The sequence below is a fragment of the Acipenser ruthenus genome, chromosome 14 (genome assembly GCF_902713425.1).
Source record: "Acipenser ruthenus chromosome 14, fAciRut3.2 maternal haplotype, whole genome shotgun sequence".
Taxonomy (NCBI): domain Eukaryota; kingdom Metazoa; phylum Chordata; class Actinopteri; order Acipenseriformes; family Acipenseridae; genus Acipenser; species Acipenser ruthenus.
In genome coordinates this window covers 30,675,273-30,949,140 of record NC_081202.1, presented here as the reverse complement: position 1 = coordinate 30,949,140, position 273,868 = coordinate 30,675,273, and the positions used below count along the sequence as shown (strand labels likewise).

Sequence of the window (273,868 nt, the reverse complement as noted above, 5' to 3'; positions counted from 1 at the left end):
TTGGGATTTAGCCCAGACGCTAGACAGAGCTGCGAGAGGTTGGAAGCACATCAACAATTTTAATAAATAGAGCGTGACGCAGTGAGTAAAATAAATAATGAAAGAAAAATGCCACAACGTAATGTATTTTTTAATAATGTATTATTATTATTATTATTATTATTATTATTATTATTATTATTATCATTATTATTATTATTATTATTATTGTAATGAACCGCTGCATTGGAAGTGAAACAAGACTCAGGGAGACCAGATGGGATTCCAAATGTGCTGCTTTTAATTACTGCACTAAATAAAATAAAATAATAGCGAATCCCTGTTTGGGCTGAGGTTCACGCCAAATCAATAAATAAAAATAACACCCTCGCTCTCTTTGCTCTTCCTTTCACTTTCCTCTTCTCTTTCTTTCCTCCAACACTCTCACTCACTCTCGTTCTCTGTTCTTAAGACTCACTCTGGGCTCTTTCACCGCTTGACAGATAGGCACTCTCTTTCAGCCTTTAGCTCTGTCCCTCACAATCTCACTCCAGTTGAGTCTACATGCATTCTTCCACTCACAGCTTTCCAACCCCCCCCCCCCCCTCCAAGGCTATAAGTAGACGGGGGCAGGGCGTCTGCGTTGGCATGCCTTTCTCCTGCCCAGTGTTGTATTTTCTATTGAAAGGCCTGCAGCTGTCCCTCAGGCTCTCGAAACAGCCATTGTCCACAGAGGTAGTGGCGAAAATGGCAGGCCGACTCAACCACCGCCAGAAGCTCTCTTTGTGTGACACAGTAGCAGCGTTCTGCCTTGCTGAGCGACTGGCTGTAGTACTCCCTTCAGGCCCCAGTTGGGACAAGACAGCTCCAATCCCCTCGTCACTCGTGTCGGTGTCCAGCAGGAAGGGAGAGTTGGGGTCCGGTGGAGCTAGCACTGGAGACTGGCACAGGGCGCTCTTCAGTCGAGCAAAAAGCCTCCTGGTTCCCGGGGGTCCACACAAAGGGCTCTTCTTTCCGCAGGAGGCTGTACAGGGGGGCAGCGATGGTAGCAAAGAACTGCACAAACCTCCTATAAGAAGAGGCAAGCCCTAGGAAGCCCCTGAGTTGGCGTGGGTTAATAGGTGTGAGCCAGTCCCTGGCCTCCATGCTGATGCCCCCCTCTCCGACCCAGTGCCCCAGGAAGGTGACCTCGCTACGCATCAGTTGGCATTTCTCAGGGTGCAGCTTGAGCCCTCCGCCGTCACTCGCCGGAGCACCTCTCGCAGGGAAGCCAGGGCCGCCTGGAAGGTCCTCCCATGGACCAGCAGTTCGTCCAGGTAAACCAGGCATTCTGTGGGGGGCACCCCGGCCAACACCTTCTCCATCAGCCACTCGAATGTTGCAGGGGCGTTGCAAAGCACAAATGGCATTACTGTGAACTGCCATAGCCCTCGGCCGGTGGAGAAGGCAGTCTTGGGTCGTGCAGAGGGGGCCAAAGCTACCTGCCAGTAGCCGCTCCATAGGTCGAGAGAGGAGAACCACCGGGACCCGGACACCGGATCCAAGGACTTATTGAGTCCTTCTCCACCACGTCGTTCAAGCGCCGGTAGTTGATACAGCGTCACTTGCCGTCCTTCTTGGGGACAATGACCACCGGGGACGTCTAGGGGCTGTCCGAGGGCTCACTTATGCCAGCCTCTCTCATCTCCTGAAGGACCTGTTCTGTGGCCTTCTGCCGTGTCAGTGGTTTTCGGCGAGGGCACAGCTTATTGGGACGAGCCTCCCCTGTCTCGATCTGGTGTTGGACCAGGTGTGTCTGGCCCACATCCTCCGAAGTTGTGGCAAAGCTGGAACAGTACTCAAATAACAGCTCCCACAGCTGGGCCTGCTGCTCAGGGCAAAGCCCCTCGCAGTTCTGACTCCAGACTGTGTTCACTGTGGCAACAGTGGGTTCCTCTTCTGGGGTTGGCAAGGCCCGGTTGATGCTATAGGAGCTGGAAGAAGGCAAGAGGGGGAGGGGGGTTGATTCCTCTGAGCTCGCCTGGGCCGAGGAAGGGCTGAGTTCCCCCATTCCAGCGGTTCTTGTTGTTCCAGGGCAGGCACAATGTCCCTCAGGCAAGTGGACCGGAGGTCACAGGCTGTAAGCCTCGGCGGCGGTGGGCTGCTGCCTTTTTCAGCAGTGGCTGGGCCGAGGTTTCCGACTCCGATTGTTGAGCAGTCCGGGGAGGGCTGAGGTCCCCCGGGGGTGTGCTGAGGTTTGCAGTGGTGCAGGCTGAAGTCCCTTGCGACGCTGGGCCCGTCGAGAGGCTGTGTTGTCCTTAGCGACGCTGGCGCATGACAGGGCTGGTGGCCCGGTGCATGGCGATGCCCGAGGGAGGGATGTGGTCCCTCGGGGGTGGGCAGGGGATTGTGGTGGCACAGTGCGTAATAAAGTGCTTGTGGTGCAAATACAGTTATTCGTGAAACAAAGTGCAGTGTAGACCGGGTTTGTGCTGGCCTCTGGCGACAGCTCGGATCATGTTAGCCGTCTAAATAACAACAAACAGTATATTTAATAACGACAAAACAAACAAACACTCACGATAATCACACACGTCTTTCCTTCCGGTTCAGCTTAACCATAACAAGGAACAGATCACTTTGCTACTGCCCCTTTTGTACCGTCAATCATGTCCCCTTGGTTAACTAGTGCAACCGCTCCTCCAATCCGCAGCTGCCATGTTGTTTCCTTTCCGGGTCGATGATTTAGTGTATCGTAGCTCTGCCCCCTTTCTAGATGACCGACTTCCTTCTAACCCTGGGAATGACTTGTCTGGCCATCCAGTCTAGGGCACTCTGTTCCCTTTACACAGTGCCCTCACAGGTCGGGAGAGAGATTTATTACCAAGGATCATTCTGTCTCTGTCACAGTCTCATATATTTGACTTCTTTCACCAGGAACTGTATTTTTTCTTTATTGAATGTGACATTGGTGGCTTTTGCTCTTTCCATTGCCATGTGGAGTATTTCGTCATGTTCCACCTTTGTTGCTCCTGCAATTATCATATCATCAGTGATAATGTGGACACCTTTGATGTTTTCAAAGATTTCATTGTTCTTTTGCTAGAAAACTTTGCTGGCAGACTTAACACCAAATGGTAAACTTTTGAAGCGATATCTTCTCCAAGGCGTGTTGAACGTGCAGAGCTCTGATGATTCTCTGTGAAATTTAATTTGCCAGTAGATCTTTTTCATTTAAGATGGAAAATATATTTTATCCATCCAGCTTGCATTGCACGTCTTCAGTTGTGGGAATAGAGAACTGTTGTCTTTATATGGCTTTGTTCGGGTTTCGTGGATCTAAGCATTTCTGTAGCAAACCATTTTTCTTTTCAGTGATGACTAAGCTGTTCAGCCATGCAGTAGAAGGGTACACTGGTGCTATTAGCTTTGCGGCTTCCAACTGCTCAAGCATTGTTTTTAGTCAGTCCATTACAGATGTGATGCTCCCCTACACTGTTTCACTGTTGAGTATTGACTTACTAGCTCGTCTTTTGTCACTGGTGCTTGTACTTTGAGGTGACATAGCTTCTTCACCAGGTTCAGGTTTTCGCAAGCCTGTCTTCCTAGCAGAGGTATGGTTGACGCTGTTGAGATAAAGAACCGACCACTGACTCTTTCTTCCATTACATCACAAGGGAGATTCACGTGACCACCTGGTTTTATCCTGGCACCTCCATACGCTGTTTCTTCATCTGGCTACATGTGACTATGCACAGCATTGAGGATGTGAATGTTTTCCCCAGATAAGAGCCATCAACCAAAATGATTTTTTTCCCCCCGAATATCTTATAAGAAAAAACAGCACTGAAATGTTTTTAGAAAACCAAAGAGTTCCCCTTGGAGTGTTGCTTTGCTCTTGAAGCAATGTACTGTGCTGTTCACACACAAACACAACTGGTTGTTACAGACAGAGGCACAACCTATAAGTAAACTGCAGTATACAGGCTTTGACTATGCCACTTGTTCATAAAGCCTTATGTACATTTTAACTTTAATGTTAGGTTGTACGTTTTCAGATCTTTTCAAAAAGACTTACGGTGTGTGTCACTGGCAACACAAAAGTTATGTAAAGGTCTATAGGATCAGTCAAATGTTTCCAAATATGGAAGAAGAGGAGGTGGTTTAAACGCTGTGCCGTTATGGATAGGGCGGTATTTTTTTCACAGTAAAAATGGCTTACGTAACGATCTAAAAACAGGTATTTCAAGATATTTCACAATTAAACACATGCCTACTATGTATTAAAGCACACACATATATATATATATATATATATATATATATATATATATATATATATACAGTGCTGTGAAAAAGCATTTGCCCCCTGTCTGATTTTCTGCATTTTTGCATATTTTTGACACTGAATGTTATCAGATCTTCAACCAAAACCTAATATTTGATAAAAGGGACCCTGAGTGAACAAATAATACAAAAATTTGCTACATATTTCATTTATTTATTAAAGAAAGTTATGCAGCACCCAATGCCCCCGTGTGAAAAAGTAATCGCCCCCTTAGACTCAATAACTGGTTACGCCACCTTTAGCAGCAATAACTGCAACCAAACACTTCCTGTAGTTATTGATTAGTCTCTCACAGCGCCGTGGAGGAATTTTGGCCCACTCCTCCATGAAGAACTGCTTCAATTCAGTGACATTTGTGGGTTTTCGAGCATGAACTGCTCGTTTCAGGTCCTGTCACAACATCTCAATGGGGTTTAGGTCTGGACTGACTAGGCCATTCCAAAACTTTAAATTTCTTCTTCTGCAACCATTCTGATGTAGACTTGTTTGTGTGTTTCGGATCTTGCTGCATGACCCAGCTGCGCTTCAGCTTCAGCTCACGGACGGATGGCCTGACATTCTCCTGTAGAATTCTCTGATACAGAGCAGAATTCATGGTTCCTTCAATGATGGCAATGCGTCCAGGTCCTGATGCAGCAAAGCATCCCCAAACCATGACACTACCACCACCATGCTTGACCGTTGGTATGAGGTTCTTACTGTGGAATGCAATGTTTGGTTTTCGCCAGACATAACGGGGCCCATGTTCCAGAACTCTTGAGGATCCTCCAGGTGCTTTTTGGCAAACATGTTCTTCTTAGTGAGCAATGGTTTCCGCCTTCCTACTCTGCCATGAATCCCATTTTTGTTTTTTGTCTTTCTGATGGTGGAGTCATGAACACTGACCTTAGCCGAGGCGAGAGAGGCCTGCAGATCCCTGGATTATTATTATTATTATTTATTTCTTAGCAGACGCCCTTATCCAGGGCGACTTACAATTGTTACAAGATATCACATTATTTTTACTACAATTACCCATTTTTACAGTTGGGTTTTTACTGGAGCAATGTAGGTAAAGTACCTTGCTCAAGGGTACAGCAGCAGTGTCTCCCACCGGGGATTGAACCCACAACCCTCCGGTCAAGAGTACAGAGCCCTAACCACTACTCCACACTGCTGCCCTGGATGTTGTTCTAGGGTTCTTTGTGACTTCTTGGACGATTTTACGCCTTGCTCTTGGAGATATTTTGGCAGGACGGCCACTCCTATTACAAGGCAATGGGTACATTTCACAGAAATTGATTAGGATTAACTTTGTCAACTCTTTTAAAGCATGATCGGCACCAGACAGTGTGTTACTGTATCAGGACCACATATTGTGCCATTGTATTCACATTGTATTCTTCTGACTTTAAAACATTATCTACTACCACCCCCCCACCCCCCCCCCCAAGCCCCCCCAAGCCCCCCCGCCCTTCTCTTATTTCCCTTCCTGCCTCACATCATATACTTCTAGCACACATCAAAAGGAGGATGTTGAAGCATTCACTTTTATCAATACTGACCTGACCTGACCATCTGCTGCAGCACTAACACTTTGATATAGTGCTTGATCTAGCAAGCAGCAGACTGTTCTATCCCTTACAGACATTTCTGAATACCATACAATTGGGATACCATTATAAAACCAATGTATTACCCTAATGAAACACTAGCGAAAATAAGCAGACCACAGTCTTACAGATGGTAGGAGACACTTCTTTACACAGAGAACAGTGAGAATATGATATGGTTTACCTAGTCGTGTTGTTGATGCTGAATCACTGGGATCCTTTAAAGCTGACTGTGGCAGGGCAGAAGCCCTGCAGGTGTAAAGAAGTATATTTAGAATGTAAGTTTGGCGGTGAGTGTTTGACCTATGGTTTGGTAAATGTGTAGTGAAGGTTTAAGTGTTTATTCTTTTGTTTGAACCTTTGTTAGAAGAGTGTGAAGAGCGCCAAAGCACTAGTATTTAAGATCATTTGGTAAGGGATGAGCCAGATTCTCTAAGCAAGAGAAAATGTTGCACCAGTTTTATGTTTTTTTTTCAAGATGAATGGTGGCCTTATTGAGCATGCGGCAGGACTGAGGCCCTGCACAGGTAAAGAATATGTTTTGGTGTGTTTGGAATAAAATTGGGATAATTTGAAAATAAAGTTTGTGGTGCATGTGACCAGGTGTTGATTGACTAATTAGTTATCAATTAGCCCTGGCCACATGCCTTTAAAAAGCCAGTCCTTTGTTCTGTGCTTTGTCTACCAGCTGGAAGCCTCGTGACTGTGTGTAGATCCAGGGTGAGCAAACCAGATATGCGACTGTTTAACCTGGGTCGTAAGCGCAACCAAGAATCACTGTGTTTAACTGGGATCCTTGGTATTTAGCAAAGGGAATACATTTAGGGGATTTTAATCCCATAAGAGTTTATTTAGTGTGTTCCTGGAGCGGACCCTGCTTTAGCACAGGTAGCGCTCGCTTGTAGGCCAAATTTTATTTTATTTTGTTTTGGCAAGTGTTTTGTATTGCATTTTGGTTTTGTATTTTCATGTACACTGTGTTTCTGTATGTCCTCCTGCACTAGGAGAACCGTTGCTGGTACCCTAGTGGTGGTCACCTACAACTGCAACAGTTTGTAAATACTGCAATAAAACCTGGACGTTTCAAATTCAGCCTCTGTGCCTCTCCTGTCAATCAGCAGATACTCACACAGTAACAGAACACCCCTCTTACAGAGCAGGTAATGTAAGTTCTTGGCTATAGCACTGGTTGGTGCCTCAACCTGCCAGCTTTCATTCTAGCTTTCCATGCCTCCAAGTGGCCATGTAATTTTGAATCCAATATGACCCTTTAATATCTGTTAGTGCCACACTATAGAGAAGCCACATGTGTAACTATGTCATTCACCTTTCCTACAGTAAAGCAGGATAAATTGTGTCAAATGGAAAGTAGATAGAGAATAAGCATGAAGAACCAAAATAGGTGCAGACCAACAAGGAGGAGACAGCTGCTCTACGGTACCTCCAGAGGCTTTCTTTACAAAAGTTTACCCTAGTAAAAGCATGGCACACTGAAAGCATGTAAAAGCAAAAGGTAAGCATTTTTGAGCCCAGAGAGGTATGGTAAAGCATATTAAAAACAACAGTGGTAAACTATGGTAAATACATAGGGGTGCAACATTTCTGTGTGTATTTACCATGATAAAAGGTTTTCAAAGAAAATTCATAAAGGAAATTGTAAAGTGATTAGGGAATGAGTATAAATTCAGGTTATGGGTGAGGTCCAGTGGTTTCTAAACCGTAACTGAATTTCTGCATACCCTGGATCCAAAACACATCATCCTGTTTTGCAAAAATAAATGTGTATAACGTGATCTAGTTCACCTTCTGACAGTTTGCCAAAGGGGGTTGAATTGATAACACTTCTAGTGAGGAACTCCCAAGAGCTGGCTTTTTTGTAGACCTCCAGGAAGTAATTGGTCCCTCTTTTGTATGGTTGGAGGTTAGTGTTTGACTCAGTCCTTTGAAGTAACTGTACTTCAGTTTATTCTGGTTCAGAAACAAAACTGCATCCTGGCTTCATGCTCCAAACAAAACACATTCTTCTAGTGGAAATGTATGACTGCCAAAGCAAATGAGACCACGTGTGCGGCTACATCCTGGCATTGAAATTTAAATGACTGTGCTGCAGAAAACATCTGGGGATGCTGAGATGGTAAATGTATGTTTATACATTACATTAATTTACACTGGTGTGCACTAGTGGTTTGCTGGGTGCAAACCATCTACGAAATAGTCACATGGTTTGATTGGAATGAGGAATGTTCAATCCCAGCACTTAAGATTCTCAAGCAACTTTAAAGCAGATTTAGAGAAAATTGATCATTGGAGTAACATAACCCATAACCACTCAGAGTGAAGGCCTGTAATAGTAAGGCAAATGTAAAAAGAAAATACGTTTGAAGTAAATTACTGTGACAGGATAGCATCACGACCCAGGCTGGCTACCAGCAGGAAAGAGACCCAGAGACAGAAAGCTGCCGTTAAAGTGCTGGTGCACACATTTATTAAACAAACAAACAAAACACTGGAACAAATAAATAGACAGAAGGGCCAAAAAAAATGTTAAACAAAACTGATAATAAACACTAATGTCAGGTTGGACATTCTCCTTCACTGACAAACACACCATACAGCACACACAGTGAAACACTCACCTATGCCCTCTCCCAGACAAAGGATTTCTCCTTCCTGTTATACATGTGGCCACTCCCCAATTAGCACCATTGCCCTGCCACATACCTCCCCCCCTGTGCAACGCACACATGGTTGCAATCAGCCATCTCCCCCCTTGGCGGTTGGGGTTGTGGTGGAGGTGGTCCCTATGTCTTCGGCTGGGGGTGTCCTGGGCCTTGAAATAGGAGCACCCGTCTAACCCCTCTTGTAAACTCTGGGCTTTTATAAGGGGGTGCTAGTTTAACCCCTACAGTATGACTACCCCTGTAGAGGGTGGCCTTACGGCAGTGGCAATGCTGGCAGGTGCAATGCTGGGCACTCTAGCAGTGGCACTGGCAGGATTCGGGGGTGCTGAGCCCTCTGGACGTGGACATGCGGTTGGCTTTTGCTGTGCTCCCATCAGCAGCAGGTGTTGTGGCTGCTGAGGTTGGCCAGTGGTTGCCCTGCTGATTCTGGAGCCTGTGGAAGCTCCTCCCCTTCCAGCTCTGGCGGTGACATCGGCCCACTCACCTTTGGCACTGGAGACAGCAGAAGCTCCTCCCCCTTTGGCACTGGAGACGGCAGAGGCTCCTCCCCCTTTGGCACTGGAGACGATGGAGGCTCCTCCCCTTCTGGCTCTGGAGACGGCAGCAGCCGCTCCCCCTTTTGCACTGTAGATGGCAGGGGCTCCTCCCCCTTTGGTACTGGAAACAGCAGCAGCTTTTCCTTCTCTGTCACTCGGGCAGGCACCACCTCCCTCTCTGGCGCTGGAGATGGCACCAGCTTCTTTTTTCACCTCTGGGAATGGCTGCTCCTCCCCTTATTCTGTTTTGGGGCAGGCAGTTCTTTTCCAGCCTTCAGGCAGGCAGCTCCTCTTCCTCTTGGAGGGGACAGCATACCACCTTGTGCCTCAACCTTGTTTCTTGAGGCCACCGAGGAGGTCCTCCAGGCCCCCATCCCACTGGCTTTCAGATGCGTCGGGGTTCCAGCAGACCCAATTATCCTTTTGTTTTTAAAACTGCAGTCCTGCTCTGAGTTTCTAGGGGGAACTATCCCACCCTCACACCAACTGTGACAGGATAGCATCACGGCTCAGGCTGGTTATTGGCCAAATAAACAGGCACAAGGGCCAAAATAAAAGGTTAAACAAAACAATACTGATAACAGTGTTTACCCCATTACCATTAAAGAATGTACAGTATTTATCGAGATTACTCGTGACTTCAAGGTAATGTTGCATTTTACCTCCTGAAAATACATTTTACTCTCTTAGTGTTAAAATTAGAGGGTAAGTTACTCCCTGACCCAAAACCTTATCTGGAGTGCTGAATATAACCATTGGAAAAGCATGGGAAAACTGCAAAATAATTGTGCAAATTTATTGTGGTAAACTTTTATAATGGATGTATCACATATCACATTGATAACCCTTGTTATTGCAATATCCCAGTGCTTGAAAAACTGGGCTATGAAGATAAGCTTAAAGAAATTAATCTATTTAGCCCGGAACAAAGAGAAGAATTAGGAGGCACATGATTGAAGTTAATATAATCAACTCTAACCAATACTTTAAGTGCAGTACAGAAAACAAGACCAGAGGATACAGCTGGAAATTAAGTGGAGATAGATTTAAGACAGAGGGAAGGAGACACTTCTTCATAGAGAGTGCTGAGGGTAAGGCAGAATCATTTGGATCCTTAAAGGCACAGCTTGACAAAGTTCTGAGAATAATGAACTACGAGGAACAAGCTTAGATAGGCCAAATGGTCTCTTCCCATATATTATTTTTTATTATATAAAAAAGTGAAATACATCATATAATACAGCTAGGCGCAAGTACATTTGTTTCCCCAATATAAATTACTGTAGCACTAGAAACAAGGAAACAGTCTGCTTACATGTTTAACATCAATGTCTTTAGATGTGCAGTAGTACTGTACTCACTGCCAGGGAACACTCCTCAAGGCTGCCATTTGTTACAACAGGGAAGTAAACATCCTTTCATCTCTATGCATTTATGAGTCAGTGGTGAAAGTCAATATTGGAAATGCTTTTAAACAACATTGACCATGAGTCATTGGTAGAATATTACCATAGTTGTAAAGCCCAGAGGTATGGTAAAGCATATTTAAAAACATAGCAAACCATGACAAACTATGGTAAACTATGGCATGCATAGTATAACCAAAGAAATTCACCAATTCACACTGATAATAAACTGCAGTACCAGATCAGTACCTGTGCATAACTGTATCAGGACCACTGTGTAGCAATGCTTCTGCCGCTGGTATAATAATCTTATCCTTATGGTATTTTTGAGGAGGGATACCCTGACTCATATTTCAGGGAGGAAGAAAGACTGCACTTTGTGTGAAGCTGAAGTCATCTTTGAGGAACACAGAGGTGGGGATTGAGAATAAACATGAGGAACAACCACCACAATAACAACTGTAACGGAAACCTATTATCAAGTTAGCTAGGCGGCACAATGCACTATGTCATTCGCTTTTGTAATGGACAGTGTTGTGTCCTGTCAGTGGTTAGGGCTCTGGACTCTTGACCGGAGGGCCGTGGGTTCAATCCCAGGTGGGGGACACTGCCGCTGTACCCTTGAGCAAGGTACTTTACCTAGATTGCTCCAGTAAAAACCCAACTGTATAAATGCATTATCACCATGGCAATCCAATCATAAAAGTTAAAGGTAATCTCTGCCTCGGCTGACGGTCTTGACTACGTTTAACCAATGGGAGAGTGTGACAGAGATCGAATGATTCTTGGTGTTAGATCTACCTCCCGACCTGCGAGGGTGCTGTGTAAAGGGAACAGAGTACCATGGACTGGATGGCCCGACAGTTCATTCCCAGGGTTAGGCAGAATTCAGCCATCTAGAAAGGGGGCGGAACTACGGTACACTAAATCATCGACCCGGAAGGGAAACGATGTGGCATCCGCGGACTGGAGGCGCGGCTGCACTGTTGATCAAGGGGTCATGGTTGACGGTATTTAAGGGGATGTAGTGATGTGATCTGTTCCTTAGTGAATGGTTAAAAACTGGTAACTAAAAAAGGAGAACTGTGCTGTGATAATCATGAGTGTTTGTTTTGTTTTGTCATTATTAAATACTGTTTGTTGTTATTTAGACGGCTAATACTATCCGGAGTTGTCGCCAAAGGCCAGCAATAAAATTAAACTAGCACTAGAACACGTACTGTGGACTGGTGTTTGTGTTTGACTATGTGTTACGTGTGGGTGAATTGAAACAGGACTGTTATTATTTCAGGGCCAACCCGCGGATTACAAATAAGCAATGCACGCCGCTGTATTGCTTCATTAACATTGTTATTATTTACTGTTGTCTGCCATCAAGCCATTAGATTTAAAAACCATTAAACAACATTGCACCTGGATTATTGTTGTCTGTCTGTTTCTTGATCATTGCTGCATTACCTTCACCTGCACACAGTTACCCACTTTGCCACAGGAGGCTAAACAACAAAACCTGCTTTAATTGCTTCTATCTATCTATCTATCTATCTATCTATCTATCTATCTATCTATCTATCTATCTATCTATCTATATATACAGTATATATATATATATATATATATATATATATATATATATATATATATATATATATATAGATAGATAGAGAGAGAGAGAGAGAGAGAGAGAGAGAGATGTGAAAAGACAATGTAAACAAACTGACTGGTAAATCAAGTGTTAAATAATGTAAAGTGTTTGGGATTAAAACCGAGGAGAGTTAGGAAATTAAAATGTAAATAATAGTCATATGTTAATTAAGAAAGGTTAAAAACAAATAAGTCTGGTTTAAAAGTACTAAAAATAATAAATGTATTTACATGGAGATGACACTGGGAGGCATTAGGACCATGTGGAAGCTACTGGAGTCAGGGTTGGCTCCAGTTCGAATTAATTGTTCAATTTAATGATTTGACAGTTGTTTAACAATGTAATTGGTTATCATTTAAAATGTCTGTGTTTGTGAGTGTTTGTTTGAGGGGAATGTAAGGAGTTTGGTTGGCGAGTGGGAGAGCGAGCAAACGAATATTATTTGTTATTGAATTGCTGGTAAACGAACACATTGGAAAAGGTACTTGGACTACAACTTTGGATTTTGATTTGGTTTTGCTGACAACGGAACAAGCTTAGCCTACCTCGTAGTTAGATATTAACAACTGCTTAACTGTTTAGTGCATAATAAACACATGCTACAGTGTTTCCTGGCATCCAGGTTTCATTTGGTTTATTTGAAAGAATAAAAACTTGTGACAAAGAGACAATCCACCACAACTTGGTACCAGAAGTGGGGTTCTGTCTGATCACCAATTCAGACTCTTACCCTGTGAAGTACTTTGGGATAAAGCACCAAGATGGAGGAAGCAGTAAAGGCATGTCCAGCAGGAAGCTAATTGTCTTCTATAGCAGCAGTTTACTCTAGTCCAAGAGCAACTAATTAAAGTCATGGAAGAACGGGTTGTACCAGTGACCCAGGTAACCGAACTGGACAATGTGGAGGTGTTTCTCCTAACCATCAAACGAACCGTGGAACGGGAGAACTGGCCTCGAAAGTGATGGGCAGGGATGCTCACACCACTTTTAATCAGCGATGCCCAAAAAGCCTACTTTGACTTGGAATCTGATATGGCAATTAACTATGGTCAGTTGAAGAAGGAGATCTTGGCCCAGGCGAGAGTCACCGAAGAGGTAAGAGCTCAGCGGTTCCACAACTGGCTGTTCCAGAAGGATAAAGTACCACGTTCAGAGATGTGCAAAAGTCTTAGACATATTGCATTGTTCTACTCTGATGCATTATGAGCATCAACAATTTACTCAAAGCCTCCACTAGTGTTTTCTGCTATTATACAACCTTGACTTGCATAAAGAAGGAAAAACATTGAGTGAAATAGCTTGCATCACTTGATTTTCAAGGTGTGGTATCTGAAGCATAATCAACAAGTACAGAGAAACATCATCTTTAATTGACAAACCCAGGACTGGAAGACCCAAAAAGCTGTCTAACAAGGATGAGCAATATTTGAAGATAATATCCTTAAGGAATGGAAAGAAGACAAGCGTTGAATTGACAACAGAACTTGCAGAAGGCACAGGTGTCGTTGTCAATCAAATCAACAGTATGAAGGTCACTCTTGAAATCAGGACTTAAAGGATGTGTTGCAGTAAGGATACCTCTGTTAAGAAAGGGGAACAAGACTGAAAGGTTAAAATATGCATAAGAACACAGAAATTGGACTATGTAACAATGGTTAATGGTGCTTTGGACTGTTGATGGGCTGTTGATTCCCACCCATTTTGAGGCTACATGTTAAAGTAAGCTTTTTTTTACTTTTACAAAATTTGCACGTAGCCTCTTATGACGAGCCGCCCCTGGTTCAAACACCCCACACAAGCTGTAAGGGGAAGCTTGCTGGCACCTTGCTAGACTGTATCCAGTTCTACTGAGCACAACATTTTCAACATAAATAAAAATAAAAAGAGAACAACATTATATTAATTGCCAATGCCCCTTAATATTTTTATAATCTCTTTTAGTCCCAAAGATTTTGTCTAAATCAGGAAAATATAATGCTGTGGTTTGCCTTTTCACTATAATTAAGCCAGGAAGGCTACTGCCCAAGCCAAAAAACCCGATCCACTAAGGACTCCAGACAAGTCAATTATTATTATTTATTTCTTAGCAGACGCCCTTATCCAGGGCGACTTACAATTGTTACAAGATATCACATTATTTTTATATACAATTAACCATTTATACAGTTTTTTTTTTTTCTGGAGCAATCTAGGTAAAGTACCTTGCTCAAGGGTACAGCAGCAGTGTCCCCCACCTGGGATTAAACCCACGACCCTCTGGTCAAGAGTCCAAAGCCCTAACCACTACTCCACACTGCTGTCAATCTCACTCATTTGCTGTGAAACTCACTCCTTTTAGACATTTTTTTGGTGTTCATTTTAGCCGTCTCACTCCTAAAAGAACGTATTTTAGTGTACTATTCCCTATCTCACTAATTTTGTTGACCATGCAATCTCTGGGAAACTGTATTGTGGGAATAACCAACCAATAATAATGGGATATTTGGCCTAGAGGAAATATCTGTAATTTCAACTACAAACAAAAAAAATAAACAAATGGCATTGATTTTCTTATCAAACACAAAATGCTGACTTGAAATCTGGAAAAGAGTGACAAAGAGGGTGTTATCGATGTTCATTTGATAAACAAGCGCATGTGAAATCTATTAATGGGGAAATAAAACTCGTAAATTATGTCCAGCTGATTTTCCATTTCCATTTGCTGATAAACTCATCCGGTTCCTAGTAGCTGAATGATCTCAAAACTTTGTCAAGCTGAGTCTTACAGGATCCAATGATTCGGCATCAACAACATGAATAGGTAACCCATTCCTGACACTCACCACTCTCTGTGTAAAGAAGTGTTTCCTACCCTCTGTACTAAGTGTATCTCCACTTAATGTCCAGCTGTGTCCACTGGTCCTGGTTTCTGTACTGCGCTTATAGTATTGGTTAGGGTTAACTATATCACTATGTTCTAGGACCCAAACCTTTGATTGTCACATACCCCCTTCCAGACCTATCACTACCACTACCCCTGCACAGCACTCAGCACTTGGACCACTTTCAATCAATCTTTATTTTATATTGCGCCTTTCATAGTGGACGACAATCACAAAGCACTTTATTGTGCACTACCAGTGATGTGTACGTTATTATTATTTGTTGCTATTTGTGTTTGGGACTGTAACCTGCCGTTTTACCTTCATACCATTGATGGTATTGAGGGTGAATTATTATTATTATTATTAAAAACGGACCATCTGTGATCAATTGAACTGCTGTTTGAACATTCCCACTACCACGCACATCCTGACAAATACATACAATATAAATGACTATAATAATATAATTAGGGCTTCTGATCTTCGGTTTTAACCGATAAAAAACAATAAAACACCCCTGATAAAAAAAATTAATAAATAATGAAATTGGTTAGTTACTCAATTCACGTTGACTTCATCACATTCCCATTAATAATAATAATAATAATAATAATAAAGGGCAGCAGTGTGGAGTAGTGGTCAGGGCTCTGGACTCTTGACCGGAGGGTTGTGGGTTCGATCCCCAGTGGGGGACACTGCTGTTGTACCCTTGAGCAAGGTACTTTACCTAGACTGCTCCAGTAAAAACCCAACTGTATAAATGGGTAATTGTATGTAAAATAATGTAATAGCTGTATAATGTGAAATAAAGTATAATGTGATATCTTGTAACAATTGTAAGTCGACCTGGATAAGGGCGTCTGCTAAGAAATAAATAAGAAATAAAAAAAAACCTACTTAAAAAAAAAACCACAAAAAAACCTACCTCTCCCAGTGCAGTGTCCCGCCTTCCTGACTTGTATCTATCATTGATTCGTTCTGAATACTTTAAATCCACCCCAACTACTGAATGGCAGCATCTCCTACATTTCTATTGGAGACTCCGCTTGCGAGATTTAAAACGAGATTACAATCAGGAATGGAGGCTTGTTCACAGGATTTAAAGCTGTATTACAATTAAGATAGATAGGATTTAAAAAAAAAAAAGTTTGGTACCTGAACGCCAATCAATAGAATAAAATGGTTAATAACATTTAACATCATCCAAAGCTACACATATAAAAAGTATCTTGTCCTCTGTGAAGTTACTGTGCCTCGGTACCTCACACACTGAGCCTCATCTGGCTGTATTTAATACATACGCTTGATCTGAAAATGAATCGTAACAATACTACTACAAATAATAATACATTCATAACTAAAAAACACAACGCTAAAAATTTGAAAAAAGTTATTTTCAGTATCTTACGTATTAATACATACCATGAAGTAGAACCAATTCTTCGTCTGTGACAAACAAAGTGTATTTGCCAATTCCGTCGTTCACCTCGACGTGTGTCCTGCATGTGGCCATCTCCGTGTGCTCAGTCTGATCACCGATAAAAAATGCTCCGAAGCGCTCTGAGCGGCTCAGGTGGAGTGGTTAGGGTTAGGGTTAGGGTTAGGGTTAGGGTTAGGAGCGGAACTGAACTTGCCATTAAATTGGCTCTTTCACTGAGCCGCTCTGAGACGCTCACTTACATAACACACCCCTTATCTTTACAAGTCGCTTTGAATTCCTTTTGTTCTCAATTCTCAATTCCTGCATTTAAACAAGGCTGTATGTTTAAACATGTATCAAATTACATGGTGCAATTGAATTGCATGGTGCAATAGTCTGTAATGTGATATTTTGTAACAACTGTAAGTTGCCCTGGATAAGCTTTAGAGCTTTAGTAGCAAGTGATTTTCAAACGAAATGTGTTAATAAAATCAATCCATTAATGCTTTGAAATTGAGTTGATGAGGTCCTTAATTAACGCATTTCTCACTAAAATGCGTAATTGTCGCAGGTCATGTACATCACTTCCTGTCTACGACTAGATAAGGGGAACTCGTTAATCAAAATACATGTTAACGAGATCAAGAATAATGAATGGAAGCATAATTCACTGTTATGGAAACTACTAGCGTACAGGGAGACAGCTCTCCCACCAGCAAGCAGCAGCCAAATGGAAATGAAAAATAATGGAATATCTATTTTGGGTATAATTTGTAAACTTCAATTAAAAGTGTGCATTTTGTCATCCAGAATGTACATTTATTTAGAATACTGATTTACGATTATCTGGCGTGTGGGTAAAAATCGGATGACAGGGATATAAATAAATACATTTCCTCTCATTCAGGGGGATATTTTGTCAAAGTTTACTATATACAACTATTTTAATGTGCATGTTGCAATCTTTTTTTGGTTAAAAAGACAAAAATACCTTTTTTTGGATGGGGCAGGCGGTAATCCATCTGTGTAGGCTTGGTTGTAATTTATTTTCTTATGTTGACATCCTCTTTTGTATGTATTTTAGTATGGTCGACTGTAGGCTATAAATGAATATGTTTGAAGTGCCATTGGTGTTTGTAGGTGTTAGTTATTATACATGTATACCATGTATGTAACACTTCATTATATATTTATTAAGCTTTTAAAATTATGATAGAACTCCCTAACCCAATACACCATTTGCTTATAATTCATTGTTCAATGAATTCCTCTAATCATGCATTTTCTCTGGCACTCTTTGCTTGCCTCCATGATAAATAAACTCAACATGATTAGAAGTAGCCACTGAAGACAGTATTATAAGAACATTTTATATGCATACAAACATGGGAAGGTGAAAGTGTACATAAAGTGTGGAGGGAGTCTGACAACATTACAAATACCTTTAGGTAAAATCCATGTCAATGATCTGTTGCCTGACAACCCTGGCCCTGGTGGCTTCTCTGGGAGGAATATTCTGAAGAGGCTGCAATGGTTCAAGATGAGGCACTTCTTCCTCCTGGATTCAACACGCTACGAAGTCCACGGTTTGGGGGTCGCACTGAACCACACCATCATGTTTGTCGAGGCACTGAAACAACATTTATAGTAAACCAAAGGTCCGCTTGATCATGTTCCTCGTGGATCTGTGTGGCCTTGTACGCCTGTTCTTCGTTCTTGTGTGGATTAGACACAGGTGTTAAAAGCTAAGGATGCATTGCAAATCTGCAATCACCTGTAAGGAAACTTTATTGTAATATATAATATGTCGTTTTCTATACCAAGATTTAATTATTTACTCTTAGGTTTTTATTTGTATAATTCTAATAAAATCTACAGTAGAGACCAGCTGTCATATAATGTATGTATCCAGAGTTCAGTTGCATTGACCATTTCTTGGTAGTAACATTACACTTCGTGCAAAAAACGGCATATCATTTTAGCAATACAACAAACATTCTGTAAGGTTACAAATGATTAAAACAAGTGAATAAATGTCATTCATAACCACAAGTATAGAAAAGGCTAAAATATTTTCATAAATAATTTTCATAACCTTTAAGCACCCTTTTTAATGTAATGCACGTTTAATTATTCTTATGATGTATTGGCATAGCCTCGGACCGCTTTCAAAGCTTATATTACATTGCCAGAGTGTTTCAGGGTATTAACCCTTTAGCCTACCACCCCAGGAACAGCACTGTTCCAGTTACATACTGTAGTTCTTACTTGTCAACGAGGTCAACAACGCTTCTCGCTTTGATCTTCAGAGATGATTAACCCCTAGCCATATATTAAGACAATTCTTACTCCACGGTCATGTGATCTTGTTCAACTAACCAAGCCATTTTATAATGATTGATATCCCACATGTAGGTATGCAGCTTTACCACCAAATAATGTGTACTAGGTATTGTAGCACAGATTTTATTTTATGCCACTGATTACTATATGGCAAATTTTATTTTGCTATATAGTGTCTGCATTTTATCCATTTCATTTGTTGCTGATGGGTTTGTAAAGAAGCTCAATTATGTATGTAGTTCTGTGTGAAGAGAGCACACAAAGATTTAAATAATCAAATCAATTGGACATGGCGCGGGCGGGTGTTCAAAGAGGATCTTGGTATGCATCCCAAATGCACTCTCAAATGTCTGTGTTATATATCTTGCCTAATTGTGTGTGTGAAGCTAACCTTGTTTTTGCTAGGTTACTTTCTCTTTGTGCCAGCATTTTTTCAGACAGATAACATCCATCCCTGCTGCACAAAGTCACGTTACCCTACTTTATCAGTTCATTGTTCGTTATCCTGAGGAGTAAACATCCTCCCTCAACTGCTTACCTTGCAGCTGTGCTGAGTACAGTGTACTCATAATATTCTATTCTTATATCCTTGTTTGTTTTCATTAGCCTGCCATGCATGTTTGTATTTTGAAAGCACTGTTTTTCTGTACAGTTGTACAGTGTATTTGTCATTGTTGTGTGTGTATATTACACTGGATGAAATTAAAATTGTTGAGTAGAGCTTTTTTATCACTGTACTCTATACATTTTAATATTTTAAAAAATACAACAATTAGATATTAGTACTACAGAATATGCAATATATTATTATTATTATTATTATTATTATTATTATTATTATTATTATTTATTTCTTAGCAGACGCCCTTATCCAGGGCGACTTACCAATGTATTTCATATTTATCTTAAATATATGGCTAGAAAGCATTTTACAATATATTATCTCACAGTATTTGTTTACAGTATATTTTAAGATATATGGCACTATTTTATCCAATATATCAAATATTTTATTTTCTTGTTGAGACCCTTGTTTTATATTAAAAAGCTGTATGCAGTTACCTGTTGTGACAGAGCAGAGGCTCTACACACTGAGAAATGTGTGTTTTGTTAACTAATTATTTAATTGTTTTGTTTAATTAATGAGAGGTATGGAATGTGACAAGGTGGAAATTGAATTATTGCTGTCAATTAAACCCTGGCCACACTCTATAAAAGAACAAATGAATGGTTGTTTTGGGAGGATGATTCAGTGACGGTGCATGCCAAGCCTGAACAGTGGAAACAAAGTGTTTGAGCCTGTGTTTGTTTTGTTTTTAATAAAAGTGGGCAAGGAAGCGCTAAACTGAAATATCTGAGTCTGGGAGTACTATTCAAGGGCGCAAACCAGCCTTGATCTGGGGGCTTTACCACTGACTTATATGACCTTCAAAAAGACTGTCTCACACAGTAACATCAGCCCTCCTTTGATCTAAACATATTCCCCAGATATCAGTTCTCTGCATGTGTCCACTTAGAGGCTTCAGAAGGTATGCAGAAGGCATAGTTGCAGGCGTAGGCTCGCGAGCAAAAGTATGTGAGCAGGATCATGTTTGAAACAAAACATAAGACTGAGCCCAACCCTTTGAAGAGTGAAAGAACGCATTACATCACAAGACTGTTCATTAAAGAATAAAAAAGAAAATCTTACTAGGACTCTCACATTTAGTGAATTTAGTGAATCATGAATTTCACATGATCCTCCCACTGCTTCCCTACCTCTTGCTCCTATGCTGTGCAGATAACAATAAGAGACTGTTGTTCGGGTGCCAGATGCTTGATTCAAGATACCCATGACATTTATCAATGCCCCTCTTTGTGCTGTTGTGTCTTGTTTACTAGCTCAGACATGCTTATGTGACCCTTCCTGGAATCTGGCTCTGTTAGATTTTTTTTTTCACAGTGGAAACTTGAAGTCCACTTTATGCTTCCACTAATTCATCAGTCATTTCTATTCATACATTGGGCAAGTAATGTCATTTATATTGGCTTGAAGAAGTGTGGTGATATGCTTATCTATCAGTTTTCTGTGAGTTGTCATATTACATAAAGACCTGTATTTCATAACAGGGTCGGCGCCGGCAGGGGGGGGAGGGGGGGGGGGGGCAGTGGTGCCTGGCCCCCTCTGAAATGTTGTTGGTCCCCCACACTATCGTTTAATCAGATTTGAACATGAAATGTGAGGCGCACCTGTGACAAAGAATTCGTCAGTTTCTGTGTTGAGATATCGTAAATGATGGCAGTGAACTCCTACAGAAATTAAATAGAAAATGTTCTTGAATATGAACTGGGAGTTCTGTGTCTGTTCCGGTTGCCTTGGCAGACGCAAAGCTCTCGGGTCGTGTTAAAGAAAAAAAGCTTGGCGGGTTTCAGTACACGGCTTTGCCTTTAACTCAGCAGACACTGAAATGGTAAGAAAAAATTTCATACATATGTTATAAGAAAAACGCAGACATATCTCTTCATACAATATCCTCCTCCAATGAAAGTGTATCTCATGTAAAGAAAATAGAACTATCCAAAAATCCATAGCTAGTGCAAGCTTCCATGTTGCCGTTGCTAATGAAGGCCTCAATAAAGACCCACCAAAGAAATCACTTCAACACTAAACATTGAGGACTACAGTATGTCAGTGAGTTTTCTAAATCCAGCCGAAGACTGTTGCTGTGAACTATAAAAAGGATTATTAAAGACTTTGGATTTGGTAAGTCTTGCTGTTTTTACTTCTGCTTATCGTAGCATTTTAGACTTTATACATAGTGACATGTATTTAATATTTAGGTTAATTTAATTGTAAGTCGCCCTGGATAAGGGCGTCTGCTAAGAAATAAATAATAATAATAATAATAATAATAATTCTACTTATGAAGTGCTGTGTATTCCAATGTGTGTTGCTTTAAATATTGTGGTTAAGTTTATTTTGTTCTGTCAAATGGTGTTATGTATTCTAAGGCATGTGGCTTTAAATATATTTATGAAATGGTGTATATTATAGAGTGTGTAACTTAAAATATTAACATTTTCATTCTGCTTTTAAACTGGTGTTGCCTTTAGTGGCTTGAGCTCCTATACATTTTTTTGACAATTTCATTTCATATTATTTAAAGGATGCATTATTTTGAAATTCAAAAATAAATAAAAAGGCTATACAAAAGCACTGCTCACAGAGCAAAAATAAAAGACAAAACAAGTCTCGAACACAATATCCCTCCACCCAAACAAGTACCGTGCTGGTGCTTCCAGCATGTGTAGCAATTGTATTTTTACTTTTGTTTTCTCTTTCTTTTCCTTGATTCAATCTTTCTCCTCCGCTATCATTCCTCCATCCAAACACCCACCTCAAACAAAGGATTTTCTCCCATTATATCCCATGTGACTGGAGTCTAATTAGTCATCAATTATTCAACAAAGGCTCCAGCCACATTCTCACATGTTTTTGGCAGGGATTGGAATTAACCCCATCCCTGCCAACAACCACCACCAACACATAAACCAAACATTATTTACAAGCAGGGCTTTCTTCTGCCCTGCCACATACCCCCCCCCCCCTTGTGCACAGCACACATGGCCCCAACAGCCACCCCCCACCCCTCCCCTAAAACACAACCACCCTCCCTCAAGTCCCCTATTGTCCTTCTCCCATCCTTAAGGGAGGGTTGGTCCGCAGTCCGGTGCCTTCATGGCGGGACCGAGACCCAGTGACAGGTGACCCGGGTGCAGTGGATGGGGCATCGGGAGCGCAGGCAGGCGATCAGTCGGTTGCAGCCCCAGGCAGAGGTGTGAGCCCAGGCAACCGTATAGTGACATCAGGGCTACCAGGGGGAGCAGAGCAGGAGACCAGGCGACCACTTATGTCTGGTGGTGCACCGAGCAGGGAGTCAGGCCCAGCGACCATAGGTCCAGACATGCAAGTCGGGCGTCTGGGAGCCTAGGCCTAGAGATCCAACCCCCAGGCGCCGGGCTGAGGGGTGGTGGTCGGGGCTATGTTGAAACTGCAGCTGGTGAACATAACAAATCCCTGGACGATGGTGAACTGGCATCCCCAGGTGATGGCGAACTAGCATCCCCAGGCAGTGTTTGCGGGAGCCAAACAGTGTTACATTTACTATAATGAATGGAGTTTACTACAATACTAAATAAAAGTTGAAAAAGTTGTAAAATAGTTAAATACTGCTTAAAATTTAGTTTTCATATACTGTAAACAATTTTTAGATATGTGAAATATCAAACATACCTACAGTGGTTTTCCACATTAAGCCAATACATATCTTTTTTAACTTTAAAATGACTAGAGCAATAGTTTATGGCACAAAGATCTACAATAAACAACAAAAAACATATATAGCTTATAATAGTGCATCTAAAATTTAATGTTGATATTTCTTTGGTAAATATTTCCAGTACTGCTGTACATTATTTTATTCTAAATTCTGTTCAAGCTCACCGGTAAATCCCACTTCACTGGGGAAATGTGCCTCTCTTTCATGCAGTAAGTAAGAGGTAAATCTTGTGCTCCTTTGAGTTTTTGAGCGCAAAGAAAATAGTGTCGCAGGCAAATAAATATCCCAGTCATTCTGCCTGTCATTGGCCAGTTTGGTTAGAGCCCTAAAGAAGGTAAGATCAACATTTTTATTTGGGGTACACTTTATAATTAATGAGATTGATTGGATGTCATATTTTTATGGCTATTTATAACTTAGTCTTCGTGGCTTCTTTGAAAACATCATTAAATGTCATCTGAAACAGACAAGTGACATTACTTTTTTTTTTTTTTTTTACCACAGTGAAACATAATCTGTGAATGATTATAAAAACATACTTTTATGTTAACCAAACTGATCTATTTCTAATTATATTGTAAGAAGAACAACATAACCAAAACAAAATACAAAGAACATATTTATTCTAGAATTTGGTTAAAATGTGTATTGCCTGCACAATAAAATAAATGGCTTTACCTTTTAATATTGTGCTGCTTGTCATTTCCAGTCGTGATTACTCACACCTGTTTTTCTCCCAATTTGTGAACTGTGGTATTGCTTGGCATGTTGTAAAATCTGATCAGCATTTTCGATCTGTCCAAGCTGGTACAGTTTCTTAGAAACGCTGAAATTGTAAAAGCGTCTTTTCCTCAGGAAGCTAATGAAGCTTCTTTGAAAATGGCTGCCTGCATGTCATGGATGATTCGAGATCGGGCAGTAATGTTTTGGTTTGTCTTTTCTCGGCAGTAAGTCACATTGCTGTTTGTATACTCAGGTAGTCTTTTGTTGTCCATTTTAATACACACATCACTATTGTACCCGAATTTAAGATGCAGTCCATTTTTTGAGAAGCAAAAAATGGTTTAAAAAGTGCGTCTTAAATTCGAAGGAATACGGTAGTCTTCTAAAATAAAGAACCTTTGTCTTCAATCATCTTTACTTAAACATATATAGATAATCACAATATGTGTTTATGCGTATTTATGCGTGCATGTTTGTGTGTATTTTGTGTGTGTGTGTGTGAGTGTACTTTTTATCTGTATATACACGTGTGTAAACAGTCAATAATATTACTAGACCACAGTTTTACAGCAACTGATTATGCAGATCTGACTGGTACATCTTTAGCTCATATACTGATATTTTTTGTTTAATAACCTGTTCACTCCTACACGACTATGAAAACTAGAAAATATAATCCTTGATTTTATATCTAGGCTCGAACCTTCAAAAACAACACCTGACTCCCCTCACGTGAGATTATGTCATAAACGTGACTGAAGTGAGTCATCGAAATTTGACACCAAATCAAATTGCCCTCCTTTTTGACCTTTTCAGGATCCTTCACTTTATAAAGCTAATCAACCATACGAAAACACCTATACAAAACATTACACACATTCATAATACACCATAAAGCCAAAGACAGTATCAGTTGTGAGAATTATTGTTATTGTTCAATAGTATAGTGCCAATATTAATGCATAAAATGTGTAACAAAAAAGGAAAAATATGCAGAATATTAAAATGTTTGCACAACTAAACATATACTGTATTGCATCCTATGATAATAAATAAATAGGCTTAGGAAGTTCCTCATTGGAATAAAAACAGAGTGCCATGAATAGATAAAAGGTAATTACCATTATTTCAAATGAAAAAAAATACAAAAAAGTAGGGCTGTCAATTAATCGCAGTTAACATTGACTCCTCTGTCTTAGCATACCGTAATTAATTTCCTGCGGCACTATTTTAATACACTCGAGTGCAAGCCAGGCTTGAATGAGTGTAGTAATCATTTGAATATAAATTAGTCACAGAACGGCATTGTCGCAAAGCACTCATACTGAAGGACTTGTGAAAAGGAAGTTTGTTTTTTAAAAACTTTCAACCACTGAAGAGGACACGGTGGCAATGGTGGGCCATATCGGGCACGACAGCAGCCTGCATGCACCCTGCCTAGTCAGCGGGGTCTAGTGCAAAGCCTTGGTGGATACTGGCTCCAACATCTCTATCGTGTGGCCCGTCACAGTGGACGGCAATTGGAGTGGACGCCCACCAGAGTCCATCTCCGTACCGTCACTGGCCAGGTCACCCCCATGCTCGGACGCCACCGCTTGGAGGTCCAGCTCTTGAGTCACAGGGTACAGCATGAATTCTCACTGGCCGATCCAAGACTGCTGTATCCTGGGGCTGGATCTTCTGGCTGAGGTGGGGGCCTCCCTCAACCTGGCCAAGAAGACCCTGTAAATCGGTCAGAGCTGCCTGCGACTGACCACGGGCCAGGAGGCGGAAGGGGAGACCTGCCACACCAACGTGTCGGTCGAAGAGGAGCAGGGCCCGCCGGATGCAGAGGGGCAGAACCCGGTCCCTCCCAGAAGCAGCTGACAGCGTCGTGTTTTCACCCAGGGTGTCCCATCCACCACCAGAAGAGCCAGTGAGGGCCATAACCTCCCTCGACCCGCATCCCACAACACCCACACCACAAGAGGGGTAATGGGTTGTCAGCATACATGAGTGAGTGAGAGTATTGTACTGCTTGTGTCTGGCAGTGCTTGCATTATTAAACCCTTTAAAGGAGCTTCAGTTTCGGCCTCTCTTGCTTCGGGTAAAGAACCCATAATGGTGCTTAAAAGTGCCAGCACCGTTACAGTATTATTCATTTTTCAAAAACTAATACATTTCCTTTTGGCACTGGTTATTTATTAATATTAACAGACTTGTATTTTTTGTAATATTTTTAATTAATTTAGTAATTTCTAATACAGTATTAAAATGTATTTTTAATGACTTGTTTAATTATGTAACTATTTTACAATTGATATATTAAAAAACATATATATTATACATATTTAAAAATGAATATATTCCCTTTCATTCAGAAGCAACGACATTTCACTCTTTTTTAAATCGTTTTTTCAGCCTTTCAATATTTCCCATCAGTTTGCAAGAGAACTACAAACTCCATCTTCCGCACAGCGCACCCATGAAGGACATGAAGGGCGTTTTTTCTTTTCAGGGATGTCTGGGGGATGCAGTTTTTCAGTGACGTTTTAAACAGGAAAACACATTTGGAACGTAAATGGAAGAACTACAAATCCCAGCGTCTCAAACGTAGATCGTCTGCCTTAGAGGAATCATAACAGGAAGCAGGTGAAGAGAGGTAAACAATGAAGGATTGTTGTTTTTCTGTAAGAATATTCAACCTTTTTACGTTCTGTGGATCTCTGATATAATCACATTCTACACATACTACATTGCTAGTCTCTGTGTGGTCAGCTTTTTTTGTTACTATTAAAAAAAATATTTAATATTTCTGCTGTTGACTAAATTAGAATTCGCTGTCTGGCCTGGTTTAGATAAGAATTGATACTGGTCTCCAAAATGGATGACAACAAGGTAAGAAGAATGTATTTATTTTAGAACTTATAACATTGATATTCCACGTAGACTGCTGCTATTAGTGTAGTGCTGTACACTAACGCTATTATTATACAAGTTACGGGTATATTACAGTACAATTGAATATGGTATAGCAAGGCGATCTTATGCAAAGTACGCATATAGTGTCCGCTACTTGAGTTCTTATTTTTTAGGTGTCCTGGCGATAAACGATACATTTCTGGTTCCAAGTGACCTTTAATATTTTAAATATAATTGTAAGTATATGTACTTGTGCATTAAATGCAATGCTAGCGGTGATATAACTTATTTGTAGGGTTAGTGTATAGTCCGCAGTGGAACCTGCTTGCCAAAATAACTTCTCGTTAAGGTCAAAAGTGCAACTATTGGGGAATCACTTGGCTAAATGCATTATAAAAAAAAATATTAATATTTATTGTAAGTGAGGTTAAAAAAAAAAACGCGTAAGTTTAACATTAATCAAAGAATATACAGTACGTGCTGTCCACATTGTAAAATTGACACAACACATTGTCAGTTACATTAGACTTGGAATATTATAACATGAGCCAAATATGTACACAAAAAAGTTACGTTTTAACAAACAAATGCAGATTAAAAAAAAAAAAAATCAACAAAAAACCAAAAGAACGCAAAAACGGCTTATTTTGTGTTTACTGAGTAATTAATTATGGTGTTGAGCTGTGCACAGGCACTCTGCTTCAAAAAATTAAAATTCCAGTAGAGTACATGTGTTTTTCTTTCAAAATAGTCTGACAAAATTTAAATTGATATTCAAATCTTTTTTATTATTATTTTGAATTGGATGGAAAACAAAAGTATAATTTGTACTGTATTGCCGTAAAATAAACTTGGTATCCCATCAAAACCTATTGAAGAATATATATATATATATATATATATATATATATACACACACACACACACACACACACACACACACACACAAAGTTAGTATCGGGTATGACCTCCCTGAGTATTAACACAGTCCTCGCAGCGTTGACACATAGACCTGATCAGCTTCTGGATAGACTGCTGTGGGATGTTCGCCACTCTTCCGGTGCAGCTGCAGCCAGCTGGCGAAGGTTTGCTGGTCGCGGTTGTCTCCTATGGATGGCACTGGCAATTTGGTCCCACAGATGTTCTATTGGGCTTAGGTCAGGAGAAAAAGCTGGCCACGGCAATACCTTGACGTTGTTTTCTTGAAGTCGTGCAGTTGTAATCCTAGCACTTTTGTGGTCTTGCGTTGTCCTGCTGGGAAATCGACGCTTCTGATTGTCTTGCAGGAACAGAAAAACTGTTCCCTCAAGGACTTCATCAGTGTATCGCAGAGCAGTAAGGTTGCCCTCAATATGCACCAAAGGTGTTCTTGTGTTAAAGGAGATTCCTCCCCACATCATCACACTCCCACCGGTTGGCTTGAACAATGCAACAGTAAGCATAATGCTCACCACGATGTGGCGGGCCGGTGTGGTGACCCTCTGCCTTCCAGGACATGGCCTGTCCCTGACAGAGCCGGTTTCCTGGTTTCTCTGGACTAGTCTGCTGATTGTTGAAGCAGAACATCTCATCCTCCGGGCAACTTCTCTCACAGACAGGCCACCTTCAGTCATGCTGATAGCAACCAGGCGATCTTCAATACTCAAGCGGGGCATGGTCGTATCTTTTGCTGTTCTTGCGTTAATTAAAATCATGTCTTTTCAAATGGCTATTTATACAGATTCTTAATCAATTTTAACTCAACTCAATTACCAAACACTGAGCACCTGGTGTTTTTATGAAATCACATGACTTGAGCTCAGTATTTTGTTATCCCAAGGAACAATACTACTCAAACAATCAACAAACCTGCTCACTATTTAAAAATGTAAATAACATTATGTATGTGACCAATGAGCTGTTGATGTAAAACTTAGACTGTTACGTTTTCATTGTGCATTAGTGTATATATATATATATATATATATATATATATATATATATATATATATATATATATACGCTTTCATTTTTCATCATATCTGTCAACATTATTTTCATCACATCAACCAGAAGTATACAAGACAACAATATTGTTTGTGACTACTTTCTTTCAGATGGTGGGAGGCAAAGTGAAGAAGCCAGGAAAGCGAGGTCGTAAACCAGCCAAAATTGACCTGAAGGCGAAATTAGAGAGGAGTCGTCAGAGTGCACGGGAATGCAGGGCAAGGAAGAAGCTACGCTACCAGTACCTAGAGGAACTGGTCTCCAGCAGAGAGAGAGCTATCTGTGCACTTCGAGAAGAGCTGGAAATGGTAAGTTCCTTTTACAGAAAAATATATATGTTTGGATACTACTACCAGTATGACTGCTTTACCAGAATGAATTTGGACAGAATGCATTTGGAACACATATTACACAGTGGTACTTGTATAGTTCCATGGTACTGCAGGGTATTAGCAGTGTGTATTGGTTTAAACTCTACCCGTGTTGTCCAATTGAAATCACTGACTAGCCACAGGTGTGGCTACGACGACACTGTTTTAGCCACATGCACTAATTTTAGTAGAAAACGCCGTACTTACACAATACAGCTAAATGCACTTTAACATTGTAAAAAAAAATATGATGTATATAACGCAAACCTGGGACCCAATTTTGATAACACAGGGGCAAACGCAAGTGCAATGTCATTGCAGTAGTGTTGCAGGGAGTGGTCTGTTATAAAAAAAATTAAAACATTTTAACTAACATTGAGCGTCTTTTTTTTTGTTGGTGTCTTATGCAAATCATTGTGATAATACTAGGTACTATGGGGATCCCCACTATTAGCAACATCTCATTATATCAACTGAATTACCTTATTATATAAAACTAGACAAAGAGCAATACAAATATATTTAGATAATTGTAAAATATAAAAATGAACTTCTATTTAATGTTGAAAGCTGTCTGTTATTGATTCAGTATAAAGCGATTTTTGCTAGTAGTAGGGACCCCTAAACTACATTGTAGTCAGTAGTACATACTTTATATGCCATTTCCATCAATGGATGGTTTTAGAGTGAACTCAGACATTTACAAAGATATGTCCTTTTTCTGCAAAAACAAATTGTTTTAAAATTAGAAAACAAAAATACTTGGATAGCCTACAAAACAAATGTGTATACGTAATACAATGTCTATTGTAGTACACAATTTATATCAATACATATAAAAAAAGGCGCTCCCTGATCTGTCTCGTAGTAGTGGCATTTGGAGCGCCTCCTAGTCTTCCCTAAAAGCTTGTGTCCTCTGGAAAGTCAATACGACATCCATTTCGTATTGTAATATTGTGAAAAAACACAACATGCCACGAAATAATCACTGACCTGAGGACTGTATTGTAGTCCTACCATCTGAAACATTTTTATCATTCCAAATGTACGATCAGTACCGAATCGAGCAGAGGTGATGGCTTGATTTATATCTGTGTTTAGTAGGAGTACTTGGAAGCAAGCGGCTTGAGTTGCTCCTTCCCAGGTATCAAGCAACATAAGTCGGCTGACTTGTCCTCTCCTCTCAGGCTGCTTAGCTCCAGCTGGAGTTAAATTAAAATTCTCATTTTAAGTTACCAGGCGTTTATTTTCTGAACTGTTATTGTGTTATTACTGTTTTCTATTTTCTCAAGCGACCACCCCCAGTGCGCAAACCAACAGCAAACTGGTGCCCTAGGCCCCAGCAGACTCAAAGACCCGCTGTGCCTGATGCCAGAGGTGGTGTTCATAACCGGCCCGCGGCTACTCACCGCGGAGGCTTTAATATAGAAGCCATAGGAGATTTCGGACAACAGGCCCAGGGCCACTTTTCAGGGAGCCATCCGGAGTATTGGCATCAGTGCACCTCGGACATCTGGGTGCTTACTACCATTCAAGCATTGTCTCCCTCCCTTTCGGGGCGTGACTGCAATCAGTCACAGACCCGCAGGATGCCACTGTGGTGTCACAGGAGGTAGCAGCTCTGCTGCAAAAACAGGCAGTTGGGGACAGGGTTCTACTCCACATGCTTCTTAGTGCCCAAGCGGGATCAAGGCCTCAGACCGATCCTCGACCTCAGACAGGTCAACCTCTATCTGGGCCGAAGGAGGCTGAAAATGTTGACGATGCAACAGGTGTTGCAGTCAATCAGGCTAGGCGACTGGTTCATCATGGTGGATTTCAAAGACGCCTATTTCCACATCCCCATAAAACCAGCGCACAAGAAGTACCTTTGGTTTGTCTTTCAAGGAACAGCGTACAAGTTCTGTGTCTTGCCATTTGGCCTCTCTCTAGCTGCCCATGCCGTCTCGAAGAGCATTGAAGCTTTCCTGGCCCCATTGAGACTCAGTTATCTGGACGACAGGCTCATTTCTGCCCAGTCTCCAGCACAGGCAGAGGCCCATACAGAACTGGTCACCTGCCACCTCCAGCAGTTGGGCTTACGGTGAATCATGCAGAGAGCCACCTCACGCCTTCATAGACAGCCTCCTATCTAGGCGTGTGCTTGGACTCCAGGTCCATGCTGTCCCCTCTGTCGGACGGCAGAGTGCAGAGAATAACCGCCTGTTTGGAGCTTTTTCAGCTCAACAGTCGCTCACTGTAGTAACTTTCCAGAAACTTATGAGCTTGATGGCAGCAGCTTCCCAGACTCTTCCATTGGGCCTCCTGCGAATGCGCCCTCTGCAGGCCTGCTTCAACAGCAGGGTTTTTCAGTCCGCGTTTAACCGCGATTGATGGTTGACAATGTCACATCACTGTCTAAAGTGTAAGAACGATTGCCTTGAGTTAATAACTATTTTTGATATAAAGATATATCTGGACTATTCTGTTGGATTAATTTTTGAGCACCCAGCACACAAGAAATAGTGCCTAACCTTTGACTGAAGCAATTTTCGTGCACACAGCACAAAGGAGAGAGTATTAAGCTCTTGCCTAGTGAACTTTAACTGAACCCAGCACAAAGGGGCCTCTACATTATCGCAAATGAATCAAAGCAATCCGACCAGGATTCATGGAGAAAGAGGAAGCTGGGGACAGCAGAAAGATGGATAATTTAGACAATTTATTCATCCCCTGCAGGATGAGGAAATCCATTGTCCAACGCATGAAAGACAGTTATAGGAAATTCCAATATAAACTGGTAACTGGCAATCAGAATTTGAATTGGTTCAAGCCTACTTAGCTTAATAAGAGTTGGCTTGAAGCTTTATATCTCTGGATGGCAAGAAGATTCTGTACCCTGCAGTAAACAAAGTCAAAGAAAGTTCCATGTTAAGGACACCTGCTTATAGAAAAAGAGACGTCTGCGAGTCAGTTTATCTATGCGTCAAAAGAAGAACCATTCCTGACTTTGAAACAAGCATCCGTTTCCAGTCATGAAACAACAGCATATTGAGAGACAGCATAGTGTCGGCCTTCGGGTGAAGCATTCAACTAAGAAGAAACACACGGGAAGTGTGCGAAACCCCAACTTGAGTTTGAAGCTCTCTTGCAACAAAGTGAATAACTGCACGACAACAGAAGATTTCTTCTGCAGACTTTTGGGTCTCCACTTCTTCAAGGAACCATTGAGTATATTTTCAATACATTTCCCTTGTGGAACTAAAGTAATTAATTGCAAACACATAAAGTTGCTAAAATAGGTATGGTAATTTGCGCTTTTAATGCACGTATAAAAAACCTTATTTGAACCTTGTTAAAAGTAACTATAAGTTGCTTAACTCATATTATTATATAAGTGCTTGTTTTGAAAGTATACTTGTGAATTGTTATTGAACACTTATAGTCCAGCATTATCTGTGACCTATTACTAAAGAGATTGTATTTGAACATGGATCATTTTGCCTGTAATTGATAGATGCATTGTATTTGAACAAGGGTTAGTTTGCATGTAAGTGATAGATGCCAAGAAGCTGTCTGTGTAGCTAAGCTAGGGAACTCCTAGCAGAGTGCTGTTATTACATTGCTATGAAGTCTGCACAGCCCAGACTGAGATTTATACAGAAGAGTTGATGTGTACTATGTTGATTGTAGAAAAATAGTATTTTATTTGTACTGTATTTGAATGCATTGTTGGGAACTACATATATCCAGTGAAGTAGTATTTAATAGTGATGTATTGGAGTGTATGTTGAACTGCTACCTCGGATGATTTGCTATGTTTTTCTTTTCTGTATCATCATATTATAAACTGTAACTATATTTTAAATCTACCTTGTTGTGGTTGAGGGGCTTTTCTGTGTTCATTGTAATTCCTCGATCTTATACACGTCATTAAATAAAAATTATTATGATGAGGTTTTAATTAACGTGAATGAATATTCAGATTATTTAATGGGTCTATTTAACTAATAGATTGTCTTTATTTAGTCAGTGATCTAATATGGTAATGTTCATATAGTATTCATTCAGGTAAAGTAACACACTGACACTATTAACCTTAAAGGTCACTGCATCCATGATTGCAGCAGGCCTGATGGAAAATGACGTTGAGATCTGTGTGCGCAGTCCTTTAGTACCCTTGGGGGCGGGCATGACTGCTTCACAGGCTTGGCGGAGCAGCTTTGGTGTATAATATTCAGGTTTCAGGGTCTTTAGGAGGTAAACACCCATTAGGTAATGGTTACATTTCTGTTTCCGTGAACCAGGGTTATGATAATAACCTAACATTTTATAATATATATATATATATATACTGTATATAATGACACATATATACACATACTTACTTTCCTCTTCTCATGTTTCTCCGCGACTCACTTCCTTCTACTCCCACTGCCGATGATTGTGCTCAGAAAAAGCCTGGCTGAGATGTCTCTTTCAAAACGCAAACACAGCACCTAGCGCTGGCTTTGTGCCGCATCAGAATCACTTCATAACAAAATATTAATGACATCACGCCTCAAAAGTTATGCCAACCGTTAGCACTAGCCCTAAAAGGTGGCACAAAGCATGGCTCCAAAATCACAATCCAGCGCAAAAAAGTTTGCGCCGACTTTGAGATCCAAAAATTGTGCCCAAACGACCTTTGCGCTGACGCCACTACTTTGCAACGTCATGAAAATCAGGCCCTGGTATTCAAACAGGGACAACATCAGTTAGTGGTAAAATCAACAAACAACAACAGAATAATGTGTTATTTTAATACGTCTACGTTTACATGTATATTTACTTAACAAACATCTACTTAACAAATATCTACCACCATGCAGTGTGAAACTTTACAGTCTTTCGCAGTCCCCAAAGTTTTTAATTCTAGCATGAATTTATCAGACCGAACACATCTTAGTGCAGCGTCTAGGTTTGTGTCCAGCAGATGCGAGCGGTACTTTGACTTCATCAGAGTGATTGCTGAGAATGCTGACTCGCACAACCTGGTGTTTTCACCCATATTAAGGAGGATTTTTACACACGACTTGAGTGAGGTGAGGTGAGCAGCACAAAAAGCAAAAAACCTTGCCTGGGATTATAATCCCACAATTCACTGCAGTGATGACGCATTTCTAAGGAAACTAAGGAAAGGGAAATATACAGTATATATATTAAGTGGGGTGTACCGATACTCATCATAATTATCCTGTACATCAGACCGCACAGGGAATAATATGTGTTATCACTGCAGAAAAAGATGAGCCAAATTACTTGTATGTTCCGAGTATAACAAAACTTTTTTCTTCTTCTCATATGTGGTATGGTTTTGGGGCAAACCATTTCAGCCTGAAATAGCTAGTTGGCAATCATCGGTTTTAGATATGGATGTTAACTACATAAAAGCAATTTCTGCACTCCATGGAACATTAATAATTTAATCTCTGGTTTTATTTCAGTACAAGCAGTGGTGCTCTGCAATGGATCAGGGTAAGATACCATCAGAAATCAAGGCATTGCTGACAGGGGACGAGCATAACAAAGCACCACAAAGCACAAGCAAGCCACCCAAAAATGGAAAGAATAATGGAAACAACAATGGTCCATGTAAGTATTTATTCTGCTTGAGTAAATCCACCTCACTTGCTACACAGTTGAATATGTGTTTAAATGCACATCGCCATATGCATAAAAATTACCGTCTGCTTCATTCTGGCAGTAATTGCGATTTAACAAGAATATGTTTTCTGATGATTCATAAATTGAATTTACTGTCATAAAAATGTCAGGATCGTGACCTTAGGATAACTTGCCATTGGTGACTGATTTTCTCATTAGGATATTTTTCGTCTGATTCGTAACTCTGTATAATGCCGTTATTTGACATTTTTCAGCATCATAATTATCATGTACATCAGACCACACAGGGAATAACATGTGTTACCATTGCAGAAAAAGATGAGCCATCTTACACCCTGTTCACACTTGCATTTTTATACTGGTATCCATTGGTCCAGATAAGCTGCGTACCTGCTGTTTTTACGTATTAAAAATCCGAAATACTAAATTTAAATTTAATGCTTAAAAATACACATAGCAATTTTGCTGGACAGCTTGTCTGCCTCCCCTCCCACCTCCCCTAACTTCCACCAACAACTACATCTCCTAGAATACATCTTCAGTTACTAGGAAACTGAACACAAGAAAAATCAGCCCAACAAACATTATGCAATCTCTGGCTAGCCCTGTTCAAAAAAAAAATTCAAAGCAACACAGGTTGAAGCATAAATACCCCAGTCCAGCTACAAATCTAACTGGAACCGTCGTTGGAGGCAACCACTAAAAAAAGGCACCTATAATATTAAACAACCTGTTTTACAACTTATTAATGCATTTCATTATTGTATTTATATGTGTGGCTTTATATTGAAGTTTTAACATGTTCACTGAGTTTAAGAATTTAATGTTAAAATATAAGTAACATAATTAATTTGCAGAGTCGTTTCATGAAAAAAGAGCCGATGAAGAACTTTGTAGAACACACACGTGGTTGTACAGTAGTTCAAAATAATATTACAGTTAAAATGGAAGGCTCTTTTTTAATGCCTAAACCATTACCATTGAAGATTATACAGTATTTATGGAGATTACTCATAACTTCAAGGTAATGTTGCATTTTACCCTCTGAAAATACATTTTACTCTCTCAGTGTTAGAATTAGAGAGTAAGTTACTCCCAGACCCAAAACCTTATCTGGAGCGCTGCTGGTCTGTTCACACTGGAGTTGTTACCATCGTTGTACCAGTATAATTGGAACAGGTCAAGTGTGGACAGGTGGATCACTACGACAACGGAATGGACGAGTCTGAGGCACGCGCACACTTACTGACCTCTTCCGTCATACTTGTTTAATTAATATATTGTTTTTTAGTTACACTAGTAAAAACATATGCAAACTGACGGCTAATACCAATAAATCCAAGTTTAATAATTGCACCCGTCTACTCTAGCACTGTGTGAAACGCTCATCTCTGTTTTCTGTGCATGCGCTGTGTCTGGTACTGCATTCAGAAAGGTGAATGGTGTAGATCACGGTATGTCATCATTACCATGGGTAATGTATTTCGTCCTGGGAAAGAGTAAAATGGACTTCACAAGTTTTTTATATTTTTAAAGAGTGATGAAATAAGCTCAAAGCAGCTCAATCCGACACTGCTCCATTGAGGCTTTGCAGTCACGTGACCCCAGCAGGCTACGCCGACATACTGGCGGTCAAAACAACCCTGGCAGCTAATGCAAAAACGCTATCTTCCACACCAAAATGTAATGTATTTGCAACCACAGAACACACTTCTCACCTTCAGTCACAAGAATTAGAAAGATTTACTTGGAATTCTGTGACCCCTACTGTGCACCCCTGGTGCTTTTTACAATCCTGAAAAAAAGATACATTTTCAATAGGTTGTTTAAAAATCCTGTACTAACATGAATACAGTATATTTCTATGTTGTTTGTATGTAATCGTTTAACATCTTTCGTGAAATAGGCTTGCAATTAAAACAATGTATTTGACATTTTTGGTATAGTCTAAAGTGTGATAACTTTGTATGTGGATTTAAAAACAACTTTTGTTCTGCGAAGTGTCAGTAACTGGAATCATCTGTAGAGTTTTTGTTCCTGTAAAAGCAACTTCAGCGAGTGACAGCTAAACGGTAAAGCTAAGAGACTGTACTAAAGGACTATGCTGTCCAAAGATGAGCACAGCAAATATGTTAAGATATGTACATAACAATTTCTATTCAATTTTCAAGTATCTTAAAATGACATGTAGATGAATGCAGTTTTTACTATTGTACAGTTGAATGTGAGGGTTCTCCTCAGGAATTCAATACAGCCGGGCGGCAGATCATTATAGCCGGGAGCACTTTTAACAGAAAAATGTGTTGTCTTTCGTTGACTATACCTGGTTGCTCTTTTTTATGTTCTACATTTTCTTTTTTATTATGGTAAATTACTGTAATTGACTGGTGAAAGATAACCTAGGTTTATTGAAGTTCACAAACAAAAAGGTAACCTTTTTACTTCCTTTTTAGCTTAATTATTGAGCTTATTGCTTCATTTAAATTGTTTTCTTTATGTTAAGCTCTCAGGGCATTTTGTTTATGCATGTCTATTTTCGTTTTTTGCCGTTCTACATTTTTTGAATGCAACTGTTCATTTTAACCATTTTCTATACACAACAGTACTCACACACGTTTGGTCACCAACATAACTGTTGCATGAAACCGCAGTGTAATAATCCAGCACCTCTGGATTTAAGCATTTGTATATCAGCTGACAAGTGTTCAACTGATATCCCATCACGTCTTTCTTCTTAAAGGTGTACAGCCTCTATACATGAAACCCCAATATCTCTCACAGGCACCTGGGTACATATTTATACGATATCACAACAAAAGGAATACGCTTGTTTTTTTGTTTTTTTTGGTGCATATGTATAGCTATTATGCACTAATATATCACCTTACAGTACAATAATATGACCAAAAATGGACAATGATAATAATCGAAAATAATCATCATCATATTATTATTATTATTATTATTATTATTATTATTATTATTATTATTATTATTATTATTATTATTAATAACATAAGACCAGAACTAACTACCAATCTATTGCTGATACTAACCTTTTATTAAGTGCTCACTACACAAACGTGTGAGTTGGAGTTGCAGAGACACTTACAATAGGACATTGATTTAACATCTCATCCGCAGGATGGAGCACAAGGAGGTTAAGTGACTTGCTCAGGGTCACACAGTGAGTCAGTCAGTGGCAGAGGTGGAATTTGAATCGGTGACCTTTTGGTTACAAGCCTGGACTTCAACCACTGGACCACACTGCCTCCCTTACTGGATCCGTATTTGCTGCCCTGCTAATGGCTGAAATCCACTTTGCCCTCCTGTCTGGCTCAGCAGACAGGAGAGCAAAGTTGTTCTCCTCCTCTGTTGGTGCACCCAACAGCACAACACACATCTGGCATTGCAAAATTGAAATTTGAACGACCGCGCTTAGTTAAGTTGTCTTTACGCCGTGCTGTGATGGCGTTGCATGAAAAACCTCAATAGACTGTCAATAGAAAATCTTCTCCCGAGCTCTCACTATATCCCACAACCCTTTGCGCGCAGCGTGACAGAGGTCCCCATAGATATCAGTGGAGTTGAGTATTGGTGTAATATACAGAATTTCCCTGATGTAAGTGTATCAGTATAAACCAGCTTAAATATGGACAGCTATATCGCAACAGTATTGCAACTTGTACTGGTGTTGAAAAGTTAGGACAGAAAGTGTTATCATATCGGTATATTCTAAACTGAAACTCAAGTCATTTTATCAGTATCGTTCCGATACAAATGCGAACTGCATCGTTGCATCATTGCTATTGGCAGATGTAGCAACGTGATTAATTGCTGTAGCAATATTATCAGCAGTATTTGAAAATGTATAGAGAGACAGTCACAGGGGTGGGAGTTTTCCTTCTATAGACGGTTTTCTGTCTTTTTGGGGAACTGTGAAAAATTATGAGGGACATTTCTTGAAGTTACTAAACGTATTGGGGCTTGTTAAACCAGTGTATTTGTACTTTTGTAATGCACCACTAGGCGGTGAACGTAATTTTCATTACTATTCAGTCTCATTCAATACCTGCATGTTCGTTGACTGCATTGCTGTTTATGTGGGACTCTACTTGTAATTTTGCTGAATAGAAGTGTCGACATGCCGTTATTTTTTAATAACAGAGATAACACACACACCTAATAGATAGAGATGTGAAACACAAATGGCGTTGGCAGTGGTGCAAAGAGATTTGTTAAATAGGCCGCATGGACAGTAGGTATGGAAACTGACATTCCTGGACAGAGTTTTTGCATTATTTTGTGTAACAGCTCCTTGAAGTATGGAAGCAATGGCAAAAAGGTACTTCTTAATCACCATACTAAATACACACGACATGTGAAATTATTCACAACACAACTAAATGATCAAATCCTTCCAGCTGCTGAGCCAACCACAGGGAGGATAAGCACAGCAGATTGAGTTATTAACCTCAAGTGCGTTTGTTAGTGAACACTGCCGTTTGCCATTATTCCAGATCTAATTGATTTCCACAAGTGAGTTGCAGAGGACAAAGAGCTCAGTAAACATCATATGTCAAGGAAGTGTGGAACATACACAAACACACATGGGTTGGCAAAGACTTAACAGAATTATGCAGCACTTTAAAGAAGACTTATTTTTTGTTTAATATTGATGAAGCACAAGCCTTTCCATGAACAAGATCATACATATTGAAGTTCAATTAAACTTTGGCACGGAGGAGCAATCAACATCACCTTGATATGGCTGGGAAATGTTTTTCCAATTAAAATAGAAATCGTACAAGTGTATATTATTAACAACAATAATAATACACATCCATGTATTTGTACTATCATTATGAATCAATTATTATTATTATTAGTGAAACATGCCTTCCTGTATACTCTGGGATATGTAAAAGAAAATCTAAAGAAAATTCAGCCTTCAGACTGATGAGAATATTCTGCTGCAAAGCACTGCTCTGTGCTGCTGCTTTTTTTCTCTTTAACGTAAAAAATAAGTAAAAAGATACCTATTAGTCTAATTTAAAAACATCACTGTTATTCCTGTAGATAATATGTGGCAACCTACTAAGTGCCGCATTATTACTGTACACTGATTCGATGCTTCTAGAATTAGAACCAGTGTTATTTATTTTTGTATTCCTGTGAATTTATTAAAACAATCTATTTTAGGTTAAATAGGCCTACTTGCTCTGATCAAATTGTTTTATTGCAACAATAATATTATATAGTGTATTGTAACCCTGTACTGCCCTGTAACACATGTAAGTCACCTTGGATAAAGGTGTCTGCCAAGTAAATGCATAATAATATGTTAAATGAAATAATGTCGCATTTGATTTAACTGTCTGACAGTCTCGTTACACAAAACTACTTATGGTAATGCAGTATGTGTTACACATAATAATCAGATTCTTATGTATAGTGATCCAGTAGCCTCTAATGCAAAACCTAGCATAGCCACTCAAAAAGTGAATACTGTAGTTTATGCATTTTACGTTCTGTAAATATATGGATTGTCTTAATGTAAATGCACCTTTATAATACTGTGTGTGTCTATATATATATATATATATATATATATATATATAATTTTTTTTTTATATGACGCCTTTCATAGTGGACCACCATCACAAAGCACTTTAATAAGATAGTGAGGAACAATGCATAATACATTACAGTACAGTGAAATACAGGGCATAGTACATTAAGTACAAACAGTACAAAACAATGCAAATACATTAAATATATATAAACGCATGTTTTATAAAAGATGTATGTAGTAAATCATTTACTATATTCAAATTCAAAGTAGAGCAAGTGTACAGAGTTGAGGGAGAGTTACATTGAAAAGCAGTGAAGGAATCTCTCCTCAGCTCTTCTCCTTACTCCTTGTCCTTTTTTATTTGTTTTTGTTTTGTATTTGTAATGTAGAAATGCCAACCACTAAAATGTAGAGAGAACAGTTTGAATAGTAAAAATGTCAAACCTAAAAAAGCCCCAAATACCTTTTGATAAAGGTTTTGTGCAAGAGGTACTGTTTTGTGTATTGAGTTTATTTTGTAAAAAATCTTGAGATTTCTGGAACCTACATATTCTGATATCTGTTAAATGCTTATGTTCCCAATGTAATTGTTTCTGACATTATTGTGCACTGTGTGTATTTGTTTCTGTAGGTTTTATAATCAAATGCATACTCGTTATGTATTTTATGTAGAACTGCAAACGGTAATCATAGCAGTTTAAATAGTAAAAATAAGACCAAAGCAAATGAACCAGAAACCCATCAAATAAATAATTTAGTATTATTTATACACAGCACAGCTAATGTTTCTCCTAGAAACAGCCATATTTTTATCATGTTATGTTTAATTTCTGTTCATTTCTCAAACCTGAACCAAAACTTAATTGAGTTGTATACCAATATATAATTGAATTTTATACCAATATATCATTGAATTGTATACCGATATATAATTGTTTATACTATGTGTTTTATTTTTCAGAAGGAAGACGTTTTTCATCAAAGGAATTGTGAAGAAAGATTCTTCTTGCATATACAGTATCTGGGTAAAAAAAAAATATAAAAAGGCAAAATGCTTCCATATTTTATATTAGAAAGAAATATATATATATATATATATATATATATATATATATATATATATATATATATATATATATATATATATATATGGATATGGGATAATGCAATGTCTGCTATCTTTAGTAGATTGCATGGTAATGAGTTTAATGCTGCTGAAATTTGAAATTGTGTCATTTATTGTGTCCTGCTATAATGAATGTGATTTAAAAGGAGTATTTGTTACTGTTTTAAGAGCCTGTTTTTGGTCTTTCATAGGTACCATTTTCACATCTTCCTCCAGCTGTCTAAATACAGACACCCCTGTATTACTAGCTGGAGTTTCTTTCATTTTCACTAAATACAGTAACAAGGTGGAAAGAGGTGTTAATATCAGCTGCTCTTTACATTGTTAAAATAGACCCTTGCAGTGAGTATAAAGCTGCTCTTCCAAATGTACCAGATTGCTTACAAGTCCATTAGCTTTTCCCCATGTATCTGTAAAGTTTTCCTGTCGAGATCATTTGATCAACTTTTGACCAAATCCACAATTACAAGATTGCTTGATCAAATATAAGTGGTAAACAGCTAGTTTCGTGTTATTGAATAAAATACATCTCCACATTGCTCTCAGCTCTTTAACGGGGATAGGTGGTGCTGTGCCTTTGAGAATATAAGTAAGGTAACACTTACAATGATATTATTTTGTTCAAAAGTTTGAAGCATTCCAAAACAATGTTACTCTCTTGTGTGGTCTGTTTGGGGCTGTAGTTAAGTTTTAAAATAAACCCACAAATGAATGTATATTTATGTAGAGGGCGGGATTTGACAACAATTTCTGGTACCTATTGTTATACAAGTTTCCTTGCAAACTAACGTATCTGAATGCATTGACATCACCAATAACTGATCAGTAGCACCTTGGTACTGATATGATATCAGTGAGATACCATTGGTATGCTAAAATACGATAGCAATGTCATTGTTCTACCCTTGAATGATAGCACACAAAGAAAGTGTTTTGATAGTAAGATAGTAACTATTGTCAGACAATGACCATTCAAGATAATTTGATAAGTCATGGCTAAAATAAGCCATGTTGTTTTGGAGTGCTTTAACAGGTGGGATTCTCTGTATTTACAGGTATTTTAACCCAGCCTTGCTGTTTGATCCAGTACATGCATTTGTATTGTGGCTTTAGAATACTTTGATTTTGATGTCAGAGTGTGCAACATTTTTTGTTTTTGTGTTAATGTTAAAATGTTAATGCACTTTTCAGTGTTTTGAGTACTGTATTTATGTTAACATAAATGTATTTTTATATTGATTGTACTTTATATCAAAGAGAGGACTGTTGTTTTATGCTTTGTAGTATTTCCTGATGCCTTGATCCTTTACAGTAGAGCTGTGGTCTGCGTCTGAGTAAAAGAAGACCCTTTCTGTGTAGAGAATAGCCTCATTGCTTCCTCTTGGGGGTTGTGTATAAAGGGAGTGGTGCTTGTTCCATTGCTCTTTAGTCTTGCAGTTTTGTTATAAGATCAACTGATCCAGTATTTTTTGGGAGATTAACTTTACATACCATTTGCACATGAGTATAAAATTACTTAAAACAATCCCGAATATCTGGTCAGATTACTTTATTGGGTGCCCCAAAATTCCTGAAATTGAACCACTGCTAAACTGATTTATCCACATAAAAAAGAATGGTGAATATTTTATTTGAAGTGATGTGCCCAGTTCACAGAATATCATACATCTATTTAATTATACTAGTTTTTCTAAAAACTCTTTAACCATAAATATTTTAAATAAAGCAGTGAAGTGGGGGGTAGTGTTGGTTTTAAGTTTCCCCCCCAGAAGATAATTCACTTGCCTTTCATGCCTTTAACCTCAGCAAGTCTGTGTAGAAATGGTCTCATTTCACAAGTGAAATGGTTGATGGTCTCAGGTTTGTCCCTACTTGAGAAACTGAAGAGCTGAGATGAGGTTCCAGAGCTGTGAGTGTGCTCTGCATGGAGTGCAGGATGCGCCCTTATCCTGGAGATCACAGGTTTGAGTCCAGGCTATGTAAAAACCATTGGTGATGACTAAATTAAAAAAAAAAAAGTATATGTTGTTTGTGAATAGAGAATCAATCCATAGTATGTATTCATTTAAAAGTTGATTTTGTTGTACACAGACTATGCTGGATAATCAAGAAGTCTTAATGCCAGTCTGGGCAAAGGAACAAATCACCTTCTTCTTTTGGATTTTTTTTTTAATAAGTAAATGAATAAGTTGTCCCTTAAATGATATTTTTTACAATGGAATGTAAATGTATTTAAGAGTATATTGTAAGTGGCAAATGTTATATTTTTACAAGCATTTAAAAATGTTATGAAAATATATATTTTTTGCTGTTTAGAGGAAAGAGAAACTGTAGGATTATATATTACAGTTTATATCATTAAACTTTGTTTGACATTAACACTTTTGTCTGATTGCTTGTCTACCACCTAGTCTTAGACCAAAGATCTTTCTTTGATAGGAAAGACAAAAATAAAAAACATAAAGAAAAAAATAACCCTGTTTACATCTGAAGAACAAAACAACATTCTTATGAGACTTGTTCTTTTAATCTTCTGGTTTTCTAGACCTTGTTTTCACTTTGACTCCATTGAAGCCCGTTTATCCTTTTAGTGTTATAAGCCCAGTGGTGCAGGTAACAGGCTGCTCTGACTCCACATAATTTCCTGTGCACAGCAGGTGGGTTCCTATTGCATCTAAAGCAATACAATTCATACAGTAGGACTTATTGGCTTCACCGGAATGAAATGCCGATAGAAGAATGTTTTGAGTCATTCTATGTCAAATCAACTAGTACTGAAACATGTTCCAGCTTCACCATCTTGGATTTAGTTTAAGTTACAACATTTAATTTTGTAGGGTATTTGATGGGACTATACAACATGATATGTAGATCATTTTGGAGAACAAAATTTGCTGAAGATCTCCAACTCAGCATCTGTATAGTGGCTAACTGTTTGTAGCCACAGCGCTCTCTCTCTCTCTCTCTCTCTCTCTCTCTCTCTCTCTCTCTCTCTCTCTCTCTCTCTCTCTCTCTCTCTCTCTCTCTCTCTCTCTCTCTCTCTCTCTCTCTCTCTCTCTCTCTCTCTCTCTCTCTCTCTCTCTCTCTCTCTGTGACCAGTTTCCTTTCACTTTGCCTTCGCTGACACATTCTGCGACTGATCTCTTGGAGCAACCTACCAACATGACTACTAGCTGCTGTGGCACCTGCTTGATCGTGCCTCTTGAATGCTGGTAGATCTTTGTCTTTCCTCATTTCTGGAAAACTGTTTGCACTTGTGCTGCGCCCACAGCTTGAGCCCTGCTGTATCACTGGTATTCTTTAAGACCCAACTTGAGAACGTTTTGAGATCAATAAGCTACTAAGAATCGTATGTGCACAGATTTGCCTCCTCTCGTTCATACATTTTCTTATGTTCTTATGGTCACCTAATCAACGTAATTTTCATCAATTTCAGGTTGGAGCCAAATCCAATCATGTAGACAAGTCCTAATAAAGTGGCCAGACAGTTGATGGAACTGTTTGCTTTGTGTTCACTATATGGCCCTGAAAAGTGATTTTGCTGGTCATATACTGTAAATGCACACACATACACATCGGCTATATATTACATACCTGTAGCTAAGTGGCTTGATGTGGTAACCCTTGGTGACAAATGCATCATTCATAAATGTAGATTTCAATAGCCTGAGTGACAGAATTGATTTGTGTTTACTTGTGTTAAAGGATTTTGCTGCTGTCTCTAATAAGAATGATACAGGAAACATAATAAATGTCAGGCCTGCTGCTGCTCTGCAGATTCTGTTTTGATTGAACCCAGTCGGGCCACATTCTCAATCTTTCAGCACTCCCCTGCCTATTTTTAAAGACTAGCTATTGTTGGTCTGTTGCTAAGGCAATTGCATTTGTTAATTGTCATCAAACATTCAACAGCCGTACTGAGGATCAACACAGTAGTGTACAAGTTCAAGTGTTCAGTGGAATAGGATTTTTTATTCCATTATCACTTTCTGTTTATAGTTCTGTAAAACTGAGGCTATTGCAAGTAGGTAAGCAGGATCTGCTGTCTAAGCTGTAGCCAACAAATTTCCCACTTCATTTCCAACTGTGTTCCCTGGTCTGTGATTATTGTATTGTCTAGGGTTAAGTTTGTCTCCTTTTAAGAATCCCTTAAGAACAAACTGACATATGAGAGGAGGCCATTCAGGGCTGCCTGTTTTTTTTACTCTCAAAGCAATTAATTTGAACCTCAGGAGGAAGGATTAGGTAATTCATTCTTCTAGTGCGAAGTCAAACAGAAGTTATGGACGAGACTCTTCAAACATCCCTTTTGGAGGTATTGTGACCGCCTAATTGTATTAACAGTGGCCATCCATTTGTTTCAATATACAGTAAAACCTGTAATCCGGCATCAGTTGGGACCAGAAAATCAAGCCGGATTATACAGTGTACTGTATAAAAGAGGTACTCTAAAATCTAATACTGTACCTAAAAAAAACAGTAGGTATAAACTAAACTATCTGAACACTAAAAAACGCTATTAAAGTACATACTGTACAGTAGGAGTACAGTCCAGGTATACCCTGTAATTAATGATTGTATCAATTTCTATTTTACTTTCTCCGTAATGTAAAAAAGATTTTACTGCAGATGTATCATACCCGCTTGACATGTGTCTGTTTATGCAACATACTTGATTATGAATTTAGAGGGTGGGCAGGGAATCACATGAATCTGATTGTGCCGGACTGCACAATCAGATTTACATTGATTTTAGACAGACAAGACAAATATTATGCCAATTCCATGTTGTAGAGCCGATCATGCCATTAATTCTAAGAGAGATCGGGTTGGGAACCAAAAATGATGCAGAATTACACAAAATGCAGGGTTGTACAGGGGCTGGATTAGACAGGTTTTACTGTATAGAATAATGATGAGCTGCAGGGATTGACAAGAAAATAATCCCATTGTTGGGTGAAGCTCACAGAACCACAGGGATATATTTTTCTTATATTCTTTCTGACCATGGTAATAGAACGCTTTATTGCAAAACATATATCCTTGTATTCTTCATGTTCATTGGTAAGTACATGCAAAAATATATTCCTCTAATATACACTTTCCTGATGCTTTAATAAAAACACACAGGTGGTTCCCTCTTGGTGCAAACAGTACTGTAAAATAAAATACACTAGAAATAAAGTCATGGAAAATCAAATAAGGCTACTCCAGTCATGCATTACTGTCCAAAAGCAACTCAGGACAGAAAATACTGTGTGATAATATATTCTATTTAAATTATTCTATTCGTAATTCTGCCGTGCATAGTTTATTTTCCACAATACTTTATTGAAATGTTTAAAATAAATATAAAAACCAAAGAGGTGACCATTCTGCCCATCAATGCTCGTCTGATTTTAGTAGCTAAAACCATATTTAGCCTGCACTTAAAGGGTGAATATTCCCACATGAATTGTAAGCTTCAGCGAAGTCTGAGCTACTACCATATATTCTTCATCTTCGGAACTTCTTAGAGTAATTGTAGCTAACAAAATAGTTCTATAAATTGTATTTGCAATAAACTTCTTTCCTGTCAATAACCAATCAGCTGCTTCCACTACTGACTGGCATACTTTCAGCCAGTAACATGTCTTGCTGGAAGGACAGTGGGTACTTTCTTTAACCTAGTGTAGTACCATGTATCTGTTTAAAAAAAAAAAAAAGAGTTTTCTATAGCGTGTTTCTTCAAAAACTGGACATTTGAGACCTATGTAGTTAATGTAAATGCAACATTTGTAACAGTCATAGAACCATTTGTTAGCTATAATTACTTTATTGCAGAGCTATACAATGATATAGAACAGTATCACTTGGACTGAAGGTGGGCATCTTTCTGGCCAAAAAGCACACCTGCAAAAATGTGTTTTCTGGGAAGAAATGCTTTAAATATGGGCCATTTAAAACACACAAAAATACAATGTTTTGTTACGGTGCAATTAGAGGAAATCAGCAGTGACCTGCACAATGGGAGTTTGCAGTTTGTTTTTCCATCATTAGTGGTGTGTTTACACCGGCCGTTTTTAGGACGGCTTTGGGCCGGATCAGGTCTTTTTTCTTTTTTTCTGCAGTGCAAAAGCACACAGCCTACTCTCAGCTATACTAAAAACAGCCAACTAAAGACGTGGCTCAGTGCCAGCTTAGGTCCGTCTGACAGACAGTGTAAACTCACCCGACTTCAGGACGGCTCACGCATGACTTCAGGACGGCTCACGCTCCTCCCCCACGGAATCTAAACAGGAAGAAGCTGCAGTGCCGTTGCAGTGTCACAAAAAGAGAAGAACGACTTGATACACAAGCGTCCTGAATATTTGAATTTATATTGGGGAGTATTTGTAAATATCTACACCTTATTATTAAGTTGTTGTCAAAAGTGTACATACCCCAAAAATCCATACATTGGGCTAAACTTTTGACGGTGACTTTTTTGCAGACGCCGGTGGACGTCATATTTGAGTATATCGGTGAGAATTATTTAAAAAAATGCTATCAAAAATAATTTTATACAAAAAACTGTCCTGGATTGTGTTTCTCCCAGTTATTTTATTGTAAACCACATAGTTATTGGTTTAGTTTCAAACACACCATCTTTTTGTTGTTTGTTTTTATTGTTATTTAAATAAATATTTTGATTGTACCAATGATTAGCTCAAAAACACAGAATAGTTTTGGGGTTTTTTTTCTTTTACAAATATTTATTTTTTGTTTGTTTGTTTCTGACAATCGCGGCGTGAACTGGGAAGATTAAGAAAGCAAAGCTGTCAAAGCGTTGTGGGGCGAAACTCAAATCCAGAGTCCACTCTAACAGAAACACAAAATAAATACATCTACCGAGAAATAGCAGCAGGTCTGGCGAAAGATCTGTGCAACCCCCTCGCTGCACTTTTTGATTATAGTTGATCTGTTACACAATTGCTTTTTACATGTTATGTTCTAAGTTTTAAATAAAGATTGTTTTAATAACTTGTGATACAAAGAAAGGACTACAGGACTATCCTTAGAAAAGTTTACCACGGTATTTTTGTAAGAAACACATTTTTAGAAATTGTATTTACTGATTTTACAATCAAACTTTTAGAAATACTAAAATTAATATTTTGAAGAAAAATACTTTTGCCATTGAATTTATCAAGTTTAGTATTCTAAATTCAGCACTATTGAGTGTTCTATAGTTACAAACTTGAAATATTTCAAACATTTTTTTTGTTAGCTCAATTATTGTACCCCTCTTTTTCTCCCCAATTTAGAATGTCCAGTTATAACCACAGCAATCCCCACAATAGCTCAGAAAAACTGAAGGTCAGTGGGCACCCTGGTCCCCCGGCCAAGCTAATGGCCTCTAAACCTAGGAGCTTTACAGTGGATATCAGGGGCCTAACGGCCCTTGGAGGACAAAGGCCTGCCTTTTGAGTGCATCAGACACCTGGCCAGCACAGTGATGAGAAACAGTCCCAGATCATTTTGCCTCCCTAACCTGCGGGAGTGCCAAAGTCAATGCATTGCTCCCTGTGGAATCCCAAGTGAAGACAGGCAACTTCACACAGCCAGGAACTACGCGGGGGCCATCTCAGGGACCCTACAACATAATGGTATTATATTGTGAAATGCTCATTTTAATAGAATATGCATGTATGTACAGTCTACAACGAGGCAGCAAAAATAATTTGTCTTATGGGTAAGCCGTAGTGTAAGACAGAGAAATAGGACATTTTGTAGGAGCATAAAATGCTAGTGAATCTCAAGATGAACTTTAATTGTATATAAAACAGGAGATATATTCCTCTATTTACATGCAGTTCTTTACATTTGGGATGAGTACTCGTTTTAGCAGCATTAAATGGCGTCACAAAAACATTTAACATTTAAAAATGAAAATTACAAAAACAAGCTAGTGAATCATAAATACATTTAAAAACAGTGTAGCATCTGATTTATGTTGAAGGGTACAATTTTAAAGTGAGTGCAATGTTTTCCCCCTATTCTAAAACATCAATTATTTAAACTAAAACTTTAAACTTAGTTGCAGGTAGGAGTAGTTGGCGGCTTCTTATAGTTCAGGAGTGTGGCTACAGCTTCCCTCTTTCCAACTGAATCCAACTTCTTCAAGACAGAGGTTGTCTTTCATAAAATGTTCTCTTCTTCCATTATGTGGTCTTGGTTGCTCCTCAGTAGAAGAAGGATCAAGACAGACTGGAAGAAAAACCCTTTGGCTAAACTGTCTTTACATTCCAATAACTATTCTTTCTGAAACCTATTATACCAGCCAGAGACTCTTAGAATTGTTGTTTTGTGGCTCTGCACTTCCTAAACAAGGCCAAAAAATGGTAAAAGATCAGATCTTTTTTACTGTTGTTGTTATTCATATTGTGCATATCATTTGTCAATAGCTGTCACTACCTTCTAGTTTTCACACAAATGTATTAGGAGGGTTTGAATTGATAGGCCAAGCCAGTTTTTTCTCTTTCGCTTCTCTATCAAAGGTGTCATATATGCAGTCTTTGGTAATAGTCTTTGCAGCTGCTGGAATCTCTACTATTCCCACGTAGTTCTTTTTTGCCATCCTTGAGCTTGTGGTGATGGTGTAGGCATTGCTCCGATAGCATTTCATAGAGGACGTGCAAAAGGTCTCTTTCATGCCTCGCCGGAAATTAGCATTGTAGATGGAGTAGAGAGTGGGTTTGGAGGCTGAAGAGCTGAAAGATATCCAGGTGACGGCCATGAAAACCAGAGAGTTCTGTCTCAAATTCATCTCTTTCGGGTGCCAGAGCTGAGCTATGTAAAAAGGCATCCAGGAAATCAAAAACACTAAATTGAGCATCAAGAACATTTTGATTGTTTTGACTTTAGTCCTTGGGACTATATTCATGGTTCTCCTTACTGTCCTGCCATCAGTGCCTATTCTCCAGATGTACTTGACAACCTTCTGATAAAACAAGATGATCAGTGTGGAAGGGACCAGAAATCCCACCAGCAGATGGACCATGCCATAGAAGATCCCTTCCCAGGTGCCCGGGAGGAAGAAGTTGCAATGATTATCCCACTCAGAGCCATAGAAAAAAAAGCTGGGGGCCACGAAGGCAGCAGCGAAGATCCAGGAAGCTAGGATCATCTTCTTGGCTTTCTCCCGGGACACTTTGAAGCTTAAGGGGTAGACGATGGTGTAGAACCTGTCCATGCAGATCGAGAGCAGGACGTAGATCTGGACGCCAGGGGAAAGATACTGGACGTAGCGCACCAGCTTGCACATTGCACTGCTCAGCATCCAGCGGCCAGACGTCACTTGGAGAAGCACAAACGGGGTGCTCCCCAGACTGATGAGCAGATCTGCACAGGCCATGGAAACCACAAAGTAGTTAGTGGTGGATTGAGTCCTACGACTGCGATGGATCACCAAGCAAACAAGTGCGTTCCCAAAAACAGACAACAGCCATAATATTCCAAAGACCAGGCTGGTTGCTGCCACCTCTCCTGCCGTGAGCTCGTAAGTGGGAACATACGAGGTGTTCCTTCTGTTGTTATCTACATAGTAATCCATAGGGCTGGTGATAGCTGGGGGTGTGGAATTCTCTCTTTGGCTGGAATTCCGGAACAAGAGGAATGTTAGGAGGGTTGAATCCAGGGAGGGTTTGATGTTATCCATTTCCTGGGCATAAACCATTGTTGGCTTTGTTTTTTCTTTTTAAAAATAGGATCTAGGGGGGAAAAGAGAAGAAGAAAATGAAACATCAATATTGACACACACTCTGAGGATGCAAAAACAAGTCCAATATCCCAACCTGTCACCTACAGTGCCTTGCGAAAGTATTCGGCCCCCTTGAACTTTGTGACCTTTTGCCACATTTCAGGCTTCAAACATAAAGATATGAAACTGTAATTTTTTGTGAAGAATCAACAACAAGTGGGACACAATCATGAAGTGGAACGAAATTTAGTGGCGGAGGCAGAGGCAGCTCCTGCTCCTCTGCTCCTGGTGGAGGCGGAGGCAGAGGCAGCTCCTGCTCCTCTGCTCCTGGAGGTGGTGGAGGCAGAGGCAGCTCCTGCTGCTCTGCTCCTAGTGGTGGAAGCGGTGGAGGTGGCGGAGGCAAAGGCAGCTCCTGCTGCTCTGCTCCTGCCGGTGAAGGTGGCGGAGGCAGAGGCAGCTCCTGCTGCTCTGCTCCTGCCGGTGAAGGTGGCGGAGGTAGAGACAGCTCCTGCTGCTCTGCTCCTGCCGGTGAAGGTGGCGGAGGCAAAGGCAGCTCCGGTTGCTCTGCTCCTGCTGGTGAAGGTGGGAGCAGCGTGTAGTCTCCTGGCGACGAAGGTGCGAGCAGCGTGTAGTCTCTTGGCGACGGAGGTGGGAGCAGCGTGTAGTCTCCCCCTTTTGCAGGGCACTGGTGCTGCTCTGCCTCTCTTGCAGGGGACTGGTGCGGCTCTGCCTTTCTTGCAGGGGACTGGTGCGGCTCTGCCTCGGAAGGGGAAACCAGCAGGCATTCTTCCTCTGCTGGTGGAGATGGGGACAGCAGGCATTTTCCCTCTGCTGGTGGAGATGGGGACAGCAGGCATTCTCCCTCTGCTGGTGGACATGAGGACAGCAGGCATTCTTCCTCTGCTGGTGGAGGTGGGACCAGCAGGCATTCTCCCTCTGCTGGTAGCTTGAGTCCTAGGGCTATGGAAGCCCCGACTTCCCTCTCTTTGGGCTGTGGACGCACCGACTCCTCCCTTTTGGGCTGTGGACGCACCGACTCCTCCCTTTTGGGCTGTTAGGCGTAGGACGTTCGGGCTCCTCCCACTCAGGCGTAGGGCATTTGGGCTCCTCCCCCATCTCTAGGAAGGTGCAGCTGGCCATGAATCCTCCTGCTGGAGACCCTGCTACCTGGGCTGCTGTTCCACTTATAGCTGCCTCCAGGTAGCTGAGGACCAACTCCACACCTTCCTCCCAGGTGCTTAGGGTGTGTTCCCTCCCATAGGCCTCCCATCGCTTCCTGTCTATCAGCCACAGGATCCGGGTGGCTATGGGCATAGACTGGGCCTCCAGCCCAGCATTGTCCAGGATCCAGTCCCGTAGTTTCCTGGCGTCTTCTGCCATTGTCATTTTTTTTTCCAAAAGAAACTGCGGTACTCTTTCCGGCCTGAGTCTGGGGGGCGCTGTTATCCCACTTCTAACACCATATGTGGCATACAACACAGAAACGCACACAAGGGCAGGGCACATTGCCACAATACCATAGCAGAGATTGATTGTAATCAAGTGGGGATAAGATATTTCTTTCACTTGGAGACTTGGTCCAGGGCCAGCCCACAGGTTAGGCTTGACTGGCTAAAGTATATACCATTGCAGCTGTGGTTCAAGTCTCTGCATAATAAAGTTTCAGTTTTTCAGATATCAGCTACTGTATGGATACCCTAGAGGGATAATTATATTTGGTGGCTACAGTCAGGAATGGTGCTAGCAAGCACCTCAAGAAGAAACTGACTATTGTAAAAAAAAAATTTGAATGGTCTGTTTTTTGGTGTTGTGAGCTAATATTCACTGCATTAAGCTGACCAACCAAACCCATTTAATTTATGAATGAACCATTGATAGACCTCTACCTTATAAAGAGCTTTGTAGTTACTCAGCAGTGGTTTACAGCTCTGTCTGTGAAGCTTCACCAATTAATGAAAACTGAGCAAGGAGCATTTGAATGTTAAATAAACAGCCCTCTGAAGCTATTCAAAAGGATTCATTTTACCTTCAAAGTTAGAGTAAAGTGCATGGTTATATTAGACAAAGTCTGCCGAATGAATTGGTGGATGAGAATTTGAATAAGCTTTGCTAAAAAAAAAAAAAAAGGGTTGAGTAGCAACCATGTTCTAGAGCATGTGTTTATTAATTGGCTTTGGCAGGGTAGCGCGAGCGGAGAGGCTGTCATGTGGCAATGCAGAGATTCAGAGGCAGAAGTAGCAGGTTGAAAGAGCTAATGAGCATATTTATTAATCAACAATGAACCCAAACAAACAACAAAAATAACCAAAACAATTCTCTAGCATTTACTTTCCAAAACAAAAGGAAAATCACCACACCCAAATACCTGCAGACAAACTCTCCAGGGCTGCTATCCCAAATGGCCCCTCTAGCTCCCTTTTATACACCTGTGTGAATATCTATTTGCATCAATTAACTAATTATCCCACCACCACATTCTCACATGTGTTTCAGGGAAGGGGGATTAACCATTTCCCTGCCCCACACCAGCACAAACACACCAAAACACACACTATTTACATAGGCAGTGCATATACAGACAATCAGGCTTGCTGACTGCAAAAACCTTTAAAAACAGAAAAAAGCTAATACTACTACAGTAAGAAAAACAGTGCTACATGATCACCACAGCTGTAATAGAGCTAGTAATGTAATCTACAGCTAAAGTTTTGCATAACCCAATAGAATTAAGGGCAGCAGTGTGGAGTAGTGGTTAGGGGCTCTGGACTCTTGACCGGAGGGTCGTGGGTTCAGTCCCAGGTGGGGGACACTGCTGCTGTACCCTTGAGCAAGGTACTTTACCTAGATTGCTCCAGTAAAAACCCAACTGTATAAATGGGTAATTGTATGTAAAAATAATGTGATATCTTGTAACAATTGTAAGTCGCCCTGGATAAGGGCGTCTGCTAAGAAATAAATAAATAATAGAATTAACCAAAACCATGGTAACCAAACCGCCAGCAATTCCAGAAAGACACAAAAACTGAATGCCCTATAATGGACTCATTTAAAAGAAACCCCTCTATTGAACTCCACTGTCTGATACAACAAACTACTTTATCATTTAATAAAACATATACCTAATTACAGTGATATAATTAACTTACTGTTAAATACTCACACTCTACAGTTCCTTGTAAAGTAAGTCATAGAAGCCAAACAGGCACAAAAAAAGATAATGTGTAAATAATGTACAATACTTAAACTGCATTCATTCCAACGACCCACATGATAATGTCATGTAGTGATCAACGTGTGTACAGTTTGTGGCAACGTGCAAGGTTATTTTACAAACATACTACAGCTATGGCCAAAAGTTGTGTATCACCTTGTAGAATTAACACATTTTGCTTCATAAAGTCGAATTAAACCTGCTGAATAATGTTACGTTAACATATTGAATTACATACTGCTTTGTAGTTTTCCATATACTTAATGAAAAATTGACTAAAATTGAAAAATGTGACATTTCGAAATCTAACATGAAATACTGTACTACTGTAGGCTTCCGGTAGATTTTGTGATTTCTTTGATTACATGACGTTAAATAAAATATCTAAATTATATGAATGTATTTTTTTTTAAATTATGTCTCAATCCTAAAATTCTAGGTGATGCAAAACTTTTGGTCATAGATGTAGAAGGTTTTATTTACATCTGGTTTTACAGACCCAGATTAGTATCGATTATAGACCACTTTATCCAGAGTAACATTAGGGAGTCCAAGATTAGTGCTAATCAGGGTCTGTGGAGCCAGCTGATGAAGTTAAAGAGCAAAGCTATTAAAATCTGCCACTGTAGAGATCAAAGAGAAAACAGAAAGGTTCTGATAGAAAGCTGAGATAAACCAAAAGTCTAAAAACACCAGGTGCACCTATAATAACTGCTACACAAAAAAATGAACAAAACACAATGGTTAGATTTTTGCTATCCAAATTAATACATAAACACATATAATTGGAAACATTGATCAGACTTCATAAGTATGCATCTGTTTAATGTTGCCCTACTTTTCCATATCAATTGATTTATAACAATTTGAATTCTTGAAGTTTAGGGTTTCTTGATTAATATATGTCAATGACTATTTTCCAGGATTATTTCAGTTAGACAACAAGAAACACTTTTCTTCTAAAACAACTAACATTAAAAAGAATATATCTGTGATATATCAATTGTGTATCAAAATTCTACTGAATTATAATGAAATATATTATATCAATTGTGTATCAAAATTCTACTGAATTATAATGAAATATGTATTATATTTTGGGCACAGAAACACACAAAAGGCATGTCTTATTAGGCTTTTCATTTTATAAATATCAACGGTGTGTGATTTGTAATATTATTACTATGAAACGTTTTCAGATTTTTTTTTTCAGTTTTGTTTTTTAAATGAACCAAATTATGAGAAATTACTACCTACAGTATACCATTCATATATCTCTAATAATTAATACATTATTTTGGTCACGTTTTATATTAGTATAGCAATAAGAAGTAATGGAGAAAGTAAATATCAGTCTTATTATCTGAGTTACCAGTAAAAGTGATAATAATGGTTAGGTTATAGCTGAGCCTTGGTGAAGGGTAATACAATTAAATAATACTAATTTACTTGGTAACATAACAATCGTAACTCATTTCTGAGAATATATATTTTTTAAAAATACTATAGCAGAATTTAAGCAACAGAATCATTAACCTTTTTGACAGTATAAAATAACCCCGAGAATTGACACATGCATTTCTGATAGGATTTTCTTTTATATCTGAAGCAAATTCTAGAAGCCCAATAGTAAAATAACCGTTGTTAAATATGTTAACTGCCATTGTTTAGGGAAAACAAATTGAATAAAATACTGCAGGACCTTTCTGATACTAAAACCGTTTCCAATTCTTATGTTGTGGCTTAGGAATGATGGAACCTCAAGACTATACGACCTTTGGGATTTAAGTGGAAAATGTTACAGCCAATATAACGCTTTTCAATTGATTATTTTAACATTTGCTTTTAGGACGTAGGCTGTAGACAACAGTCACGTACCGGTACATATTGTATATTGTAAAAATGATTTACTTAATTAAAGTATGCAGTTATAAATCCCCATTATCTGTTTGGCCACCACGAATGTATGATGTGATTGTCTGCAGACGCTACAGGGGGGCGCTGATTTCTTGTACAGTTCCATTAAATGTCTTAATACAATTAAACATGACAAAGCACCTGTCTTCCCTGGAATATACCCAATTATCAAAACAATGTCATTCATTTATAATTTCAAAATGCGTGCAATGTCCCTTTTAACGACCAAGTTGTGAACATGTTTAATTATTTTATTGACATGTTTTTTTTTTCCTTTTCGATTTTATAACATTGTATATTAAGTTCCTTTGTTAAAACTAGCTACATTTGGGAATTCACACCGCAGGAATAACAAAGGCCCCCTCCCTCCCCAACAAACAAGCGTTTTTAACAAATTACAATATATCAATGGACTCGTTTTTTGATCTCTGACCTATTCAATGCAATAAGAAGATAATCAAAAATAGCATAAAATATACATACCCCCTCATTCTACAACAAACGGGAGCACATTATTTGGAATCCTGTTGGTAAGAACCCAATTTTGTTCAGACGTAAGAAATCAATGATTCAGGTCATGCTTGAGACTGTCACCACCGTTCGCCTGCTGTATCATTGGTAATGCTTGACTGAAACAAGATGTCGTGGTGCTTGACGATGATGAACAATCTGTGTTTTCTCTCTCTCTCTCGGCAATGGAAACAGTCACGTGAGACAGAATATCATGTGGCTTCTTTATTTGTTATACAAATCTCATTAAAAGGACAAGACTAAAGATTAGATGTATTTAATTGGTTTTAAGATAAATTAAACCATTTAAAGTTATTACCAGTATTACAGTTATGTATTCAAAAACCAAATACACATAGTGCATGGTCAGAACAGGAGAAAGTGAAGTCTTAATTCTTCGGCAACATTATTATTATTATTATTATTATTATTATTATTATTATTATTATTATTATTATTATTATTATGTTTTGTAAAGATATATTAAGAAATACATATAAATGCTAAAATTAAATTACACGAAGCATTTGCTTTGTAATGCATGTCCTTTAGTGTATCCAATGGGGGTCTTGTTTAAATGCTTTTTTTTTTTTTTTTTTTTTTTTAGTTTCAGGACCACGGATAGCGCTGTCATTTAGCAAAAAACAAAAAAATACAAAGGGGTTTGTCAAAAAAAAAAAATCTATCATCAAGATTTGCACTTATTTTAACCTCTCTAACAGATACATTTAAATAAAGTATGTTGTTTTACAGTGCATATAGATCGGAATAATACATTAACTATTACGTATGTGATATATCACTGCATTGCATCGAGACTGTGAGCAACACGATAGACATTGTTATTATTTCTCAGCAGTGGGTTGACTGTACATATTATTAGCGAATGTTAAAATATCAGAGGGAAATCCTATATATTTGCCCAGGAACAAGACCGTTGCCTTGATAATGCATAACACCTACTGTAGAAGTAGACTAAACAGTACTGTGTTCTTTTTATATTGGTTTTTTTTGTCCAGAGAAAATGTGTCGATTTAAAGAATTGCAATTTCTACATGTTACACGTCATATCATATCTGAAATAATCAATTCGAAATAAATGGCGAGTGGTTACATGTAAAGGGAGTTTTCGATAGGATCTGTATAATTACAGTTAATTTAACTAATTAGTTCCCATAACTTGTACTTGTATTGTAACGCTTGAAATGTTTTTGCTTACGATTGTAAGTCGCCCTGGATAAGGGCGTCTGCTAAGAAATAAATAATAATAAATAATAATAACTTGGGCCGCCGTGTATGCACCCCAATTAAACAGTAATTCGATGTAATGTGACTGCAAGACGTTTTTTGAAGCTGGTGTTGAAAATGTGCTTGTGGTGAGAGGATTGTTGCTGAACAGTTACATCAGTACTTTTCTATAAACCAGCTTCTTGAGAAATTTCAATCTGTTTTTTGTCCACAGCAGAGCACAGTGAGACATGATTTGAATTGTAAATGATCTTTTGCTTAATGCTGATGGCCTGTCTTCTGCTCTTGTCATGTTGGATGTTGCTGTTGCCTTTGACACCACCTTGTTTTGGCTTGCCTCTTATTTGTCCTTTTTAATTGTTTTCAGCTCTTAACAGTTGCATATTTCAAGTTAGCTATAACATTTTATTAGTACCTTGAACTCTGCAACTGTTTAATAGATGAAAACAATTAAAAAGCTCTAATTAAGCAAATTATCAGTTCAGTTAAGGGTCTAGTTAAGTAATTGAGAGCTCAGTTGGAATGAAAACCTGCAGACACAGTGGGTCCCCAGGACCAGGGCTGGGATCCACTGCTTTTGGTTATCCGCTTGGATGATATTGCAGGCTGGAATGTCCAAAAATGTCCTACAATTAAATGCAACTAAAAATGAGTTATTACTGGTATGTACTAGGAAGCAACTTAGAACAACCTCTCTTTCTTTGACCTTTGACAGATGCCCTGTTTATACATCTACTATGATTAGGAGTCTGGGAGTAGTGTTTGGAATATGCTTTGCCAGGGATCATCAGAAATGCTGATTCCTTGGCAAAGTCTAAGTCTCAAGTCTTTTGAGTGTGATTACATTTTGTTTTCATTTTGTATTTTTTTACATTACTTCTATTCTTTCATTACTTGTCTTGTTTTCATAGACCTTTTTATTTATTTGATTGTGAAGCACTTTGGGATGGCTGTCATGAAAAGTGCAATATAAGAATGATTTGATTGATTGATTGATTGAACAAAGTTTGAACAGCCACATAATCTGAGTGAGACCAAGGCCAGAATAACCATGTAGAGGTCAGGATTGAGGTGTACCTGCAGAGCGGTGTCCCACATCCTTTAATGAGTACATCATTTATACACATTTATACATTATCAGTGTAAACAAGGCAATCTGTTCATTTCTCTTTTTACACATAATATTGAAATATTTATAAAGCAAGTATAACCAAGTATCCCCACATACAAATCTATCTGTTAACTTCCCACTTTATGTGAGTGCTATTTTGTGGATTGACCCAAAAGTATTAACAACACAACAAGTTTAAAGTTTAACCAACGTTATTAATAAAACAGCAAACAATACAGAAAAGGCATATTTACCAATTCCAGAGACCTGAGGGTACAGCAGTTTCTTTTTCTCTCTGATCTAACAGACTAGCTATGCTCCAGTTATACCCAAGTTGTTTACAATTTAATTGTCATAAAAGGCCAGCAATGATGTTATCACTGAAACTTATCTGGCTTGTGGATTTCAACCACAAACTAATATTTAACAAACCTTATTTTGAGTGATTTTATGGTATCCATAACCATAATCATTGTGTAAGCATAATTCTGCAGACTTATTTTTACATTGTCTTTACCACATTTTCATACAACCTTAAGTTCAAACAAAGTACACAGACAAATTATGCCAGCATAGCAACACAGAAAAATGTCAGTCAACTTTCCATATTATAACATGTATCAAGGGCAGCATGGCTGGCAGGTTACCCTGACAGACACAAACAGCTGCAGGCTTTATTGAGGCTAGCCTGTGAGTCTTACATTTCACACAGAGAATTACAGGGTGTGGGTGATTGATTGCGGAGCGTACCATTCCTCCAAAGAAATGTTCTCTTCAGTGTCCTCTCAAGGACCCTGCATTAGTTCAGAACAACCCTGTCCTCTGCATTAGACACAGCAGGCTTTGTGATCGTGAATAGAAAAGAGTTAAAGTAAATGTAGCTGACAAAATAGTTCCATAAATGTTCTATGCCATGCACGCACATTCATTGTATAGGTCTCAAATGTGCAGTTTTGACTGCAATAGGTGCAGACCAACATGGAGGAGAGGTGTGGCAGATTCCGAGAATTTTCAAAGAAATGTATCAGACTGCACAGTAACGAGGGAAGCAATGAAAAGTTTTGATAAGTCTTTGAAGGTGTCACACTGTAAAGCAGCCCTCTTCTCCATTCTGGTGTGCACCTATTGGACCTATCTGTTCTGGACAGAAACGGTCCCTTTCCAGTTAGAACGACACTTAACACCTGCCATGCCATTCTGCTTTACTGAAACAGTGGGTTCAGAAAACGTATTAGATATGACATGGTGAACTGTGATACTGAGAGGATATTTATAAAGGCAGGGTTACAGTACAGTTAAATAGCAATGCATTTGTCATATGATATGATGATGTAATTTAAGAAACTTGTGCTGGATTATACTAATTACATTTAAGTAAGTGATTAGAAACCAATTATTTTTCTCAGAGATCATATTCTTGCTAACTATCAATGTATTGATTATATTGTATTTAGGTGATTAGAATATTTTGTTGGAACACAGATATGTTAAGAATAGAGGAGAAATGTGATGTGATCTATTGTGTATCTGCTGTATCCAACAAATTGATAAATTAGAGAGATATTTTTAAGCTTTTTTGATCTAAAAAGAAGATACACCTAAATAACAGAAATTGAATAATAATTAAGGACTTTTGAGGTGTAATTTTGTAATAGTTTGTTTTAAAAAAGGATTTTAAAAATGTAATCATATAATTACTACATCACACACAAATTGGTAAAAAGAAAAGACAGCTTTCTGACTAAATATCTTTGTATATCTGAACAGTAAATTGTTTGCTATTTCAATATAATAATTTTAATGAGCAATCAATGGTACAGTGGTATCCCATAATGTATCAGTTTTGTATAAATGATGAATGACTGGAGGTGGGCATGTTCTTTCCCATCAAATCCTTTTCTACAAAGTATCTTGGTATCCCTGAATAAAAAAATCTTCCCCTATTTTGAATATATGTTATTATTATTATTATTTATTTCTTAGCAGACGCCTTTATCCAGGGCGACTTACAATTGTTACAAGATATCACATTATTTCACATTATACAGATATCACATTATTTTACCTACAATTACCCATTTATACAGTTGGGTTTTTACTGGAGCAATCTAGGTAAAGTACCTTGCTCAAGGGTACAACAGCAGTGTCCCCCACTGGGGATTGAACCCACAACCCTCTGGTCAAGAGTCCAGAGCCCAGAGCCCAAACCACTACTCCACAAGTGCAGTTGTACCACCAAATACACACACATTCACTGCCAATGGTGAGGTATCTGTTCTTCATTCACACCACAAAAGTGTTTACAGGCTGTTCTACAATTGCAATGCAAAAATGGGCAGAACATGCACTATAATAACCCATCCGGCCCCAAGTGTTCCGAAATAACAAGTAGCTCAAAATGTAATTGGGCTCTTAGTTTATTATCAATGGATAGTGTTGAGTCAGAATAGAGGCCATGTGGACAATATGGAAAACTACAACACGGTATGTAATTCAATAAGTTTCCATAACATTATTCAGCAGGTTTCATTCGACTTTATGAAGCAAAATGAGTTAATTCTACAGGGTGATGCAAAACCTTTGGCCATAGCTGTAGTTTGTTTGTAAAATAGCCTTGCACAGAGCCACAAACTGTATACACGTTGATCACTACATGGGTTGCTTCAATGAATGCAGTTTAAATTTTGTAAATTATTCACACAATATCTTTTTTTGTGCCGGTCTGGCTTTTATGAGGAACTGTAGAGTATAAACATTTAACAGTAATGTAATTATATCACATATTTTTTTCAAATGTTTCATTCCAATGTGTTTTGTTGTATCAGACAGTGGAGTTAAACTAATAGAATTGATATCTGTATATTCATTCAAATGGGTCATTCAGTTTTTTTTTTCTTTGTCTGGGTACATGGTGTTATTCACAGAGGTTTATTTTAAATTCGTCCATTCTGTTTTTGTGCCTCTGGAATGGCTGACGTTCTGGTTGCCATGGTGACGTGAGACTGTTGAAGGGGAGGATTTTCCTCATTGATGGTCACCATGGGAGCCTGGCAGTTGAAGAGTCAGGCAGGGAGAGACAGCAGCTGCTACTACAAAAACATGCTGGAAACACAAACAAGGCATGGCAGTAGCATGCATAGCCCATGTCAGGAATATAAATAAGGCATTACAGGTGTAAGTAATTCATGACCATGACAATGTAGGTTAAGTCTAAAACATTCATTAAAATACCAGGCCAGACACAGTAAACGTATTCATATTCCCATTTAGGAGTTCAATGGAAGACTTTTGTGCATTCAGTGTTTGTTTTTTACATATTCAGTTTAACTCTGGCAGATTTATTACAAATAATTAACCAGAAATGATATGCAGTATGTAAGGTAAGTTGTTCACCATAAACAAGATTCTGAGAACCTCAGAATTTGTGTCAAAGCAATTAAGTGTTTCTAAAGATATACAGGTAGGACCAACATAAGGATGGACATACCATGCTCTACATTAACAATATGTTCACGTTTCTTATAACAAATGTAAAGTTTTCTGAAAATGCAGTTTTGAAATAAACACACAATAAAGTAAATGTGGTTAAAGAAATCTATGTTTGCAAGCTATGCTTTCAGTTAGTGATGAAATTGTCTCCACACCTTCAACGTCATTAACCAACCAGCTGATTCAGCTGCTTTGACGCAGAAGACACTGCTGGGATGAAATGATGCAATAAGCAGAAGTGCAAAAGGATGGCATGGAAACAGAGCTTTCTTTAACCTAATGTAGTCCCATGTTTTAAAATGAAAATACATGTGTGCTCTTACATGTGTTTGCTAAACTGCAATGTTTACCATGCTGTAATATAATTAGGGCTTCTGTTTTTCATTTTTTATTAATAATTTTTTTTTTGTTTATATTTTAGCTATTCTCGAGTTTTATGTAGATATCCTTATGGTGTGTCTAATTGTAATATTTTCAATCTTGCAAGCGGAGTCTCCAATAGAAATGTAGGAATTTGTTGCCACTGAGTGGTTGGGGTTGGTTTAAAGTATTCAGAACGAATCAATGCGAGATACAAGTCAGGAAGGAGGGACACTGCCTAACTGCACTGGGAAAGGTGGTAGTTATGGAAAACAGGTGGAAGTCAACGTGAATTGAGTAATCATTTCCAGTGTTTTTCCGGTGTTTGTTGGATATACACCGATTTCATTGGTGTTAAATTGGTTAAAACCAAAAATCTGAACCCTAAATATAATCAAGTAAAGAACCAAGAAATGGTCAGCACAAGTAAAGGAGGGTCAGTGATAATGTTGCTAATGCTAAAAAGAAAAGGTGAAAAACACTCAAAATAAGAAAACAGGAAAATTTAACTACTTTTAAATCGTGAGTTTAGCAAGCCTTATAAAAGTTTACCACTGATTTTTTTCCCCCAGTATGTTTGCACTTTTACTATGCTTTTCTCATGGTTATAAAATACATAGTTTACCATGTTTATTAATATGATTACCATTACCAAACCTTGCTGATCTTTGCCATTCTTACCTATGTTTTACCATGCTTTCACTATGCTTTATTACACTTTGCTATGCTTTGACTCTGGGAAACTTTGCCATGCTTTTATAAGGGAAACCTGTAATCAAGAAGTAAGACAGATTTTATATTTTTAAAATATATATATATATATAAAAAAAAAAAAACAGGAGGGTATATTTAATTAATAGGTACTTTAATTAGAACAGTCTGCTTCTGAAATGACACCTACAAACAGAATTTCTAAAGCAAGGTGCTTTCAAAATGGACCACTCAGGATGTGCAGCTGTATATTCAGTCCCATTTGGATGTGGTTTTGTACAGATTTGTCATTAACTGTACTATGGGACAAGTCATTACCATTGAAGACCATTATATTAAGAGAATGCCCATTTTAAACTTTAAATTGTAACCAATGTTGTTGTTATAAAAACTCTGTCTATGCAAGATGGTTATTAATAGACACATACTTTGAAGAATGTAATTAGGAGTTTAAGTTTTGAATGCCAGATTCACATTGCTCTGCTTGAGTTTCGTGGTCCACTTGCCCACAGAAAACATACCACGAGAACACAAATACAACCCATCTTAATGACCTGTTCTCTATGTACAGTGTTATATACATACGTGAATATATCATATAAAAACATACATTAGACATGTGGTAAAATATGAACCCTGCTGTCTTGATCTGTCATTTTTCATGGCATGTCATTATATCCGATCTACATTCCTCAGCCCACCATCCATAGTCAAAGATCCAAATCTGTAAATAAAATAATAAAAAAAGGTCAGTTATTTCAGAAATATATTCTTTTTTGTGTGCCATTTTAGCTATATTTGCAATACTTGTGTTTCTGTGTATTTCTACAATCAACTGCTAAAAAAGACCAACTTTCAGCAGTGCTGAATTTACCTTTCTAGAAAATGATTGTTTTCTGCTAGCTCTTTCACAACCCCTTCCATTTCCTCCTTTAGCTTCTTCATTCTGTACAGCAAGGGAACAAAAACATGAACAACTGCCTGTTACTGACAATGTTGTATCATGTTCTAATACACATGTGTATTGTGATCCATGACTAAATATTATTTCATGTGATACGTATCATGACTGACTGTGCGAAAGCCCTGCACTTAAAAAAACAAAAACAAAAAAACATAGGAACCTGGGCAAGAGGAAGCCTGTTAAGAGACAGGTGGCTGAATGATTGTTTCACTGATGAGCATTTAACTCAGCCACATGCTATAAAAGTACCTGGCTAGAGTAGCCAGTCAGTTATGGACTCAGGATAGAGAGGGTGCGCCTGCAAGGATAGAGAGGGTGCGCCTGCAAGGAACTGCTACTAAGCTCCTGTTATTATGCCTATCCCACTATATGTTTCTTTTCAGTGCTCCAGTGGAAGTTAAGCTTTTGTTTTCTGTTTTAGTTTTGTTAAAAGTGCTCTGTTTTTCTTTATATTTGTTAACAAAATATTTTTGTGGTGTGCTTCCTGCCACAGAGCCTGTATTGCTACACCCAAAAAAGAAAATGACAGGTTGTGTACTCTAATAAATAAATAAACTGAGGAGACAAGATAAACACACCCAGGTTATTTGACATTGTGCACATGGGAAAGTGTTATATTAAAAATGTGATGTCACCGTTACAGCAGAACATCCTTTCTTGGTGGATGAATCTTGGTAAGCAGTGGTATTTAAAGTGCTACAGAAGCCCTGCAGTGTTTACAAGGAAGACATTGCTTTTCCTTTGTTGTATCTTGTGTTGTCCATTTTTTTAACATATTCTCAGCAGTTTTTATATTTTTACTCACACATCTTGGGTAAATCAACTAGGGAAGACTTTTACTCTGGAACGTTAGCCAGGAAAGAGAAATTTTCTTCGAAACATTGGTCGTGTATCCAGTTCATGCTCCTCCTGAAACAATGCTGGTGCTCTGACGGATATGAGTGGCATGCTAGGGGAACACATTGTTGTAGGAGGGATCCACGACAATCCTAAGAACAGATTTTTTTTGTTGTTCTCCTGGTAAATGCTCCCAAGTAAAAGTATTACACAGTTATGAGCCATGATTTGTGATTACATGTTTTCAAAAATGATTAAGTAATATGTATAATAAAAAATATAACATTGTGATATGGCCTACATGGGTAATGCGCTTCTTGTAAACTCTACAAGGTGTTCTGTATTAACACTTAAAACACAAAATGTCATTAACCTTAAATTGCATACATCAAAATCAAAACCTGAACAAAAATTGGTCAAACCCCAGATAAATCCTTTTTAAGGTCATTTCTTTTGTCAAAAAATAATTCTGTATTTATTACTGAAGAGACCACTGATTTGAACAACACAGCATTCTCATTCCTCCTGTCAGTCGAGAAGCTATAGGAACACTTACCCTAGTGTCATTTCCACCAAGGTGTTCTGACTCAAATACACTTGTGGTTTCATCCCACTGGATGTCATTGGAAGGATTTTCTGTGGCAACAACTCCAGTAACTGAAATAATTAATTCAACACATTTTATTTCAATGGAACCATTCACATGTTGGCACCAAGCAAATTGTTCCCATCACTATGATAATTGTTCTCTGCTTTGCAAGTAACAGAACCCTACCCAAGCCTTACATTCTCATTCTATGTTGATTCTAGCAAACATGTTTCTTAAGATTCTGGAAGTCAGTTAAGTTAGTAAATTAACAACATGATATCTGGTACTACACTAGGTTGAAATCTCTGTTTGCATGCATGCTTTCAGATTGTGTTGCACTTCCTTGGTCATTTTACCTGGAGGGTCAAATTGTCTCCACCTTTCATTAAGCAGTCAGTTGCTTCCATTTTGACTGACATGCTTTCAGCCACAACATGCTTTGACTCAGAAGACTGTGGAAGTGCAAGTGGAGAATAGGATTTCTGGAGAACAAAGCATAGTAACAGAGCTTCCTTTAACCTAGTGTCCCCCTATAATATGCAAATTGTGAAGGATGAGTCCCCAAGTTGAAATAATGGTCTGGATCCTGTTGAGTATAATATTGATCAAGTTTCCTGAGATTAATACCTGGAAAACCCGATCCATGAACACAGAGACCTCTTGCTCAATGTTAATGAACTGGTTGGTGACATTGAGGAGCTGTTTCCTTACATGATGCACTTTCCTAGGAAGAAAAGAAAAGTAACTTTGCTTTTACACATTTAACTATAATATATACAGGTATGTTGCGTAGTGTCCCAAGCATGGTAGATCTGCGTATCTTTGAGACCTAGACACTGAACTGCAGTTTAAGAGCTTTGTGTACTTTTAATAAAACACAAATAACAAAACACAGGAACAAACTAAAGGTTTAAACAAAACTTTACTCAAACACTTTTAAACGCTTCAAAATAAAACTTCAAAACGCCCAAGCTTTGCTATCCCGGTGCTCACTTTCCTTGACTTTTTCTCTCTTCTGCTCCACACTTTCACTTCTCTGCTCCGCTCCGCTCTGCTCCACTCCACTCCACTCCACTATCCTCACCCCTACAGGCTCTCCACAAACAAACCTCTTTTGTTCCCTTATATACCATGTGGCCGGGGTCTTGACTGATTCAATCAACCAGCCAATCACCACCTGGCCACATTCCACACTTTCCATTCACTCTCAAATCAAACAATCATTCAATCTAACAATCAAACCATCAAACCATGTGGCTGTGCAAATGGTGGCCATCTTAGTTACAGACCAAGATGACTACCAGCCACCAAACCCTCACTCACATACACCCACACACAACCCCATGTGCGGTGTCTATGCTCAGTCACAAGGTATAGCTACGGATACTGAAACTTAGAGAGACTGCCTGAATAATGTTTGGTGCCACTGTGAACACAGTAGTATTAAAATATTCCCAGTCCAGGTGAATAATCAATAGACTTTGTAAGGACAGTAACATACCTCATCCATTCTTCAGTCTGGGTAAGAAATTTCTGATACTTTACGACACATTCATCATTGAACAAGGTTCTTGCTTTTGTTGCATGAAGTAAAAGCTTCTGCCTAAAGAAAAAATAATTAGACACCCTCCTCCTTATCATTACAGTCCAAAGCGATAGTCAACTTTTGTCAAATGTTAAAGCAGGAACCTACTTGTCAAACTTATGGATCTGCTCTTCATTATAAGGCAGACCTAGAAAAACAAACACAATGTTTTAATGCCTTTGAAACACAACATTTCTTTCCCAGTAGCTTATTGATCTCACAACTTTGTCAAGTTGGGTCTTAATGGATCCAAGTGATTCAGCATAAACAACAGGTAGGTAACCAGTTTCATATAGTACCTTCACCAGTCTCTGCATGGCAAGGTAACCCGTTTCATATAGCACCTTCACCACTCTCTGCATGGCAAGATAACCTGTTTCATACAGTACCTTCACCTCTCTGCATGGCAAGATAACCTGTTTCATATAGTACCTTCACCTCTCTGCATGGCAAGATAACCTGTTTCATACAGTACCTTCATCACTCTCTGCATGGCAAGGTAACCCTTTTCATATCGTACCCTCACCACTCTCTGTGTTAACCCCTTTGTAGCCTCCATTCGCTATGTTTGATTCCCCTAGTGGTCTTTGGGCAGCCGCCATGTTCGATTTCATGCGATGCGTCTCTTCTTAGGTGTGTAACTACGGCATTATGTCATTAAACTGCACCAAACTTCCAATAAGACAGTCAAGCCCTTTGCGAACCTGCCAGACTAGTCTCTTAACACTAGAACCGCCATGCAGGTCAGTTTGACCCATTTATTATTATTATTATTATTATTATTATTATTATTATTATTATTATTATTTATTTATTTCTTAGCAGACGCCCTTATCCAGGGCTACCTACAATAGTTACAATATATCACATTATTTTTACACACAATTACCCATTTATACAGTTGGGTTTTTACTGGAGCAATTTAGGTAAAGTACCTTGCTCAAGGGTACAGCAGCAGTGTCCCCTACCAGGGATTGAACCCACAACCCTCTGGTCAAGAGTCCAGAGCCCTAACCACTACCCATATATGGGTTACTAAATGAGTTGTGTATTTAAAATGTTAATTACTCTTCTGTTGTAAATCGTATGTGTGTGTCCGTTTTTGACTTTTCCTGAATATATGAATTAAATAACCTGACGCCGTTTGATAGCCAGAATCGTAAAAATGATAAAGTTATAAACAGTTCTACCTAGAACCGCATTATGCATTACAATCTTTTTTTTTTTTTAATATAACGCAAGATATTCTATTATTTTTTTTAATGCAGCAAACGAGACACCCCTCCTCCTCCTTCTAGCACACGTGTTTTAAAAAAATAATTAATTTCAAGCCTTTGTTTGTAGACAGACTACGAGACAGAGATTGCTATGATTGTGGATTTGTCAGGATGCCAACTCAGTGAAAGCCTAGTTGCTTATTTTTCAATGTACCTGGGAGACAACAATCCTTACACAATAGTGTTCAATGGAACTGCGTCTGTGTTTACAACACAGCTCCTGGGTGCAGGCACAGTCAGCTGGCAGACGCGTACGCTCCTCCATAGAGTACAATGCAGCCGTCATACCGGAAGTAGTGTTATATTTTCTTTTTATGTAGTATTAGAAACAATGATTTTGGTTTTATAGTTTTGTGTGTGTACATATACCTGTCTACACCTCTACACGGGTATATGTACATTCCCGTTTCTTTTGAAAAGTATATTTTATTATATTTTTTCACTTTGTAGTCGTGCTGTATATGCGCTCATTTTAAAAATAAAGTCATGTTTAATTTTCCATTAAAATACGGTGTTTCTACAATGCAAATGTTAGATATGATGTTCATGAATAAAACTTTTCAGTTGTATCTGATAGTCTGTCTTTCATTTTCATAACGAAGCAGTTTAAAAATGTATGGGTCAAAGTGACCCATGTGGCTGTTTTAGGTAGTTTGAAAATCCAGCGGTTCTAGTGTTAATTTACACAGCTTGATTGACAGGCTGTTTGCTTTGAATATAGTAGCTTTGATTAATGTTGCAGCTGTCACTCTCACACACCCACAGTCCCAGATTACCTGGACATTTTTTTTTTTTTAACAGATGAAAGTAATTAATTGTGATATTCTAAACTTTAGAAATGTTTATTTGGAAGTACAAGCATGTATAAACTTTAACATCAAACTAACTTTCACCACACCAATGACAGTGTCACACAAAAGTGAGGTTGGGGCTGAAAATCAGCAACAAAAATAATGAAAACCAGTAGGAATAGCACTTACGGCGTTCAGCTTTGTCCTTTTTAAACTGAAGGTAAATTGCCGTGATCAAGTTGAGTAGCACTTTGATTCTTTCAACACTGCAAATAGAAATGACATTAAAACAGACAGTTGCCAGGTTTCTTAGCTAAGAGACTGTAAATGATTGATCAGCTCCTCTTTATTTTTGCTTCTGATATGTAGTCCAGCATGGGGAGTTTCTGGTAATGTGTTACCTTAATATATATATTTTTTTATTTTCAAGTAGATTAAAATCTAAATATGGAAAGAACTAATGATAATATCACAACTAGATAGAAATGTTTTTCATATAATTGTATACATTTCTTTTAGTATTACTACATATACCACATAGGCGCAGAATGGGTTAGTGGGGGGGGGGGGGGGGGGTTGTCATTCATTTTTTTAAAGTTTTATTTCAGTGCAACGTTTTTCAACGTGATCATTAATCACTTTTACCGAGCACCCCCATTGGTGCTTGTGCCCCGGATTGCCCATGGAGTCGCCTCCTATAATATACCGCCATTGAGCATTCAAATTATGGATAAAATAAATAAAATAATAATCTTTGTCACTGTCTTTTGTGCTGTCTGGCCAAAAAAAAAGGAATGTTCTAATGCAGAGGTGGCCAAACCACGGCTCCCAGTCAGTTTAAGTGTAGCTCCCAGTGAAATGTGTGTGATGCACACTTGAAAAGAAAACAGAAAAAGTAAAAATAAACAAATGTATTATTTTTGTTCTCTGTATTCATTCGTGCTTAATATTCTTTCTTCTCTCCCTTAAGTTTCTTTGAGCCTGCATGTTCACTGCAAAGACATTTCGTCACTTGTTGACTTTCGACTCCGCTCGCTGGCGCATGCGTATTTCCATCACCTTGCGTGAAAGACGGATGTGCAGTTGAAAGTGAATTTCTTAATTTTGAATTAAGTGCTTGTTCGTTTGGTGGAGACAATGGCGTTGAGCAAACCCTCCACAAGTAATAAATGAAAGTATGAGGCTTAAGCCAGAAATGGGAGGAAGTTTGCTTTCACTCAAAACAGTGGTAAACCTCTGTGTCTCATCTGCAACAAATTGCTTACACACTGTAGTCTGTACAAAGCGAGCAACCTCAAACATCATTATGAAACAAATCACCATACATTTTCACCTGAACATCCTCCTAGATCAGACTTGGAGAAACAAGCTGGCCTCTTTAAAAGCACGCCGCAGCAGTCAGCAGATTCTCCTTTCAGCGTTCAGTAAAGAAGCTGATTTAACGACTCAAGCGAGTTTTGTATAGCGTGGAATATCGCTTGCGCCAAACGATGAATGAATCTTTTTATAAAATTGGACTGTTGGCGCTATACTAGAGAATGCATGTTTAAATGTTATATTGCAGGTCTAAAATTGATATTATATTTACATATCTTACATCTCGTCATGAGCAGGTACTGTAATCCATTTAAAAATAAATACAGTGCATTTATTAACACAGTATTTGAAAACCGAGCATTCAGATCTTTAAGGGAAGAGTTTGTCAAAAAGACTTACTAAAATGTGTCTTTATGTGGTGAAATCATTGCAGTTAAAAGTATTTTGCTTCACAGTAACTGAATATATTTTATTTAAAGTGCATAACACACATAGTATAAACATAAATCATGGAAAAACACCAGTGTTACATTTAAAGTGTAATACATTGTACAGCACACTGTACAGTACAATAAAAATTACACAGAAACTGTAAGGCTCTACAATGTTCTCCCTTATTCTTATGTATGTTGCTGCCATCAAGAGATACTAACTACTGTACTAAAATGTTCGAGAGAATTAAAAAAAATATTTAAAAACAATGCTAGTATTCTTGCTCGTCAACATTTCATGTTTTGCAGTATGTGTCTTGCAGCTCTCAGCCATATGAAAATTTTGCTATGCAGCTCACTGGGTCAGGAAGTTTGGCCACCCCTGTTCTAATGAATTAAATAAGGTTACATTGTATTAATGAACCTGTTCAACATTGTTGTTGGTTTCCTAGGTCCAGACCAGTTATGTGATTAAAAAACTGTTACCACAGGAAAAATGTTGAAAAGAAATGCTAGGTCTGTTGCAAGTGATGGCTATGGCTATGGATGGCAATGTACAGTAGACGTTATTTGCTATTTACATATGTCGAACATTGTGTTTTCCAAATATTGGTGGAATATCAGTGGCCATGAGAATGTGTTGACTGTAAGTAGTTTGGATTATAGATGTGACCTGTAATGCGTAATTGCAGCTTACTTTCTATCTTCAGGGTGGGTACCCTCTTGTTGTACCCAGGTGTCCATAAGTAAACCTCCTGGCAAAAATGTGTTCTTCACATCCTGCAGCGTGTTCTCCATGGACCCCAATGAACTAGAAAGCTAGGATGGAAAATTCATCAGGGAAATACAAATCTAGGCAACTGTTTTACAATTTTTATTTAACCCCATGCAAAATAATTTTTTAAAAATGTGTGTACTATATAAAATGAAAATACTTGGGACAATTACTTTAGTGGACTGGGGTAAAATGCACCAAATGTCCAACCCCAATATGCAACTTCTTTGAGTAACATATTATAGTAAGAATGTAATAGTGACAAGTAATGTTTCAGGGCCAAACGTAATAAAGATTACTTCATTTACATATATATTTTTAACATTAATTGGAAATCTTGCAGCATTTGCAGTTGGCAGAATTCCCTGTGTGCAATTAACTTATCTGACTTTCTAGCACTTAAACTAAAATACTGGCCAGTTAAACTAAAGTTTAAAAAGTTCTATTACTTTGATATATATTATACCAAAGTAATATTAACATCCCTGGATATATTGTATACTCGTTACTAGTACAACAAACATATACATAGCTATCCAAACTGTACAGCAACAACAATGTGTTTATTATAAAAAATAAAAGTTCCCATTATTTTAAATAATGACATACATATACTTACACGTATGATTTTTTTGCGAATCTCAGAAACTTCATTCATTTCTGATGACATTAAGTTTGCTTGCATCAAAACATCACACCTGTAAATGAAACCAGGAACAAATTATAGAACTACAGTGCTCCCTCTTTATTTCACTGCCTGGGAAATACTGAAAATATTGAAAACTGTGAGCTAGTGAAGGGCCTTTATACAGGGAGATATATACAATTTAGTGTCAACTTGGTCTAACAGTGAATTAACTAACTGAATGAATTTTCATAAAGTAATAGTTAGAAGGGCTGTATTTCATGTGATCCTTCGGGGACAGAAGTGCTATTACATGTGTAAGCAAAAAGTTAAAACCTAAAGGGATATTTTTAATACCAGCAGTGTTGCTGTGTTGTTTGTTTGTTTCGTTTGTTTGCTACTGGGCCTGCATAGTTTGTAAGCTAAACCCAGCATAATTAATGCTCATTTTATACCACTGTGAAGGCCACAACACACAGGATGCGATGTGACAAGCGAAAATGTGCAGCGATGCGACAAAATAAATAGAACCTATACTTTTGATAAGTATCTTTCATACCACAGGTCGACACGATAGACGACGCAGGAGCAGCACCAGAGCGAGGCGAAATAAATAGGATTGAATCCTCCTTTTTTTGCGATTTCTTCACGCGACAACTAGAGAATTGAGCAATTACAGAACAGCTTCAATGCACTGTGTCCACTAGGGTGAAGCAATATCCAAAATGACAGAGGAAAAAAATAATACTTACCGTTGAAAAAAAATACCCAGAACTTTATGACAAAGATCACCGCAATTATAAAGATATAGAAATTAAAAGATAATATATGGCATAGATCTGGTTTTCACTAATGAATTGACTGGGTGTAGCTAACATACAGTACATGTAGATCTGGTTTTCATTAATGAATTGACTAGGTGTAGCTAACATACAGTACATGTAGATCTGGTTTTCACTAATGAATTGACTGGGTGTAGCTAACATACAGTACATGTAGATCTGGTTTTCATTAATGAATTGACTGGGTGTAGCTAACATACAGTACATGTAGATCTGGTTTTCATTAATGAATTGACTGGGTGTAGCTAACATACAGTACATGTAGATCTGGTTTTCATTAATGAATTGACTGGGTGTAGCTAACATACAGTACATGTAGATCTGGTTTTCATTAATGAATTGACTGGGTGTAGCTAACATACAGTACATGTAGATCTGGTTTTCATTAATGAATTGACTAGGTGTAGCTAACATACAGTACATGTAGATCTGGTTTTCATTAATGAATTGACTGGGTGTAGCTAACATACAGTACATGTAGATCTGGTTTTCATTAATGAATTGACTAGGTGTAGCTAACATACAGTACATGTAGATCTGGTTTTCATTAATGAATTGACTGGGTGTAGCTAACATACAGTACATGTAGATCTGGTTTTCATTAATGAATTGACTAGGTGTAGCTAACATACAGTACATGTAGATCTGGTTTTCATTAATGAATTGACTGGGTGTAGCTAACATACAGTACATGTAGATCTGGTTTTCATTAATGAATTGACTGGGTGTAGCTAACATACAGTACATGTAGATCTGGTTTTCATTAATGAATTGACTGGGTGTAGCTAACATACAGTACATGTAGATCTGGTTTTCATTAATGAATTGACTAGGTGTAGCTAACATACAGTACATGTAGATCTGGTTTTCATTAATGAATTGACTGGGTGTAGCTAACATACAGTACATGTAGATCTGGTTTTCATTAATGAATTGACTAGGTGTAGCTAACATACAGTACATGTAGATCTGGTTTTCATTAATGAATTGACTGGGTGTAGCTAACATACAGTACATGTAGATCTGGTTTTCATTAATGAATTGACTGGGTGTAGCTAACATAGATCAGGTTTTCACTAATGAACTGACAGCAGTACAGCACCTTGGTGTGACTGTAAAGTCAGTACCATTTGCCTTTCACTACTTTATTTCAGATGTGACTAAAATGTATAACTGATGTGAGCCGGAGGGGCCAAAGGGATTTTTGGTGGGGCCCGGCTCAGCCGGTCCCCCCCGCTGGCTCTGGGCCTGTTGATATGCCAACATATTTCAAAACTCCCAATGATGAAATAAATGTTTAGAAATAGTCTACTCACAGCTTCTCAATTTTTTCCAGTGTCTGGCTGCAGAAGTTGCACATTTGAATAACTTCAGCCTTTTTATGCACAGTTTCATTATAATCTTCCTTCATGATTTCACTGGAAAATACAAAGGTGCAGAACACATTGTTAATTGGGTAAGACTGTTTTTCTATGGCAGAGATTGGAATATGTCCAGAATTGAGAATTAAATAAAATTTTGTTTTGAAGTGTCAGCATCTGAAAAGTACGATCTTACAAAGTCTTCAAATCTCATGTGGCTGATGCCATAGAACCAATGTTAATGCTTGTCTAGCCATGTTTCATAGTGCTACAGAGAGGACAAGTATAAAATGGAATAAAGGAAACATGTTAATTACTTACAATTGTCAAACCAAAAACAAAAAAGTCAAACCAAGCCATACTGTTAAAATATTTATTTATTTATATTTGTCCCTTATTATTTTACAGTGTTTGCTGTAGTTCTGGGTTAAATTGCTCCAATAGTGAGTTTCTATATTTTTTCTTCGAAATCTGCCTTTACCTGGCTTTGGGCTATTTTTATCTTGCACTATAGATCCTAAAATCGCCCTTCTCATTCCATTCAAACCATGTGACCATCCAACCCTGCCTTATATCAACAGAGGTAGGATTTCAATGAGATGAGGTTAGAATGAGGAAAGTTCAGCATATAGACGCTTATTAGCTTCAGCTGTCACATGAAGGCAGATTTAGAGAAAATGATAACAACGGAACCCAGAACCACTCTAAATGATGGCAAATAACATCTAATACAGGTGCACTCCACTTATAACGGATCCTGTTAGAACGGAGTTACGTTTACAGCGTATTGGTGAGGCATGTCCCTGCCCAGTTTTAATGGGGAATTACTCTGGTTAAAAGAGACTCGTTTATAACGTATACATTGTTTAATACGTAGTTTTCCTGTTCCACAGGAAGGTCTTTTACGTTTAATACATATAGTTTAATACATACAGTACCGTTTAATCCGTACAGTTTTCCTGTTCCACAGGTAGATATTTTGTGCAAATAAGGTACATCCGGGACAGTAAACGACAGTCAAGGTGGCATTTGTGACGTCAGGCAGGAGAAATAGTTAAATGGTACTACTTATTACATTGTACAGCCTACAAGGGCGTGTTTTGTACATATAAGCAGCTTCCGTTCTGTGACAGTTAAGCTTTCTTGTATTGTTTATATTTAAGGTACTTCTGTTCAGTTACATTCAGCATTTTGAACTGTGTTTACTACGTTGGAAGCCATGCCAAGATTTCTTCTTGTTTTTATAATTCATCAGAAAAAAAAAAAAAATCTTAGATTTTTGATGTCTTTCAACTGTTGCTAAATGTTATGTTCATGAAATAAAACATCATAAACTCTACCATAAACTGTAACAAAGAAGACATACATTTATTTAATCGCAAGCACACTGCAAGAATCCTTTACTTACATTAGACCACTCACTCCTTTTCGCACAGATTCTTGATCAAGCAGAAGCAGACTGGAAACTGTACACAGGTAACAGGCATCCCCCGCTAAACTCTGCAAAGAAAACATACATGTTGGTGCAGTAAAGTCATTTTGCCACAGACCAGAGTAAGGAATAGTATTGAACAATGCTTCGTACTGTACCTTCGCATTGCTGGCATCCAAGTCCAAATCATAGCGAGGCTGCAGCTTGGGAGATGGCACTGAAAAAATAAATAAATTTAAAAAAAAACAGTATTACAGTATTCACTGATTGAACTTAAAGTACGTGGTGCTAACAAAACAACTCCAGTAAATCCTATCTAATATATATTACCATATATATATATATATATATATATATATATATATATATATATATATATATATATATATATATATATATATATATATTTTTAATCTGGAATTGCCAATTATTTTCTCATTTTCTCCCCAATTTGGAAAGTCCAATTATTTTTTATTTCAACCCAGTTCACCTCAGAGGTATAGCGTCGGAGGACCACGCAGCTCCGATCCCTTGATCGTTGCAACATTTTATCCCCTATTTGTAACAACAATGTTGCAACCGGGTTCCACTAGCACGGCAAGCCAAGCTTCTAATTGGTGGCCATTCTCCCGTCTCTGACACCTGCTGCAACTGAACCTTTGATGCAGAACCTTCCCGAACGGAGTTACAGCAGACCCGGGGTCATTACAGTATATTGTGTGGTTATTGTATTCTTGAAAAATTGTTAAAAAATATGTTTATTTTACAAATTAATAAAGAACATAACCGAACATATGAACATAGTATTTTTGATATACTGTAGCTTCAAAAGTCTCCTCAGCTTTACCCTTCCAAATGTGCTGTTACTCTGTATTTCTGTGCATGCGTCACGGGACTGTGCTCAGAAAATTGCATTTTTTCATAATAATTACGTACTGTCATAATTTGTCAATGTTGCTGTTTTCTTCAAGAGACCTTGGGCAAAAGTGAAATGTACTTCAAAAGTTTGATGCATTTTTTTTTTACTAGCGAAAATCAGCAAAATATGACACGACTCCATTAACTCAATAGAAAAAAAATTCCGAGCTCAATGTATCCCATAATCCTTTGTGTAAAACCTGATTCCTTGCATGTCGAAACATGCTCAAGTAACATGACCCTTTACTCGCCGTATTCCACACGCACTTGTCTGAAACCGCGCCTCACAGATGTCGACGTTTAGAGTGAAAGGAAAGCTTACCTCTAAAAACGTTTTAAACCTGATTCCGTTTAGAAAAACTTCCTCCATCACAAATTTGCCAGCGGAGGAAGTTGACGTCATCACAAGTGATCATAAAGACAGTAGTACATCAGTCTGACACTATGCATCTATGATGATCAGCCTGCTATAGCAGGTACTAGGAGTAGTGGACGTAGGATTGTGGAGCTCAGATACCTCACAGAACAATTGAACCACTGCCAAAGCTGCGGTGATGTGTTACATCTGAGCTGCTGTGAAGAAGAGAGACAGATGGGACCGGCTAGTATTCTATATATCAGTGTAAGTTGTGTGAAAAAAAAAATCAATTAATGTAATTTAACTTTTAAAAACTAGCAGTAGCATACTTGCCTTACTTATCAGTAATGCAATACAACACATATTAATTGTAGACCTACTTACTGATGACATGACATATGTTCTTATGCAGGTGTACAAATGTTTTATGTCAGTTCCTGAACTCTATACAAACTGGAAAAAACACCAGGCAGAAAAAGGGCTGAACATGATGAAAACCACAACAGATGAAGAATCCACCACCATCGCAAGAATCAGAGAGGAGGTAGATCCTTCAATACAAAAAAATTCTGATAAAAATCATGTCACAAAAAATATTTCATAATAATCTATATGAGCTTGTCAAAAAACATAAAAATAAACTTAACAAAAACTGTCAACTACTTTAAAAAGATGCCAAGGATCAACTGTATTGTTCCCCATGCTTTTGGTGACCATCAACATTGTTAAGACTCCTGGTGTTTATATAGAAAAGACCCTGCTAATTATAAGCACAAGAACTTGCCATATGGAAAAGACTTAAGTGGAGAAGACCTCAAATCTCATTTGTTGAATCTGTATAATACCCTCATCGGAGAGCAATCTGAAAAAGCTGTTAAACCTGGGAAGCAGCAATGTCAATGGGAATCTGAATTTTATAATGAACCAAGAATGTCCCAAGAATACTTTCTTTTTCTGTAGTGGGAGAATGGATCATAGCATGGCAGCTATTGTAAGCCAAAACAATGAAGGACATCAGTACATCCATCAGGTATTTTGGGTAACAAGTAATCAACCCTTGGGTGCTAATGGCACACTATATTCTTTATGTGCCTTGAATCCTCCATAAGGTCTTCAAGTTTCGCCTATCTTCAGCTTGACATATCTGAGTTATTAATGTTAGATTTTTCATAAATTTTACAGTCTCCTTTGATTATATCTATGCATGCCCCAATAACCATATTTTTACTAACAGGTGTAACAATATCTAACATTGTTCTTTTTTTTGTTTTGTTGAAGTTCTAACCAACCATTTGTTCAAGTTTCTGTTTCTACCAGTAATAGGTAAGCAAAGCTGTTTGCTTTTTTTTAATCTTTCATTTCCTATACTATTTTGAAAACACCAGCTGATTTCATTTTGTTATACCTAGGTGCACTCTAAACTCAACCTGCTCTCACCTGGATGCCATGCAAAATTGTTCACACAAAAAATAGATAGAAGAAAACTTCGTGCAGAAAGAAGTGCACGGAAAGCAACTAAGCCACGGCTTGAAGTTAACAGTCAGCATTTTGCTACCCAAAAACTCTTAATTTGCTACTAGTTTTTTTATGCAGTAGCATTTTTCTGATACCTTACGCTGCAGTTTATATGACTGACCCTGAGTGAACACGTACATAATTACCGGTATTGTTTTTTTAAAACACGTACATTATTAGTATCTTTCATAATGCGGGAAACCATTGCTAATAGAGCTTCCTGATAGATGAGTGAGGTTTGTACAGGCCCATGTAGATACGCGTGAGGCACACAATGCAAATCGTATTGGACAGTGGAGTACAAATACCTCCAGTACCAGAACAACATGGATACAATTTCACGGTATGAAGTTTATTTTATAGACCAAAAGTAAAATTAAATAACTGTTAAAAACATTACAATTTTATAAGAAAACAGGCAATGACCTAACAGGATATTAAGTTTATTCAGTGTCTCTAAAATTATAATTTAATCTGTCATGGAGAATGGCGGCTCCAGTTGTTATAATGTTATTCCTGGTTTCATCCACGCTAAACATGAACACACATTAGGTAGACAATTATTACTTTATCAAAATTCTGACTATGAAAAAAAACAAACAAAAAAAAAAACAGAAGCAAATGGCTAGCTGTAACGTTACCATGATCCAAGTATTCCTTGTTTTATCAGTACGAATAATAGACAAAATACAATTTTGAGGTGCATTAATCTATCTATCTATCTATCTATCTATCTATCTATCTATCTATCTATCTATCTATCTGTTTTTATGATAGATTATCACTACCTTGCGTACTTCTGTTTAACTAGTGAAATGTGTGCTTTAACACAAAATGTTATATATAATACATATTAGATAAGATTTACTGGAATTCAAGTAATATGGAACCCTGATGCTTCAAGCTTCCATTTGAGTCATTGATAGACAACAATACCCACCAACAACCCAACCCAGAAATAAACTGTAGATAAGTGATTACATTACCTTCCTTGTATAATAGCCCCATGGTGCTGACTTGTTCGCGGCTCACCAAGATGATGGGGTTTTCCAGGGAGGTTTTGGGGAAGTGCTGTATCTGTCTATTGGGATCTAGCACCAGACGCCGGCCCTCGTAGATTAGCTCCTGATTTTGGGGGGCAATGTTCGTCCCCCTGAAGAGAAGGTCTTGAAACAATGTAGCCCTGAATAAAAAAAAGAAACACACACGACTGTCAATAGCATACATCCTCCACCATGACTGTAAAAAGTAGACCACCATTACTTACATCCAGTGTGAAAGTAAAAAATGTATGGACAGACGCCTTCTATACCATTACCACACTTTATCACAATTGGATAACCTAGACATATGCAGAACTCCAAAAATCTATGTACATACAGGCCCCTACTCTAGCGTTAAATAAAAACAGTGTGCCAGCGTTTTGAGAAAAAAAAGTAACGCAATGTAAATGTAAATCCAAAATACTGTCTCAAAATACAAAGTTATGCAAGAAATATGTTCACTCAGGGGTGTGCAATTCATATCACCCAGCAGCCGGGACTACAATATTTGTGTGAGGGACAACAAGTTTTACTGTTATACTTTGCTTGTCAGACAAATGCTTTTTTCCTTCTTTGTCACAACGTTCTGTTGCTTGGAAAACTCCCACAGATTTCTAGGAAGTCACGCAAAGTCATGACAATTCTAGACTGCAGAAGTCTCACACATACAAATGAAAAAAAAAACAACCTCTAAACCTCAAAGTAAAAATATATCAGAGTACATAAATACACATATTTTAATTCACAAACCCTCAGTCACACACAGTAACAAACATATTTAAATTAAGCAACAATACTATTACATTGCCTTTTGTCTACAGTAGGACCCCAGTAAAGTTTGACCACCAGCTCTAAGAAGAATATTTAGCATAATACAATTACAAAAATCTATTAACTATTTTATATATAACTGTTTAGCAATTTATTTATTTTTTAAAAAGCTACTTAATATCAGGTGGTTGGCAATAGGTTTGTAAAGCTATAGATTAACTTAATTACTTTGAATACAACTTTACGCTGTGAGACCGACAGCACAACGCCCACAAAACAAAACAATTTATCTTTATCTAATGGATATATAGGAAACCGAAATATATTAAACAAGCGTCATCATCGTTCTTCTGGGTGATGTAGTTTAGAAAGCAATCCTTTAACTTTACGCTCCGGTGAACATTCGACCTGTTTGAGGTCTGACTGACATAACGTGACTTTCATCTTGTGTATCAGGACAAATATCCACCGGAAGTGTACTGTAGTATACCTTCCTAAAAGGCTGAGAATCTGAAGATTATTAAGAGAATAACGTTTTCACTCTATGATGAAATACACCCTATGATTACCTAGTTTGGATGTAAAAAATAAGTTTTAATATGTACTCAAATTCATTTTTCTTTAGAAATGTCTCCATAAGTGTAATTTAGTGATCTCATACCTAAAAACTGTAAAAGTATCAATGGTAGCCACAAAACTCAGGAAGTATGATCAGAAAGAATGTGAAAGAATGTACCGTGTTTGGTTTACATTTTACACTAAATTGTTTGATGGGTGCATAATGTAAAGAAGTTCGCCATCAGATAGATCTGTCAACTCATCAACGTCTTCTGCAAAAAAATATATTTTTTCTTTCGGGTCGGTAAGCATTCTTGGTTATGTAAAACAATTTAGTCTGCTCTCCGGTAATGCTGTGCTTTAAAATCATGGCATACACGGTAATTGAAACCGAAACCTAAGATACTGAAATGCTGCACCTGCCATTAAAAGCTATCTCTATCGGCCTGGTGCGTGAAGTCAGACTTGCCATGTAAAATGCACAAGCTTTAGATGGGCTCAGTTTTGGCAAGTATGTTCTGAATTACGTTTTCTTTATTTGATTTCATGAAGCAAAAATTATTATTAACCACTAATTGATTGTTTATTGTTTAATAAAAGCAAAATTCTAAAAGTTATATATTCTATTTTTGTGTGTGTTTTGTGGGACGGTGAGGGGGCAAGTCTATTTTTAAGAAGGACAAGTAGATTTTTCTAGCATTTTGTCCCATGGACAAAAATTGCATATCCCTGCCACTAAACAGTATTTCAAATTGAACAGTAATATACGCATAGGAAGTTAAGGATGGTACTGCACTGATGGTTCTGTACAACACTGGGAACGATTAACAAAGCATTTTGCTCCAGTGTAATTTACTCCCCCACACCCCCCCCCCCCCCTCCAAAAATCTTTATTTTTAGTTTAACTTAAAAGCAATAAGAATCGCCCCCATTGTTTTGGCAAGACTTGCAGAAAATGAAGGTTTAAAATTACAAAGTAGGAGACAAGCTCCTGGAACCGGTCTATTCTGTTCGAACTTAAACCACAAAGACTTACGTGTTGTAATTGTGTATATATAGTTGGTGCATGGTGACTTGCTGTAAAGAGAAGACATGGACCACCATTCTGTGAAGGATATCATTGGTTTCAGCAAAAAACTGATCGAACCCCCAGCACTTCTCCGGGTCAGCTTCCAGGATGTTTGCCAGAACTGGTGTCAAAAGGCTTTGCAAACACCTGTAAAGATAGACAGAGGTCGAATCAGAACCAAGGACTACGATTAGTCTAACTACAAAACTAATTTCTTTTTTTTTTTTTTTTGAACCCAGAGAGAAGAGAGATTTGAACCTAGGTTTTCAAAAAGTATAATTTAGTGCCACAAAGAAATTGTAGCTAACAATATAGGTCCATAAAATGTCTCCATCATGCACATCTATTTATCTTATAGATCTCAAATGTGAAGTTTTGGAAGAAACACATAGTAAAGGAAACATGTATTTTCATTTTAAAACGTGGCATCTGGTATTGCACTAGGTTAAAGAAAACTGTTCACAAACCATGCTTTCAGACTGTTTTGTACTTCTAGGTCATTTCACCTGGAGAATGAAACTGCCCCCACCCCTTCATTGGCTTTTTTCCCTATTGACTGCCATGCTTTCAGACAGGAACATGCTTTGACCCACAAGACACTGCTGAATAAGGCATAGAAACAGATAGCTTTCTTTAACCTAAATTGGTACACAGCGCTGCTTTATCGGGCCGCCTCGAGAGATGTATAAATACCCTGAATAAGCGGCTGTCCCAATTAAACGAGAGGCATTTGAGAGGACCTTAGGTCGCACATAAATGCATAATTTACGACATGAACAAGATGAAAAGAAAAATTAAATCCAATCACATTATGAATAAATGTTAAATGCTTCATTTAAAATAAGAGTCAATAGTTTTTTTTATTCCTAAACAAAATTATTCATTGTTTTTTATTTCTAAATTAAATGAAAAAGAACAAAATCACATCTTATTACAAGTCGAAGACACCTGCCATGTTAACATGCCAAATTTATTTGCCACAGCAGCCTGAGAAACCATAGGAGACCCCAGCAGCTCCTTCAAGAGTTCAACCTGGTTTACGCAAGTCACAGTGTAATCACTGCATTCCGTAGCGACCTCCTTCCATCATCTGAAAATGCTGTATCCCAATTCAATAAAGTGATGTTCCAATTAAACTACATAAATAGCACTGGGAAGAACCGCCTCCCGATTCTCAGTGTGCCGATTAAGTGGTGTCGACTGTACCACAAATCATGAATATGTGCTACAACATGTGTTTATTTTAAAACTGCACATGCAGACCTATGTAGCCAATGGAAGTGCAAAATGGCTAAGATTTATGGAAATATTTTGTTAGCTACAATTACTTTAACAAACTGCGCTATCTAGTCAAATCACAGCTGCAGATTTCAGGGCAGTAGTTGGTAGAGATAGGTGACCAATCTCTTCCTGACATACATATAGATATAGCTTATTAAGTATTTATGCCCACAACACATTTATCAAACCAAAAGTTCCAGAAGTGATATTGATAAAGCTTGATTCTTAGAATAGGTGGCTCTCAGGTTAATTGTTGTTGAAATACTACTTTAATAAGAGATTGTGGCAAAACGCTGTTTGTGTTAAAGAAACACTATCCTTTCCATTTGCCTAATATTTAATTTCTTTATTATTTGTTTATTTAGCAGACTAGGGTGTGTGAACTATGCATCAGCTGCAGAGTCACTTACAACTACGTCTCACCCGAAAGACGGAGCACAAGGAGGTTAAGCGACTTGCTCAGGGTCACACAGTGAGTCAGTGGCTGAGGGGGGATTTGAACCGGGGACCTCCTGGTTACAAGCCCTTTTCATTAACCACTGGACCACACAGCCTCCTTGTTGTTGTTTCTGCTTGTTTGTTATTTTTGAAAAGTCTCTTCAAGACTGAGTGCACAGTGCATCACTTATGAACTTCAGAGCACACATTGCAATGCTAATATGTTTCCCCACCATAAGCCTTGAAGAGAATAGTCCACTTAGCAAATAATGATTTATGCAAAAACAATAGAGAATCATACACCACACACGTCATAGGATATTAAACAGGTAGAAAGTCAAATATTTGAAAAATGTGGGTTATATGTAGAATGTATGAATACCCCTTTAAGGCTATAATACTTGTCTGATTCATCTATACTGCCTCATAGTGATGTTGTTGCCAAGGAACGCATGATGTACTGTAGTAATGTTTACAAAATGTGGTCCATAAATTACACATGCAAACACAGACAACACATACAGTGTGTTCTACAAAGCACATACTTCGAGAGACTACATGAAACCGGCATCTCTGCGCTCCATTCTATATTCCCATTTTCAGACTTCTGGACTCCAGATATTGCCCCAGATGGCTTCTCTGTGATGATTTTATACCTGTCAATAAAAAGCAAAGCAACAGTTTTGACATTGTCACTTTACTGTACAACCACCAATGAAGGCATTGGCCAAAATGTTTGTTGTTTAACATCATACTGAATTTGTAAATTTAGCAATTTAAAATTAAAAACAAAGGCATAATAATTGACATAAAAAATAGCTTGGAGTATGAAACAAATCGCATATATTTCTCAAATGATGGGGTCAGCTTTACTTTTTTCTAACTGGAGGCGCTAAACAAATTACATAGACCAATCCTTAGATACTGATTTACTCTTAACAAAATGTTTTAGTTTAAATCTTTTTTATATCAGACTGAATTTTTTCTTACTTAAATTTAATGACATATTTTCTTCTATGGCTGTATCGGGCTGGGGAGCAGGAATTTTCTTATCTGTATTAACGTGAATATTTGTAGGTGTGGAAGTTTAACAAAACAGAGCTTACCATCGTTTTGTTTAACATTCCTGTCACTTTGATTCATTTCTTTAGGCTCGTAAATGCATGAAAATTACATTATTTTAAGCATCTCTCCTCAGAAACAAAATTTCTCCATCAAACATGGCTGTGTTATATCTCTTACTCTGATATAATGTTTTCCTGACCCCAAGCAAAGCCTCATGGTCACGTGTCATAGTATTCTGTTCATTTGTCATCCAGCCCTTATCATTCTGGTATTAAGGTAGACTTATGCAAATACAAATAATTAGATATAATAGGTTATAATTTTGTATTCATAAATTAACTTTTTTTTCTATAAACTAAACTAAATATATTCAATTTGTAAGCTAGAGACAAAGTTCAGCACAAAATTACATACTCTTATAACTACTACATGTAATTCAAATAAGTAACTAGAGATGGTAGTTGTTGTGATAAAAAAATCTCAGTTGTTTTCTGAGAATGAAGGCAATATTTCGCATGACCCCAATATAGTGGATATCTGACATCACAAAGGCAGTTTGAGTTCCGGCAGGTCTCACCGTCAAATTAATTATTTGCGCATCCCATGGCTGTTTTAGACACGCGCGCTGCACAAGGCCTTTATGTGACTAAAGGGGTATTTAGCCCATCATCTCTGGCAATAATCTCCATGGTACCTGGGTTTTGTGCACACTCACCTGATCGCTAAGGGGTCAATTTGCACGTGACCAATGTGGCACTGCTTGGAGTCAGGAAAACATTACATCAGAGTAAGAAACACTGCACAGCCATGTTTGATGGGGAGATTTTGTTTACAATTTGTGAGGAGAGATGCTTAAAATAATTTTCATGCTAAAAGTTATTATACGAGCCTAAAGAAATGAATCAAAGTAACGGGAATATTAAACAAAACGATGGTAAGCTCTGTTTGATTAAACTTCCACACCTATGACTATTCATTTTAAAATATATATTCAGTCTTGTTGTTAGTTGTTTCATATTGAATGTAATGTTGTTTTCATTGATTTTCAATAAACAAAAATGTTAAGCACAAAAAAATATTGAATATTTGACATTCTGGATGATTTAAAAACAAAACTCCACCAATGAACAAAGAAGAAGAAGGAGGCAGCCACATGAGGAAACAGTGACATAAAACGAACACTGAACTCTGAGATGACCTAAACACTTTCTTGGCTTACATGACTTCCTTATTCCTGCGTGGCCCTTCGAACGGTCTGAATGGCAAACTGCCGGTAGCAGCGTGGTAGAATGTGACTCCAATGCTCCACAAATCAACAGTTGCACCATACTTCTTTTGATGGTCTTTTCGCAGGACTGCACGTTCATACATATCTGGATGCTTTGGATATGAGAGGGAAGAAGAAGATCTCACATTAGCAATGATTAGGAATGCCCAACTACAGAGAGCATTGAACGGATGGGCCCTGTCCACAACAAATGGTTTTAAATCAATTTTCTATTCACTAGCAATATTAGCACTGGTCCCCCTTTTTCTGTTGAGATCACATAGTTACTTGCTATTTTTATACCTCAGTTTGAAACAGGCCCTGTACAAACCAGCATTCTGTATACACTAGATCTTGCCATATCCAATTTAATTGGTTCCAGGGGTCCATTGGGTATGTGAAAATATTGTATCTGTTATACTATATTGTCGGTTCTTTATTAACTTTGGGGCATTACTAATTAACTAATTCAGGTTCTGCAGTGTACTGCACATATACTATAGAAAGAAATTCAGTAAAAAAATGACTGCAAAAAAAAGTACATTATTAAAAACAAAAGCACTGTAATATAGTATTTGGCAATATACAAAGCAGCATTCCAAAAACAGTTCTTGCCATACTTCAGTCCATGCCAAAGTAATCTGACCGTTTCATCTTTTTAACAGTACAGTAATTATATTAATTCCTTATTTCTTGTTCTGTTTTACATGTGCTTAGTGACAGCTAGCATGTAAAAGGTCTTTTCGACTGCCTCCGGGTCCGCAGCAATACCCTGCTCGTCTTTTCTAATGCCTGGTTTTTATATGCAACTGAATCTATTCTGTTGCATTTTTCGCACTACAGATCCACAGCGAAGCCACCAGAGCCATAGTGCCAGAGGACAACACAGATCTGAATGGCTCCACTGCAGACCCGCAGGCGCCCTATCAGCCACGGCACTCGGCCAATTCTATGCCACTCCCTAGGAACCCCAGATCATGGTCAGCAGTGACATAGCCTGGATTCGAACCTGCGATCTCCAGGGGCCGTTTTTTCAAAACTTTGGTAATTGGTGTTCCGCGTGCGTTTGATCTGGATTATATTGTGCAATTGGGTTTTTCAAAACGTCAAAATGTGATCGGGATTACTGTGATCCAGATTTTGTTTTGGTAATCCGATCACACTTTTAATCACAATTAAATGTTGCAGTTGGTTTTTTCAGAATTTAAAGAGGAGGTCACGATTACTTTGCTCCAAAATACCAGGATAATTCTGATCCTACTGTTTTTTTTTTTCTTTTTTTAAGAGGCCATTACTTATGATATAACCTAATTTAACAAAATAAATAAGTTTGTTGTAATAATGAGTCATACACAACTTTATTTATGTTGTATAGGTGGATTTAGCTTTTAAATGATCATAGAACAGCAATATTTTATTTGAATTGTCATAGCAACACACACTATATGCCAAAATCGAATGTTATAATATCATATTTACATATTTATTTAAGTTTTGTATCCATGCAAGCAAAAAGGAAAACACGTATTTAGTTATATAGCTTTAATTTAAAAAAAAAAAGCATACGCATACGCATACACCTTCACGCACACCTCCTTAAAGCTCGTCTGAGATACTGGACTCCCGAACGTCAAAGAAAACGATGAAGATGTCTAAAAACACATATACTTTTTTCAAAAGTTTTAATTTTATTCATTTAGATTTAGTTACTTAATTTCTGTTAAGTAGGCATAAATAAAATAACAATTGTTTGCATGTGTTATATGTGCACCAACATTAAAAGTGATTTGTGTGATTTTTGTTAAAAAAATAATATAAAACAACAAATAAAGTTGTGTATTACTCATTATTACCACAATCTTATTTATTTTGTTAAATTAGGCTATATCATAAATAATGGCCTCTTAAAAAAAATATATACATATCATCAAAATGATCCAGACAAAAGTAATCTCGATCATAAAATCCAGATCACTGTTACCCAGATTAAAAGTTTTGAAAAACCGGCCCCAGGCTACAGAGCACATCCTGCACTCCACGCGGAGTGCCTTTACTGGATGCGCCACTCGGGAGCCATGTAAAATCCATGTTTAAATTAATACAATCGAATTGCAGGGTATACCTGGACAGTACTTCTACTGTATGTATTTTAATCTTTTTTCTTTTTTTTGTTTTTTTTGTTTTAAGTGTTCAAAGGCTTTTTTGCACAGTATTAGATTTAACATTACTGCTATAAACCAACCCACAGCATAATGCAGCACAATTTTCGGGTCCCAAGCAATGCTGGATTGTATTTTCATTTATTGAAATTATAACATTCATATGCAAGTTAATGTAAATGTTTGAATAAAAATAAATAATCTTCCCAGTCAGGCAAACATTCAGTGTGGGTGTAATGTCACTGTGTGCAGGGCTATTCATATTAGCCAGTCAGGCTTACCAAGTACTCCTCGGTCCCATAAAGAGAAACAAACTGCTCGTCATCTTCAAGCTCCCTGGCTGCTCCAAAGTCAGTCAGCTTGTAAACAGAGTGTCCGTCGTCTCCGATCATCCGCATGATGTTTCCTGGCTTGATATCCCGGTGGACAATGCCATGCTCCCGCAGGTGATTCATTCCAGCCACTGGAGAAAAAATATGGGGGAAGCCCTTACATTTCAGAACCAGTGAGCTTAAAAGATATGGTTTGTTCTAGTTTCTGATTTGCAGTTCAAATGTGCTGGACATGTAATTCATATAAGTAATTCATATAAGTTTTTGTGATAATCAAAGGGACATCCAAATCCAAGAATGCAACTGTGCAACAAACATTAATTAGCCGGGAGAGATACTGGGTCTTCTGTTTTTCGTTTGAACCAAGCTCTCAGTCACTGAATTCCTCCAATTATTAGCTTAATTACTCAAGATTAACAGGTGTTCCAGATCTTTAGCCATTGATGACATAGACACCTATCTGAGGATTTGGGGCTCTCCGGAGAATGAAGGCAATATCTCACATGACCCCAATATAGCGGATATCTGACATCAAAGTGAAAGACCTCAACAGATTTTGCCCATAGAGTATTCATAATATGAAAATACGTTTTCTTAAGCATGGTGAGTAGGATCCTACTAACCAACATCTTGCAGCACAATCAGGAACTCTGCTTCTGGAAGTCCATAAGCATTTGAAGATTCTTCTAACACAGTGTACAAGCTCCCACAGGGGCAAAACTCCATCACCAGCACTTTGTGTCTTGTGTTGGACTAAAAACAAGAAGACAAGAGAACAGTTTGATTTCATAAATATGTGGAAATGCAAGACTGATTTTAGGGTACCCTGGAATGGAATTTTCAAAATGTATGTACCATGATTTCAGCTTTTTTTTGTTTTTTCTTCATAATTTGCCCAATTATTTTACCCCCATTTTTATACACAATTTAGACCCCAATTTGCTTCACTAACCCATGGAAGCACTGGAGTCACTCTCTGTGAAATTCCCAGCAAAGACAGTGAACTTTGCACAGCCAGGATGCAAACCTGCTTCTCTCATGACTGTATAACTCACTGGGGACACCATGCAACTCTGCCTTTAACAGGTAAGCCACATAGAGAGCACCCGATTTGAGCTTTTGATGTTTTATTTGAGAAGTACCTAACCAGTCACATATTATACAGGCCTATAGGCTTGGCATTGCTACCTCTAGCCCGCACCATACACAGGGGAAACTCACCCCATCACAGTATTTCTTTATTTATTTATTTAAATCGAGCAAATGTTTCTTAATATAGTACTGATCCACGTGAACGACTTAAGTTCGATCAAGACCCTCCGATTGGCAACTTCCAATGCCAAACGTTAAAACAAACACACTTATTATTCATCCTATAAATACACATGCCACTATGTTACCTCCTCTTCCACTGCAAAGAGCTTGACAATGTTCTTGTGATTCAGCTTCTTCAGGACCTCAAACTCTCTCATTTGAACATCCAAAGGACGAAGGAAGCTGAGATTGTTGAACACTTTCACAGCATAAAGGTCCCCTGTTTTCTGTAAACAACAAAAAATAAAATTGACTTAAAGGACTACATTTACTAAACTTTTACATCTTACCAGTAAGTTTCTTATGAGTATCTCACATTTTTGGTCAAATAGAACCACACATCTTAAAAACAGTATTAATAATATACAATTCTTTATCAGCATTATATGGGGAACTGTTTAGATTGCCCTGAGCTTTGCCTCGGATTTCCTGGTTGCTAGATTGATGCACGAGTCATGGGAATACACAAAATCATTTCATATGATAAAAAGAAGGAAGGTGGGTCAATGCTCTGCCATCTATGAATGGTACCATACTTGGCCTTGTGCAAAGCTGGCAATAGCTTTGGCTAGTAGCAATGCATTGAGTGATGTTGTTCCACTGCCTGACAACAATAGTTTAAAGTCAGCCTAAGGTAGCTTCATATGTAAATGTATTGTTCTGTTGCTCCAGTACTGAATTTAAACATTTTCCTCTTTGTCTCCATGTCTTCCGGATTCATGACGTTTCTTTTGAAGTTCTTAAAAGAAGCTGGAAACTAGGTCTCTACAGGCTTGGGTAATGGATTCTGACTGAGAAAATGTATTACAATTCAATAGTGGAGCAACAGAACTCGGGGGGGGGGGGGGGGGGGGAAAGAAACAAAATGATGTTTGAAGCTGCTTACCCTTTAAATCATATGGATGGCTTACAGTAAGTCTGTGGTAACTTGCATACGCAGTGAGATTCAGATATCTAGCGATTTATTCATTTACAAACTGTCCTTACACAAGTTAGGTACTAACCTTGTGTCGCCCACGGAATACATTTGCAGTGGCTCCTTGTCCCAGTAGATCCGACAGGAGCCACAGGTAGTTTGCTGTGCTCTGCATGTCTGCTGCTCAAAAAAGGTCTTCAAATCCTATAAAACAAGACATTATTAGGGTAATTTCACAGTAACTGTTTATATGTGACATCTAACAGTAACATTCATTATCCAAACAAACTGGAGGCCAGAACTAGTGCAAAAGTTGGGAACTATGATCTGGATTTGGATACCTCTGCAAAGGAAGATTCATACTATGTTTCATTACAACCGGACAGTTGTCAATGTAAAAATGTAAGCGTGACTTATGGAAGTCAAATAAGAATATCCCAAGATTCTGATACAGTACTATATACATTGTTCTAAAGAATGTCCGAACCAAGTTTTCATAGATATGCATACACAGGTGCCTCCACTACCACTGACAGAGATATGCACCCTTTCCCATAGTAAATACTGTACATAGCTAAGTGTAACAAATTATAGTGAAAGTATAGTCAAGCAAAGGTAAGAAAATCGTAAAGCAGAGGTAAAATATGGTAAATGCATAGTATAACCAAAGTATGGGAAAACTGCAAAATTTCCATGCAAATTTGCTGTGGTTAACTTTTATAAAAGTAAAAAGTGTACTGAAAGTGCGTAGACAAATAGTAGTTTACATCAGTAGTTTATCCATTTTTTATCTACTTAAAGTAGCAAGAACAAATTTAAGTGCATACAGCTGTAGTAAATACTACTTTCCCACTATATTAAAGAACTGATAACCAAGGTTAAATTTATGACATTTTATTAATATTTTGTTGTGCTGAAGTAAATTAAACAAAAAAACTCCGGACAATACATGTTTTTCAGTATGTACATTTTGTCAAATAAAAAAGAACAATAATACGTTTAATAAAGAAATGATGGTACCCTAAAACTTTACTGCAGTAAATTTGCAGTTTGCCCATGTCTTTTCCATGGTTCTACTTTACATTTACCACAGTTGACCATGTTTGTGTATGCTTTACCATACCTCTCTCGGCTTTACAGTGCATACCTATGCTTTACCATGCACTCAATATTCAATTTTGCTTTGCTTTTACCATGGGTAACTTTTATATGGGTAAGTATGGTATCTATATTAAAACTTGTCACAGCTTCTCATGGAATGCCCAAGCATTTTTGCAAAAGTCTGGAGGATACCTTTTGCTACTTCTCTGAAAAGATCAGTTTTAAATGCTGTTTAGACTCTTTTCTTTTCACCAACCTTCTTAACTTGACCCAACAATGCTCACATGGACTTGATGAAACTGAAGATGAACAGTGTCTGGGCTTTGAACCAAGACCTCTGATACTTCCACCCCAGGGTTAAAACAATCAATCATAATTTACATATATTAACACAAAAATAATTATTGCTTTAGTGCCACTTTATATTTGCTGCAAACTGTATACTGTAGCACTACTGTTAATGACAGAATCAAACTTTATGAGTAGTTAGCAATTCTGGGGCACTATCACCTCCTGGTAAACGTAAACTTTTTTGTTATTACATTCTTGTAACAAATGTTCATAAAATAAATTGGGGCAAGCAGGTTTCCAAAATACTGCCTAATGTTAATGAACTGACTTAAAGCAGGTAGTTTCAGCTCTGGTATTACATAATAATATGTAGCTACTGAAAGTGATACGTATTGGAAATGAACTTGGCTGCTATGTGGAAAAATCTGTCTCTATGTTACAATCTCTCCCTTAGCAACAAGGTGGAAAGGAAGCATGGTGGATTCAATATTTTGGATAAACAAAGTGACTGTCATCCTGTATTACAGCATTATCATGACCAACATCCACTATATTGTCACAGATGGTTCTGGCACGTCCCTTTTGTGCTATAAGTCATTAGATCCTTTTGCATGAAAGGCCTCGGTTGCAAGGGTGTGCGGTTCTTTGATGGACCTAGATTCAGTTAAAATGTGTTTGCCCATTGACAATGGGAATGAGAATGTAGAGATGAGAGCCCAGCTAACAAGATTTAAGTTTTTCCTGGTATGAGGCTTTTGAAGACTGTAATCCACACCTGTGAGCAGAAACTCACTGAGAACAGAAACTGACCCAAGACTGTCACAGCTACTGGAAGCAGGCTGATCTTTGGGAAACAAATTGAACATTTGTGAAACTGCAACTAATACTGTAATGACTGTAATGTGTTTTAAAGAACATAAAACCATTCGAAAATATTATTAGCAGATCTGTGTAAGACCTATCGGTGATTAAAGCCTGGTTTCCAAACTAACTAATTATCGTGCACCTTAAAGTGAACACTACGACTATTGCCATTTAGTAAATACGGTGTGAATAAAGCTCATCTCATTATTCAGAGCGGGGTGCCTCACTTAAATACATTATCATGCATCACCATACAAATCACATATTCATTCTGATTACCATTGGGTGGCACAATAAAATTAGTGTGCGCCATAATATGCCCACTATGTCACGCGACAATGAATAAAAATGCAATACTAAATATGGAAAGCATCAACGTGCACACTAATTGTGTGCCCTTTCATAAAAGAGGCCCTTTATCTCTGAATGCTAGCGCGAGTGTGGCATAATGCAGATTTAATGGGTGGAACAATAACTGCCCTTAAAAAATATTTCTGAAAACGCTGAAGTTTCCCCACAATTTAACTACCGGTGCGTAAGATAAATACAGTTTTGCTATTAAAATGCTATAGTACTGTATTGGTATAAGAAATGTGTTTTAAAAAAGTAATTTCAGCTTCCAATCACTTAAAATATGCTGATGATAATGTAAACAACACCAAGCTACAGACAGCGAGACCCAAACTTTACACGTTACTGTTGTTTATAGGTAATAACTCAACAATTATGAATATATTGTGTTATTATGTTTTAAGCAACATATTACGATAAGGTGAATTATGGTAGTTGTTTATTTATTAATTTTGATCTCGTTAGTACAACCGGCCCACTTTGCTAATCACATCTTCAGTCTTTATTTTTTCTTTTGTGGGGGGGGGGGGGGGTCGCAACCCTGTATAAATCTCCACATTTTTGTAAAATGACTTTTCACTTACTTCAAAGATGCAATGTGTTTCAGTAAAATCAAACAATAAACTTTGCATCTCGCAATGGGAGAACACAAACATAAAACGTCATTAAGTGGGGCTGGCATTGCAGGGGAAGTGGAAGGCTGGTTTCAGTTCCAAGTGACTGTTTTGTAAGCATTATGAATTCTTATTCACCACTGCTACACCCTGTTCGAAAACTGACTTTGCTGCATTTTTTAAACGCAAGACTGTGAACGTGAGAGTATATCTGTACATTTGTTTTAAGTACTCGCCCAGAGGACTACCGAGACACAGATATCAACTAGTTCTCATCAGATATAATTTGCCGCAGGCGAGTGTGTTTCTAACCATGTATTTTAAGTGTAGGTCTAAGCAGTGCATTTTACAACCTCATCAATAACCTCCTTTGATTTGTACTCTATAACCAAAATTCTGTTTGCCTTTTTAACTGCTTCCCTATACTGTCTCATCACTGTCAGCAATGAGTCGACTACAACCCAGTCTTTATCGTCATGGGCTTGTTCTGGTTTTGTACCAACCATTTGGCATTTGAAAGGCTCCCTGCGCATCCTCCGATCTTACGAACAAGTCAATTTTCTGTTTTACATCCAAGAACTCAAGAGCAGATGTCAGTGAGCTACAGTCAGCACGCGAACCTGCGCTCCCCTGACTATGTGGCTCACTCTACCCAACACACAGCTGTGCTTTTACCAAGTAAGCCACTCAGGGACCCCAGATAGGTAGTCTTTCTATAAAGTTACTGCAAGAGGGAAATAATCTGAAAATGTAATTAGTGCACAAACTGCAAAGTTAATAGGTCAGTCTATTTATAAAACATATTTTATCAAGCACAAGGTTCCTGTTTGTGAACTTTTTTTTTTTTTTTTACAGGGAAATCCCTTTAATAGCTCCATAACAATATATATTATAGCAGACAAATCTATATCTAAAGGTTATTTTTGCCCGACAAAGTAACATAAAATATCTATTTTAATTGTATGTTTGTTTTTTATTTATAGTTTTATATAAGCTCTAATAGAAAAGAGCATTAAAAAATGAATGATGTGTTTATGAAGACAACTATTAATATATAATTAGGGCATCTGATTTTCGGTTTTAACCGATAAAACCCCCGATACAAAATTGAAATCAGTGTATATCAAATAAACACCGGAAAAACACTGAAAATGGTTACTCAATTCATGTTGACTTGACCCCTTTACTTGTGAAAAAAAATTAAAAAATACATACAAAAAAATAAATAAAAACTTCTCCAGTGCAGTTGTGCAATGTCCCTCTTTCCTGACTTGACCACGTGAAAGCATTGCAGGTAGCATAAGGGGTATATAATATCAGATTGAACAGTTTGTAAAAAAAATAAAATGAAAATGTGAAAATGATTGTAAAATTGATATATCCAGAGCTTAAAAATGATGCGGCATTGAAATGGTTAATGTTCACTGGGCACCACTTGAAATTGAACTTTATTGAGAGAAATATAGAATACAAATGTGTACCAGCTATAAACGGCAGTGGAACTTGAGAAAGAAAATCAAATTATACAGCTGTGCACCAAACATTAAGACAATGGCCTGTATTTTCCACTATGGAAACTAATTGCCCACTTCAATCAATACAACCCTGACATTGCTGTAGAAAATGAAACCTACTGCATCAGTATAACAAGTAGAACCAAACAGCATATTACAAGAAATTACCATGGAAGTTTCAGTAAACACACCTGTAATTCCAGATGTAGTGAGCCAATGACATTACAATGATAAAGTATGTGGCCATACACGTTTCTATGTTAACATAAATAACTCCTTGCCAGAAATACAATTGATGTAAAGTTGAATCAGGGACAGGCAAATGTTTCTGATTAAACTTTACACCAATTGTATTCTTTATCAAACAGTCATGAACTCATGCAAAAGTAAATCACCAAGACCTAATTTATGATACCTTTAAAGAATTGTCCTTACCAAGTTTCATCTCAATGGGATGAGCAGTTATATCTAAAATGGAATTATGACATACACTGATAAGAACATGATGGAACATTTTATTTAGATATAAATGAATTTTTTGTCTTAGAATACAACTCACAGAATGGGTTAAACATTAAGTCCGATTATGGTTAAATTCCTAGTTAGACAGTACGTTGATAAAGATCTTTCTGGTCACTTTGTCCTTGTTAGGACAAGACTGACCTCCAAAACATTTTGAAATAGGTATTGGCCTCTTCTTTGATGTCCAGTTCTAACAAGAAAGGCATTTGCCATTTAGGATGGATCATTGTTTTTGTGTTAGAGGTACCAACATATTGTTAAACATCTTTACAAACTAGATATAAAACAGGGTTTCTTTGGAAATTACAGATGATTTCATGAGGGTTATAAAAACTAGCTACTTCAAAGAGAAACTGGATTGAACCAGATGCTTTGAAGCTAGGGTTAGGACAAATTGACAATTAACCAAGTGACAAGAGATTTGTGTCTTTGTCTGATTGGTTTAAAGAAACATCATGATGTCACTGAAAGACTGCATTTAAACTGAGAATACTGAAATGTTCCTTGTATTGCTCTGATCCGTGCTTGGAGAGGATACCTGCAAACTCTTGTCACCATGTAACCTTTAAGATGTCTGGCTGTAACTTTGCAACTCAGAACTTTTATCTTCAATAAACTACACTTATCTGGACTCGAAAAGAAGATGCCCGCAACTTCTCTTTCGCTTCTTCTTTTACTGCTCATCTCAACAGAACATAAGAACATGAGCCCATCTAAACTCATCGGGTTCCGAGATCACAGAACTTTGTCAAGTTGAGTCTCAGAGGATCCAAGTGTTTCTGCCTCAACAACATGATTATGTAGCCCATTCCATACACTCACCACTCTCTGTGTGAAGAAGTGTCTCATGCCCTCTGTCCTAAGTCTATCTCCACTTAATTTCCAACTGTGCCCTCTGTCCCTGGTTTCTGTACTGTGCTTAAAGTAATGGTTAACTATGTCAACTCCTTTTAAGATTGTAAAGACTTAATTCATGTCCTCCTTCTTTGTTCCAGGCTTGGCACGGCCCTGGATACATACCCAGATTCTAAATACTTATTAGTGTTGGGTTTCTCAGACCGACTAGTAAAGTAGTCTCCGGCTACTTAAGACGGAGTTGACCACCAAACACAATATGAATCAATAAATAAATAAATATGTATTACTTGTCATGAACAGAATAAGAGAAAAGCAACAGGCAAGTGTATGTTAAACTATAATAAAGTATAAGACAAACTAATGCTAATAAACTAACTGTCAAACTAGATTAACACAGCACCCCTACACATGTTTAAAAAAATGCAGCAACAGCTCTAGATTAATTATGAATAATTATGAATACCTGTACAGGAGCAATATTCCAGACATGGTGATGCAACAGAATGGTGATGCAACTCACCAGAACGGAAAACACCAAATTGCTCAGCGACTTGTGTCTGATTCAGGTTTATTTTCAAGCGCTCGAACAATTTCCAACTTTTTGTAGAAAGAGAAACGGCGGTGCGTTCGCCGTTTGCTTACATGCCATTTTGTAGCAATGAGGTGCACTCGTGGAAATCAGAATACGAAACAATTCAATCACATGACGGCTGTTCTGGAAAGATTTAATAAACCAATCAGTGTGCCTCAAGACACTCTCGCAATGGCAAGTCGCATTTGAAAAGTAAAAAAAAACAAAAAAACATTTTATTTTAACTTTGATGGTGATTAGTTATCAGGTTACAAAACAGTACTGTATCAGCTGTGAACAAATCGCTAGCAGTGCCAGAAAGGTGTTCTTTTAAGCAAAGTTCCTGTTCCTTTAGCCGGAGCATTTACAGTAGGAAAAATCTGTTTCACCACAAGGGTGTTCTCTTAAGCAAAGTGTTCTCTTAGGAGGTGTTCCTATCGCAGAGACTACTGTAGTAATCTTGGCTGCCTTACCTGCAGTGACAATAGGTCCTGTAGTCCAGTGCTACTCAGTGTCTTACATGTACTGTAGTCCAGTGCTAATCTGGGTCTGTGAAACCACCTGTAAATGGCCGGTACTTGTCCTAAACAATGCTTCTTTACAACTGTCTAAGCGGTTCTCTATAGTCTGTTGACAAATAAGCCTCCACCACACCCCCCCTTAAAGAAATAACAAACATTCTGCATTTCAGTGCACAATGTTATCGTAAACAGTGTTATTTTACGACTTTTGAGAAGTCTGTTATTCAAATGAAACGCTAAAGCAAATACTGTACAATTTATAACCAAGTTTAAAATAATTTGTTTTACACGATACTCTACCTTACACGGAGACAAGCTGGTAGATTTTAAAATGACACAACTGGGCCTTGCTGCTCTCTGCTCTCTGCTTTCTGCATGGTTGTCTTTGCACTGCCTGTGTTTTGCCTGTGACGTGAGCTGGGAAACCCCCTCATCACACGTTGAGTAATGTTCTAATGACAGTTCAAATACATTTCTACAACTTAATTTCGATATACATCGTCGATCTTAAACATGTTTCTTCTTTTCTTTTTAAAACTTCCATAACATACCAAACACATGTTAGCATGTTTATTTAATAATACATCGTAATTAAACTAAAGGAAAAGATAATGCAAACAAAGCAGGGGTGTCCATTTCTACTAACATATTATTTTACGTGTTACTAGTTCAATAAATAAATGCATAAATATCGAAAATTGCACAGTACCATACATTTCTGTACATGTGAGTTAATGTATGCAAAACAGAACTGCATGCCTCGACTAGTGACAGATTTGCTGCATCTGCCCCGGTTGCACCCACTGTAAACACTAATCACGTAGGGTTAAATAGAGTTAGTGTTTCAGTCATTTTACTCTATCCTGCTACACTAAAAACAACTCTCTAGCAGCATAAACCTGAGTGTTAGGTCTTTAAACATGGCTTTTCTGTATCGCTTCCTGTTTTTATATTTTTATCCTCCGGCAAGGATTAATTCGGCTTTTGGTTTATACAAACAGTGAATTTTGACAATGATACATACACTAGGAAAAATTGAACTTAATACATTTTGTCAGATATTTTTACTAAAATACAACTATTTGAGGGTGGGGAAAAAAAAGGAGTTATTCAACAATATACATAATTGTGTTTGTTTCCTTACCCACTTCAACGCCAAGTTTCCTCTTCCTCAGTTTGACATCATTTGGTCACGGGGTGTAAATTACACAATCAGAACGATAAAAAAAGAGACTGGAGGAGCAACCCGTGTCAAGGACCAAACTATCGCGAATATAAGCGCAGCTTTAGATGCGTTTCTTTTTTGCGCATAGAAGTGTACGAAGAAGTATACGCTAATGATTGGCCAAAAGTAAAAACAAAAAAAAAATGTATCTATACATTTATATTTTTTCTGAAAAAAGAGTTAAAGGCGTGAGCAATATTATATCACAATAGAATGGTATGTGGTGTGTACTGTCCTTGTGAACAAATGTTAATCCAGCGTGTAAAGTTTCAAATTGAAAAATCTCCTGTACTTTGTAATATACCGTATTTGCAATATTTTGTATTGGAATAACCGCTAGAGGGCAACAAGTGATAGCCAGCGGGAGAAAAACAAGTGCGTACATCTTGGTTCGACAAGCAGGGGAGTCCATGTTAAATGAAGCTGTAAATAAAGATTGGTTGAGCATTAAAACCAGGATTATCGTTATTCCTATGCTATCACATACATAAAGTTGAGCTATCAATATTATTAAAACGTAAATCACCATGACCTATGTTTGTCTAAATGTAATACTAACTTTATTTTTAGTAATACTACATGTATTTACTTAATAATATCATCCGCTTTATCAAAACACTTGCTACTAATATGTAGGAACGCTAATGCTAGGAAATACCACCATTGTATTCTTATCTATTCACAATAGTATAGTATACTGTAGTGAATGTTTAAGAAACAGTACCATTGCTCCATATTATTATTATTATTATTATTATTATTATTATTATTATTATTATTATTTATTTATTTATTTCTTAGCAGACGGCCTTATCAGGGGCGACTTACAATTGTTACAAGATATCACATTATACATTATTTCACATTATACAGATATCACAGTATTTTACATACAATTACCCATTTACACAGTTGGGTTTTCACTGGAGCAATCTAGGTAAAGTACCTTGCTCAAGGGTACAACAGCAGTGTCCCCCACTGGGGATTGAACCCACAACCCTCCGGTCAAGAGTCCAGAGCTCTAACCACTACTCCACACTGCTGGTAATAAACTGTGGGGCTGCAATATCCATAAACAGGTTCATTTGAAATGTATTTGCTTACAATTGTAAGTCGCCCTGGATAAGGGCGTCTGCTAAGAAATAAATAATAATAATAATAATAATAATAATAATAATAATAATAATAATAATAATAATAATAATTGGGTCCTACATTCTCCCATACAGTAGCTTGTGTGGAGCCTCAAGCATAAGCAGACTGGAAGCATCTTGATGAGATTCTGGGATCAATAAGCTACTAACAACCAAACGAGCAAGATGGGCTGAATGGCCTCCTCTCGTTTGTAAACTTTCTTATATTCTAAAATGTCAACATTAATACAAAATATATTGATATTTCTTTTAAATAGTAGTTAGTGTTTTATTATTTGAAACTTGTTTAATCCGTTTTTATATCACTCCTTTATCTGGATGCTCCTTTTTTGTAAATTGGCTCTTTTTGAAGATATTACATCCATATACTTTGTTTTGGTTTGTTTTAAATACATTTGACAGACACAGTATAATAAATACACACAAAAAGGTTTCTCAAAAACTGTAAGATGTTTTTAATGCAATATAAAAATGATACAAATGATCAAGAGAAAACAATAAAATATATAATTTGATGGAACATATATTTACAAGATGTACACAACTCTGCCTCAGATGTAAACTGTAGTGTGTATGGGTGTAACATTGTAGTGTAGTTTTACATCTCATATTGTATTCCAAGCTTTGTAATTACATTCATTATTTATCATGTATTGTATATAGGCTAAATATATTATAAATACAGTAAAACCTGTCCAATCCAGTGTCACTTGGCACTGGAAAATTGTTAGAGATTAGGCAATGTGTGGCATTAGAGTTACTGTAAAAAAATCTAGTACTATAACAAAAAAAAAAGGTTAAATAACAAAACTAAACACTTAAAAAACAACTTCATTAAGTACATACAGTACACAGTATATTAAACACAACAATGGGGCCCACAAATTGTGCTGAATTATACAGAATGCTGGTTTATAGAGGTTCTGGATTAGACATGTTTTAATGTATATTAATATGGAATTATAGAGGACATTTTAAAACAAAGTAAAAAGTTTACACACACACACACACACACACACACACACACACACACACACACACATATTGTAGCTTTCTAAAATGTCTCCCCTTACAGTAGCAGACCCTAGCAGTTTTTTATTCTCTTTTTTCTTCAATCCTTGTTACTGGTGATGATTTTTCTTGTGACACAAGCACCTCTTCTTAACTTCATAGAAATCTGTGGAAAGCGAAAAGGTAAACAACAAAAAAAAAGATTAGTCTTGAAAGAAAGACAACACCTCTAATTCTCAGCCTTTTCCTTCCCCTACAACCATTTCCTGTCCCCTAATGACAAGCATGTCCCCCCCCCCCCCCCCCTCCAAGCAACCAAAATTGTATTAACAATTCTCTATACAGTATGTAAACATATAGTTGCCCCCCGCACCACTGAAGGCAGGGATAATTATTTTCCCAATGCAGTTCTTTTCACTCTGCTTGATCAAAAAGATTTCATTAAAAGTAGATTCTTGTTGCATTCTTGTTTTACTTTTTTAAATCCCTGTAATCTATTTAACATTCCTCTTAAACATAAGATGAGTATCAATAACACTTACAGCTGATTTGAAAAATGTAATTTCTGGAAAACATATGTGATACTTGCCTACTGGTCTTATTTCTGTAGCATTGCAACCTGGCTTTTAACATATGTGAAAAATGGCATAGGTTTGCAATGGTAGTTAAATATGTTCTACATGAAAAAAAGAAAAATGTCATCCTTTTGGAATTCATTTCAAATCCAGTTGTAATACACAAATAACACTCAAATAAAAGCTTTTAGAATCTAAGCTACTACACACCTGTAATGGAAGTCTGCCTCCGATTCCCGAGCATGGCTGTGCAGCAATTTTCAAATTTGCAGGTTTTGCAGTCCTCCCTGGTCAGGTCCTCCAGGTGAGCGTTGCCAGGTTTGGTGGCAGTCCCCTGGGCCTCCCGCAGGAGCCTCTGTCCATTCCTTACTACGCAGCTCCTGTAGAAGGTGGGCACCTCCTGGCATTTCAGCTGCTCCCACTCCAGAATGCCATCCACAGGGCTGTCACTCAGGAAGTCAAAGCTCCACTTCTGCTTGGCGACTTCCACACTCCTCCACAGCAACCGCTGGAAGTCCTGCTGCAGCTGCTGGTGGTCCACCGGCCCAAAAAGATTTCTGCACACATGGTGAACTTTTAACTTCAGGTCCTCTTCCTTCCTCTGCGAATCTAACTGGGTGTCCATCGCTGCTTCACTGTGCAACACCAAAAGTCAAGGGAAAACACATCAGTATTTGGGACCATTAACAAAAGATAATTTGGGGGTGGAGACCACACCAAACCCATATATAAGAATGACCCAAAACTCATTTCAAAACATTGAAGACACTAAGAAAACCTTTTAGTGAAATGTTTGTCAAAGAATGTTACAATTTTCCCTTTCGATCTAAATACTTTTTTGGATAATTCAAAGAGAACCTTTTGTGTTACAAAATGATAATCAAACATCTTGTAGTGCATTTGGGCTAAGTGAAACAAGTACAATTACAAAAACTTTTTTTAAAAAACTTTTTAATCCATAAAGGGACCATTTTAGTTTTCATTGGATAATAAATTATCTGTATGTAACTAGATACTATCACAAATCTGATACAAATGATAAAATGGTAACAAAATGTAACACGATGCACAGTTTAAAATTGTTTTACAAATGTTACGAAGCATACGGTAAACATAAGCAGGGTAATATTGCAAAACATACCTGACTGCTTAAAATAGAATGCAGTTCCACTGAGGATAAAATGAGGTAGCTGGAATTAACAAATGTCTAGAAAGGTGTGATCCCCAAACCTGAATTGTTTATAATAAAGTATACTCAATTAAATTTAATAATAACAATACCAACTATGCATGGTATATTACTGCCCTAAAAACATATAGCAAAATACTCATACTACAGTAAACTATGTGTTGTGTACAACTGCATTGTTCTACATTAAAAAGCATGCCTAAAATGAACATTAAACAAGAACATCACAATTGAATTCATACTTAAATAAATTAAATAAAAAAGAAAATAACCTGACATTTTTATCCTGAATTTTTCCAAAGCAGTTAGAGATTGCAAGAATTCCTTTAGAGTCCATCTGCTTGTATGTACAGTACAATAAAATATTTTCAGCATTAAACTGTTGGGCCCTGCTACTGTCAGATCTTTATATTCAGGCTTTTGCCTCCTTGCAGTATGTATTTACCCGCCAACTTATCAACGGCTGAACAGGATACACACAACCACTAGCACCTAATAAATAGCTGGAACTCTGCCAGAAAAGAAACGACAAGAGAGGTGTGTTAGGCCAAAGGCCAGCAGCACACGATGTTGTTCAGACCAACTGGAGATGAGAAGGGAGATGAATGCGGCAAGTTTAAATTCATCCCATGTGTTGAATAAAGCACATTATTAATTAAGAAAATAGTTGTGAATGACCTTAAAGGCCTAATCTGAGAACCGTTTAATGTAAGGACAAACAATCGTATATAAATCGTATTTTTATTCATGCACAACCGAAAATATAGTTTACTAATAAAAAATTAACCTAAATGTATTTATAAAAATGCACAACAGCAAAACCGTGTAATTTACCTAGATTGCTCCAGTAAAAACCCAACTGTATAAACGGGTAACTGTATGTAAAAATAATTTGATATCTTGCAACAATTCTAAGTCGTCCTGTATAAGGGCATCTGCTAAAAAAGAAATAATAATAATAATAATAATAATAATAATAATAATAATAATAATAATAATAAATACTTATGACTACAATAAATATATCAAATTTCCATACATTGCGGTATGTAAACTTTTGACAACAACTATATCGATCACAAGCATGATTAATTTACTCCACAAATGTAGGACTTTTTCTAGTTATCTGCAGTAATTACCCTTCAATGTGCAGTATTCCATTTAATTTCTTTGAATTTATCAATCATGAATGTGCAGGTATTGTACTGAACTGTGATAAGATCAGTGAGCCCAGTGAATGTTGTCTTGTAATATGAGCTGTCTATTGTAACTCTATCAGCCTAATGTAACTTTGGCGTCTTACTGTCTCTCCCTTTTGAGCAGCAGGTATCTGCTGTGATTTACTTTCAGATTCTATCAAGTTGCAAGGGTGGAGGTTTCAGGAGGGGGATGGGTGTAGAAAGTTAAAGCTAACATGCTTAAGATGAGGGATGGGGGATGGTAGAAAATCAACAATTGGTGTGATCAATATTTAACAGGGTTTGGTCATCACTCAGCTAGGCTACTTGTGACAAAGAAGGGTTGTGCAAGCTAACATGACTGTTTTATGTAATATTGTTTAATACTGTGTGTATCATGGAACTACATTACATTATATATATGTTTCTATTCTGAACAGCTGTTGTAAATTTCACAATGTTTTCAGCGGTGTGCAAGGCAGAATATCGTACAGTGTTCAGAATTTCAACGCTTGGACGCTGTGGGTACCGCTACAAGGACTTTGCCCCCGGATACGTGGGTAACAGGAAACGTGGCATTTTGCAGGGGTTCTGCAGTGATGTAGAACACAGTGGCTTCTGCTCTATGGAGTGTGCAGAAAGATAAGACTCCAATCCTGGTCCTGGGAGGCCAGAGTCCAGCAGTTCCCTCTCTCACAAAATGACCAACCCTTTCAAAACTGCACTCTATAAGGACATATAAGACATTTTTGTATTTGGCCTTTACCTGTATTTGACCTTTAGCTGAGGTCAGAGGTCACAGGCAAGGCCGTTTTTTGATAGAACATATATGGCTTCCTATATTATTCGTTCCATAGTAACCCTGACCTTATTAGCACTCTGAAAGGAGTTATAAGCTGGGGTTCTGATTTTGGGGTTTTACCCGATTTAACCCGATTTCTCCCCCACGATATATAACCTTCTTAATTAGGGTACATTCATGAAAATAAAAAAATACAACTAGTGTATATATTTATAAAAGAAAGAAAAAGAGAATGCATTTCTTTCAATGTCCAATGCTCAAAATCTACACAGTACAAAATACATTATCACAGTACAAAATATCACATTACAGAATATCACATTACAGTGTCATATTACAGATAAGAGCAGTTGTAAAGTACAATAAAATCAGTAGCAAAAAAGACCAAATTCAAATAAGAGCAAAATAAAGAATACAGTAAATAATTACATTTAAGAGCGAGTTTGACTAAGGGCAGTTAACTTACAGTAAAAATATTTGCTTATAAGAGTAAAATCCAGTAAGAGCACGTGTAATTACGATAAATGGATGAGAATGATTACAAATAAGAGCGATTACAAAAAAACGTGAATACGGATACCTATAAGAGTAAAATCAAATACTAGATACAGGAAGTAGTTATAATTACTATGTACAGTGCCTTGCGAAAGTATTCGGCCCCCTTGAACTTTGAGACCTTTTGCCACATTTCAGGCTTCAAACATAAAGATATGAAACTGTAATTTTTTGTGAAGAATCAACAACAAGTGGGACACAATCATGAAGTGGAACGAAATTTATTGGATATTTCAAACTTTTTTAACAAATAAAAAACTGAAAAATTGGGCGTGCAAAATTATTCAGCCCCCTTAAGTTAATACTTTGTAGCCCCACCTTTTGCTGCGATTACAGCTGTAAGTCGCTTGGGGTATGTCTCTATCAGTTTTGCACATCGAGAGACTGAAATTTTTGCCCATTCCTCCTTGCAAAACAGCTCGAGCTCAGTGAGGTTGGAGGGAGAGCATTTGTGAACAGCAGTTTTCAGTTCTTTCCACAGATTCTCGATTGGATTCAGGTCTGGACTTTGACTTGGCCATTCTAACACCTGGATATGTTTATTTGTGAACCATTCCATTGTAGATTTTGCTTTATGTTTTGGATCATTGTCTTGTTGGAAGACAAATCTCCGTCCCAGTCTCAGGTCTTTTGCAGACTCCATCAGGTTTTCTTCCAGAATGGTCCTGTATTTGGCTCCATCCATCTTCCCATCAATTTTAACCATCTTCCCTGTCCCTGCTGAAGAAAAGCAGGCCCAAACCATGATGCTGCCACCACCATGTTTGACAGTGGGGATGGTGTGTTCAGGGTGATGAGCTGTGTTGCTTTTACGCCAAACATAACGTTTTGCATTGTTGCCAAAAAGTTCGATTTTGGTTTCATCTGACCAGAGCACCTTCTTCCACATGTTTGGTGTGTCTCCCAGGTGGCTTGTGGCAAACTGTAAACGACACTTTTTATGGATATCTTTAAGAAATGGCTTTCTTCTTGCCACTCTTCCATAAAGGCCAGATTTGTGCAGTATACGACTGATTGTTGTCCTATGGACAGAGTCTCCCACCTCAGCTGTAGATCTCTGCAGTTCATCCAGAGTGATCATGGGCCTCTTGGCTGCATCTCTGATCAGTCTTCTCCTTGTATGAGCTGAAAGTTTAGAGGGACGGCCAGGTCTTGGTAGATTTGCAGTGGTCTGATACTCCTTCCATTTCAATATTATCGCTTGCACAGTGCTCCTTGGGATGTTTAAAGCTTGGGAAATCTTTTTGTATCCAAATCCGGCTTTAAACTTCTCCACAACAGTATCTCGGACCTGCCTGGTGTGTTCCTTGTTCTTCATGATGCTCTCTGCGCTTTAAACGGACCTCTGAGACTATCACAGTGCAGGTGCATTTATACGGAGACTTGATTACACACAGGTGGATTCTATTTATCATCATTAGTCATTTAGGTCAACATTGGATCATTCAGAGATCCTCACTGAACTTCTGGAGAGAGTTTGCTGCACTGAAAGTAAAGGGGCTGAATAATTTTGCACGCCCAATTTTTCAGTTTTTTATTTGTTAAAAAAGTTTGACATATCCAATAAATTTCGTTCCACTTCATGATTGTGTCCCACATGTTGTTGATTCGTCACAAAAAATTACAGTTTCATATCTTTATGTTTGAAGCCTGAAATGTGGCAAAAGGTCGAAAAGTTCAAGGGGGCCGAATACTTTCGCAAGGCACTGTATATATATATATATATAGAGTAGAGTACGTCAAGGTATGGAGCAGTCCAGTGCAAGTACAAGCTGCTGCAAGTACTGGTGTAACTGGGTGCCATATAGTCCAGTATAGTCGAGAGTTGTGAGGTTTACAGACGCTGTCTGAACAGGTGTGTCTGGCGCCTTATGTAACAGTAGTATAATGGTTTCACTAGATTATCAATAGGCTGTTGCTGCCGCTTTAAAAGGCGCAGACAATTGTTTCTTTTCATTCTCAATGCAGAATAAAAAAAAGGCAATACTGGAAACGCAAGTCTTTGTGTCATCATCTTTAAAAACAAAACACAACGCAGAGTACAAAAGTCAAGAGGGTGAACGAAGTAGGCCTGCTATGCTTACATACAGCCTAACTAGTAATATATTTGACAAAACTATAGGAGTGGTTTTGGTGATTGAAAAAAATATGGAATTTGTATAAACACCCCCACTCTCCTCCCTCTGAAATGCGTTGGGCTTTGAAAGGCAACACTGCTGAGACCTTTCCTGGAGTGCCAAAACACACAGACGTTCGGTTTCGGTGGTCAGGTCGAAGTGGTTCTCCTGCCTTGGCCTGCCTTGACCTAAGGAGTGGCTCTGTGTCAGCCCCCTGTGTTAGAACCCCCAGACCCCCACTCCACCTTGCTGGACACTGACACGAGTGACGAGGGAATCGAAGCTGTCCTGTCGCAGCCTGGGTCAGACGGTAAGCAGGTAGTTGCATACTACAGCCGGTCGCTCAGCAAGACCGAGCACCGGTACTGTGTGACGCGATGAGAGCTGCTGGCAGTGGTCGAGTCGGTCCGCCACTTCTGCCACTACCACTGTGGGCTCCCCTTCACAGTGTGGACGGAACACGCAGTCTTATTTATTTTGTTAAATTAGGTTATATCATAAATAAGGCCATTTAAAAAAAAATAAGAACTATAGCCTACTTAAGAAATACTGGCTTTCTAATTGTGTATTTGTTATCTGGATAAATGTAATCCAGCAGTGACATTTTCTGAAAAACCGGATCAAAATGATCCAAATAAAAGTAATCTCGATCACAAAATATAGGATTACAAAATCCGGATCACTTTGATCCAGATTAAGTTTTGAAAAACCGGCCCCTGGAGATAGCAGTTTCGAATCCAGGCAATGTCATTGCCGACCATGACCGGGAGTTCCTAGGGGGCGACACACAATTGGCCAAGCGCTGCCCGGGTAGGGAGAGCTTAGGTCGGCAGGGCAATCCACGGTTCACCGCGTACCAGTGACCCCTGTGGCTGATAGGGTGCCTGCAGGTCTGCAGTGGAGCCATTCAGATTTGTGTTGTCGTCCGGCACTATGGGTCTGGTGGCTTCGCTGTGGATCCGCAGTGCGAAAAATAACAGCTTGGCAGGAACACGTTTCGGAGGACGCGTGTTTCAGCCTCTGTTTCCCGAGTTGCCAGGGGGTTGCAGCACTGAACCGGGATAAAAATAATAATTGGGCATTCCAAATTGGGGAGAAAACTAAATTAAAAAAAAAAAAAGCTAAAACAAAAAAACTGCCATTAGTATCACAATATTATCCACTTAATAATGGCCACAATTATATGAAATATGGTGAAAATACAAACTTTAAACATTTTGTCTAAGTAATATTTTATTGACAACAAATATGTGGCTCTCTTGCCAGTGTTATGCCCGATGTTGTGTAAAGAATACAACAGCATTTTTATATACAGTAGATGCTGCTTATTAACAACCTCTCAGTTCCCACCAAAAAGTTGTCATTAACCGAAAGTTGCCAATAAGCGAAAAGCCCCCGTTTTCAAGTGTATTTATATGGAACGATATATACTGTAGATGTACAAATATGCCACTGAAATACATGTTTTAAATGTTACAATGTTAAAAAATTAACATGAAACAAGAAATACCCAAACAACTGTTTACTTCATGCATGTGTAAAACAAAAAAAGTAGTAGGCTTAAATAGTACTACCCAACGATGTACTACAGTTCTCCTTACAACGAGTAAAGTAACCATAACAATTATATATGTTGTGGGTGGGGGATGCATATTTTTCCCGCACATTTGGACTGCCTCTAGCGATGAGCCTATAACAGTACTGTATTTGTGTCAGGTGATTTTCACTCACTTCGTCGACGATCTTTTGAAGTCAAGAGCAGATTTGGCCTTCGTGGGAGACAACATAATAATTTCAAAATTATATAATTAATATATATCTATATATAGATATATATGTAAATTAGCAACAAAAAATGGGATATTTAAAGCAGATAGATGTTGAGAATTTCAAGTCGTGGCGCGGACGGCAAATTATAGGTCCCTTCAAAAGGTTTAATTGTATTATTGGGACGAACGGTTCTGGTAAGAAGACATGTTTTTATAGTATTTCTTTGTGGTGCTGTAGGGATTTCAATTTTTTAATACCTTTGGTATAATTGAATACCCATGATGCGCACGTGTGTGGTTTTGTAAGAATATATGTTGCATTTTTATTTAATTTTTAATTAACTGGTTATTAATTTTAAAGTTGTTTTTTCTTTTCACAACACAGGAAAGAGACTCGCCATTAGACTGCTATCCATTGGTCTGGGTTTAATACTTAATTATATCGACTCTGCCATGTTTTAAAACGTTTGATTATAATTAAAAAATTTTTTTTTTTAAACTGTTCAATTGATAGGACGACCTATATAAAAACACTACAGTAAGTTATATAGTAACACCCCAAAACACAATGGTTTACTATAGTATACTGCAGTATAGTTTATTAATGTTTTTGGCCAGTACAGTCAGTATTCAGAGATGAAAAATCTCCGCTGATTGGCGGTTTTCCGCTTTTACTCAGTCCCCCGGGGCTACTGATGTGATCAATGCAGATCCGGGGGAGAAAATGTACCCGATGTGTGTGGGTTTTTTTTGGGGGGGGGGGGGGTTGTTTTAACATTACGTACCCCATTGCATTGCTGCTTGCAGGCGGCTGTCTTCGCAAGTTGCTATTTCACTCTCCTGGAATAATCCATAAATTAGGCATGCACAGCTCACCTTCAAACCGTCAGCACCATCTCTGCCTTTATTATAAATGCTTTTCTGTTAAAAATATGCTGACGTCCGCTTGCGTCTTATACAACAGTAACTAAGTCCGAATTTTTGTATTGGTCCGCATCTGCTTGAGTACCAGTTATGTGAACCCGTGACTGTGGATCAAGATGGTACAGGAGTTGGAAAGCTATAGTCTCTGCAGAAAACATGTAGACGTAAATACTCGTCGCAGTAACTACACAGCCTGTCGTCTGCATTTTCTTTGTGACCTGTTGTTGATGGAGATAAATATGGTGATCCAGCGAATTATAAAATACAGCCCATGTTTAAACAAGCATCTTTTGAAAAATAAAAAGTTGCCAGACATTTGTTTCAAAGACATTAGTTTCAAAATCAAGCGGTTATTTTAAACTTTTTTTAACAGAACGTTGATTTTTTTTTAAGTTGTACACAGACCCTTTTTAAGTTTAAACATTTTTTTTTTTATTAAACTTACATGACATAAGCAATTAGTGTTTGTTTTTATTAGCACTATATTTGCTTACATTTTTTTTCCATGGTAACATAAAATGAAGCAATGTACTGAAAGTATTTTGTGCACTGAAAGTATTTTGTGTGGTTGCTCTTGTAGGTTCAGTGTTTAGGCATTATTATTATTATTATTATTACTATTATTATTATTATTATTATTATTATTATTATTATTATTATTATTATTAAAGCTAAAAAACAGGAGGGAAAGGAAGGTGCCACAAAAATAGAAATTAACAAGAACAATTGTTCTTTTTTGACCTTTAACAATTAAAAGGGAGTGACTTTCTGATGTAAACAAGTTGCATTTGAGATCCAAAGGAACACGAACATGAAAAGAAAAGACATGCTGTACAGCATTTTTCAGCCCTTGTGTACAGATAAGAAAAAATAGATTTCACATGAAACTAAATATATATTTTACCTCAACTTTATTTGACTGGATACTTGCATCAAGTTTCACAAACCCTATTTTACCAACTTGGACAAAAATTTGCTTGGCAGGTGCTGTTTTGTTCACTCTCAAGTATTGGCATCTCTGGGTTTGAGAAACCAGCAGTTAAAGTTGACTTATTTGGTATACATTCTAATTTCAGGTGTAATCTGAATTAAATTTGGGTTCCTGAGCAAAAAATCCATCACGGCAGTGGATCCCGGATTTCTGCCACTTTTCAGCTTTTTCTTTTTTTTTTTACTTCTCCTCACTTTCATCTCTGGGTATTTCCTGATAGTGTGCTGGTGTTTAAGAGAAGAGCTGAGTGTTCCGACTTCACAGTTCATTAAAGAAGCTTAAAATAATGATGGGTCCCCATCATTTTTAAGGCAGTCAATCCTTCATGTTTTCAGGCAGTGTGTTATTTCTAAGACCAACAAAAATACTTTCATTCCCCATTTTGTAATTTAGTCAATAAACCCAATCTCTTGAGTAGCCAGATGTACAGGTTGCTCGACAACAAGCACTTGAACCCACATTTCTTTGCCTAACTATATGTTAAGTGTTGCAGTCGATTTTAATGTGATGGACATGCCTGGCATGGTCTTTACAACTGATTTTAATATTTGTTGATGTTTGTGAAATTAGTGCTATGCTGGGACAAAGAAAGACAACGAATACTTTGAAAGCTGCCATAAAAGCCCTATTGTTAGTTTTGTTAAATTAACAGATGTTTTGTCTCCTTCAAAAAGTATGAGTTAATTAAAGACTGGAGTTAAGGTTTTGAAAATGTGGCCAATAAGCAGTCTCATGTGATGTGATGTTTTTGTTTGACAGTTTCTAACAATTTCACTGACAGAAATGGTTGATATATTAAATTGGAAGTACTTAAACCATAAATTGTTTGATAGGATTATGTTTACTCGATTTACATTTTTATAAGCCATTATTAATACAAATACTAAACACATAAGATTCTCCGCAGAGCACTCTGCAGATATGTACTTAAAATTTCTGCCTGTCTTTGCATATTTTCCCACATTTCTTTGGACTACCTCTAGCTATAAGGCCAGGAATAATATGGTATGGGTTGTTATTCTTGGACTTATAACTAGATCTGCAGAGTGCGGAGAGTCTTGTATGTATGTGTGTCTATATATAACTGAAACTTGTTCCTAATAATTTTGGATGTTATTTATGGTGTTGAGAGACCTAACTGATACAAAGTAATGACCCTTGCATGTATTTTGCTAGGCAAGTCTAATGTAATGGATGCTCTCAGTTTTGTGATGGGAGAAAGGGCAGTAAGCCTGAGAGTGAAACATACAAGAGATCTTATCCATGGGGCTCACATTGGGAAACCAGCCTCTGCTACTGCCAGGGTGATGATGACATACTGTGAAGAGAATGGAGAAGAAAAAACATTTTCAAGAACCATCACAGGTGGGTGGTCAATACAGGTTTCTCCATGAGCTGTAATCACTGTCAGCACAGTCATCCATTCATCTGTCTGTCAGACCTTGAGTAAAACAACAACTGAAACTTGATAAAAAGTCACATGGAGCCAAGGTACATAACTTTATTTAAAGTAGTTGGATTGCAATTGGTTAGTGCCAGCTAACTAGGTATTTTACTTGCTAATATAGATTGCCAAATACATGTTTTATTTCAATATTATTTTCAATATACTCATACACATTGTATACCCCTAGTCCTATGCATAAAACATTTGGAATTTAGAAAAAAGTGACATATTTGAATAAATGTAATAGCAGCATTATATTGGAGGGCTTCTCCTGGCTGTGTTTCTTTAACTTACTTTTCAAAAAGCAGTTTTGCACCCCTGCATTTTAGCATATAAAGGAGCTATATAAATGACTGAAGTAATCACAAACAATCCCACTCACTGAGGGTTAGGAAAACATGCAACAAAGAGAAAAACTATTGTAATTGTAGTATTTACAGGGGTTCTGAAAATTGTGTTTTGAAATTAGGGCCAAATATTCAAAGATTTTGCGAATTTATCCAACTTTTATATTCGAAATTCAAAAGAGATGTGGGATAATTGGTAATATCGCAAGGCTAAGGAAATTAATCTAAACATGAAATTAATCGTAACTCAAGCCATACCCAACTGATGCAGGTGTAGTCTACATATTAAAAAAAATAATAATTATATGATTTTTCATAATTGTTTTAATACATTAAAATGCTTCCAAACCATGACACTAGGGCTGTCAGTTAAGCCTCCAAATAGCAATTGCTTAATTGGGCACGCAAAATATAATCGTTCGAAACAATTTTGATGATCGTACCACCCACAGAAAGTTTTTCCCTAACTGTTCCACGGGATATAGTTGATATTAGTATACATATATGATGATTTGAAATTTGAGCTGATCAGTTGAACAATGAAAGGGAGTCCCAAACAATTCCCATTGAGGTTGGGAGCACTCCAGGCACAGCTCCTGTCACAGGTATATATAATATATTTTATACATATTTAATAATGAAAATAATATTTTTTTTGTATATTTGCACAGTATCTATTTGTTTTTTTATCACTTCTCCCACTGCTCTGAACAACTAGAACTAAAGTTTAGTTAAACAAAGTTTAGTGAGCTGTAAGCTCCATCGTGATAGGAGTAAATAGTATTTAAATAGTATTTTAGCTGGTTCGTGAATTAGTTAAGTCAAAAACATGCAGTAGTTTTTTTCCCCCCAACGCTGAGATTTGTGGAAAATGTATTGTTTGACCTTCGCACATAATTTCGCTCACAGGCACAACTGTTTTCTCAAGGCAGAATTAAGGGGAAACAGTGTTTGCAACTGACCTTGTGAAACTCGCATCTCTTGAATATCCTGGCCCTATTTTTAAAAAAGCAACACCACATAGTGCCATTTGAATGAACAAGAGTAAGAATGTATGAATGATATGCCTTGAGAGTGTATATGATAATAAACATGTCTACATTACAAGATCTTGAATTAACTGGTTTAATAGTCACAAGGAATACAGCAGATAAGCACAGAGCTATTGGGTTTAAATGCTTTTAACACAGAAATATAACTTCACTCAAAACTGCAGACCACTCTACTTCTAGAAAGTAACCTGCCAGTACAAAATCAGGTGGATAGTAACAGATGCATGTTTTTTCTGCACCATTGGAAAGAGGTGATCATCTGCTATACTTAATTTTATAAAGATGAATAAAAAATAATAATTGAAATTATGAAGAAAAATGTAAGAAGGGCTTTGAGTTTTTAATAAGGACGGCAATGTTTTTTGTCAAACAGTAATATACTTATCTGTTACGCTGTCAAACATCTGATTAGAAAACTGCTTTTAGTGTTAGATCAGTTTTTCCACTTGTAGACAACAAAATTGTTTTTATACCTTGTTTATATGAAATATTACTGAGCACTCTGAAAAGCCCTTTTTCCCTGTTACTGAGGTCCAGAAACAGTTTGCAATCTTGTTTAATAAATACATTTTTATTTCTCACTCACAAACGGGCAAGTTTTTTTTAAAATAAAAATTACTATAAATCTGCAATCACTAGTTTAAATATTTTCTGTATCATACTAATAATGCTTCTGCATTTTATTACAATTTGTTTTTCTATAGGAGATTCTTCAGAGTATCATCTAAATGGCAGAGTTGTCACCCTGTCACATTACACATCAGAACTCCAGAAAATAGGTATCATTGTTAAAGCAAGAAATTGCTTAGTATTCCAGGTAAGTCCAGAGAAATTCCACAGTAGCTGACATAAAACACAATGTACATAGGCTAAAAACATGGAAACTGCTTTCTTTTCTACACTGTAGGGTGCTGTGGAGTCGATAGCAATGAAGAAACCAAAGGAGAGGACTCAGTTGTTTGAGAGAATAAGTAACTCTTTGGATCTGGCAGACAGCTACGAGAAAAAGAAAAAAGAGTTGCAGAAGGCTGAAGAAGATGCCCAGTTTCATTACAACAACAAGAAAAATGTGGCTGCGGAGCAGAAGCATGTGAAACAAGAGAAGGAGGAGGTATGGGACAGGTTTACTAATCTTACCACAAGCATAACCCCAACACTAGCTTTAAACAGCTTTTGCTGCAGTTTTAAGTTTGTAACATTTTTCTAAAATGGTGCAGCAACAGAGCTCTGATCCCTATGGCTTTGCAGAAGCCCTGAGGTGTATAATCGGGACCCTTTTTCAGGACGCTCTGCTGGACCACGCCCACCTGCTGATGAGGAGCTTGCAACTGGTCATCGCACATCGCACAGCAGGCAAGCTGCTCCACACAGAGCGTCAGGTTCCCCGTTAAACATTACATAAATAAACACAGAAACACCCTCCTCATATGCAGGGCTTTAGCCCTGTTACAAACCCATTTTTTCCTTTTTTTAACCTACCACCCACTTCTCTCCCACACAGTGCATTTCAAAGTATAGATAGGCCTAAACAATTTTAATTTTTTTTTGATCAGTTGTACTGCAATATATAGGGCTTGCATTTCAGTGTTTTTTTATGGTTGCTAAGTAACAAACTTGGCAACAAAGGCATGTACGTTGCTGCTTAACCTTTGCAAAGGGCAACACTATTATGTACAGTACGCATGTGTGAAAAAGTCAAACTGGGATCACCCAGGGGATATATATATATATATATATATATATATATATATATATATATATATATATATATATATATATATATATATATATATATATATATGTTTCAGAGAAGGTAGAACTGCAGTGTACAAAAATGAAGGTTGATAAGAAGAGAAAATATTTAAAAAATAAAATATAAATAATGTACACAAAAAGTTGAAATGATTAAAAAATGTATTTTGTTTAATTTGTACCCGAACACTGACTGATTCCACAGATGGTGATGTATATATAAATTTATGAAATTTAAAGCTCACGTTCTCTTTGCTTCCGAGTATAATTTACATATACATCACCATCTGTGGAATCAGTCAGTTTTTTTATACAAGTTATACTCTGAATCAAAGAGAACGTGAGCTTATCTTCATACTTGGAACTTTCTATTCTGACATCATCTTAACATCATCCTCAGAATTTTTGAAAATCAACAAGTTTACTGCAGTGGACGCGTTAAGTAACTGAGCGGCTCAGAGCGGCTCAGTACAATAATGGATTTAACGGCTTGCTCTGTTCCGCTCTAACAGAGCCGCTCAGAGAGCTCCTGAGCATTTTGTATCGGTGATCAGAGTGAGCAGACAAAGCTGGCCACCTGCAATCTGGAAACAAGTGGAGGTGAATTGCATTAAATTATTGCATTAGATATTCAGGCGGTTGGATACAGTTTTGTAAGTTCAGTAGTATGTGACAAATGACGAAATTAAAAAAAAAATTACAAAACTGTATCTGACAACAATAATAAAACCGGTAGAGGGAAAAAAATCTGTAATTGTATATATGAAATTAACAGAATTTGTTAATAAAATTCATGAAATCGATACATTTATCATTTGCTTGTTTTTTTTTTAAATAAATCTTAAGATACATAGAAAAACTGCATTTCTGTCTTTGTTTACTTATATTCTTAGACAATACATTTTAAATACAAGTATCTTAGAATAATCTGTATAATGTGAAAAAATGTATAATGTGATATCTTGTAACAATTGTAAGTTGCCCTGAGAAATAAATAATAATAGAAATAAACTTAGAAATAAATTGTACTACAGTACTCTAGCTGTAAACAAAAGCAATTGTGTAGGCATTTAATAAATAATTGTTTTATTAAAATCAAACTTCTAAAGCTACTTGTGATGGATTCGGGTTGTTACCACGGCTGAAGCAGGCAGGTGAGAGCCGAAATGGAGGCACAGAGACAGAGATGCAGTTTGAACAGGCGCGCAGTATTTATTTACAAGAGATAAACACCACTTGCGTACAATACCAACAACCTGCGTATTAAAAAGCAAAAAGAAACACATTTACAAACAAATCAAATATAAATGTATACTAATACTAACATTCCTGGTTTTAGGAATTCAATACCAATGTGGCCCTCATCTCGGGACATTTCATCAACCAGAACATCACAAATACCAAAAAGCAAAGAATTATTAGTCACCATTATAAAAGTCGCTCAGCGCTCTCGTGTAGCAGAGCGTTAAGTCATTTAAATTCAGCTCAGTGTGCTTTCTGAGCGTTATTACACTGAGCGGCTCGGTTACTTAACGCGCCCACTGTGTTGCTTTTCTTTCTACACAGCTGAAGAATGGCTTTTGCCTGAAACGTCCTGAAATAAATTATTTTTTTAATCATTGAAACTTTTTGTGTACATTTATTTTAATTTAATTTTTTAAATATTTTTTCTTATCAACCTATATATAGAAATATTTTTTTTATTATTATTATTATTGTGGAAAACTGTATAAATGTTTATTTCAAAATAACAAAACCTGTTTTTCGAAAGATCATGAAATCACCATTAAAAATATTGAAGTCTAATTCAGGAGTGTGGCGGGGTGAAACCCTGCCCCAGTGCGTATTTTGTATTTGTTGTATTATGATTTGAATGTATTGTTTAGTGTTTAAAAACACGATGTGTGGTGTTATTGTTTTACAGCCTGGATGGGGTTAAAATCCCCCATCTAGCTAAAACGTGTGTAATGTGGCCATATCCCAAATTAATCAAGTAATTACCAATTGGGAGATGGCCACATATATAAAATTAAAGCAGGCACTCCTGGGAGGTTGATGAGAGTTTGGAGAAAGGAGACGGGAAAGACAGTAAGAGTTATAAAACTAAAAACAATTGCTACTCGTGCTGGCTTTACACCAGCATGATACTTGTTTTTAATTATTGTCTTTTGTTTTGGCCAACGTGCATTTTTGTTTATGAAAAATGTTTTGTTTTTGTTTTAAACCTTTTATTTATTATTAAAAACAAGAGCATTTGCGACTCACCCCCGCAGTCCTTGTGTGTGCCTGTATTTCCTGGTCTGATGTCACCACGAAGCTATCCGTGACAAGGAGTTTTGAGCATCATTTCCCAAATCCCTATTTTATGCTAACAATCACTTTTTTTTTCTTACTCCTAATTTTAGGCACAAAGATACCAGACGCTGGTAGAAGATTTAAATGATAAAAAAGTCCAGCTACACCTCTGCCGTCTTTACTATAACGAGAAGAGTATCGACAGCCTGAAAGACAGTCTTCAGGAAAAGAAAGGAGATATTGCAATCAAGAAATCATCACTGGAAGAATCAGAATCAAAAGTGAGAGCCTTGAAAAAGGAGCATGGCAGGCTGTCCCGGGAGCAGCAGCAGATTGAGAAGGAGATCAAGTGAGTAACCAAGGAACTTACTCATCAGTCAGTCATTGAGTGGAAGTTATCGAGAGGCTATTGCAGTACATGTTTAAACTGTCATATACATTTTCAATTATCGACCACCAGATGAACTTGTACCCTTAGTAGTCTTACATTCGCTGTATGCCACCAAGTAATTCTGCTGGGGAGAGCAGTGAAACTTTGCAAATGGGGCAACAAGATTGCAAGACCACCACAAAGGAAGAAAAAAATCGCTGTAGATGACGGCTGCAACTGTAACTGCTTAATACAGGCACAGTTTGTCTTGGTTCCTTTGTTAAGATAACATTAAAAGTAGCAGAATACAAAATGTGTAAGAAGCTAGACAGTTAAAGTGTGATGGTGACTTCATAGCCACTCCTGTACAATTGTAATACTTTCTCTGCTTGTAAACTAACCCTTTGCTGTGCCTCAGAGCTCAGGAGCAAGCCATCAATCAGAAACGACCCCAATACATCAAAGCCAAAGTGAATACTTCTCACCAGATCAAGAAGGTGGAGGAAGCGAAGAGCTCTCTGAAGAAGAGCGAGAAGCAGTTTAGTAAGAAGGAGCAAGAGATCCAAGAGCTGGAAAATGAGCTAGCCGACCTGGAGAGGGCCTGGAGGGACTTTGAGAGAAAGGTAGAGGAGCAGACCTTAACGGTGGGGAGAGATGTACAGCTGGAGGAAAGCCAGGTTAGTCATCTATCAAAATCTAATTTTAATAGTATCATCATATATATTAGTATAGAAGTGTTAAGATTAAGAGTTGGTTAGAATATAATTAAAACATGTCCATAGGCTTTTTTTTGCGTCATAATAAAACAATGCATCAATGCATCGTACCCATAAGACAATGATGCATCGATGGTTTAAAAACTACCATTGTCTCAGCCCTACCTGATAGTTTACTCAAGTATCACTGTTACTTCCAGATCAATTGGAACTTAAAAAAAGAGGAAATAGTTTGACAGAAATAATGGGGTGCCCGTTTCAGTGTGTGACGTGATGTGTTCTACATCTGCACAGAAAGAGCGCTACAAGGAGCTGAAGGAGCTAGCTAGGAAGAAGGTGGCAACCATGACCCAAAATTTTGAGAAGCTGCGGTGGGAGTTGAAGGCAGATTTCGAGAAGCTAGAGTTCGATCAGAGGAAGAAGAAAGAAGTGGAGGTATAACGGTTCATAACAAAAATGAATTGGATATATGCAACATTAGATTTGAATCCTAAATATCATGCTATTCAAGTTTTATTAATTATTCACGATGTATCAACATATAATGAATACTGGTTTATAGATCTGAGGGTGCAGGTCAGATAGAGGGCAAAATGACTGCATTTCATGTCATAGTTCACAAAAGACATTTCACATGGGCTTCTTTAAGCCAACAATCTAAATTCACAAATGTCTACGTCACACATTTGAAGCAATATTTGTGTGTTTTTTTGGTAGGGAAACATGAAACATACCCTGATGCAGATAGATGACTATACAAAACGAGCAGAACAACTGGAAGAGTATATCAACACTTGCAAGTATGTGGAAAACATTTAACTGGTTTTAGTTTCTGTAAAATATATAAGGTGCCACTCAGTTTACATCAAGGTATAACAGTCACAATGTTAGAAGAAAAGTAGGGTGGTGGAAGAATTCATTTAGTAGTTAATTGGAGTTGTATATCAAATACGTAGCAGTTTTAAGTTTGTGACTCAAAGCAGACAACAACAAGCGAGTAAAAACATTAAAGTTACTGTTTTAGTATTGCTTTAGTGTCTTAGTAAGTTGTTATATTTTAAGCAGTTGAATATGGTGGCAACCAACTTCCTCCTAAAGTGGCACCCAACAATTGGATTTGACAACCAATTTTTTTGGCCTAGGAGTGGGGTTGGACAAATCACTTTGTATGCTGGTGCCTCTAAGCCGTCCCCTCAAACAAGTCCCAGCTTCTGTCTTTCCTCCCCTCAAAACCTAAAAGCAAAACTTTTTTTTTATTTCCTGTCTAAGCTGATCAATTATACTGCTGCCCAGAGTGTGTTGCCACACATCAGGGTTAAATTTCAATATATTTTAAAGATATGTCACAATTATACATAATATTTATTGAGGCAGAAAAAAATACAGTTGTCACATAATAAATTGATAATTTTCTCTAGAGTTATAATACAACAAAGTTTCGGAAATATTTAACTGCTTACTTGAAAAACATAACATTCTAAATTCTTTTTCTCACCTTTTAAAAACGTTCTGTTTTCACCCTCACTGAATTATTATTATTTGTTTATTTAGCAGACGCCTTTATCCAAGGCAACATACATAGTCTAGGTGGGTGAACTATGCATCAGCTGCAGAGTCACTTACAACTACGTCTCACCCGAAAGACGGAGCACAAGGAGGTTAAGTGACTTGCTCAGGGTCACACAATGAGTCAGTGGGTGAGGTGGGATTTGAACCGGAGACCTCTTGGTTACAAGCCCTTTTCTTTTTTTTCTTTTTTTTTTAATAATTTAGTCGTTGCCAATTAGTTTTTATTATTTTCTCCCCAATTTGAAATGCCCAATTATTTTTAGGCTCAGCTCACTGCTACCACCCCTGCGTTGACTCGGCAGGGGCGAAGACGAACACACGCTGTCACACGCCGCCTCAGAGCTACAGCGTCGGAGGACAACGCAGCTCTGGGCAGCTTAAAGGGAAGCCCGCAAGCGCCCGGCCAGACTACAGGGGTCGTTGGTGCGCGGTGAGCCGAGGACACCCTGGCCGACCTAACCCTCCCTCCCCCCTGGCGACGCTCGGCCAATTGAGTGCCGCCCCCTGGGAGCTCCCGTCCACGGTCGGCTGTGGAATAGTCTGGACTCGAACTGGCGATGTCCAGGCTATAGAGCGCATCCTGCACTCTAGCGAGTGCTTTTACTGGATGCTCCACTCGGGAGCCCCCCGACAAGCCCTTTTCTTTAACCACTGGACCACACAGCCTCCTTTAATAAACAAACAAAACAAAAACATAAATAAAAGTAAAAATACAGAGCGATCTTTGCACCTGGTGCCTTTTTGGTTGAAGACATTTTAAATAAATTGTGCAGTTTTATGCAGTGTGTTCAGTCATTAAATGGATGTATATTTACATTATTCTTTCAAGGGGAACTACTGTTACACAGAATGTGTCAATTTCAATTAAATCGTGAATTTATAGCCGTGAAAAAAATACAGCCTTTTCAATGGCCTGTAGCTGTACCGTTAAAAGCTGTACCGTTATTTTGAATCCCCCTGTGTGGGCTGTAGGGCTGCACAGACACCTCCACACTCCCTTCGTCCCTTGTTGTCAACCAAATCTATTTGGTTTTGAAGTTTTTTAGATTCTTTACAGTTGGCAAAAGCCGACTCTTCTGAACTGCAGACTAAGCAGAATTAATTTGGAATGATCTTTTCCGCTGTTATACCCTGGCTTGTACGCGTTACTGTGGAAACAAGGTTTGTAACACGATTTCAAAAGGATTGGGTCTGCGAGGCCAAAAGGGGTGGTGCAGATTCTGACAGTTATGAAGCAGAAAGCCTTTTATTATGCCAAAGTTTTGTTGTATGTACAGTAAATGATTAGTCGCCAACGTGTCAGAGTTTACAGTAGTATCTACTGGCCATATTAAAATTGAAGGTCACATTTTGCATCCTAATTTGACCCACCCTACCTAGGAGCCATTGGCTCCTAAGCCAAAAAGTTTGCCTGGAGCCCTGCAAAGTGTGAGCTTTTCATCATTAATCTGTTGCTATTGCATATGCAGTGGTGCACTGATAGAGTTGAGGAAGCAGGAGGAGAGTCTGGCGGAGGAGATGGAGACCTCCATGGTGCGCACAGCTGAGCTGAATGAGAAGCTGGCTGGTGTGCTGGGAGAGCTGCAGAATGCACGCATTGACCATCACGAGGGGCGCCGCCAGCAGATGAGAGAGGAGTTGCTGGAGAGTATGAAGAGACATTATCCGGAAGCTGTGGTATAATACCTGCCTACATTGTCTTCTGGCACTTTTATACAGTGAAGCTAGGTGTATTTATTTAATACATTTTTTAAAGTGGGAGCCATTTAAGCTGATAGGAAATGTGTGTTCCATTGAAATCTGCAAAATAACAGTTTCAGGGACATCCCGACATTTGATTGAAACAACTTCTGTTCTTGGAATGTATATACAGTCAGCACCTTCATAGCGTTTATTATTATTATTATTATTATTAATATTATTATTATTATTATTATTATTATTAACTAGCAGGGCTTGAATTTCAGCGCGGGATTGCGGGAATTGCGCATTTTCCAAGTTGCTCCCGCATATCTGCAACTTTCAGTGCGGGAAAATCCCGCAGAGATATTTTAAGACACCAAGCAACTGTATTTTTCACCCAATTTAGAGTGCCTGAAACACTACAACAATCTCTAAGGAAGTGGGGTGTCAGTGATGAAAGCACTATGAGCCGCATTCTGAGTAGTTCTGGTTAAAATAAATAAATAAATAAATAAAAGTAGTGCTGAATATTTTAAGTACCGCAAGACTTTATTCTCTCGTACGTGATTCTCGGCCGCTGTCTTTAACCCTTTGCAGTCCATTTATTCAGCGTGTCTCAGACACGTCAGGTCCAATTTATATTCACACACGCAGTTTATTTTAGACGCGCTGTTTAAAAGTATTTTTTTTTCACAGTAAAACAGGTTTAAAAGGCACTGCATATCAACAGGACACTCAGTACTGCATCTCCAGCCCAGCCCTACCCCTTGTTCGCTGTATTTTTCACATACCTCTTCATAGTAGTGCATACCGATAAATCATCTCCTGATCACTCGTTTTATCACCAAACTCCTCAATAATGCGATCCAAGTCATTATTTTATTACTATAACATCTCAAAAATGTCTGTGATATTCTTTGAGCGCTGGATGCAGAAGCAGCTATCTAGTTTGTTTATGTCCGTATTATCTCTGTGGTGCCGGGGCTAAGTGTATGGCTCAGATCTGCCCCTTTTTTTCAGTTCTCGGCTCCTATCGGTCTCACTCGGCCATTTAATGGTTTTCTCTGCTTTTCTCTGCTGTCTTTTTGATGATGTCAGACAGGCTCTGACATTGCACTGGAAAGGGAAAATTGCAAAATCGGACCAGGTCTGACATTGGACCGCAAAGGGTTAAGGATTATAGAAACTCAGTACACTGCAGTAAGTAAAGTTTTGAGAAAAAAAGACGATATTAACTCTAGGTGTTGTTTTGCAAGTGGTGACTTTCGCTTTAACTCTTAAAACTCAGCCCCATTCATTTTGGGGCGCCAGGGCACTGAAGGTTACACACATACTCAGGCACTGTAAACGCCACCTACCTGGCTTGTTTAAAAGTACAGACTCTGGGCTTTCCAAAGACGTATTCAGTTTGTGCATGCGGTACTTCTAGCCGGAACTACTGTCGCCTGAGGTTAAGCCTCTCATCATGTGACAGAGTTCACAGCTTAGGTTTCGTTTTGAGCCTATTGCTCCGTAACAGCTAGACAGAAAGGGGCGGTATCGTTGGAAAGCTTAGAAGCTCAGCTTCCCCCCATGTTAATTTTATATTGAGGTTCAGTGGTGCAGTGTTTTTTGTGTTTTGTTTTTTTGAACCATCTAGGATTACATATATTCTCATCTCTACCACATATAGTATGCCTTATCCTGTTGCAACTTACATAATATGAAAGGAAATGTTGTGGCCTTTCATTTGCTATGTTACATGCATGCAGTACAAACTATCCAGTAGTTAAACATACATAAATTAAAACAGTGAAAAATAGGCGGAAATAGAGCTGAGTGTAAAGAGTTCACGTCAGGCAATGGCAAAAGCAATGGAGAGTGCTCTGTCTCACAGTGATAAACAGCTGTTAGGTCTCCGAAAGCAGCTTATTTTAAAGCAACACCAGTGTGAATGATGATGCAGTAAAATATATATAGTTTTTTATATGCAAAAGTGCCTTTTCTTTTGCCATTCCCCCCTAAAATTTTGGATTCCCCCCCCATTGGCTGCAGCATAGGGGGGAAATCTCCCCAGCACACAAAAATGAAATTCAAACCCTGACTAGGCAGCCTAGACAATTAACACAACCTAGAACATGGTGCCACATTGACAAGCTATGATACTTACAGGTGGACCGTGAATTCTCGTTAATACGAATTTCAAGGGACTAGCAACAAATGTTGCATAATACCACTAATTCGTATTATCTTGAGTAGCCTATAAGCCAAATGTATACTGTCCATTTTTAATTGTTAGTCAGAGGTGCAGTGCTAAGTTGTGCACAATTATAAACTACCTGCACATTAATAGAATAGGCGGACTGGGAAATGCCGGCAACAATTGCGACTTTTTAAAACATACATTCAAAAGTTCTTAAAAAATGTACGCAATTGTGTCGCAATTGTCTGCAGCTTTCGTACATCTCATTATAATATTTGAGAACCCTGATTTGCACTCTCTCAACCCCCTTTTTGCAAATGTATGCAGGAACGGCCATAACTACATATTCATCTGAGGTTGAACTGCAAAGAAAAAATGCAAAGCATTCCATAAAAAGTTGCAAATAGCATTGCACCTGTTTAGTACATTTTACCCAAGACATCTGACTGGTATGCAACTATTGCGACAGGTGCAACACTTTAGTAAACCTAGCCCTTATTGATGATAGTTTGGAAACCCAGGACTGGGTGCAGGGCTAGTGTGAGTTTGTAAACCTAAAATGACATACTATGAATAAAAGGTGAAGATAAGTATGTCTGGAAAATATAGTGGATATGGAATAGCACGTATGTGCATATCTTAAATTGTAATTCATGCTAAAAAAACAAAACATTATGATATAAGTTTCTTCTTTTGCATCTTCAGTTTGGAAGATTGTTTGACTTGTGCCATCCTATACATAAGAAGTATCAACTGGCGGTTACCAAAGTCTTTGGCCGATACATGAATGCCATTGTTGTGACAACAGAGAAGACAGCTCGAGACTGCATTAGGTTCCTAAAGGATGAGAGAGCTGAACCGGAAACATTTCTAGCCCTTGATTATCTTGAGGTAATTCAAATACATTTTTACTTTATAGTTAAATTATATTGTATATAGACTTTCTGTTTTTCCTTGTTGCCTATGCTACCAGATTTATTTGTAGTGATGAAGAATTAATTTAGAAAATGTTGAGGTAGAATTGTAATATTTTGATTGTCTAATTTAATAGAAGCATCTATAATGCAGTGCTCTCCCTTTTTATAAAGCTGTAGTCAGGAGCCATGGTTATAAGACTGCTATTTGAGTTGCACCCTATAACAAAAAAGAAAGTGTTAGGGTAAGGGCATTATGGGGCAAATGGGAGCCATGACCTGTTCCATTGTATAAAGCAGGGGTTCCCAAACTTTTACCTGAGGCCCACCTGTTCAGCTGCATTAGGCACTGCTGGCCACTATTGGCACTCCTTGGGAAAATGTCAAATTAAAAACATTTTATATGTTAAAACCTGTAACATTATAAATAAACCTAATCTAAACTGTCCTTTATTCATTTGAATACATATTGTGAAATCACATAGAATATGCACTGAGTGAAAATAACTTTTGAAACACTTTAATTTTAGTAAATAAAATAAATTGCAAAAAACTAAACAGATGTTTTTATCAAACCTTTAAATCAGGTACCTTTGTATAATTGAACATTTTAGAAATGCAGTTATTTTTCTTGGTCATCAAACAAGAAAGAAGTGCATGTCTCTTATTATTTCTATTCATAAATACCTGAACAGGAATCACTTTCGAGTAAAATAAGTAAAACGTGCACAAAACATAACTCTTAAATCTTAATTTCTGAACACTGTAACTAAAACTTCCAGCCGTTACCTCTCACGCTGAACTGTCATGCACAAAAAAGACAAATGCGCACCATATAGAAGGAAACGAGAGCCTTGCATGAGTTACTTTTTTCGCCACTCCTTTGTACAACCAAATACAACTTGCAAAATCACATTCAGTTGGCTTGCAACACCCCACCACCCCCTAACAAAATTGTGGAGCACAGCTGCACCACTCACCCAAAAGAAAACTTCTGAAAATAGATCCATCTGTAGGGAAATTTGAATCAGTCAAAAAACGTTTTTTTTGTTTTGTTTTGTTTTTTTTAAATTATTATTTTCCAACAAAACATATTCTAGCGTTATTTTAAGACGACTGTGAACAAGCCAGTAATCAATAAAATAGCCGTAAATCCAAACATTTTAATAAATCAATTACTGGTATGTAACAAGATTTATCAGTTTGATTAATAACTTGATTTAGTTAATATTGAAACATACATCAAGTACTCAATATTATAAATGTTAGTCACAAAAACATATTTACCATAGGCATCAATTGAACTTTTAAATTAATGTTATCAAGTACAAAAGTTAGTATGACGATGTTTCAACAAAAGAAAAAACAAATTTCAGCACCTCAAAACTGAGTCCACGGTACAAATGCATTCAAACTCCTGTAGCTGCCTTTTTTGTTCTTTGTACTTTGCAAAACGTATTCTTTGGTAGCGGATTCAACATATTTTAATTTTATTAATACTGAACACACTTTTTACATCTGCCAGCAGAGCGATCACATGACCTTAACACTGCCCTATTGTCAGAGCTCTCGCTCTACATCCCGCCTACATGTAGGCAATCTGTTAGCTCTGATTTGTGAATTTCTGCTTTGATTGACAGTCCGCCAATACTGCCTTGGTACACTTCATTTTTCTACAGTATAGCTGCCGCCGGCGCCTGCTTTTCTGTATTAATAGAAAAAAATATATGGAATGTCATTGCTCCAGTGGCCCACCCAGGACCTTTGGGAAGCGGACCACAGTTTGGGAACCCCTGATTTAAAGGGCTGTCTTATAAAGAGAGAGCACTGTATAATGTTTGGCAATATTATTTATAAATAAACATTTGATTCACATTCGTGCTTCCAACTTCCATCCTTTTATCCTAAAATAATGAAATCAGACCTTTTTTCGTCCTTAACAAAAACATAAAATAAATATTGGTATGTGACGGGTACAGCCTGCCCCTGTGTGTAGTATATTATTTGTTGTATTATTATTTAAAATGTATTGTTTATGTTTGTAAAAACACATTATTTTATTGTTAATTGTTTTGCAGCATGGATGGGGTTAAACTTCCCCATACATGCTAAACTCGTGCAGAATGTGAGAATGTCTGCAGATTGATTGATTTATTACTAATTTAGAGACGGTCACATGTATATAAATCTGCAGCTTTGGCTGTTCGAGTTGTGTTCAGAGGTGGCGTCACCACACGAGCCATCGTGTCACACGCTATTACATTTTAAGTCGTGATTTTTAAGTAAACTTTTTTTTTAATTCCAGATAAAACCAATCAATGAAAGGCTGAGAGATATGAGAGGGGCCAAGATGGTCATTGACGTGGTGCAGTGCATCTCCCCTCAACTGAAGAAGGTTGTGCAGTTCGTTTGTGGCAATGGGCTTGTTTGTGAAACCCTGAAAGAAGCTCGACAAATTGCATTCGGAGGACCTGAGAGGTTTAAAGTGAGAGAACTGAAACAAGCATCCACTGGCTACATTGAAATGTGAAGTGTATCCTCAGATACCAAGGATTTAAGCTATATCTAGAAGTTTTATTACCTATTTTTGGCACTAGCAAAGTTATCACTGGTCTCCTTTTATTTTTTGTTTTTTTTGTTAGAGATATTTTAGTCCTGTAATTGTTTTTATACTCTATTTGGGGATATGCACATTCATATTACCTAATCTCTTGCCAGTTTCATTCCAATGGCGAAATTCAACCAAAGATACAGTAAAAAAAAATGTTTTGATAAGGTTGCTCACACCACAAATAACCAAGTTAAAAAAAAAATAGATTTTAAATCTTTGGTTCCCTTTCAAGGACGAACTGTAACCATTAACGAACAGGTATTTACCTCCTAAAGACCCAATACCTGAATAAAACACATCAAAGTTGCTCATAGAGCCTGTGACGCAGTCATTGCCCGCCCCAGAGGGCATAAAATGACAGTGCTCACAGACCTCCTTTCAATAACTGACCTGACAGGAGGAGCCTATCAGATAAGTACTTGTTGCTTTTGACTGTATAATTTTTCGCTAATTATTGTGTTTTACATAATTTATGCGATAATTTAATTTAGTAATAGTTTTTTTTAAAAATTATTACGCTTATATTGTGCACTACAGCGTGCTGTTTGTTACACCCCCAGTGCCCCATGTGAAGTTGGTGGCTTGAGTCACCCCTTCCCAGGGATCAAGCAACGCAAGTCAGCTGACTTTGCTCTCTCCCCAGGCTGCAATAGCTTTGGCTTAGGCCAAAATTATGAGACGGTTTGTATAATTAAAGTAATTGCTATTACTGTATTTTGTATGAGAGAAATATTTTCTTTTTTCATTGTATTTTTCTGTAATTTCAGAGACTAAGCGCAGGCGTCTGCTAAATAAACAAATAATAATAATAATGCATGCTGCAGCACATGTGTAGTGAGAGCAGCTGCTGGGTTCCCTCAGTCTCGTGTGAGTACTGACTGAGTGGTTTTGCTAGTAGCTTGCACAGGTGAGCATCCCTGTACAGTGCTACCCTTGGTAACTGCGAACTGGTGGACTTGTACCGTACTGGTACCGAGGTCACTGACCCACTCCATTCCCACCGTACTGACCCTGTGCTAAAGTAACCGAGCCGGCACCAAACTGACTTGGTACCGTCCCAGTTCCGACCCGATACCATCCAGGGCTTGTGTCCCCGGTCCGGTACCAAGCCAGTCTTGTTCTGGTCTTGAACAGCCCCGTTGCTGTCTTTTAAAGTTACTGGACAGTGCATTGCTACTTGCATAATGCCTGGGTTTTATCCCTGCAAGACATGCAAGACAAGTCTATCTGATGAGCATAAGCATGGCAGATGCTGTTCTTGCCTGGGGCCAAAGCATTCAAAGGAGGCACTGGTGAACCACAGTTTCTGTAGGTTTAGTGCACATTTCTCCTAGCGCACGCCGGAGAAACGTCTCTCCTGCAGCTCTACAGAGCGCTCTGTGTCCATCACTCCTGCACAGCGCTCTTCCCCATCACCCTCTGTTAGAGAGGTGGCTGCATCCTTCCCCCACAGCTCTGTGCCAAGGAAGAGCGGACGACGCACCCGGGAAAGTAGCCCACGCGGGAAACGTTCGGCACCACCTGCCCTGCCTGTCACAGACTGCGAGCAACTTTGATATTTATTCAGGTTTCGGGTCTTTAGGAGGTAAATACCCATGAGGTAATGGTTACATTTCTATTTCAGGGAACCAGGGTTATGATAATAACCTAACATTATCACTCTTTTTACACACATAGTAGAGTAAATGATGGGTTAGTTATAGGCATCAATTTGTGTTTTAGTAGATATTTTTGTCATCAGAAAACTGTCAGTATTTGTTATTGTTTTTTGTTTAGACAGTTGCCCTGGACGGGACTCTGTTCTCAAAGTCTGGAGTAATCTCTGGAGGCTCCAGTGATCTGCGCTACAAGGCCCGCCGATGGGATGAAAAAGAGATGGACAAACTGAAAGAGAAAAGAGATGAACTGGTGTCTGAGCTAAGAGTGAGTAGCATACAAACTGACGATTGTGTAATGAGGGTAATCACACTAAAGCCACACTAGATAAAAACAGAACTAGCTATTAAGAATTTGAGTTTAAGAGTCAGAATAAAGCTTTGAAAATAGCCCCATTATTGTATGCGGTTTGACAGAAGAATGTTTACCATGGTTTAGGAGCTGATGAAAGTGAAAAGGAAGGAAGCAGATCTGAAACAAGTGCAGGCCCAGGCTCAGGGAGTGCAGACAAGGCTGAAATACTCTCAGAGCGAGCTGGAAACAATAAAGAAGAAAAACCTTGCAAACTGCTTCCAGGTAACACTATCTCTGTGATTTACTGTTGGAACTGAAGACATGTCCCAGTTTACAAAGTACTCTGGACATCCAGGTGTCAGATCCAGGTTGTGTTGGGGGGGGAAAAAAACATCATTACTTTGTTGTGGAGAGAAGTCAGATTCTTTGAAAACAATTATTCAAAGTGATGTAAATTCTCGTTTTTATTATATTTTCTTATTATAATCATTTTCACACATGTACCCCCAGAGCCTGGAAATTTGATAGTCGTAGACAAAAGTATTGGCACCCTACACTTAATATAAAATAATTCAAGAAAACATGTTAAATACAAACATTTAGGGAACAAATAATAAAGACCAAAATACACAATTTCAGGTAGTTTAAAACTTGAACCGCCAAGGCAGTCATTTTGACGGTTTTCACTTTTAAAATTTAAATTACTCTGCTTGTGTTAAAGATCCGTGGTTGTCTGTTCTTGATTTTTCCTTAACCCTTTGCGGTCCTATGTCGGACCTGGTATCCAAGCCAGTTTGTTATCTCGACCTCCACTGAGTTTATAGCAGTGTGTATTTGAATAGAATATTACACTTGATATGTGTTATCCAAATATCTATTGTAATCCTGTCAGTTTCTTGGAGAACGGCCGTCTGGCTCTCTACGTGAGCATATATAGTCTGCTGTCTTACACTATTACTATTACAAGAAATTTTCGAGAAATCTTGTTATTTTTGATATTCTTGAAGTTTTGATTTGAGAGCAACTACAGATATATTTGCCTTGGAACGACTTCATTGAAAAGAGCATTGCCTGCTTCAAACTAAACATAAAACGTTACATAGAGAAGCAGCTGTTTCCGACAAAAGCACGGTGTTGCTGGACACAATACATGTCAAACAAACTTGTCCAATTTGGGATCAAGTTTTAGCTGGCAGCGGACCCTACCCCTACCTGTGCAAAGATGAAACTCGCCCAGCTGGTCAGAGACTGGGTGACAATGTGGCACTTAGGCTGATGTAACCATGCTTAGGAAAAGGGATGAATGTTGCCAATAACATTTTTTTTTATTTCACTGCAATTAGCAAAACAGTTGAAGAAAAAAAAACAAACAGCCTGGTCGGAACAGTAAACAAAGCGAGAAGAGAGTTTCCATCATCTGCGCAAAACTTAGTACTCGGTGAAAGGAATCACCTGTGTCTAGTTGCTGTGTTTTACAATGTACTGGACATGCAGCCATTAATTCCTTCATTCTGTACAAGGAATGCACCATGGAAAATATCAGTAGGAGAGATTTCATCTTGACAAACAAGTATCTTGCTGAGCTAGGTCAGCAATTAGCAAATACTTTTTAATTTGCAGTTTTTACTCTCCTTTCTCCAGTTCTTTCACCCTGACCACCCAACCCTGTGTGCGACTATCACATTTCCAGGCTCTGGGGATACATATATGAAAATGATTATAATAATAAAATGTAATAAAAAGCATAATTTTATATCACTTTGAATAACTGTTTTCAAAGAAAGAATCTGACTTCACAAAAAAGTAATTCTGTCCGTCCCGTCCCCCCCAACACAACCTGGATCTGACACCTGAGATTTGAGAGTTGGTATATGACAACCATTATTCTGTCATGTTTTAGGAGAAATCCAGACTGGAAAGTGAGCTTATGAATCTTGAATCTCAGCTTTTAATGTTAAAGAGGAACATTGATGAAAAGGAAGCTAAAACAACAGAAATCCAGCAAGAAATAAACAAGGTAATCCTTTTTTTGGCATTTTTACATTTATTTTTATATAGCAATATTAATGATAGTATTTGCATTTTTTTTTTTTATCTAAACGTCTGTGTAATGTTATACGTGTATTTTTAGTTTCTCTTATGACTGAGTGTTTTATGATGAACTATCTACCTGCCTAAAGAAGAAACCTATATTTGACATGTTTGTATTCACGGATCTGCAAGGTCAGATTTGGAGCATAAACTGCCAACAAGGCTGTATTCCTATACAAGACAGAGATTATTTAAAACAGGTAGACACCTCTACCTGTATTTAAATCACAATTTAATAGTATGTCCAGTGCTTAGATAACTTAACAGGAAAAATAAATGGCATAAACACATACCTGTTACTGCAAAATTGGGACACCATTGTTTCTAATGTGTTGTAGAGGCCAGTATAACAAATAAGATGATGTAGAGCAATTGTTTATGCACATTTTATTGTGTGACTATGGATCACTCACAAGTTATTACTATTTAAAACTGGCTGTTTTAGTATATTTGCATTTGCATGGGTTAATTAATAACTCCATGTCCCTGGAAATAATGCAGCTAGAAAACTGAGATTTGGGGAATTGTAATATCATGGACTAATTGACAAGCCCTGATAATTGACACATTCTGAGATGATGATCCTGGAGGGATCTGCTGATTTGGCTTGAAATAACCCGCTGGCATGCAGTACCATATTGAAACTTACTCAATACATTGTATTTACTTGTTTGAGTCAATGCATGCAAGTAAATGCATTTGGTCAAAACAGAACTTATGTATTTCTCCCCCCTAGATTGAAGACGTTGTGTTCTTTGATTTCTGTGTTGAGATTGGTGTTGGAAACATTCGTGAGTATGAAGACGAGTATGTCAAGCAGCAACAGGAGGTAGATGAGAAAAGGCAAGTTCTTTTAAAAGAAAGCAATGTCTAATTAACATTAGACATAAGTAAATTGCCCAGACAGACAGTGTTACAGATTTTAAGTAGTACTGTTGGCTTAACAAAAATGGAGTTTGAAGGGATTTTGTGTAGGACCACCAAACCTACTGCCCATGTGTATTTTGGTTACAGATGACACAGATACACAATCCCTATTTTGTAACCAATGAAAAAAGAAAGTGAAGTGGAAAAAAATAGCATGAAACTACTAAGATCATTATGTACCGTAAGAATGTTTTGTATTTTAAATATATATATATTTTTTTACAATTGATTTTTTTTCGCCCTACATACTCAACATCGATAAATAAAGAAAGGTACACAGGTTTAGTTTCGAAATAACCCTAGTTTCCGTTTGCAACGGAAGGTGGTCAGGAACTGATATCCATGGGTAGGTCGTTCCACCACTGAGGAGCAAGGATGGAGAAGGAGGGGGTTCTGGAAGCAAGGGAGTGGAAGAGGGGTACAGCTAATCTGCCGGTGGTGGCGGAGTGAAGGGGGTGAGAGTGGGTGTAGGGAGAAATGATTGGAGATAGGAGGGAGCAGAAAGGTCAAGACAGTGATGGGCGAGTACAAGAGTTTTGAATTGGATGCGAGCAGCAGTAGGGAGCCAGTATAGAGAGTGGAGCAGCGGTGTAGTGTGGGTGAAACGAAGGGAAAAGCCAAGGCGAGCAAACCCTAACCCTAACCCTAGCCTTGTGGCATTCCAGTTGGTCTACAATATTGCCTTGTGACAACTTTGGTGTTCATGCCTATTAGGTAACAGTTACACGTTGTACTTGATAGAGAACGTAACCATTAACCTTCAAGGTCGCTGCGTCCATGATTGCAGCAGTCTTGAAGGTCAAATGATGACGATGTCTGTGTGTGTAGTCCAGTTATACTCACGGGGGCGGGCACGACTGCATCACAGGCTCTGACGAGCAGTCTTTGTTATTATTATTATTATTTATTTTTTAGCAGACGCCCTTATCCAGGGCGACTTACAATTGTTACAAGATATCACATTATACATTATACAGATTCACATTATTTTACATACATTATACAGATATCACATTATTTTACATACAATTCCCCATTTATACAGCTGGGTTTTTACTGGAGCAATCTAGGTAAAGTTTGTCCAAGGGTACAACAGCAGTGTCCCCCACTGGGGATTGAACCCACAACCCTCCGGTCAAGAGTCCAGAGCCCTAACCACTACTCCACACTGCTGCCCTTGTTATATCTATTCAGGTTACAGGGTCTTTAGGAGATAAATACCCATGAGGTAATGGTTACATTTCTATTTCAGGGCACCAGGGTTAACGTTTTCAATAAAGATACTAAAGCTAAATCTTAGAACATACTTTGCAGTCTCACATTTAAAAGATTGCAGTGTACCAATACAGGGGGTCACTGTATCAATAATCGTATCACGGTTCAAATCGATGAATCAGCACACCGCTAGTCCTCATTGGTACCTATTAGCAGCAACTGAACTTATAATTTTGAAACTGTGCTAAATTTTTCACATTCTTCCTCCTGAATGCAATACTGTAGCATGCCTGTTAACTTTCAGATGTAAATATTCAAATACATCTTCCTGTATCAACAGCTCTCTTCCTTTAAACTCAGTTGCTGACTTGTTTTAACCGCACAAGCAAACATCTTATTTTTTGTCCCAGGTCTTTGATTTGTCCATCTCCTTATCAAATTGCATACATTTCTGTTTGTTGCCGGTGTTGCATACGTGGAGATTTCTTTTATTTTTCTGTTTTATTTTTTATAAACATTTTTATATTTACTTGGGGTTATAGTTTATATATGTGTTCCACTAGGCTGAGGTTTGAGACCCAGAAGACAAGACTAAGCACCCAGCTGGAGTACGAGCGCAGCCAACTTGATAAGGAGAGGAAAAAAATTCAGAAATGGGAGGAGACGATTAATAAAGAAGAGAAAAAAATTGCTGAGCAAAAGAAGGTAAGGATTCTCTTTACCATCCCCAGCAATGGGAGGTGCATGTTAGAGGGTCATACTATGGATGGGACAGTATAACATTTCAATTTATGATACCGGTCAAAAAAATACCATGGTAACCTTAATATCACGGTATAAATCATGCAAGTTATAAAATGAAGCAAATACAAAACAGGTGCATCAAACATGAATTTTTGTGTTTTTGCATTTCATTTTTTAATTGGCAGAAAATGGCTTTCAGAAGGTGGGCAGTGTGCAAAGACATTGCAACTGACCAGTCACCAATTTTGTGCACTACGTAATACACGTCATTTACGTCAATGCGTCATTTGCTTGGCAACGGGCTTAACGACGACAAAAACGTTATTGTACAGTTATGCTTCTCCTAATGCATATTCAAGTTTTTCTTGTGTACAATGACACACGTCAGTCGCTTTTTACTGTCCTTGTATTAAGAATAAAATCAATACACATTTTATATGTGTATATATATAACAAATTAATGCACTTACCCTTCACACGCAATTTCCGACTCCAGTTTTCAAAGCCCATCTCTTCAATGTTACAATGTACTTGTTTATCCGTCACAGCCCGCGTTTTTTTATTTATTTGTTTTCCGTGGTTTTTTTCTCCAATGCCAGTCTGTCTTCATTGTGCAGTTACACAGTGCTTCCTCCAATTTCACATGACGAAAATGCAGCAAAAACAAAGCAAACAAGACAAGCTATGGTAATGTAAAAGTTAATCATTAAACAGTATTAGATACTGTGATGCTTTTTTTTTTTAATCTGTTGCTTTTGTGCATTTGCAGGTAAACTGTGACATTAGGGCATTATCGAGCACTATATTCTGCAATTTTGAATACTGACTTTGGATACTGTTTTAATTCTGGAAGCTGGTGTTTTTTTTAATCTTTTGCTAAATTGCATTGCCTTTTACGTTTTACGCAGTTCTGTGCATGGGTAATATTTTTATTTAATTTTGCTGAAGGGTCGTTAATGGGGAATTTTACATACTGCTACAATACGTACCGGATTTACTACTTCTGTTGAAAATATAGTACTGTACCAACAAAACCAACTACAGTACATCTAAATGGAAGCCTACTTATTTTAAAACACAGTCCTTTCAGCTATGTATTTTTGACATTGTATCTTTTTTGTGTTGGAACGGGCCAAAATCAGATAATATATGCGTCACACTGAAGTAAAACATTTTACAGGGTTGGATATGTGAGTGCCGACAGCAGCTACATAAATATCAAACCTTAATCGGAGTACCATGATGAAAAAAACTTAAATAACTTAATGTATGCTGAGATTAATTACCACAGTACGCTCTAGTCAAACGATGGGGTGGGCAGAAAAAAAACATGAAGTGTAGTGTGATAGATACGTGGACGGTAATGGGCATAAAATGAAATCTGTTACATCTCACAATTCTCTGATTCAAAATGCAGTTCTACATTGCTGGAGTCCTAATGTGGACATCCTCACTTGAACACAGTAAGTTAACATTTGTATATGTATTATAGAAACTGAAAATGTATGTGTTTTGAGTGGTTTTTAATAAAATGTTTTGCCAAGAATTTCTAAAAAAAGAGGTAATTCTAGAGGGTGATGCAAAACATTTGGCCATAACTGTGTATTTTAGAGAATAAAAATATAATTTATTGTATTATGTTGACATGTTACTAGGCATTGTACATGCTCAACTTTTGTTTAATATAGGGATTGAACGAGATGTAGCTGTAAATTGATGCTCAGTTGTTATTTTAAGACATTGTCTTTGTCTCAGGTGTAACATGATTTGGTTTGCTAACTTCCAATAGTTTCATGTTTTTATATGTTTTTTTGTATTAATAAATTGACTTGAATTGTTAATCTGTTTTTTTCTTGCTTTTTAAATGAAAAGAAGTTGTTCAAATGAAAGCGCCATTTTCCTTCACTTAACATGAGCATTAACCTGTAATTACAAAAATTACAATGCAGCACAACAGGAGTGGTGTCTATAGGCCTTTTTCCATCCAACTTTTAAGCTCAGTAAAACGTATGCGAATAACACTTGCATGGAAAACCGTAACAAGCGTATTTCTGGTCCTAGCGCCCTTACTCACCATTCCAATGACGTCAGATTATTTAATGCGCATGCTCTGATGATAAAAACAAGATGGCAGACTTGGAGCAAAGAAGAAATTATTTTGACAATTACTGAACGAATATGATGATGTCTCTGCACTTGATTTGTTTACGTTTTAAGGTCAAAGTTTCTACCCATTTAATTTAAAAAAAAAGAAACTCTTAAAAAAATGCTGTTTTGTTTAATAAAATACTGGCAAAGAAACGTTTTAGCACTAATCTCTCTCTCTCTCTCTCTCTCTCTCTCTCTATATATATATATATGTAAAATAAATTGACCTTTTTATTTTATGTTAGACTACTGATAAATAAAGCGGTAGAAAGTTTCCTGGTGTGTGAGTTGTTTGAATGTGTATTATGTTATTAAACTGTACTTTTGAAATCATGAATTTGTTTTGTATGAACAAGTAGTCTGCTCCCTGACTATTCTAGGGAATCCTTCTGAATCATAGTATGCGTTAATTAAAAGCATGTGATGAATACTATCCATATATGGACAGTATCAGGGGTTTCCCCAAATATAAACCAATCAGAAGTATTAGTATTTTATTTTTTATCGTGTGTGCCAAAAATGCACTGATTTTGTCTGACAATCACACAAGCAAATCTTATTGAATGCATCACCTTGGACAGCAGTGTGGAGTAGTGGTTAGGGCTCTGGACTCTTGACTGGAGGGTTGTGGGTTCAATCCCAGGTTGGGGACACTGCTGCTGTACCCTTGAGCAAGGTACTTTACCTAGATTGCTCTAGTAAAAACCCAACTGTATAAATGGGTAATTGTATGTAAAAAATAATGTGTAAAAAAGAATGTAATTGTGTGTAAAAATAATGTGATATCTTGTAACAATTGTAAGTTGCCCTGGATAAGGGCGTTTGCTAAGAAATAAATAATAATATTAATTTAAAATAAATTACTCTGTCCCCCCCCCCCCTCCGACTGCAATTTGTAAATGAGAGAGAACTGGCAGCATTATTTTGTATCATTTCAGGTGTACACAATAATAACACAAACTGAGAAATAATGTCAGAATTTGTTAATCTTTTTAGTCTTTATTCAGTAATTATTTTCTACCATTTTAAAAATGGGCTTTTGATTGGCTTATTTGGAGGCACTATTCTCTTCAAGTCTCCACTGGTGCGCCATGCAGTGGATTGAAACCTAGTCTCCTGAAACCAAGTTCCAAGCAACAAAGTGGCTCTGTGTTCCCTCAGCTTTAAAATTAAGTTAAACTTTTTTTCTTAAGAGCGTCCATTTTATATATATATATATATATATATATATATATATATATATATATATATATATATATATATATATACACTACCGGTCAAAAGTTTTAGAACACCCCCATTTTCCCAGTTTTTATTGAAATTTAAGCAGTTCAAGTCCAGTGAATAACCTGAAATGGTACAAAGGTAAGCGGTAAACTGCCAGAGGTTAAAAAAAAAAGTTTAGGTTACCACAAACTGAAAAATAACGTACAAAAAGGCCTTTTTCAGGGAACAAGTAATGGGTTAACAACTTACAGCTGTTCAGCAGCAATGGAAGTAAATTAAGCCTTGAAAGTTGATGCTAACAATTCCTACAGATGTCCCAACTTTTGTTGATTACTTACAAACCCTCTGTCTGTATAAAAGCAGTGTTGGAACAGACTGTGTTACTACACCCTCTTAAGCATTATTTGGACAGTATTGTACTACAGGAAGTAGTATATTGCTCTCATAATGGCGAGAAAAAGGCAATTAACAAAGGAAGACAGACAGACCATTATAACCCTTAAAAGTGTAGGTCTTTCCTTTAGAGAAATTGCAAAGAAAGCCAAGGTGTCAGTGAGTACAGTTTCCTACCCCATCAAAAGGCACTTGGAAACTGGAGGAAACTCTGACAGGAAGAGGTCTGGCAGACCCAAAGCCACAACAGAATCAGAAGACAAGTTTCTGAGAGTCAACAGCTTGCGTGATAGGTGGCTTACAGGACAGCAGCTTCAAGCACAGCTTAACACTGGTCGAAGTAAGCAAGTCTCAGTTTCAACTGTGAAGAGAAGACTTCGAGCTGTAGGTTTGACTGGTCGAGTGGCCGTAAGAAAGCCATTGCTAAGATGGCAAAATAAGAAAAAGAGGCTTGCCTGGGCCATGAAGCACTGCCAGTGGACTACTGAAGACTGGAAGAAGGTCTTATGGACCGATGAATCAAAATTTGAAATCTTCGGTTCATCACGGAGGGTTTTTGTATGCCGTCGAGTAGGCGAAAGGATGGTTCCTCGGTGTGTGACACCAACTGTCAAACATGGAGGAGGAAGCGTGATGGTCTGGGGCTCTTTTGCTGGATCCAGAGTCGGCGACTTGCACAGAGTGAGTGGCACCCTGAACCAAAACTGCTACCACAGCATTTTGCAGCGCCATGCAATACCCTCTGGTATATGCCTAGTTGGTCAAGGGTTCATCCTACAGCAAGATAATGACCCAAAACATACCTCCAGGCTATGTCAGAACTACCTTAGAAGAAAAGAACAAGACGGTAGGCTTCAAATTATGGAATGGCCAGCACAGTCTCCAGACTTAAACCCCATCGAGCTGGTTTGGGATGAACTGGACAGACGGGTGAAAGCAAAGCAACATACAAGTGCAACACTTTTGTGGGAACTTCTGCAACAGTGTTGGGAAGAACTTTCCGAACAATATTTGATTTCCATTGTAGAAAGAATGCCACGAGTGTGTTCGGCTGTTATATCTGCAAAAGGTGGCTACTTTGAGTCAAAAATTTAGGTTAAATTTTGTTAAACAAAACAATTCCATGATTTCTTTTTTATCTCCAATTGTTTATTTGTTCTATGCTTTAATTTCAGAGTACATTGAGACATTAAACTGCGTAAATTTCAATAAAAACTGGAAAAATGGAGGTGGTAGATGGCCATGTTGGAACGTGATTCACTATAGAGTTGTGTCAGTGAGGGTCAGCTAAATAGGCAAAAGTTGCATCATGGGAAATGTGTTAATTTGGTATGCCGACTCACCCCTAGGTCACACTTAGATTTTTAATGCTTGTCCAATTTTATTTTTTATTTTTTGTAATTTTTTTTGGAAATGGATAGGATTAGGATTAAGATGAAAACGATACTGCTTGACAGTGGACATGAGTAATATTGTGTACCTATGGAACATTTTATGCAGGTTGGTTATGAAGTCAGTTGACCACTTTGCAATACTGATTTAAAGGTGTTGGCACTGTAGCAGAATACTGTTATTGTTATTGCATTAACTGCCTAATAAGGGCGCCATTATTCTCAAGCAAGAGGTTTTACATCACAGTAACATTTAAAATGTCAGAATGTCCATCAGTTAGGAGTGTGTCCTATTTTTCCGTATTGTAGGAGGAAGAGAGTCTATTAAAAGCTGTGGACAAAGCCATGGCTGAGCAGCAGGTACTCAAAAACCGATTGCTGACCAAGAAATCTGAAGCAGATGATGCAAAAAAAGAGCTTGAAAAAAACACAAAGGAATTGCTGGTGATCTCCAGGTGAGGTTAATTTTAAACCTTTTCTCTTCATTACCCTTTCAACAGCGCAGACCAGTATACAACTCTATAACAGATAGTTTAAAACTGCATATCACTCTAGTACAGTAGTATAGGAAGGACAACTCCACCACAAATGCTAACCACTCTAGTGGTATATGTATATCTATGCCCATTTTATTTGTTTTTGGCTATGCTGACTGTAAGTCAACATAGATACTAGAATTACGAGAAAGGTGTATATTTTATCTATCTGAACAATCATTTCAGGGAATTAGGAAAGCTGCAGAAGCAGTCCATATCCTTGGACACTGCCTTGGAGCAGAAAAAAATGGAAAGACACAATCTCTTACTGGCATGCAAAATTCTGTGTCTTCAAATAACTCTTCTTTCTGGATCACTGGATGAAATCAGTGAAGTACAGGTATTAGTATTACCCAAGTGTTATTATCAGTTATGAAGCTAATTGACTTATAGTCTAATTCTAATCTCACAGCGATGGCCATGTTGGAACGTAATTCACTATAGAGTTGCGTCAGTGAGGGTCAGCTAAATAGGCAAAAGTTGCATCATGGGAAATGTGTTAATTTGCGAGAATGGAAAGGAAGATAACGGCGTAGGGACTGAAGTTGAAAAAATACAATTTACCAAACAACTGTTTAAATGAGCATTTTCTATTGCTGCTTTTTATTTTAGTGGTACCCACTCTAATGCCGTAAAGTGTTCTTATTTAAGAGTTTTGTAATTTCTTTACGGTCATTATTTTCAGTATCAGAAAGTGTGCTTAATCAGTGATCAAGATTCTTTTTTTTTTTGGCTGTATTAAATTGAAACCTTTGTTTTACTTCAGCCTTTAAGTTTTAAACTGATAAAAAAAAAAAGTTTGTCTACTTGACTTAGATTCTTATCATTTTTTAGTTTTACCTTTAGAAGTTGTAGTCAATATCTACAGTAAAACCTGTGATTTCAAATTCACTTGAAAGCAAACTAAAATGTTGCCCTTCTGCTTTGATTGGTTTCACACCAGAAAATGTCAAACAAACTGTAGTTAAAAGTAGGATAAGGAATTTAATTTGTCAGCTCTGTTTGAAATAAAAAAAATAAGGCAAAACAGGATCAGAGGTTCAATCAATATATGAAGGTAAAAACAAGGCACCATGTTTTGTAATTAACAGCCTTTTAATTAAGAAACAGAATCATCCCAAAATAGGTTTAAAGGGACTTCACGTGATCAAACATAAAACACGAAAACTTAAAGCCCTATTTATATAGCAAAAAATCTACGTGCATATTAAATTATTTCAATTAATTCCTGTCTTAGTAAAACCATTAAGGCTGTATATGTACAGTCTTTCTATATATTGTATTATTATTTTAGATGTTACATATATAAATGGCTTTGGTCTCCCTCTGCATTGACAAACTTTAGTCTGAAACGGATCCTCATATGAGAAACGGTATATATGTGCCTACTTTCTTTTTATAACTTGGCTCATGTGGACTGGGTTATGCATTACATTACCAGCAGTTGGTTCGGTTTGTGCTGCGTTGTGAATTCTAACGTGATTGGTTACACACTGCCCGACTGAAGGGGAAACAAATTAGAGTTCCTCCTCAATTGAGCTGAGACCACCATTGCAGGTGAATCCTAGTCTCCTCATTTGGTGCACAAAAATATTTTTGACATTTCTCACTTGCCGAAATTGTGCGAATTATCCTCTCCTAACGAACTAGGTATGAAAGGGCAGTAAGTTTCTTCTGCCTAAAATCAGTGTAAATCTGATCATGTGATTTTTCTTTTCTGAGTTTAAAACTAATATAAAAAAGAAGCAATATGTTGCATATATACTCAAAAGCCCGCTGCCGCCATTCTTAATTGTGTGGTTGTTGAACAGCAAATAAAATGTCTAATCGTCTACATGAGTTATCTCTTGAAATACAATTTGCACTTATCAAAAAATTTAACTTTTACCAAAACCAACAAAAAAAAAAGCCAAGTGAAAAATTCTAAATCACAAGGCAAAATGTTTCAGACATTCTGAAAAAAAAAGATACCTACTTAAAAGCAACATGGGGAAAACCTGAATGCCTGCAGAAAGCACCTGAATCTCACATGCAGGTACAGTACGAACAAGTGAATGTCTTTCTATGGGAATGTTTTAAACAGTTTTTGTGCTAATAACAGGTAAAGATTTTGTTATGGCATTATTGTGTTAAGTTTGCGGAGGCATTGCTGTGTTTATTATACTATAATAAAGTATACAGTAATAAAGTAGTTTCAAACATTCAAATAATTGTCATTTTACTTTTGTTTTAGGTTCGGTATTCGATTGTTTTTACAGTAACTCTGTAATCCAGCACACTGTCTAATCTGGTACAGTTTTCTAGTCCTGTGACACCTGATTGGACAGGTTTTACTGTACATAGGTCCTAGTACAACCCCGCCACCACCATGTGCTTCTCTGTGAATTAAGTTTTCTTGGTCTAGAATATTATTCATAATTCATAGTTTAGTTACAAATGCAAATACTGTATTTCATTCTCTAGAACACATTTTTAAAATGTATGTAGAAATCAAGGTCTCCATAATAAATGTCTAAATGTACAGGGCTGGTATAAATTGCCTGGGATGTGTTGAAATAGGAGGTATTCATAGTGAACCTAAACATACAGACTGAACAGTTCTCTACATCCTTTTCTGCAGCTTGATACCGAAAGCACAGACACTACAATAGGTATTTACGAACGTGAAGGACAGTTTCAGATAGACTACAGTGATCTGTCTCAAGATCTTCAGGTAAAAAATTGTTGTTTATTTTCATTGAGACCCTGTAATTAATAGTTGGACATATTTTATTCATCCATGTTTTTAGGACTCAGGACACCTCCCACTGAACCCTTTCCTAATTACATACACTGTAGCTCCTCACCCCCAGCGAAGAGTAACATATTATTATTATTATTTATTTCTTAGCAGACGCCCTTATTCAGGGCGACTTAAAATTGTTACAAGATGTCACATTATTTTTACATACAATTACATTATTTTATTTTATTTATTTTATTTTTTTTTACACGTTATTTTTTACATACAATTACCCATTTATACAGTTGGGTTTTTACTGGAGCAATCTAGGTAAGGTACAGCAGCAGTGTTGCCCACCTGGGATTGAACCCACGACCCTCTTATGTAAGTGTATAAATAGAAAAAGTAATTTTGTTTTTTGTCTTTTTGAAATTGGGGATTCATAATAGTTTAGAAATATATTAAGGAAAGCTCTGCTGTAATTACTCATTGTGTGTATTGTTCCTTTCTTTTATCATCTACTGTGCAATAACAATATTGGTAAACAAGACTGAAATGCTAAGATCAATTCGTACGATTATATGTTCATCAACTGCACATAAATAGTACTAAAACTTACCACACTATAGCACCCTACTTAATTGGAAAACTGGAATTAAGGCCAATGGTGTTCTAAACTTTCAAGATGTTGAGCTTTATGGAGTAGTCCACACTGGGAGAACATGCAACAAATGCCACCATATTGCACACACTGAGAGCAAGGTTTTGAATTTAGAATAAAAGCTAATTTACATAACATGAAACAAGTGGTAAATCAGCCAGTTAGAGAGGTGTATGCATGTCAGGAGAGCTAGCAAAAATGAGACCTTGCCAGGTAATAGCTAGGCATAAGTAGGTTAAAGAAAAGGGTATGACAATCCAAGAGAAATTTCCCAGGAACTGGAAATGTCCAACAGGTTGTAAAGATTAAAGAGATACTATTGATACAAGTATATAAAGTGAAATATTTGAGATTTGTCAACATTTCCATGCATCTTAAGCACATATGTCATCCATGAATAGAGCACTACAGCATCATTTGAACACTTTCTATGTTAAATAGAAATCTCGTTAAAGTTAAAAGTTTAATAAGTCGCTTATCATAAAACATTTCATTTCCCACAACTTTGCTTTGCAGTTCTCCTTCCCTAACTGCACAAGATGGATTTTTGACTACTTTATTAGAAGAATATTTTTTTACACGACTACCTGTTTACAGCACCATCTCTTGGATTACCTCACACATTTGTTGCTGCTTCTGTGTTTCCTCTGTAAAGTTCTGGCCTGTTATTACCCTCCGCTGGGGATGTAGTGGATGCAGTTGTATGTATGTACATATTGTATGTATGTCATACTTCACATATTTATACATATATCTGAAAAAACGCATATCAAATTGTCATGAATCTTGGTATTAACATTGTTTACCATCAGTTATTGACAATATCAGATTCTGATGATATGGGGGGGGGGGGGGGGGGGGTCTGACTGGCCATACATTTGTCCATATGTATGTCACACCTCTTTGTATCTATCTGCAGAACCACTTATTCAATTGTGAAACGTGGTATTAACGTAATTTAGCATGGTGTTGAATATTAGATTCTTGGGATAAATAGAGATCTTGGATAATCACTTATAAAATTGTTATTACACTTGGTAATTTGTTTTCTATACTGTTGAAGAATGTCATAGTAAACAACTGTTTCATCATACTGATTTGCTCTAGTTGTGAATTTACAGCTTTGGCGGGGGATGTACAATATGTTGCTGACATGCTTGTTTTTTTACAATAGGATCTAAGAAGTGAAGATGAGGTTGAGGCTCAGCTAAACAGACTGCAACAGACAATTACAACACAGGAGAGTGTTCTACAGAGAGCCACTGCTCCAAACATGAAAGCCCTAGAGAAGATATGGCAAGTCAGAGACAAGTTTCATGGGGCCGTGGACGGTAAAATCACATTTTACAGTAATACAACAATAATATGTAGTAAGAAAATAGTTTAAATAATTGATTAAAGTTCCTTTTAATTAAGCACTTAAAGTATGGAGTTTACACAGTGATTTGGCAGTGCTATGCTTTAACTATGGTAAACCACATAAATAAATCATACATTTGTTTTCTATAGTTGAACTGCTGGACAATGCCCACCCCCACATTGTGTCTTACTATTTTGTAGCTTTTGATGCCAGTAGGAGAAGAGCAAGGCAGTGTAGGCAGGAATTTGAGCAGATCAAAGCCAAAAGATACCAGCTGTTTAGTGCATGTTTTGAACACATCTCTGTAGCCATTGACCAGATCTACAAACAGCTCTGCAGAAACACCAGTGCTCAGGTGGGTATTTCTCTTGCATTAGAAATGACTAATTAACCCAGGATTTTTTTTTTTTTTTTAAAGATTTCCATTGTCTCAAGTTGTGTGGTGGTTTTACAATCTGGACTAATTTTCACTGGGAGCATTTTAAAGTTTATTTTTGTAATTTCATATTTCCCACTGATTTATTTCCAACTGGTTCATACAAAAAATAAAATAAACTATAACAAATAAAAGTATCTTATATTCAGACTTTTTACTGTAATTTCAGAGGGTCCAGTAGAAATTAAGTTTACCAAACTAATATTTAGCTTATGGAATATGTGTGCAATTAAATGAAATGAATAAAATGGCCATAGATCACATCAAGAGTTCACCACGTATTCCTATTGCAAAATAATCAGTATTATTTATGTTTGAGAACGCAAACTCCCAAATCTGGTTATATGAAACTTATTTTAACCACAAAAAAAAGGATTCTTGAAGTGGTTCATTTTTTAAAAATATGGCTAGCGAATCCATCGTTTTAATAGCTTGCCTGTGACTGACTTTCTGCTTAACTGCAGTATTGTCCAAGTGTGCGATCACACTACTACAATATATAAGTACGCCTCTCTTCAATGTTGTTGTTCATTTTACCCCAAATCACACATATTTGCAGATATCTTCCCTTGAAAATTGAACAAAACTAATTTTAATATGGAGCTTTCCAATACTGAGAGTCTGTACATGCTCAAATCCTTTCAATAAGGACTAACAATGTATATACCCATTGCACACTGATAACTGGTCTCGTTTTTAATAGAAACGTGTGTTGATTTTTGTAATACTAGAAAGTAGGACATGAAATGTAACACATACACATGCAAAGTCAGGAACAAAACCCCAAACATACATTCCTTGCAAACCCCAAAGCCTAGAGGACTATCTAAATACCATCTATTATTTACACATACGTCTCATACAATTCACAAAATGTTAATGTGATGAACAGTTAAAATATGTATTCCAGTAACAAAACAGTTTTCCTAAAGCAAAGAATAGCTCAGCCTCACCAGTATAGTAGTAAAATGTCTGCCCAAACTTCATCATTATCCACATTATACTGCATTAATGTTCTTTCATGCAACTGTAAAGGCAGATATTACCTCTGGGGATTACAAATAACAATTTGTTTCAAAACGTTTGGAATTATTTTTATATCAGTGAGCTCCATCTATCAAAATGCGGCCAGTGTACGATACAGGAGCGCTGCTATTTACAACATCTGATTGAGTTAAGCAGAGATTGTATATGAGGTAGGTCACGTGGGCTGTCCTTTCACTTTGCGGGCGTCGCAAAGGTGCTGTACGCGGAGTCCTGCATCGGGTCGGGTACCCGCGGTTGCCTGCAGGTGACCTGCAAAGCAGGTTGGGTTCGGGTTGGAATGTGAACTTTGCGTTTTGGGTGCGGGTCAGAAATTGTCATTTTCGGGTCATAATGTCATTCTCAGGGTTCTCCCCAGGAATTCTGTACACCCGGGAGCACTTTTAACGGAAAATAAACTTGCCTTTTATCTTAAATATATTATACGACAAAGAATTTAAATAATATGTTGTCTTTCGTTGACTAAATCCGGTTGTGCTTTTTTATGTTCTACATTTTCTTTTTCATTACTTTTTTTTATTATGGTAAATTACTGTGCTTATTTAGGCACTCTACGATTTCTCTGGGGAAAGGTAACGTAGGGTTATTGAAGTATATAAGTATAGCTTAATTATTGAGCTATTGCTTCATTTAAATTGTTTTCTTTGTGTTAAGTTTTCAGGGCATTTTGTTTATGCATGTCTATTTTTGTTTTTCACTATTCTACATTTTTTTAATGCAACTGTTCATTTTAACCTTTTTTTTTTTAACACAACAGTACTCACACACGTTTGGTCACCATCATAACTGTTGCGTGTAATAGTCCAGCACCTCTGCACTTAAGCGTTTGTATGTCAGCTGACAACAGCTGATATCCCATCACGCCTTTCTTCTTAAAGGCGTACAGCCTCTATAAATGAACCCCCAATTTCTCTCACAAACGCCTGTACATATTGTTACGATATCACAACAAAAGGAATACGTTTTTTTTTTTAAATATGTATAGCTATTATGTACTATATATCACCTTACAGTACAATAATACCACAAAAATGGACTGAATGATAATACCCGAAAATAATCTTAGTATTTTTTTTTAATAAAGTAGCCGGCGCAAATATAGTATAAGGTGGTGGATTGCGCCGATCGCCGGCTTATTTTGACCCCCTGCATTCATTGTTACTATTTTTGCTTTGAAAATAAGTGGTTATTTTTTTAGCAGTCATTTAACATTTTAGCCTCGAAGTGCTTAACACAGAAAACCCGCCCCTTCAATTCTCTGATTGGTCAAATGATGTGTCAAGACGTAACACAGCTGTCATGTGGTGCCAAGGTTTTTTTTTCACCCAGCAACACGCAACTGAACTAGTCTGCTAGAAGTGCAATCAATCCTTATTGTTAAAGGCACAGTAGCATCTACAAGACGGGCGGATCTGGGTTTTTTCAGCTGGGTGGCGACCTGAAAAGGCCTGGGGAGAACCCTGATTCTGTTTATGAAATTAACAGAAATGGAATATACAGGGGGGTCCTAAGCCATTCTCTGTCTGCTTGGTTTCTTGTCACAAACTCCCCACTGACAAAGAATGCTTTTAAAAAGAGTCGTAAACTAAATACTGGAGAAGTGGTTTATCTTCACCGTCGTTGAATAAATCCTGTGGCGCCAGGAGGTCTTCCACAAGGTAAAAACCAGACGGTTTTGAATGATTTGACACCAAGAACAGAGAACAGTCCACCTCATAAATCCAGCTGAGAGGGGCAAAAACAGCAGACCAATTGAGAACACTGGGCCACCTCGGAACAAGAACAGCCAATGGGAAAACACCCCACGTGGACTCGGGCACAGCCCTAAATAAACAAACTATCCAATCACCAGGGTGAAGAGAGGAGTAGAAAAGGACGAGCTCAACTTTCAGTTGGGGCTCCCTGACACGCAGAACAAGGCTTTGAACTTTGACAATTTGAAGACCCACAGCCTGCAATCGGCTTGAATAGAGATACCGTTTTCGGAAACTGATATTGGATAACAACCCCAGTGTTTGCCTTGGTGTGGGAGTCCGCCGCATAAGTACTTAGAATCAAATCTCTAAGTTAGTCCCAGTGATCACAGAAGGAAGGTAGTTGGACATATCATTTGAAGTTGACAGAGACTGAAATATATTCAGTCTGTTATTAAGCTAGCAGTGCTGGAATCTGCAGTGGAATATCCCAGATATACTCAGGACGTAGAGTGCACGTCGTGTGGAGGATTTGCTTTTTCAGTGGAATACCTAAATAGTTAATAACTTGTTTTTGCAAAAACATTTATTTTGTCCCCTGGTGTGGAAACGCAACGCAAGGAAGACAGACCCTGGAATTTCCTTGCCTGCAGGAAAGCCTTTGAGCGCCTGTTTTGATGAGATACAGACAGGCTGGAAGAGGGAACGAAAGTCTCTTAATTATTCAACACGTAGTGTTTTTATCCTATTATGAACTCGAATAAGGAGACTTAACTTAAGTAAAATTAACATTTTGCTTGAGGTAGAATGTAAGAAAAGCATTATTGCTTTCAATTCATGCTTTGAGTTAATGAGTTAAGGCCACAAAAACAACTAAAGATCACAGATTTAAGAAAATCACAGTATCTAAAACTGTTTAATGATTAACTGTTACATTACCGTAGCTTGTCTCTTCGCTTTGTTTTGGCTGCATTTTCATCAGGTGAAACTGGAGGAAGCGCTGTGTAACTGCACAATAAAAACAGACTGATTAGGCATGCAGCGACAAAAAAAAAAATGCGGGCTCTGACGATTATTCAAATAAATTGTAAACATTGAAGAGATGGGATTTGTGTATGTATATATATATATATATATAGGGCTTCTGATTTTCGGTTTTAACCGATAAAACACCCCCAATGCAAAAAAAAAAATGAAATCGGTGGATAGCCAATAAACACCGGAAAAATTGTGGAAATGGTTAATCAATTCACGTTGACTTTACCCTTTTCCCATTAAAAAAATAAAACATACTACAAAAATAATAATAAATACATTTCCCAGTGCTGCTGGGCAATGTCCCGCCTTCCTGACTTGTAGCTATCATTGATTCATTCTGAGTACCATAAACCCGCCCCAACTACTGAGTGACAGCACATTCATACATTTCTATTGGAGACTCAGTTTGCGAGATTTAAAACAAGATTACAATCAGGATGGAGGCCTGTTAGATGAATTTAAAGCTGTATTACAGTTAAGATACAGATGATTTAAAACAGAATTGTGGCGAAATGTACAAAAATGCCTGCACTCAAAAACCCTAGAAGAATGTGCCCGTGACCATAGGGATTTTGTTGTGGAAGACAGCAAAGGAAAGAAGGTACAACTTAAGTGCGCAAGTACTGTTGAGTTACTATACATATTTTGACACACACACACAAAAAAAACACTCAAGCATTTTGGAAAGTAACCGAAAACAGTAATTTCATACAGTATATCAAAAACGAAAGACCCGAAAAAATTTACATAAAACTCAAAAATAGCTAAAAACAAGCACCGAAAAATACAATTAATAAAACCTGGAAAACAGAAGCCCTAGTTATATTTCATGCAAGTTGATCAATCTGTTAAGAATGCTCAAAAACTACCTAAACTGCCGTTTGTCTCCAATGCTAACTCAACCAGACACAACAAAGTCGGAGATGCAAGGTTTCAAGTACTGATAGTTTATTTTAACATCACTGGATGTTTCAACTACCTCCTCACATACGTGATAAGTCTCAATGGTGTCGACATGACAGCCTCAGTATCTTCCTGTACTGTCACATCAACAAAACAAGATGCAGAAAGTAATCTGATGCATCACTTCAAAACTAATATATTGAAACTCGAGACGGTAATACAGCTCCTAATCAAAGGAAAACGTTATTATTATCGATCCTCATTGAACAGAAATGAAAGCTACACATGGATTGTTTTACTGTGGATGTATCACAGCAATAACCAGCACTAGCATTCACACAGGATATAAATTAGGCTGAACAACTGTGTCACATCAAAGGTATTTTATCTGTGTAACATAATGAAATTGGAACCACCGACTCCATATGATCTATAAGAACTTCTCGATAAGCGACCCAGAGTGAAATAGCGGCAATCCAGCTTTTTTTTTTTTAAAAACCTGTTTTTAATAAGGACGTACCTGCTTTGTTGGCCAGCACTGAACGAACGTTTTGAGGATGTGCCAGGTACGTCTTATAGCAGTTAAGGGGTTAATCGGTTTGATCTTATGAGATGAAAGCAAGACTAAAAACAGATTTGGCTGTGTACTGCAATACTAGATGTAAGGACGATTCAGAAAACATGATTGACAGTAGTATAACCTACTTACATACATAAAAGACATTTTAGGTACAACCTTACTTATTTTCCTTCAACTGTGTGTTTTCCCGGTCGCCTTGGATGTGGTGTACAGCACAGAGAGCACCCTGTAGCTGTTTTCCAGAAATAAAACTTTGTTTTCTTCGCTAGGCGTTCCTCAGCCCAGAGAATCCAGAGGAGCCCTACCTGGAGGGAATCAGCTACAACTGTGTGGCTCCAGGAAAGCGCTTTATGCCAATGGACAACTTGTCAGGAGGGGAGAAGTCAATTGCAGCGCTAGCGCTGCTGTTCGCTATTCACAGGTAAGAGGAAACGTAAGAGTCTTGGGCAAGATTTACTTTGCTTTTGATCCATTGCATCATTTTACTAAAATTAAAAACTACTTCTTAGCAAAACTATAAATTAACAATGTAGATGCACACAAGAAGCCTTAAGGTGTATTTTTACAGTTGTCGACTTTGATCTGAAAACAGACCTTCCAAGTTGATCAAAGTTCTTCAAAGAAATCTGAACATGCTCAAACTCACCACGTTAACTCTTGATTTTTAATACATCAAATGCAAAGATCATCAAATAAATTACGGATCCAACATGGATCCAACTCAAATCCAATTTATTTGACTGTGATATACCTTTAAATACAATTTCTAAAATTCCTATTTCTTGTTTATAAACAAGAACAGTTCTATATTTTTGTTTTAAAAATGCCTTTTTTTTTTTTTTTTAAATGGAACCTTTATTTAAGGTACCTGACTGACCCACCAGTTCCTTTTCAATTATGAAATGTAACCATTACCGAATGGGATATATCTCTTCACAACTCCCTCCACATTTAATGTTTACCTGGCAGCTATATCGGACTGCCATATTGAAATTGACTGTCTCCTCAGGAGCACACTTCCTGACTGGACAATTTTTGAAGGATGCTTGGAGGTTAAGACCCCCTAGAAAGGACCTAGTCACTTGCTGGCAACTCAATGTAGTGCTGAACGCACTTTCAAGACTGCCATTCAAGCCCCTACATTCAGCAGAGCTGAAATTCCAAGCGGCTAGGTGAAATGCAATCATTCTCAATGGCGAAAGCCTGTTTGTTTTTAACTCACCACACTAATCCTCCGTTTCTCCCTAGAAGCATTTCTGCTTTCCATTTCAACCAGTCAGTGGAATAGGGGGCCTTTCATCCACGTCCTTTCCAGTCTGACAGAGAGAAAGCTCCATACTCTCTGTCCAGTTAGGGCACTGGTGTATTATGTTGACCGCATCCAGAGTTGGCAGCAATCCGAGCAATTGCTTGTTTGCTTCGGGTCTAAGTTCCATGGACAAGCCCTGTCTAAACAGCGACTGTCGAGGTGGATTTTAAACATGATCAGGATTGCATACGATCTAGCCAACCTGCCCCCACCAGAAAAGGTCACTTGTCACGCCACAAGTGGCCTTGCTACCTCTTGGGCATTATTCGAGGGCGCATCTGTCTGAAAAATGTTCAATGCTGTAGTATCGGCCACGTCTCTTATCCGCTTTTACCAGATTCTCTGTTTTGGACCAGTGTTATGGGCAGCCACACATTCTTCCTTTCAACACATGTTCGTTGTGTTCCACATGGGGCAGTTAGCCACACACCTTAATTGGACTTGTTTAAATGCTAAGGTTTCTCAGTGTAACCTTGCTGCATATATGCTGCATGAGGGCACTCCCTCACTGTCTGTGGACCATATCCCATGGACTCTCAGTCGGTCTTTGGCCAGAATGCTAAAGGCAGTTATCTTCCTTTTTAGCACATCAGCCAGTGCTGCAAGTCCTTCACTTGCGACGGCTTGGATATTGTATCCCATTCGGTAGGTTACATTTCGTACTTGAAAGGGAACATCAGGTTATTATCATAGTTCCCTGAAATAGAAATGTAACCATTACCCTTCAAGGTCGCTGCGTACAGTAGGCCTGTAAAGAAAGTGGCTTCCTACATTCGCTGATATCTCCTGGGGACTGAGACAGTGCCTGACGCACGCAGGGCTCTTAAAGGAGCAGCTTTGATATAAGTGCTCAGGTAATTCGGGCTATAAGAGATATATTTCATTTGGTAATTTATTTCAGGGAACCAGGGTTATGATAATAACCTGATGTTTGCTCAATTATGAGAATTCTCAGTACTTCTTTTCACTACTAGTACACAACAGTATCACAGGGAAATTACTTTACTTTAAGATAGATAAAGAAGCTTCTCAAAACAGAATTGTTTTTGTGTGTTCTTTTCTTTTAACCTCTTCAACTCCAGGTGCAAAAAATTATGTGCACTCCATGTACCAGATTTTGAAATTATTGTAATTGGTATTTTTCCCCTTGAAATTGGTATAAAATAATATTTGTTAAAAAGTCAATACATTTATAACATTTTTATTAACCCTTTTAGGCTCCTGTGTACTAGATAGTCATATTCAATAAAGCAAAACAGACACAAATGTTTGATCTTTTACACATTTTATTTTTGTATGAACAACAAAAACAAACTATATATTTATTTATTTATTTATATATATGTACATGATAGAAATATTCACATTTTTTATATAATCTACAAAATTACGCACACAATATATAAAAGGAACACTAAAAAAAAAAAAATTCTGTAAAATAAAATTAAATACTATGTATATACCTTAGATAGTTGAATGTTTCCTGCGGTAACTCTAACTCACACTGCCTTAGGGCATAATGACAGAGAGAGAAGGAATCTGAGATGCAAATCTCAGTACAAAGGGGACGCAGCCGGAGCGCTGTGTTTTTGTTTGTTTATTTGTGTAGCAGAGGACTAGCGAGTCGGGAGCTGCAGCCACGGAGCCAGCACAGACCCCACAGCACGACCCAGCACCACTGTACTGCAACCAGAGCACTTTCCCATGCACTTGTGGATTACTGTACTGTGTTATTATTTTGTGAAAACTTTCTGTATGGGACTGAAAACCCGCTGTTTTACCCCTATTAATTACCCCTATTAATTAAAAACAGATTATTTTGGTAATTATAAGCCAGTTTGGACATTTACTTTGTCACCCACACCACTCACCTCCTGACAGGCATTATACAAAGAGATCAGATTGAAAAAAACAGAGTAGCTGGCAAACCTGGAGCTGAAGTGGTTAAAATTAATATAGAACTGTACCAAATTGCAGCATATAAGATTGATGTTTTAAAAATCTTTAAAACACTTCATGAAAGTGCCCCCATGACAGACTTAGAAACTCACAATAGTCCTGCGTTTCAGAACTCCCCTTATTTAGGTATAACTAGATCTTGAGTTGCAAACAGAATTTAAACTTTTGGAATGTGATTGTAACACAATGAAGAAGAGACTTGAAACCATTTTAATAAAATGAAAGTTGCTATAGTTCAGGAGAAGGAAAAACTCCTGGCACACGTTAACGGCTAACCAGGATTGTAGCAGGAGATTCTTCCTCATGTTTACTATGTGTTGACCACCTGCTAAATCCAGGATCTTTTTTTTTCTGCCTCTTGCAGCTATCGACCTGCACCTTTCTTTGTCCTGGATGAAGTTGATGCTGCTTTGGATAACACAAATATTGGAAAAGCAAGTGCAACATCTTTTTATTTCTGTCTACATATCTGTACGCAGTAAATATATACAATAGAACCTATCATATCCGATACCCTCTATTACCCGATGGACCTCTGGCATGTGTCAATTACACCTGCTGTTACCAATTGAAAATACAGCTGTAAAGTTGAATTTTTTGCCAACCTCCAAAGTCAGTTTGTGTGTGTGTGCGTTGTTGTTTTAAATGCCATTTCTGTCTCGGGTAAAGACACACTTAAGGTGCAAACCAAACTGTTGGATTACTTTGGAATGGACTGAGAAACCACTGTAAGAACTGTTTCTGGAATGCTGTTTTATAAATTGCCAAATCAGTGTTACGGTGCTTTGTTTTGCAATAATTTTTACAAATGTTCTTTGTATAGTATACTAGGGGTCTGTGTCTTTGGGTTCACAAGGATGCGATACATACCTCAATACATGGGTTGCGATACAATACGTATCATTATACAATCAAACGTGAAAATTGTTATTGTGAACTTGCTAAATAAATTCTTAGTTTTATTATAAGTAGTAATGTAAACAAGTACACATAAATCTAAATAAATGTGATATTAACAGCTGAAATATTTCAACTAGCTTAATATGCCACTATGAAACATGTCCATTGTATACAACAGTATAATCCAGTAATGTTTTGTTTATAAGCAAAAGTTACTAATTGCAAAAACATGCAATTCTTAATCATCACTCCTATTAAAGACTATTTGAACCCTTGTTAACAGTAAACATATTAATGAACATGACACATTAATGCAAATAAATTTGAGAGAAAGGATTCAACATGCTCATTCTAAACCAAGTGGCATACACCCTCAAAATAGAAACATTTAACAGAAATCTTGCAGTGTTGCCAACAAATGCATAAAAATAAAAAAGTATGCAATTTTAAAGCTGCATACAATCACATTAATTAAAATAATAATAATAATAATAATAATAATAATAATAATAATAATAATAATAGTAGTAAAGTCCTATAGTTTAGCTTCTGTGAACTCTACTTTATCAAAACCTTGTTGACAGTCTGTTTGTTTACATTCTTAAGTGTTAGCTGTAGGGATATCACATACGCCCCTTTAAATAAGACATGCGTTGTTCGCTTAAGGTATTCAAATACACTAACTGGTAAACATGTTTGGCATTTAGAGCACTTCTCTATGTACTTACTATATTTTGCTTCTTCCTGCACCTAATGTAGCTAAATGTCACCACTCTACCCTGTGACGGTTACCATGACGATCACCCAAGCTGTCGTCCTAAGTCATGTGACCGGAACCTTAGTGACTGCGCAAGAAGCAGCCGGGAGGCGGGAAAGGACTTATACAGAATAAAATTATGTAGCCTAAACCAATAATATAAAATGACCATGACAAAATGTTTTGCCGGTACCTTGTAGCGGCAACAATAGTTTTACCGGTACGCAGTTCCGGGCCGTACCGGCTTACTTTCACCTCTGGTTACACCCCTATAGTATACGTGCAGCCTTGAATGGGGCGTTGTGTAAAATGGCAGCGGGGGTGCAGGAGATGTGTAACTCGCATTGCGCACTAATATACCTACCCAGGACTACAGGCACCAAACCGGTACTAAACTGACCTTGTACCATAGCGGTACCGTGCGGGTTCCGACCTGCTACCGACCGGTGTTACATCCCCAGTCTGGTACCAGGCAGGCTTTGTTGACAGTCCAGTTGCTGTTTTTAGCAAGCTGAGGCAGCAACTGTACATTCTTACGGTACATTGCTTGCTGTTTGCATAATGACTGGGTTTTATCCCTATGACACATGCAATGCCAGCCAGCGAGTTTTTGTGTGCACTCTCCAAGTGTACGCTGGAGAAATGTTTCTCCTGTAGCTGTACAGAGCGCTCTCCCCCATCACCCTCTCATAGAGAAGTGGCTGTGTCCTCACTCCATGGCTCTGTGCCAAGGGAGAGCCACACACCAGGGAATAAAGAAGCTCTGAGCAGCAGTTTCCCACACGCACGTGTGCTTGATAGGGACAAAGTTTGCTCCGTTCCCGGCCCTGTTTACAGTCCTGTTGCAGTCTTTAGCAGCTGAGGCAAGAGCTATACATTATTACTGTACATTGCTTGCTATTTGCGTAATGTCTGTATTTTTATCCCTGTGCCAGCAGCCTCAAGGACCGGCACAGCTGGCTGCACCTGCGGCCATACCGCCGCCTGGCGCAGAGGCAAGAGCCTCAGGCCAAGCCACAAGGTGAGCAGCGGCCCTAGGGGTTTGCTGCCACAGACCCAGGGCCCCTTTTCAGGGAGCCATTTGAAGTACTGGCTTCAGTGCATCACAGACATCTGGGTGCTTGCTACCATTCAGCATGGCTACTCACTGCAGTTCAAGCAGGGTCCCCCTCCCTTTGGGGTGTGACTGCAGCATCAGACACGGACCCATAGGACGCCGCTGTGGTGAGGAAGCAGCTCTGCTGCAAAAACGGGCTATGCATATGGTACATCCTTTCAAGTTGGAGGACGGGTTCTACTCCATGCCCAAGCGGGATGGTGGCCTCAGTTACAATCCTCGACCTCAAGCAGGTCAACCTGTATCCGAGCCGAAGGAGGTTCTAAATGTTGACGATGCAACAGCTGTTGCAGTCATTCAGGCCAGGCAACTGGTTCACCACGGTGGACCTCAAAGATGCTATTTCCGTATCCCCATAAAAACCAGTGCACTTAAGTACCGGTCTTAAGGGTCTTGCCGTTTTGGCCTCTCTCTAGCTCCCCATGCCTTTTCGAAGCGCAGGGAAGCTATACTGGCCCCATTGAGAATTAAAGGTATCAGAGTACTGTATTATTTGGACGAATGGCATATTGTGCCCAGTCTCCAGCTCAGGCAGCCGCTCACACGTAACTCTTTACCGGCCACCTTCAACGGTGGATCTTAGGGTGAATCATGCTCACGTCTTCTCAGGAGTGTGTTTTGACTTCGGGTCCATGCTGTTCACTCTGTCAGACGGCAGAGTGCAGAAAATAGCCATCTGTTTAGAGCTATTCAGCTCAACAAAGTGCTTATGGTAATGACGTTCCAAAACTTCTGGGCTTCATGGCAGCAGCTTCTCAGACCCTACTTTTGGGTCTCCTGCGCATGCGCCCTCTGAAAGCCTGGTTCAACAGCAGGGCTTATTCAGCCCGCATTGAACTGTGACCGCCTATTGGTGTTTTGTCACTGTCCAAATGCACTCTCTTGGTGCAAACAACCTGCCCATCTGTGCCTCGGCGTAGCATTGGGCAGTGGTGCCAGAAGGGAGGTCGTCACCACGGACACGTCCAGCCTGGGCTGGGGCGCTGTGTAGAATGGCAGAGGGGGTGCAGGGGGTGTGTGACATAAATGTTTTGGGACTGTAGTCAGTTTAACTAGCCTTGCAGCATTTGTGCAGAAGGTTCAAGGGAGCATGGGCTTCTCTGTACAGACAACACAACAATGGTGGTTTACATCAACCACAAAGGTTGCCTCATGTTGCCCAGTCTCCATCACGTGGTCCATAAGCTTTGCTCTGGGCACACGAGAACCTCTTTTCACTGCGAGCAGTACATCTGCCCAGGGTGAAAAATAAAAAAGTGGACTTTCTCTCAAGGAAGGTCCCAACACCTCAGAGTGGAGACGAACCCAGAGGTGGTAGCCTCAGTTGGGAGAAGTTCAAGAGAGCAGAGATATATCTCTTGCCTCCTAGGAATCAACCCACTGTCCCCTCTGGCTCTCCAAAACAGGAGATGGAACCCGCTGGCGGTAGATGCCTTGGCACACCAGTGGCCAAGGCAACTGTTCGATGCCTTCCCACCTCTCGCCTTGTTCCCGCTGTGTGTGGAGAAAATCAGGCAGAGGGCCAAGGTGCTCCTAGTAGACACTTATTGTGCCATGATTTAAACCCTGATGCAGCTCCTGAGCGGCCAGCCATGGAGACTGCCCAAGCGCTGTGACCTGCTCAGTCAGGCACAGGGGACCTTAAGGCATACCGACCCATTGAGCCTGTAGCTCTGGGTCTGGCCCCTGAACGGCTGCATTGAGCCATCTGGGTCTGTCCCATAAGGTTATTGACACCTTGCAAAATGCCACAGCATCGTCCACACATTCCCAGTACAGGTACAAGTGGTGCGTCTTACAGGCGTGGTGTCTGCCTCATGGGTTCGACCGCACAACTTGTCCCATGACAGAAATACTGTAGTTTTGCAAGACCTGTTTGATGAAAGGAATTCCTTTGGCTGCCTATGAAGGACATTGATCCTCGCTGGAGGTTAAACGTGTCTAGGCAGAGGCTGTCCAAATGGATAGCAGGCACATGCGGGACTGCTTCTGAGCTGTACAACCCTCCCCCCATGGCAACTTCAAGGGTTTTATTCCAGGGTGCATCTGTCTATTCCCCATACCTTTACTAGGTTCTACAGACAGGTCCTGAAGCCACAAAATCAAGGCTTTGGAACTAGAGTATTAAGGGCGGCTTCCGGGTCAACCCTTACAAATAGACAGAGGTGAGTTTCTCCCTCAATTTTGTAGCCCTAGCTACTAGTTACTGGGGTTTCTGTATGGTAATGCACAAGGTAGCCTTCAGCTTAGTCTTGTAGCATTCCATTCATTATTAAATATTCCCTTGCAATGGCTTTAGTATACTCACCCATACAGTAATGTTTACATTTCGTACTTGATAGGGAATGTTATGTGATGATCAAAATCCTGGTTCTGTTATGTAGAAATGTACTATTAACCTTGTCAATGATTGCAGCATGTTTGAAGGAAAAATGATGCTGGTATCTGTGCGTGCAGACTTCTTTTAGCCTCGGGGGCAGGCATGACTGCATTACAGGTGGTGGTGCACAGCTTTGGTATATCTATTCAGGTTTGCGGTCTTTAGGAGGCAAACACCCATACGTTAATGGTTACATTTCTATTTCAGGGAACCATGGTTATGGTAATAACCTAACGTTATTCCCCTTACAAGGTCTCTGCTTCCCATATTTTATTCACAAAATAATTCTTGGATGTTATATTAGAGGTAAGGTTTATTTTATTTATATAAAATGTTATTTGTGTTTGTTTTGGTCTTCAGGTTACAAGCTACATAAGGGAGCAATCCAGAGAGCACTTCCAGGTGATCGTGATATCCCTGAAAGAAGAATTCTACTCCAAGGCAGATGCTTTAATGGGTGTTTATTCTGAGGTGTCTTTTTATCCTGCTTCTCTTATATTTTAAGAATATTTTTTTTCTTAAGGGCACTTTTAATAGAACTAGTATAATAATCTATTAAGCTTTATGGCACTTCTTTATCTTTTAAAAGACCCGATAATAGTTTATTCTATTATTACAGTACTAGGGATTTTAAGTATTGGTATACAAAATGACAAAACAAAGGACATGACTCCAATGGCTAGGCAAAATAACAACACAGCTTTCAGCTACATATCAACTATTAAAATATAATTTGCACCAATATGTCATTTAAAACACTCCTTTGTTTTCCTTTTTAGCAAGATGATTGCATGTTTAGCCGCGTATTGACCCTGGACCTTTCCCCCTACACTCTCAGTGAAGGGAATGAGAGACGATAAGAAAAGAAATGGAGCCATAGTCAAGATTAACCACCAAGCCAGGGGAGACAGCTAACACAGCCAGTTGGCCATTAGTTCTTTAGTTTTACCATTGTTTAGTTTTACCATTAGGTTTTCTGACTGGTTAATTTGCTATTTTTATGCAGACGTTTTTTTAATGTTGTTGCAATCTTCATGTTTTATTGCAAATTAACTTTTCTATTGTGATATTCATCACATTTCTGTTGTGTTACATTGGTTGTTAAACATACAGTAAGCTTGTTAATGGTCTAAAATTATTCAAGTTAAAATATTTAGCAATTTAAAATAAAAAATCACTTTTATTTAACAGTCTCTAGTAAACCACCATGTTTTGATATCTTATGTGTTTTTCAACAAGGTGCGACTTCCCCAACAATAAAAAAACCAATAAGCAGTCAATTTTAAATTTCAAGAATGTTTGGAGTCTGTGCCCCAAAGATTTGACATTCTGCTACCCTGGGGCCAGAAAAATATTACAGTGAAATGACTGTGCCTTGATAACATATTGTACATTGATATTAGTGCACATACATCATCCACAGGCTTGATACTTCTTAAACTATAGTCAACATGGAGTTTATTTGAAAAAAGCACCACTTTCAAAATGGTTACAAAAAGGCATTAGGAAAATGCTTTATAAATACACGTATAATGTAATGTGCTTTTTAGATAGCTTACCATGCTGGGTCCTTTTTAAATTAACCTTCAGATTATAGCCTATTCAAAACCTTGCACAGTGTAAATCAATTCCCACCGATATTTCCAATAAGTAGACCTAATTTTGTATATATAGTCATTTAGATTTTATTTCAAATTTGACATTACTTTGAATGACATGATGTCCCTCTGCATGAGAAGTTTACACACAACCTCCATGCTCTGGTTTTTAGAGGCGGAGCCACTTCACAATGTAAAAGTTCTTTTTGCCTATCCGGATAAGAGTGAGCCCATTGTTCAGAATGTGCTGTCCAGGAATCAGGACCTGCTCTGGGCTTGTTACACGAGCATGGTTTAACCATACCCCGCCATCTGTGATCATCTGGTACCTGGCAAAAAAAAAACCAACCTGATAACAGTTTTATATACAATGTATTCAAATCCTGTGGTTTCAGATTTTGCATTATGTAGTTGTCTGAATAGAATTATATACTTTAATAAATAAATGAAACTAATACAAAATATTCATCGAGACACCCATTTAGTGTATCTTTAATAAAATGTAGTTTAATCGCTTTAGACGCTAATTTCCAGTTCTAAAGAATGAACTGGATGTTGGTAGCAGGTGAGGACCCCTTGAAATAATGGTGATTCAAGAGTTATATAATGGAATTCAAAAGTATTAAATAAATAAATAAATAAATCAATATCATACGGATTGATGGTTATAGGTTTGCAACAGGAGACGGTGTAATATGTTGCTGCTTCTCTTATGGCGTTTGCTCTTCTCAGTGCCGACTGAACTGACCTCAGGTTGCCAGACTCCCAGCTACTGTATCAGTGCAGTCTAATGTTCAGTCAGGCATGACACAGACCATTATTTATATATATATATATATATATATAAAAATTATATATATATATATATATATATATATATATATATATATATATATATATATATATATATATATATATATATATATATATATATATATTATATATATATAATCTGCCTGATACACAAACTTTAAACTCACCCTCTCGCTCCATCAGGAATAGCACTGGCTTTACGGCACATGTCCAGCACCGAGGTCCCGGGTTCCAGCAGCAATTCATAGAATGGAGCTTCTCGGAAAAGCTCCTGTAGCTCCTCATCTGTCATCTTCTCGAGGGCATCCAAGCTACTCTGGTACAGAGCGTTGGTGCACCTGTCATGGAAAAACAGGAGCAATGACAATGCCCCACACAGCCAATCAAACTGTCAGACTCACAGCAATGACAATGCCCCACACAGCCAATCAAACTGTCAGACTCATAGCAATGACAATGCCCCACACAGCCAATCAAACTGTCAAAACTCATCCCAATACATGCCATAGGGGTTTGATAGAAAACAAACAATTATAAAAAAAGTGTAACCTATATTTAAAAAAAAAAAAGAAAAAAAACTATTAACTGCAGTCTTCCAGTACATGTTCAATTGTCCTGTAAAATGGATTGGTGTTTCCTGGCCCTCTGCTTGTTTATAGATTAGTTTATATACAAGTACATTCTTGTGTAGACAGAAAATTTCTCTTGCTTGGAAACCTGCTTCAGACTACAGTACACCCTCGCTATAACAAACCTGTTGGGGTTCAAGCCTTTTGTTCATTATATCGAGAGGTTTGTTATAGCGAAACGACAATCAAAATGAATGATAAACTGTTGGGAGTAAGTTAATGAGATATTTCCTGCCTGTGTGGACATTGTTGAACAAATGCCAGGCAAGGAGGCTGCATAAAAGATGTGCTATGTCCTGCCGATACTTTGCTGTCCTAACACTCCTGCAATTGATTGATCAGTATGTTGTATCCGTGTAGTTGAACTTTGCCTTAAAACTTAAAGCAGTAGTATTAGGTCTACATCAGTTTTTCAACAGCCCTTGGTGTACCTATGGAGACATGTCATAAGTGAGATTTTGGTCATTAGAGAAGACCTGTTGTAAAGTGTGTTTTGTAGATTCTCAAGCTACCCCTCATCAGTTTTACGCCCAAAGTGGTACAATAATTGTTTCAAAATACATCAGTTTATATGTAGCTACTGGCATGAAATAGTGAAACTCTTGCTGGAATTGAAGCCAGGAAATGTTTTTCTTTCAGTAGTAAATATCTTTCGCAGAGTTTTTTTTTTTTTTTTAAACCTGATCTGAAAACACCGTGTAACAATTTTTTTTTTTTTTTGGTTCCTGGGTAGTAAGTGTTATTTCCTAATTGCTTATGCCTGAAAAGTATAGAAAATGGCTATTATTCCCCACAAACTTTGCTTTTGTGACCAAGACAGTGATATTTTGAAATGTACCTATTTTCCAGAACATTCCAGATAGATTCAGTGCCGAGTAAACTTGGAGTAACTTCTAGAACTTTCCAGTAATATAAATAGTAATAGAAATACAGGGGCCTTAAGCCCAGCAGTTCAGTTTAGTTCCAGCTGCCTAAGTGGATACATATCTGCATTTTTCTGAGATGGCATCAAGAGGCTGCAAGCATCCGGCAGACGCATTTTGCTATGTCTGCGGCCAATTTATCAAGACAAGAGCGAAAAAGTACTGGAAGCATCTGCTAAGATGTGCGAGGCCTACAAGGCATATTTCGGCATGCCTGTCGGGGATCAAGACAAACCCCGGGCACCTCATTTCACCTGCGAGCACTGCAAAAAAACTCTGGAAGGTAAGATGGACAATTGTTGCTCGGAATTTTATGTTATAAAATTTGTTAACATTTTTAAAACTGTAAAAGTTTTTAATTTTAAAATGTTTTACAATTTTCAATGTTATTGAAAAAATATATCATATATGAAAAATGTTGCGAGAATCTCTGTGGGGAGGAACAACGTCAAGTGGGAGCCACTGGTGGACCCCCGGAAGGTGCTGATGCCACCACTGCACATCAAATTGGGCCTTATGAAACAATTTGTCAGAGCTCTAGATAAGGAGTCGGCAGCCTTCAAGGACCTTCAAGACTTCTTCCCTAAGCTGTCTGAGGCAAAGGTCAAAGCCGGTGTCTTTGTCGGACCACAGATAAAGAAGATCCTGGAGTGCAATGAATTCCCCAAGAAGCTCACTAGTAAGGAGAAAGCGGCTTGGAACAGCTTTGTCGCAGTGGTTCGGGGCTTCCTGGGCAATCACAAGGCCGAAAACTATGTGGAGCTGGTTGAGACTCTGGTGAAGAACTACGGCACAATGGCCTGTAGGATGTCCCTCAAAGTCCATATCCTTGATGCTCATCTTGATAAATTCAAGGAGAACATGGGAGCGTACTCGGAGGAGCAAGGCGAGCGCTTCCAAAAGGATATACTGGACTTTGAACGCCGCTACCAAGGACAGTATAACGAGAACATGATGGGAGACTACATTTGGGGGCTGATTCGTGAAAGTGATTTACAGTATAATCGTAAATTTCGAAAAACTACTCACTTCTAAATCTTTTGTAGTCATTTTTGTATTACTTTAGTATAAATACATGTTAATTTGGATTCATATGTTGTTTTTTTCTGACTTTATGTGAACGAAAAGACACAAATTCGCCCGTTTTCTCATTGGAAATAGGTAAATTTCAAAATATCACTGTCCTGGTCACAAAAGCAAAGTTTGTGGGGAATAATAGCCATTTTCTATACTTTTGAGGCATAAGCAATTAGGAAATAACACTTACTACCCATGAACAAAAATTGTGTTACATAGTGAAATCACTGCTACTGTGTATGCTTTGCTGTTCTTGTTGGCGCTTGGAATAATCACCACTTTTTCAGTCATGGCCAGAGTTGGGAAAGTTTGATAACCCCTGAATTTGAGTATCCCAATAATCAAATACAGGCGCTCCTCGACTTACGACACATGGCACTTACGACTCTTTTGCATTATTACCCTGCTTCGACTTTACGATATTGATACGGTATTTACGACACAGCGAGACACGAACCATGCGTCATGTGTGCATGTCTGAACTGCAGTACTGTCGCGGGCGCCCTGACTCAGTCACTTAGCGTTTGTTTTTTTTATGCATGCAACTGGTTTTTTTTAGAATGTATTTGCCCTTAACAATGTCTGATAAGAGCAGTGGACTCAATACGAAACCTACGCTGTGAACTCTGTCACATGATAAGGGGCTTAACTTCAGGCGATCGTAGTTCCGGCTAGGAGTGCCGCATACCCACACTGAATACGTCTTTGGAAAGCCCCGAGTCTGTACTTTTAAACAAGCCAGGTAGGTGCCTGAGTAATATGCGCATAAACACCGGGGCGCCGGCACCCCAAAATCAACTGGCTCAGTGTAAAGAGTTAAATAAATATTTGCAGGAGTACAATATAACAGGTCATTTTTGTAAAAATATATTATCTGGCCAGAGTCAGGAATGTAACCACAATTTATAACATTGTGCCTGTGGGAAAATGTGCTTTGACTTACGATGCTTCGACTTACAACGCGACTTTCAGGAACCAACTGTGCCGTATGTGAGAGGACTGCCTGTACTAAAATAAATTCATCAGCGGAGAACTTTGAAAACACTTCTTTAACAGCTCTTGATTCATTCATTTGTAAAACAATTATCTATTGTGTGTGCTTTCTGCCAATATAATCAAATAAATTGCTACTTAGACATGTATTAAATGTAATGCATTTATTTCAGTAATTACGTATTTTCAAAGTATGAATAATGGATTTATTTTGTAGTATTCGATTAATCCATCTCGCCCTATAAAAAGTGTCCCTTTGTCTGAAGTCTCCATTCAATGTTCAGGACACTGCAGCTTTAGTAAGGACTAAAACTAGCTGTACTTCACCTCTTAGCACTCTCCAAGCCTTCTTTGCCGTGAACGAGTTTGGTCACTTCAGCGGCCAAACGTTTCTGTGCTCCTCGTTTCTCCGGCTCCCTGCCATGTTGGTCCATGATGTGTTCAATCTCTGGCAAAGGGAGGAACGTGAACAGCTTCAGGTACCTGAAAGCAGAAGGAAATAGTGAGAACTTTGAATACTGTCACTTTAAAAGTAAGCTAAAAGGCAGATAGAATAACATAGAACATACAGGTTCTTTATTTAAACAGCCTGAAACGTGTGCACACTTGTATATAAACTACTACGCTGGTTGAAGGACACGGCGCAGATCACAGTTGTTCATTTGTGAAATGACTGGACTCAAGACTGCAGTGTTGATCTATTTCAAAGGGTTGTTTTAAGGGCTATATTGCATAAGAAAATTTCTAGTAGCTGGGTCTTAAATGATCCAAGTGTTTCTGCCTTAACATTGTGACGCTTCTTTATTTATAGTATAACTTGGGTTCCTAGCACTGTCTTTGGTGCATAAAGCTGTTTAAAGCTTGCTTGTGTACATCACGGAGGAGAGTGTCCGCTCTACAGGAAGACTACAACGGAACCCCTTGACTGCAGGGCGGTGCCTGTGAAGGCTGCTCAGCCAGGACCGTCACAACGACCCGGAGTCGCTGGCAGGCCGGGGTGATACGAATTCTGGTCTCGCAATGGAAATCAGTTTCCCCTGCCATTAATTTACTGTGTTTCGTCTGGGGGAAAAAAAAATTGTCGCATAATTACATCACGCTTTATGTTATCTTGTTTATGTAAACACACCCCAAACAGAACGGATCACCTGCCTCTGTGCATTGGAGTCCAGCTGTCTGACGAAGTACTGGTACAGTTCAAAGGGGGAGGTCTTGTCTCTGTTGAGCCACACCGCATTTCCTGCAGTCTTCCCCAGCTTGTCACCCGTGGAGGTGGTTACCAGTGGGATTGTAAGCCCAAACACCTGCTGCTCAGTTACCCTGCGGGACAAAGAGCAAGGAGTTCAAACATTAATGTATGATTTGCGTCACAACAGTTTGGGACTGACACTGCTGCTTAAGGATAAAATACCAATCAGTAATTCTAAAACCTTTTTATTTGGATGCACAGAATCAAAAGACAGTATTTGTGAATCTCGCCAGAAACACAACGAGATTCGCTTTCTATTCAGCAAAATTATTATAAATAGCCCAAAATAGTCTGCACTGTAAATGTTTATCACGTTATAATTTACTTCCCATCACCGCATAATTTTGTGTGCCATGTAAAATGTTTACAGTAATAGACAAGAATATTTGATCAGAATTGATCTTTGGGCTAGTATCTATCTGATGTGTGACAAAATACATTGATTTATTTATTATTTTAAGATGAAAGGATTTAAGACTTTGTAGCAAGTTGCCATTCTCCCTGTCCCCTAGATAAACAAACCATTGCCAAATATTTAAGGCAATTATTTAAAATTAAAAACGAAATTGTACGAAAATAGCTTGAACTAAAAAAATGACCACAGTTAAACCAAATATTTTGGCTAAGGGGCAAAACTAGCACCAGATTGTTCACTATTGCCACATTTACATGAAGCCAGGCTGTAAAACTCAATGTCATCTCATTCCAGTAACAAACTGGGGCTACTGTCAATTACATCTGCAGTCTGCAACCGGACATTACACAAAAGTCAAAGATCACCTTTATATAGAACTGCTATTTATTAAATAATTCTCCAACCTCCCAAATTTTCCTTACAGTTTAATTTATTCACAGCCTTCATGTTCAGCAATGATATTTATTTCTGCAGTGAGAGATTTAAAACCTCTCGTCTCTTGTAACTTTCACTGTCAGTGTGAGCTGGAGATGAGGGAGTCCCAGTTGAAACAGATTTGATTTCAATCTCCTGATGGAAAGAAACAAGTTTGATTTTATAATTGCTTTCAAGTTAGTCCCAGTGGCAGATGGAAAAGTGTCATAAGTGTTTTTGAAAACCGCACACTGCACCTCCCACTACTGTGTGTGTATTCATTTGAAAACCGCACACTGCACCTCCCACTACTGTGTGTGTATTCATTTGAAAACCACACACTGCACCTCCCAGTACTTTGTGTATATTCAATTTTTTTTATACAACAATTAAAGGAGGAATCTGTTTTTGAAGACCTACCAAAAGAAATTTGGATTCAGTGACAAATGTTTTTTGAAAATGTTTGAAAACATTGAAAAGACTTTGTCTAAATGTTTATTTTAGTGTTTCTAAATTCAGTACTCTAATTTTCACTATATATAAACAAAAGACCAACAGAATCTTTATAAAGTTTAGCATAAAAAAAAAAAGAGTCCTGAAATCTGGGCTGTGTTTCATACCCACCCCAGTCAGTGAAGTGCACAATGGAGCAGTGGGGACAAAAATACATTTCAATACTTTCTAACTGAATTGGCTTTAAATTATGCCCTGATTTGTATATGAATGTTACTGTAGATACTGTATTCACAGCTGAATAATATTAGGAACATTGGTGATTAATAAAAAACATTATATTTATAATAAAGTATGCCCACAACAGCTTTTAGCACCAAACAATGGAATAACATGGTATTATATTTGACAACTTGATGTTGAATACTTGATTACAATAAGCCAAAATCTGTGTAAAAAACAACTAGTTTTTCCATTTTTCATTTCACAATATCAAAGCAAAATACACACAAGAGCCAGTATACACACATCATCATATCCACTTCAGTGCACTGTGTTAATAAAAATGACCTACTCAGAGCAGCCTTGGTAGGGCAGTCTTTTCATTTAGTTAAAGGCATCTGCAGGGGTGCAGCCAATTCCCATAAAGGTACTTTAAGACTTAATACCACAGTACCATACACATTTATCCCTACTAAATAGAGCGCTGTGTTGTGGCAGGGTCGCTGATTAGAATAATAACTGACTAATTTGAGGCATCACCTAAATGAATAACAAAACTGTTACAGAACATGGAATGTGGGCAAAACATTGAAATTGATCTCAAAATGTATCTAAAAATTATGATTATTGTACATAATGCACATAAATTAAATGTCTAAGTGATCAAAAAAAGCTAAATTAATTGATTTTCTGTAGTTCATATTTGAATGAAAAACAGATATATATATATATATATATATATATATATATATATATATATATATATATATATTGCTGTTTGACAGAATATTTGCACTACTATCGACCAGGATTTGAAGAAATGCATTAATGTATTTTTTTGAGGATCAGAGAAAATAATAAATTATTTAGTTAAGCAGTATATAGTCGTTTTCAAGTGTCTAGGTAACCCATCAGAAAAAAAGGCTTACCTTATTCAGTCTAGTTTAGATGGGAGGCATTGCTGACAACACATGATTAGTAACAAACAAAATTCAACCAACACACCACTGCATGAAAGACACAGGTGGATCCCCCAACTCCTGGATCCACCACAAAAGTGATTTAGATTTGTAGTTAAAATATTAATATGTTACCACTGTGACTGACACCTATGTAGTAGCTGCCATTGTATTGCCACCAAATACAATTTGGTAATAAGGGAATTGCAGAAATATTTTCTGTATTAATAATATCTGATAGGTGTTGACAGAAAACCTTCAAACAAGTGTCTAGAAACCTAACTTACTCATCATAGCACAGCAAACAACCAACATAATACAATATTTGAATCTTACTAGATTTTACATTACTTGTGAATGAATTCATATCCAGACATCAGGTTTCCGAGTTGGTCGGTACCCCCAAGCTGAATTCTGCAGTCGTGATGCTGATTCAAATGATAAAAATCGTAGGCTTGAAAGATCTGATAGGAGAACTCGGTCAGACTCATACCCTCGGCGCTTTTCAAGCGGGACTGCACGCTGTGTCTGCTGAGCAGAGTCCCCATGCGGAAATGCCTACCAACCGTGGACAAGAACTCAACCACATCAATGCCTCTGTACCAGGAGGCGTTGTTCAAGATATTCACCGTCCCCAGCGGCTTTTTGGAGTTGCGTGGAGAATACAGTTCATGATTAGTAAAAATACGCTCGAGACAGTCCCTTATCCCTCTGGTATTTTGTTCTATGCTCTTCTCAGAAAGTGTCTCTCTCTCTGTTGCCTTTCCGCTCGGGTCTCCGATCCGGGCAGTGGCTCCCCCAATCAGTGCAATGGCATTGTGACCGGCGCTTCGGAAATGAAGGAGCCCGATGATGGCCAGAAGGTTGCCCACATGCAGACTCTCAGCTGTGGGGTCAAAGCCGCAGTAGACAGTCTGAGAGCCTGACTCTAACAACATGGGAAGCTGCAGCTGGCCCGCTGTATCCGGAAAGGCGTCCTTCAAAATCCCTCGCTTGTTTAGCAAATACAAAACGCCACTTTCTGACACGGAATGTCTCCGGTTTGGAACGATAATAAAACGGTGTCGTCTGAAACAAAACCATTGCCTGGCATACCCCAGACACCGTAGTGAGATCCCTGTGGGTGCCGCCATATTGACACCTGTATAGGCTGTGCAGTGACCTTTGTGAGGGGCGGGGCGTGCGAAGCTAAGGAAATCCGTTTTTTCTGTATTCATATTGTGCTTCCTTTACTAAGATGGCGGATGCGCTGTGACATCATGCCTGTTGGCAGCTGCGACCACAGATTTCTGTAGATTTCCTCGAGATTAGGTTTTTACCTTGATTGCCACAGTATAGCTATAAGATCCCTTCGTGTGCAGCAGCTATTAGTGCCTTTGGCTCACGTAGAGGCTGTGCTGGATAGAATTTGAGTGAGGGGCACAGGTATATGCACACAAATCGTGGTTCAATTGCAAACAAACTTGTTTTTTCTCAGGTTTGCTTTGGTTTGTTTCACACCAGAAAAAAATCAGGCAAACTTGAATGTCTTTTAAAGTTTACTTGCAGCTTCATCCATACTGGAGTTCTATTGATTTCACATTGCACTTTTCCAAACGCGATCGGCTCTCTCGCTGATTATTACAGCGGAAGTTCTCCCTGGAAAAACTTTTTCCATCACCATCGTGCCCCAAATGGAGAATACTTTTAAGTGCTGTGCTGTTGTTCGTGCTCTTTGGGTTATTTGGTGCTTATATTACGGTAAGAGTCTGAATATTGGCAAATCTCAAGACTGTTGAGATTTACCAAGCAAAGCGGTAAATGTCCAAAATAAACATGGTAACGCTTACGACATTACTGGTAAATCTCAAGAATAACAACACGCCTTTACAAATAACCTTTCAGTGAATGTCCAAAAAGCAATATATAATCTTCAGAGTCGCGGGAATTTACCACCTTACATGGTTAATGTTGACAGTTACCTGTAAAACTTAAATTTGATCAGATTCTGATTTTTACCAGAACATAACATCAAATCATTACACAACAAATGGAACATGCCGAAAGAACGTCACGTGTGTGAGTCGGAAAAAAAGTTGTTTGGAGGAAATGCATGAGCGACATCTGGTGTTTAGAAGCGAAGGCAATTATTATTATTATTATTATTATTATTATTATTATTATTATTATTATTATTATTATTATTATTATTATTATTATTATTATAGCTTGTTGTGAATGTTGCACTGTGATGAGATAGATGCAACATAGGAGCTGATTTACAAAAATGCAACACTGTCTACATACATGCCAACAGTCCCTATAGTCGGGACAGTCCCGATTTCCTAGCAAATGACACGCGTCCCGATATTTATCCATAGAAAAAAAAAAGTTCTGCACAGTAGTTAGTGAAAACCACACGCTGTGCTCTTCGTGCGGCTGACACATCTGCTGATCACTAACTTATACAAAGGTAAGAACGGTAAGAATAGTTTTGCTGTTATGCTTAAATAACTTGCATGCTGCAATAGTAAATCTCAAACACTGGTATTAACCCCAGATTGCGACAGTTTGTAAATCAGTGCCATAATATTTTGTTATGATGTGCTGCAGTGTAGGCTACATGTGACATTATGGTGTTCTTGTCTGGTACGTGTCATTGCATTGTGTGTGTGTGTGTGCGACAGTGGTGAGACACTTTCCTTGATGCTTGCTGAAGTAGGTCACTTCCACAATGTTTAGCTGTTTCTGGAGCGGTTCGTTTCCAAGTGAACTGGAGTACGTTTGGTTTCACATTGCAAAAAGCTGGAAAGGTGCAGTGGCAAACATACAGAGACCACTTCTAAGACTTGGTTTGATGCACATCGTGGTGCAATTACACGGTCCTCGGAGGATTTACCGTACCGTACTATCGGTCAAACGAACTAGGTGTGAAAGTGCTAATCATTGTACCACTCAGTGAATATATATTGTGGAAAAAATAATTTAAAAAACAACAACAAAAACATTTACATAAATACAACAATAGAAAAAAAATATTTGAAAGTTATTTTGCAGACGAGATGCGGGCCTAACTTGCCAGTATTGTTTTCTAGTTTGTTTCTTGCCGATCATTTTTAATGAATAGGTATCCCAGCTACAACAGTACTGCTAAAAACAGTTTGTGTAAAGCCAACCAAGCACTTCTGTTATAATGACTTATCCATCAACGTCTTTCACAGGTTAAGGGTTTTGCAGTGCTCATCAGATATTTTGTTTTATCATGCTTTTGTCTCTGTGAGTAGTGTAACAGCAACGCATGTAAAACTTTTATATGGGGTGTACAGCTCCGCAATGTTTAACAGTGAAAGCCACATCTATGAGCTTCGAAATGTCACCTCTCTAGAGGTGTCACATTCTTTTCTTTCATTTATCACCGCAATGTCCTACAATCATGTACATTTTTTACAATAATCCATTTGCCTCATTCTTTTACAATGAATAAATATGCTACTTTTACTATTTACAGATATCATCAGGAAGCAAAACAAAAATGTAAAAATAGGGATAGCTTTTTTGTTCGTTTTGTTTGACTGAAAAATTATATATTAGAAGAAACAAGCTACAGAGTTATTATTTTCAACATGGGCTTAAAGGGCAACACAAAATATAAGAACAATCCAATTCTGAAATCTTATGAGGTGTTTCAGCAACTTCAGGTTATAGGATTACGGGTTTAGTCACAACTAAGAATATTTAAAAAATCTAGCCTTGTAACTTGACTGGTTCACTAAATTCTTCAAGATACACAAAATCCCTCAACAAATGTATTGCATACTTTAAGGAAATATTTCTTTGCAGTTTGGACAACATTTTAATACATTTATGTAACATATTAAATGTAAAACTATAATAAGCAATACTTGGTCATTACTAAAATACAAAAATAGTTTTTCCCACTTTTCCTTTATAAACTGAATTCAACTGCTGATGTGTTTTAGTTGGGTTGCATCACTGATACGAAATCATTGCCAAATATTACTACTGCTTTGTGGATTTCTCATTTTTCTTGATATCCTTTCAGTTTTGTAACTGCTGAACCCAGATTTTTTAAAAAAGGAATTTAATATAATCTGTCAAGTTTCTATGCATTTTTTCCGGTTCTTCTACCAAAAAGTATGCAATATTTGCAGTAGGCTCCATCAACTGCTGAATAAAGCAGCCAAGAAAGCTGGCCCAACTTTGTAGTCTGATGTCTTTTGTTTTGGTAATTCATATTTCTCATGTGGCTGCATGAAAAGCTCACAGCGCTTTGCATCTGACAGTGTGTGTTCTTACTTTAAAATATAGTCCACTGTCATTTGGGTGGCTATTCTCAGCAGACATACCTGCATCTAATGCCAGTTTACAAAAAACGTAAACACCGGTACTACCTTAAAGGCCAAAGAAGTTTAAAACATTAATCTGTACCTTACCAGAGGCTCTCTTGTCAGCCCTTTGTTTTGTTTTTTTGTAACCAATAGAAGACCTGCCTTTTCCACAGCAAACCAATCAGAATGGGTGATAGGGGTGAGATGTAAACATTTACTTGGTCAGCAATCTTGGACAGGTGTAGAGTGTGAAGGGTTCAAATGAAAATTAATGCTGGTTCTGTGTAAAAGGCAGTGATTTATACAGCCTGTTCTCTGCAAGTTAAGATCAAATCCTGTCCTCAAGGGAACATTCTGCAGAAAATGCACTGAAAATAATATGTGGTCTTGACTGTATAGGTATTACTCCATGCGTGAATGCAGGGCCCCGAGCGGTAAAGAGAATGATCTCAGATGTAGTATAACCCATTTGATTTATACATATTAGGAATTAAACTAAACTGTGTTAAAATGCATAGCAACAGGAGCAACGTAATGCCGCAGAGCTGTACCTATATAAACTAAAGAGTTTGGGCAATGCATTGAATTTCTCAGACCATTTGAAATCTCCAGATCAGGCCTGTAAAAAGAATTCCACAGTGCAGGTCATATTGATCAAGTATTTTGTAGCTGTTAAAGCTAGCTGAATAATATTTCACATCTAGAGAAATATGTTGCAGTAAACTGCTGTTTTTGTACTATCAGTGACCATGGATATTATTGTTTTAATAAATGTGATTTGATTATTAACATTTACCATTGTTCAAGACTTGTCATTAATATTTAATAATTCATATTAAATAACTTAATAGAAGGCTTAGGGTATTTGATAGAACTATAAGTAAATAACACCACAAATCCTACAAGTGAAACAAAGCACTAGCATAATATAGTTTTTAGGAAAGCATCACATTTGGATTATTACTTTATTTAAAATAAATACATTTTGAATGTCAAAAACGTGGATTGATATTTGTTTTCTGACTGGTTCACGTGAACCAATGTGAACTGGTCTGAATCCGCGACTGGAACACAAGCCATACATATAAACTGACAGGTGGCTCAGTTCTTGTTTAAATGTGCATAGCATTCAGGATAATTTCATTGCTTTTTCTCTGCCCGGAATGTATTGGCAACCAAAAATGTGAAAACTTTTGTAGATGAAAAACACACAATGACCTTGGCATTTTTTAAATATAATTTTTCCAGTGTGCCAGAAAATTCAACATTAGTTAAGTTCAGAGGAACTTCAAGGTCGTTTATCCAAGATGGGCTTCCAAGACAAACTAGGACATGTTGATTCTGATTGGTTTGGAACACAGTTCTATCTCCTGTATTAAATCATACAACCACCAATCACACAGATAACAGCAAACACTAAAAAGGTCATACATTTGTCTACAGGCTGTTCCTGCAACAAACAATAGAGTATGGTGTCAAAAAGCTATTTTTCAACAGGCAGACAGACAGAGAGCTGAGCTGTAATGGACCAGCTTGACATACATTTTGTTTAGACATCCTACTACAGTACTCCAGCTCTTGGTGTTCCTTTATAGTCCCTTATTTTGTTTTTCATTAGTCATTCTTCTGAACAGATTTTCTCTTTGTCAGTTCTTGCTGCACTTCCTGGGGAAATTCTTCCAAATGCATTTTGATGCACTGCAGACAAAAACGCTTTGTGTAGAACAGGCTACATTCCTGTAAAATAAATAAATAAATAAATAAAAGGAACCAAGTTCATTTTTTCGACTTCATAGGATTTATGTAAATTGTCTGTCCCTCACATGACTGCATAATGTGTTAGGATTACAACAGTTATATCTACAAAGACACTGTAGTGCAATAGCTAAGGATCTAGCAACGTGCTGCACAGGTCAGGCAAGTCCAGTGCATAGTAGGAGGGGCGGATCAAGAGATGTACAAGTGCAGTCTAAACAGGTGAGTCTTGAGAAGGCGGCGGAAGGCAGTGAGAGACGGAGCAGTCTTGAAGTTCTCCGGTAGCTGGTTCCACCACAGAGGGCCCATGGAAGAGAAGAAGCAGGCACGGGAGAATGGAGAGTGGAGGGAAGGCATGACCAGTCAACCAGTAGAGGAGGAGCAGAGAGGGGGGTGTAGGGAGACACGAAGGATTGGAGGTAGGAGAGGCAGTGGTGAAGAGAGCAGTAGACAAGAACAAGGGTCTTGAATTGAATGCAAGCAGAGATAGGTAGCCCTTGGAGAGTGCAAAGCAGAGGGGTAGCATGAGAGAAGCGAGTTTGGGAGAATACAAGACGAGCAGCAGAGTTTTAAATGAGCTGAAGCAGGCAGACCAGCAGGGAGAGAGTTACAGTAGTCCAGTCTGGAGAATACAAGAGCTTGGGCCAGGAGTTAGGTTCTAGTCTGCAGTGGAGGCAAAAGTTTCTAGTCTGCAGTGGTTTGAGATATTTGCAGTGCAGCAGAGCTGCAAACTCGTACAAGCTCCCCTCCTGAAGATGCTTATTAACAGGGAGTCCCCAGTGGTAAAACTACTAAATTAATATTCACAAAAATAAATGACTAGGCCCTACTCTGCTTAGCTTCTGATACCTGACAAAACATCCGAATCTAGGATGCTATAGCTGCATGCAAACAAACGTACCGTCCCAACACAAACCCGCTTCCTGCACAAACTGCAGTGCGAACCGATGACCAGGAACTTCTCCTTCTCAGGGCTGAAGGGATCCTTCATCACGTAGCACTCCTCCAGTAAGCTATATAGAAACACAATGCCAGAACTCAGTCAACAAAAAACAAACCAGCATACAAAAGATTCTACCATCAGGATCTTGCTTATGCTCTGAAGTAGGAATCTGTTCACAAGTCTTTCTAGATATGTGTTAAGATGCCAACACAAGTCTACACAAGGTTTCACGAATAAAAAGCTGCATTTTATTTATCAAAACATTATTTCAATAACTCATGAGCTAAACCATTAGAGCTAACTCCTTCAATTCATAAACCTAAACTTGGCCAACATCACCAACATATTCCTTGCCAATGACACGTATAATTTAAACATTAGAACCGTCACAGCAGTCATTTTGACGGTTTTCACTTTTAAAATTTAAAATTACTCTGCGTGTGTGAAAGATAATTTAACATAATGAGAAGGTCCTTACCATATGTTAAAGCCGTCTTATGAGGGTTCTACTGATATTAAAAAATGGATATGTTAAAAAAAAAAAAAAAAAATGACATTGCTTGTTTCGTGATTTTATGCAGCACTAGTTTTTGTTGCTAATGAATACAAAAGTTTTCCTCAATATTCCATGAGTAATGCGGTTTACTCAGAATTCCATCTGTGGTGTAGTAGCCTTCAAGTTTCATTATGCCAGTGGTGGACTATGTCACGTTCTGGGCATTTCTAATAGCCTAAATAATACCTCAATACTAAAACAAATCTACTTACTGGAGCGGTTCTTCAGATCAGTTACCTCGTACACAAATGCAAACATGGTTTGTGAACTGTTTGTAAAACATGTACAAAAGTACAGCTACCTTTTTATTTTTTAATTAGGATCCTAAATAAATAAAAGGTTTGCTGTAATTTTCTTTTACATGTTTAAATGGACAGGAAGTAACTGAGATATCTTAATGATTCTGAGATCTTTAAAAACCTTACACTTATTTTAAAGATAAGAGAACTTGCATTCTAAGATCTCTAAATGACAGTTTGCCTGCCCATGCTAGCAAAATCCACATGTTTTACAGATAGCTACATATTACTTAAAGATATCTGTAAATCAATTTCAAATATGTATTTCATTTTTAGATATCGCTAACTGATTTACAGATATATTCATTTTAGATATCTTAAACTGCACAAGGCTGCATGTCAGTGTACATCCAGATTATCCTGTGTATCATTTCTCTTACTTGAAAAAGAAAAATGAAGGAAGAAACAGTCTACAGGAGTCTACAGACCGTGCCAAGCAACAGAAAGTTATACTGAGTCCGTTTGGATCACTTTTATGTTGGCTTTAATAAAAACAGTTTCTCATTGTTAGTTATTGTAGTTTTACCTTGAGGTTAATGTTTTTGATATTGTAAACATTTTAAATGGCACATGCCGAGATGGGAAGTAAATGGTAAAGTGATAAACATTTACAGTGCAGACTATTTTGGATTATTTATAACTTTGCAGAACACTACTGTCTTGATTCTGTTCATAAAGACCTGTAATTAAGTTTTAAGTATTAGGCCTACTGTTTGGTATTCTGTCCTGAGCAAGCAGTTTGTCAGTCCTAAACTGCTGCAACAAATTATATATTAAATAAACAGGAACAAATGTATTTTTGTTAATCAGATTACTCTGCCTTTTATTACAACTGTGTTATTATTCAGAAGAGCGAAACATTGTAAAGGGGTACTTTAGCTGAAACCTCTAGACAAAAGGGGTAATATATAAAAACAATATTTAAACTATTGATTTAATCTTAACTGAACTAATAATTAGCTTAATTGTGCCTTTAATTGTTTTCAGCTCCTAAACCTTGATTTCAACTTAAAATATTATAAATAAATTTGAAATCTGCAACTTTTAAGCTAATTATTAGTTCAATTAAAGGGTTTAGTTAAGTAACTGAGAGCTCAGTTGGAATGAAAACCAGCACACAGGGGGTCCCCAAGGACCAGGGTTGAAAACCACTGATTTAGACAATTGGAAATACCCATGACACGACATAGTCCACCACTGCAATACTGAAGCCTAAAAACTACCAGACCACAGATGGAAATTTGAGCAAACCACATTACTCCTGGAATATTAAGAAAAAACATTTGCATTCATTAGCAACAAAAACTAGTGCTGCATAAAATCACAAAAGAAATAAAACAGAAAAACTTTAAATGTTATTAAACTTATCTATTTTCTAATAGCAATATAATCCTCATAAGAGGGTTTTACCGTCTGGTAAGGCTAAGGTTTTGGAAGGGACAGTCCCACTTTTGGAACACTGGTGCCAGTGTCCCCAGAAACTTTTTTGGGACGATATTTTGAAGAATATTGTGAAGAAAATCCTCTTTCGCACAGGTGAGTTGTAGAAAACAGCATCAAAACCTATTAACCGATTAAATCAGGTTTACTATTAACACGTTTCAGTTGTGATTCAGATACACGAAAGGCTTAACGGGTATCAATTTCATTTTTAAAGGAGAGTAGAAAAGTTGGGGTAAAGCACTGAAAACCAGAAGCCCTACTTACAGCCAAAACTAAAATATGTCATATGCATATAGTTCCCATAATGCCTATAGTCTTCACAATTAGCCATCAGACAACTGATTTGTCTTTGTAAATCTGGTGCCAGCTGTAGGGATACATACTATAAATAAAGGTTTATAGGCCTATGGGATTACAGCTTACACCTATAGTGCTGAAATCAGGTTACACAAAATAATTGTTATTGCTATCTAGACTGTTCAAACAACACACTGTGCACTGCTGCGCAAATTCAATTATAATCAAGTGTCTTTATGTTTCGGTCACTCCAAGTGGCAATCGTACTCACACAATAGAGCTGGTGTTTGGAGGCTTCTGTCCGTAATAACTGAAAGGTGTGGACAACCCACAGAGCTCGCAACTGAATACTCCTTGTGCGCTTCCTTCCCCACTGTACTCCATCTAATCAATACAATCATAATATAACACCAGTCATTAAGAAAAGCACTGGTGAAACTGTATTTAAGTAAAAATAATATTTGATACATTTAATAACATGGTATTAATAGCTATATAGTTTTCAGTTAGCAGTTTTTGGAATGGGTGGGTTAGATTAAGAGCACTTTACAATGTGACCCATTACAGATTGATTATTGCTTCTAGATTATCAAGGGACCTTTAGTTTAAATTAGCTTGTCTGTGTCCCACCTCAACTGCATCCAGTATAATGGACATTTAACTAGGCTGTCAAAACTGCATATTTCAGTCAATTAAAGGCAATTTTCTACAACGTAGCGTTGTTTTTAGAAAAATACTGTAATAACAATGAAAAGTTTGGGACTTACCGTTAGCACTGTCTCCCATATGAGTAGGCAAAAAAGGTTTTCAGCTGAAACAATAGTAGGCAATATAATAAATTAAATGATGGGTTCGTAATGGATTTACAAAAATTATGTGTTTACCATTTTATCGAGTACAGTACTATAGGATTATTCACATACGTCGATTGTTTGAATGTCAAAATTAAGCATGTTTGCTGTAATATTTTAGGTTATTATATCTACTGAACAAAAAAATACATATTACCAGTTATAATAAATACACAAATGGGCTTTATTTATTATTATTTATAAATCTATCGGGTCCATTGCAATGTACTGTTGAATTTAGTACGTATCTGGCTGTTAAACATGGTACTAGCTAGTAGCGCGGTAGTACAATCTGAGGACCACCTCCAGTTAAACCCAAATGATCGGAAAGAATTTTTGCACAGACCTCGGGATTAAATTGATCATTCTCTTTCTGTTTGAGAAGTGTCAGTGAGTGGGTTGGGGGTAGAATTAATTATTCCGTATTTTCATCGATGTTGTAAAGAACAACTATTATCAGTGTTGTCATTACACAATATTGATTTTATTTTAATAAAACTCGATAAAACAATTGTTTACTATTACATAAATTCTAAATTAAACAAGTTATGTAGACAAGACCTTATGTGATTAATACACTGAATTCTTAATTCCTTTTGAAGAAAACTATTCAAATTAATTAATTAGAAATTGTACAAAACGGCCCACTCCATTGGATTATATATCGCACCACGTCTAATTTGCTAAAATATATAATTAAATAAAAAATTGTAAATACAAGGTGCCAATATTAACTCCAGCAAGGTAGTTAATCTAGCAGTACTGAAACACTGAAGTTGCTCAGTACATTAATGAAATGCGCAAAATAGGTTATCAAATATACCATGGTGTATAGCAATGCAACAATAATCTTTACGTTCGAATTTCATAATGACAACTAAGCACGTTATTTATCAATGTATTAATTGCATTTTACAGATACGCTAATGTAATAATATTTCACTCATTGACTTTTTATAAACAAACAGTTATATTCATTAAAAAAATAATAATAATTTATGATTTATAACTGAATTTATGAAAGAATTGCTGAACTAATTTTATACCTGTACACACTTCTAGGGGGCAGACGGTTGTTACAATGCAAATGAGATAATCTTAACATCCACCTAGAACATCTGGAGATTTAATTCGGTGCAATTGGCACTAATGTTAGCCCTGTCCTCCATACTACAACATAACCTCTGTCCAGTTAGCACGCCACTGTCAGTTCATTGCAATTGACCCCTCTTGTTTTTCCTGTGTCACGCTACGGAATCCCTGAAGGATCAAAATTGTTCTGTAGTGTGCTATTACGTAATTTCGGCGAACTACCCGTGTAAAGAAGTACATTTGAGCTACTTCGTCAAAGTTTGCTACCGGTAACAAAATATTACATGTATAATAGTCACATTTTGCTACCTGGTCAAAATCTGATACCTGTACCAAAATGTCACCCGTAGCTATAGACGTTATTTGGTCTACTCTGTTAAAACAATCCAACAATTCATCTTGGTGGTCGATTTAAAAAGATTCTAAAAATTATATAGCATAACTAAAATAATGTAATATAATAACATTACTTATTTTCAAACTAATATAAAAAACATGACAAATAGTATCGGAACTCACACCAGGCAAATATCTGTAATAATAATAATAAATTAATATAGTTCCCATAAATACCAAATCCTGCCTGTTGTGAAAATGTAACACAGTATTTCGGTAATTGATCTAGGTCTACAAATTGATAGACGGTTAAAATAGATCATACTTTGATAATGTTCTTTATTAAAGGCAGCAAAATCTGATGGATGCAGATCAGCTTTCAAATGTTCATATCTTGGCAATTATCTAAGGTAGCAAAATCTGATGGGAGGTTGTGAGCTGTCAAAATGTCATAACCCTGGCATCTCTATTGAAGGTAGCAACATTTGATGGGTGCTTCTATGATGTGAAAATATCATACCTTTTCATCTCCATTGTATCTGGTAAATTTAAAAATCCGAGGGGAATAGAAATTAAGAGCGTCACCATGTTCAAATTAAATTCCGCTTTTCTTTGTTTGTTTTTTTAACCCATACCTAAAGACCTACACATTGTTGTTATGCTTATGTGTTTATAATGTGGATCTGCATCGGCCACGCGAAACTCACCTTTTTATTTTGTCTCTGTGAGCTGTGTTTGGTTTGTCCTTTTGATTTGTTTCTATTTAAATAAATACATGCACAGCGCTTCAACCCGCAGTACCTGTATGTGTGTGTCAACTTCCTGGTCTGGGGACGTCGTCCACTCTGCCGTCCTGTCACAGTAGCATACATTGTGTATTGAACTCCATCTATACAGTTTACCTATCAGGCACAAGATGGAGACTCTTTCTAGGCAACTCGCTGTATTATTTTATTCCAGTTGCTTTGGAAACTATGGGTCTTATTCATAACTCAGTATCATGTCAATATATGCATTTGGGTCCTAGGCATTTACTGGTATGATATTGCTTTATGGATACGACCCTAATCTGTACAGATGATGGACACAAAATGATAAATACCTACCATCACACTGTCAATAGAGTGCAGGGCCAAATCTATAAGATGTTGCAGGTATGCCAGCAGTATTAAGATCCATCCCTATAGATCATTAAACGAGACCACCAACACCAACCCTGACATGGCGGTTTCTGGAACATATTTCAGTTTTGCATAACTTTAACTAGATCTGCTCTGCACACAAAATGTGGTAAATGTGGTTTAGGCCAACTTCATATTGTTTGTACTCTAAAACAAACGTCTACCACCTAATGTCAAAACCAATTACATTTGTTGTACTTAATTATGTGGTGCAAATTTCAATCACCTCTTGTACAGCAAATACCATGTTTAAAGGGTACATCAGCACTACATGACAGATAAAACACCTAAGCTATATCTAAGACTTTGGGGACGTATATTGAAATAACACAGTGCTCCTATAATTGTGTCATTAGTTGGAAATGAGAACAACTCCGTCTTTGTTTTCTTTTCCCCGCAACCGCTTACACAGCACAGATGTTTCATTTATTTATTTTTATTTTTATTGAATGCAACATTAATCATAATAATTGTGACAGTCTGGCTCGCAGTGGTGATGTGGATGACGTCACGGACCAGGAAGTAACTCAAACCAAACAGTGGATGGGCGGTTGAAGCTGAGTGTTAGTGCACTCAGCGTATTTAATAAACAAAACAAAATATTAAACAAAAACACAAAACAAAAAGGCGCGAGGGCCAAACGAATAAACAAACAAACAAGTAAGTGTCGTGCTGGCTAATCCAGCACGTTTTAGCAATTGTTTTTTTAAATGTTATTTTCTCTCTCCGTTCTCCCGTACTCTCCTCTACACTCTCAACCCCGAGTGCAGAGTGCTGCTGGTTTATATACTCTGGCCGAGGGATTAACTAGTTGGTAATTATCTTATTATCCCTCGGCCAGAGTCTGCACGCGTTTGGTAAGGATGCATGACTGTCAGCTAGTTAAATAATCAGTAGCTGATCAGCCATGCATCCTCACGGGGTTTTTAAATATAATAACAAAAGACGCGGCGCTTTTACCCGCGCCGCAAACAAAAATACAAATAATAATAAATAGGGGCGGGACACTCCGCCACACATGCCCCCCCTTGTGCGCAGCACACATGGCCTTTTCGGCCACCTCCCCCCTTAGTCCCCAAAGTCCCGGTCAGCAGTCCCGGCGCAGGAACAGGGGCAGCAACGGGCCAAAGGTGGCGGCCACGGTGGGATGTCCTCCTCCCACCCAAACAGCCGTAGTGTTCCAATGGCCCGCGCACCGGCCAGCTCCTCTGGCCAAACAATTTTGGGGGGTGGTCTCCAGACCTGCCCCCCCTTCTTCATGGCCGACAGCTCCCCTCCGTGGGGCTCTGGCCACCCTTTCTCCTGCAGCGAAATTGCTGCGGGGGAAGCTGGTCTCCTGACCTCCCCCCCCTTCTTCATGGCTGACAGCTGCCCTTCACGGGGCTCCAGCCACAGTATTTCCTGCCGCGAAAGTGCGGCTGGGGGAGCTGGTCTCCTGACCTCCCCCCCCTTTTCCATGGCTGGCAGCTCCCCTTCGTGGGGCTCTGACCACATGATCTCCGGCCGCGAAAGTGCGGCTGGGGGAGCTGGTCTCCTGACCTCCCCCCCTTTCTTCATGGCCGGCAGCTCCCCTCCGTGGGGCTCCGACCACAGTGTAGTGACCCCAGGCGAAGCAGGATCCCTGGCGACCCCAGGCAAAGCAGGATCCCTGGCGACCCCAGGCGAAGCAGGATCCCTGGCGACCCCAGGCGAAGCAGGATCCCTGGCGACCCCAGGCGAAGCAGGATCCCTGGCGACCCCAGGCGAAGCAGGATCCCTGGCGACCCCAGGCGATGTGGAACAGGCAGCCCCAGGCGATGCGAGGCAGGCATCCCTGGGTGGTGCGAGGCAGGGCAGGAGCAGTCCTTCCCATGACGGTTGAGGCAGAACCAGCAGGCATTCATCCTCTGCTGGTGGAGGTGGGAGGGGCAAGCAGTCCTCCCACGACGGTGGAGGCGGAACCAGCAGGCATTCACCCTCTGCTGGTGGAGGTGGGAGGGGCAAGCAGTCCTCCCACGACGGTGGATGTGGAACCAGCAGGCATTCACCCTCTGCTGGTGGAGGTGGCGGAGGCAGAGGCAGCTCTTGCTGCTCTGCTCCTGGTGATGGTGGAGACAGAAGCAGCTCCTGCTGCCCTGCTCCTGGTGGTGGTGGAGACAGAGGCAGCTCCTGCTGCTCTGCTCCTGGTGGTGGTGGAGGCAGAGGCGATGGGGCGGATGCTGGCCACTCAGAGGGAGGCTGTGGCGGTGCTGGCTCCCTCTGCTGTGGCGGCTGGGCTGGTGTGTGCCGTGCTCCCTTCAGCAGCATAAATAGAGGCTGCTGGGGAACACCAGCATCCTGCCCTTCTCCCCCCCAGAAAAATTCAGGGGGTTGAGCCTGTAACTCCTCCCCTTCTGGCTCTTGGGACTGCAGCTTGGGTCCTAAGGCTGTGGAAGCGCAGACTTCCACCTCTTGGGCTATGGACGCACCGACTCCCCCCTCTTTGGGCTGTGGACGCACCGACTCCTCCCTCTTGGGCTGTGGACGCACCGACTCCTCCCTCTTGGGCTGTGGACGCACCGACTCCCCCCTCTTGGGCGTAGGACGTTCGGGCTCCTCCCACTCGGGCGTAGGACGTTCGGGCTCCTCCCACTCGGGCGTAGGACGTTCGGGCTCCTCCCACTCGGGCGTAGGACGTTCGGGCTCCTCCCACTCGGGCGTAGGACGTTCGGGCTCCTCCCCAGGCTGTGGAGGCGAAACCAGCAGGCATTCTCCCTCTGCTGGTGGAGACAGTAGCGATGGCTCCTCTCCCTCTGATGCTGGAGACGGTAGCGATGGCTCCTCTCCCTCTGATGCTGGAGATGGCAGCGATGGCTCCTCTCCCTCTGATGCTGGAGACGGTAGCGATGGCTCCTCTCCCTCTGATGCTGGAGACGGTAGCGATGGCTCCTCTCCCTCTGATGCTGGAGACGGCAGCGATGGCTCCTCTCCCTCTGGCGCTGGAGACGGCAGCGATGGCTCCTCTCCCTCTGGCGCTGGAGACGGCAGCGATGGCTCCTCTCCCTCTGGCGCTGGAGACGGCAGCGATGGCTCCTCTCCCTCTGGCGCTGGAGACGGCAGCGATGGCTCCTCTCCCTCTGGCGCTGGAGACGGCAGCGATGGCTCCTCTCCCTCTGGCGCTGGAGACGGCAGCGATGGCTCCTCTCCCTCTGGCGCTGGAGACGGCAGCGATGGCTCCTCTCCCTCTGGCGCTGGAGACGGCAGCGATGGCTCCTCTCCCTCTGATGCTGGAGATGGCAGCAGCAGGGTCTCTCCCATATCCGCAGCCAGGTAGTTGAACACCATGGCTGCGATGTCTGGGAGGGAAGCTGGGTGGTGTTGCTGTTCCCAGGCCTCCCAGCGCTCCCCATCTCTTGCCCACAGGAGGTTGATCACTGCAGGGAGGGCTTCCTCATAATCCCTCCCCGGCTCCACCAGCCAGTCCCAGACTCCCTCAGAGGAGAGTGCATTCGTCCTCTTTGGAGGATGCAGGTCCTCCCTCACTGGACGCTCTGGCTCCTCTTTCTCCTGCCATGGAGGGGGTTGGTCTGGTGCCACGTGCCCAACCTCACCAACCGCGAAGCACCACTCCTCACCCTTCAGGCAGGTGAGGCAGATATCCAGTGTGGCAAGGTAAGGCTGATGTTGCTGCGCCTCCTGCTGCTGTTGTTGCTGCTGCTGCTGCTTTCTCCTCCGGCTACTTTTCCCCATTTTTAATTTGAAAAAAAAACGAACAAACAAAAAAAAACGCACTTTTCAATCCTGGTCCGGCTGTTGGAGGCGTTGTTTGTCCCACGCAGGACACCATATGTGACAGTCTGGCTCGCAGTGGTGATGTGGATGACGTCACGGACCAGGAAGTAACTCAAACCAAACAGTGGATGGGCGGTTGAAGCTGAGTGTTAGTGCACTCAGCGTATTTAATAAACAAAACAAAATATTAAACAAAAACACAAAACAAAAAGGCGCGAGGGCCAAACGAATAAACAAACAAACAAGTAAGTGTCGTGCTGGCTAATCCAGCACGTTTTAGCAATTGTTTTTTTAAATGTTATTTTCTCTCTCCGTTCTCCCGTACTCTCCTCTACACTCTCAACCCCGAGTGCAGAGTGCTGCTGGTTTATATACTCTGGCCGAGGGATTAACTAGTTGGTAATTATCTTATTATCCCTCGGCCAGAGTCTGCACGCGTTTGGTAAGGATGCATGACTGTCAGCTAGTTAAATAATCAGTAGCTGATCAGCCATGCATCCTCACGGGGTTTTTAAATATAATAACAAAAGACGCGGCGCTTTTACCCGCGCCGCAAACAAAAATACAAATAATAATAAATAGGGGCGGGACACTCCGCCACATAATACATCAAAATACAACATGCGAAGGAAACATGTACAATGCGAAAGATGTCTGCTACACAAAACGAAAGCAGGTACAAGTTCATTCCTTATGTAAAATTAAACAGATCATGTTTGTCACACAGACTAGTGTGTTTCAACACAGAGGTAATATAGCTTATACAACGCTTCATTGGGCATGCGCTGGTATGTTTCAGAGTACATGTGAGGAAGTACATGAGGAAGTCATGTTTTTTGGCTCAGAAGAGATGCTTGAGAACAGTGGGACATAGCAGTGTGGCATTATGCAGATGTTTGGGTGCATACAGATTATTATACAATGACCAAATACATTCGGAAAAGTAAGGTGGGATAGTTTATGTTTTATCTTCCATGCAGTGCTGATGTACCCTTTAACAGACGCAGCCTATTTTGCTTAATAATTATGAAAAGAACTACACATCTCAGTGGCCTGTAGATCTTAACCACCAGCTGTAATGGCAGGGAATTTCACTTTAAAAAGCTGTTGATCCAGATGCGCTTTGATCTTGATGCATGGAATGAAATGAGGTCTGAACCATTGGTTGTACAGTTGTACTGGCTTTGAATGTCAGCAGCCGACCAGAATGCAGGGAATTTCCAAGCCATTTTATAAAATGTGGTTCACAATATCCAATGAGCCCATTTGTTCTTAATCCTCAAGGCTATGGTCATTTAGATATGTATTTTGTGATTCGTTTCTACTGAAGCAAACAATTATAATAATGTACAACAAAATGTTTTTGGATTAATAAAAAGTATTTATGTGGTATCACAATAGCACAAATATTAAATGCTTTTCAAAACTGTAACAGTGTAAACAAAGAACAAAAAACCCCAGCTAGGAACACATGTAAGCATGAACATTTTAAAGTCAGATAAGTATGTAAGCAATCTTCTTGCCATTGATATCCTTTGTATTCAGTCCTATGCTATTGTCTTCCATCTTTTTAGGATGCCCATATAGCAAACCATTGAAGCTCTTAAACTCATTTTCAGTAACCTTCCTGCCTATTAGGGAGTAAAAAATGAACTGCAGTTTGTGAACCAAAAAAGCCACCACTTCTGCCTCATCAGATGGATCTTCGTGGACAGGTCTCCTCATTTTCTCATACGACAATATAATCACAGACTGGAATAGGTTTATTAATATGCAAACCATAACTAGCATGAAGGTGGTCAGATAAAAAGCAGCAAGAAGGAAGTTACTTGTAAACTCAGCCTTTTGAAAAGATAAAACACAGTAGGATAAGACGGTTTCAGCTGCATGAAGGTAGTTGTTAAAATTCACATCTTGCTGGCCAAATGCTAAATGCCCAAAAGCAGTGTAAATAAGAAAAAATACCAATAGTACTATTGCTATGGAACAGATACCAGGCAGTTCAACCAAGATGGTACTTTGGGCAAGACGCACAGTGTAAATAAATTTGGCATATCTAAGAGTTTTTAAAACACTAAAGAAAAATAAAAACCCAACAGTTATTCTGAAAATCTCATCATGGGAAGCCATGGCATGTAAAGGAATGAATGACTGTTTGTAGAGGTTGTAAAAATTAAGCATTTCAGAAGATTTATAAAACATGGAGATTTGGAGGCCCACTGTAACCAAAAAGATAGATTTTAGACCAAAATTGATGAGGTTATTAATTTTTCTGATATATCTTTTCTTTTCTCTGATCATTGTTATGCATTCCTCTGTGAGATATACTATAAGAAAAAGTACAAAGGCAAAGTTGACTAAAATATTAGAATTAAATAATTTGTCAAGGGTAATCATTGAAAAGGGCTTGACTGATACAACCCCATTGATATCCCCAAAAGGACTGGCTTCAAAGACAACTGAAATTGCACAGAATAAATTGACATCAGGATTATAAACAGTCAATTCTAAAATTACAGCCCACGTGTTTCCATCAAGCCAGTTGTTTGTCTTCAGATCCAGTAGCTTTTGAGAAGAATTATCCATGCTTACAGTGGGAAAGAAGTACACAGTGTAGCCTCCTGTTCCATAAACATGTTGCTCTCCATAACTTTCATAATCCCATGGGAAAGAGTTGCTTTCATAGACCCAACCTGTATACGCTCTGATATTTTCTTCTGAAGTTACATGGTAAACGGTTTCCCAGGAATTATTGTAATTATTTTTTTCTTCTTGTTCTTTCCCATATTTTGGTTGGCAACGCCCTGTCCTAATCATTGTGCTGAACATAGAACTATCCTTTATTATGCAGTGTACTTGTCCCCGTTTTGCTCTAATCTGACGTATCCTAGCCAGGCCAACAATTATGGAGTTGATTTCTGATACAAACGGCGGATTGCTTGGATCATGGAGTAAAGGTAAAGCCTTGTTGTTCATCCATAAGTAAAATGGATCTATTGCATCAACGGTGCTTAGATCTGCAGAAAATTTGCTTTTAATAAACTTCTTGTAGTAAAAGGCACGTGTATGATCATTTGAGTAGGCTATGTGTAGCACTAGGCCTATGACTATGAAATGGCTAACAATGCCTTTTAAGAAAATGAAAGCTTTTGTTTTAATTGCATCTCTTCTCATCATTGCTGTGATTTCATCATCCCCCAGAGGTTTGTATGTTTTGCTCTTTCTAGCTCTGATCAACTCAGAATGTCTGCTTTGCATTTCGTCGATATTCTGAGGAACTTCTCCCATGTCAATCTCTAGAAGTTTCGTTGAGCTTGGCCAAGGAAGGTCGCTGTAACGTCTCTTTCTAAAAGAGCTGATGGCAGAAATGCATGCAATTTTGATGGGCTGAACAATTAACAGAGTCTGAAGTACTGAAACTGTGGAAGCAAAAATCCACTTTAATGACAACTCTGTGCCATAGGAAAGGCCATACAGTATGATAAAGAAACCAGATATGGATATACAGATAATGATAAAGCACCATGCCACATACACACACCACCAAGAAAGGACTACCTTTGAACTATTTGTAAAGAGCATTGGTGTAATTTTTGGAAATAAGTTTTTGGTTACATCCACCTTTGCTAATGGTTCCTCTGGCTTGTTTTGCTGAAGCTCCTTGGTTTCTTTCTCATCTTTTACATCATTTTCATCCTCATCTTCTGTAAAAATAGCATCTGTCACAGAAGCAGGCAAAACATAGTTTAAACTCGCAGTAGAGGACTTAAGACTCTGGGACTTTGACTTTATATTATAATTATCTCCATCGGAAATAACAGACCCTTCCAACAAGTACCACCTTTGTAGGCGTTCCCTCCAGTCTCTAGGTTGAGCATCAGACATTCTGACTAACCACTGATTTATGCACCTGTTTTCCTCTTCTTCTAGATATTGTAATATGTTATGGTAAGGTGCATTTGTTGGAGTCGCAGTTTCTTGTTTAGAATATTTAAATAAACTAGTAAGTATAATTTGCACCGGCACATTAATAAGAGAACTTTCAATCCCAACCATGAATGACTGCAACATATATATGTCTTGTTTGTTTGAATCTCTTTCTCTACGAAATAAAACAATATTCGTAAGAAGGCTGCTCATCAGCAAGGCAAAACAACAAGATAATCTCTGAAGTCTGGTGAAAGAACTTTGGATAACCCGTGCAAAGACAGAAAACCACAAAGCATTGCATTTTAAGTCAACTGACAATTGAATGGCAAAGAAGTCTTTTTTGTCCACGTACATGTCCTGATTAGTAGCTAAAAAAGTCCGGTCTAAGATTCCACCATCTTTGTTTGTGGTGAACCACTTCCTGCACATGAAATACCACACCTGTTTATTGTACAAGTTCTCAACTTTGACTCGACTGAGGTACCAATCTGGAGAATTGCCTGCATTATTGTGCCAAAACCTAACAGAATGCAGATCACCCAAGTCAGTCTTTGTGGTAACCAAGAAGGTATCAACGTCATCTCTATGGAATGTTTTATGTTTTGGGTGCTTAAGAAGATGGATATCACTCTGATCCAAGCTACCTATCAATCTGAAGAAAACATCAGCACTCGTTCCAGATCCTGGCCAAGTGCCTGTGTAAATAGTTACCAAATAGCACACTTTATCAAAGGGATCATTGTCTGGCAAAACAATTACTTGGTCTCTGTTTGTTTCATCAAATCTACGTCTTTTAAAAGCCCATATTGCTAAACATGTATAAATGAGAACAATGATAAAAACAGTAATTAAAGTCACCATGTTTCTACCTACTGTTTCAAACAGTCTACCAATTTTGCTGAGGTCCACAAAATATGGAAACACAAAAACCTTCCCTGCAACAGACCGCATATATGTTTTAGGTAATTGTACTTGACTTTTTGATCTTGCAAAATAAGTGCTGTTGCATATGCAATGCACCTTGTCTTTGTCTGTAAGTGGTCCCATCTTACAAGAAAATTTACTCCAACTATTAGAGGACCCGTCGAATTCTGAACACTGTGCAGAAAAAATTGAAATATTTAATACCAATGTATCACTTATATTCCTACTGCTGGCTGTTTTTAATAAAATGGTGACGTTGTACTTATCATTGGGTCCTTCACTCAAAGTTAACTGTTGAGGAATATACACAACATAAGGATTTTGAAGCTCTACAGAAACTATAACAGTTTCATTTCCTTGGACTTTACTTCTTAATCCTTTTGTATTTGTGCGAGGTAATATGTAGGACCCAATAGGCTTTGTAACTGAATTACCTAGGTAGATGTCCACAGAAAATGAAACATCTATTTTAGAGAAAAACTGCATTAAAACATCTGAATTGACATCTGGAATCATTTCAAAACTCAATCCTGCACTTAATATATCTTTTCCCGTTTTTTTAAGAATTATACTTTGTGTTGGAACTTTATCTTTAGTGACCATAACCACTTCTATAGTCTCTACATCCAGGTTGGATACATTACCATTGTCATCTGAAACCAGCATTTCAAAAGCAGTAACAGAAGTTGAAAAATTGGCTCCATTGGAAAGCCAGGAGTAAGGGTTATCTTCAAATTCATAAACAGCAACAGATACAGTAGCTTCAGGTGGAAAAGTTATGTTTTGAGACAATTTTGGATAAAAACATGTTGTGCACTCACTGTTGGTTATTATAGAGTCAGTTATTTTTTCAGGCTCATTTTTGTTATAAGTAATGTTCATCTTTTTTGATTTAAATTCTGTTGCATTTTGTCCTGGTACTTTTCCATGAAAAATGGCATCAGATAAATATTTTAATGCAGTGAAAGCACTACCCACACCTTCAGTTTGATGTGAGACATCAGTGTTGTTTAATGCTTTAGATTTTGTTAAAGCTTCAAGTGTGTTGGCTACAGCTGACATGACAGTAGCGCCTATATTTTCTGTTGTTTCTGATCCTATGCCTTTTTTAGAATAGTTGTTAAGAGCAGAACTAACTTCCACTAGTTTTGTGACAGAAAGTTCCTGGCTGCGCTTGCTTAATTCACTACTTCCTTTGGTTAATTTAGATATGCTAGCAGCTAATTGACTGACTTCATGAATGGAGTCCATGGGCATGCTTGAAGAAATGTTGAGAAGAAACTCCCGCAGTGCAGTCTTTTGCATCAAATCAAGTGAACTGTCAGGAGCATTTAAAACTGAGGCCATTGCATAGACCAGTCCACCTGCTTTGACATAGTCTCTGCCTTTTAATGAGCTGGTCAGTGAACCCCTTGCGATTTCACGAAGTTTTTCAGCCACTGTAAAATTACCCTTGACAGATTTTAAGTCTTTGACTTTTACAAGTACAGATACTTGTGTAAATGCCTCTAGCTGATCATACACTTGAATATATAAAGTCACATCACTGTGTTGTGAAGAAATGCCACAAGGAAGTACAAATGGTGGTGTTATAGGCTGATATCCAAAGTACACAATTGTACCTTGAGAAAGGTCTTGTGATGAACTTGCCAGCACACTTTCGCCACTATCCACAGAAGCTCTAACTTTATATTTTAATGGAAGGTTCTCATCCACAAAGTCTGAACACTGAACTATAAATGTTGTTACTAATGCTATACCACTGGTTGGGGCAATACTGCATGTTCCTGCTTTCGGAGGTTCATTGATATGAAAAGGATATCTCTGTGTGCTTGGTGTGCCACTACTTGTACTAACTTTGACCTGTAATTCAAATGCAGTATTTGTTTCCTTTTGAAGTGTTAAAGTATTTATTGACAGGTATCTGATGAACCTTCCAGTTTCAGTTTTCCCAATCCAGTCAAAGTCAATCTCAGATGTATCTTTCATTGAAAACAAAGACCATTCAAAGGAAGGCGTGTCATCAGTATCGCAGCTTATACATTTGGAAGATACTATAAGTCTATTACTGGAAATTACTGATGCACCACAGTTCTGTATGCAGTTGATTTGTATTTCAGGTGGTGAGCCAGGCAGAACATTTACTGTTTGATCAAAATAACTCTCTCTTGAGTCTTTTTGAACATGTAATCGGAAGTGATAAACAGTATTACTTGCTAGTATTTTCTGGGGCATTTGGACAATGGCTTCAGATGATTTTGGCCAGGCTAACTCATTCTGATCTGGGTGACAGTGGTGATTGATAAACCAAATCATTGTTTGGAAATCCCATGCATTTTTTGAGCAGTACCAAACAAAATGTAACCCATCTAATGTGTTAGGTGCATCCGGGTCTTCAGAAAGTGATCCATTAAGCACCCAAGGTTTGTTAAAATCAACAGTTCTATAAGAGCCTCCTAAAATGTCAGCTTCAAGATCACTTTTCTGGATTTCTACAAAAACTCGGTCAGAATTTTTAAAGGTCATTCCCTCTGCTGTGGAAAAGCTTACAGTGAAATTCAGCAGGTATAAACCAATCTCTAAAGAATCTTTGGGAATAAATAAAAAATATTTGTCAACTGGGGAAATCAGTGGTACATTAAGGTTATTGTCCCAATCTGGTAAAGAATTGTTATCTGTAACATTGTATATCTTCCAGGAGAATCTCAACCCGCTGTCATCCGAACAGTCAATTGCAACTGAAGAAAAAATAGTTTGTTCAGTCTTTTTTTTCGATGCTATAATAGGGGGGCTTGGCTTCTGTATGACAACTCTGGGAAGAGTGCAGGGTTTTTCAACAAAATACACTGGTGCACCTTGCCTCTTAAAAATATTTTTCTCAAAATAGACACTTAATTCAAAGTAACCTTCTCCGCTTCCTGATGAACAATTAAAACCACTAACAAATCCTGCATAAAAAGTAGGGTCAAATGGCAGAATAACATCAGGAATATATACAAATCCATTTCTGACATTATCACTATAACTTAATTCCAACATGATAAAGTGCTTTTTAGGACACTCAATCTCAACTTTAAAATTCCATTTACATTGAACCAGGGAATCCTGAAGAGGAAGAAACCACACGATATACTGTGTAACACCCACTTGTGCAGGTCCACTACTATACAGGTGAATATCAGTGTCCGTTGTGTTCAAGGATCTGTACAGTTCTGCTCTCTTGTCTAAGTATACACTCAGGCTAAAGGTATAAAGATGTTCTTTAGTTAAACTGAATTTGATCAAGTGTAAGAAGCTTTGTTGTTCAAAAACTATGTAGTGCAAGCTATTATCATTATCTGTATTTTCATTTTTGGAATAGTAAAGTCCACCACTACTGCTGAAATAATACAAGTAGATTTGTTTTGTTACAAAGTTCAAATGCAAATTAATAACGTTACTGCCCAAAACAAGTTCAACTGTATCATTTGAAAAAGTGATGACTCCACTGAAATTTTCAAGGGGTGCAGTTTTCTCAATGACAATTTCAGCTAAAACATGTCTTTCTGGCATATTGCTATTTGAACAAAAATCTTTCATGTAAGCATACGTATTGTATTCAAGGAACCAATTTTGGTTGCTATCTTTAGTTGTAAGCTGGTAGCTAACTGCTTTTGGGGAGTCTGTTGCATTCCAGAATAATTGAACAACGGCAGTTTGATTTAAGACTTCAGATTTTGTGTTATAAACAGTTAGTAGTACCTGGCGAACAACAACAGAAACATTTTTATACCGTTCACCATAAGCTACTGTAACAATATAAGTTCCTATATTAGTAAATTCTGCATTAACTACATAGCTGTAGTACCGTGAACAGTTGTCTTTTAAAGCATCAGGGATTCTTGCAAAGTCAATGTCTGTGTACGATTCAGACGGTACCTTAAGAAGAATTTCAGGCGTTGCATCTGGAGCGCTGAATTCGTAAAACCAGGCTGAACTCTTCAAAGCAGCACACCAAGCAATCCTTGTGATGTCAAACTCATATGCAAACTCGTTTAATAGAAACATGTCAGATACGCGCTGAGAAATTATAGATATGGCTATTCTTTGAAGCCTGCATTGTGGGTATTGGCAAAAATCAACAGTGCAGTCAATCGTGATTAAAGATTGATTGGAGGTGGTAATTACCTCTTTCCCGAACCATTCGGTGGTTGTTTTAATTAATTGGCTTTGTTGTTGCCACGTGCATAAGGGAGGTGGACCTGTGTCGTCCGTCGTGGATTTAAAGTCGGTGTTTTGTAGCTCAATCACGCCGAACTCCCAAAAACGGCAGGGGAAAAAGGTTTCTGTATCCATCTTGGTGTGCACTTCGCCCTCAATAACACTAACGGGGCAACCTGTCGGTTCGCTAATCGGAAGCTGGGAGAACGCATGACCACAAAAATAAAAAAGATAAACGAAACTCCAAATGATAGTAGACTGCATCGCAATATTTTAAATAAAACCAGCACAACGTGAAATAGTGTTTATACCTCAGTAACAAAGGCAAGCGACATCTCGGCCGTTTGTCTTACTTTTAAATTGTGTGACGGAATGTTGCCTCGAGCAACACCGATGTTCGGATTTTGTTGAGCAATATCGAGCAAACATTGGCTTTTTTGAACAAGTCTATCAGAAAACGAATTATATTATTATTCTATCTACAAAACGTGTGTGTGGGTGTGTGTTTCAATGCTACATATATGGCTTTTCGGATTTTAGGCTGTCCTGATAGTCTTTGGCGTCCCCTAGCGTGTAATATGACTGTATTGTAAATCAGTACTTTTACTGTGTCTCATATTGTTAGTAGTAGGCTATAAATATGACTTCTTTGTATTTTACTTATTTACTTCGTTGCAGAAATGTTCCACTTTAACCCATTTATATTACTAGACCCCAGCAGTTCAAGAACGTGGTGAGTGCTTGGATCATGAAGTAAAGGTAAAATCCTGTTGTTCATCCAAGAGTAGAATGGATCTATTGCATCAACGTTGCTTAGATCTGCAGAAAATTTGATTTTAATAAACTTGTTATAGAAAAATACTTGTGTATGCTTGTTTGTGTAGGCCATGTTTAACACTAGGCCTAAAAATATAAAATGTCCAACAATCGCTTTAAAGAAAATATAAGCTTTAGTTTTAACTCCATCTGTTCTCCTCAGCATTTGAATTTCATCATGATCCAGAGGTTTATATTTTTTGCTTTTTCTTGCTGAGATCAACTCATAATGTATGTTTTGCATGTCATCGATATTCTGAGGAACCTCTCCTAGGTCTATTTCTAGCAGTTTTGTTGAACTTGACCAATGAAGTTCTGCAGAGTGTTTTATGTTTCGGGTGCTTAAGAAGATGGACATCACTCTGGTCGAAGCTACCTATCAATCTAAAAAAACATCAGCACTCGTTCCAGATCCTGGCCAACTACCTGTGTAAATATTTACTAAATAGCACAATTTATCACAGGGATCATTGTCTGGCAAAATGATGACTCTGTCACTGTTTGTTTCATCTTCATTGGCTCTTGTGATAGCCCATGTTGCTAAAATAATATATATATAACATCAGACTAACAGTAGTCAAAGGTACCATGTTTTACCTATTTCCCCAAATACACTGCTGACTTTGGAGAGGTCCACAAAAGTATATATCTTTGATTTAACTGCAAACTTTTTATCTTACATTGGATGTGCTGTTGCATATACAATGCACCGTGTCCTTGTCTGTAAGTAGTCCTACCTTGCAAGCATATTTGTCCCAAATATTAGACTTCCCATCGAAATCTAAACACTGTGCAGAAAAAAACTGAAATATTTAATACTAATTCATTACCTTTTCTATTATTGTTGACTGTTTTTAATAAAACAGTGACTTTGTACTTATCATTGATTCCTTCATTTATAGTTGAATTTTGAGGAATATATACAACATAGGGATTCTGAAGTTGAACAGAAACTACAACAGTTTCATTTCCTTGAACTATGTTTCTTAATGCCTTTGTATTTTTGTGAGGTAATATGTATGAGACCATATGCTTTGCTTCTGAAACATCATCACCCAGATACATGTCAACAGAGAATGAAACATGTGTTTTAGAGAAAAACTGTATAAAAACATCTGAATCAGCATCTGGAATCATTTAAAAACTTAATTTTGCACTTAAACTTTTCTTGTTTTTTTTTTTTTTTTTTTTTAGAACTATTGTCAGAGAGTTATCTTTAGTGATCATCACAATTTCTACAGTCTCTACAGGCAGGTCAGATGCATTACCATTGTTATCTGACACCACAGACTCAGACAGTCTATAAAGAGGGTGGACTCTCCGGGTATTGAAACTCTGAGGAGCAGAACACATGTAAATAAATGTATAGTTTGTAAACATTGTGGAAATATGAATATGGTTGTCTTGGGTGTGTTTGTGGTGTTGGCTGACAGGGATGGGGTTAGGGTTCTTTTTGTTCATGTTCCAACCTTTATTTTGCTCTGTGAGCCGTGTTTTTTTATTTTTTATTTTTGTTTAATAAACATGCGCCCCAGCACTTAAAACCTGCAATTGCTGTCTCTGAGTTCTCTATCCACCCAGCCATCCTGTTACATACCTAACAAATCCATACCATTGTTCTGGATCAATTTGAAGAGCAAACTGTTCATTCAACTGCAAATCTCTCAGAGTCTTTGCTTTGCACAGTATTATTTAACAGTGGGTCCCTGCTACCCCCCCCCCGCCCCCAATATCCCTTACCATTGCATTGCATTAAAACACTACCATGTTGCTGCATAAAAAAAAAAAAAATAATAATAATAACAATAACAACTGGATGAAATCACACATTAGAGAACAGTCTGCTTGGGAAAAAAAGACATTTATTGTTTTTGTTTTTTTTAAACCATAAAAGTCAAATCATATATGGTGTTTAATTGAATATAGATAAATCATCATACAGTTACAGTATTATTTCCAACTCACCAATGCAATTACACAAAGCATCTGTAATAGACCTGTGTCAGCCAATCCCTTATGTTAGACGCAACTGACTAAAGCTGAGAAAAAAAAAAAAAAAAGTGAATTTATTTTCATACATCAGGGATCATTCCTATTACTGCAGCCACATATAATATATTTGAAGAAAAGAAAAACTTTCAATAAAGTGCAAGTATTCAACACAAATTCAAAGGGACTATAGGTCCCTGGTCTGTTGAATTATTAGCCGTCAACAAAGTCCTGTCAACAGTACCAAAATGTGTCCTGAGCTTGTACAAAATAAGGAAGAACAATTATTCCCTGATACACAACATTATATTTAGTTTCCCTTGTCGCTTTAAAAAAAAAAAAAAAGAAGATATACAATATATATATATATATTTTAGAAAAAGACTCATCACCATCTCAGGTTACCAATCATATGCAGCACTCCCTCTTTATTTTGCTATCTGACTTCCCCTGTGAAATATTGAAAACAGTGAATTAGTGCAGACCCTTTTACAGTACAAAATATATTAAACTGTCAGCATGGCCTAACAGTGCATTAACCAATGTAGTGAATTATCAAGGGCAATATAGAACCCCCGAGACTGCTAAATGTGTTTGTACTGTATCTCTACATGTAAAAGCATCAGTCTGTGGGTATGAAAGGCAACTATGAATAAAAAGATTAAAAAGCTCTGCTTTTTTAAATAGAACTGTCATGTGGAATTGAATGACTGTTTCATAACATGTCGGCAGATCATAATAACCACGACTCTGATCAGCCCCTCACTAGCACAACATGCTCAGAAGTCACTTGCTGTTGTGTTATTGTTCATTTTGTTTTCTAGACCTTATCACTTTATCTCGGGTTAGCCTACTTTTTTTTGCCACAATGATGTAATGGAATCAAGCCCATCAACTTGATCTGTAGCTATTCAAACTGCAACCGTTTCCATCAGCAGGGAAGAATTCAACAAAGGCCACATGACAGCTGATATAAAATCAGAATACCTAAATACACAGAAATGTACCCACACAATTGTTTTTTAACAGAACAGGTTACTCTGTTTAGGTTAACAAAAATAAAACTAAATACACTACAATCATTTTGCACCTCACTAAGTCTCACTGTAGGTTGCTGTGCAACTTTTGATGGGCCGAAAAGAAGTCTACTGTAGTAAATTATTTTAATACTAATTAAAAGCTTACTAGAGTATCGAGCAAAACATGGAGCTGGTGTTTGTTTAAAATTAGGCAATGAGGTGGTCTTTCTTGAAATTTGTTTTCAGGTTTAAACCCCAGTTAAGCCAATTGAAGCAGAATGTTTCAACTGACCCACTGGTTTGTGGCAACAAAAATGGGCTGCACCAAAGTCACAGTGAACACAGTTCTAAAAGAAAAAGATTAACAGCTCCCGATAAGGGACTTTTGTTATACCGATTAGAAAAAAGATGAAGTACACAAAGGTAGACAGTTGGGTATAGGAACAATATTAATTGGAAGTGCATGCTATGAATGAATAAAAAATAATTATTAGTTCACAGAATTTTCATGATTAACCCCTTTAACATCAGGTAGGCATCCTAGGTAAAATTATTATTATTAAATTCGATTTGCATAATTTTCACATTAATACTTTTTCAAAGGATTTATCTAAAGGCGTCCTTTGTTGGGGCACAGTCAGCTATAAAGTGTACTATTATTTGACATGTTTTCTCTCCAATTTAAGATGTTCAATTATGTTCCCCTTTACCACATCAACTACAGACAACAGCTCCGGAAAACTGTAGGTCAGTGGGTGTTTCTGGTACCACACCCACCCAAATTGGGAACCTTGGGGTTCCCAATTTACTATAATTATTTTGTTTTTTTAAAATAATTGACAATGACAAGAAAAGTTGTCAAGGTTCTACAGAAAAGAACTGTAGACAAGCATTGTTTTCAATTGGTATTTGGTTTTCCAGATATTTAGTTTTAAAGACTGCAATGGGACACTAATCTTATATATATCTTCGGTCAAAATTGTTTTATTGTCATTTTTAGAAATTGTATTCATTTATTTGATACTCTATGGGGTTCGAGACATTGCCCTGCCAAAACTTTGAACACACACCCATGCATTATAAAATAGATATATAGATAGGAAACTTAACATGGTACATGCATGCAGGGACTTGAGAGGCCTTTAGAGACAAGTAACTTGCTTGAATTCAGTGTTTCTGATTGCGAAAACAACAGCTGGCTTATTTGACAGGTACAGATGGCCTGAAACTTGCTGCAATCTAGTGAGACTCTGTGCACAGCAAGCCTCAAAATAGATAACAGTGATCATTGACAGGAAACAATACAAGAAAGAATGTACACAACTGTGTACAAACAGGCACTAAATGGTTAACAGGTAAAATATGCAGCAAAACACAAATTATATGCATATTGTTCCATCAACACAAAGTGCTTCTTAAAAATGGATTTGAATTAATTGACAGCACTCTAAATTAACCACATATTTAAAAAAACATCACTTCTTGTTTACGCCTGTTGTTGGGTGAATCTGTAATGCTATGGAAAATTGTAGATCATAGTTGAAGGTGTCTACCCAGTTCTGCTGCTTGCTCCTCTACCTGAGATAAAAGTTAAATGGAGACCAAGCTAGTCTCTGAGAAGTGGTGCATGTATGCATGCATGAGCCTTGGCAGACTACAGTCGAACACAATCTGGCTTCTAGCATTGCCTTAACATTTAACATGAGGAGACATTGACACAGAATTCTTGTTGAAATATCTGTCAACAACTGTCTTACTGCATGTTTGAAATATACTTTAAAAATGGGACACCTACTGACACGTTAGGATTTTCCATGGTTTCCAGTTTTATAGCAGAACCATACATATTTCAGAGAACTAATTTGTTTGGCTTACAGATTGAAATTTGTATGGTACTAAAAATGTCTCGTCTTTGTTTTTGAACTTCATATATCATCAAAAAGCATTAATAATCCTTTATAAAAATGAAAAAAGAGAAGAGACTGTAAATGTTTCACACCCTTATCATAGAATGATATCTGTGTTCTGCTTCTTTGTTAGAGTCACTGTGTTTGAAACTATAATAACACAAATTCTGAAAGATTCTGGCATCTGTCTGAAAAAATAGAACCACGCCGGTTTCTGTACATCTACTTTAAATATGATACAACTGTTTAGAAGACACACTAAAAGCACATCATGCACACACACCACTCCACAAATAACAGCTGGGTCTGCATTCCCTAACTTTGCTTGGAAGTTACGTAAGCAAGGAATGTCCCCAAACAAACCATGAGAATCTCACATTAGGACCATTTACATTGCACTGTCAGAGCTTCATTACTTTTAAAACTTTTTTTTTTTTTTTTGCTTCTGTATAAAAATATGATCCAATACAATTATAGCACATTGGTATGTACAACCAACCAAGAACGTTTAAATAAAACGTGTTAGTACTATGTAACATTTAAAAGCTTTTAAAACAAATAAAAAAGCTGAATTATCAGTAGTAGCTTTTTTTTTTATATCTTCTTACAAAAGCTGATGCTTAATTATATAATTTTCTGCTTTACACTATGCAGTTGTGTAGAGTGTAAACTCTAATTCACACTGTACAGGAAACAAGTGTGCCAGTAAGAGCTGAAATATATGCCTTTCTGCTTGTATGTTTCCATACATTGTTAAAACAACTTGTTTGTGTGTGGGGAAAGAAAAGTACTGGTGTATATATATATATATATATATATATATATATATATATATATATATATATATATATATATATATTTATACACACATACATACATACATAAACACACACACACACACACACACACCATTTTTAATGTGAATGTCACTAAGGAGACAAAATGGCAAAAAAAAAAAAAAAAAAAAAATTATTATGTTACCAAACCTTCATTCAACATCCACAGTATGTGAAATAACTTGGTTCTCACAAGCATTAATGTGCTCACTGTAAGTTTTAGGAGCTCATTTTGGGGAAGAATCTGTACGCTATGACAAAGGCCTTAATTAAGTCAAAGTTAAAAGTGCCATTGTCTAACCTTGTAAAGACTTTGTGGCACCATCGTTTTCATTTATTCCAGGCTTTGTATACAGCAGTATCAGTTTTTGACAATGATCAATTTCTACATAAACAGTTGCAGATCACTGTAATTTGGTTGTAGTGTTGCCACGTGATCTGCTGAACATTACCCTGATTCAGTCGTTCAGTGCATCTCTGTGGAGTATGTCATGGGGGCCCTATTCGCTATTTTGATTAATTAAATCGACTTCATGAAACATTTTTCAACTGTCACAGAAGATTAGAAGTGAGTTCTCCTTTTTCAAAGTCCTGTTTAATCTAACAGGAAACACTCAAATAAAACCCTTAAAAACAGTTAGTTATGTGAATAGGACCCCATGTGACAACGCTAACTACCAAAATGCAGTGCTCTGTTACAAAAGAGTTGACTTATATTATAACTACCTTATATAAGAGAGATTGGAAATGTCGCCAATGCTTGTGTTGAATTTTTAGAAATACCCATGTAATCTTAATAAAAACAATTGTGAATTACAGTATTAAATCGCACAGTATTACAATATTGGGATGCTGGCTTTGGTCTCCTTTAATTGAACGTATTACAGTGCTCCCCATTTATATAAAGACCTTTCATACTGCGGAACAGGTTATAAGTCGGTATGGTCATAGCGCCTATTTGCCACATAATGCCACTACACGGGCACTTTCTTTTTTCATTTTTAGGCGGAATACCAATAGCACACTCTCATAACTATGGCTAATGACTACAGCGTTATAAAGGGGGAGCAGTGTATTATTATCAATATTATTTTATCAAACACCTTAAAAGGAATATTGCTGGAGAGAGGAATATTTTAGTATCAAACAGAGGTTGCTAACTGTTAGTACATATCCCTGTAAATTTCCTGAAGCAGCGGGTGCAGGGACATGTCTTCTGTCTTCTTGATCTCCTGAACGAGCTGGGCATGTTCAGTCACCAGCTGTCGCAGGTCGGCCAGTTTCTGGAGTAGCTTGGGGAAAAGGTAGGCATCATCAGGGTGGTTCGTTTGGAGGTGAAGGTTTAGCACCTGTACAATACTCTCCTGCATATTCTCAATGTGGGTTACATTCACCAGTCCAGGACGGTCTACAAAAACAAAAATCAAATACAAACTCACAATGATATTCTCATACCCTTAAAAATGTCTTAAAGGAATGCCCATACCAAGTTTCATGACGATTCAACATTTTACAAGTGTTAAACATTTAGATTTTTTTCTTAAAGGCCAGGACACACGAGGCGCGATGCCATCAGCTATCAGGCATAATTGCAGTGCCAATATTGCTGGCAATGTTACTGAATCGTTCTGCACAGACCAGAGCTATATAATAACGCAGTGTCGCCGAGTGGTGCCGCTCAGATCAAATCCAGAGCAATGTTTTCCAGGTACAACACGGTACTGTCTATGAATTAACCAAATCACAGCCAAGCAGTGAGAACATACTTGACAGGGAATGCCTTTTATACGGTAAAAATATACATATACACACACACGTATATATATATATATATAGGTTCTTGTTCAATTTAGGCAACCTAAAATTGTAAATATTTTTCCCAAATCACATTTTTATGTAACACAAAATAAATAACAAATACATTTATAAACAAATGGATTTATAAATAAATCAAACTGTTTCCTTACCTCCGCAGCAAATAATAGCAGCTACAAAGAGGGCCAGGTCACTGTCATCCAGCTCCAGTGCATTAAACTTCATTGCAAACTCAAACTTGGGCTCCATCATCTCGCTGAACGGTCTTCTCAAGCTTTTCAGAAACTCCCGCGTGATGAAGCCATTCCCGTAAGCCACCAGCAATCCGTCTTTGTTCATACTGGAAGCCAGCATGGCGAACATAGCCTCATAAACTCCATATTTCAGCAGGGTGACCTGGTCATTGAGGTCAAGGTTCACAAAGCCTGGGACTGACTTTGCAAACTCGGTCAGTTCTGTCACAGTTTCTACTGAGGTGCACTGGCAGCAGTGGAAAATTCTCACCTCTGCCTCCTTGTTCTGGATCCCATTGGCCACCATTTTGGCTACCAGGGTCTTCTCTGCAAGACGCAAGGTTTCCATGTCATGAATAACAAAGGGCTGAAAACAAACAAACAAACAAACAAACAAACAAACAAACAAACAAACAATCAATCAATAAATAAAGTAGAGCTGGGTGGAAATGTGCTACTGACTGAAAGAATTGTTTTAAATCGACACAAGTTAGTTGAAATTCCAAAGAGCAAGGTACTGTATCTAGATTGTTCCAGTAAAAACCCAATTGTATAAATGGGTGATTGTATTTAAAAAATAAAATAAAAATAATAATGTGTAAAAAAAAAAAAAAATGTAATTGTATGTAAAAATAATAATCATGCAATAGACCATGACGTACTACCTGTAAATACATGAACAACTGAGATCAGAGATGCTAAATCACGGAACACCTGAATCTTTTAAATGCACCTTTAAAAAGAATGGCATACTGCATTATATTCAAGAAAAGCAACAAACTGTACACTTATGAAACTAAAAGACGTTTCACAGACGGCTTTGTGGAACATTTACGAAGCATTCAAATCCACATCACTACATTTCCAGTACCCCAACATTTCACCAATGATAAATCACACTGCTAAAGACATCACCATCTGTGGGATCAATTGCTGCTTGGAAACAAAGAGAACGGGAGTTCATCTTAAAATGAGGAACTTGGAACCTCTTGGCAGGGCTGGCGCTATGTTAACTAGCGCCCTAGGCAGCTTTTGAGGTTCTGAGTTAAAACTGAAGAATTACTCTTGTGTATTGTATGGTTAAACTCCCTTCGCTAATCTGTCAATCTTGAGGAATAGCTTTAAAACTATAACATATTCAAAATACTGATGTAGAATATTAAAGAGGAAGTCGCGAAGTTCCAAAAACTATACCGTTACACGTTCCTGCGTGTTGCTACAACTTTTAAAATAATGTCCCTGTAATTTTTCTTTTCATTGTTAACATCCTGACCATTTTTTTTTACAAATGTCCGCTCTAGTGCACTGATAGTGTAAGGGTTATTGCCCACATTGTCAAACAGGTAACACAGCAATAACGATCCATGATGTGGTACGGAATAGAAAAGCCAGAGCACTTGCTATGTGTGTTTTTTTTTTAAATCGCTCTTCCTGCAGGGATTTAGGAGGATAGATATGTTATTTAAACAGTGGTAGCAATACGTGGGTACGTATAACACTATTTTTCGGAACCCTGGTTCTTATTCTTTAAGTGATGTTACTAATGATTCAGCCGAGGTTGTTGGGTTCTTAAAACTATTTACTGGATCATTCAAGCAGATCTATACACAGCTAAACAGCAGGTACAGTCACCATCTTTGTTCTCACTCCCTTGCGCTCTCCAGCCTAAGCTAATCAATCCCTGAGTTCATCACTCAGGCACTGCAAGTCAAATACTACTGAATTAACATTGTATCAAGTTATACAAGAAGTTAACATTAACTATTTCAGAAATCTCAGTAAATACGATTTAACTATGAGCATATTAAATTAACATACTAAACATTTCTCTACGCTCAGACACATTTCAGTCCCACCCCCCCCCAGTCTAATTTACCCTACTTTAAAATAAATCCCACCTACACAAACAATGCAATACTTCCAATTGTCCAGTCAAGCACAATGACAGAGAAACAGAATAAATATTATCAACAGAAAAAATAAATAATAATAATTGGTTCAACTGTACTCAATGCATTACTTTGCTCTGAAACACTACTGAAAGCACACGGCTAGGAATAAATACAAGCTTAATGGCTTTTCATTTTTATTGTCATTTTCTATTGCGTAGGGAAAATTCTGACATAAATATTACAGCCATCTCAACTAGTCTCCTCAGAACCAACTAGAAATGAAAGCTATAGGTGAAACATTAAACTCCTTCTTTTGTAATCCATTGTCTGTAAATACAAAGATGTTAGCCCTAAAATAATAGAAGAAAGCAAACAGTCCAGTTTCACGAATTACATATATTTTCAATAAAGTACAAACATCTTCCAACAGAGCAATAGTTCATACATAACAATCTGGGATGGGCAACTTTGAGGTAGTAGAGGGCCACAAAAAACACTAAAAAACTTTGGCAGGCCATGCACTTATTATAGTGGGCTACATAATGAATAACTGAGAAATATTTGTAAAAAAATATTTAACAAAAAATGTAAAAAATATTTCTTAAATGTTTTTTCTTCTCATTTTGGTATCTTGCAAGTCATGATGCCATGATTATGTCACAAAAGAATGTTCATTCCAAGAGGTCCAAAGTTTATCTTCAAACTAGGAACTCACATTCCCTTTGTTTGCGAGCAGCATTTGTTCCATAGCACTGACTGGTCCCACAGATGGGGATGTCTTCAGCAGTGCGATTATCACTGTTGAAATGTCGGGCTACTGGAAATGTAATGTAGAGTCAAAGGTTTTGTAAATGTTCCACAAAGTGGTCTGCTAAACACCTTTTAGTTTTGCCAATGTAGTTTGTTGCATGTCTTGCAGATAATGTAGTATACTATTCCTTCAGAGGTGCATGTAAAAGGTTCATGGACGTTGAATGATGATTTTGTGCCTCTGATCTCAGTTTGGGTGTTAATGTATTTACAGGTAGTACATTTCATGGAAGTATGGCTTTTAAAAGTTCCCCAGAAGGACTACTCTTGCTGTGGACTACATATTCTCTTAGATTTCTGTCTCTTCTATATGATATCTAAGGGGTAGTCTTGAAAATAGGCGCTGTAGATGGGTCTTGTAAAATGTTTCTTTGCATGACTTTCTGTATTTCTCTATTGGTAGGGTGATACATGCAGACCAGAGGAATTCTGTCATCTGCCTGTTGTTCACTATTATTATATAAAGCATCCTTTCTGTTTATATTAGAAATACAAGGTTTCAGTGACTATCTCATCTTGAAAGCCACAATTTCAAATAAACACATATTTCCTCAATTTTGGTGAAAAAGACGTTACACACTATTGTTATGCTTATGTGTTTACAATGTGGATCTGAATCGGCCACGCGAAACTCACCTGTTTACAGATTAAAAGGCAACAATTTGTTTTTAATTGAAAGCACTTTGGAGATTATACACACAGCACAACCTAATTGTGTGACTTAAAAGTTTAACCGGCTTTCAATTGAAATGTGTCGGTTCAGCAAGACCTTAAAGGAAAATTATTCAGAACCTCTGTATTCGTCCCATCCCTAATAATATATATATATATATATATATATATATATATATATATATATATATATATATATATATATATATATATATATATACACACACATACACACACACACACACACTTGACTCATTTTATTTTCAATTAAATTAATCAGTACAGCAAAAAAAAAAAGACATATCTATGTTATTGGCATCCTAAAACCCCATTCTTTATATATATATTTTTGTGCCACAGTGTGGAGGCCACCAGGTTGTAATGATGAGCACCCTGCCTCTAAAACAGCTGTGGGAGCAGCTAGCGCCACCTACCCAGCCGCCCCCCTACCTTCAGCAGCACCCCCTCCCAGTTCCTCCTCTCACTGGCCAGGTGGACCCCCAGGTATCTGAAGCCGCCTCATCTCCAGTGCAGCCCAGCTGCTGTATCCTGCACAGTCTGTGCCAGGACCTTAAGGAGGTGTTCAGGCATCAGTTAACGGTGAGCGAAGTGGATCAACAGCTACTGTACCTCAGCCGTCAGCAAGAATTGCACAACAGCAATATGAAGACGGTCCTGCTATTAGAGATGCACTATCTTCATTTTTGTAACTTCCGACTTTTATTTTGTATCACATTTTTGCTTATTTTGTATTTCTTTATACAAAATATAGCATCCTCACTTGTGCTGTACTTGTATGACTGCTTCTGCTAAATAAAGAATTGGAATTTTGAGTAGCATTGTTGATTTCCAAGAAATAAGTTGTGAACATTCCACACCACATTTTATTTTGAGAGTGGGTTAAACAATGTTCGTGTTGTGCATTGTATCAAGTTGCCTCATCATATCCTCTTCCCTTATGGATATTAACACCTGAGCCTCTTCATCACGTAAGTGGAGGGTGGATGTGGGTTTTGCTCAGACATAACTTGGAGAAATTGCATGGGAGTATAATTATACACATTTAAACATAGTATTTAGTAGTACTTTACAATATTACATATTCCTATGTGGCTTTAGGCAAGGCACTTGAGTGAGCTAATTAAGATTTTCACGAGAAACTCGTGTTTCCATGTGTAAATGGGCGTTGATTTCACAAGCATTTCTTTGATTTTCACAGGTAAATGAGACGCTACCGTTAAAATAGTGCGATGGGTTTTTTTTAGGCATTTTCACCATCTTCCCGACAACATTCACGTGAGACAAACCACTCGTGTAAACTGGCCCAATGACCCCATCACAAAGCCCCAGATGGCTCAAATGCAGCCGTTCAGGGGCCAGACCCAGAGCTGCAGGCTTGATGGGTCGGGATGCCATAAGGTCCCCCTTGCCTGACTGAGTAGGTTGCGGCACTTGGGCAGTCTCCACTGCTGACCACTCAGGAGCTGCAACAGGGTTGCAAACCAGAGTCTCCTGGGCCAATAAGGGGCTACTAGGAACACCCTGGCCTAGTCCTGCCTGATTTTCTCCAGTCACAGTGTGTGCCAAGACATCTACTGCCAGCGAGTCACCGCCTCCTATTATGGAGAACCAGAGGGGACAGTGGGTTGATTCCTAGGAGGCAAAGAGATCTATCTCTGCTCTCAGAAACCTCTCCAAAATGAGGTTCACCACTTCGGGGTGAAGCCTTCACTCCGAGGCGCTGGGAACTCTCCTTGAGAGGAGGTCCGCTTGTCACCCTGGGCAGATGAACTGCCCATAGTAATAGGAGGGTCTTGTGTGCCCAGAACAAAAGCTTGCAGGACTCGCGATGGTGACTGGGTGACCTGAGGCCGCCCTGGTGGTTGATGTAAACCACCACTGTTGTGTTTTCTGTATGGACAAGCATATGTCTCTCTCGAACCTCCTGCAAAAAATTCTGCACAGGTAAACTGCCTACAACTCTAGAAAATTGATGTGGAGACCCTGCCAAGGTGGGTTCCACACACCTTGCACACCCCTGCCATTCCACACAGCGCCCCGGCTGGAAGCATCCGTGGTAACAACCTCCCTTTTGGTGACACTGGTCAGCGCTAAGATGAGGGGTAGAAGGGCAGGCTGTTTCCACCAAGAGAGCGCCCTTAGACAGTGACGTGATGCTGCTTTGATTCAGAATCGGGATACAGATGTTTTTTTGATATGAGGACTGTAAACGAAAACCTAAACGCTGCGGTGTTTTTTTCTTTGTACAATGCCCCCTTTTCTACATTTCTTTTAAAGAGTTTAAGTTAAATTTGAGTTTTCACTTGCGTGTACATCTAAAAAAAAAAAGGCATAAGTAAACCACAGTAACGATATTACTTTATAAAAATGTGTCTTTTGCCACTTTGCTTATTGTATAGGAACCACAGTGCCATATATATATATATATATATATATATATATATATATATATATATATATATATATATATATATAAAATAGTAGTGCCTGGTACCTTAAATTAGAGGGTTATTTTAGCCCCAATTGTGCATTGCTTGACTTAAGCCGATTTGCACAGGACTAAAAATCACAGGTGGTTTTGGAATTTTCACTGACATCAGTAAAATTTAAAACTCAGGCGTCTTGTGTCTTTTTACTCCCATGCGAATCGACCATGTCAGTGTTATGTTAGAAACAGTCATAACCAGAGCGGACATGCTAGCGAGGTCAAACTTAGGTTTCAAGCTATAACTGCAGTATTTATATTACTGCTTGGTATTTAGTATTCAACCTCCAAATCTAAGTTGCATGGCAAACCAACAGAGAAAATTAAGGAGTCTCTTGTACTTTACCAGAATTTTTACATCAGCATTGATGATACAAAAAAACAACCGAGGGCATGACCTCGGAGTCCTCATAGCTAGTGACGGCCAAGGTTAGAATTGGTATTACATTTCCGGGGTATTTGCCTCAAAGCAATACCAGCCTTCACAATAAACCAGAATATAATACTAAAATTGGTACAATCTGTCCTGAGCTTCTCCAGTTCAGTAAAAAGATAAGATTGTGTATAAAATACAAAATATAATTGGCGACTCTTAAAAAAAAAAGTGATGCTTTGATTAACGGTGCATTTAAAGATATCTATGGAAATACATATCACTCAAGGGACAAAATGGTTATTGTAGCCTTTGGAAAAGAAGGTACAACGAAATGAGTTATTTACACCCAGTTCACTGTTTACAAATCATTAACAAAAGCACCTTCTCTGGCCACATCATCGCATTTCATTTTGAATTTACCGTCTTTCATTGATGAAAACTAATCCACGTCTGGGAGGTTACGACACGTCCTCTGCTTTTGACCAACTCTGAGGACACCTGATTTTTAGTCCTGTGCGAATTATGCTTTAGACCTTTTTGTATCATTTTTTCATAGCGCAGTTTTTTTTTTTTTTATATATATTTTTTATAACATCAGATGTTTTTTAGGATATCTTGAAACAAAACTCCCTCTCTACAGCAGTTACTGCAGAGTGTGATACTTCTTAATGCTTGTCATTAAAGGTTTAACTAAAGTGCAATATTGTAGTAGATGACAGTGATACATGCAGAGGGTACAAAGCTTTCAGTATTTTCAGCATCTTTGTTTATGGTGTTATTTTTTAAGGCTTATTTTGTATTCATAAATGTATCGTGTACCGATACACTTTAAAAGTATTAATTCATTATCACTCAAATTGTTTCCATTTTTTAAATATTTACACCCAACGCGTACCTGCACTTTTTTTTTGAAAATTTCACAACTGACCAATACTATTTTGTGTGGTCAATTACATTGTATATGTGTAAATTCCTATTTCCCCTTATACCCTGTTGAGTGATTTATACGCTGTTACAATTTTAATTTATTGGTTCAGTAAATTGTTTCACGGGATTATTGCATCCTTTTTCACAATAGCAGCTTGTGTCAGGTTTGTTTACTGGGTTGGGGCTATTAAAGAAAGGGTGGTTCACCAGTTTAATAGATTCCTAGTGGTGATCATATCCCATTCAGTTAGCTCTCAAACCTCTAGGTGGAGGCACTGTGCAGTAGATACCCAGGAGCCATGTTGTATAACAGACATGTAGTATTACAGTAGATTAAAGAATGTTTCCTTTACTTCCTTTAAGTCAGTCACGGGTTGGGAACAGTTTAACCCTCCAGGTGACCCAGGAAGTGCAAGACAGCATAAAAGCAAGGCTTAATTACAGAGATGTATTAAACCTGAAGCAGTACCAGGTATCATGTTTTAAAATGAAAATCTAGTAAAATGTGTGTAATCCACAAACCGGCAGTCTGTATAATTCACCACGATTTTTGGGTCCCGAACAAATCCCTATGAATTTAATCGTGCGATACCCTCCAGAACCTGTATATTCAGGAATTCGGGATGATTAAAGTCTCTTCTGTCTGAAATCAATGTCAATCTGACTGTGCAATCTGGCACTGGGTCATGTGATTTTTTCGCAAGGCAAACCTTTTCAGACATTCTGAAAAGAAGCCTTTTAAAAGCAACAGAGGAAACCTGAATGCCAGTATGCAGGTACAGTACAAACATGCGAGTGTCTTTCTATGGATATGGTTTACACAGGCTTGTGCTAATAACAGGTAAAGATTTTGCAGAAGCATTGTTGTGTTTATTACACTGTATATGTACAGCGCTACATTTTTTTAAGCAGATCGTCTTGTCCTTTTTTTAGGTACAGTATTAGATCACAGTATTAGCAACTCTGAAATCCAGCACACTATCCAATCTGGTGGCACCACACCAGATGAGACAGGTTTTACTGTACATGTTTTCTCAAAACATGTTTCTTTCAAAACTGTAACTGTGATACCTGTATATATGGGTGTGCATGACAAATACATTTCTGGAACTATTTTGTTATGCAACGAATATAGCAATGTGCAGTATTTTTAAAAATGTTTTTGGAAATAACTACATTAATCAAATTAAAATGAACACAATTTAGAAAAAAGCTACTAAAACTAGCTGCAGATATGACATCATGAAATTATACCACTGATTTAAAAAAGTTTGCTTTGGGAGGGCCACATTAACTTTGTTCACAGTTGATAGTGGAATATTCAATTCACATGCATAATACAGCATGGAATTAATATCTCTACACAACACACGTGTAGCACAACTGCAATTTTCACCTTTGAATCTTCTTTTAAAAGGTACTTTAAGGTTGTAGGTCAGTCCTCAGATGGGACAGTATAGTGTGCTAGATTAAAGCTGCCTGCTTTCTTTCTGCAGTCAGCGTATGGTGTGGAAAGAAAGCTAGTCAGTGCCCAGGTAATGCAACACAATGCCTGCTGGTGTGTCACAGTATGGCCTGTAATGTTATCTTTGTTTAAGCATTTTACAACCAAGTAACATACAGATTTCTAAAATGGACATCAATAAATATAAAATGTTTTTCATAACTTTCATGTGCATTGCATATTCTGTTTAAAACACAAAACAAATCCAGATCAAAATATGAACCCAGAAAAAGACAGTGATCTTGTGTCTCTAAGATTATTAATTGTGGATCATATACCCTTATGGTCTTTATTTTTAGCAATACAAGGCATTCTAAAGTCTCATTCATACATTGAAATATACTAATAAAATGACAAGGTGGGCACTGAAAAGGTTAAAGAATCCCTTCCTGTTTGACTTGTCGACGGCACTTACTGGGGTGCTGGCCTTGCCGATCAAGATGGCTCGTGCCTTTGTTTTGTTCATGTTGAAGTTTTTCAGGTATGCTTCGTAAATTTGCTTGGCGAGGGTTTTCTGGTCGGCCAGCTGTGAATTCTCGACCTCCCTCTCACATGTCAGGATCTCTGCTTTCAGCTTCATCTTTTCAGACTGGGGCATCCGGCCAAAACGAATTGCTGGGGAAATCAAAAGAGAATCTTCAGGGGATGGGTAATAATAAAGACACACAAAGAGCCTTTTTATGAACCCCAGAAGAGTTTATTTCCTTTTTATAGAGCACTGCATATCTGTATTCAATTCCTTATTCAATGGAAATGGTCCTATTATATTATTACAAAGCCAACTGTAATATAAAAGTTAAGAAAAGTAATGTAACCAGCTTCTATGCTATACCATACAGCAGGTGTAGTCAACAGGAGTCTAAAGGTCATGCAACAACATGATTTCTCAAAATCTTGGAAGTAAAACAGCTATGGTAAAAATATCCCAGCAATAGAGAAATAGAAAAAAAAGATGAGAATCTCAATATTAGAGCAACAGCATTGAGTAATTGCAAACATCGTACAAATGTCAAGGCATGTGCAGCTGTACATTTCCTTTAAAAGTGACTGTAGGTTATACACACTTTATGTACAGCATAGTTCAGGAAAATCAACTGAGTTAACTGTGGTGCACATGGAACTCACTCTCCCCAGATTGAATACAGCCAAACCTTCTCATGCATGCATGTTCCAATTTACACACCACATTCTCCCACAGTTCAGACCAATATGCAGTCTATTACAAACCTGGCCCTGTTCATACAGTACAAAGATATTTTTTGTTTTAGCTGTTAGGACACAAGCTCAACACAAAATGAATCTGCTGGCCCCTTTATCTCTCTGATCCAAATCAGCCATGCTTCGGCTACTACTTGCAGCAGAAGGAGGTTACAAATGACATTTTCATGCCAGAGCTTTAAGAAGGGGTCTCCTCTGTTTTTCAAAGTTTTCTGTTGCAGAAAAGCATTTTAAAAGAAACACCTATAGTATTTTCATTTTAGAGGTCTTTGTGAAATAAATCAGTGTAAAATACTGTGATAATACTAAATGAGTTGTGTAGAATAGCGTGATAATATTACTCTGAAAGAAGTAGTGAGGAAATATGGCCATTAATTCAACAAACCCGGGATCTTCAATAAAATTCCATCTGATTTTGATTTTCAACCTTTTTAAAACAGGGCGACTTATTTAATCACTGCACAGCTACTTGAAACAAGAACCCTACCAACTGCAGGAGCACTATATAAAGTATACATTCGGCAGACTGTATAAAAAGTACCAAAACTAATTTAAAATGGTTATTTTTATGAAAAACAATTTAAAACTGAAGCAATCTTTTCTTTGGGGAAAGTGTGACATGTGGTTACATTGTAACAGCGATTTGCAATTCTAAAATGCAAAATGACTCAATAATTAGAAACTAGGTTCGGTATGTTTGGAAAGATTTTCAAGGACCAGCTGGAATATACTCAAGTTGGGAAGCTCTGTTATTGGAACAATTGATAGATAAATAGAGAGATAGATCACATTTAAGAGCAACTCTATTGTATTTTTTATTATTTATTTTTTTATAAACACTGTGTATTAATCTATACATTGCATGGGTATATCAGTAAAACTAAATCACAGATTTATTTTTTGCCACGCTCCTGGTCAGTCTGAAAGCAACAGCTATAAAAACAGTTAATAGTTTCACCCTTGCCATTACAATACCAAGGTGTACAGTGTTACCCTGAAGAAAACATGCTAGCAGAGCCATTACAGTCATGATTGTAATATGCATTTACACTGCTTTACCATACTGTACCTCCCCAGTAGTTCACCATAGTTGCCTTAGCTATAGTGTATGTCACTTTGTCAATGTGTTTACTTTGGTATACAACTGTGAACTTACATAAAGCTAATTAGACTTTATTAAAGGAATTTATCCCATCACCACACTATAAATCAGGGGTCTCCAACCTTTTTACTATGAAGAAAACATTTGCAAGCCACTCCTCAAAGAACTCCAAGCTAAAAATAAAGAAAAATGTTATTCTGATCTAGATTTCAATGCGAGACTTGACACTGCATGCTGTCTATACCAGCCCAGCAAAATCTGGCTTGTAATTAGAAAGTGCAACCCTGATGGAGTCATTCAAATGCTCATCACTCAGGCAGGTTTGAAATTTTGATTTGATAAAAGTTCATGTCTGAAAAGGCAGATTCACATAGATAAGTGGAACCAAATAAGGACGCCACTTTCACTGCTGCTGTGCAGAGATTTCTGTACATGTCCTTGTCCACTAAAGTCCGGAAGTCAGACACTGGGTATATCTTACTTTCAACTGATTATTGTTTTGAAGATTAATAATCTCCATTTCCAGTTCAACACAATCCAAATTAAGCAATGACCCCACTTGTTCAGAAATGTCACTTACATCCACATCCATTCGAAGCAAACATTACACAAGGGTCCAGCTGAAAATCATGAAATCTGTCATTACATTTTTGCCTAAGTCTGGTCAAGAGATCAAAGTGTTTACTGGGTCTGGTCAAGAGATCAAAGTGTTTCCTGGGTCTGGTCAAGAGATCGCAGTGTTTCCTGGGTCTGGTCAAGAGATTGCAGTGTTTACTGGGGTCCAAAAGTTCTGCACGGCTTCATTTCCCTCCAACGTTTCTTGCACAAACGGAAAAAGCTGGATTTCTTTCTTCTGCAGCTGTTGCATCCAATAATACAACTCTGATTTGAAAGCCTTCACAGCACTAATCATGTCTGCAATTGTTTTGTTTTTTTTTCTTCATTGCATTTCACAGTTCAGGCTGTTTCATTTCTCTGTGACATCAGTTAAAAATGCCAAGTCAAGCAGCCAACACACTGTCAGCCAACTGTGCACAACTTTCGTTTCTCGACTCCAAGAAAGTTATAATTTCTGACACAAGAGAAAGAAATTGGCACAGTACTCTCCCTCTGCTAAGACACCTTATTTCAGAGTGATGCAAAAGATCGCCACACTCAGCGGAAACTTCATCGAGTAGTGTTTGAAACCGATAGTGTTGTAGGGCTCTAGCTGGAACTGAGTTAATTATTTTTACAACAGGAGTCATAACGTGGTCAACTCCCATTACTTTGCCACAAAGTGGCTGTTGATGTAAAATACAGTGCTAGTTGAGGGAAATCGGGGAAATTGGGGTCTGTCTTGCAACATGCTATGAAGCCCATGTGACATCCAGTCTTTCCGGGGACTCCATCCGTTGTTACTGACACAAGCTTTGACAGCTGTATCTGGTCTCATATTAACAACAGAACGACCAAGGCGATTATTTTGACCGGTTTTGGAATTCTAATTTAAATTGCTGTGTGTGTGTTTAAGATAAGGAAATGTGCTTTCCTGAAGTTTCCTAAATTTATGTACCAATTACCCTGACAAAGAAAGAATCTCGTAACTGCAAAAATTTGCGCGATAAAATACTGTCACGCCTGTTCCGGTGAAATTGACTGATACATATTATAACAATTAAATGTTGCAGTATTATTTGTGTTTATCAGTCGGGAATTGCAGCCGTATTGAAGTTTGATTATATCTGTCCGCATTCCTCAAGTGAGCTGTCTGTTGATATTTCTATTGTTTCAATGAGCCTCTGATAGCACATCAATCAGCCTTGACAGCTCACTGCGCCAGGCTGTCTGTCTGCACTGGTTACTAAGTCACTCATTTTTCTATGAAATTCATTGCTACCCCAATACACATTGAAAATGGATCCCTGGACAGCAAAGCAGTGTCTGGAATTACTGCAAATTTTACCAAACAAGATTCAGATGCAGCAAAGCCAGACAATGTGGTAAGTGCACTGCATATTTTGAAAAGCACAGTATCTGTGTGATTTGTGCTAGCACTTAGACTTTGTAAATGATTGTAAATGAAGCCCATTCTGTTCAAATGTTTATTTATTCATATAATTTTCGATTATAGTATGCCTGTTGTGAGACAGCAGGGAGGGGGTTAAAACCACCCTGCAGAAAAACATGTGCGTAAGGCACATTTTGGTTTGTTTTGTTTAATTGTTTTTTGTTAATTGTTTTATTGTTAATCATTACCTGCACCTGGCTACTATTGAAAATTGGAGCCAGGTGCAGGGTATTTAAGGAGAGCAGTCAGCCCGCTCAGGGTGGCTGCTGAAGAGGGCAGAAGCCCGACTGTGCTGGTGTGTGGGTACAGCCGTAATTTAAAAGAAAAAGGCAGAGTGAGTCCTTTTTGTGTGTGCTGTTTTGTTTGTTTTTGATGCAGGTAAACAGCTTAGCTGTCCTGTTTAGTTTAGGTTCCTGTTTTGTTTTAGTTAGTGCTCAAAGAGAGCTAGGTGTTTGTTTTGTTTATTTTTGTTTTTGTATGTTTGTGTTGATTAAAAATAGCGCAACCGCGCTTTAAAAATCAATTTCTGTGTTGGGTCAGTGTTTTTAAAGGGGCAACGAACCGCGAAGAGGTTCGATTCTTTCACATATGGTGGCAGCGAGTGTGGGCGCCCCTGGAGACCCAAAAATGGATTTTAAAGATTTAATAGAGAGGCTCAATAAAAACACAGCTGCTCAGGAGGAGCACACAAAGAGGATGGTGCGGCAGAGACAGGAGCTGGGGTTGGCCCCGTGGATAATACAGGAGCGGGAGCCAACTGAACTGGAGCTGCTGCTGCAAAGGTGTGAGCTGCCGTCCCGAGAGCCAGAGGGGATGGAGCTGCCGTCCTGAGAGCCAGAGGGGGTGGAGCTGCCGTCCCGAGAGCCAGAGAGGGTGGAGCTGCCGTCCCGAGAGCCAGAGAGGTGAGTCACCGTGCAAGTGAGTCCGGCGTTGCCGAGGGAGGTTCCCGGTCCCGTCATCGTGGACACCTCCCTGCGCTGGACCTTGCTCCCAGGTCGCAGCACTGCCAGGCACAGTCGCTTGCCTGGTCCCTTACTCCACTCCCCCTGGAATCCCAGACGTCGCTACGCAAGGGGCAGAGATCACTAGTGTTCCCCCTGCTTATTGCTCCGCTCCCCTTGCCTAGTGCTACGTTCCACCTGGGATTCCATAGGTCGCTGCGCAGGTCCACAGGCGCACGCCTCTGCCTGTCAGTCCTGGCTCCCGGTCACCGGTCCGCGCTATGGTCGCCCTGGACAAGCCGTCTGGGTCCCTCCCTGGAAACGCCGGAGGGACCAGCCCACCCTCAAGCCCGCCCGTGGAAGAGGGCGAAAATTGACATTTGTGGACGAGGGTGGAGGGAGGTGGCCGTTGTATGGCCAGTGTCTTGAAAAGACATTGGGGGGGGGGGGGGATGTGTGAGACAGCAGGGAGGGGGTTAAAACCTCCCTGCAGAAAAACATGTGCGTAAGGCACATTTTGGTTTGTTTTGTTTAATTGTTTAATTGTTTTTTGTTAATTGTTTTATTGTTAATCATTACCTGCACCTGGCTACTATTGAAAATTGGATATATAATAATAAGCAAATTAGGTGGTTAAAGAAAAGGACTTTTAACCAGGAGGTCCCTGGTTCAAATGCCAGCTCACTCAATTTGAGCAAGTCACTTAACCTCCTTGTGCTGCGTCTTTCGGGTGAGACGTAATTGACAGTGACTCTGCAGCTGATGCATAGTTCACACACCCTAGTCTCTAAGTTGCCTTGGATAAAGGCGTCTGCTAAATAAACAAATAATAATAAGTGACTCTGCAGGTGATGCATAGTTCACACACCCTAGTCTCCAAGTTGCCTTGGATAAAGGCGTCTGCTAAACAAACAAATACAAATAATTGATTTGGAACTGGGGAATATATGTGCGAGTATGCAATGGTTTTAAAACTCTGATTTTGCCTCAGTTGCATTACTGTTTTACTGCTATGTTTTAAGATTTAGAAGCAAGCTCTCCATATCAAATAAAAATGCCACAAAATTTCTTCACATGGTTAAAGTATCTGAAAAAAAAACAAAAAAAAAAACACAACAACTATCAGGGTGTTTTCACGGTTGGAAAAATTGAAAAACACAGGCTGCCATAAGTAAAATTGTAAATAACTGGTTAAAAGCATTATTTTGTTTTGTGGTATCCATTACTGTACATCCAACCCAATTGAACATGGGTAAAAGGGCCTCTGTATGGTCAATGACAAAATCTGCTTAATAATAGGCCATGGAATCGTGAATTCACTTAAATGATGAGACAACGCACAAGGCAGAACCCGTGGGCCTTTAATGGTGAACATCAGTGGGGCAAGTATGACCACATTATTGTGCATCTCAATTTTGTATTTTTAATTGAAATGTTCTTTTCTTTTTACTTGTAGATTGCTAATCTCCTGTAAAATGAATCTGATTAAATTTAACTGGTCTCGAACTGTCAGAACTAATGACTCGACTTAAACTTGGCATGTCAAAGACTCTACTTGACTCCACTCGAGTCCCAATTTTTGGGACTCCATTACAACACTGCCTCGGGGGCGGGCATGACTGAGTCGCAGGCACTGGTGCACAGCTTTGGTATATCTACTCTGGTTTCGGGGTCTTTAGGAGGTAAACACCTATTCGGTAATGGTTACATTTCATAATTGAAGGGGAACTACTAGCATGCTAACTTAAATACAGAAATTAACGCCAGTATTTCATCAACTAGAGACGAGACTGGACAGCTACATACAAACACCCAGTCTATTAATAGCACCTTTAAAGAATACTACTATAAAATTATATCAATCAGAATCAAAAACAGGAACCCTAGATTATAAAGAACTTCATTTCCCAGATTGCATTACCAAAACAAAAAATAACAGAAGGGGAGATTACAGAGGCAATAAAATCAATGTCAACAGGGAAGGCGACAGGGGAAGACGGTCTGCCTACTGAATTTAACAAGCTGTTTCGAGACATTCTTACCCCAGTCCTGTGTGAGATTTACAATGAAGCATGAGATAGAGGGATATTACCCACTAGCATGAATAGTGCAATAATAACACTTATACCAAAACCTGGAAGAGACATTATGGAAAAATCCTAAAATGCAGATAGGGGGTAAACGTGTGAATTGGGGAAGTTGACAAAAAAAGGGTATACATTATAATCAGTTATATATATATATAACAGCTGATATAGCACAGGTGGCAGAATGACAATTAGAAGCTCTTCTCTCTTCTTAAAGTGAAAAATCAAAACAAAAACAAAACAAAAAAAATGGTTGGCTCTCCTTAAGAGTTGTAATAAACAGGGCTTTGAGACATGCTTATGAAAGGTAGCACAATATTTTAAAATCACCCGAATGTTTTGCTGTCAATATCTGTATTTCCCAACTTTTCCAAACCTGGAACACCACAGGTGGGGTTGATGGCAATAGTTCCTGTTGTGTTTGTGGAAAATTTCCTCAATGGATGACTTACTGTTTAGTACATGCCCCTGTTTTATGGAACATAGTAATAGTAATAACAGGCATGCAGGCAGTTGCTGGCATGGCATGCAGACTGTGCTGGGTGAATGAGTGCAGGAAGGGTCCCTGGGTTCACCTGCTGTAAAATGACCTTCAAGCTTGCACCCAGTCGCCTGACTCAAATGTGGAGCCATGCTTGCTGTGACCTCAAGGTACACATCACTGCTTTATTAATACCACAGATCAGGTGACCTAGACACATGCCCAAGAAATTCCAGTTCTTGTTTAATGTTTTACACATCTAAGGCAACTGGTGTCTACAGCAGATCACAACACATCTCTGACTTCAAAGCAAATTACTCTTGCTGTGCTCTCTGTGCTGAAATGCTGTAAAGAAAAGAAAAAAAAACAACTAACATATTGAATAAATGTTTTTCATGACGGCAGGCGATGCAGATAGTTTCGAATCCAGCAGTCACAACAGAACTGAGTTTCAAGGTCTAAATCTAGCCACAACCACAGAGTTGGTTATATAGGGTATTTATATCGGTCTCTAATGTGGAGCTTTGAAAGAAACACATTCTTTAGCAAACATGCATTTTCATTTTAAAACACGATATCTGGTCATTTTAGATCGTAAAACAAACTGAACCAACATCAATAGGCCAGTTTACACGTTGGTTTGTTTCAATGCACGTGAAACTTGGCAGGGAAAGCTCGTAGAAATGTCCCAAAAACGGTCTTAGTATTTTACCATGAAAGTCTCCATTTCTTGTGAGCTTCCAGGAAAAGCTTGTGAAATCAACGCCCACTTACACATGTAAACACGAGTTTCTCGTGAAAATGTTAATTAGCTCGTTCAAGTCCTTTCTTAAAGCTGCTATAAAAGTCACATGGGAATACGTAAGTCACCATGGTCCAAAGATGGCAGCAGGGAAGTTAATGTTTTGTTTGCAGTATTTCCCTTATCAGATTTATGTTGTAGATAACTACCTGTAGATAATTACTTTTTTCTCCGTCTTCCCTAGAACTTTGCATAATGCTAATCATACACATATCTAAATGTTTGACAAACTGCATCGTGGGCTTGTGAATTCAGGTGGTTACAGCTACTGTACAGTACTTCAGAATACACTTGCAAATAGCTTTCTAAACAACTGTCAAAACCTCTTTATTGTAAAAGTACTACGTTTAAATGTGTATAACTATACTCCAATGCAATGTCTCCTAGTTACTTATGTCTGAGCAAAACCCGTGTCCATCCTCCACTTACGTCTGTTGGAGTGATGAAGAGGCTTGGGTGTTAATATCCATAAGAAGAGGATATGATGAGGCAGCTTGATACAATGCACAACACGAACATTGTTTAACCCACTCTTAAAATAAAATGTGGTGTGGAATGTTCACAACTTATTTCTTGGGAATCAACAATACTACTCAATATTCCAATTCTTTATTAAGCAGAAGCAGTCATACAAGTACAGCACAAATGAGCATGCTAATCTAATGAAACAAAAATGTGATACAAAATAAAAGTACACCGTCAGGTTACAAAAATAAAGACAGCCGTGCATTTCTAATAGCAGGACCCTCTTCATATCGCTGTTTTATAATTCTCGCTGGAGGCTGAGGTAGCTGTTCCTCTGCTTGCCTGAACACCTCCTTACGGTCCTGGCACAGATTGTGCAGGATACATTATAATTTGGGGGAGCAATTGCTCGTGTTTCACTTCAGTACGCTTCAGTAGTATCCGCCCCCTCCCTTGCCCAAACAACACCTGTTCAACCACCACTCGGATTTGACCCAGTTTATTATTAATAAAGATTAACCTCCTGAACAGTATAATGGTACACTGCTGTTGTTAAAGGCGGCATAGGCTGCTGCTGATAATCTGATATCCAGCACTATCGACATAATCAGGAGACATGTATAGGACACAAAGTGGCTTTACAGTTACATGGAGTAAGGGGAGTTGGACACACACAGTTTTAGACAAACTAAATACGGACTGTATTTTTAAAGTTTTCTAGACTTTTGGTAAAACGGGTTTCAAAACAAGAAAGAAAAAATAACTCTTAATCCTGATGTCATCAATATTTACAGTTACTGCATAATCAGGCGATGAACATACAAATGGCAATGAACTTAGTGAAAGATAAGTGCTTGAAATTTTATGCTATTTTAGTTGATTGGAAGAAATAGGAGTTGAAAATCTAGAAGAAACCCACCTACAGGACACCATTCCTATCTCCACTTGCCATGATGTTGTACACTAAAGCTAATGCATCAACATTTAAGCTATATCTTACATTTGCACTCAGCCAATATCTGAACCACAGGAGTCCATGCATTTTCACAGAAAAACCTATCACTGCGAATGAGACAACTAGATCATTATCTGACATGTTTGCCAGGGTATTATACAGCTTGATCAAATAGCAGTACACCGACGAAGGCACTACCCAAAACGTTTGGCATGACTTTAAAATGTTACATAATCGGGGTAAACAGCTAAGGATTCTGTAAGCACCACAGCTGTTTCACGTGGCGAGCTGCGCTACAGTTTCTTTTCCTTTTTGAAAGGTTTAGTAAATCCGGTCCTTCGAGAACAGAACGTGTTTCATACAAGCCCCTTATCAAAATATTGAAGGCTTGATTTTCTTACCGTTGTGTGACATCCCCACCGACAGGCACTTTTGGAATCGGCAGTATTGGCACTTGTTACGGTTCTTTTTCTGAATTTTACAGTTACGATCACATTTATCGTACTCCAGTTTCAGGCGTATTGTCCTCCTGAAGAACCCCTGAGGAAAAATAAACAGAAAAATAAATAAATGTTAAAAAGAGGTTTTACCCGCTCAGAATATTTGAGAGAGGCAGACAGCAGGTGTTCAGGTATCCAGTGCCATTGTCCCGCACCTTTCAGGAGCACTTCTCACAAACATCAACATTTTATATTATGCAGCATTTTTTTTTATGTAGCTACAGTACCAGTTTAGTAACAGCTAATGTTTGTAACACTTGTATAGCTCTCATAAACAACTGAATGGTGTTATCTTCTGTAACCAGTAACTGGTATTAATTTGGTTTGTTTTACCAGTAACCAGCTGTGGCAAAGTAGTTTGTAGTGGTGATGCGGTGCTCAGGAGTGATAGACACAACACAGTTCACGGCGAAAAGCAGCTCTTTATTTGCTGACAAATAATACCTGGCTCTACACAACAATGTGTATCGCTCAGGCAAACCAGGGGGTTCAGTCCCTAATAATAATAATACACTAAACAAGACACACACACACAACACAGTCACAAGTCCAGAGTGAGTGCTCTTAGTGAAAGTGGCGATTTACAGGTTTAATTTGTGTACAATGGTGAAGTGGAGTCTGGGTTTAATTGCTGGCGGTTTAGCAACAGCTCCTGGAGGTTAGCCTTCTATAATGACAAGCACAAACAGTTAGAAACAAACAAAACACTTAAGACTCACGCTTCACACATTGACAAATTGATCACTTCCTTTCTCGGTCCTAGTGGTAACACGAGAGAAATGTTATTAAAAACAACACACAGTTGAATTCACTCACTTGCAATGCGTTTGTTACTGGTGAATAACTTGCAACTTGATTCTTGATTTTGAATTCTGGATTTCTCTGCGCCATCTTAGTCCCCTCAAGCTATTCTACCAATTTAACTGAATTTTTTAAAGGTAAATCTATATAATAAATACAATATTCTGTGTTTGGAAGAGTCAGGATGTTTTATATTGCTATAACAAGGCGATCAATCACGAATACAATATTATCGTTTCTTTATAAATAGAGTATGAGCATGCAGACCTTTTGTTAAGTATATTCCATCTGCAGCGTTGGTGTTTAAAAAAGAAAATGAAAAGTTTGCTTTCTGTGTATTTGCTTCACAGTCATATTGTTTGTGGTCAATGAAGCATATAAGAATAATTGTTGTTTTATTATTTTAAGACCAAGTATTTATTGTACAGAAGTTCAAAGTAAAATTTCAGGAAAAATGCAAGGCTGTAGTTAATGCATACCTCATATATTAGCATTACAGTATGTACAGTATTTATTGAACGTACTCATGGCTGGTAATGTTGTATTTTACTCACATAGGGGTACATGTACTAAGATGGGCCAGTCGCAGCACAAACATACAGCAATTAGCAATTTTGTTGCGACAATTGGCAAAGTATAAATTTGGTTGTACGTACTAAGAGAAAAATATGTTAATATGTTAAACAGCCCCAATATACTAATTGAAATATTTGTTGCGTCTTCTTAGTGAGATCTCTAGCATTATACATTATGAGAGTCGTGCGACATTGTTCAAATAAATAGCGGGAGTTGAGTTGTGGTTTGCTGCAGCAGAGGGTGCCCGAAGGATAACGTCTATACATGCAAGGATGCAAGAATCAAAATAACATTATTTTTGTTAAATGTCATCTGCACAATGCATTCTGTTCCGTCTTCATTGTACCCATTTTAATACTATGACATTTCTGGTTTTCCCAGCGTGCTGGGAGCAATAGACTGCACACATGTGCCACTAACCCCTCCAGCTCATTCTGAGCATCTGTATAGGATCATGATCTATTTTGTGTCAATTGTCTAGGCTACTAAGTAGGCCAAGTTAAAATAACTAAAAAAATAAAATGCTAAAATCATTTAGTTTCAATTTAAAATACTTTTATTTGCATTGTACACCAATGTGTACACTGCAGCAGCATGATTAATGTTGTGTTACCAGTAGGCTAAAGTAAAAAGAAAGTGCGCTATTCATTTGATTTTACTACTGTACTGTACTGTATAGGCCTACTGTACAGATTTATATTTTTACATAATGTAATGTGTAGCCTACTGTGAACTAGGCAGCTGCAGTGGTGATGTCAGAAGAATAACACACACCAAAACGAGGCATGGCAGTGCAAACTGAGACGCTACGACGCTCAGTGTTTTATTAAACAAACAAAATAAAGAGACTTTGAAACAAAACAAAACAAACGGCACAGGGGCCAAAACAAAACAGAACAAATATATTTTAAATATATAGCAATTGTTATATTTTCTGTCTCTGACACTTCCTCCTATGTGCAGCCAAACTGCAGATATTTATAATGGTGACCAAGGGATTAACAAGCTAACAATTATCTTATTAACCCTCTGTCACATTTTGCACGTGTTTATTAAGATGCGTGACTGCCAGCTAATTATACACTTAGTAGCTGATCAGTCACGCATCTTCACAAGGTTTTTAAAAACACAACAAAACAATAACATAGCGGATTGCTCGTCCTGCCACACAATAAAACACAAATAATAACATTGGATAATAATATAATAATAACTCACAATAAAACAAATAAACAAATCAATGTACAAAGGGTTGGGACACTCTGCCCCACCTACCCAACATACATTAGTGTTATTTCAGCGCAATGATTTACATTTAAAATGCATTGAGCACTATAAATGTATGTGTGTGTGATTTTATTGTATTGTTTTTAAACCCAACACCTCCTTATGTCCGGTTTAGTGAGGGGATACTGTAGAATTATGAAAAGATTTTGGAGGTGAAGGTGGGGGCCCCACTATAGACTACGATGGGATTAAACTGCCTTTTATATATATATATATATATATATATATATATATATATATATATATATATATATATACACATATACATATATATATATATATATATATATATATATATATATATATATATATATATATATATATATATATATATATATTCTATAAAACAGAAATTTGTTTTCAAGGCTTGTAAGTACACGCTGACTAGTGAAAAACAGGTATTTGCACGAGACAAAACGGACTGGGAAATGCCAACAATTGCGACTACTTAAAACGTGCTTTCAAAAGTTCTTACCAAATTCATGCAATTGTAAGTGCTGCAATTGCCGAGAGCTTTAGTACATCTCATTATAATATTTGAGAACCCTCATGTGCACTATCTCCGCCCCCTTTTTGTGAATTTATGCAGGAACGTCCATAATTACATATTCATCTAAGGTTGAACCGCAAAGAAAAACTGCTGCCGCAAAACATTCCCTAAAAAGTCTCTAACAGTATTGCTCACGTTTAGTGCATTTCACCCTAGACTTCCGACTCGTTTGCAACAGGCACAACACTTTAGTACATCTACCCCATGTAAATTGGAGAGTAAATTATTCAGTGACCCAAAACCTTTTCAACATGGGCTCAAACAAAACTAACAAAAAAAACCACCTATATGGGACACCACCATATATTTATATACTGTATGTTTCTGCAAACAGATTAGCCCAAGTAAGCAGCTAAGCCCAACTAATTGTTTCTGTATGTTTTATTGCTGGTTTGGGAACATCAACACTGCAAGCTGATTAATGGTTTATGTGGTAAGCAAGGTTGAAGTAAGGCCACACGCCAGAGAGTCATAGAGTTCATTTGCAACATGAGTTACTTTTGCATTACCCTTTCCAGACCAGCCTGACTGCAGTGTGATTAAAGAATGTGTTCCTCAGTAAGCACACATCTGCTGGACTGGAGCTTTTATTTCTTACTTTTATTAAAGCTGTTCTGACCTTTCAAAGAGCAAAAACCTATAGTGCCAACACTGTAGACGTGCCACAGCATTGGTAAGAAATATTTTATTTTATTTAAGTTTGCACAATTATGTACATTAAAAGTATCTACACTTCTGTACAGATGGATAGATTACTCATACATCCCCAGATGACTAGTGGAAAAAGAATGTTGTGACCCAGTTTTATTACGTGTTTGTGGCAGCCGGAGTACAGGTGTGGGGAATATTGGGTTGGCAGGGAGGGGGTTAAATTCCTCCCAGTCAGAACACACGTGGGAATGTGGCTGGAGCTGTAAATTGAATAAATGATTCATGGTTAATGTGGCTCCACAGGTGTATAAAAAGGGTGATCACGGGTGTTAATGTTGGTGCTTGACTTTATTATAGAAAAAAACTCACTTACTTGTGGCTGCACTGCAGTTTTTTTTCTAAAAATACTATATTATATGAAAAATAAAGAAAATGGGCATATGGTGAGGCCACCAATAAAATTTGTTTGAGAACTACTGACTTAGAAAGTATTTAAGCAGGAACCACATGTGATTTTAACAGGAAAGCGAAAGAAGTTTTTGTATTTAACTTCAATACGTTATTAATATACTTTAGTTTATGTATTGTATTAATTTACATGATTGATTAACCTATTAAGTTTGACATGTTGTCACAGCAGTAATAATCATTTTTAAAAATCTAGTAAACACCTGATTTTTGTCTCCAGTTTATTAGGGCCTAGGAATTTAGATCCAGTAGAGAGTTGAGAGGGGCTGCTGTATTTTTTCAATGAGAAACACTTTGACTTTATTATAGAAAAAAACTCACTTACTTGTGGCTGCACTGCAGTTTTTTTCTAAAAATACTATATTATATGAAAAATAAAGAAAATGGGCATATGGTGAGGCCACCAATAAAATTTGTTTGAGAACTACTGACTTAGAAAGTATTTAAGCAGGAACCACATTGATTTCCTTGTGTATTAAGATGGGTTTCGGTTTGTTTATTTGGCATCACATCCATCAATTCATGTGATTAATGATAACACAGTGTGTTTATATATTTTATAGAGTGTAAATGTCTCTGCCAATAATATAAATCATTCTGATAGTGTCAGGACCATGAAAATACAGGCCACCTTGAACTACATCTACATATAGGAGTAGCATCCTAACAATAACCCTGCATAGCTTCATCCCAACATAAACCCTTCTGCTGCTTGTGGAAGTTCATTCATTTTATTTTACTACTCATGCTACTACATTAATCTTAACTAAGGAAGTTATCATTAATTAACAAATGTCCCTGTGTAAACACTGAAGCTGAAGCAGAAAAGCTTGCGTTTTAATCAAGACAAACTGAAAACATGACGGATGGTTTGCATGGGCAAGACAAAAATATACAAGCCATCAGACCAGTCTTCCATCTTTCATTGATTATTTTTGTGTTGCGCACTTACAGCCATAATGTAAACTCATACACAAACATTCACTGAAGAAATGAGCTGTGAAGACAATGAGCTATGTGGCCTTGCGTAGCCAGCAGTTGAAAGCATGGGAGGGAAAAGGTTTCAAAGCACTGTATCTTTCCGGCAATGCCTGGTCACCCTGAACCAGCTGTCTTGTTAACTGGAATGTGAATTGAAATAGTGGAAATCCAGACTGACGTGGACTCCAAACACAGAGAGTTCAGTCAGTTCAATGAAACTCAAACAGTGGCACCTGCTTGGAGAACTTCAGGGGTCTGCTGTGCAGCTGCGTAGCATGTTCACTTCCGAGTGAGGACTAAAGAAAATAGTATTTGAAACCTGTACTGTTCCCAATTGTTGGGGGAAAGAGACAGGACTTGAATTCTTGAACATCTGTACCTAAACCGTGTCTTTCTAAAAATCACAACTTAAAGACAAAGAAGAGGAAGAAGCAGGCACACATAGTGGGTGAGCACAATCATTGCCCAGATATTCTGTAGAAATATGAGCATGCCTATTTAAAATGTCACATTTCTACAGAATACAGCCCAGTTCTTCACAGTGAGGTCACCCCTCAAAGCCCCATTTTGATTAAATAAACCTAAGGATTTCATTTTAATACACACTGGAACATTTGCAATACACCCTAAAACCTGCTTGTTTTAAAAGTGCTAAAAACGTAATAGATGTCGTCATTGTAATCTTTTGCCTTTCACATTTCTGTTGCAGTGCTGGTTATTTATTATTAAACGATGTCCTTTCAAATTGCACGAACTATTTCAGACAACAGTAACCCTGGAGAGGGTATATATCAGGGGTGGCCAAACTTCCTGACCCTACAAGCCGCATACCAACATTTCCATATGGTCGAGAGCTGCAAGATGCATACTATACAACATGAAATGTTTGCGAGAGCAAGACAGTACAGTAGTTGTTAGGCTATCTCTTGATGGCATACATAAGGGATAGAACATTGCCTACACAGTTCCTGTGTCATTTGAATTATACTGTAGATCTACAGTGTATTAAACTTTATATGTAACACTGTGGTGTTTTTTCCATTATTTCTGTTTATACGGTATGTATTACGCACTTCAAATAAAATCTATTCAGTTATGAAGCAAAATACAATAACTGACCTGATTTCACCAAAAGCACCATAAAAAGGATTCTTTTTGACAAGCTCTTCCCTTGAAGTAGAGTCCTGCGCGGCTCCGATTTTTACGACCGGCTTCCGACCCGGACCTGCTACTACAGGACCCAACCCGAACCTGCAACCCGCTGCAAAACCGTCTTCTTACCCGCGACCCGACCCGCTTTAATAAGACCTGCAACCCGACCCAAACCCGCAAGTGTTTGTCCTTTACCTACTGCCTGCGTCAGCTGATTCTCTCATGCTCTCACATTCACACACAGATATCTCTACCATTCTCCACAGATTGAGTTTACACAATAGCCTATACAGCGTGGTAACTGTCTCTAGTGGTCTGGATATATTTTAACATATATTAATTATCTCTACTTACTTTACTATAAAATACCTGTCTATACCTTTCGTGCCACCAGTTGAAAGGGAGCTACACCTGTGCTTTCGCAAAGAGGATGTACCAGTTTTGTGGCTGTCGTTTTACAACCAACAGATCTAGTCACACGTTTATTATTTCCATTCGCTATGATTCCACACTTCTAAATTTACCTCTCTAACTACATGATATAAACCCTGCGTTATCTTTTGTTTCACCTCGTTCACAAACATTTTTAATATCACCAAGCAGACGTGATAAAAAGATCTTGCGACGTATCATCAAACAAGCGAGAATACTGCTTAGTCAGCTGACTCCTCCCTAATCGCCTCCTGCTTTAGTGCAGGAAATAGTGGAACATTTACCTTCTAATACATTATTTGGGAAAGGGTTACAGACGAGTACACAGAAAACATTTTTGGCGATTCAAACAAATTCTGACCAGAGGCGTAGCTAGGAGTGGAAACTTGGGACGGGCCCCGACTTCAGATGGATGGGCAAGTACCAAATGTCTGACGTCACAGGAAATAGTTTACATTACAAACATGATTTAAATCAATTAAAACTCTGAATACATCAAATATCTCCCCGGGGATTGAGCAGAGCAAAGTAGCCAAGACTGAAAATGTATGGTGCCGAGTGAAGCAAGGCGAACATTTTTTTGCAGTTTATAACAGTAGTTGCACGTATACATTACAAATACAAAGTACATATGCATACAACCTACAGAAATAAACACACTGTGCACAATAATTGCAAACACCGTTTCATTTGACAAAAAAAGTGCAAACAGAAACAAAAAATATCCTCAAACAAAAAAGCTGTATTGCTTTTTTTTCTTAGCTGTATTGTAATCTCTTAGCTATATTGTGATAACTTTTTACCTGTGTAAGTCACCCTGCAAAAGGGCATCTGTCAAACAAAAATTTAAAATCAGGCTAAGATCCTGCTGCCTTCAAACCTAAACTTTAAATTAGCTGTGCTGAGAATACCTAGTTTCCCGCTAAATATGGCTGCTTTCGTTTTCACTGCATTCTCTCAGGTACAGCTCAACAAAGAAATTGCGTTGGCTGAAAAAAACGTAACAAGCAGACAAAAATAGATTTTTTAAAAACCTTGAGAGTGACACATTGAGCAACATGATCATGTTTTGTAAACCTTTTAAAATTATGTTGACACGCTAATGAAAAGTAACGTGCAATTTCCATGTTTTGCTGCCTTTAAAATAAATCTTATACACGGTAGAAAAGTTAACAGCAAACCTTAAATGACAAAATCCAAGTTTTTTTTTTATTTCCTTACATTTCTAACCTTAATATTTAAATTCTTCTAAGAAGGGGCTCCCGAGTGGCGCATCCAGTAAAGGCGCTCCTCGCAGGATGTGCTCTATAGCCTGGAGATCGCTGGTTCGAATCCAGGCTATGTCACAGCTGACCGTGACCGAGAGTTCCTAGGGGGCGGCGCACAATTGGCTGAGCGCTGCCCGGGTAGGGAGGGCTTAGGTCGGCAGGGGAATCCACGGCTCACCGCGCATCAGCGACCCCTGTGGCCGATAGGGCGCCTGTGGCTCTGCAGCGGAGCCGCCAGATCTGTGTTGTCCTCCGGCACTATAGGTCTGGTAGCATTGCTGTGGATCTGCAGTGCGAAAAATGACGGCTTGGAAGGAGCACGTTTCGGAGGACGCGTGTTCCAGCCTCCGTTTCCCGAGTCGGCGGGGGGGTTGCGAGCGGTGAGCCGGGGATACAGATAATAATTGGGCATGCTAAATTGGGGTGAAAACCGGGGTAAAAATAATTGGTGACGACTAAATTTATAAAAAAATTCTTCTAAGAAAACTCTGCATTTGGGAATATAATTTGAAAACTTAAGATTTGTGTATGAAACTTGGCAAGCATTAAAAAGAGATTCACAATGAATTCAAGACCCTTGTTAGAATTATTTTCATAAAAGCAAACAATCTCTTTAGCTGTTAAGGTAACGTGAAGACCTGTTCCATCATAGATATGCACACATTGTAACATCATACATGCCACTGACTCGCTAGGTCATTGTAGTATGACTCTAACACCAATCATGAAGAAGTCGGTACTTGTTTGACCCCGTTGCCATAGTAACCAAATGCACTGCGCTGATAAAAGCATGAATTGACAGTGTGAAATACTGTAAGGAAAATAAATGCCTATTTTTTCGCGGTAAATTGCAAGAAGTTGAAAGCAACTTTTATTTTTGCTTACCGTACCAATGTCCGCTATTGCTATAGTACACATTACAAACACAGAATCACTTTTCACGGTTCACATTCCAACCCGAACCTGACCGCTTTTGCGGGTCACCCGCGGGCCCTGCGGGTACCCAACCCAATGCAGGACTCTACTTTGAAGATCTGAATGCTGGGTTTAAAAAAAAAATAAGACTACTGCATTATTAAATACTTGAGAGCTTGCTGGATGACAAATGCACTGTATTTATTTTGAAAGGAATTACAGTACCTGCTCACGACGAGACGTAAGATATGTAAATATAATATTAATTTTAGACCTGCACTATAACATTTGAAATGCATTCTCTAGTCTAGCACCACCAAATTTTATAAAAAGATTCATTAAATCGGAATAAGGATGTTTGAAAAGGAGCGATATTCCATGCTTGCCATACAAAACTCACTTGAGTCGTGAAATCAGCTTCTTTAGTACTGAATCATCTGCCTTGTCTGATCCAGCAAGATATTCAGATGAAAATGTGTTGTGATTTGTTTCATAATGACGTTTGGCTACAGTGTGTACGATTTGTTGCAGATGAGGCACAGGTTTACCACTGTTTTCAGAAAGCAAACTCTCTCCCAGTTGGTTTAAAGCCTCATACTTTTGTTTATTACCTGTGGAGGGTTTGCTCAATGCCACTGTCTCCACGAAACGAACAAGTACTTAATTCAAAATTATGAAATTTACTTTCACCTGCACATCCAGCTTTCACTCAGGGATCGAAATACGCATGTGCCAGTGTGCGGTGTCAAACGTCAACAAGTGACGTAATATCCTTACAGTGAACATGCAGACTCAAAGAAACTGGAGAGAGAGAGAGAGAGTATGAGAGAGAAGGGCAACCCACCTTACAGCCCTCACACGCATGCACTCCATAGTGGTAGCCCGACGCTTTGTCCCCACAGACCCTGCACTCCAGATTGAGGGCGGCAGAGGACAGCTCGTCCAGGCCTGCTTGAGCCCCTGAGAAGATCATAGAGGACGGACTGGATGCTGGCGTCAGGGAATCTAGGCGGCATAACAAGAGAAAGACAGGAACAAATTTTTATATTTCGTAACAGACAGAGTATTGTGTATTTTGCATTGTACTCTCTGTAAAGTGCAATGGTGATGAATTCGCTTGTAGGAGTTAAAGCTTCATTTTTATAAGGAAAAGATTTATTTGCTGCACTGGGTTTTTCTGTTTAAGAATGCAGTGTGACAGTGTTCTTGAAGCCTCAATGGGTGTTAGCATTTTAAACACCTCTGGTGCTGGTTAGATTATAAAATATATGATATGTTTTACTGCACTGAAATGATTAAGAGCCCGTTCACACTACTGGGCTGGCCCAGGGCCGACGCATATTTAGGTCTGCAACCCTGTTCACATTTGCCGTTTACGGCGCCTTTGAAAGTTCACATATGTGACTGAAAAGCAGGTCTAAAATGTGGTGAAATTGCTTTTTTTAAATGTATTTATTTATTTCAACTCTTCCCTTCTGGACAATATAGCACTCTGCCTTTAATGCACTTTAACTAACACTTATCTGCTTCCTATTTTACTGTATTTAATCCTGCACTTAACCCAATATTTGTGGCCCTTCCCCAAATATAAAATGGGCCGCCTTAAATCGCAAGTGTGAATGGGGTCTAAGTGATGTTAAACACTTTAAAACTTTCAGCTTTACAAAGTAAATACAGATTTGTTTACAACCACCAGCCAGGAAGTGTCACATTGAGCTGTCTGTTTATAGAACTCAATTAAGATAATTGATCTGCACGTTGTAGCTTCTGTCGTAAAAATGGGACTGAAGTTCCTAGGCGAGGGGTCTCATCATCTGTCTCAATGCACCAGAGGTTTCAAGATATATTATTTTGGGGGGAGAAAGCTGAATGAAACAGAGGTAGAGTGGGAGGGTTCAGGTGCGGAGCGGAGCCTAGCCGCAGAGCCCTGGGGAAAGACAGCCTGTGAGATGGGGCCTGTGGGAGACTGGAAGAGGAAGGGGCCTGGGAGAGAGTGGGGTAGAATGAGTGAAGGAAGGAGTTAGGGTTTTATTGTTTTTGTGGCGTGGCCCAAACAAGGGCCGTGTTAATTTCACCAATAAAAAGATTATTCATTGCACCCTGGCAACACGTCTGTCTTTTGCTTTCTCCTCTGAGGGCACGGGTCATTACAGTATGTTTCTTTTCTCTTCCTGTTTATTGTTGTTGGTGATCATGCTGGTGCTTTCTTTACTCTCCTGTGATTTCAATGTTATATTTCTTACTTATTTTTAGTAATGACGGTGTGTTTTTGTTAAAAACTCAATGTGACTTGTATCCTGGGTAATTTTTTGGTCCTGTAATTAGGAAATTTAGAGTAAATAAGGAACTTGCAACCCCATCCTTAGAGTCTAAAACCACACCTAATACTGATGAGCCTTCAGACCCTGACCCTCTCCCTGAAGACTGGTACTCGGGAACTTCGAACACGCCCATACTGTCATCCACAATAGACTGCGAGATGTCCTGGATGTCCTTCATGTCCTGGATGAAGTCCGCACACAGCGGGCTCCCAAGGTCAGTGTTCTCCAAGGGGGATGGTGGGCAGAACTGGCTCTGTGTGTCTACCATGCTGGCGGACCAAGCCTGGCAGAGGATCACTCATGAGACTGAAAAACAAACAAATAAGATAAGCATCACTATGTAGTATTTTCCATATTCTTGTACAAAGATCACATGCATACAAAACAGACTGATCAGTAGTGCCTTTTTTGTTTTTGGATGTTCAGGCAGGACAAAAGCCCTGCTTGTGTATATAATGTGTGTGGGAATGTAAAGTTGGCAGGGATGGGGTTAATTCTGTCCCTGCCAGCAATCACAGGTGTGACCATTCCCCTATTAGGTAATGAGTGCTAACTGAGGAGTGGCCATCTGTATAAAGGGGAGCAGAATTCCTTTGTTTGGAGGACAGAGTTAGGCAATTGTCTGTACTGAAGGCAAATGCCCAGCCTACCTAATATTGCATTGCATTGTTTAACCTTTTATTTTGACCCAGACCCAGAGCTGCAGACTTGATGGGTCGGGATGCCATAAGGTACAAGTGCCTCGGGCATTTTTCATGGCTGGCTATAATATATATATATATATACACACACACACACACACACACAGTATTGTGCAAAAGTTTTAGGCAGGTGTGAAAAAATGCTGTAAAGTAAGAATGCTTTCAAAAATAGACATGTTAATAGATTATATTTATCAATTAACTAAATGCAAAGTGAGTGAACAGAAGAAAAATCTAAATCAAATCCATATTTGGTGTGACCACCCTTTGCCTTCAAAACAGCACCAATTCTTCTAGGTACACTTGCACAAAGTCAGGGATTTTGTAGGCATATAGTCAGGTGTATGATTAAACAATTATACCAAACAGGTGCTAATGATCATCAATTCAATATGTAGGTTGAAACACAATCATTAACTGAAACAGAAACAGCTGTGTAGGAGGAATAAAACTGGGTGAGGAACCGCCAAACTCAGCTAACAAGGTGAGGTTGCTGAAGACAGTTTACTGTCAAAAGTCATACACCATGGCAAGACTGAGCACAGCAATAAGACACAAGGTAGTTATACTGCATCAGCAAGGTCTCTCCCAGGCAGAAATTTCAAGGCAGACAGGGGTTTCCAGATGTGCTGTCCAAGCTCTTTTGAAGAAGCACAAAGAAACGGGCAACGTTGAGGACCGTAGACGCAGTGGTCGGCCAAGGAAACTTACTGCAGCAGATGAAAGACACATCATGCTTACTTCCCTTCGCAATCGGAAGATATCCAGCAGTGCCATCAGCTCAGAATTGACAGAAAACAGTGGGACCCTGGTACACCCATCTACTGTCCGGAGAAGTCTGGTCAGAAGTGGCCTTCATGGAAGACTTGCGGCCAAAAAGCCATACCTCCGACGTGGAAACAAGGCCAAGCGACTCAACTATGCACGAAAACACAGGAACTGGGGTGCAGAAAAATGGCAGCAGGTGCTCTGGACTGATGAGTCAAAATTTGAAATATTTGGCTGTAGCAGAAGGCAGTTTGTTCGCCGAAGGGCTGGAGAGCGGTACACGAATGAGTGTCTGCAGGCAACAGTGAAGCATGGTGGAGGTTCCTTGCAAGTTTGGGGCTGCATTTCTGCAAATGGAGTTGGGGATTTGGTCAGAATTAATGGTCTCCTCAATGCAGAGAAGTACAGGCAGATACTTATCCATCATGCAATACCATCAGGGAGGCATCTGATTGGCCCCAAATTTATACTGCAGCATGACAACGACCCCAAACATACAGCGAAAGTCATTAAGAACTGTCTTTAGCGTAAAGAAGAACAAGGAGTCCTGGAAGTGATGGTATGGCCCCCACAGAGCCCTGATCTCAACATCATCGAGTCTGTCTGGGATTACATGAAGAGAGAGAAGCAACTGAGGCTGCCTAAATCCACAGAAGAACTGTGGTTAGTTCTCCAAGATGTTTGGGCCAACCTACCTGCCGAGTTCCTTCAAAAACTGTGTGCAAGTGTACCTAGAAGAATTGATGCTGTTTTGAAGGCAAAGGGTGGTCACACCAAATATTGATTTGATGTAGATTTTTCTTCTGTTCACTCACTTTGCATTTTGTTAATTGATAAATATAAACTATTAACATGTCTATTTTTGAAAGCATTCTTACTTTACAGCATTTTTTCACACCTGCCTAAAACTTTTGCACAGTACTGTATATATATATATATATATATATATATATATATATATAAAACCACATTCTCCTAGGTGAGAACATTGCACTGTCCCTGCGGAATTCAGATTCAGGTATTTATTAGTATTCGTTTTTTTTATTAATTCGACGGTATGTCAGGTGTTGAACCACGTTTATACCTGAAGCCAACATAACCGGAATTACTCGCAGTATTAGTAGTAGGGTAGGCGAACAGAGTGATCGGGTTCATCCCCTATGAGAAGGACAACGTGTGCGTATCGTCAATTCAGCAGTTTTGAAATCGATGTAAGATTATCCCAGCAATCATCAACTGAAAAACATATAGGCTATATTTTAATATTACTTTTTTTTTCTGCTACACATCTGTCCTAAAATATTATATATTAAGTATGTTGGTGTGGTTATATGTAACGGACCTCTTAAGGCGCTACAAATCATAAAAGACAATGAGATTTTTTTATTTGTGCAACGCTATCTTTTTTTTTTTTTTTACAATTTTTTTGGTGCCAAATGAGGCAAGCTGCACTTGCGGTGGTTCAACACAGCCTAAACACTTCATGGAAACCCAGTTCAAGAAAGCCGCATGATATCAATGGTCACGCAAGACCAAATTGGAACTCAGACAGAAATATTTAAATATACCCTCCCATACTTTAATATTAATTTGATTTTTGCATTTGGAAGGAGACTCTCTCTGGCTAAAAGAAAACTACACGGAAGCAAACACAACTCGGGATGCCTATTTCAATAACCTTTTTACTTTGGTCCCACATAATTTAGGCTACTTAATTGTTACCACAGTATGTTGACTTAAAACAGAAACAATGAATTACATTTTTTAAAAACTGAAAATAATAATAAAATAATAATAATAATAATAATAATAATAATAAAATCAGAAAACACCAAAAAATATAACATTTCATAAATCCCTTATAAAATGCAGTTAGGCGATTTAATCAAAGACCTAAAAAGGAATCAACCAAGTTCCACTCAAGTCACTGTTTCAAACCCAGTGGTGGTAAACAGAGTGGTGAATAGTGTATGGAATGGGTTAATGGAATCCCTTAAGAACCAACTAGACAATATTCTTGAATCGATCTGCTACTAGGAAACGGAAAATCACCGATGGGCCAAATAGCCTCTTTTCGTTCCGTTTCATTCAAGGGTTGCCTAAATTAATTATTTTGGGGTATGAATTTACACCAGATATCATTTACATAACAAAGTGAACTTTATGAAATCAAACGGACATTGCATACCTGTATTGACAATGTGCACTATTACTTTATTCATTTCTCTGTGTGTTACTGTATTTAAACAGGACAATGAAAGTGGATGCACATTACAGTCGGTGAACGTGGCCTACTGTACAGACATCCACAAAAAACTGACAAAGCATTTCAAAACAAACACACAATGTCTGCTGTAGTTGTATCTAATTTGAAAAAAATAGTTCTCTGCTGCCTTTACACATGAAATACAGTATTTTTACAGCTGGCTTTGACTACTGAAATGCGAAGAAAGTGTTAATGCCTGAAGACCTTCAGGTTCAGTTTGGTCTGGAGTACGATAACCCAGTTCATTCACACAGGAAAGTCTTTGTCACAGAGGTCATTGTATCCAATGTGTGTGTTCAATGTACATGTACCTCAACTACACATATAACTGAACAACGTATCAGTCCACTTCACGAGGTCAGCTATATAAAAGGAGCTGACCATAACTGTTATTTATTTGTTAGACGCCAAAGTGCTGTAGAATAACCTAGCTATAGTTTTGGCAGTACTGTGAATCCTTGCTTAAATCTAAAGTGTTACACAATTCAGTGAAATCTAGCCTTTTCATTTTAATCTACACAATTAATCTGTGTTTATTACATTAAAATGAAAAAAATAATAATAATAAAGCAGTGCATAATATTGAAATTCCCTCTTTTCATACCATATATTTTTTGCAACAGAAATCATCCAAGTTGTGTGTGTGTGTGTGTCTACGGCCTTACACTTAAGATTTGAACTCTTGAATCCTAAATCGGTGCTCTCCATGATTTTGTTGGCAATTGTGTGCTATAGGAGTTAATCTTTAATCCTAGTTTGCTATTTGTTGTACTTTATTCCACTTGGAGTTTGACTGAGCAGCACACTGACTTATCAATACATGATCTTACATTTCCTTTGTCATATTTACAGCTACATTACATAGGCCAACAGGCCACTGCCCACACACTTTTTAAAAAGTTTTATTAACATACAGTATTAGGTAAAGTGGGGTATAACATTAAACAATACCAATGTTACATTTCATGAAGAAGTTGGGTTCAGTGCAGACATCCCAATATTTAGACCAGTCATAACTCAGACATCAGGGGGTTGTTTTTCTAAAGGGAAATAGGGGCACGTCATTTGCCTGACTTCATATGTTCGTGTTTTACTGGTTTATAAGAGATGAAGAAAGATAAATATGTGTGTTTAGTGAAAGGGAAAGGGTGTAGTTATATTAAGAACGAATAGTCCCGGGTCCAGGACATTTACTGTGATATCTCCAGGACACTAACCAATTACTGAACTGACAGACATAAGACCTGTCAGATAAAAAAAAAAACTGAATAGAAAAATGGACACGAATCACATTCAATTGCTCCAACAGCTAATGCAACATCACTTTAAAAACGTATGTCACCAGTATCTACATTGACATGGCGGTGAAATAACTCTAGTCAGGAACAACCACATAAGCTTTCATCAAATCGGGCCAGTGATTCCAAGATATTGTTGTGCTCATACATACAGTATACAACTAGCCCAATACTATACAGCAGTGGTACTCAACTCTGGCCCTCGAGATCCAGTCCAGGTTTTTACTCCAAGCAGGTTCTAATGTAGTTAATTGAAGATGCTCAGAGGCAATTAAGTAATTTAGGACCTGGTTGGAATAAAGGCCAGGACTGGAATGGATCCCGAGAGCCAGAGTTGAGTACCACTGCTCTAGAACACCTTTAACCAACTCGCCAAAAACAGTTGCTGTTTACTGTCTCTCTTCTTACGTCATCGGTATACATGACTCAATACGGAGATAAGATTACAAATAAATAAGGGTCCGGCCCAGTCGTTCTACAGCAGCAACAATGGCATGATCTTCAGGTCGAATGACAACGTCATATTTTGACACTGCTGGTAATTCATAGTACCAGATCAGTACCAATGTTTATTAGAGCCACTGCCTGTGAAATTTTGCTTCCACATCCATTGTGTTGCCATTGCTTGAGGTCTGCAAACAGACTGTACCAGGGCTTATTTAGGGTAATTCAGTTACATTATAATGGTACCCCCCCCCCCCCCGTTATTCTTCTATAAAGGGATGACTGAAAACATACAGCCCTCAATTGGAAAGGGTATTACAGTATTGTACTACAGGGCCTGAAAATTGCATTTAGCCCTGTACCCAGTCCTGTGTTTCAGAACTTCCCTTGTTTAGGTATATTACTGAAATGACCAGGTGCCAGGAGTAAACGATCAGGCCCCTGGTAAATGTGTTCTGAACTGATCACACCTCTCACCTATAAGAGAAAGATGTATTTAACATGCCCCCCACCTGTGTACTGATGAAGCTACAGCAGCAACTTCCCTGTGAGGCTACTACCAACACCAGAAAGGACTTTAGACCTTAAAGGTAAATAGTGTAAGAAACCTAAAGGTATTGACCAACTAAACCAATAAGATAAAACTATTGTACACTAAACCTTGAGTAAATGAGATCATACAAATATCTTATTGTCCACTCCCTAATTTTATGTCTAGTGATGGTGATTTGAAGCCTTATACAAATATAAATGTGCTTTAGCTAGGGCTCCTGATTTTCCATTCTTGGGAATGGAAAATTCCATTTTTCAAAAATGACCAATTCTGTTTTTTTCCTGTTTTTCAAAATGACCAATTCCGTTTTTACGAATTTAAGAATTAACAACGTAATTTGAAAATAAAACATTTTTACATTAAATCTATTGAATTCATTTTTTTTTATTTAAGTCCCTGAGATACTGTAGTTTTCAGGAAAAATCTTTCTTAAAGCAGTCCGCTAGTAACAATGTACTGTAGATCAATCAACAAACAAAGGTGTTAAAAAAAAAACAGCTTATTGCTGGCATTACAATATACAGACTAGTCGAAAACGAGGGGCATTATTACAATATTTCATAAAATTACAAATTAAATACAATGTTCAGGACACTTCTCTCCCATCTGTAGTTTCATCTGATGTACATGCTGTAAAACTGCTTGCATGTGTTTCTCGTATACCCTAGACCAGGGGTATTCAAATACAACTTGAGAAGGTCCAGTCACACAAATTTCCTAAGTGGGAAAGGTCCAGATGTATATCGTCATTTAACCGCACTCTAGTACAGTATAGTAACAAACTTACCATTGTCCACATTATGATTTGGGATACATGGTTTTCTATCAAGCGTTTATCAAATGTTTGTGAAAACGTGCATTGCACAGGCTGTACTGTAGTAGTAAGTAGGCTATTACTATTTGTCATGCTGCTTCAAAGAAATTTAAGAAATGAGTACAACAAAAAGTATTTAAAAAAATGAATGGTTTCTCTTTTTACAAAAATATAAAGAAGTGCACATTTGTGACAACACTGCTGAAGAACAAAAGTGGTTGCATAGTAATCTCATGCATGCACAAGTCACTCTGGTCCTTGCATCAATGACTAATGAGAGAAATGACACTTTTTTTCTCCTGCCAATACTTTGGACTTTGGCAAAAATGGTGTGAATGCAATTCTAAGACACTGGTGCAGGTGTTCATTGGTGAGCCTGGTGAGGTATTTGGTTTTAATAATGTTCATTGTGGAGAAGGCTGACTCATAGCAGTATGTGGAGCCAAACATGGTCAGGATGTGTAGTGCCATTTTGTTTATAACAGGGAAACCAGCTGCAGGCACCATCTTTCCCCAGAAAGTGACAGGGTCACAATCACCAACCAGCTCTTTCAAAGCCACATTTTCTTGCAGTTCAATCAACTCCATTTGTAGTGATGCAACATTTACCCATCTGAAGGTCCGTTTTGCTTCCTCTGAAAACTCTCTGACATTTGTGACCAAGAAGGGGTTCTGTATGAACAGCAGCAGTTGTCTTTCAAGAGCGAAGTCAAACTGAGCCTTGAAGTTATCCATCAGCTTCTGTATGAAATCAGCATGGTGGAGAACATCTTGCTCTCCCTGGGTTTGCTCCAAAAGTTTGGGGAAGTGGACAAGTTCTCCCTGGAGACCAGTCTTGAAAATTTCCAATTTCCTCTGGAAAGCCCGGACTGCTGTTATCAAATCACACACTGTGTTGATCTGTCCCAGCAGCTTAACATTGAGCTCATTAAGATGTGATGTAATGTCTGCCAAAAATGCAGCTGTTTGCATTTGCTCCACATCTTCCAAAAACTCTGTAAACTGAGTTGCCTTTTCACTCTTTTGCTCCGATAGGAAAGATTTGATCTCCTCCCGAATGGCCCAAAAGCGCTCCAAAACCCTGCCTTTGCTGAGCCATCTCACATTGTTGTGCAGTAGTAAGTCATCATAGCTGGCATTGACCTCTGTCAGAAAGCCTCTTAGCAGACGGTGCTGTAGGGATGATGATGCTCTCAAAAAGTTTATCACTTTCATCACTGTTGTCATGACCTCAGCATACTCTTCTCCCTGACTGGCACACAGTATAGATTGGTGGATGATGCAGTGGTAAGATGTCAGGTCAGGGTGGTCCTCTTTCAAACATGCAACCAGTCCCCTCCCTCTTCCTATCATGGCTGGAGCTCCATCTGTGGTGATGGAGACCACCGACTTCAGATCTATCCCCCTTTTTGTCAGCGTTCCTTTGATGGCTTCGTGGATGTCCTCTCCTTGTGTGTGTGCTTCAAGAGTTGTTAAACCCAACAGGTCCTTACAGAATTCCTTCTTTATTTTGTCATAAAATCTCACAAATACCAGAAGCTGGGCATTATCGGTGATCCATCCACAGCTAAAGAAATGCATGGTGCATTCTGAATGGCCTCATCAAGTTGTGAAATCACATCTTCAGCTAATTTCAGTTCTTCTCATTGCTGTGGAATCTGACAGTGGGATCTGTTTTATCTTTTCCTTCAGCTCATCATTTTGTTTACCATCAAGCAAGGTCTCAGCAACTTGCACTCATGCATTCTTTAACCATCTCTGTGTCAGTAAATGACTTTTTGTGTTTTCCCAAACCCCAAGCTATTCTCAGCAAGCACTCCATTGCACGTTCTTGGGCGGTCAGGGAATGGACAAGAACTTTGGTGGACCTCTCATATTGGGCTTTGAACTGATTTATTTTTCTCGTTCTCACCTCTGTTTTGGGGATACGTTTGCTCGAAATGACTGTTTTGTGTCATAGTGGTGCTTCACATTGGCACTTTTCACAAGCGCTACTGACTCTGAGCATATCAGGCACATTGGTTTTGAACTTTGTTGCGGGGCGAATGAATGCATCTATGTATGTATGTATGTCCACTCGTCTTTGAATATGCGATTTTCGCTATCAACTTTTCTTTGAACAAGCCATCCTCACATTCACACTGTCTATCGATGGATGTATTTCCGTGTGTGTCTGCCTGCTTGCTCCCAGTCCCAACACCGTCTTTCACTGTCAAAGACATTTGCATATATTCATGCGATTCATGCGAGACTAGTTTGTATAAATACACGCAATTGGATAGGACGCGGCCCCAGGCTGGTGTTGCTTCACCACTGCTAGAGACAGAGAGAAGCTGCGCTGCACTTGGAAAACAGCGCCCGGTCGATCATGTTTGAAAGCTGTCTGAAATTAATTTATTGACTTTGCTATCGTTAAGTTCGGTGCTGTTCGGTCCGAATTGACCCTTTGCTGGGTCCGGACACAGACCGCAGTCCGCCATTTGAGTATGACTGCCCTAGACCATGGGTGTCAAACGCCAGTCCTCGAGGGCCGCTAGGTCTTCTGGTTTTCATTCCAACTTAAGCTCTCATTAACAATATTTAATATTTTTCAAGGTCTTTTACAGTTGATGGTTTTAGAAATGCACTTGATTCAAGATACACTACCTGTGAAACATTGTGAGGCCTGAAGAGAAGTGTTAAATGTGTCCAGTTAATTACTTAATTGGTCTAATTATTTGACTGAGAGCTTGGGTGGAACGAAAGCCAGAAGACACTGCGGCTTTCCAGGAACTGAGTTTTGACACAAATTCATTGCACAATAAACACAATAAACACATTGGCTTTGTGTTCGGTACAGTTGGTAAAATAAATAAGTATTTATTGGTCCACTCATTGTTGAATCTACAATTTTCACCATTTTCTGTTCTTACTACAGTAGCTAGAGTATAGAGAGCCATGTTATATTATTATTATTAGTTTATTTAGCAGACGCCTTTATCCAAGGAGACTTACAGAGACTAGGGTGTGTGAACTATGCATCAGCTGCAGAGTCACTTACAACTACGTCTCGCCCGAAAGACGGAGCACAAGGAGGTTAAGTGACTTGCTCAGGGTCACACAATGAGTCAGTGGCTGAGCTGGGATTTGAACCGGGGACCTCCTGGTTACAAGCCCTTTTCTTTAACCACTGGACCACACAGCCTCATCTTTTTACACGAGTAAAAAACTAAAAATCACTCTGAGTATGTATTATTATTATTAATGAGTTAATGATAAATTAGAAATAAGTTATAAAACTAAAGGTTTCACCTCAACCACAGTGTTGTTTCCTTGTGTTGAACGGGTGACGGAGTAACGGATTCGCGATAACTAAATAAATTAATACATAAATTCAATTAAGTTTTCAAGTACATAAATTCAAGATCAATTTTTTTCAGGTACTTTTCACTTTTCTGTATCTACAACTCCAAAATTATTCCACAGAACAGAACTCACAAAACAGTTACTTGTTTTTTTAAACAATTCGACTCACACAGCACACAGGCAGAGCCGCAACAGAAACAGAGTCCATTAGCGTAATGCCCATAAAACCACCTGTTTTCTCGATTTCCAATGATCGAAATAAACACACACAAACGTTTTATACGAGCGTCATCGCTGTGCTTCTGGGTAGTGTAGTTTTCAAAGCAATCCATTATTTTTTATAGGAGAATAACAGCGGTAAAAGACTGTTTGCGCAGTATATATTTTTTTTTTTTAAAAAGGTGCAGTTGCAATGCAGAATTCCATTCCCGTTCCCAATGCCTAATTCCGCGATTCCGTCCGTGATTCCGCGATCGTGGAAAATCAGTAGCCCTACTTTATAAGTTTACACGCAATATTGTCAAAATATCACCTGATTTTCACTCAGTGAGAGCATTATTTCTTACACAAAGCTGGCAGGACACAAAACAGAAGAAAGAAAGAAAGTTTACAAACGAGAGGAGTCCATTCAGCCCACTATGCCTTTCACGTGGGTACAAAAAAGGAACAGGCTACACTAAATTGGATGCATTTGTTAATTAAATACATAAAAAAGCATGTGCTTTGCTCAAGAGGAATAACACCTTTGGTAGAATCGTGATGGGTAAATAGCTGGTTTTGCATAACACTGTACTTGACTAACTGTTATACAACCACAGCCTATTAGGAATGTCAAAAACCTTTATTACAACGGCCTGTAGGATGTCATAAATCGGTCATTATTCAGAAGAAAATGTTTTTCACTAAAGTTTAACTAAAGGTTAATAGTCAATACAAACACCCACACAATAACGTCGATTAAATTGAGACTTAAGCCTGTCTGAAGATTGCTGTAATATAACCAGCAATGGTTTTTTTATGGCCACTTTTACAATGTAGGAAGAGAGGCGTTTAAAATGTGTCACACAAGCATGGTCAAATCCAAGAAGCGCTTAGAAAGAAAACAAAAAGTCATCAACTAGAAAATCAAGTTCTGTTAAACTCTGTTGACCTGGAGCTGCATAAGGAAAAATAGAATGTTTCTAGAGAAACACCAGCACTCCATGGTGCGGCACTAAAAATAGCACTAATGCCGTCCAAATGCTTCCCCAGCAGATCTCTACCAGAAAACCTCCCTACCCAGCTCCAATTTCAATGCACATTAACAAGCAGAGTTTATAATGTGGGTTCTACAGTTGTATGCCTGCTGACCTGACTGTATAGCCTGCCACTCACCACAGCTGTAAGAATTCAATCTTTAGTGCACCATCGATTTAGCACATTGTTTTCAGAAAGAAGAAACACACCTAATAAAAGTTACTAAACCTGATATAAACAACTCCGACTTTTAACTGTAATGTTACTTTGAACTACTGTGCAAAAACGGGGTCTTACAATAAAAACAATTATTTTTATTTGCTTTATTGACCACAAACAATATTGCTGTGAAGCAAATAAACACAGAAACAGAACACTTTCTTAAACTTTTTTTTATATAAAAAAAAATACAGATACTGCACTAATGCAAATGAAGACACAATAATATTGTATTCCTTATTGATCGTCAGCTTTCTCCAAACACAGAATATTGTATTGATTAAAAAATGTGGTTGACAGATAAATAAATTGGTAGGTTAGGTTGAGGGGGACTAAAACGGTAAGAGAAACCCTGAAGACCGAGAAGCCAGTCACAAACACGCATTGCAATTGACCATTGAGATGCCGGGAACCAATGAGGTACATGAAGCTTGACAACATGCAATCTCAAAAACATTGCTATCCATATTCTTTTTTGCATAAAATCAAACTATCATAAGTAATTATAATTTTATCAATGTGTAAAACACCCAGTATGCAACTTATCTGGAACGTTGGCTTTGAGAATATAACCCCTATGTGAAATGTGTGGTTAAAACAATGCAGCTGTGAAAGGGTTAATTTTTACTAGACAAAACTGGTAATGGAACTTAACTAAGAAATATCTAACAATACAGCTGTGTACCAAACTTTATTACATTACTTTAGTGTACTATCCCTAAACAAAAAAAAAAAAAGAAGTCAGCCATATTATGGTCAATGTCATGGCCACCAACAAGGCTGCGAATATTTCACTCTCTCATCTGGTTTAATACATGAGGTTTGACACGGGCGGCAACAGCTCTGAAAAATAAGGTTATTTTTCTATGACGACACTAATGTGCGTACCAATTACGAAATATTTTTTAACTTGTTAGCTACCAGTGATATTTTTCTCAAGATAATTTTTTTCATTAATGCTTTGGACACACAGTACTGGTCATTAAGTCCCACCACCAGAAAGTCATTCGACTGCCTAGATTGTGAAGAAATCTCAGTGTTTGATTATAAAACACAATAGGTATTCCAAATATATGTTGCAATCTTGAGTTTTGCATTTTTAGCATTCAAAACTGGCAAGGAATTTAATTTAGGCCTGGTATTGCAAAAGCAAGTGGTGAACTATATTTTGAGCTCTTCTGAGTAATTTACTGTTCAAAATTGAGCAAGACCTACATATAGTGATTTTTTTTCCCTTTATCAGGTATTTGTTGGAAATCTTGTACAAAATGAGACTACAACATTTGCCTGTTGATTACCAATTGAACTTTGAAAAGAATGCTTCCCCTAAAAAAAAAAGAACTGTGAAATAACCAGGGGAATAGCTGTAGTCAAAAGGCCACTGCAGAAGAAAATGATGCATTGCAACAGACATTGCAGAATGATGGGGAACGTGGCAGAACATAGCATTTCTGGAAATCAGGATTGGGTCATTGGTTTAATACTAATTTTCAATCACTTGAAAAGGTCCCCTGAAATAATCGTACAGGCGCAAGAGAAGCATGGTGTATCAGTCAATAATACAGCAGGACTGTTCTAAGGAAGTTATAGGAATGTGGTTTACCTGGAAAAGCTGCTGCCAAAAAATCTACTATTACCCGTACAAACATAGAAGAGACTGGGTTTTGCAATGGAACACTTAACACTGGATACACATGTACTGCAGGGGTCGGCAATCGGCGGACCGCGGGCCAAATCCAGCCCGCGTACAGGAGGCCTCCTTGGCAGGGCTGTATCAAGTGCGGAGTGAGAGTGGAACTTCATTGTAATATTGCCACAACAGGGCTGTCTGTCATGGGGGATTCCCCATGTGATCTTCATATATAGTAGCAGCGGGGCAAACACAAAGAACTGTACACTGTACACATAATGTTTCCTGTGTTGTCCACTGATGTGAGTGGGTGTGTGATGCGAGTCTGTTTCGCAGGGAAGAGAGAGAGAGAGAGAGAGAGTGAGAGAGACCCTTTGAATAAAACAGCACGAAAACGATTTGATAAAAATAAAAAAGCAATTTCACTGCTTTTGCTGTACCCTGTTGTCTGTTTCTTCATTGACCGCCAGAACCCCCGCACATAGCTGGCCGATACAATATATTTCTGGCCACTAAGCAGAAAATTAAGTGTTTTGCAATACTGATTTCAAAGTGCTTGTATATCAGGTTTTGCATACAACGGCATATTGTATTACATTTAAGTCTTGCTATGGTGCTGGAACCCTCCTACACAGGAATACACAAAAACAAAGTAAATTCAAAAGTAGCACACATTTTTTATTTTAAATGCGTCATTGTGTTTTGTTCAATGCGTTTCATTTATGCCTGGCTATGGTATAGAACCCTCATACACAGGAACGCAGAATAATAATAATAATTATTATTATTTTTTATTTATTTATTTATTTATTTATTTTTTAAGTAGTATACATTTGTATTTTAAATGCTTCATTGCTTTATAACAAATTCAATGAGAACAATTGCACTTTCCTATTGCGATCAGCTTTAAAACATCAGGTGTGAGGGTGACAGACTTGACAGCGATAACAGGCAGAACTCCAAAAATGTACGTGCCCCTCATTTTGTTGAAATACCAAATCGCACTACGTTATTCAAACCCACTTGACAAATGTGGGGGACATCGGCTCAACAGCTGACATTGAGTTACGTTTCACTTTCAACATATCGTAATGTTAAAGAAAACTAATTTGTCTCTTAATAGATGCAACACAAATGCTATATTATTTTTACTGATATGTATTTGGAGTTGACAAGGACACACTATCACAATTGGTACTTTATTCCTTTCTGATTTGTTTTCAACCGGCCGCAGCTTTTTTTTTATTTTTTATTGATCAGCCGGTTGCCAATGAAACAATTTAAATCTGCCGTTTTTTCCCCCATCATGGAATAGATATCGATACATTGGGTCGTATATGCAGGTAAAGATTGATGCAGCATTGCCGCCAGGAATGCAGTTAAAGCTCACGTAGTCCAGGGTGCATGGCACATCTTAATGTATGCGCATCAAGAGGCCTGCTCTGGAAATGCCGGCAGGTCATTTGGCCCACCATGACGTTTACTTACCAACCCCTGATGTACAGTATGATGTGAGTTAGCTAGTGTGACAAAGTGGGGTTGTTTTGCCACATTTCTGGACCTTTCCACACGGTCTTCTTGTGTAAAAATGAACACTGGACCACAGGTATATTTCAACAGGGCATGTATATTTATTTTCACAAAACACAAAAAAAAAAAAAAAAAAAGCCTAACTCCAGCAAGGAGTACTAACTTAACTTACACATTTTTTAACTAATGAACTGGACAGCTACGACAAGGATGGCAGAAAAGAACAAGCAGTGTGACATATGCAGGAGGTAATGGGTTTAAAATTCATAACTGTTATTTCTCACAATTCTCAGATTCAAAATGCATGCACAGTTCTACATTGCTGGAATCCTAATGTGGACAGAAGCTAGGACTCTTGCTGCCTTTAAAACAAGACTTAAAACATATTTTTACAAACTAGCCTTTTTATTATACAATAGAACTGCTTTTTAGTTGTCCTTTCTAATTTGAAATGTTATTAATGTGCCTACTACGTTGTTTTTATTGTTCTTTTCACTGGCACTGGCTTTCTTTCTGTTAATAGATTGATTTTTAACTTTGTATAAAGTGCCTTGAGGTCCATGTGACGTAAAGTACTATATAAATGTGAATAAAGAAATAATACATACTAAAACTTGCAATAAATATACACATTGTTGTGAAATGTCTTTTTAGAAGAAAATTCCTTTCGTCACATTTGATCTTTTTGGAGACATGTCAGTAGACAAGTGGCTAGAATCACAAGAAGCAAAACCTCCATTTAAAAAAAAAAATAAAAACACGCAGACATCAAGTTCTAACAAGTCAACAACTTAATGACATTGAAGAAAACAAAAACACTTGAGCAGCTGGTATTTTTATTGATTGGATGAAACAAAGAAATGGTAAATCGACTTAAAAACAGTTTGTCTTGAAAATGTCGAGAATTCTATGCTTCAGTGCGTAATTTGGCTGCTCAAGACGATTCAATTTCTAGCTTTGTTATGTTGTTAGCCTCCATGCTGGTCTCAATCGCTCCATAAACAATGCTGACATAAACCGCAATGATAGCCTGTTAGAGATCAAGCATTCAAAAATGCCACTCATGTATTTCTGAATTAGCTTCTCCAGGTCAGTGGTAGTAATGCGTGGATAGTGAACTTTGTCTTTGCCTCCTTTTCTGTATCTTTTCATTATCAACAAAAATACATGATTGGCATTTTTTAATTCTTTGTCACTAACATTGCAGGTTATGTCAGCTCTGTTTACAGAGCGATTGAGACCAGCACGGAGGCTTCATTCATTTTAATTAATTACAATAAATAGAAACGTTGAAAACATCCAGTTTAATGTTTACAACAAAAAGAACCTTGTTTGAGGGACTATTTTTTCCTCCAAAGCAGAAGGATATATAATAAAATGTTGTTTTTTTTTAAACGTGTATCCGTTTTATAAGCGGGGTAACACACGCCAGGGCTTGTGCGTTGTGTTGCGTTAACATACGGCTTTGTTGGTTGAAAGCACTCAGCTTCGCTTAACGCCTTCAACCCAACTACAGCAGTATGTTAATGCACACGCTGTCATGTGTTATCCCTTAGTCAATTTCTTATTATTATTCAAATTCTTTGTCTTAATATATATTTAAGGTAATGCAATTTTATTTTTCTGTTAAAAGTGCTCCCGGCTATAGTGCTCTGCCACCCAGCCATATACAATTCCTGGGGAAAACCCTGTATATGTAGTAGTGAAACGTACATTCAATGCATTATAGAAACTGAAAATTGATGCGTTTTGAGTGGTGTTTATTTTTAATAACCAAAAATACCAGATTTTGCCAAATAATAATAAAAAACGATAACACGCCCCGAATTAAACAAAAAATAAAACCCAAAAAATTAAAGCCCTACGTATATTCCAACTGCAGCATTGGAATTCAATATATATATATATATATATATATATATAGGTGATGACTGCGGACTCTAACTCTATATCCATTTTGGTGCTTGTCTTAAAAGCTGGGTTGGCCGGACAAACTGTTCTAAACTGGTTTAAGTTGTATTTAACTAACAGACAGTATTTAGTTTCTTTATGGGAGTCTGTATCAGGACTATATATAATTACTTGTGGTGTCTTCCAGGGCTCTATTCTCTGTCTCATATTATTTTCTTTGTATATGCTACTACTGGGTGAGATCATTCGTGGATTATATTAGATTCTGATTTGAGTTTTGAGGCTCATATTTGAAAAATTACAAGTGTCTTTCTATCATCTATGAAACATTGCTAAACTTAGCTCTTTCCTTTCTTTGTCTGATGCTGAGCAGTTCATTAATACTTTTTTTTTCGTCTAGACTTGACTATTGCAATGCTTTATTTGCTGGGCTTCTGCGTCATGCCTTATCACGTTTGCAGCTTGTTCAGAATGCAGCTGCAAGGATTCTCACTAGAACAAAGAAAAGGGCTCATAACTCCTCCGTTGACCTCGCTGCACTGGCTTCCAGGGCATTTTAGAATTGATTTTAAAACCTTACTTTTGACATATAAAGCCCTAAATGGCTTGGCACCGGTTTACCCAAGAGAGATTCTGTTCACATATAAACCTCTTCACACTAACGCTGGCCTTTTGTGACTCCCAAAGGTATAATAGAAAAAGGAGAGGAGAAAGAGGATTTAGTCCTAATTCCCATTATTGTGGAACTCATTGTCCGTTTCTATTAGAGACGCTGTGGTGGTCAATATTTTTAAGTCAAGATTAAAAACTTACTTGTATAGCTTAGCTTTTTTAACATGACTTACTAACATAGTTGTTTGTATCGATTTTATTTGCTTATTTTTGTGATTCTTTGCGTTTTGTCTGTCATTCTTATTCACTCCTTTTTTTCTCAATTGTTCTGTTTAGATTTGTTCATGTTATTACTTAATACTGTATACGTTTGTTCTTTTTAACGGAGATGTTAAAGCTCTTTGAGATACTGCGTTATGAAAGATTTTTGTTTATATTATAAAAATATGATTACCATTCTATAGAATGTATTTTTAAACTACACGTGAATGTTTTATTCCATTTATATGGATTACCTGTGTGATAGGATTTTCAATAACATTTAAAACTAGTAGCTATGGTGATGGTCACCACTAAATTATGCAAATTAGTACTATCGAAGGTTCGAACCTTCATTCAGTAATGTGTTCCGAACATTTGAAGGTCAAAATGTACCCTTTGTTACAGCATACATTCTGTTCCAAGTCCAGTAGACTACATTTTATCCTTGCCTTGAACATTTATTCAGATTTCTCTATTGAGTGTTTAAAAAGTTAAGGGGCTTTCTTCCACCTTGTGCAACTCTTGGACTAGAATAACACAACACATGACTGTTTTGGGAGGTGTACAGGCCAGTACTGCCTGGCCAGCTACATTATCTCAAAAAAGCACACAGGATTTTTTCCACTTCAAATACCTCCCACAGTCATTACAACATTATGGAAACAATCCAACTCCTTCTCAATACAGCTGAGTCTGGCCATCAGTCATTCATTTACAGTATCTGGCACAGAGGTAAAAGCAGCCAGAACTCAGCTACCAAATGATCAGCTACACATGGCTCTAGTCTGTAGGCCATATATGCTTTCAGATACATTGGATAATAGTAAAATAAATACATGTGATATTAATTCATTTAAAAAAACCATGAGAACTTTTTACACATAACTTTAAAGTCTGTTTCAAAGCTCTTTTCAAAATGTCTCCTCTAGTGCACTGGGGCTTGAAATCTGTCCTCTAAATCACTGCAGGAAGAGCAATTAAAAAAGAAAAAAGAAAAAAAACATAAGTGCTCTGGCTTTCCTGTTTTGTACCACATCATGGATGTGGTACCTGTTTGACAATGCGGGCAATAACCCTTACACTACCACTGCACTAGAGCACTAAACACATTGTCACCAACACCACTAGCTTGTTGAAGTGAACAATCTACAATTTCTATGTGGTTACACATCTTAAAAGTATACACACATTTCTTATATTATGACTTTAAATATGTACATCTAGTAATAGGACAAATTGTCAGGGGGGGAATTGTCATGCACCCTACTCGCTGCAGCGTCATTCAGGCAGAACAGTGAACAGAAGGCACAGGTCTCTGATACCTGTTAATATAAAGTTATTATTTTCTGTTATTCGTGCCCAATACATATTGAATGGGTTAAATAATATAAATTGCTGATTTTGCAGTTACTTGAAGTAGAATTTCAATAGGTCTACTGCCCAATGTGTTCTGTGTTCTCTCACTTTCTTGTGTGTGGCTATTACAAACACAGTTTAAAGTGTCCGGAACAGAGCATTCTGGTTGGTTAAAAATGATGTCATAAAATGATTGCCTTAAGTGTGACCAGAAATGGGGAGTGGCTAAAGTTGCGCTTGTTTTGAAGAATGAGGTTGCTATTTTTCCCATCATAAAATCTGGCAACCCTGCTGAAGAGTATTAGTGGAGTGGAGGTGTTTGGCGGTGGGGCCTCCGTGGGTATTAAATTAAAATGGTTTATTCAGTCTTTTCAAAAGCGACTTGTCATCGCGAGAGTGTCTTGAGGGACACTGATTGGTTGACTAAATCGTTCCAGAACCGCTGTCATATCATTGAATTGTTTCGTATTCCGATTTCCACGACTGCACCTCATCACTACAAAACGGCATGTAAACAAACGGCAAAACGTGCCTGTTTCTCTTGCTACAAAAAGTTGGAAATTGGTCGAGCTCTTGAAAAAAATCTGAATCAGACACAAGTCGCCGAGCAATTTGGCGTTTCCCATTCTGTTAAATAAAGTGCATGTCTTGTATATTGCTGCTGCATTTTGTAACATTTGTAGGGGTGCTGTGTTAATTTAGTTTGACAGTTAGTTTGTCTGTTACTTTATTACTATAGTTTATTAACATACACTTCATTCATGATCACGTTGGGAATTACATTTATAAACCAAGCTTGTAATAACGAGGACTCCTGTACATGTCTGTGCTGCTCCATCATGTGATTATGTATTATTTATTTGTATGCTGTAATACTTATGGGAGTTACTCTCAGTGGGACACCCTGCATAAACAATGCTGTTGCAAAGTGGATAGCTACCGACTTAATTTGATTTCAATAACCACATTTATTTTAGGAGATCATTTACAATTAAAGGAACATATAACTGTTACTCAGTAAATGCTTGGTTTTATTTAGATATTTTCAAGCATAGGCGTAATTTACATGGGGGGGGGGGGGGCGGCATGTCCCCGCACTTTTTCAATAATGGGTAAAAGTCCTACTCACATTGCAGTACTAAAACTTATATTTCATAATAATTTATTGGTATAATCACTAGTCAGTACAGAAGTCAGTGGGGAAAAAATGGTATCAGATCCAGGATCATTGGAACTGGATCATGAGATGGAGTTTTACTACGAGGATCTGGATCAGGCTCCACTGATCCATAATGTTGATCCAATCCTGAAGTTGCACACACCTTAACAAGGGAAACCGACCAATGAGAAGTGAACATACGCGGCGCTTAGTTTAAAGGCCCAGGCTGACAAGTTTGTATGCAGCCTGAGATCAGAAAATGGCAAACAGATGGACAAAGCTAGAGGAGGATGCACTACGTTTATGTATCCAAAACACAGGAAAATGGTTAAAGTTTGTAATTCACCATAGCTTGTGTTATTTACTAATGTTATCACACTGAGGTTTCTTTCTACTTACAGTTTAACTTTTCATTTTAAACTGAAAAAGTAAACTTAAAACAGCAAAATGACCTTTGTGACTTGTGCAAATAAATAGACATCAATAAAAACTGAACACTTTGCCAAGTGCTTTTTACACAATTATTATACCAAATTAATCACAATACATTACCGATTCCAAATTATTTTTCATCTTTAAATACATCGCACACTCGCATCTCTACTCAATGTTCCAAAAAACTCACTCTTGGTCACATTTTACTAAACATTTTTAAAACTAATAAACAAACAATTACCATAACGAACATTATCGTATTCATCATAGTAAAGTTGTTCTTACCTGTAAACAGGAACACGTTTAACATTTGAAACTCATTGTCTGGAGCTTGGTGTTATTTACATCATCATAGTTACACTGCGGTTTGAGGTTCAAGCTGCATCTGCATATTTTAAGTGGATGGAAGCTGAAAATACTTTTTAAAAACACCCTTTTCTTATACCAATACATACTAGCATCATTTTAATAGCAAAACTGTATTTATCTTAAGTATTTCAATTGTGTGGAAACCCTCAACATTTCTAGAAATATATTTCAAGGGCAGTTCTCATCCCTCTCATTAAATCTGCATTATGCCACACTCGCTCTAGCACTCTGCACTTCGAGCTTCGTGCTCTTCGAAGCCTATAGTCACGGCTTCATAATTCCATGACCCAGAAGTGACTGAATAATATAGCTATTTGCCACACATGACATTGTGCCAACAATGTTTTGTTTTCAATGATTGCCGCAGGAATGTCTTTGGATCTTTTAAATCAGACAAACAAGGAAGGCGATATTTTGTTATACTTGTTTGTAACATTTTATTTCAGATAGAACAATCTTCATGCATGCACCAGCTACAGTAACTGCCCCCCCCCCCCACACACACACACTTTTTAAACCAAAGTTACACCACTATTTTCAAGTTATAAAAAACAATTTAATACCATTTTATAGGGAAACCGATCAGAAAATACAGTTTAATTTGAAATGCAGCAAGGTGAGTAATAAACTGACTGTTGTGATTAAACCGTTAAACAATTTAACAGCAAATGCTGGAGTCTGTGAAAATAAATATAAAACCATAGAGGGGCCAACAAAACGAATCCAAAATTAAGAAAACTGGCTTTTTCTGATGCACTGTTTTTTGGATGATGTTAATAATACCAATACATTGTAATAATAATAATAATAATAATAATATCAGTAATACAACATTTGAATGAGATGGATGCAGTAATTGCACCAATTAAATATGAGATTAAAACCAAGATTAACTGAGATTAAAAATTAATCGCGAGACTAATCGCAATTTTTTTTTTTTTTTTTAATCGCTTGACAACCCTAATACACTATGGGAAGTCATTTTAATAAAACTGACAGAAATTATTTACATTTTAGTAGTACCTTATGCAAACTCTTTTTTGTAACTGCATGTACAACTAAGTTCTTCCAGTTATGTTAGTTTCAAGTTACATGAATTACTACCCCCCCCAATTCAGACAGCAAGCATACTTCCCAAATTACCTTTAACGTACAATCGAATACAATTGAAAAGTGAGGTTTTAAACAAAATACGATCTTCATAAACATACAAGCTATGCAATGAATGTATCGTTGCGCAGGCGTGGTAGGTAAAGGAAGACAGGATGAAGCAGCTAGCTAGGTACTAGAAGCATTTTTGTTTTGTCCTTTATAAACATCTGATAAACAATATCGCATAGGCGAAATTTAGACTGGGGGCATATCCCCCTCACTTTTTCATTATTTCAGATAGAATAATCTTTATGCATGCATCAGCTACAGAAACTGACCTCCCACACAAACACACTTTTGAAACCAAAGTTACGTCACACTCGTTCACAAATTGTGCTAAATAACAAACGGCTGAGATGTCAAAAAGATTTGACTCAAAACGTGTTCTGATTTGTACTAGTTCTAGAACAACATCTAAAAGTCCCTACTTACTTAAGACCAGCTCTGGCAATTTCACATGTAGTACAGTCAGAATACAACTAAACAACACCAATTCTGTTACTGCCGCAAACTAATTTACAAATTAACAGTTCACCTTATTCATGTCAGCTGCCCTCGTTCAATTTGCCATCGATACCATAGTAGAGTTTGGAATAGACAGCAAGCACTCGCAAATCAAAAACGACCCGCTGATTTCTGCACGTCCTTGTTTGTCCCCGTTTTCACAGAACACAAACTAGCTCAAGACAAGGAACACTGGCTGTTGGAGGAAATGACGGCGTGACTGACAGATACACTGACACACCTCCCGACACACCTATGCTCTCAGCAAATGAAGTTGCACGACAGCTAACCCATCCCTTACTTAAGTTACAATTAAACTGCTGCTGTGATTATGAATACAGTTTGTCACTCGTGTGTGCATGTGGTTGTTTACTGCTGCTGGTAGAACAGCGGTAATGCATTCTCACAGTCCCGGCGCAGAAAAAAGTTAAGAGATTAGCTTCTTGTTTAAAGTAAAGCATGGCATTTAACTACCTTTACTAATACTATTAATGAATTATGAACATCACAAATTAAAAATAGTATTTGTAAAATGCAACGATACTACATTACATGAGGAGGTTCACAATCAATATTTGATAAGGGATATCATTTGATAAGGGATAAGGGAGAAAAATCTCCGAGTAAAGTTTTTATAATAGAAGAAAACTGATATGAAGACATTATTATGCGTTGTTCATTTAAATACAAACAGTCACACACCATACTTAGTTTTAAATCCCTATCGATCAAACGTGAATTTTAACAGTGATGTAATTATTCAAATACCGAGAAGACAAGCATACATAAAGTTTTGTGTGATACTAATTATAAAATCACATTTAGCAATAAAACTAGCTTAAGCGGGTTGACGCGAGAGGGTCAATTGCAGCGTACCTGTGACTTAGTCCGCATCAAGTGGACTAAAATGCGGTCTAGCAAATCCTGCAGATCTGTACTAAATTAGTCCCGAGTGCAGCGTTCCAAACAGCTGACCTGAACTAGTGGAACAAGTTAGACCGGTAATGAGGACTAACCCATAATAAGCCATTACAAATGACGATGGAAATTCACAATTTAAAGCAGGGCTTCTCAAATTCGGACCTGGGGACCCCCTGTCTCTGCTGGTTTTCATTCCAACCGAGCTCTCAGTTACTTAACTAGACCCTTCATTGAACTGATAATTTGTTAATTAGACCCTTTTTTTTTTTTTTTTTTTATTGTTTTCAGGTCTTGAACAGTTGCATATTTCAAGTAACATTTGATAAGTAGTGCAACTGTTTAAGAGTTGAAAACGTAAAAAAGGTCTAAATAAGCAAATTATTAGTTTAATTTAGGGTCTAGTTAAGTAATTGAGAGCCCAGTTGGAATGAAAACCAGCAGACACAGGGGGTCCCCAGGACCCAGTTTGAGAACCCCTGATTTAAAGTGTAAAGACAAACTCGGACATTTAGGTGTACATTATCATTACTAGCATTTGATAAATAAATAAATAAATACATAAATATAAAAAAGGTCAGAAATATGAAAATGTATGAACAAAGCAAATAATAAATATATTAATGATAGAATCGTCTTTATTATGATTCGGGCAAACACGTTTAAGTAAAAGTGCACCTATATTCATAATTGTCTTTTTATGCACATTTCGCACACAGATCATACCTTCATTTTAGCTTGCCGGACCTGTAATCTATTGCTGCTTGACACTGAACGTTAAGTTCTACATTTGTCGTTTATATTTAATACCCATTACACTGACGTTTCGGGTTAAATTGAATACATCACACGTGCATGCTTTTTTTATTATGTAAATACACAGTATCTTATTGTGCAGCACTTCATTATAGTTTTTACAATATTGTAATGAATAAAACGAAACCAATCTCTTCAGAGCACTTTGTTCCTCAACCATAATACATCAGAAATAAAAAGGAAAAGGGTGCCACATTGCTCTAGTAGTTTATTTAAACTACTGGATACATTCACTGTCTACCTAAGAACCTTATTGAACCAAGTGCTTCAAAGGGTTCAGACTGACGTTCAAAAGGCGTCACTTTTCACGTCACTAGTTTTTAGACTTCATTTCAGATAATAATGGGGCTGTCTTCGTGTTGAAATGTGCTGTACAAACGTAGGACGAGCAAGCGTACTAAGTTAGTCGTCTTATACTTCATAGTACTAAGTTAGTCCTCCTGAACAGGCTCATTTCACATCCGATTTGGTACGCTGCAATCGGGATCTTGTTTAGTCCAATTTAGCAGATGATCCACCTGTGGTGATTAGGCCCTATCTTCTGGTATGCTGCAATCGGGGTTAACAAGTGCGACTAATGGCCCTTTCACATCTAGTTCGTTTGGAGAGAATAATTCGCGTTTTTGTTCAGTTGTTACCTAATTTCGGTTCGTTTTGGCAGGGGTGAAACATCCAAACGCATCAGAGTGCGCACCAAACAAGTGGACTAGGGTTCACTTAAATAAGTGGTGTCGGCCCGATTGAGAGGGAACTGTAATGCGTTTCAACCTCAAAGTCGGACAACGTGAAAGCAATCGCATTACAATCCAAGATGCAAACGAAACCGAACAAACTGATGTAATGCATAACAAACAACACATCGCGCGCGGAAAGCACGCAGAGGTGTGTGTACTGCATGGTGGAAAAAAACCCCAAATAACATCATAATGCACATAATGCCGCACGAAAACGTCGGTGTTGCTCAGCGATATGTCTAACACGGGTTCCGTGCTGACATTGTAACAGCAGATGTCAAACAAACCAAATGAACTTGTTACAGATACAATATTTAATAGACGCTCTGTACATTTATATCCGCCGATTGTCTTCCAAACTTGTAGACCTGTCTGTAACCGATGAAGTTCACTGAAAGAACATGTGCTTTCAAAAAGTACGGTGTATATAGGCTCCATATAAATAAACTTGAAATTAATTTGAAACGATGGCATTCTCCTTATTAACAACTTTGGTTATTAACAACTTTCGGCTGGGAACCAAGGGGGTTGATAATAAGCGGCATCTACTGTAGCAGTACTATGACAAGACTGACAAGGGTGGAGCCCTCCATGTTTATACGTTCACTGAACGCTCTTTACTGATATCGCCACTGACATCTGTCTAGGCAGCAACAGGAAGATATCATTTTGGTCAGGTCCACAAACAGTCGATCAGATTCACTTGAAATAATTGTAATGTGAAAGCTAACGCATTCTGGTGCGATTGCAGTTGTGAAGGCGAACTTTAAAAAAAAAATAGTTCGTTTGATATTTTTCAGTGGAAAACCAAGTGACGCAAAATTGCAACATTTTAGTTCGTTTGCACGTGGATTCTGAATCGGATATTTATAAACGGACTAGGTATGAAAGGGCCCATAGTCTAAGCAAGTGGACTAAACCTGCTTTATCCGCTAGTTAAACGCATCAACTGGACTAACTTCGACCCAAGGAGCTTACCTGCGTGTGTTATAAACGCATTATAACCGACCAGTCGATTTGATAGCCTGTCATGCTGTGTTCTAATTTATACTCATGAATATGTATTTTACTTCTATTAATGTGATTGGCCAGTTGCGAGATTCCTTGCAAACGACAACCCAATGAACTCATACAACCGTCAACTCAACTCCCAGTGTCGACCACGCAGTCTGAAATAAACCTTGAAGTATCCCACTTACTTCAAATGCAAAAGTCAAATGCTGCTAAATACAGCAGAATGGATATTTAGGGTTTCTGGTTTTCAGGTTTTATTTCTGAGCACTATATGTACACAAAGAGGGATGAAATGCATTTTATTTTTCAGCAAAGCAACTTCTAAAGAGCCTAAATAAATAATTATTAGTATGATTTTAACTGAGGCCATTGCCTCAGGTGCCTCATAGCTCTACAGCAGTGGTGCACAACTCTGGTCATGGAGGGCTGGTGTCCCTCCTGGTTTTTGTTCTAACCATTATTATTATTATTATTATTATTATTATTATTATTATTATTATTATTATTATTATTATTATTATCATTATTATTATTAATATTTATTTCTTAGCAGACGCCCTTATCCAGGGCGACTTACAATTGTTACAAGATATGACATTATTTATTTACATACAATTACCCATTTATACAGTTGGGTTTTTACTGGAACAATCTAGGTAAAGTACCTTGCTCAAGGGTACAGCAGCAGTGTCCCCCAGCTAGGATTGAACCCACAACTGGCCCTCCAGGACCTGGACCAGGATTGGAGACCCCTGGTTTAAAGCATTATGAAGCTTCATCTTTAAAAAGCGATTGTTGAGTTTTGCTCAGTGTGAATGGTTTAGATAGGTACATGAAATTGGATCTAATTCCAACTGGGAATGACAGCCAAGGTTCTGTTATTTAACTTGTCCAAGGCTGTGTCTGAGTTTGAACTCCAGGCCCTCTATGCCTGTGATGGAGTTTACATGCATAGCCATACCCTTAAGGCAGTGGTTCCCATTCCAACTGAGCTCTCAATTACTTAACTAGACCCTTAATTGAACTAATAATTTGCTTAATTAGACCTTTTTAATTGTTTTCAGCTCTTAAACAGTTGCAGAGTTCAAGTTACTTATAAAATGTTATAGCTAACTTGAAATATGCAACTGCTAAGAGCTGAAAACAATGACAAAGGTCTGACTCAGCAAATGATCAATTTAATTAAAGGTTGTTAAGTAATTGAAAGCTCATTTGGAATGAAAATCAGCAGACACAGTGGGTCCCCAGGACCTGTTTGGGAACCACTGCCTTAAGCAGGGGCACTGGAACAAAGGGTGCTGGGGGTGCAGCAGCACTCCCTGGCTTTGCATGGCCTCCATCATATACAGGGGTTACAGTTTTGTTCAATGGCTTTCAGCACCTCCACTTTAAAATGGTTCCAGTGCCACTGGCCTTAAGCCATTGGTGAGCCGAATAAGCATTCTGTTGACCACAGTGGTAATGCATTGTGGGATGGCAATTTGACTTTGTAAGGTCATCTTTGTTGAGGGTTGGCTGGCTAAATTGGGTAAATGGAACAATTAATATTCCTCCCAAAAGTAGTGAGGCAGTCCTGCAGCTTATCCTTAACACCTAATGAGCCAAGGTGTGTAAACGCTCAGGTGTATGAATTTGGGAAAAGATGACCAGGGTTTGTTTCCCAGCAGGAGAAAGTTGTGTTAAAAGCTTCTGTTGTACAAACACTACATATCTGTGGATTGCAAAATACTTTTCTATTGGTTTCTATTATTTAGATAAGCTTAGAGGTAAGAAACCTCTTTAACAGTATAGGAGAGAGGAGCTAGTGTTTAATTTTGTTTTCTTAAAGGGCTAGAAGCCTATTTTTGTTTGAAGAAGTTAAAGTATGCCACTGGCATTTAAAGACTAAAGCTTCTGTACAGTTCTGCTTATTACCAGTACTAAACCCACTGAACAAGTTATGTAGCTCCCTGATACCCTGACCACTAGAGGTGCTATTTTACAATACCACAATCTCTACAATGTACACACTTCTTCCCTCAAGCCCTAGACCCAATTTGAAGCATTTAGCCTATATCTTCAATATTGAAAATAATTCTTCTTAAACATACCCATATATATGTAATAAAAAAAATATGAAAAGGATAAGAAAATGAAGAACAAGAGGAGGTCATTCGATGCTTCAATGCTTCTCCAATTCCTGGCAGCTAATTGATCTCAAAGCTAAAGTATTCACCAATGATTCTGCGTCTACAACATGGTTAGGTAACCCATTTGCCATTCCATACCTTCACCACTCTTTTGTAAGGAAGTGTCTCCTAACCTCCCGAATCTGGTCCCAGCTTAATTACACTTGTGCCAGTAAGGGAGAGTTGACAGAATGCGTACTTGAAATCTGGCTTGGCAACCTGGCTTTAACATCTTCTATTGGAAAAAGTTTGATATGAGATTTGAAGATGTCCATGACTACTCTTTTTTTTCTGTAGGTGTTTGTTAGAACAGGACAAGCTGACAAAAAAAGAATCTGCGTTATCACTGGAAATCTCATCACAAACCTCCATATCGTTAAAGCCAGGCCAGGCTGACTGGCCAAGTTTCAAATGCAATGCTACAGAAAAGAGCTGCAGAAAGCACCAAATGTTGTCAGCAATAAATTGACATAAATATTTATCCTTATACTTTCACCCCCTCTCCCCTCTTCCACATCAAATGTGTTGCCATTGCACCACAGCTCTCTTGGATGTATTGCATTGCCGTTGCTGAATTGGCATGTATATTTTCCTCAACTCAGCACTGTGAGGACCAGCAGACGTCTCTGTGGTGCAGCTTACACAACACCGAATAAGACAGCAATGGCAATTGAGTGGATATCCTTGACCTTATGAAAAAACATGCTGTGAAATATATAATTATATGCAATAATAATGCACCTTTCTAAACTGGGTCACCTCAGGGGGAGATTTTGGATTTGGATCAATTTGGATCACTTTGGGTTTAGGTGGTTGCAGCTAACACAATCTTACCAGTTATGCACTTTGTGATATAGCTACCAGCCAAGGCTGGGTTGGTGTCCTTCAAATACAGGACCCAGACATAGAAACTGTAAGTTTAAGCACTTTTGTGCACTTTTATTATTTACAGACAGTAAAACAAAAACAAAAAAAATAAAAGCCTAACTCCAATTGGGAGCACTAACTAAACAGTTTTTTTTTTCTCTAACTAAAGGGTTTGGACAGCTAAGCTGGTTTCCTGACAAAATCACCCCTTTAAATTTACCAGGCTGGGCAAAACCTTCACTAGTTTTCCTTAACTAAAAGAGACAGCTAAGCGGTTTACCTGTCACAAAACCTATACTCTACAATTTTAACTTCTTGCTTGTACACGTACACGTACAAACACACACACACACAAACACACGTTTGTATTTCTATACTTGTGAGGACTTCCCATTGACTCTAATGACATTTGTATTTACTATTTCTAACTCTTCAGGCAAAACTCCACACAGGTTGAAAGTCCACAACAAACAAAATATATTGACACTTTTAGTTTTTTTTGTTAACGCATATTTACTTCTTAAAAATGTTTTTTTAGCTTGTAAGGACCTCCTCACAAGTCGTTTTTTTCAGCATTTACTATATTTGTGAGGACATTTTCTCAAATTTTGTCCTTACAAGTATAGAAATACCTAGAGAGAGAGAGAGGCCCGCGCGCGCACACACACACACACATACACACAGAACTGTACTGTACTGTACTGTACTGTATTGCACTGCACTGCACTGCACTGCACTGCACTTCCTCTTGTTACCAGCTCCCTGGCAGTCCTCTCTCTATTGGAGCTTCAAGCTCCCTTTTTATGTCGTGTGGCTGATCCCAATTAGCACCAATTATCTAATTTGGGAACAGTCACATTCTCAAATGTATTGCAGGAAAGCTTGGGATCGCATCAACATTAAACCAACTGAGGAGTGAGATTGCAACAGGCAGGGGCCAGGACTATTGGATAGACATTGAGAGAACCCAGTCCAGGAGAACTTAAGTACTGAAACAAACACTTAATGGAATTGTGGGTAAATTGGTGGATGTAAACACTTTATGGTACTATGGTTTATTTCTGATTGTTATCACTGGAACATTTTGGGGAATAACTTGCCAGCATCACATATTAAATTGCGGGACTATACTTACCTGTATTATCTGTAAAGAAAAAAAGAGCGGGGCCTGGATTTGAATGGTATTTTTACGATTTCACTTGTGGATGGTTTTAAAATGGTCTTTGTTGAACTGACCTCCTCTGTGTCTGGTGTTTACTGTGCATGTTGTAGGGTTGGGTTCTGGGATCTTTTAGTAGTGCTAATAGTAAATCAATAACTTTTTCATATCTACAAATATTGAATTATCTAGATAGTCTGTGAAAAATGAACCTTGTCCTGTACACACGCTCTCTCTGTGTCGTCGGCGTTGCAGCTGGGGTCTGTCAATCTCGATCTCTCACTGAAGTTCTGAAATTACATTTGCTGCCACTCCCAGCAAAGCCATACTGTAGTTTGTTTGTTCTATTTCTTTTTTTTTTAACACCAAAAGAACTTAAATACTATTTCAAGGTGTTTTTTGTTAATTAAAACCCTCAATTAACACGGATTTCCTTTTTAAATTCCCATGCAAACAAAGGAAATTGTCGCAAGAAGCACTTCTAATTAAGATATTAACATTATTTCATAAATCAACATAATTTCGGAAATCACATTCGGACGATTATTTAATAACAAAAGGCATAACGACCGCTTGAAAATGCACAAATCACTGCAAATCAACTGGGCTTTAAACAGGGTGTGCTTGCTGATAAAGTAGTGCACAGAAAGCTTTTTTTTTATTACTCAAAGCCAACTTGTTTGCATGAGGGACCCCGGAAACATATATATTTAACATCATCCATTCGCACACACATTTCTGTTGCTCCATTATATTCTTTGAACTAGAAATAATGATTTAAATGTATACAGTGGAGCTGCATTTTGAATGTCAAAGGGTAACCGATTCCAGAATTTGGGAGCTCTGCACATAAAAGATGTCTGACCTATCCTTATTAGAGAGATTTTAAAATTGTTCCTTAAAATCTAGCGCTTACTTACTTCACTTCTTAACATGGATTGTAAATATCTGGGTACATTTGCACAGCAGACATGCAACATGAGCTGGTCTTCTAAACTGTAACCAGGGGCGCTGGAACTAGGGGTGCTGGGGGTGCATGGCTTCCATCATATACAGGGGTTACAGTTTTGTTCAATGGCTTTCAGCACCCCCACTTTAAAAATGGTTCCAGTGCCACTGACTGCAACGGTAACAGATCTATATCATATACATCAAGCAGTGATGAGCTGAACCACCACAGCCCATGGCAAACCTGAAAAGTCTATTCAATACAGCGTCCAAGTGATTTAGAGATTTTTTTTCCAAACTCTCTGTCAAGATTAGACAGCAGTACTTGTAGAACAGGAGTTTTCTTTATTTGTGGTCCAGTAGTAATGATGATTACTGTACAGCAAACCCAGTCTCGTATGTAAACATTTTTATAGCTCTGGTAATATGTTCGTCAAAAGCCTTAAAACCAAGACTTTACTCTTGGTAGAAAATGTGGTTCTTTGGTGTCACCTGCTGTTTAAAACTAGTACTGGAGACAGAAGAACCAGAGCTAAGTTTTTTTCATAAGCTCTTCAAAGCTACAAATATATTCCAGTACTGGTAGTAATTCACAAAAACACAGGAATATGAATTAAGTGTGAATATTTTAATTTGTACTAAATGTATAACCAAGTTTATGGATCAGTAACACAACTTTCATATACTATATTGAAGAGAGAACACTGAAACTTTGACTTTTAATTTAAAAAGGTTGAGACAGAATTGTATAGAAAACTGATACATAGAAATACATGGTTTGTCAAAAAATCCACCAATTATTTTCTCTGTGACTTCGCAAGCAATTGGTGAAAAACTAGATTTGTTCTCGAAGGTACCATGAGGTTGTACTCACGTAAACCAGAAGGGGGAGCTCTAGTCATCTTTTTCCTGGCAGTTTATGCAGTTGTTCTGTACAAACATTTATTTTTATTTTTGATTATTATTTTTTTTTTATTTCTTAGAGACGCCCTTATCCAGGGCGACTTACAACTGTTACAATATATCACATTATACAGATATCACTTTTTTTTTTTTTTTTTACATACAATTACCCATTTAAACAGTTGGGTTTTTTACTGGAGCAATCTAGGTAAAGTACCTTGATTGAACCCACGACCCTCACACTGCTGCCTGTGATCAGTTTGTTGATCAGCTTAGGAATACATAATTACTATTTATTAGCTATGCTGTATGTTTCAGAAGGTTAACTGAGCATAAGCGTAAAACAGTTAAACATTTTTTTTTTTTTTTTTTTTTTTTAGGAAATAATACAATCAATAATTTCTGCACTGGTCATTGCATGCTAAATAACTTCCTTGCACTGTATTGCAGTGTTGTGAAGCAGTAAATAAACAGTAAACAATAACCATCGTGCAGTTGTCGCCACCATCTTAGTTTAGCTTTCTTGTGACATTGTGAAGTTTATAGTAAAAAAAAAAAAGTTATAGTACTTTGCGACTTAGCTTAAACAATTTTGAATCACCTTTCAAATAAAACCACAGCAGTACTGGTGTATGTTTCCTTTCTGTTGGGCGAGGTTAACTCTATAAAACTCAGCTGGCTGCTGCCTTTGATTGAGTGTTGAGTGCACACGTGGCTAATTTGCATATTTAAATAGCAGTGCTTTGGTTAATGCAGTTTGCGGGCAAAAAAAAAAAAAAAAAATCAAATAAAGATAGTCATTTTACAATGTTGCTTCTTTTAAAAATGTGTAGTATTTACTGGGTAAGTTTACTTTCTGGAGTTTAAATGTGTAAGCAGTTTAATCAGTTCAGTGTTTTATTAAGTTTACATTTTAAAATACTGTAATAATATTATTGAGTTGAACAGGTGTACTGCCACAATATGCCTCCCTGTCAGAGTTTGCTACTGCTAGTAATTTGTGGCAGATATAATGGCCAAAATGTGCCACCTTGCCAGAAATTGCCACCCTTGTATTTTTCTGTATTTTCTTGTGTTTTTTTATTGGTATTTAATCATAATATTGATACTTTTCTTGCTTTTGTTTGTTATCATCTCTGGATGCTAACAAACAGCGTAGCGTACGTTTATTGCTTACAGCAACAAAACAAAATAAACAAAACAGAACCTAACCCGATCTCGGGTCCTATCTAAACAGAAATGTTATTATCTAATTACAAGGCAGCCTGTTACTGCGTTTCCAAAACCAAATCTCTCTTTATCCAAATACCTCCTCTCTCTTTATCCAAATACCTCCTCCAATGTTTTAATTTTCCAGTTTTCACAATAATAGTAATTTTTCCACTAATTTGCTCTCCAACTCACCAGCCACACTCCTACAATACCCCCTCTCCAAACCCCTACCTACACATATTTTAAAACATAACCAATTACATCATTAAACAATTCCCAAAACATTAAACCAAACAATTAACTCAGACTGGAGTCAACCTTCCAGTAACTTCCACAGGGTCCTAACTCATTTGTTTTTAATTTCCCTTAATTAACACACAATTATCATTTACAAGTTTATTAATTTACCCTGCTTAGTTTTAATCCCAAACACTTTACATTATTTGATTGCTTTGTTCACCAGCCAGTTTGTTTATGTTGTCCTTTCACATTTTGCTAATTTTCTTTAACCAACCCTTCACCCTACATTAAACCATAGATATGTGTGTGTATGTTTACGTATTTACGCATAATTCAGTTATTATTTGTTATATTGAAAAACCCAAACCTAATTTGAATACATTTCAACTCACTCTGTCTCATACAGACACACCAATAGAGCTGGTTGTTTTGTTGCTTGGACACATATTAATAACGTTTATTAATATACTTTTATGGGGGGAGGGGGGATTTGTCATGACAGCAGTACCACCAACCTTATATATCACATTCGCCAGTATCACCCAGGGGTCTTACTTGCAGGATGAAATTCGAGTCCCAGTGAACAAGTAAAAGCTAGTATGTTGATTTTAGGCCAGCAAAGAATCATATCTCAATACACTCAGGGCGGATTATCCAGCTAATTCAGCAAGGGTGAAAATGATCACGGAAAAGTGCAAGTGAATGGTTGATTCTGCAGACTTCAGAGGCTTGGTGAACGTCCTTGTCCCACAATACCAAGTACCCAGCAGGAAACAATTCTCTGAGGTTATAATATCACAATAATGCACACACCTACATTTTACAATAACCCAAATGATTATTCAAAAAGGATCTGTATAAGCCTGCCTTCCTTTTATTATCCTGTTATGAACTATATTAAGTCATTTTTTATATGTAAAGAACAGACACAAAGAAGTTGTAAAACTTAACATTTAATTGACATAACTCTAACAATAACAATTTTAATAAGTACAGGGTTGGGTACTGGTGCCATTATCTAATGTACATAAACATACAAAAATATGCTTTTCATTTTTTATTTTTTATGGTTTGATAGGATAATAAAGCAAAATATTCCCATCAATACTGAGGCTACAGTGCACACTTAGCACATATAAACTCAATGTCAATGTTATTGAGGTTCTTGGCACTTTCGCCTGTGCTGTCGCAGCTGACATGGATGGGCCCATCGTGCACACCTGAAACACTGCACCTGAAAAATGCAACAAAGTAAAGTGAAAGGTTTTGCAGGGTGCTTTCTTTACTATATCTAAGTGCCATGTAAGTGAATCCCACCCAAAAATTACAAATGTTTGTGAAGAGGTGAAGACAATTATGGTAGCTTTCCTAATTAAAAAAAAAAAAAAAGCTAAAGAAATGTATTTAAGGTACCAAAATGCTCTAGAACCACAAACACAACAAAATATAAAGTATAACTTACTAATAATAATAATAATAATAACGTTAATTACGTAATATGAAACCACACTTTGATTGAGCGTGGCAATACCGGCCTGTGTCGTGTCGAACTTTGCCCCAGTGTTTCCTTGCAGTTTGTCCGTATGATACGAAAACGTTTGTAATAAGACATAGTAAGTAAATAAAGTATACAGTAGAAAAAAAATGAAAAGTTTGTTTTGGATGTGCACAAAAGCTTTCATTATTTAAATAGTTAAAAATGTATATTTCAGGACTTTACATATCACATATTCCTGTAAACCACGGTGATGAATACATTTCTAATACTTTATTTTTCACAGAAAACAATGGGGGGGGGGGGAGGAATTTGCCACGACACCGTTGAGGAAAACAGTCAGAAGCCACACAAGTTTATAAAAAAACTGCAATTTTCTTTCCATTTTTAAAGAGCAATGTGAATAATGAAGGAAATGTCACAAAAGTATAACATATTTTACAACTTAAGTGCGTGATCTGAGCCGTTTAGTTTGAGTGTAGTAACTATTGCATAGTTTTTTTTTAAGAATGTTTTTTTTTACATACATATATAAAAAACTGCAATATTTTCCAATCTAAAAAGTAATACTATTATTAATAAAGAAACAGTTACAGAAATTAAAGTATCTTATCTTCTAAATATTTTTCTTCTGTTGGTTGGGTTGGGTAACTATTTCTGGCACAGTGAATGTCTTGAGCATACGCATTGTGCAAAGATAGCAAAGAGCATACGCAGAGCATGCACAGTTCCCGAAGGAAGCAAAACGTGGCAGGTAGCAAAAAAGGGCAGGACACAGGCAGCTGGGCCAGTCATGAAATCACTCACTTGTTCTGTGCTGGAGCTGGAGCAACATGACTGTTATCTTTACTTGCAATGCTTGTATGTGTTTTTTCATTATTATTAATTAATTTGTTGAATAACTTTTGTGTGAGTGCATTACCCTACGCCTCCACATTGGTAATTATTAATAAACGCAAAAGCACATTATTATTATTATTATTACAAAAATGGAATCGCATGACTAAAAAATCAATCCCTAAATCCCGGGAGACAAACAGCATTTACATTGTCTCAGCTCAATTGTTCAATGATAAAATTCGAGTTCAATAAAAAAAAGCCTGTATTTATAACTTTTTAAAAATTCTGTTTTCTCTCTACACTTCTGCATTTGTAGTAAGAAATGCATGTCTTTTGTTGAGAATTGCTTTTTTTGGACTCTTAATTTGGGCTCGTTTTGGCATACTTATTGGGAGTCTGGATTTTGAAATAATTTTACATAGCATTTTTAGTTAACTAATTGTATTTTATTTTGTTCGTTTTTAACAGCAGTTTTCCATTTACAGTACTTAATCTAGTAATTAGAAAAGTGGCAGGAGGGAAGCCCTGTCTGTGTAAATAGTGTGTGGGGGTATGTGACAAAGAGAGAAGGAATTTGAGTTGTAAATTGGGAGAGCACAGTTTTGTGCACCGGAATTATAAAGTGAATTGTGTATATTCTGTTTCGAACTGTAACCCACCATATATCTCCCCCGATACCATGGACATTTTATTTATAAATAACAAATACTGTCTAGACATTCATTCTATAGGTAGAACTAATATTATTAAACATGTTATTATTACTCCAGCAGGTATCAAAGACCGTACTGGATCCTGGAAAGCGCAGGGGTCCTGTTGGCCAGGAGGTGAGTTATATGCTCAAGCTTGGAGTCATTGCACCTTCCCAGAGAGAGTGGTGCAGTCTGATAGTGATGGTGCCGAAAAAGGACGTCTCCACTCGGTTCTGTGTGGACTTTAGAAAGGTCAATGTCATCTCCAAGGGAAAGGCGTGGTTAATCTCTACTTTGGATCTGACGAAGGGATACTTGCAAATTCCGCTAACTGAGCTTGCAAGACAAAACTGCTTTCTCTACCCTAGATGGCTTGTTCTATTTCCTGATCACGATCTTTGGATTGCATGGAGCCCCAGCCACCTTTCAGAGATGGACCAGCTCCTGGCACCCCATCAGCAGTATGCTGCCGCATACAATGATGATGTGGTGATTTTTAGCTCTACCTGGAGGGAGAATATTATTAGACTTTTGGACGTCCTGCAGTCTCTGACTGGGGCTGACGGCTAATCTGGGCAAGTGTCCATTTGGCAAACGAGAGACCCAATACCTCGGCTACACTATGGGTAATGGGTGAGTAAAGCCGATTGCCTCCAAAGTCTAGGATTTGGTGGAGACGGCGATCCCGAAAACCAAGTCTCAGGTGAGATCACTACTGGGGTTAGCTGGCTATTATCACCGTTTTATCCCTGACTATGCCACCATAGTTAACCCCCTGGTGGATCTGTAGTAATGGCTTTCTGAGTTATTCATTATTTTATTAATTATAAGTTTTGCATTATGTGTATGTGTGTGTCTTTTACAGTTGTTTTTAATCATTATGTTTAAATTGTGTGTGAATGTGTTTTTATAGTCATTTTAATAATTCAGATGCTTTAATATGCTTTTATATTAAGTTTCTATACAGTATTGTGTAAGTTTCGAGTTCTTTCATTTCCCATCGGCAAAACCAACTACGTGCAGTTTTGCATAGTCTGACACGACTCAAAGTCACAGATGAGTGTCTGACCTAAATGCCAAAAGGCAGGAGACTAGCAGAGATAATGTGAGATGGGTGCGGGGAACGCACCATATCACATTACACGTGGCTGACCCTGAGACGGGGGGAAGGTGCATGAAAAGACAAAATGGATGTGCCCTGTTCAATGTAGCACATGGCGGACTATAAGGTCAGAGAGCACCGCCCCATTTCCCAAAGAGGAAGTATGTGGTAGGCTCGCTGTGTGTGATGAGAGAACAACTACCTTGATTATTGGACAGAAACCAGTCGGGTTGAAGGGGAGTCAACAATTGTTTACAAAGGTATAAATATCAGACATTGTAAAGTTTTGTCAGTCTTTTCATCTCTTTCGAATTGACTCCATGGATATCTGTGCTTTCTGATACAAACATATGCATTGAGCTGTACTGAGGTCTTGTCAAAAGTCAGTTTATACCTTGTGTTTATATGATTGTATTGGAGGTATACCTTTCTTGTATATAAAGTGTTTCTGAATCAAAAACCATTTGTCGGCTTATTTTTTCACTACAGATCTTACCAAAAAGACTGCTCCGAAATTAGTTAAGTGGACAGGGGAATGTAAGGTGGCCTTTGATATGAGGATATTATGCCTGGCCATAGCTCCCATTTCACCAGATT

General features: G+C 38.1%; 9 protein-coding genes and 2 long non-coding RNA genes across 19 annotated transcripts in view; 2 read left to right on the top strand and 9 right to left on the bottom strand.

Annotated features, from left to right (window-relative positions):
- Positions 1 to 26,347: 26,347 nt before the first annotated feature.
- LOC117420077 (cAMP-responsive element-binding protein-like 2) lies at positions 26,348 to 41,411 on the top strand. Of its 2 annotated transcripts, none has more exons than XM_058986341.1 (4): positions 26,348 to 26,476; positions 28,833 to 29,030; positions 34,559 to 34,706; positions 41,276 to 41,411. In XM_058986341.1, coding segments are annotated over exons 2-4 (348 nt in total). In that variant the 5' UTR covers positions 26,348 to 26,476; the 3' UTR covers positions 41,278 to 41,411. The 2 variants fall into 2 exon arrangements, with proteins under 2 accessions (XP_058842324.1, XP_033889489.2); XM_034033598.3 differs by having other exon boundaries at positions 26,448 to 26,712.
- An 8,363-nt stretch (positions 41,412 to 49,774) lies between these two features.
- On the bottom strand, positions 49,775 to 56,974 carry gpr19 (G protein-coupled receptor 19). The gene is made up of 2 exons (XM_034032760.3): positions 56,773 to 56,974; positions 49,775 to 51,171 (listed from the first exon to the last, which is right to left on the bottom strand). Exon 2 carries the CDS (start codon positions 51,135 to 51,137, stop codon positions 49,887 to 49,889), a length of 1,251 nt encoding a protein of 416 aa, XP_033888651.1. The 5' UTR covers positions 51,138 to 51,171; positions 56,773 to 56,974; the 3' UTR covers positions 49,775 to 49,886.
- A 6,881-nt stretch (positions 56,975 to 63,855) lies between these two features.
- Positions 63,856 to 100,039, bottom strand: tbk1 (TANK-binding kinase 1). Of its 2 annotated transcripts, none has more exons than XM_058986340.1 (21): positions 99,900 to 100,039; positions 91,637 to 91,752; positions 90,719 to 90,859; positions 89,942 to 90,071; positions 89,268 to 89,449; positions 86,780 to 86,940; positions 85,041 to 85,151; positions 82,744 to 82,923; positions 80,322 to 80,518; positions 76,703 to 76,761; positions 76,521 to 76,612; positions 75,068 to 75,169; positions 72,904 to 72,982; positions 72,207 to 72,328; positions 69,951 to 70,027; positions 67,802 to 67,841; positions 67,610 to 67,711; positions 66,736 to 66,832; positions 66,076 to 66,176; positions 64,593 to 64,664; positions 63,856 to 64,442 (listed from the first exon to the last, which is right to left on the bottom strand). In XM_058986340.1, the coding sequence occupies exons 2-21, from the start codon at positions 91,721 to 91,723 to the stop codon at positions 64,391 to 64,393; spliced, it is 2,184 nt and encodes a 727-aa protein (XP_058842323.1). In that variant the 5' UTR covers positions 91,724 to 91,752; positions 99,900 to 100,039; the 3' UTR covers positions 63,856 to 64,390. The 2 variants fall into 2 exon arrangements, with proteins under 2 accessions (XP_058842323.1, XP_033888813.1); XM_034032922.3 differs by lacking the exon at positions 99,900 to 100,039 and adding an exon at positions 99,056 to 99,190.
- On the bottom strand, positions 67,848 to 68,503 carry LOC131697453 (uncharacterized). The gene is made up of 3 exons (XR_009307296.1): positions 68,198 to 68,503; positions 68,126 to 68,152; positions 67,848 to 68,037 (listed from the first exon to the last, which is right to left on the bottom strand). It is a non-coding gene; the product is annotated as an uncharacterized LOC131697453 (long non-coding RNA).
- A 1,560-nt stretch (positions 100,040 to 101,599) lies between the features above and the next one.
- On the bottom strand, positions 101,600 to 111,359 carry cdkn1d (cyclin-dependent kinase inhibitor 1D). 2 transcript variants are annotated; one of them, XM_058986335.1, is made up of 3 exons: positions 111,116 to 111,359; positions 102,931 to 103,355; positions 101,600 to 102,311 (listed from the first exon to the last, which is right to left on the bottom strand). In XM_058986335.1, exons 1-3 carry the CDS (start codon positions 111,118 to 111,120, stop codon positions 102,256 to 102,258), a joined length of 486 nt encoding a protein of 161 aa, XP_058842318.1. In that variant the 5' UTR covers positions 111,121 to 111,359; the 3' UTR covers positions 101,600 to 102,255. The 2 variants fall into 2 exon arrangements, with proteins under 2 accessions (XP_058842318.1, XP_058842317.1); XM_058986334.1 differs by lacking the exon at positions 111,116 to 111,359 and adding an exon at positions 104,187 to 104,295.
- On the top strand, positions 110,330 to 161,925 carry smc1b (structural maintenance of chromosomes 1B). Its single transcript, XM_058986333.1, has 25 exons — positions 110,330 to 110,525; positions 113,422 to 113,610; positions 115,796 to 115,908; positions 115,999 to 116,202; positions 119,249 to 119,487; positions 119,927 to 120,185; positions 120,519 to 120,659; positions 120,942 to 121,024; positions 123,263 to 123,470; positions 126,364 to 126,549; positions 128,878 to 129,057; positions 130,960 to 131,106; positions 131,278 to 131,415; positions 133,034 to 133,150; positions 133,961 to 134,067; positions 135,930 to 136,071; positions 141,579 to 141,724; positions 141,992 to 142,145; positions 144,426 to 144,518; positions 146,363 to 146,519; positions 146,749 to 146,903; positions 152,513 to 152,664; positions 155,876 to 155,945; positions 161,026 to 161,136; positions 161,445 to 161,925. The coding sequence occupies exons 1-25, from the start codon at positions 110,417 to 110,419 to the stop codon at positions 161,523 to 161,525; spliced, it is 3,681 nt and encodes a 1,226-aa protein (XP_058842316.1). The 5' UTR covers positions 110,330 to 110,416; the 3' UTR covers positions 161,526 to 161,925.
- A 181-nt stretch (positions 161,926 to 162,106) lies between these two features.
- Positions 162,107 to 171,597, bottom strand: yars2 (tyrosyl-tRNA synthetase 2, mitochondrial). Its single transcript, XM_034033222.3, has 5 exons — positions 170,762 to 171,597; positions 167,851 to 168,018; positions 167,026 to 167,181; positions 163,244 to 163,414; positions 162,107 to 162,592 (listed from the first exon to the last, which is right to left on the bottom strand). Exons 1-5 carry the CDS (start codon positions 171,541 to 171,543, stop codon positions 162,433 to 162,435), a joined length of 1,437 nt encoding a protein of 478 aa, XP_033889113.3. The 5' UTR covers positions 171,544 to 171,597; the 3' UTR covers positions 162,107 to 162,432.
- A 4,070-nt stretch (positions 171,598 to 175,667) lies between these two features.
- cdpf1 (cysteine rich DPF motif domain containing 1) lies at positions 175,668 to 196,626 on the bottom strand. 5 transcript variants are annotated; one of them, XM_058986339.1, is made up of 6 exons: positions 196,014 to 196,626; positions 183,112 to 183,212; positions 180,799 to 180,842; positions 180,303 to 180,415; positions 177,395 to 177,506; positions 175,668 to 176,475 (listed from the first exon to the last, which is right to left on the bottom strand). In XM_058986339.1, exons 4-6 carry the CDS (start codon positions 180,413 to 180,415, stop codon positions 176,353 to 176,355), a joined length of 348 nt encoding a protein of 115 aa, XP_058842322.1. In that variant the 5' UTR covers positions 180,799 to 180,842; positions 183,112 to 183,212; positions 196,014 to 196,626; the 3' UTR covers positions 175,668 to 176,352. The 5 variants fall into 5 exon arrangements, with proteins under 5 accessions (XP_058842322.1, XP_058842320.1, XP_033888524.3 ...); XM_058986337.1 differs by lacking the exon at positions 183,112 to 183,212 and having other exon boundaries at positions 196,014 to 196,625; XM_034032633.3 differs by lacking the exons at positions 183,112 to 183,212; positions 196,014 to 196,626 and adding an exon at positions 181,939 to 182,120.
- On the bottom strand, positions 187,902 to 195,998 carry LOC117420051 (polycystin family receptor for egg jelly-like). The gene has a single exon (XM_058986332.1). It carries the CDS (start codon positions 195,672 to 195,674, stop codon positions 188,736 to 188,738), a length of 6,939 nt encoding a protein of 2,312 aa, XP_058842315.1. The 5' UTR covers positions 195,675 to 195,998; the 3' UTR covers positions 187,902 to 188,735.
- A 2,327-nt stretch (positions 196,627 to 198,953) lies between the features above and the next one.
- On the bottom strand, positions 198,954 to 259,144 carry LOC117419756 (peroxisome proliferator-activated receptor alpha). Of its 2 annotated transcripts, none has more exons than XM_058986331.1 (7): positions 259,040 to 259,144; positions 235,661 to 235,906; positions 234,124 to 234,284; positions 224,100 to 224,238; positions 214,013 to 214,212; positions 204,830 to 205,277; positions 198,954 to 204,270 (listed from the first exon to the last, which is right to left on the bottom strand). In XM_058986331.1, exons 2-7 carry the CDS (start codon positions 235,866 to 235,868, stop codon positions 204,026 to 204,028), a joined length of 1,401 nt encoding a protein of 466 aa, XP_058842314.1. In that variant the 5' UTR covers positions 235,869 to 235,906; positions 259,040 to 259,144; the 3' UTR covers positions 198,954 to 204,025. The 2 variants fall into 2 exon arrangements, with proteins under 2 accessions (XP_058842314.1, XP_033888703.1); XM_034032812.2 differs by lacking the exon at positions 259,040 to 259,144 and adding an exon at positions 258,195 to 258,442.
- A 10,935-nt stretch (positions 259,145 to 270,079) lies between these two features.
- Positions 270,080 to 273,868, bottom strand: part of LOC117419775 (uncharacterized) — a 98,498-nt gene continuing 94,709 nt past the window's right edge. Inside the window, exon 9 of the long non-coding RNA XR_009307295.1 lies at positions 270,080 to 270,376. This is a non-coding gene — a long non-coding RNA (uncharacterized LOC117419775). The remainder of the gene's footprint in view (positions 270,377 to 273,868) is intronic.

Excerpts from the sequence above, each read along its gene's own strand:
- LOC117420077 (XM_034033598.3), top strand. Across the intron at positions 29,031-34,558 it reads TTCGAGAAGAGCTGGAAATG|TACAAGCAGTGGTGCTCTGC; the intron begins GTAAGTTCCTTT and ends GTTTTATTTCAG.
- gpr19 (XM_034032760.3), bottom strand. The coding sequence starts at position 51,137 with ATGGTTTATGCCCAGGAAATGGATAACATCAAACCCTCCCTGGATTCA.
- tbk1 (XM_058986340.1), bottom strand. The coding sequence starts at position 91,723 with ATGCAGAGCACAGCAAACTACCTGTGGCTCCTGTCGGATCTACTGGGA. Across the intron at positions 90,072-90,718 it reads TCTTTGCAGTGGAAGAGGAG|TCCAACACAAGACACAAAGT; the intron begins GTAACATAGTGG and ends TCTTGTTTTTAG. Across the intron at positions 86,941-89,267 it reads ATGGGACCGAGGAGTACTTG|CATCCAGATATGTATGAACG; the intron begins GTAAGCCTGACT and ends TCATATCCAAAG.
- cdkn1d (XM_058986334.1), bottom strand. The coding sequence starts at position 104,284 with ATGCTGAAAATATTTTATTGTACTGTACATACAAGCAGATGGACTCTA. Across the intron at positions 103,356-104,186 it reads GAAAAATTCAGGATAAAAAT|TGAAGCAGCGATGGACACCC; the intron begins GTCAGGTTATTT and ends GGTGTTGCACAG. Across the intron at positions 102,312-102,930 it reads GAGGCAGACTTCCATTACAG|ATTTCTATGAAGTTAAGAAG; the intron begins GTGTGTAGTAGC and ends CGCTTTCCACAG.
- smc1b (XM_058986333.1), top strand. The coding sequence starts at position 110,417 with ATGGGATATTTAAAGCAGATAGATGTTGAGAATTTCAAGTCGTGGCGC. Across the intron at positions 129,058-130,959 it reads GAGGACCTGAGAGGTTTAAA|ACAGTTGCCCTGGACGGGAC; the intron begins GTGAGAGAACTG and ends TTTTTTGTTTAG. Across the intron at positions 131,107-131,277 it reads AACTGGTGTCTGAGCTAAGA|GAGCTGATGAAAGTGAAAAG; the intron begins GTGAGTAGCATA and ends ACCATGGTTTAG.
- yars2 (XM_034033222.3), bottom strand. The coding sequence starts at position 171,543 with ATGGCGGCACCCACAGGGATCTCACTACGGTGTCTGGGGTATGCCAGG. Across the intron at positions 163,415-167,025 it reads GGCTTGGAGAGTGCTAAGAG|GTGCACCAACGCTCTGTACC; the intron begins GTGAAGTACAGC and ends TTTCCATGACAG. Across the intron at positions 162,593-163,243 it reads ATTCCTGATGGAGCGAGAGG|GTACCAGATGATCACAGATG; the intron begins GTGAGTTTAAAG and ends TTTTTTTGCCAG.
- cdpf1 (XM_034032633.3), bottom strand. The coding sequence starts at position 181,987 with ATGTTAAGATTATCTCATTTGCATTGTAACAACCGTCTGCCCCCTAGA. Across the intron at positions 180,843-181,938 it reads CAACCGTCTGCCCCCTAGAA|CTGAAAACCTTTTTTGCCTA; the intron begins GTGTGTACAGGT and ends CTATTGTTTCAG. Across the intron at positions 180,416-180,798 it reads TATGGGAGACAGTGCTAACG|ATGGAGTACAGTGGGGAAGG; the intron begins GTAAGTCCCAAA and ends TGTATTGATTAG.
- LOC117420051 (XM_058986332.1), bottom strand. The coding sequence starts at position 195,674 with ATGAAAGATTTTTGTTCAAATAGCAATATGCCAGAAAGACATGTTTTA.
- LOC117419756 (XM_058986331.1), bottom strand. The coding sequence starts at position 235,868 with ATGGTAGACACACAGAGCCAGTTCTGCCCACCATCCCCCTTGGAGAAC. Across the intron at positions 224,239-234,123 it reads ATGCGTGTGAGGGCTGTAAG|GGGTTCTTCAGGAGGACAAT; the intron begins GTGGGTTGCCCT and ends ATTTTTCCTCAG. Across the intron at positions 205,278-214,012 it reads TCGGCAAGGCCAGCACCCCA|CCCTTTGTTATTCATGACAT; the intron begins GTAAGTGCCGTC and ends GTTTGTTTTCAG.